Source organism: Cordyceps militaris (genome assembly GCF_000225605.1).
Source record: "Cordyceps militaris CM01 unplaced genomic scaffold CCM_S00001, whole genome shotgun sequence".
Lineage (NCBI taxonomy): Eukaryota > Fungi > Ascomycota > Sordariomycetes > Hypocreales > Cordycipitaceae > Cordyceps > Cordyceps militaris.
In genome coordinates this window covers 804,642-1,068,211 of record NW_006271969.1, presented here as the reverse complement: position 1 = coordinate 1,068,211, position 263,570 = coordinate 804,642, and the positions used below count along the sequence as shown (strand labels likewise).

The window sequence follows — 263,570 nt, the reverse complement described above, 5'->3', positions numbered from 1 at the left end:
TTGTCGAGGCGCGCACCGGCCTCGCCGCGCGGCTGCGCATGACGAGCGACCGCGACAGCGCCACCGCCATTGTGCTGCGCGGACAAGGCCCGGTGCTCGCCAAGGCCGCCGACGAGCTCATCGCCGCCTGCCCAGACGTGGAGATTTTCAAGCTCGGCGCCCTCACCAGCTACGACTACGCGGCGCAGCGCCTCTGGCCCGTCATCGCCTCCGCCGACGACGACGGCGCCGCCGCCGCCGCCGCCACCGTCGTGCCCCCGGACCGGCTCGACAACATCTGGCTCCACCGCGAGCACCAGTACTGGATCGACTCCGCGTACGAGAAGCTGCCCCGGCCCGCGCACTGGACCGAGGCGTCCTTGGACCTGTACGTCAAGTCGCTCGTCTACGGGCGGCTGCGCCCCGGCGTCACGCTCCCCGTGTACCTGCACAACGTCCACACGGACGCGGTCCGCGTGCGGCTGCTCATGGCCGCCTTTGAAGACCCCGCCGCGCGCGGCGCCATCACGACGGCCATCCTCAAGACGGCGCTGCAGTTCATGGCCGCGCACGGCGGGCACCGCGCGCACGCTGAGCGGCTCCTCGCGCACGCCGAGCGCTGGGGCGTGCCGCTCGACACGGACGCCTTCAACATCCTCCTCGACGGCTACGCCCGCACCCACGACGCGCGCTTCTTCCACGCCGTCCTCGTCAAGATGCGCGAGCGCTGCTTCTACCCCAACACGCGCACCTGGCTGCACCTGCTGCGCCTCGTCCAGCGCGACGACGTCCGCCTCCAGGTCGAGGCCGCCATGTTTGACCGCGGCCTGTTCGAGGACCCGGGCGCCCGGCGCGGCGTCGCCCTCGTCACCGCCGGTGCCCGCGCCTACCAGGCGCTGCGCGCCGGCGAGTCGCTCCCCGCCTTTCTCGACAAGCAGGTGCTGCGCTTCGGTCCCGCCTGGCTCGCCGACGAGGCCGCCGCCGACGCCGTCCTGCGCGAGTTCTTCCTCTTCCACCCCTCGCCCGCCGCCAGCAAGCGCTTCCTCGACTACCGCGTGCTCGTTGAGCGCATGGCCGAGCACGGCCGCCCCATGGCCGGCAGCACGCTCAACCTCATCCTGGAGCACTGCGCGCAGCCGCACGTCGGCGACTGGGACACGGTACTCTGGGCGCTCGACCGCGTGCCCGCCGCGTCGCCCGACGCCGTACGTGACCGCGGCGCTGTCGGCGCCACCTACCGCCACCTCGTCGACTTGTGCCTCCGCACCCGCGCCGCCAGCGCCCTAGCCGCCGTCGTCTTCTACGCCGTCAAAGAGCGTGCGCTGTCCGTCCGTGCCGCGCGCACCGCCGTCGCCCAGGCCATTCTCGACAAGGACGGCCATGTCTTTGCGCGCGCCCCGCAACTGCTGTCGCGCGACATGGCCGCCGCGCTCCGCGCCTCGCCTGTCGAGGCCAAGGCGCACGCTGTGCGCGGCGTCGAGGCCGCCATCCGCGAGACCACGGCCGGCTACGCGCCGGCGGACCGGCTGGTCGACGTGCTGCGTGCCGCCCGCGCGCTCGATAGCGCGCGCGAGTCGGGTGCCGCCGCCGCAGGAAAGACGGCAGACGCAAGCGTCGACGAGCCGACCGTGACGATTGCGCTCGTGCGCGTCGAGGACGATGACGGTCTGCCGTTGCGGTCCGAGGTGCGCCTCGACCAGCCCTTTGACACGCGCCGCATGGTCGTGTACAACCAGCATGTGAAGCCGCCTTGGCTCGCGCGGCGGAAGCAGGGCGGCGGCGTGGCGCAGACCGAATCGAGAGACAAGAGCAGCCAATCAGGAATCTCATCGTCGTCGTCGCCATCCCCGTCGTCCACCCAGACAGCGGCACCAAAGGAAGGCAAGGAAGCAGCTGCCTCGGAGCAACATAGCAGCGGAAACCATCCACTTGTACAGTATCTAAACTCATTGCATTAAAGGTATCCGCATAGGAACCATGATTGATATAGAGAGATAAAAGCCCACGGCATCATTGTATTATAGTTGTATGAAGATGAGACGCAGAGGCAGGGGGAGACCTAGATACCCTTACATTTAGAGCAACATCCTTCTTTAAAAGGACACGTCATATAAATGCACATATGCTCGAGAATAATGCCCATTGCACGACCCGAATGAAAAGTATTCGCTTTCCTTTAGTCTCTTTTTGTGGTGAAAATACAAATCCCAGAAATCCCCCTCTCCTCCCTTCATTCCTCTCCTCTTCACCGCACTCTCACGACCCCGTCTTTACAAAAAACTAAAAAAAAAGATATCGTTGGTCCAAAACTTCGTTTATTTCCCCTCCACCCCCTTTGCCCATCTTCGTTCGCCGTCGTTGGGGGTGAGATCTTTGCAGGTCATCACCTCATCGTGTTCCCTCCCATTTTCTAAAGTCATGTCATCGTCTCAAGAGGAAAAAACCACCCGTCCTTTGGCACAGACTTGTTGCTTGTTTTCCACATCACGTCGCTTCCCGATTTCCTCGTCTTTTCGGCTGCATAACTTTTGAGGGTGGGCCATGGAAAAAATATATATGTCATGTCTAGAGAAAAACCGACACAGCTCCTTCCAACAAATCCCATAGTACTAGCAGGTGTGATTTTCGAAAAAGAACATTGGGAACACGGAAAAAAGAGGTACATGAGGATATCATCGCCAAAATGGAGATCTTTGAAGCGCAAGACAGGGTGGATTGAAGCAAAAAAGTTGATACGTGGGATTGGTGGTTGTGGGTGCGCTCAGTCGTGGGATTCAATATTTACACTGTCACCCAGTTCGGCCATCGCATCGTCACTCTGGCAGGTCAAGACGACCACCTAGTCCTTCTTAGCCTCTTCTAAGGCGGGCGTAGCTTGCTTTTCTTGGCTCCCGGATGCGTGGATGGGTTTGGATTCGGCGGACTCGTCCGAGGTCGATTTGGAGGCAGAGGTTTCTGCCTTGGTACCCTTGGCCTTTTCGTCCTTGTCGGTCGTCGTAGATTTCGAGACTTGGCTCTCGAGGTCGTTGTCTTCGTCGGCATTATCGAACATTTCGGTATCATCTGAACCCGTAAGAACCTCTGTGCCATCCCCGAGGAAAATAATTCGACCGCGAGACCCACCAACACCGAATCCTTTCCTGCCATCGGCATCCATCTCATATCCGCTGTCGCTATCCTCGTAGTTGTGGTGTACGCCGGGGCCACGGAATTCGGCTGATGGGGGGTTAACTCTGAGTGCTCAAGAGCGCGCAGGCGCGGGCTGTGACTCGGTATTCATACCGTATTCGGGAGGGGCGCAAGGGCCGTCGCCGTTGGCAACACGCTTGGCAATCTCGTCGTACCATTGCTCCTTGGTCTTGCCGTTAAGGAATGCAACGATAATCATGGTCATATTGTCACAGCCGACACCTCCAGTCTCAGAGTTGGAAGCCAGGCAGTTGTCCATCATGTTTTCACAAATCTTCTCAAGCTCCTGCTTGGCGGCGATACCACGGCGAACGAATTCGACGACAGCCTGAGAGGACTGGCAGTCCCAGATACCTACATATGGGTTAGTATGCGACCGACTTGGCCAAGGCAAAAACATGGTGTGAAGTATCAAAACCTACCGTCACAAGCAAGAACAAGAAACTCGTCCTCGTCGGTCAGATCATGCTGCTCGACATCAGGGAAGGCAGTGACGATCTGTGACTCGGGAGGTAGCTCAGCAACCTTCTTGAACTCGAAGTCGCCAATGGCGCGAGACAAAGCAAGGTTGCCATTGACACGGCCAAAGTCGACAAAACCACCGGCAGCAGTAATGCGGTTCTTCTCGGTCTCAAGCTGAGGCTTGTGGTCTTCGGACATGGGCTTAGCGCGACCCTTGATGCCCAAGACACCCCGAGAGTCGCCAGCGTTGGCCTGTTGGTGTGTTAGCGGCCTCGTGGTCTATTTCGGCGCCACATTCGTGAATTTCCATTGACGCACCACGTAGAGTCTATTGCCCACAAGCAAGCTGACACAAGCAGTGCAGCCAGAAACCTCATCCTCGAATCTGGGATCTGTATTTACGTGTCAGCGGGTTCGATGGACGTTTAGTAGTATTAGGAGCGGCAATATACCCCCAAGCATAGCTCTATCAGCAGCGAGGAATCCGTCCTTGAGACCTTGAGCGTAGTCGCCCTTTTTGAAGGATTCCTGTCTGGCAATGATGCTGTGCAAGTTTGCGCCGCAGTAGGTCGCTACTTTTTCGCCACCGTGGCCGTCGTATACACCGAAAAACGACAGTCGAGCGTTCTTGTGGACTTCGGATTCTTCGGCGGTAGGGGAAGGCATCAGGTCGAGGACGGTAGTGTCGGCATCTTCCATGCTGATGCGCCATCCTTGCATGGAGGAGACACCATAGTAGAGGCGGTCATCTTGGCCCTTGGATGAGTTCTGCCGGTGGAGAGAAAAAAGAAGAAATTAGCTTGGGAACAATTTGGATTTTCTAGAATAAGAGGTCATGGCTTCGCAAATTGCGGCCTGGCACGCGTATCAGGAGTGATTTGTGGTGGCGGGCGAGTGAGTGCGGGGCAGCTGGAGGAAGGGATTTCCGTGCTCAACAAGCGCGTGAATGCGCAGCTTGTCAGTCTCCAAGAGACCCAGAGAGCGCCGCGGCCGCAGAACTTCATGGCCAGCGCATAAAGAAGTCATCGCTGGGCCACTGCTGATGCTCCGCGACATCCAGACTCCAGCAAGGCAGAAAGCGCGTTGCTCGTGACTGATAGACTCCAGCAATGGCTCAACTGCGCATCCAGATGGGACCCGGATATGTGCCGCGGCGGGGGACGATGACGGCTCCAACCTGTGGAGAGAAGGAAGCAAAAAAAAAAATCAGAAAACACACCTTGTCAACCACCGGCTCCGAAAGGGTTTGACCCATGGTTACAGAAAGGGAGCGGCGCGAGGGCAGCTACCGCGAGATTCTGGAGTTGTGTGCAGTTTGCGGTTTGTTCGTGGGGAGGTGGGATGGATTGGGCGGACGAAACCGTGCGCGGGGCTGCAGAGCCGGGGAGGGGTTGCGTTGATGGGCTGCCAGAGGTTGCGGGCAGGACAAGGCCTTTATATCGAAAGGACGGAGGACGCGTTGCAGAAAGAAAGGGTTCTCCTCGGTCGTTCGAAGGGAGAATGTTCTTTCGCCGGCGTTGGGGGTTGTGAATCCTGCAAGTTTCAAGGCAGCGGGAGAGAGTGATCTGGCCGGCGTTGTCGAAGGGGGCGCTGCGCCAGGGAGGACAGACGACGCACACTGACTACGAGGTACATTGGGGGGGGCGGGATCAAGGAAGAAAATGGGGCAGGAAAGGCCCGACCTCGCAGCAGTGCCATGTACCTCTCTAGGTACCAGGTAGCTGGGAGCGGCAGCTTGGCTGTTCGTACTGGTAACACCAAGTTGGAGACACTGAAAAAGTCACACCATAGGTACCTTAGTACCTTAGGTAGATGTGATCCCACGCAACCTCCCAACGACAGTGTCCCAGCAGACGGGACCTGTTAATATTTCCAGGTACATATCTCTCTTCCTCACTACCTACCTAGTACCTTTTGCCGTGATTCTACCTCTGCCAGCAGCGACCGGTGAGCTAAATAGTTCGCACTCTACTTCAGAGACCCCGCAGAGCTTCTTCGCAAAACAGGCACGCTACTAGGACGCGCTACAGGCATTCTCCCCGCTTCCCTGTCGCTCTCGCCGGTACTCTGAGGTGGCGCAAAACTTCTGTTCATCTCTGATAACGATAACAGTAGTTCTCTGTGCTGCCTTGAACAGTAATACGGGCTTTCTGCGTGGTTCTTTGTCCTACCTGTACTCAAGAGTCCAGGCCACCAGCTGACTCCAACATGCAAGAAATTGCTTACTTACCTAGGTAGGTAGTTAATAAAACATTGCCACTGTAGATGTGTGCATCACAGACATTGGCCAGTCGACGACGGGCTTCACTCCCACTGACTGAATCGACACTGCGTGAAAATGACCACCTCAACTCCGAACACAACCAATGCAAGGTTCAAGTTACAAACACCTGCCGGCTGCCTACCTACCTGCCTGTCTGCCTACATCCAAGGTAGCTGCCTGCTTGCCTGCCTGTGTACATGCTGGTGCATCATGTGCCCAGATCAAGCTTTTTTTTTTCAGTCATCCAGCCACCTAACAGACATCCGTTACCACCCACACATCTTGAGTTACCAGTCTCTGCAGGCACCTAAACGCCGACGTCAGCGCGTTGCCGCCTAACACGTTTTTCAGCACCAAGAAAAAAAATAGAAAATAGAAAATAGGCACACGGCATCGGACACGTCCCCCAGTTCGCGTAACTACAATATCTCCCCCATCTCCTCCCATTTTTCGAAAATGTGGGGGACAATCCATTGGGGCAGGGTTCGGGCAGGCCAAGGCCCGGCCGACGCGGCCCCCCCCATCTGTTATGTATTATTATCCTGCACACCGGGGGCCCCTGCTTCTCGATACCTCAAACAAGCCGATGGACTTATATTTAGCATATCCCAAATCCAAGCGACCGGGTGAATTTCAAAACACACCCTTGCCGTTGCTCTCGAAACTAGCCCAGGAAGCTCTTCTCCTCCAAGATGGTGGTGCCGCCATGCACATGGCCCGCGCCACCTCAACCCATTCTCCCGACCTATTCAGGACAAGCCACTAGAAAAATTCCCAACCCCTCCATCCTCAAAGCAGGTCCAAGATTTTTTTTTCAGCCGAATCTTCTCCCAGGTCGCGTGTTCAAATCTACAGTTAGTTTTCTCTAATCACACCCCCTTCCATTTCTCCACGTTGTTCGCTACGCCTTGGCTCACGCCCGTGCCTCCACGCCTCCACGAGCACCAACACGGAAAAGGAGCGTCCTACTAGATGAGAAATGCGGCCTAGAAGTACAACAAGCACCAACACAGAAAAAGAGCGTACCAGATAAGAAGTCCGGCTTACAAGTACAACAATGCATTTCGGGTTGTACAAAATAGATTCATACTACTAAGAGAATCCCATCTCCAGTTCGCTCTAATAGTAGTGACTTTGTCATGCACAAAACATGAATCATCGTTCTTCACCCATGATTCCCAAACAGTCGTATCACTCACAATCCCAGCATGCCCGTTCTCAATAGCATACTTGACTTTACCCCGAAACCCGAGCTAGTCAAAAAGGCTTCTGAAAATATGTTATTGTACTCACAATATCTCGTCCATCATACCAGGATGATCATGTTTGTTCAGTTGAGGCGCATCATCGTTGTAACGCGGCACATAACAATCCGGGTACTCGCTTCCCCTATAACGTTTATGATAGGGAACATATGGGCGCAATCGCCAGGCAGCACGGTTTCTCTTCTCCATGCGAGTCGCTCGACGTCTCGCCCGCGGCCCTCGCGGCGCGCCCGCCAGCGCTGGATCATGTCGGCCCATGTCGTCTAAACGAGGTCCCTTGATGAGCGACACGAGCTGGTTGATGAAAGGAAACCGCCTTCCCTTGTCCAGCTCCTTAATCCACTCCGTATATTCCATGGCCTGGCTCGCCTTGAGCCCTTCCATCACCGATGACGTGAAGAGGTGCTCTAGAAGCTCCTCGACGCTGCCGTTTCCGTTTCCGTACCGTGCGAGAAGCCGGAGATGGCATTGTTGCGCATCTCGAACAAATTGGTCGAGGCCATTTGATCCGGGGGCCAAATTGATACGGGTAAGATCGACAATGTCGCGGTGCGTCTCATAAGTCTGTTGAGGGTGCCGCTCCGGCTCTGCCAGGAGATCGCCCAGCAGCGCAAGCGTGTTTTGGAGCGTCGCCCCGGGTATATCCCATCCACAGTTCCACAGCTTCTGTAGAACATGCTCCGACGTAGTACTCATTAGAAGCTGCACTGCCCGCCGTTGGTCAGCGGCATACTGGTACTTCTCCGTGCTGTTTAGCGGCCTGAGGTTGGCAGAAAGCAGGTACCGCAAGCCCATGATATCCAGCTGCACAAGAACGGCCTTGTGCCACCTTGTCCACGAGCCATGCCCGCGGAGTTCTCTGATTCTTGGGGTCGAGTCTTGGAAGTATCGTGCCATGTGGTTGACTAGTTGCGCTTGTCGTGTTGTAAGGTCCGTTTCGCGTCTTTCCTTCTCATCTGTTAGAAACGGTTCTTTTTGAAGAAAAGGTTACAAAAAAAGGTCATCATTAAAGCAAGGAAGAGGTCAGAGTACAGGTACTTGCCTGAGTACTCCAGGTCTGCCAGCTGGCAACTGCCTGCCAGCTGCCAGGCCCCCGGTTGCCATGTGCAAACGCATCAAACGGGGTGGGCATCACATCACTACAGAAACGCTTCTCGATGTTCTGCGTCAGGTTTAAGAAAGTTTCAAGCATGCCAAATGCTAATGTGTGTCTGTCTGTCTACCATTTTAGGCAGGTTATCATTAAATGAGCTAGAGCAGCGATAAATCCCAACGTTGCAGATGCAAGTGCCTCTTTATATTCCCGTGTCACGCATTCGCACTTTTCCCGTATCCCCGAATAAGATTTTCCACTCTTTTCTATGCTCTCCCAATTATCATGTCGAAATGAACAGCCCAGAAATCCCAAATGCTTTCAGCCCGGTCTTGGTGACGTTCCACACCCAATGCCAGCCGCCTAAATGCGACGGAAAGGCGGTGACATCGACCTCTTTCTCTTGAAGTCGCGACGCTGTCCCTCCTTTACCGACGCAATCTCGTCCCGGAACCGTTCCTGCCAGTGCCGCGGCGCCCTGTGCGGATTGAGGTACCAGCAGCCGTCGTCATCATGCGGCCACGTCTGTGGGTGGCGGTCCGCGCAGTAGCCGCAGCGCTGCGGTCCCTTGTGGGTGAACTTGGTCTTCTTGGTCGCCGCTTTGGCAGGCGATTTGTCGCCGCGATTCATGAGTTCCCTTCTAGGTTGCGCGGCCACGGCGGCGGCCGCCGCCGCTGCATCCCGCTCCTCCTGGTCGGCCGTATCCTTGGCCAGCAGCCACTCGGTGACGCCCGCGCGCGTGCCCGCAGACCCCAGCGTACCTTCGGTCATCTTCTCCTTCCACTCGGCGTACCATTTCGGCTTGGCCGTGCGGAGGCCCTCAACAAGCGAGGATACAAACAGCTGCTCCAGAAGCTCCGCGACGGCAGAGCCCGCGCCATCGTTACCTCCGCCGTAGTGTGTGAGTAGGCCCTCGTGGCAGTGCTTCGCCGCCAGAATGTACTCGCGGACCGTCTGCGCGCCGCTGTCGAGGTCCATTCGGGCCAGGCCGACCAGGCGCCGGTGGCTGGCGGACACCCGCTCGTCCTCCTCGCGGCACCGCCGCTGCTCGTCGCCAACGATTATCTCGAGTGTGTTGAGCGTACTCTGCACGGTGGCGTCCTCGGGCTTCCAGCCGCGGTGGTACGCGCTCGCCAGCATGGCCTCGGACATGGCGTCTACCAGCATGCTGATAGCGGCTGCCCGGTCTGTATCGTATTGATTGGCGGCGTCAAAGTCGTCTAGATCTTCGGGGCCGTCGTCGGAAAGGAGGTATCGGAGGCCTTTCGTCTGCAGGGCCATGCGAGCCTTCATATGCCAGGTGTGCCAGTTGTCGATGCCAGTGAGCTTGCCAAGGCCTCGGTCGGGGCATTGCTCTTGGGGTGGTGTGGGAGGAAGCATTGCGTATGTGTATGTGTGAATGTGTGTGCGTAGAAAATGTCTGATAAAAAAGTGAGAAGTTGAACTTCAAACACTCATCTCCCGCTCACCTAGCCCTGGAAGCAGGGGTTCGACAAGGATGCGACGGGGACAGACAAACGGCTTTACGGATACATATCCGCACCAGTTTAAATTCAGCGGCTTAAACAGCTACCTGGGGAAGTACCTGTTAGCTTGCAGAGACGGACCGTTTGAAATTTTGTTTGTTTTTAGCAGTGCCGTTCTGCGAGCAGAAGTGCACAAGTTAATGTGGCCAGCCTTGTATTCTTACCAGGGTCGCATAAGAGGGGTTCTTCTTTTCAGGAATGAATGAATGAATTGATGAATTAATGAATTGATGAGTTGATGAGGAATTGATACGAAATCGTATATATGGTAAACGAAAGAGTCAGTGGGTCAGGCTGAGTGGCAAGTAGTTTCTAGGTATTTGCTTCGTGAGCGTCTGTTGATTTTATAACAGCCGCTTCTTCTATAATCTGGGTAATATAAAGAGTACAATCCAAAAAAAAAAATTGCCCGCCAAAATATGCGAAAGCAATGAATGTGTTCCAAAATACGCCAGTATTCACACAACTCCAATCAACCTCAACCACCTTGTCGACCTTTCTAGTCCTGTATACTAAACAATTATAGATATAATGGTATCAATCGCATCAAACAAGAAGAAAAGTGATGGGAAACCATCAACACTCAGTAAGCCTTTGCGCTTTTCGCGTCACCTTCCAATCGAGGACAACTTATATGAACACTTTAAAGCTGCTGCCCTCAGACAGCTTGCCTGAGTTGTCTTTTCGCCATGCACTCGCGGCGCTCGCAGCTGTGGACAAGACACTTGCGCTCTCGTGTATCGTCGTCGTCTTCTCTGCGCCCACCTCGCCCCATTTACTCGCGGGCGCGGGCGTAGGATTCGAGCGCTCGCCCGACATTGCGCCTTCGCGATTGTCCGGGAACGGGCTGAGCGGGGTGTCGTCGACAATGGACTTGAGAGTCATGGCGGTGGGATCTCGCTTGTTAATGACGCGCCAGTTCTCCGCGGACCCAAACGAGGGACCCGACATGAAGCTTTTACTGCCGTTGGAAGTCAGGTCAGCCCAGGGGAGGCCGTCGCCAGAAGGGCCGCTCGTGAGGTAGGCCGGTTCTGGTGGGCGTATATCTGAGTTGCTGGTATCAGAAACGGTGATGCTTTCCCAGTTGGGGTCTGACCCCTCGCTTTCTGCGATTGTTGACGCTAGATGTCTGTGATTCCGGCTTCGCTCGTTCAGAGGGAGAGCAACGGAGCTGGTGGTTTTGGTCGAGTACGTGTCGGCGCTTTTGTGCCCGTATATAGGCGTGTAAGCGAGGGCCGAAGCCTTCTTGACCGAATGGCCCTTCATTCCGGTGATGGCATCCATGTCCTTCTTGTATCCCCCTGGACCAACGTCATGGATATAGCTCCCTGTTGCAAACACTTGATGCGTAGATTCGGAGATGCTTGGGTCGGGCGATGGAGCACCGCCATTGCGCATCGACTTGGCGCCGCTCATATATGGAACATCTCCTTCCACTGTTTCCCAGGAACGCCTTCCATCGTTGCTTTCAGCAGGACTGATACTTCGTATCGCGGCTGGCTGGGACCTAGCGGTATGTGGTCGTTCTGATATCGCCCTGTAGTCTTCTTCAATTCCGCCCAGCGTTTCTGACGACCGTCTCGACGTTGAGTGTAGATGCACCGCTTCCATGTATGCGGCCGCGGTAGGCTTCAGCATGTGCTTCTCATTGTTTGGTACAGCAGTCATTTTCTCGACGCGGCGCATGGAAGAGCTGGAGCCATGGCGTAGGCTGCTTATGGGGTTGAGGACGTTTGATCGAGTCTTGCTCGACAAGTAACTTCGGCTAGCCCGACGGCGTCGCAGGAAGCAAACAAAGAGCATGAGCATTAGAGCAATGAACAAAATCGGGATTATGGTGGCAAGTAAGATATCGCCGGTGCTGAGTCGACCGCCCATTGTTGGTAAAGCCGATTCACCAGGATTATTTGAAGACGTCGAGCTCGGGCTGCTTGTTGTTACCGAGGTGCTTGTCGGAGTACCGTCAGGTGCCAAGACGTTGACGTGAAGTTTTTCGCTTTCAGAGAGGCTGGAGGACTTGGAGCTGGCATCCACGGTAACGTCAAAGTTGCCTTTTGTGTCTTTCGGGACGTCGCCGGAAAGCTTGAAGCCATCGACCTTGAGCCAATTTTCGGTCGGACTGACACTGACGTTCAAGTTGATGTCGGATGGATTCCTAAAGTACTGGCTGAGGTCGACATTAAATTTGCCGCCGGGTCGAGCCTCCATGTCCTCAAAAGTAGACTTGAAGAGACCAGTGGCGACGTTGACGACAACGAGAATGTCCAAGGTGGCAGAAAGCATGCTGCTGTATGTGATGGTAAAGTTGCTGGCATGGTCGCCATCGCGAGGAGTGCCACTCAATTTTCCAGTATCCTTGTCATAGTTGAGCCACTGAGGCATGCCCTCCGTCGTAACATCGAGCTCGTTCGACTTCACCAGCTTACCGTCCAGAGCAATGGCATTCTCCAGGCCGTCATAGTCAACGGCAGTACCTCTCGTGGCATTGATCGTAACTACAGGGTTCTCTGTAGTGAGCTTGTGACTTCCAACCACAATGTTAAAGGTGAGTGAGGTGGCAGCGAAACCAACAATGTCGGATGCCACCAGGCTGAGGCCAAAGGTCTGGGGCGGCTGCACAAGAGACTCGAACGGCGGCGTTGAGCCCGAAAATGTGAGTGAACCAGCGTCAAACTTTACCCAGGCAGGAAGAGGACTATTGTTGGATGAGACGGCATAGTAGTTGAGACCGCTATTCTTGCCAAATGTGTCTGGGTTGAAGCTGTACCGGAACTGGGTGGCTGGGTACGAGAGAACGGACGAGGGTGCCGAGATGTTGCCAAATTTCTTTATTTGGTCTTGGAGAGGAATCTGGACAGAAGGTGCAGGTTTTCTCGAAATAACCAGAGTCGAGTCCATGGTGGTTGAGCCAGTGTCGTCAGTGGCCACAATATCGACCTTTTGGCCAACAACTTCGCCGTCGGCCAAGTCACCATCTCTGGGAGTTCCGTAAAGCCTGCGATTCGCACTCTCGATTGAAAGCCATGAAGGATGATTTTGGCCGAATGAGTATGTAATGTTGGAGGATGATACGAAAGTTTGTGGCGAGAATGAGTAAGTGAAGAATGTGTCGAGTCGAGCTGCAAGCGGCAGCTGCGCGTTGAGCGGAAACGCGAGGTTCGGTTTACCGCAGGCGAGACTGACCAGTTGCAGAGCCACGAGAATTATCGTGAGCGCCGCCATGATGACTCTGCAGCGCCGGGTGGACGAGGTCTTGATTGATGGCGATACACCCGAGGATGCTGATGATGGTGACAATGTGTTGAAGAGACAAGACACTGTGAGGGCAATGGTGATGAGCAGAACAAGGCAAAGAGAAAAAGGGACAAGAAGTCTTGCAAAAGTGCAGACGGCGAGGGGGTGTATCAATGTCTTTGAAGCCGTTTTGCAGCTGATGGCTGGCTACATTTTGCCGATACCGCCCCCTTCATTCCTACACAATCGCCCCACGACGCATTGTGTGAAAGAGACGAAGGCCCCCAACGGCAGCCGGGAGTCCATTACGACGAGAGGCGGACTGTCTCGCGTCGATTCTTGGAAGCGCGTAAAGCACCTTTTTAGGCGGGGAGAGGGAGGGGCTCGCGTGAGGAACGAGGGCTGGGCATTGGTGAGTGGTTGCATTCCTGCGCGCGGTGGTGAGACGTTGGCCTCTGTTGGAGGGCGAGACGTGGGGCCGCACTATTGAACGGGGCGGGATCGATAGCTAGAGCCTTGAGAAATGCAAATGATCGATGGTTGGAAACCTTCCGGATTTAACGTTTCTTTGATTGAATAGAGTGAGAGACCACTGCTTTGTCGTTGGATGCGGCCAAGCAAGGGCACCGTTAGAGTTGGACGTTGGGCATGGCTGCGAAGCTAGTGACGGAGCATCGCGTCCCGTCTGTCCGGGACGCTGTAGCTGTGATGCGGCTCGCCATGGTATAATAGATGGCAAAGACAAGCGACGCCGATATTTCTAGTTAGAGACGGGAGAAGAAGCAGACAAAGTGACAATACCCACGACGTCACAAAACGAACAGATGGTGTGCCACTTTATTCGAGGCTCGCACATTCCAGGCGCACAAAAGGGCGATACCTGGAATTTGGCCGACGATTGGTGGTTGGAAGATGTATCACCTGTCAGCCGTGCTACAGGCCAGCACTGCAGGCCGCGCTAGCGCACGACCATCTCGACAAGATCTACGGATACAACTTGGGCTTTACACACCTCCATCAACGACTTGCTTCCATCCGTATCATATCGCCTTCATCTCTACAGCATTTCTCTCTCGGAACTCTATTCGATTTAATACATACACACACTCAGCAGAACCTCGAACAACGATAGTGATGGAAACAGACGACCAAATCGCCTCGCCAAACAGAGCAGCCATCGAGGCGGCCCGAAATGTCTATCACACTGTTCAGAGGACATTCCCCGAGGCTGTGGCAGATTTTGAGTCAAAGTGGGCAGCATTTCAAGTTGTTTGCCGTTCGCTGCCAACATCGGCGAGGTACTGCTCTCTTCTTCTTTCCATCGTACGCGCTAACTCTGGTTGTTTGGCAGCCCTGGTGACTCTATGCGAACGGACGAGTTCGAGACTCTCAAAAAGCAGGGTCCAAAAATACTTGCCTTCTTAGTTTTCAAGCTCACTACAGACATTGAGCTAAACTCATACGGAGTATTTCTATGCAAGTCTCCTACTCTTATTCTCGGTGCGACCACGTCGCTCACACAGCTCAGTCAACGCTCTAGTAAACGACCCCGAGTACTGCGGGATCCCAGATAATGACCTCATTTCAAAAGAGGTCCTCCAGCGATATGCGAATCAGATTGTTGAGCTCAGCTTCCAACGTAACAAGGTCTATCAGGAGCTTGTTAAGGCATGGAAAGAGCATTGTGCAGAGTTCAAATTTCTCCTCAGCAGGGGCGTGTGTTGCGCTGGCGACGAATATTGGGACCTACTTGAAGTTGGACCAGCCTTCATCCCTCATTTAATGGTGGAATACTCTCATGATCGAGGCGGATACTGGTACGAGCTTATCCACGAAATTATTCATGGCCGCACAACGGAGGCGTACGCAATTTTTATGAGAGATAAATGGTTTGATGTTTGGCGCGAGTTCTTGAACGGGAGCGAATATGAGCAGGCACCAAAGTATATTCCTAATGAATGGGATCTTTACTTTACCGGTGCTGGTAAGAAGCCGGGTCCTCAGTCATCAGGTACGTGAGTATTTCAGGCAATAACGACGCCAACGTTGAGTATTTGCACAATACAATTCTACACAATTTACCTATCAAATTAAGTACTTGTTATTCCAAGTAGAGCCGCAGGCATGCTCTACTGTGTGGGACATGTGGCACTCTGGCCATCCAGCTTGGCCAGCTTTCCGGTCTGGGGGCTACGAGATAGAGACGCCAATTTGAAACAACGAAGGCATCTTTGGAGTTCTATCGTAGCTTACTACAAGCCTAGGGTCAGGGCTGGTGGAAATGATTGGTTTGGAAGCTGTCGTGCCGAAGCGCCGAGACGACCTGCTCGGGAGGCCGTATCCGTTACTCGACAGAGCTGCCAAGCTAGCGGACTTCTGGTGTTGACAACATCCTAGGTCATGTGCAAAGTGTGCCCTTCTCCAAAACAAGAATAGTACAAAGAATACTCATGCTGTTCTTATAATTTGAGCGCTGAGAACCACTCGCCTGCAGCCTCTTGGGGCTGGCAGCGTTACGCCACTCATAGGTATCGGCACACCAATCAGTATCAACACAATCGTTACGCCACTCATAGGTATCGGCACACCAATCAGTATCAACTCAATCAACTCTCCAGTTGCATCTACACTTGATGTCCAATCAAAAACTGCCCCCCCACCCTGCCCCGTCACCTGAAACCTCTTTTTGGAAGGTATACGCACCATTAAGATTCAAGGTGTTCGAACTTTTCCCAAGTCAGCGGCCGAGGGAGGCCTTGGCCAGGAGATGCTTCAGCTTCGCGGCCGTTGCCAGCGCTAAAGTAAACACTCAAAGCGACGCCTCGCCGTTTGAGTAGCAGTACAGTAGGTATAGTTGTCGACCGACCCATTCCAATTTAGCCATGTCGGAGAACGATGACAACGAGCCCACCAGCGGCCAGGAGTGGCAGCCTCCCCTCAGAAGGCAACTATGTTGAAAGACGTCGAGCACTCGTGGCATCTCTAGTTATAACGCTCCTGTTAATAATAGACAGCCTAGAAGCCAGAAGAATAATCCTCATTACCTAGTATATCTAGTATATATCTATACTATATAACTAGATAGAATATATATAATATAATAACTTTACCTTTTATTCTATATATACCCTATTAGTCTTAATAGGTTATAAGCCTAATAATATTTATATTTATTTATTAAATTACCCTAATTAGACTTTATAGTCCTTCTAGTATCTTAATAAACTTATAAGTATTAGAAAAACCATAGTAGCGGACTTATACCTATACCTTACTATACTAGGTACTATCCTAGCCTAGGTGAAAACTAGCCTCTCCTATATACTAATTTACTATTATATAACGATTTTTAGTAGGTTTAATAGTATTTAGTATTCTTAGTTAGTAGGTTCCTAGGCTACTACCTTAATCTATATTCCTTTATATCTTTTATTAATTATTAACTATCTAGATATATTAGTTTTACTTACCTCTATATATATATCTAAATAGTAAAATAGTTCTTTATTATTAATACCTTTTATAAGATTATATACTATAGTATTTATATAGTTTTTAGCCTTATTCTATATATTAAGGGCTAGGTAGTATAGTAGTTAGTATGTATTACTTCTAGCTTTTTACCCTAGCCGACTCTATAGTTACCCTGCCTATATTCCCTTACGAGTTAGTTATAGGGCGGATACGCTGCTCGACTTTTAGAAAAATCGTTTAGGGTGCCTCCGGCTAGATTCGAACCAGCAATCCATATACTAACCCATATAGTATTAATTCTTTTTAAAATAAAATAAAATTTTAATTATTATTATTACTATTATAATAAGTTATTTTATTTTTAATATATTCTTAACTTTATTCTATATTTAATCTTATTAATTTATTTATTTATTTATTTATTAAATTACTCTAATTAGACCTTATAGTCCTTCTAGTACCTTAATAAACTTATAAGTACTAGAAAAACTATAGTAGTAGACTTATACTAGCACCTTACTATGCTAGGTACGGTTCCTAGGCTGCCTAGGTGAAAACCAGCCTTTCCTATGTGCCTCTTTACTATTACGTCTTTAATAACTAGTAGGGTTTAATAGTATTTAGTATTTCTTAGTAAGTAGGTTCCTAGGCTACTACGTCGATCTACGTCTTCCACATCTTCTATTAATAATCGATACTATCTAGGTATATCTATTTGCTTGCTATCTATATATGCATCTAAGTAGCTAACTAGTCCCCTGCTGTTAGCGCCTTCTATAAGGTTGTGTGCCACGGTATTTGTACGGTTTTTAGCCTTGCCGTACTATAAGGGCTGAGTTTGGTATAGTGGTCAGCGTGTGCCTCCTCAGCTTTTTGCCCCTGACCCACTCCGTGGTTACCCCGTCCGTGGTCCCTCACGAGTCAGTTACGGGGAATTTATTTAATTATTAATATAATAACTATAAAATAGGCTAGAATTAAATTAGAAATTAATATTATTATTATTATTAATATTTTATATAAGGAATTAGGAGTAGAAGTAATAAATAATAGGATTTAGTTCCCTAGAAAGATAAAGAATCTATAAAAAGCTTTTCTAGAGTTTTAATCTCTGATAAAATCTTAGGAATTATAAGCAGTAATTAGTTAAAGATTAATCAATTACTATATTTTAAGACTAGTATAGATATTAACTAGCTATATCTACTAGGCTAGGTAATAAGTATTATAACTAATAGGGTATATATATAATAAGAGGTAAAGTTATTATATTATATAAGTTCTATCTAGTTATATAGTATAGATATATACTAGGTATACTAGGTAATAGGAGATTATTCTTCTGGCTTCTAAGCTGTTTATTATTAATAAGATACTTACTATGCTTAGTATACTGCCTTATCTAGAACACTCTATATGCAGCCACAAATTTCATAGTCGTGTTACTTCCGCCGCATCCCCTGTCTTCCTAATTATCATATATACTTAGAAAGAGTAGAGCTTAGTTATAATTCAACTTTTCTAGCTAAGTCCATCAAATCTATCACCAGCCTTTAGAATGGTAGCTGTTAAAGGCGTTTAGGTAGATATCCAAATTCCGACTCCTTGCATTGGCATCTTCACTCTTCTTCTGGTAGGGCTTCTCGGATTTTCTCTCCCAGAGGAGCTGGAGACGAAGAAACTCGGGGAGCTCGGTGGCAATCATGTTACGGCGGGTGGTACGCGGCGACAGGGCTGTTTGAGCGTGGACGTAGTTGGTAGGGGCGATAGTAGGCTGGGCGCTGGGCCGGGGTATGTCGATGATTGGCTCCAGACCGAGAGGTCGCATACACTCATGGGAATCGTGAGAGGAGGCGCTGAAGGTTGTTGGCGCGCTGGGCCTAGTGTGTGATGACGTGATGGCAGAGGTAGAGTGGGATTCTTGTCGCTGAGTCTGCGCAAGCATCAAAGTAATGAGCGAGCAGCGGGATACCAGGTTAGACTCAGTACGCTGGAATAACTTGGCATCAACACTCGATTTGCCGCTGTCTTGTAAATCTTCCCAACCGGAAGAGTCGCTCTCATCGATAGCGCTCTCATCGATATTTTTATCGTTTATATCCAAATCGAGAGATCTCTCTAAGCCCTGCTTGCTAGAAGAACATAGACCGCCAGGAGTAGACTTAGCCAATCCGTTCTTCTGGGTGAGGGCGGGAGTAGGCTCAATAGATGAGTCGCGAGCGGCAACTGCGTTGCTTGTCGGCTTGGAATCGGCAGCCATAGCGAAGGGAGACGAGCGGAATCAAGTTATTACTAGAGTCTAAGGCAAGTCTTAGCAAGAAGTACTTATATTAAACAGGTGGCCTGAGTACTCAGTAATCAGTAAATGTACTGATTCCGACTATTTCTTATAAATGTCTTACGACCTTCCTCCAGAATTGCGAACTTAGCAAGCAGGTCAGGTAACATAGTGTCATCAAGACCGATAGGCAGCTCAAAACTATTCCTGTAACATAATTTGCCGCATGCCAAAGCCATAATTTGAAGTCTCTCCTGATCGGAGTGTCCGATCTCTGAAACGATACCAATTTCCTTGAGGTATTTCAAGCTTAGTGCTGCAGCCTCGGCTTGCTCGCTGTGACTGTAATGGCGCTGTAGTGGAAAGAAACAATCCGGCAGCCCGACCACCTTATCCTCGCGTAACTGGGCTTGAAATTTATCACTAAGGGTATCAATCGAATCATTCATAGTCCAGTCGGTAGAGTTGAGTAGTGGCGATAAGGCCCGGCAAAGACTATAGTCGCTTGACGATAATTGAACCCGTAAGTCCTTATTCCTTCGCACACTAATGAGCATTGCCTGGGTAAGGGCAGTATATTTTTTGTAGGCATAACTCTGAGTTCTAGTCTGGTATTAGCCTTCGTTATAGAAAGGGTTGTAATGGCTTACAGGCTATAACTCTGGGTATTCTGTGAAGTCATGGTAACAGGGTATGATTACAGTTCCGGGGTAACATGATTTGACAAAGAAGCCGTACCAGCTTGCCCATTTTAATGTAAACCCGTCTCAGGAGCCAGTCAGTGCAAATCCCAGACCAACTAACTAGGGGTGTTGTTGCCAACCTATCTGAGTAAGGGCGACACGTACTGCTCATTAGACATTGACCTACTTAGTAACGCTGATGGGCTGCATTCGAACAGCGGCGTGATTACCCGGCTGCCGCGTACTCGTGTAGAGGATGACTTCGTCTATATCGTCTATATCCGATATTTGGACGATCACTTCCTCTTCTGTCATTCGATAACGGATATGACAGAAGAGGAAGTGATCGTCCAAACATCTTCCTATCCTTGTTCTAATCACGTGCTGAACCAGCACAATTGCCTGTTCATGGTGTAACTCGCTCCCCTCCCCACCATAGCGTACCATCAACAACCTCTTCTTGGATACTACACAGCACAGTATGACCCAAAATCTAATTCTATCCCACGCGACTGGCATAGAGAGCTTGCCGAATTTCTTCACAGTCTATTGGCCGCAATTCGCGGATAATACAAAACAGAGTTTGTATAATGAGCTTTATCCCTACCTTACCCGCTGCGCTGAACTCCTCAGTACACTCGAGCCTCAACTTTTCTCCACAACAGACCCAAATTGGTTCTCACAGACACCCTCTCCCTCGCCTCCAGCGCATCCAAGTCCAACAACATGGCCGACAGAATCTCAACTGCAAACAGTGTCTCGAGAATTGGCTCGCACGCCTACCCTAACACGGCTGGCATCATCACGGGCACAAGCGACCTCCCGTCGGTTGTCTCGCGCGCCTGCATCACAGAAAGCTTCCCGGGCGCGATCGATCTCCCACTGGTTGACACCAGCACAACAACCGTCGACCGCACTGATATCTGAGGAGTTGCCGCCGAAACACCTTCCTTATTCGCCCGCCGAAATCGAAAAGAATTTATCTGATTTCTTTCAATCCGCTAGAGAGGGGGACAGCAAAGAACCCTACCTAGCATTCCGTCGCCTCCAAACAACAGTATGGCTCCATGTTATAGAGCTGCGATTTCGTTTCCTCGCCATTTTTAAGCTATATCAGACTTTGGTGGATCATGGGGATAAGAATTTGGCGCGTTGCACAGGTCCGACAGCGAAACAAGCGATCATTCAGGAAACAATTTGTCTTCATCCAGATTTGGAGAGGGCCAGTATCGAAAAAAACATCAACCAATATATCGAGCGCGGAAAGAATTACCAAAAATTAGTGAATGACCTCTCTCTTAGCGCGGTCATTAGTCTTGGTGTTGATACTCTATCTCTGTAAGTTTTAACTAATTGGTTGATATTTTCCTACCTAATACTAATTATATAGATATGAGTATCGTCAGACAAATGATGTCTATAACTCGCTTATTCACACGTTAAAATTCGAAGGGGCGAAAACGACGACCGAGCTCGACTTAATGCCTAACGACAATATAGAGAAGAAGCTTGAAACGTTGCTACAAGGACATTTAGAGCGGACCATTCGCGAGTACCATGCTTGGTATTATGGCAGTACTCGACCTATGGGCCCTAACGCAGATTACTCTCTGTTTCTTCTCGCCGATATTGCTCTTTCAACAAACAATCCGCCCAATGCCGACAACCTAACAGGATACACGGATTCAGACAACATGCAAACGCTCAATCCATTTAGCCACCAACAGACGATAGACATTGGCATAGTCCCGAATCCAGTCATTGACTTCGGTGTGCCTAGGATAAAAACGTTCTCAGACGCGAACATACCTGGAACGCCTGAGATGGTCATCGACTATACGACAGAGACATTCTCCGATACCAACATACCCGGAACGCCTGAGATCATTTTTGGGAATATGTTCGATTATACGACAGAGACCTACTCCGATACCAACATACCCGGAACGCCTGAGATGGTTTTTGGGAATACTTTCCATCTTACAACAGAGACATTCTCCGATACCAACATACCCGGAACGCCTGAGATGGTTTTTGGGAATACTTTCCATCATACAACAGAGACATTCTCCGATACCAACATACCCGGAACGCCTGAGTTGATTCTAAGGGATACACTCTATCCTGCGATAGAGACATTCTCTAACACGAATATCCCAAGGGATACACTCTTTCCTATGACAGAGACATATAGGCAGGTATTCACAGAATACGACAGGGATATTGTAATTAGCAACTAGTATCAGGCATTCTTTTCTGTAAAATATCTCCAAATATCCATCCAGAGTTCCCCTGTCTCCGACCTTACTGCCCACCCACGAGGTAAGATGCAAGCAACACCCGCAGACCAATTATCGAAAGTTCCATCCGGTAGTAGTATCTCGACTGGAAGTCTCGTTTCTAAACTCGCGAGTTGTATAGCAACTAGGGCGTCGCATTCCTGGACCTTAAAGTAGGCTCCTGATGGCACTTTTATCGTGTATTTCTTGATCATCTTGATATCGAACCCGATGTCTCGAATTTTTTGTAGCTAGTTTGTTAGTAGTTTGTCTACTCTGTCAGAAGCTTGGCAACATACCGCTGCATCTCCAAGTGATTCATAGAGCTGTCTGCTCTCACGAGACAACGGAGAATAAGCCACCTGAGAAGCCTTGTCGGATCCACTGATCATTCCTTCGGCGGCGCTCTCAGGACTATGCGCCGCCTTTTCGAGCTGAATTTGCTGCTTCGGTTCTCTTTTGAGCGCCCTACATGCCTCCGCGACAAGCGCTTCTTGGTCGTCTGAAAGTTTTATTGTTGTATGCTGCATGGTGCTTTTAGGCGTCGTCAAAATTGTATCCGCGGGGTTCACGGTATTTGGAACCCCTCCGGGGAAAGGATAAGCCGGGTTGCCTCCAGCTGCCCCACCCGTTAGGCCACTCATATCAAGGCCAACTAGGTAGGTAAGGAATGAGCAAGACAAATTTACGAATAGGAGTGCTCCGTAGTAACTACTTAGCAACGAAAGATAACCCTATTTACTACTTTAAATATTACTCTAGTGATCTATTAGGCTGGCGCACAAGTTAACGGCCTGATGGCCTAGGCTGAAAGTGCCTTGCAAAGTACGGAGTATCATGCCGTAATATGCATACAAGACATACAAGACCAGCACAAGCATTGTAAATTTGCCACCAAGTGAAACACGAAATATCATTAATTGGCCCGGCTGCCGCTCTAACTAGCGATGATTATGAGCTTTTACTGTTGGAATCAAGGTGTATTCGAATACGATAAAACAATGCAAATAACGTCAAATTGGTCTCTTCTGGTGATGCTTGATTCTGCTTGATGTAGGCCGATAATTATTTAGGCCCCCTGCTTTCCTAAATGCAGATAAGCAGCCTTATCGGACCTGCAGCGGGACTCGAGCCTCGTTGCCTTTTAGCTCAGGGTCAGAACACTGTCCCGAGGGGTCGGAAGACTCTTCTAGCCATATTGCACAAAAACAGCTTTGGCAGAATGCTGCCGTAAAGCTTCCTCACACCTCATTTCTGGATATTTCAGGCCGTCGATCAACGTCACTAGATTCAAACCACGAAATACCCGAGACTCGGTCGCTTCAAGCCACGAACCCCCCTGGTCCTCCACGGGATTTTCCTCGGCCTCCATTATCGATCAATCCCGTCCCGAAGGACCCCTCCCCGAAGCCATGGGAGACCTTGCTGCCTCGCCCTCGCTCGACGCCATCCACATCAGCGAGGATCTCGCGCCCCTGCCCGAGAAGAAGATAGCCGGCGACACGGACGTGACGTTTGACGGGCAGCTGGAGAGGCCGCTGCGTCTGCGGGAGGACCTGCGCACCGGCTGTGGCGGGCAGACGTGGCCCGCGGGCATGGTGCTCGGGAAACACATGCTGCGCTACCATAGGCATGAGCTCCAGGATGCGAGAATGTACGTTTTGTGTCTCTTGTCCCTCTCTCTCTCTGTCTCTTGCCTCGTGATCGGTGCAAGGCTACCAGCTGCTGGAACCCAAGGCCAAAGCCCTTCACGAGGGGGATCCTGAAAACAAGTCGCAACGCCGACAGGATGCTGACCCGGTTTGATGGACGCGCAGACTAGAACTCGGAGCCGGTGGCGGCCTCGTCGGTCTTGCGGTCGCGCTAGGTTGCGGCGTGGCGAGCCGCCTCATGCTGACGGACCAGCTCGAGATGCTCCAGCTCATGAAGCACAACATAACATTGAATCAAGTCGACGACAAGGCCACTGCTTCGATCCTAAACTGGTAAGCCCCACGCTACAATAGAAAATGAGAACTACCCATGTCCCTGACATCACAAATCAGGGGAGAGCCGCTGCCCCAAGAGGTCGTCGACTACAAGCCCAACGTGATTCTCGCCGGCGAGTGCGTTTACTTTGAGCCCGCCTTTCCGCTGCTCATGCAGACCTTGCGGGATCTCCTCACTCTCTGCCCCGACGCCGTCGTCTACTTTTGCTTCAAGAAGCGCCGCCGCGCCGACATGCACTTTGTCAAGATGGCCCGGAAAGCCTTTACCGTCGAGGAGATCTTTGACGACGACCGGCCCGTCTTTTCGCGGCAGTCGCTGTTCCTCTTTACCTTTCGGGCCAAGCTCGGCAAGCAACAGACGAAAAAGCCGGCGAGCGAGGAGGCGGCAGCGCCCGCGTCGTAGTCGGGGAATGGAATCGCGCGCACGATCAATGCCGCTTTGGGAATCACGAGGAATCCCTTTTCATCCACTCTTCTGATTGAACTCGTGAATTCGCTGAGCCATGGGGCCGATGTGCACTACCAGCCTCGTCTCTAGCCTGATGTCGACGGAGGGTTGGGGTCTGGAATGCAGCTGCCGTGGGGAACGAGGAAATACCAGCGTCCGGCTTGCCATGCCTTTTTCCTATCCCCCACAATCCGGGGGAAAAATGTCGCTTGCCTCAAATCCGGTATATCGACTCCGATATGCGCCATCGAAGCATGGGACGGAAGACGGAGGGCATTCACCCCCCGCACGGCGTCCTCTGAATGCTGACATGCAGCCACGTGCCAAGGTCGTCCTGCCTCTTTTGTCCTTGATTACTCCGCCACCCTTGTCAGCTTTCTTTTTCTGACTTGCACCTTGGTTTCCTCGGCATATTCCGTTAAAAGTACATGAATCAGCGCATAATTCGCGTGTTATATAGTTATTACACTGGGCGAGCATGTAACTCCCCACTCACGACGCGAAAAAAGATGACATGATAGATCAGACGAAAAACGACATAGACGCATCTATAGAAGAAACTTGAATAGAAGCCATGACCAGAAGAAAAGCGAACTAGATGGCCAGTTTTTCAAATACAAAACCTGATGCAATGGGATGCCAAAGCCTCGCTCTCGTGGCACGAACCGGGATCCCGCTTCTCGAGTCTACACCCACGTTTGAAGCTTATCTTGGCTGCCATGGCGCGCGGGTTAAAATCTGACAAGCCGGCCCCAGCTGCTTTTCCAGCTCGTCAAGCCCTGGAGATTCCAGCCCAGGTCAGATCAAGAACTGGACTAGCGGCAGGGCGTAACAAGGTCGGGAAAATGATGCTCGTTTAGGCAACTGAGTGGCGAGCACATGGGTTTTGTTGTCGAGGCCCTGCTCCCCGAGTCATCTCAAATTTACAACGTGGAGAGTGAACGGGGGGGCTATCAAGAGGAGCTTACTTTATATAAGGCCCAAATTGGTATTCCTCTTGCGAGCCTCTTGTTTACTGTTCGGGTTCAGTTGGTCGTCGGAGGCTGGTACCATCGGGCGATATCCTCACTTACAGTCTTCTTCACGCACACCTCCTCTTTCCTTGAACCGCTCTTCCAGCGCTCTTGTACCCTCCCAGCTCCCTCCTACTCCTTCCCTCTCCCTTCTATTCAAGCGATGCGGCCGAATGGCGTGGCACCCTCGCGCACCTTCACCCTCTTCCAGCAACTGCCCTGCGAGCTACGCCTGCAGATCTGGCAGGACGCGCTCCCCGACGCCGAAGGCAGCGCCGTCTACTTTTTCCGCGACTGGAAGTGGAATCCCGCAGAAGCCCCGGACAACGACGACCACCACCACCACCAGCCCCGGCCCGTCCTCGAGACCGACACGGAGCTCGGCGAGGACATTGTCAACCCGCACGTCCCCGTGGACGGCCTCGCGCACGTGTGCGTCAACCACGAAGCGCGCTCGGTGGCGCTGAAATGGGCGGCCCGGCACGGCCTGGCCGCGCTGCAGCTGCACGAGCGCGCCTGGGACGAGCCGCACGACGCGGGCGGGCGCGTCGTCGTGCGCCCGTGGCAGCCGCGCCGCCGCGGCGACGCCGTGTACGTCGGGATGGACCGCTGGGACGACTTTTGCCGGCGCCCGTGCACCTTTCCGTTTGACGGGCAGGCGGCCGTGTACTACGGCACCGTGGACTGCGGCTACTACGCCTGGTCCTCCGCCACGTCGGGACTCTTTGCCCGGCCCGCGCCGCACAGCGTCGCCATCCGCACCCTCGCCCTGCCCGCGGCGGCGGCCGGGGTCGCCGCGCGCGCGCTCGCGGGCCTGCTGCACTGCCTGCCGAACCTGCGCCGCCTGCAGCTCGTGTACGGGCCGCTGCCGCAGCCGCACGAGCGCGAGGACGAGCCGCTCGTGCCCCGCCGGTGGACGCTGGCCGACGCGCACGCGATGACGGACGGCGTGAGGCCGTTTTACTACTACGCGGATGATGCGCCGATGGGCGGCGGCGGCGGCGGCGGCGGCGGCAGGTATGCCCCGCGCGAGGGGGAGGCGCCGCTACGGGGGCGGGCGCTGTTGGAGCACGTGCAGCAGGTGGAAAGGATCTTGCTGAGCGAGGTGAAGCGGTGCGAGGTGGAGAGCGAGGCCCGCGATGCTGTTGAGGGCGAGGACCGCTTACCGTTTACGCTGGAAGCGGTGGTGTTTGTGCGGGGGCACTGACTTGGCCCTGTGCTTCTTTCCCTTTTTTTTTTCTTTTTTTTTTTTACAAACACCTTCTTCCCTTTTGTTTCTTCTCATTGGGAGCAGATCCCATGACTGCTGTACATACAGGGCTTGGCCGGAGGCAGTGTACATACCGGCCGGCAGTTGTCATTCTTTGGGCTCTTGAGGTTGAACAGAACCCACGTACAGACACGGCGCAACATTTCATTGCATACGGCGAAATTTCATTCATCGTTGATACAGTAGGACGGGCTATAATGACTTGTCACTATGCAGAGCAACAAAAATAAATGAGATTGCTGCATTATCTGTTATCTGTCCATGCACAATATACGTCATGCATTGCCTGCCGCCAAAAAAATTGGTTGCCTCTTGCAAATATCGGTGCTTCCTCCGCAGTCAGACATGCAGCTTCGTTGTTTCCTACTCAATTGCCGAAAGGACTAGACCCTGCAGAGACTCTTCCTTCTGTTGCATACTGTCGCTGCACCTGGTCAGCAACTTCTTCCTTCTCTTGCATGCTGTCGCTGCACCTGGTCAGCGCAAGAAACGGGTGACACTTGCGCCGCGTGACCACAAACAGAACTCTTAGGGTTAGGGTTAGTTGCCACGACAAGATCGCAACCAAGACTAAATTATTGAATAGCATGAATGCAGTACTACGACCAGATAACAACATCTAGACTATGGTCCATCATGCCGAGGTCCAGGCTAGGGTCGCCAACTCACCTCCGAGTCCGTATTACACCCTGTTGTTAGTAGGTAGTCTACCATTCGAAAGCTCGTGTTCGACGAGCGTGAGGCGTCCACCAGAGCGGGAGAAAAAAAGCCTTGCGGGGGTTCAAGTAGTATTACATGGCAGGAAAAATTCATGGTTATTTTTAAACTATGACACTGGGGATTGTCGTGAGCACGGCCAGTGGGCAGCTGGGCGGTACTCGTGGTGGAAGCAACATTGCCTTCCCTTCCTAATTAAAATGGCGTGTCCTGACCGGGCCTTGCAGCGCAAGCACACTGCTTGGTACGGCTGAAGTCGCCAAGAGTAGAGAAAGGGTTGGGTGTGACGATGGCGGCAGGTCGGTGTAGGAGTGTTTAGACAACCAGATGCTGTACGGTAGTCTCAGTTGACGTGTGACTCTGCTGCGACGGCTGCTTGCTCAAGTTGAAAGTCGACCTGCACACGACGACGCACCGGGATAGAGGGGTTGTTCGGCAGAGAATTCGACCGATACCATATCAATACTCTTCAGCATATCCTACGGGTTGGTCTGATGTCAAGTGATCAAACATGAGCTATTGCCGGATGGGTTTACAAGATGGCGGGGCGCTTATGCAGCAACGATACTATCGGACGAGGAGGCTTGGTACTGCGCTGTAGATTAAATCGGCAACCGCAGGACTGGCCGTTAGGCCGTTGCGGCCGTCAGCAGGTGCGATATCTCAGACGTGAGCAAAAGGCGCTTTGTGAGCAGGAGCTGCAGGCGACAACTGTAGGCGACAGCCGTTGGCGACAGCGACAGCCGCAGAGGTGGTCGGGCACAGATGGGCTCGGCTTTGATGCGATAGCCATCAGCTGAGAAACGGGCTGCAGCTGTGCGCACATGTCTTGGGGAGCGGGCGCTGCAGTAGAAAGACAGTTTAATGCGGAAGCAGACGAAAAGACAACAACAGCGAGATGGATGCAGACGCTCCCCAGGTTCGTCCGGACCGAGGCTGCTGATCAAGGGTCGTTCATGTTTGCGGGGAGGGCAGACAGACGGAAGAATATGCATTGACGATTGATTCGTCGTCTGTTCACACCACACCGCGTGGCACGGTACCTGTTGAAGGTGTGGAGGGGGATGCACATGATTGGACAGTCGCAGCGGGCGCCTGTTCGCGTCGTTTCCAGAAACTGATTCAATATGTTTTGACCGATTCAGGGCAGTCCGCTTTTTGCAGAAACTTTCTTTTCCAAAAGTCAGTTGGTTCTGGATCGGTAGTAGTATGTCTCTACCTCGGACGTTGACGGTCAAAGGGCGGTTAATAAAAAAAGAAAGGAATCCACGAGGACCAGTGGAACAATGTTTTCCGCGCCGAGAGGGCTGTGAGACACGAGTGACACTTCGAAACAGGCCTTGTGCATGTCTCTCATGTCTCTTGCCAGCAAAGCGCTGGGTGGCACGACAGGCGCGCCCGGGAATGGGCATGGGCATGTGTCGAGCAGGGACCAAGTGTTCTTGGCTTGTACTCTGTCATCTGAGAAGTGGTAAAAACGTGCGCGTCGGCGGCGAGGCAAAGCAAAGTGGTTGCATGGCGACGAGAAACGCAATAACGGGATACGAGAAAGGGGCTGGCGACGACGACAAACAACAAGAAGGAATGGTTAGAAGCGAGAAGAAGGGGGAAACGGGAAAAAGTGTAAAAATGGCGAAGCCAAACAGAGTCGCCCGGAAGTAGGATAGCGCGAGGTACACAGCCAATCAAGAGCGGCCAGTACCTGGACAGCTCAGCCGTGGATACCAGTATTTTTGGCGAGGGACGGTGGAGTCAGGCAGTAACTAGGTACAGTATGGTACGAGGCACGAGGCTCCAGGGCAAGGGCAAGGGTCGGGGGAGGGCTTTTGCAGCGCAGAGTTTCAGGCCCTGGCAGCGGCAGGCTATTTGGGTATTGACCGGCCGCTGGCGTGCGTGGACAGGATGCCTGCAGCCTGCATGTACATAGAAGACAGAAGACCAGACTCATCTGGTACATCTGGTACATGCAGTGAGCCGATATTCGTCACCCAGTTGCAGGTACCCTCCCTCCCTATTGACGAGGTGGGTGCGAGGCCTGGCCCTGGGTTGGGCCAATCACGTTGCGTTTCCTGCAAAGGTTGTGTGGCTGTGGTTCCATCTGGGAGCGACTCCCGTCGAGCCGTGCAACCGTGCATGAAGGAGCGCGGACACATGTTTCTATGACTTGTCGACTTGATGCAAAAGGCTATGGTATTATTGTACCTGCATTGAGTCTGTTGCATCTTGATTGTCGGGAGATAAAAATCCGTTTGACCTGAATCATGGCGGTTCGCGGGGGAGGGACGACAAGAACCTGCCCACTCTTGCAGCCCGCTCCGCATGTATGTCAGGCAACCAACAAGAGCAAGAAGAATGAAAAGTCAAGGATGCGAAAAAATGTCGCCTATTGAATTTTTGACAGCGGCGACCAAAAACCACGCACGCCATGTGGCAGAAAAGATTCTAGACCGAGATTCTAGACCGCCAACCGCCAGTTCCACAGCGGGTTTATTCTTGACCTTTTTTGCGGGCTGGGCGGGTTTAGTGTGTGTGAACCTGACATATGAAAAAGTAAAAACAAAAAAAAAATGAAAAATGAAAAACGAAAAAAATGAATGAGAAAAAAACGGTCCACCAAACCGATGCGCCTCAGATCAGCCCGAATCCTTCCTCTTGACGGCCTGCCAAGTCGCTTCCCGCCCAGTGGCAGTGCGGGCACCCTGGCACACCCACCAGTGACACGACGCAACCACTATCTTGGGCCTCCAGTTCTGCGGTCTGTGGTCTGGCCCTTGTCATGGTCGGTCCCCTGCTCGTCCCTCCCCCCTTCCATCTTTTCTCCCCTGGAATTCTTTCCGCTAGTCAGGTCCCTCAGCCACTCAGGTACCTTTTCATCAGGTATTACTGGTACTGCCGTGGCTCAACAGGACCGCCGCAGCCCAAACTCAGGCACCCTGCACCGGGCAAACACACCATTGTAACCCCCCTCATGTCACCCCTTCCAGGTACCATCCATTCGTTGTAACTTTGTACCTGTATGTGCCCCCTCCACAAATCCCATCCCCATCTGCCCACTCCACCCTCTCACCTCGACTTGCATCTCTCACACAAATACATTCCCTCTCTTCTGATTCCTTCTTGCTTTTCCCTCTTTTCTTCTTCAACCGACTTTCCTTTTATTCTTGCCGTGCTTCCCTCCTTTAAGCTCGCCAAGATAGCTGCATCGCCCAAACTCTCCTTTACGCCTCAACTGCCCATTATATAAATCCGGCAGCCCTCGTCTCTCACGACAACACTATACGCTTTACGCGCCCAACTCACACTCACTACATTGGCTGCGCCAACAACCATTGCAACAACTCACGTCTCAATCATCAATCATCAATCATCTTTCTCTCTGCCGCTTCGCTGTGCCTAGCGCCCTTCCAACTACCAAACAACCGCAACCAACTCGCTTTGACAGCCAGTCACCACCCAGTCATCATGAAGTCCTTCGCTCTCGCTACCGTTGCCCTCTTCGCCGCCGTCGCGGCCAAGCCCGTCCAGCGCCGTGACCTCGTCACCGTCACCGAGGTTGAGTGGGTGACCAAGTACGAGACCGTCACCGAAATCGTCGACGTGAGCACCACCCTCTACGTCACGCCTGGCCAGTCCGTCCCTACCGCCGAGGCTACCATCCTCCCTGAGCCGTCGAATGGCCAATTCTTTGAGACTGCCTCGCAGGCGCCTGCGCCTGAGCAGCCCGAGCAGACCCCCGTTGCTGCTCCTCCGGCTCCTCCTCCGGCTCCTGCGCCTACCACCACCGCTGCTCCTCCTCCCCCTCCTCCTTCTTCCTCGGCTCCTCCTCCTCCTCCTCCTGCGCCTACCACAACCGCTGCACCTGCTCCTCCCTCCGTTGCCCCTGCTCCTGCCCCTGCTCCTACTTCTACTCCTGCTCCTGCCCCGGCTCCGGCTCCTCAGTCCTCTCCCGTCGTGGCCAAGCCCAGCGACAGCGCCGGTGGCAGCGGGACTGGCACGAACTCGGGCGACATCACCTACTACGCCGTCGGCCTCGGTGCTTGCGGTGAGGACGATAGTGGCAAGGACAAGACGGAGAACATTGTCGCCCTCTCCAGCAAGCTCATGGGTGCCCAGTCCAACGGCAACCCCATGTGCGACAAGACCATTACCATCTTCGGCAACGGCAAGTCCGTCCAGGCCAAGGTTCGCGACAAGTGCCCCAGCTGCGAACCCGGCAGCATTGATGTCAGCGAGAAGGCCTTCCTCGATCTCTTTGGTGACCTCGGCGTTGGCCGCACCAAGGTTACCTGGTCTTTCAACTAAGCACGCTTCTTTGCTTATGTGAGCTGCGAGGCTGGAGCCTTGCGCACCCGAGTCGCTCTCTCAACCTTGTCGGGACGAGACCTGGAGAGGCGCTCACAGATACATCTGGAAATGGCGAGACCATTCATTTCACTCTTTACTTCTACGTATATAGACTTTTTTCCCGTCATTCGCTCTTTCTCAGCTTGGTCTTGGAGATTGACAGGACGTTATGAGACACGCAAACAAACCCACTCGTCTATAGATAGAACGTATGTACCGGGATATAGACATGGAAATTATCTAGCACTATATCCCTGAATATAGTCAGTTGAATGAATTGAATTTTTTTAAAAAGAACTTGGTCGTTTCAAACTTTGCCAGTAGGCAGGCGATGGGGATGTCATTTTCACTGTTAAGCAAGTTGAATACTACGAGTAGTTGTGCGGTCTGGACACGTGGGCTAACAAGAGTCCAAGTAAAGTTTTGTTAGTCGCCCACGCAGCAAAATATCGTCTGTTGTCAATAAAGAATTAAATATAACGTCTCTAGACGCCGGGTGTACGTTGACTTGATGGGCAAAATCAGTGCGCTTGTGCCTTTTTCATCCGTAGCCGCTGGACATGGGCTGGTCCGATGTTGCGCGATTTTATTTTATTTCGCGTCCGGCTACGAGCGCGAGCGCCAGCTAGGTCGGCACTCGGGACGAGCGCCGCTTACCCGGGATGAAACAATACGGACGAACTTGACAACGCGGTCGTGTAGCAAGACTGTTTTTCGTTTTTAATGGCGCAAATGCCTAGATTGTCGCGTTTGAAGTCAATTTTATGAGGACATGCGGCAATGTTGTTTCAGGTTCAAACAGCGTCAACATCGGCAGCGTCTTCCCGTTTCCGTGGTTTGTCATTGAACACGGGCAAAACAAAGCCGGAACTATGGATACTTGATTCCAATCACTCGGGTAAGCAGCACATAGAGGTTAGGAAAGAGAGAGAGAGAGAGAGAAGAAAAAAAAGGCAGTTACTATTGATGTTTGTCTCGACTTGATGATACCACATCAAAATAGAGAGTAGAGGCAAAAAAAGAAGATCTCTGATGAGAATGGGATTCGAACCCATGAGGATTGCTCCACCAGGAAACATATTAAGGTGTCCTTAACCTGGCGCCATAACCTATGACAGTTGTTAGCACTAGTGATTGACAAGGGCTAGTTGTTCAGGGCTGCTTACCAACTCGGCCATCTCACCAATCATGCATTCCAGAGGAGTTATTCAATACTATAAGGTCACAGCAGTGGAACACCAGTAAAATCAGCAGCATTAGGAGCTGAAGAAGAGGCGCACGACCCTCAATTATACCATGCAGCTGAATCACGCACAACTGGACAAACAAATCTTTCCGAGCTGTAGCCTGCCTGAGATAAATACATACTAGGATACCCGAACTGTCCGTTTGTCCCCTTTGCAGGAACTGTTCCTACTAATGGGTCGGCTGTTTTTATTTTTGCCATTGCATGGAATCGCTTAATCCAATGCTTGAGAACCTTCTCCGGTCCATATGCATAAGGTGCAATCCAACGCATGAGGTCCTTCTAATCTGTGCATTTTGCTCCCCTACGTCGATGATGTTCCTTATTTTTATTTATTTTTCGAGACACCCCTTACAGCTACCCGTCCATCCTCTTTTTAAACCCATAATGTGCTCCTATTAACAGGCAGGATGTTACCCTCACTGTACTCCCGTGGTTGTCCAAGTTTTCTGCGTGCAGGAGGGCTCGGAGTATCTTGTATAATTGCATCCAATGCAATAAGATACGCATATCTTTATATTACTTGTTTCAAGCGTGTTACCCTCTCCCCCACGCCGGTTGCTTTCTTAGACGTGCCCGTCATCATCAGAACAACGGGCGGCGGGTGGGTTGCAGTCCCTTCACCACGCACGCAGACGAAAAGCCTGAAATCTAGATCTTGCAATGCCGATGCTTGCATTATGCTCGAACTACTGTTGTATTCTTACGACGTGATTTTTCTGGCTTATTAACTCTAGACGACTATTGTTGTCTCCGCCTGCGCCCCTCTATCTTTGGTGGTCGTGTGCGCTGACTGGGCGATGAATCTAGGACAAGTACACGACTTGAGCACTTTGCCATATGTTCTGTGACTCTCCAGAAATCTGCCATCCCGCTAGAAAACTCTTCTACTCTCATTAGCCAGACAAAAAAATAGGACATTACTGTCCGGACTAGTGTAAACGCTGCAGATGTGCGGGTGGCGATGGATGTGAAGTGACGGAAAGCTGCAATTTTCTTGCTGGCCTTCATATAAGAGAATAGCCACCCCGGCTTTCATCATTTGGTGAGATGGCCGAGTTGGTATGTTTCCTTCACAGCACCTTACTAGCCGACCCACGTCTAACAACTTCAAACAGGTTATGGCGCCAGGTTAAGGACACCTTAATATGTTTCCTGGTGGAGCAATCCTCATGGGTTCGAATCCCATTCTCATCAGAAATCTTTTCTTTTTTTGCCGTTTCCAGCAAAGCTGGCTCTGGCTTGGTTTTTTTTCTTACTTGCGTCTGGCGCGACTATTGTCCAAGAACGTGGCTGTAATAAGCGAAAATCTCTGGCATAGGTTAACTCGTCGACACTTCGCAGCGTCGAGTTTGCTTGCCATGGTTTTTCGGACTGCGCCTTAAGTATTTCGCATATAGCTATTGAAAAGCTCATCATGTAGTATTTTGTATCAAAACCGGGCGCCTATCCATACCAAGAGCTAAAACTCTCCAAAATGCCGCTGAAATAAAAGTCCGAGTCTTTTCTCACGGTGCTTCACCAACACCCCCGAAAAGACAACCAAAATTGAAGCCTACAGCATACTGAGCAAGTCCTCTACATATCTCCGCGTGTCAACACCGATCCCCTGCGCCAACCTTCCCACAGAGTCCACCCCACCACCTCCCATCAAGCTGCTGCTCACCGACGAGACGTGGTCACTCGCGCGCCGTATCAGAACAATTTCCTTGCTCGTCACCGCCGGGCCCAAGAAACCCGAACCTCCCAGCTCGTCACCACCCGCCTCCGACCCTAGCCGAGGCGAGGGCGGCGCCGACAAGACGCCGCTGCCGTCCCCTCCTCCCCGCGGCGTCTGCATCGCCACCGCCCGCGACGACCCAGCCTCGCGGTGCTGCTGCAGCACAAGCCGGGTCCAGACGATCCACCACCCACGACTCGTCTTTTGCGTGCGTTCCAAGTCGGTCACGCGCGGCGACCGCGTGCTGCTGTACACGTGGAGCACGTGCAGGTGCGTGTTGACGGCGTCGGCGCGGGACCACGACGGCTCGCCAGCCGGGTGTAGGTGATCATCGGGGATGTTAGGCACCGTCGTGTGTACGGTGAGGTCGAAAGGATTCCAGACGAGGTCGTATATGCCCGCAGCGCGGCCGCCCGTGTCGGGCCGCTCGGGACGGTAGCGCGTCGAGGTGAGGAGCGGCCGGCGCAGCGGCGCGAGCTGGTAGTGCAGCGATCGGTAGAGCGCGTCCCATGCGAGCGAGTCGGTCCGCAGACGGAATAGAAAGACAAAGAGGAACGGTCGGTTGACGTACACGACGACGCGCAGCTTCTCCGCGTTGCTGTTTTCCTGGACATTGGCGCCGGGACGCAGAGAGCCGCGCATCTGCGCTTCCGTCAGGGTGGCACCTGCCGCCGGGTTTTGCTGCGGCGGGTGGATGGGAAAGCCGCTGCCGCTTTCGTTGTTATCTAGCTCGACATGGATGGTGCGTAACACGGTGCGAGAGTCGCGCTCGGAGTCTGATTCATCAGAGGCCTCCGCGCCGCCGTCGTCCACGCCGCCGTACGCTTCCTCGATCTCGCCTTTAAGGCCGATGAGATAGTGACCCGCGGATTCCTGCGATGGGGATGGCTTCGGTAGGGTGGGTCTTTTGGGGGGCGCGGACTCGGCCGCTTTCGAGCTGGGTCGTTCTTTTGGATCGGCAGCTTGATCGGTGGAAGACCCAGACAGACTGGCGACACCGGGTATGGTCCAATACTGGCCGTAGCCGAGTTTTAGATAGCTCACCATCTTATCCAGTTTGCCATCCTCAACTTCACCAACTTGTGATTTAGCTACTTGGACGCCCTTGCCCTCTTCAATCGTCCCAGTGTCCGTAGTAGCACTGGATGGATTGGACGTTAAAGGATCGGACTTTTTGTCTTTCAGCTGCTTGGCCGTCGGTTCATTGCTTTGTGTCGACGTTTGTGCAGGATTTGTCCGACTCGAGCCCTTTGTGTCCGCTTCGGAGGTCTTGGGAATATCGTCCCGAGAGTCGGTTTTCTTCGTCCGAGTCTTGCGTGTTGAAATGGGGCTCTCAATCACGCCGTACGCATGTTCTCCCCAGGTATACAGGTCTTCCATCCAGTGCGTCACGTCTCTTAGAGATTTTCTGGACAGCGCACCCGTGCCCAGGAATATCGCCCCGTCGTCTATTGAGGGCTCCCTCCCGCTGCCCAGCCAAGGCGCAGGAGCGTTACTGTTCGAGTCTGTTTCGTCACCATCCTCGCCGCCAAACTTGGACACCATCAAGTCCACAAGGCCCTCGGTCCTGCCGACTAGACCCTCCAGAACCTCGCGCTCGCCGCTGCCACGCTCTTCCTCGCCGACGCCGACACCCAGCTCCCCCGACGCTGCGATATTAATGCCTTGATAAATATCTCTGGCGGGGTTTCCGTGCAGAGAGACACTCCACGTTGACAAGTACAGATCCCAGTAGCGGGTGAGGACGGCAACGAATTTATGTCGTGGTAGGCGCAAAAATAGTGAGCTCATGGAGACGTCGTGATGCATCAAGAAAATACGATGGGCTCGCTGGAGGTCCCGCAAGATGAGCGCGGCGGGCTTCATCTCCTTGGTATTGTAATCGTACTTTTCCTCTTGCGGCTCGCTATTCTTCGTCAGGAGTCGTGGCGGTAACGGCGTCTTGTTTAGATCAATGCTCTTTGCAGTAAATTAGCGACCGATGTTCTCGCGAGCAAGACTTCGTCTAGTCCACTTACCGCCAAGATCCACCATCCAGACTCGAGCTCACGCACAACGACCCTGGTCGTCTCTGTCTCGATGGCATCCACGGGTTCGCCGTCGGTGAAGCCCTGGCTGAAGCTGACCATGCCCTGGGCCAGGCCAATCTGGCGCAGGCGCTCGTTGCGCTCCTCGGGGGAGATGCCGTCGGTCGGGCGGCCCCGGGTGCGCGCGCGGCGTCGCTTGGCCGGGGCGACGGACTGTGACGTGACCGAGGCATAGTAGACAATCTGGTCGTCGATTGTGTCGTCGGATGTGCCCAGAGACGGGTTGTAGATGGCGAGGAAGCCGAGCTGCGCGGGGACGGGGATGCGCGGGGCAGGGGCTGCCACTGCCATGGCGGGCTGTCGCAAAGGTGCGGGAGCGCAAAGCCTACTCGAGTAGTGGAATTCGGAAGCTGTATTAGTTAGTGCTCTCCTCTATAGGCCCAGTCTCCCACGTCGAACCTGGGCCGTGGCCGCTTGTTTAGTGAAGGTGGCAGGTTGCGTGTTTGGCGGGGGGCTGATGCTGAAGTGCGTGGTGACCAAGATGCGCGCCACGCTTGAACCTAAAAGCGTCAACGACTATAACAACGCCGAAAATACAATTTGCATCATTTTCATTTGAATTAAATATACGTTCTCACACTCCAATCTTGACACTATATTATTTAATAGAAGCCAACCTGAGGCTCCGGAGCTCATCGAATATTTCCAATCAAAGCTGCAGCCGCCAGTGCTTACCGAGTCCTCCACAAACAGACAAGAAAATAATAGCAAGCATACTATCGTCATAAGTTTTATAAAAAAAATCGAGCCTGGTAGAATCAAGATTCGCGACTACGCTGCCCTACAGCGTAGTTTGTCGTCTCTTTCTCGCCAGGCGGCGCTCCTCGACAACGTCATCCCCCTCCTCGCCGTCGCTGCTGTCGGCGCTCTTGCGGGATACGGAATCAAACTCGGCGTCTCTCTGGCGCTTGAGATGCCACAGCCACCACAGATAGAATCCAAAGATGACCGTGGTCAGCGGCAGCGTGATGACCCAGTAGAGGCGGAACTGGGGCAGGAGGCCGACGCCGATGAACGGGGACTCGGGGTCCGCCTTGGCCCATTCATACATGGGCATGGAGAACATGGCCGATACGAAGCTGCCGGGCAGGAAAAACATGGTGACAATGGCGAGCGTCTTCATCGAGGACGAGTCGCGGTAGCTCGCGTGCGCAATCAGGTGGGTAGACTGGGCCAGCTCGATGCCGTTCAAGGCGTCCTCTTGCGTCATCATGTTGAAGATCTGCGCCTAGTCAGCTTCCGAGACTTGATATATCGCATTGAAAATGCACCCACAGCATTGATTTGAATATCCACGCGCTTCATGGTATACCTGGTATCCAGCATCTGCATCTCCAGCCTCTCCTCGAGCACGCCGACATGGTGGCGGAGGAGCCGCTGCGCCGCCGTGTCCGCCGGACCAACCGCCTCCCTATCCAGCTCCTTGACGACGAAGCGCAGCACCTTTTGCATCGAGGTGCTCTTGCGGTCGACGCTGGCCAGCTTGGTGGCGGATCCGCTGGCCCGGACGGCCAGCTGGCTGAGGCGGGCGTGCGTGGACGAGGCGGCCACGCGGCTCTTGAAGGTGTGGTAGCCCGTCGCGGCCTCGATGGCGCGGATGGCCACCTTGATGCGGCTCTGCGCCAGGTCCGTCTCGAAGCCGAGCTGCATGGCGAGGAGCAGCGCCGGCGCCATGCTGCTCGCGTACACGTCGGCGCAAAACGGCGACTGCAGCAGGCGTCGGAGCACGTCGCCCGGCGCGAAGCTCGCCGTGGCGGGCGTCGCCGCGCGCTTCTGGGCGGGGTCGCCGCCAGCACCGTCTGTGATGTATATAATGCCCTCGGTCGCGGCGGCCTGCTTGGCGCATCCCTCCGCGGTGGCAGGGCGCAGCTGGGACCAGATGGCCGCCAGCTTGGGGGCGTGGTTAAAGGCATAACAGTAGCGCTCGGCACCGGCGGGCGCGACGGCGACGGCGGGAAACGCCGTGACGCTCGTGACGGTGCCTTTAAGAAACTCGTGGGCCAGCTCCAGCCCGAAAGCCTTGGTCAGCTGGCGGTGGGTGTCTTTCGCGATGCCAACCAGCTTCCTCGCCGTGCCGGCCGTCCGGATGGTGACGAGCACGAGCCGCAGAAGCAGCGTGTGACCCGGGTTGCCTGCGTGACTGTCGCGCAGCCAACCAGGCACGGCGGAGGCATCAACCTGGCCGAGGCGCGGCACGACGTCGCCGCTGTCATTGTGCACCCAAACCTCGTATATGTCGCAGACACGGGCGCTGTTGTCGAACTCGAGCGCCGCCTCCCCGCAGCACGTCGCGAGCTGCCCTGCGGCGGCCAACTTTTCGTATATCTCGTTCATGACGTTTACTAGACACTGCCACTTGCTGCAAAGAAGAGAATGAAAAAAAAATTGAGAAAGGAATGACAGGAATAGCGACGGGTTTGCCTGATGCACGACAGCTTCTACGCGCCAGCCTGGTGGTTTAGCCGCTCAGGCGAGGCCGAGGGTGCTGCATGCTGCAGCCCACCATGATGCAACCCTCTCTGCAGCTTGAAAACGGGCAGGGCAAACGCCTTTTGGGGGTGTCAAGCAGGTTTTTTGTAGTCGCAAAATTAGGGTAGAGAGAAATGCGCACACAGACACTTGGCGCATTGCGTGTACTCTGGTGTTGTTTGGCATTGGGAAAGGCGACAGACCTCTGTACAGGGTACGTCCAACAAGTGCAAAGCAAGTGCCTCTCCAATCATCCCTCACTTTTGTTCAACTAGATAGTCAAGGTGCGGCTGAGGCCAAGAGCGCGGGACGGCCCGCGTTGATGGGACGGCAGTTGGTTCCTTGCACAGCCCAGCCACTTCATCTCGGGCGCTTAACTGCAGCTGGGAGGAATGGAGGAGGATAAAATTAGAATTTGCTGGCTTCGTAAAATCCGCTGCGAAAAGTATGTACAAATACATTATATGCATGAAATTGCTCTTGTATGCGAAAAAAAAAAAACGCCCAGCTTCGTGATGAGAGAAACAAAAATCCCAACTCCCCCGACCGCGACTCCTCCCTCCTCTCTATCCCCTTTTGCCTTGCTCCCGACTATTAATCCAATATCCTGCCATCACCCCCTCTGCTCGCCCTGGACCCTCGGCTCGCTCTGCCCGACCTGCCCGACCTGCTCGCCACCGGGGAGCTCATGCACCTGGTTCTGCTGCACGGGCGCATAGTAGCCCGCCGAGGTGGATTCCGACTTGGGATGCGAGGCGCCAAAGTACTGCTTGTTCTGCCAGTTGCCGTCAGCGGGCCGCTCGTAGCCGCCGATTTCCTGGGGCGCGTTGGCCGCCGCGGCCAGCCTCTTCTTCTGCGCGCGCCGGCGCAGGAACCAGATGGCGAACGCGAGCAGCGCAAGCGCCGCGAGCGCCCCCACGACGGCGCCGGCAATCCAGGCCTTGCTGGCGCTGCCTCCGGTGGATGGGTCGGGCGAGGCAGCTGGTCGTGTCGGGGCCGTGGTGCCCAGCGGTGAGGTGCTGCTGCTCGGATCCGTCGTCGAGCTGGCCGTGTTGCTCGTCGGGGTGCTGCCGGTCGAGGCCGACGTGCTGCTGCTGCTGCTGCTGCTGCTGCTGCTCGTCGTGGTTGCCGAGGCCGTGGTGACGGGCACGGTGTCGCGGTAGGCCTCAATGGCGTACCAGTACTGGGCGCAAAAGATGCTCGAGGTCACGTCCGTGGCGCCGGGGGCCGCCATGACGGACATGGTCTGGCACACGGCGGACCCCGGGCATGATCCGATGGCAAAGTTGTCGTAGGTCAGCTTGTTGTCCTTGCAGGTTGTGGCGATCGCGCACTTGGACTGGCCGCAGCACGCGGCGAATTTGCCTGATCCCGTAAACGTGCCTTGGGGGCAGGTCAAGGCTTCGGCTGTGGCGAGGGTGTTAGTAGGAATCGAAAAAGAGACACTCAAACTGCCGAGTGTTGGGTACCAGGAAGAGCTGCGTACTGGTGCCATCGGGATGAATATACCATCCCTCAAACTTGGGGCTGTCCGTAATCTGAGCAGCCATGATGATGGGGGATGTTTGCGCTGCGACGCTTATGATCAAGATACAACGGCTTGCGTCTGTCGCTATCGGGTCAATACTTTTCTGCTGCCAGGAGAAGACTTGCAGGTTTGGCAGCAACCAGGAGCAAGAACTCGGGCACTAGGAAAGAAAGCAAGGCGGCGGCGGGTGCAGGGCGTTTTGTATCACCAAGCTGAAAAGATAGAGTCAGTGGGGGTTGGAGGGGGGGGGCCGCAGCACCTATCTGGATCCCTCAGGGCATCAGCTAAATTGATTCAGAGAAATACAGCTGGCAGGGGGGGTCTGCATGATGGTGTGGTGGAAAAGGACCAGCGCCTAGGCGGAGGCAAGGGTGTCGATCAGAGGAGTTTGTCCGCTGTAATTCGTGGTGATTAAGACAAGTGTAGGCCAAGAGAAGCAGCCTTGCTATGGCCCTCCTGGCAAGTAAATGGAAATTTGCTGCTCTATTAGCAAATTGACTGAGTGAAGCTCAATCTCGCCATCTATAAGAAGGCTAGAATAAACCAGCCGTGAGTCGTGAGTGACGTGCAGACAAAACGACAGCTCTCCTTTCTTCAACAACTCTGTCTATCGGCAAGGAAATTCCAAATGAACAAGTTCTTGGTCAACGCCACCTCCTTGGTCAAAAGCAAAGAGCATTGAATGGGAAACAACCCCCTGTCGGGTGGGTGGCCTTGGATTTGAAGCCAGTCAGCATGGCCATTGCTAGATCAGCCTTGCCACATGCCCGCCAAGCAGAACAAGGACGGCCCCGGAGCCAATGGCAGCACCATTGGTCTGTTGCCTCAGGCTGTTGAACGGGTTGAATGGTTGCAGTAAGCGCTGTGTTGCATTGTACTTCTCCACTGGAGGCTGTGAAGTTGTTCTAGCTCGGCCGCCACGTTGGGGCCGATGGGGTCGAGGTCTTGGTGCCTTTTTGCGGCTCTTTTCTGTCACGTCGGGCAAGGAGATGTCAAGGAGATGTCGCCCAAGGAGACTCGGAGACGGACAAGGCAAAGAGGTTGCTGGACTCGGAAGCGCTTGCTGAACAAGATTTTATGTTGGTCGCTGTGCTCTGGGATTGACAGATGGAAAGAGAAAACATGGGCACCTCAGATCCATTGCCCCATACTAAAAGTGATGGTCGGCGACTTGTCGTTTGGACGTTTGGACGCACATTGCGATAAACCTCGCACATTCACTACACGTTGGTGAGATGCATCGACAGCGAATATCGGAGATACTGCGCCAACCTTGGCGGCATCAAAGTTTTGGAAAAGGTTAACTAGTTATCCCGCGCATGGCCATTCATTCTGCAGGAGCGTGGCCGCAATTTTAAAGACATGGCTTGGTGCTGGTGCGGCTGCTAAGAATAGCTCATCAGCGGAGTCGCTCGCAAGGCTTGCTCGCTCACTGCTCACTGCTCACTCAACCGGCCGCTCACTCAACCAGCCAAACTCACTGAGCCGTTCAATCGATATGCGGCAACGACTGGCAGAAACCATTCCCGTCATGAGACTCGATAGCAAAACATGGCCTTTCGATACCATGACCTCATTTTTCATCAACGTGACACGCAACATCTCACCTCGCACGCCATGATTGCTCTTCGAAACAGACGCTGGATCAGCCACGCTGCGGCGACGAGTCGTACCCACTCGTATCCGGGGCAGACGGGCTGTGCCAGAGCAACAGACAACAGACAACAGACGAGGCTTTCATGTGCGTAGATTACGTCTTCTTTACCTCTTCAGTTTGAAGCGCTACCCTCAAAATATTCACCTGCGAGTCACAAGCTGTCCCGCCAGCTTTCCTCATCGCCTACGATCCCTCCTGTAAGCTTCGGGCCGTTGAATAAACCATTCAATCACGGCGAGCTAGTACGTCATCGTCCAACTCACCATCCATCCAGTCACCGCTGCACAACCCCCAGAGCACTGTTGATCCCATCTTCTCCTTCTCCTTCTCCATCTCCCTCTCCCTCACCCAACTACTTTTTTATCCCGCTCCTACAACAACCCGGCCGGCACTGTCAACAAAATCCACCCACCCCCAACATCGCCATGGAGCAAGTCAAGCTTCTGAGGCGCCGCACGACGGACCTGCTCGCCCACGCCCAGCAAAACATGGCCAGCACCCAGCAGAGCCTCCTCAGCCGCGCCCAGCAAAACATCCCCGCGCTGTCGATGCCGCAGTTTGATCTGCGTCGTCTCAACCCCGCCGCCGCTGCCGCCGCCGACCCCGGACCCCACGGTACCTGGGAGCGCATCGACGACGACGACGACATCCCCGCGCTACGCCGCTCCGCCCACTCGCTCGACATCGTCGCCGGCTGCGCCTACATCTTTGGCGGCGAGCTCGCCGACGGGCTCGCCGACAATGACATGCACGTCGTGCGTCTTCCCGCGAGCGGCGCTAGCACCGACTACCTCCGCATCAAGGCCGTCCCCGAGACGCCAGACGAGCCGGCCGCCGACGACGACCGCCAGACCGCAGCGTCGGTCGCCTCTTCCGACGCCGGCCACAGCAGCCCCCGCAGCAAGGGCAAGGGCAAGGAGCGCGCCATGGAACTCGCCCGCCCGGTTCTGGCCGACGTCCCCGCCCCGCGCGCCGGCCACGCCACCGCCGTCATTGGCACCCGCATCTTTCTCTTTGGCGGACACAGCCACGCTTCTTCCTCCTCCCCCGACAACGACGACGACGACGATCACACCCCGCCGCCGCCGCTCGACGAGGCCGGCCGCGTCTGGGTCTTTGACACGCGCACCCGCGCCTGGAGCCACCTCGACCCGGCGCCCGCCGTCACCGGCGGCGCCATCACCATCCACCCCGCGGCGCGCAGCTTCCACTGCGCCGCCGCCGCCGACAAGCCCCGCGACTTTGGCGTCCCGTCCACCACCACCACAACCGCTATCCCGACCTCGCCTCCTCTCCTGCCTTCGCCCGCCAGCCCCACGACGCTCCGCGCCCGCGCGCAGAGCTGGCGCGACTGGGCCGTGGCCGGCCAGCCGCAGGAGCCCGCCGTCGGACACGTCGCCGAGACAGCAGACGACGAGGAGTCGCGGGGCTACGGCACGTTTTTCATCCACGCCGGCCGCCTCGCGAGCAGCGGCAGCGGCAGCAGCGATATCTGGGCCTTTGACGTCCACTCGCGCATGTGGTCCGAGCTGCCGGCCGCGCCGGGCCCCGCGCGCGACGGCGCCGCCATCTGCATCAGCAAGAGCCGGCTTTTCCGCTTCGGCGGAGCCTCGACCTCCTCAGGCAGCGGCGGCGGCGCGCCGCTCGGCGGGCAGCTCGACTACCTGCCGCTCGAGGTGGAGACCATGGACGACCGGCGACGCGGCGGCAGCAGCAACAAGATGGTCGAGGTCGCGGTGCGCGCGCGCGACGGGTGGCAGACGATTGCGCAGCACGCGACCAGCAGCTACAGCAGCACCGTGACGCCCTTGACGCCGCTCTCCTCGCCGCGGCGCGCAGCAGCAGCAGCACCCATCGTCGTCGACGCCGAGGAGCACGCGTGGCCGTGCCCGCGCGCCGGCGCCACCCTGTCCGCCCTGACCATGGGCGGCGGCCGCGAAGCGCTGGTGCTGGCCTTTGGCGACGCTGGCACCGGCAGCAGTAGCCGCCGGCGGCCGCTGGATGACGTGTGGCTGTTTTGGGCCCCGCCGCAGGGCATGTCGGCCGCGAGCGTGACGGCGGCCGTCATGCAGGCCGTCGGGCGCAAGACGGGCGAGGGTCGGTGGGCGCGCGTGGCGGCGCGGCCGTACGACGAGGATGAGCATGCTGGCAAGGGGTTGCCGCCGGCGCGTGCCAGGCTGGCCGGCGCGCCGATGAACAACCTCGAGGACAGCGGGCTTCTGGTCTGGGGCGGCGTGGGTGAGGACGGCGCCAGGCTCGGTGACGGCTGGGTCCTGCGGCTGTGAGGAGACGAGGAGGCTTGTCTCTGGAGGGGTAGCAGGCGGAAGGTAACGGTGTGCGAGTTATGTACAAATTGTGTATGCGCTGCTTGACACGGCGAGAATAAGCCGCAGAATGTTGGCAACTGGGCATCTGAAACTGGGCAATGCCACAATGGATCAACCCAAACGCTAGTTATGAAAAATGAAACCTTTGAATGACTCAATTCCGCGTCTATTGCCCCATGTGTTCTTCAAAAATACAGTGCCATGATATTGTAGCTTTAGTTGGTCATTGTTTTTCTGTATATGTACAAGTCCATTCTAGCCTCCAACCCACCCATCCATCCAACAATGTGCACCGTCTGCCGTCCGTCCTCCTTGACCAACGGAGAAGCGTAGACGAGAAACAGAATGGCAGCCGTCAAAGTGAAAAAGGAAAAAAAGCAAAGATGTAAAAGGTGTGGCTACAAGGCTTTTGGGGGACACGCCGTGCACAAGCCACTACATAGAGTCGGCATTTGCGCCCCAGCTCCCCCATCTTCTATTTCCCCATCCATTCTTCTTAGTTTACAAATCGGCCCGCGTCGTCTCCACGCCCCAGGGTTCCGTCGTCAGGTTCGTTTGGCCGGCGCTGTTCTCGCAGGTTTGGCGGCCGGAGAGGGGACCGGCGGCGGGGGTCTTGCCGGTGGCGGCGCCCTGCTTGAGGTCCTGGAGCAGCTTGACGACCGTCGTGGGCGTCAGGTCCTCGTAGTAGTCGTCGTTGATCTGGATCATGGGGGCGTTGACGCACGCGCCCAGGCACTCGACCTCGATAAAGGTAAAGAGGCCGTCGGGCGTGGTCTGGCCCTGCTGGATGCCGAGGTGCTCCTTGATGGCCTTGACGATGACGTCGGAGCCGCAGCCGCCGAGCTGGCAGGGAGTCTAGGGGGGGGGGGTTAGTCGGGTGGTGCTGCGTGTCTGGGTACCCGGACAAGCGGGGAGCTGGAAAGCATCTCGACACCGACGGGAGCCAAAAAATTTCAACGTACAGTGGTGCAAGCCTGGACAAAGAACTTGCCGACGGGCGTGCGGTTGTACATGGTATAGAAGGAGGCGACCTCGTAGACACGCATCGGTGGCATCTCGAGCAGGCGGGCGACCTCGTTCATGACGCTGATGCTGGTGAATCCGTGCTGACGCTGGCCGAGGTCGAGAATGGGCATGACGGCGGCCTTTTTGTACTGCGGAGGGTAGCGCTTCAAAATCTCGGCAATGACCTTTTCGTTCTCGGCGCTGAACTTGAAGGGGATATCGGGGTTGTTGTCGGGCGTGTTGCGATGCTAGGAGAGTTCAATTGTCAGCGGCCTCGCTCGTCTGTGTTGCAAATCGCCTGCGTTTCCCAGCTCATCAACTTTACGGAGCGACACAGCTAGAGAGCGGTGCGAATGAGGCGTCTCGCCGCCTTGCCACAACTCTCTTTCTGTTCCCGTTTTGTCCGCTGGCTCCTCTCGGGGGGTTCTGTTCGCCCGGTGAGTTTCGATGGAGTCCGCCGGGGGGACTGCACAGAAATTGGACGTTATGCATCACTGATCAATGCTTACCACGTTGAGGTTATCGCTCGGTCGGGTCGCTGAGACGGAAAAGGCGCGGCTGATCTGGGGACGGACGGCGACTCGCGCGGAGGAGGCGCGGACGCACGACCGGAAGAGGGGGGCGAGCTTGCTGGCCATTGTGACGGTTTGTGTATTGATTGTCCTCCGGTCGAGGGCGGAGATGGGTTGTCAATGGGCGGGGGGGTCGACGGCCGTGGCGAGATGGGGAGAAGGGTGAGAGTCAATTGGAGCTTTTGGCAAATGTCCTCCCGACACCAATTGGAAGCTGCTTGCAAAATACGTTGCTGTGATTGGTCGGAGATGGAGTGGTGGGTAAATACCGGCTAAAAGTAAAGCGACCAGCATTTGTGCTGCGACGCCCACTGTAAGTTGTAAGTTTTACGCCTATAATAAGCCAACTGGGGCTATGTCTGTTGTCGTAGTATACAATGCAGTTAAACTATTGACGACTTCTTGTGCGGTTTCAAGGCTCCCATCCCAACAGCCTTGGATCACATCTCCACACCCGAGGTGGGATACTTGGGGAAATTTCCCTTCCTGGAACAGCTTTTCCACATCAGCCTCGGGCAGCTCAGCATAAGGCTCCTCGCCAACCATGATGAAGTACATGACGGAGCCGAGGGCGAAGATATCGTCCGCCGCTTTGGCCGGGAGATGCCAGCTCCAACCTGGCGGTTGAAACCTAGCTCCAGCTGCGATGGTGTTCGGTGACCCGGCAGCCGAACTACCAGCAAAGTCGGCAATATGTAGATTGAGAGACCCGTTGAGTAAAAAGTTACGTGGTGCAACATCGCAATGAATCACATCTGCCATGTGAAGCGCACTCACAGCAGAGGCTGCCTGCAGAGTCCACTGTCGTCGTATCTCGGAAGATATCGATGCGGACGATGTCAGATATACCGCCAGATTACCTTTCTCGAAGTTCTCTAGAGTTAGGCAGCAACTCTCAGGGTCCCAGTCGATTAGTTTGGGAACATACGGGCATTCGCCAATTCGTTGGTAGATCTCAGCCTCTGTTCTCATGTCTCTTCGATGATTGTCCTCTTCCGTGGGGTTGTATGGGTTCGACTTTGGGTACTTGATAACATGTCCTGATGGAAGCAGCTCAACATGTGCCGTGGCTCCGCAGCTGATTTGCTTCCCTTTTGTAACGTAATAAATGGTGCCATGCGGCGGATTTTCTGGCACTTGGAAAACGGAGTTTGACCAATTAGGATGTTCTCTTCGTTGCCATGATCCCGGAACTGGCCAGTAGGTAATATGTCGGGGGGGTGCCTTGGGCGTCGGAACCCTCTATTGTAACTCTTTATTAGAACGTGTTTGCAAATACCCAGGTCGTTCCTACCGTTGATTTTTCGGCTGTATCCTCCTGCGACAGCCGACGCTGCTTCCTCAGGGAATTGAGTATGAGGTTCCACAAGTTGGTGCACTGCGCGATAGCATACCGCCATAGCGGCAGCAGTGATGCACGACTATTAGCGAGAATCATTGGCTAATAATGCGAAAAGCAGGACTGGATTTGCGAGAGGGCTGATTGTATTTTTTGAAAGGGGGCCCTTTATTCAGTTCGTCACTGGTCCCTATGTCGAATTCGTTTGTGAGCTGGCTTCCCCTTTCCATTATCGGGAAGGGGGTTCTTATCTTATCAGCGATAAGCTCACAGCCAAAACAAATATGGGTCCAGTGAACTCTCCGATAACCACTCATCGCTGGAGGCGATGGCTGTAAATACAGCATCAAAATCGCCTAGCAACAGGCCAAAGATCTTTGGATGGATGGCATACTGTGCTGGGAAGGGCCGCAAGAAGCTGCGCTGATGAGAGCAGCTCTCGACCTCGTCCTCACTGGAACTTGGGATGAAAACCATCTCTCAAAATCGGAAGCTGGGGTATCCTTGTCTCCAATTTCGCCGAGAACATCGTCATATACCCAACCATTCTGCCAAGAAGTAGAAAATTCACCCAGAGCATTCAGACTTGAGATGCAGCGTAACAGGGGCCGACGCCTTGTATCAAGCGGTGCAGTCTAACAGGCAGAGGCAGGCAGGATTATTCACGTGTTGTTGACCAGGTACTGCTGTCACAATGCGAAGTAGCCAGCCTCCTCTTGTTGGGCACTCTGGCAATTCGACTCCCCCGGTGGCTACTATTAGCGACCATCTCGTCGAGGCACTTGGACGGCTGTGCTGCACCGCTTTCCGATCGGGCAATAGCTCTATTCCGCGAGTACTTATAGTTCTAACTCCCGATAATCAACTCATACGGCTCCCATGCCAAATCTCTCGTCTCGCTATCCTTCAACTTCTGCTCGACAAACGACTCCATATTCTTCTTGACTCCATCATCGAGCAGGCCAAGCCTCCGCTTGCAGGCATCCTCGGGCGGTCCGCCAGGGCCAAAGAATTTCGGATCCAGCTTCTCCCAAAAAACGGCATCAAATGACATCAAACGCAAAGTTCTTTCGAGCCGCGTACACAACCCAGAACGCGCTGCTATCCAGCTCTGGCGCATTTTGGGCAAAGCTGGTGCTTGCCCTCCTGCACCTTGCGAGACGCAGTAGTGGAGGCTTCGCATTCTTCTAAAGCTTTCAAGAATGTTTGCATACGAGTCTCGTGCATGTATGACCACTCGTTCATACCATTCGGCCAATACTCAGGCTGCTCGAGAAGCAGCCACCACGGTGGCGCAAACAAGAACTCGGCCGGTGCGGCGTACGTGAACTCCCAGTCAATAACGCCTACAATTTGCAGATTCGCGTCAAGAAGTATTCGATGGTCGCAAATCATCACACCAGATTTTGAACGGTCCATCGTTATGCACACCACATACAATTTTCTCTTCACTTGCGAGCTTTTGGAACAAGTGTCTAGCGACGTACTTTCGTTGGCAATCTTCCTTGGACTCTATGGCATCGTTCCGCTGCGAAGCTAAGTGCTCCATGTGTAGTTGTGAAAGGCTCTTTAAATAGTTCAATGAAGACGTGAAGATGGTATCTGGCAATTTCGCTCGTGGTAGGGTGCCTTATTGAACCAGCTCATTCATATGCATAGACAAGGGGCGGTGTGTCACATCCCATGAGAACTTGCCAGTCTCCCGAAGAGACCCAATGGTTGGCAGCTCCAAGGTAGACAGCTGAAGAAGGATATCTGCCACCTGGCGGTAGAGCATTTCGAGCTTGGCAGGTTCAATGTTTGGGTCGAGAATGGGTCGGTCTTGCGTGCCACGGCCTGGTGTGTTGAGAGCCGCCCCCATATCTATAGTGGTTGATGTACTCCATGATGATGAAAGGGCCCAATCCAAGAGGGCTTTCCGCGTTCGTACCCCAGTGAAGAATAAACGGCACCGGTATACCGGCGCGGTCTTGGATGTACTTGATCATGGCGACCTCGTTGCGAATCTTCTCCTCGGGGAACATGGTGACGCCAGGTTTAGGAAATCGAATCACAGCTTCGCCGCCATCTTGAGACTTCATGCGGAATAGAGCGTTGAAAGTGCCGGCTTTTGGATCGCACATCTCCGTGGGGATACCACGCCAGTGCTTCACGATGAAATCGCCAATTGCTCGTAGCGTTCGTTGACTCTTCAAAAAGGGACTTTATCCACTCACGCTCGATGCGCTCGCTCTCCTCCCAGGCAACATCGTCGAATCACATCCGCGGTTGCATTTTCAGTGGGAGCCGGTCACAAAGCATATAGGTTGCTCTGGACAGATTTTTGCCACGCAATCGACTCTGAGCTGCGCTTGTACGGGGTTGTTGTTCAGGGTTGTCCGCCTCCCTACCACCAGGTACTACATTGTCCTACTATGTATTACAGTGCACATGAAGATTGACAAATCAGTAGGCAGCAATAGTAAGGACAAGAATTGGCTAGCAAAGACAGTGTGCGTATAAGATGATGCCGGACGTCACCACACAACGTGGTTGTAACTAGATAGACCCCTAGTACTGATCACAACAGGCTTAGGCCAGATGAGTAGTATTGAAGAGCCGGTTTCCAGTATCTGTAGTTTTGGTCCCTGTAAACTTATTGTCTGATACTCGCAGGGCTACCATGTTGACCTGATGCTGCTCCATCTCCGTTCGCAAAGCATGGCCGTCAGCGACCGCTTCCTTCTGAACCACTCCTGCCACCACCACAATTCTGGTGAGATTTTGCTTGAGCCGAGCGACATGGCGTAGGAAATCCATGATACTTTTGCCGCTGTTGACCACTGAATCGACCAGAATCAAATTCTTTTGGTTCTCCAGGTGGTGATGCTTGATGTCTTCCGGACCAAAAGCATGCAGAAACATGGCTCTTGGAAACACCCGACTGATACCGAAGGCCATTGGCTCCCCGCCACGCATGAGCGCAATGATTGTCGTCTGGGCTTCGTGAGCAAGGCGGAACCCGGTGGTTTGGTGGCCCTGCACATGTGGTACATGGAAATTCTCAACACCAATCACTTCCGTGAGATAGCGCAGCGCCAGGTACTTGCCAACCTCCTCGTGAGCGAGCCTGAGTTCTGCTCCGGCTACCGAGGCATCGCGAGTCGGAGACATGAGCAGTCTTGCCGCACCGGTGTCCGTGGCGTGGACCACGGTGCCGCTGCAAGTCGGCGCGGACCTGGAGACGGCGGCATTTGCCTCTGTGCCGCGGCGGCGCACGATCTCTTGGACAAAATCGGCATCAGAGAATGCTAGTAGCGGCAGCGTTGTAGCGTCTAAGCGTGGAGTGGCGTGCGGCGGGAGGAGCACTTGCTTGGGGCAGAATCTGCGGGTATCAATGGCTTCGCGAAGGGCGCTCTCCATGCTGCAACTTCGAGTTCGAGTGTCACCAGAGACGACAATGGCCCTGTTGGCTGCCTCGAGCATTGGCAAGTCAAGTGTGCTATCTCCAAAGGCCCAAACATAGAGGCCGGATTGCTCTCGAAGACTCGAGACAACTCGTGCCTTGGTCTCCGGGGTCATTACAACCTCATCCGTGATCCTACCACCACCAACGACTTTGATGCTGTGCCCAAGGCCAGCTTTGTCCAAAACAATTTGCCAGACGCGTCGAATTCCGCAGGTCAGTACAACAACTCGTATGTGCCCGTGGCTGCAAGCCAGCCGAAAAAGGGTGATAAACTCAGGGTGTAGAGTAATCGAGGAGGCGATTTTCTCGCACAGGGCCTCAAAGTCCGTCTCGTTGGTAGCTTCTTCGTACAAGAGCGTTGCCTGGCGAAATGCGGCCTCGGAATAGCCGAGCGGACTGCTGAAAAGGTTCTTGAGCGGGCACATCTCCAATGCATCTTGGCTAGAACCATTTGCAGCCTGCCAAAACATGGAACCGGCGTCGTCTCCCGCCAGAGTCTTATCCGCATCGACAACCAAGACAGTTTCTGCGCGCTCCTCGCCCTCAAGTGCCACTTTGACCTTGCTCATGACGAGAGCGAGGTTGCGTCTCGCGTTGGTCTGCTCGAAATGGCGCACCAACTTCAAGGCAAAAGGGAACGGCTCGGAATGCGGCGGGATAGTTGTGAACAAGATACAATGCTGTCTACAAAGCCCGTGGAGTTGGTCAATCTCGGCGCTCTGCCACTGCTCCAAGTGTGCAGTGGACACGGGCTGGCGATGCCGGTGCGTGTCGCCCAGCCGACGTTGGCGAATGGCGTCGACTGGCACCTTCAGATAGATGATGTGTGTATATATGCCAAGGTCTCTCGCAGTGATAACAACGTCGCCTGCGGCTTCACCTTCTGGCCAAAACATGTAATGGCCAACAACCAGAGCAGCGCGGTTTTGAGCCAAGCACTCTTCTGTAACACTGGTCATTGCCCGCTCCCGCACCAGGCGCTTTTGCTGTTGGTCAAGTTTCTCAAAAGCGGCAAGGCCTCCAGCAACGAGGGTGGATATCAACTCAGATCCCTCGTAAAAGAGAAAGCTTTCGTGGCCAACTTGAAGCTTTATCTCCTTCATCAAAGTAGACTTTCCAGACCCCGGAAGTCCGTACAATCCGATGATAACGGGCTTCTTGTCAGACGCAGGGTCAGAGCCGATATCGGTAGCGACCGTAGCCGCGGATGCCTGCGACACCGTCGTTGTAGCCATGTTGCTGGTCATGTCGGGACGATGGCGAATTGAGCGAGTAAGTGCTATGAGAAAAGGCAAGTGATGGTTCAGTAGTGGTAACTATGCCGTACATTCGCGCAGAAAAGGTCATGGGAGGAGAGGCCAGAACCTTCTTAAGCGAAAGCACGCTCGTTGGTATTCGTAGTGATTCAGACCATGGCGAGAGGCCACCTCCCCGACCTTGTGCTTCTTGGCTGGATTGATCACTTCTCGCACCTGGCCGGCATTGGCGGAACGGCAAGCCTTGGCAGCCACGCGGTAAAACAGCCACCTGGATGTGTATTTGAAGACCATGTAGGCGTAGACGAGAATGTGACGTATCGGTTTGAACGGCGGCACGCTCTGAAGCGGATAGCCATCATGCACGGCACGGCTGAGAATGTAAAAGACGTCGGCAGTCTCGCTCAGTCTCTGCAACGGAGTCAGAGCCTCGCGACGTTCCAGCAGCTCTTCGCGTAAACGCTCCCGATACCAGGAGGGTGCCTGCCGCTCAAGGCGCAGAAGCCGATGCCATCGTACAAGTAGCAGCCGTTGCATTGCGAATCAGGACAGGAAACGTAGTGGTTGCCCTGGAGAACTCTCCGCATGTCCAAAGTCATGGACAGTTGACCTGATGTCAAGCTCTGTGTGACACCGGATACCTATATATGCGCTCTTCTGTGGCTGCCTTAGGTATCAACCGTCGTTTGCTTTTTTTGGACCCTTGGCATACCGGACTTTTGGCTACTTGGATCCTATCCTGCAGACGGGATGGATTCTTTCCAATGTCTCACCGATCTTCCGCAGTTTGCAATTCTCCAATATATTGACGGAAACACTGATTCGGCTTCGAGGAGGCCAAAGCAAGACACTTGAATGCGTGCGCTGAAGATGCCATCCCATTGACCGGTGACGCACAAGTGTCACAACCAACGAGAAAATCACGTATCACAGGTATTAGGCTGTTCGTAGGCTGCGCTGCGATTTAGATGTACCTTCTGTGTCCACAATTACATTCAACTGTAGCAAGATTCGCTCTAGCATCCTGTTTACTAGTACTTGACGAGTACGTCCCTCTCAGTGCATGGGCCAACACGATATTCCATCAGAGTTCGTGTTTCATGACCTGGCTTACTGTCTTGACCACGCGGATGTGATTGAAGTGCGGCACTGTCTTGGAGACGCGGATGTGAATTGAATGCAAGGCAACTGTCTTGGAGTCGCGGATGATGTGATTGAAATGCAAGGTATGCTGCATTACAGCCTGCCAGCTCATGCCGCAGCTGGTTCTCTAGAGGAAAGAGAACTCTTGTCAACTCAATCTGCAATGACCTCGCTTGTAAGGGCATCCGTGCCCGGCGATACGAGGTCACGAAAAGCCGGCCAACTGCCGCCAGCGAGCTAGCGATTCAGTGCTGCCGGTGGACATGGTCCTGCAATGTAGCTATTTGTGCAGTAGGAATTGCTGGGGAATTTTATCCAAAAACGTCATGACTTGTTGACTGACGACATACCAAGGCATGTTCTGTTCCCTAGTTAGGAGTCCACCGGGCACCAGTTGTGCATATCGAAAACCAACACGGTGAGTTAACTGACCACGTCGAAGATGCGGTACGTAATTCAAATTCGCAGAATGGCTCGCTGCTTTCTTGCTCTTTGCAATAACCAACAAGCTTGTCCTCAACCGAAACGCATAAATATGTCGTCGTCGCCGCATGAACATGCCATCCCATCGCTCTGGTACAAGCCCCAGCCTTAATCCCCAACGACGAGCTACATGTCCTCTTCTCCAGCCACCTCATCTTCCTTCTCAATCCAAAACGCATTCATCCTAATCTCATCCTCCCACGTCTCCGGGAGCACCACCGCCGGCGCCGTCCTCACCCTCTCCGGCGTCACCGCAAACTCCCTCGGCAGGCGCACATCCCCCGTGCCGCGTCCCAGCATCATATTCGCCGCCGCCACGCCGCTCCTCGCCGCCGCCGGCATCCCATGCCCCGTGTACCCGGCACTTACAAACAGCCCCCCTCCACCACCGCCCAGTATCGCCGGCACCTCGCCCACCCACGGATGCCCGTCCGCCGAGTATCCCATGATGCCCGTCCACTCATACACCGCCCGCAGCTCCTCGCTCTCCTCTTCGCCGGGCCGCAAGTCAATCACCCCGTGCGCGGCCCGGCGCAGACGCGCGCTCACGTCCCCGTCCAGCTCGTCATCGCGCGACGTCTGGCTGCGCACCACCGCCTCGCCCGAGCGCTCCCCGCCGAGGATCAGCACCCCGTCGGGGCGCTGCGCGAGGTAGTCGTCCGCTTCGGCGGGCGTGCCCCAGATGTGCGTGTGCTCCAGCGGCGCGTACCCCGCCGGCGGCACGAGCGCCGCGACCTGCCCGCGCATCGGCCGGATCAGCGCAGACATGCGCGGCAGCAGGTGCGATGTGTACCCGTTGGTGGCCAGCAGCACCTGCTTGGCGACGACCTGGCCGCGCGGCGTGTGCAGCACCCACGACGTCCCGAACCGCTGCAGGTGCGTCGCGGGCGTCGTCGTCTGCAGGTTGAATCGGACACCGGCTGGCCGCGACTGGTCATTCGTGCCCAGCAGCGCCTCCAGCACCCACGCCACGAGCTTGTACGGCCACAGCTTGGCCGCATGCGGATGCACCACGGCCGCGCGCGCGCCCGGCACCCGCAGCCGCTTCAGCTCCTCAACGTCCTCGACGTACACCACCTTGTCCGCGAGCGCCGGGTGGTGGCGGCGCAGCAGCCGCACGTTCTCCTGGGCCGCCTGCGCTTCCGTGTCGGTGGACAGGCGGCAGACGGCGCCGACCGACTCCCAGTCGCACGGCACCTGGTGGGCGCGGACGAAATCGCGCATGTAAAAGTAATTGTCCAGCTCAAACTGCGCCACGTTGGGCTTGCTGATGAAGACGAGCGGGTGGCAGTGGCCGCCATTCTGTTTCCCAATGTCAGTTGCTGCGTAGAGAGATGCGTCACTGTGCGTTTGCAGCGTACCCGGCCAGTGGCCCCCCAGCACGCCTCCCGCGCCTCGAGCATCAGCACGCTGCGTCCCGCTTCCACGAGCGTCCGCGCGGCAAAGGCGCCCGTGATGCCGCTGCCCACGACGACGACGTCGGCTGACGCCGGGAGCTCCTTGGTGGTGCGGTGGCCCAGCAGCGCCGGCGACGGGTCCTGGTGCCAGTACGAGTGGGTGCTCTCGGCCGTCGGCAGCTCGGCCTGGCCCTCTTGCAGTTTGGTCTGCGTCATGATGGGAAGCAGAAAAGATGACAGAGATGTTTCTGTATGTCGCTGGCCTTTTTTCTGATGGCCTCGGATGACCTGATGGTTGATTGTTGTGACTGGCCCGGGTGGGGTGTCCAGGCAACTTATTATCAGAGAGATGGGCATACATATGTACATAGCGCCACGTTACAACCTCAACGTCTGACGCAGCCTGATGACGACGACTCCCTCGACGTGTCGCCCAACACGTCGCCCAACAATCATCGCAAGCGTCAGGTACAATGCCCGTTGATCCGGCACTCGATATTGCCCAAGTCAGGCAGATGTTACAAGCTCGGGCAACAATTAGGAACCTCGAATCAACAACTTGCTCGAGAGCACACTGTACCACTGTGTCACAAATGATAAAAAGAAATAGTTAAGCCATAATGTGTTCATACCATTTCATCGTTAGACTCATACGCAACAAAATAAACGTCGACTAATATGTTCGCGACTCCCCTTGCTGAGATCCATATCTCCTCCAGGTCCTATCGATGTCCTCCCATCTACTATGATACGTATATATTTACATGATCCTTAAACGCCAAAATTCATCCATGAGTAGCAACCGCTTCGGGTTCTGTGCCAATACAAGCCAGATTCTGTCTAGCCTTCCTTCTGTGTGGTGCCAGGGCATAATGTCCTTGCCCGTATATATATAATCCCAAGCTGGGCCTTGAGCTTCGTCGCCACCGCCCATATATCTAATATTTCAAGTATGGTTTCTTCTCGGGCGTCGCCATTTTCATCCGCCATCATTTCTGTAGCGGTGCTGTTGACGCCTGGCGGTGGTATGTGTTGTAATGCCAAATAACTCCATATAAATCATGTCGTAGTGTAACTCGGGAATGTGGCTGTCCTGCTTCCATTCGCAGCAACTTGCAAATTCATTGCCAAGCCATAGCGTGTTTGCCATGTTTCCAACAACTGAGCGATATCTCCGCGTACATTTCTCAGTACTGCTTCCAATCCAATCGAAGCTCGAGATGTATCCTTTCGTATGTATCCAGCATTGCTCTTTGGCTAGATCGGATGCGCGTCTAACAAATTTAGACGTCTGTCATTTCGGTATCGCTGTCAAAGGCAATCGCCACCGGGGGCATATCTTCCAGACCCCAGCTTCCTTCATAGACGGTGGCGGGTGCGTTGCGATGTTCAGCGAGCCACTGCAGCCCCTCGAGCTCCAGAACCTGATCGATGCGGGGTCTGTCGCTAGGCTCTTTAGCAGTCATCCAGCGAACGATAGAGTCCAGAGAGCTTGGGTGGAAGGCGTCAACCATGAAGGAGGGCTGCTGGCTGAAATCAGTATCAGTATTCTTGAAAGCTTTCGGAACGTTTCCTCTGCTGTGCTTGTTCGCCAAGAATTCGTTGCTGTGCACAAATTCGAGAGGATGGCCGCTGGTATCCCGCTTGACCTCATTGGAGGGCGTCCAAGTGAGGCTGGGGACTTCCGAAAGGTCTCCAGACCGGAGAGCAATCCATGTGGGACCATTGGGTGGAAGCACAACGTTGGCTGCGACCTCCAAGATGATGAGTCCAAGAGAAAAGACATCAGCCGGCTGGCCCACCTGACCCTTGAGCATCTCGGGCGCCATGTACTCTCTGTCGCCTTCCGTTTCTACACTGGTTATCGCAGAGCAGGCCTGTGCGAGGCCAAAATCGCCGATCTTCAGAGCACCCTCAAAGTTGATAAAAATGTTGGCGGGCTTCATGTCCAAGTGCATAAAACCGGCATCATGAATCTCCTTCAGACCCAGGGAGAGGTCCTGTAGAATCTTGAAGATGCGGAAATCGTCCAGGCGTCCACCACGACCCACAGTACCCAGGAACTTTTCCAAAGTACCTTCTTCACAAAATTCCGTCTGGATGTAAAGATGGGACTTGTGCTCCCAGTCGTCAACGTAGTGTACAACATGCTCGGCATGGGACAAGGCCTGAAGGATACGAGCCTCACGTAGCTTGATCTCTTGGTCCTTGAGTCCGTGATAAGGGTGCCTGCTCTTCTTGACTGCATACACTTGGCTCCTCGTTGGGCTTTGGCCAAGATGTGCTGGTGTCATAGATAGAGACCCGGAGAATAGGTCCCGGTTCGTCTTGGTGACGCGATAGACTGTAGAAAATTCACCTTTGCCCACCTGTTCAACCTTGTCGAACTTTGAATACAGGCTTGCATCGATATCAAGGTCGCTGTTGCGATCATTGACAGGAGTTACAAATATGCTGGTGGAAGAGCGGAAGTCTCTAGCGGTAGTGGGCGTGACGGGAGGCGGCATGGAGCTTTCGGCGGCTTCGTTGATCTGTGAGGGAGAGGGGCGGTTCTTCTCAGCTGGCAGAACGCCCTCCTGTGGAGTTTGGGGCGTGCGCTGTCTCTCGATGGGAGACGCGGTCGAGGATCGAGGAGGCAACTGTTTGACAGCAGAGAGAGGAGGGAGCACAAAGGTACGGTTTGCACTTGGGCTCTCCAGAGACTGCTCACTCAGGTTGCTCAAGCTAGGGGTCAAACTATTCTTGGTGGGTGTTGGAGGAATGTCAGCGTCCAAGCTGCTGGTCAGATCAGTGTTTCCGCCAAACAGCGTGCGTTCCTCGCCATCAAGGCTGAGGACGCTGCCCCGACGAGCACGGAACCCGGATGGGCCGCGCTGGAAAATGGTCATGCCCTTGGCGAGATTGCCGAATGTGTCCGGGGCACGGATAGGTGTAGCCGAAAATGGTGTAGAGGGTATGCCAGCAAAGGAGCCTCTGCTATTACCTCGCTTCCTCATGCCGTTTCCTGCTTGAGGGGGAAAGGTAGCAAACGGGTTGCCGTGCTTCTTGCACGGCGTGTCAGGCGGGGCGAACTTTCTGTCCGCCTCCTCCTCGGGGTTGCGGTTCACCTTGGAAATCAAGCCTGTCGAGTTGAAGGCGCCAACCCACAGATTTGCGTGGTTTGGCGTCGCCACTGCCTTTGTGTGGTCATGGGTGGATCGCGCAGTAGGACGGGTGGCGTTGGCAGGGAGAGAGCGGGAGAAAGGATGCGACTTGGGCCGCTCAAAGCGTTCAAAGCTGGGCTTGGGGGGTGCCTGGAAAGCAGGCTCTTCCTCGGTCAGGCTGTTCCCGGATGAAGATGTGGTCAGAGTTTTAGAGAGGGGGTGAGGTTGGTGCAATTTGCTGTCCAGCGGGTGCATGGACGGGTTTGGTAGAGGAGTCACATTTGAGAATGGACTGTCTCGAGGTACCTGAGGAGGCACAAAGTGGTCGGTAGAAAGTCGTGGCCTGCTTCTACTGGGAGTGGAGAGGTCCGAAGATAATTGGGCAAGCTGGCGCTCACCTGTGCGTCTGCCTAGAGAGCGCTGCTGTAGTGTTGATTTGCGGAGAGATGAGGAACGCTTGGGAACGGAAGAGGATGGTGAGGAGGAAGCGGAAGAAGAGAGGGCATCGCCGTGAAATGCGACAGGCATGGCTGAAAGCTCGTATTCAGTATGCGTGTCCTCGTGAATGTCGAAACTTTGAGAAGAGGTAGTGTTGCTGCCAAAAATGCTGAAGCCTTCGGGGTTGCCAAAAGTGGCGATGCCGTGCATGCTGCGGCGTTTGGCCACTGGGCTGCCTTGATTGGGATGATCCAGATTCATGGTCGCATCACTGCGCTTGAGGGCACCAGTGGTCGAAACCATGTATTCGGGCGTTAGGTCCAGGGCTTTGAGGAAGGCAGCTTGCGAGGAGCCAGAAACGTCGAGATGAAGACTGTGGCGCGAAGGTTTTTTATCGAGACTCTTGAGAACGGCGGCGCTTCCGCGTGCGTTTTCCTGGCCAGGCGAAAATCGATGTCGAGGAGAGGCGGAGGTTGCGGGGCGGGCGTAGTTGATGGAATCCGACGTGGTGTTGAGGCTGCGTTTGATCGGACTCTTGGGTGAGGAGCGGCGTGCGAGTTGGCGGGCGGGCGATAGGGTTTTTGTAGCCTTTGCGCTGCGCAGCGACAGTCGAACACTGGGACGTAGTGGCGTCAAGACAGGGGACTGCAAAGGCGTTGTGGATTGCACGAGTGCAGCAGCGGCAGGTGGCGCAGAGTGCGGATGGGCAGCAGTAAGCCGATGATGGTGTTTCGGCGTGAGCACAAAGCGTCTAGAAGGCGTCCGGGGAGAAGCTGGCAGCGAGTGGTCGGAGTTCTGAGAGCTTGTGCGAGAGAGAAACTTAGATGGTGATCGGGAGAGAGAGCGGCGGAGGGTGCGGACGGCAGAAGAAACATCAATCTGATGGGCGTGCGTGGGTGATGGCAGAGCCAACGTCCCGCCCGAGTTGGAGAATGACATTGTGTTTGTTGTGAGGAATGCGCGGCGAGGGCGTTGAGAGCGGGGCGCACAGTATACGGAATGTCGACGAAACAGTTGCTAGCCCCAAGTGGCAAAGATGCAAAGGCAGAAAATGGAGAAGCCGAAAATGCGTCGAAGTGTTTGAAGAATGAGCAAAGAAAAAAAAGACGAAGGCTTTGCGGCTGGGGTATATAAAGACTAGATGTCGATGTTGTTTCGAGGTATCAAACAGAGGTAGGTGACGTGTCGTGAATGTGTGCGACAGTAGAATGTCGGCTGCTGGGCTGCAGAGTGAGAGCAGGTCTAGAAGGCCCAAGATAGGAGAGGATTGGTCAGATCGGCACCATAGCTCGGCGAGCACCGTTGTACAGAAACAGGCAGCAGTTGTTGAAGCCGGATGTCGGCGGCGGAGGCGATGATGATGCGGCGTAATACGTGGTTGGGTTGTCGACTCGTCAGGCCAGGAGAGGCAGTTGGCACATGGCGGGTCACAAGGGACAGGCACATGCAAGTCGGTCCTGGTCGGGACGAGTGCGAGTGCGAGTCGATTGTTTATAACTTGATCTTGTGATTGTATTCGCCGCGCACAAATCACATTCGTATCCTGTCCCAAGCCGAAACGGTTCGTCCTCGAACGGTAGTCTAGATTTTCTTGTCCAACGATGCGACGGTCTGTATAATCGCACCACACAGCCCGGCTTTGTCGGTTCTCATACGACAACCATACCTCCGGAGACAATAGCTCGGTCAATGTGTCTGAGAAACACAAGCGATGATAAAAGGGAGCTATTCCGGACAGCAAGGGCAGGCGAGGATTGAGGGGTTGTTGATGGTGTGCGGACGAGCAGGTAATGTGAGGAATGCAAAAAGTAGGCGCAGGCAGGGTGCTTTCACGAGAACAAGAGAACGGAGCGAGGATGGGCACAAGAAGGAGTTAGCGCAACCACGGATTAAAAAAAAAAAAGAAGTCCACTCTGACAGGCAAGGACAGCAGGCAGGGGAAGTCGAATCCTGTCGCGGGTCGGGTCCTGGGTCTGGGTAGGTATCTGACGGGGGGTGTGCATGGAGAAGACGGGCGAGGCAGCGCAAAGAAGGGGACTTTGGGGGACCAGCCAGTGGACCAAGAAAGACGAAAGACGACAAGAGAAAGAGAGAAAGAGAGAAAAGGGTCGTGACAAAGGCGGGTGACGCATTTGTTTACCATGTTTCCTGATACAGCTAGCGTGTCGCGCCCGAGACGCGTCGAGAAAGAGGTGTGCGGCCCAATGGCCTGGGGGTGGGCAAGGGGATACAGGACAGGATACAGGGGTTACAGGGGGTTGGATTGGGGGCAGCGGCGGCCTTGCAGGGGAGGACGAGTCCGCTGCATCCACTGTCCCGTCCACTGAGTCCACCCGTCCCGCACAGTGAGCCACTTTGACCACTTTGACTGCCACTGCCCAGCGAGTCCAGCGCCACCTGGTCCCCGGCTCAGGCGCTGTCGCTAAAAAATTACATCAGTACTACAGACGACTCGCTGGGATCATCAGTGTGACAAGAGGGACAAGAGGGCGCTGTAATAAATGTGACCGTTGGCCACGCCGCCGCCAGCCCACACTGTTGAAGCAGATACTCTGTCCCAGTTGATCAGTCGACTTTCCGCGCGCCCGCCATTGCACCACCAGTTCTCACAGGGATTGCTAATACCTCCTAGGTAGGTACCTAGATTTCTAATAGAGCTCATTTCCACTGCCAATATTATCCTTCATTTCTTGTTTGCCTTTCTTTGCCACTCTTATTTCGAGTGCGCCGCACAGCCCACGGGGTACCTGCTCACTGCTGCAGATTGCTGCGAGCGCAGTGGTGTGCAGCCTCCCGATGCGTGTCTTGTTTTGTGATTGTTGTGATTGTCTTTTCACCCCGCCTCCTGTCTTTTCTGTTCTGTAATACTCTGTCCATCCTCCTGGGCCGTCTCCAGCCAGCCACTCATCCACCATCCATCCACCATCCATCCATCCACCACCATCCATCATCACCATCCACCACCCCAACCTGCGCGCTGCGAACCAAAGAAAAAAGAACTGAAACTCGGCGACAAATGTCTCGCCTGCCACGGTGCACGGCTCCACCCTTGGCTTTTTGCCCAGGTCAGTCTCATACAACACTCCCAGACGCACACCACCATGTCCACATCTCATGCAACATGCTGCACACCCGGCAGCGAGTAATCGTCTGCCAGGTTGCCGCTACTGGAGCAAACTCCCCCCGTCCTGTCCTGCCACGCTGTACTGCATCTGACTGCATCGTAGCCTACCAAGAGAGCGGTACCTGCTGCAGGCGGCGCCAGATTCCCAACGTGTGCTGCCCGTACTGGTGGACTGGACCCTGTCGACCTCAGCCCAGCTTTGTGCGCCTCAAATCAGACGACAATCTGGCTTTCGCTGGCCAGCCATCTTGTCCCTTGTTGCTTCCTCTGCCGCCTTTGAAACCCGTTTGTTCTCTCGACAGCCTGCGATATTGGCCCAATCTCGGCTTCATCATCCGCCCTGCTATTTTGCTGGCTGCCACCACCATACCAGCAGACGTGCGACATGCTATGCTGCATTGATCTCTGTCAGCTTTCAGTTCTCTCGCTTACTGGTATAGAGTAGTCTTTGCCCATAGTACGACTCTCATCCACATCATCGCCTTCATCACGCCCCAAAAGAGTCCAAGACACTCGCCGCCGGTGGGTCGTTGACGTGACGGGGCACCCAACCAAGCAAGCACCAAGCCCTCAACGCCCTCTCGTGCTCTCGTCATGCGCTACTTCGTACTCTGGCCTGCCGATGCCCAACCTTGGCCGCATCAGGCATCCATCGCAGCATTCTTCTTGCTCTCTTGCCTCGTGCGCCTTGCCGCTTGTCCCACGATGCGCCGCTGTCCTCCGTAGGACCGGCGGTTGCGTTGGGGTTCTACAAGGCGCCTCGCCCGCTGTCCAGATCGGGACAAAAACAAACAAAGCCTGTTCTGACGTAGTATTATCATGGCTGGTATTATCACTTGTGCCCCTATTCCCCGGCCTCTCCACACGCGACGGGGCCTGGTATCAGTGTAACGGATAGCTCAGGAGAAGCATCGTGGGCAGGCCGTCCAAGTCCCCTCTCTCCCATCGAACCTCTTCACCCCCTTTCTTTTCATCTTTTTAGGTCGCGACCCCGGTCAACGTTCTCGTCCGCCCAGCCCGCACTAGCTGCCGGTCTAGTAGGTCAGCCCAAAGCCCGACCCGCACGCACGGAGTCGAACCCGGAGTTCCGTCTAGGCTGTTGTTTCCATCTTGGGCCGTAGTCTTGCTCCTGAGAGGACCGCCTGGTCCCTGTAGCAGGTCGGTGTCAGTCGCTCTCCCGTCTTGGTGTCCTGAGTCGCTGTTCAATTTTGCTCGTCTTTGTTATGTCTTGCTGGTAATAGTCGCCAGCCTTGACTCGAACCATTGGCATTCCCGCGAGTCCAAAGGCCCAGGGACCCGGTCTTGATAAATGATGGCCCTAAAAATATTTCGCCAATTCATGCAAACTGGTGGGCGGCTGCTGAATCGCGGCCCGGGGCGCCCGAACCTCGGACGAGTCGGCCTGCCTTCTGCTGCGGCCAGAGGGCCGCCTTGAATCGTCCGTTTCGCACAAGAGGCCCAACTCCGGCCAAGACTCGCATTCTGGTCACTGGTCACTGGTCACTGGTCCCCTATGAACCCCTATTCTTTGTTGATTTCAGTCATTCGCCGAGGTAGCAGTCTGCGGAGTTCTCTGTTTCTTTTTTCTTTTTTGTGTCTCTTCGTGGAACATGTACCTGTTCGGTTTGTCTGACCGCCCTGCATCCAGGGCGGCGCAAGGCCGGTCCTGTGTGTCCGTCCTCCGAAGCGCTGGTAACACTGCGCCGAACACAAGGCGGTAAAGGAGATGGAGCAAGTGTTCAGGGCGCTGGTGTTGCTCACCGCATACTTCGTACACGATGGCATGCGACATCTACCGTATTCGAAACTACGAGGCTGGGTGATCGTGTGCAGTTAGGGCAGTCCTGCAAGGGAACAACCGAATTGCAGGGGCATGGGGTGCTGGTCGCCCATTGACCGCCTCACGCACAGTGCATGAACGTCCAACGACAGACTAGACGGGTGGCTGAACAAGATATCACGTTTTATGCTCTGGTGGCGGGGAATCCTGACTAGGAAATGAATACCCTGGTCAGGCGAGATTGAGGCTTGGAAGCCAACGCGTGATATTGGATCTGGTGGATGTCGGTGGATTTGCTTGCCCTAACAGGCGAGAAGATAAGATGCAGCCATCAGCGCTGCGAGCTGGAGCTACCCTATACAAGAGTTTGATCTTTTGATGATAGGACAATAAGACAATTGCGCGAGGTTTGACCATTTATTTATTATGCGCATGAAGTTAATAGTATCTTTTAATTCCTAGCGGGTGATAATAAATATTGTATGTGATATCGCACCCAAGTATGTGGCACTAGGAAACAATGCTTACACCCTTCGCTTGCATGACTACCTAGTTATTCTGCTCACACGCAATCACATTCTCCGAGTGCGAGGCAATTATCTCGCAACGTACATATGTAAAAATAGAAATGCAGGTATGGGCGCAAGTGACAGAATTTCGTAATCAACACATTCAAAAGCTAAAGAGCAGGCAGGAGCGCAAGTGACAGAATCGACTTTATCAGATCCGTACATGCATCCAATTAAACGCCCACATGCCACTACATATTTACAACGCACTGCCATGTTTCACCCATCATACGATGAAAAACCTTCCATCTCGCGTAGTTGTCGGCTAATGCAGGTCCATTTTTGTAAGGTGAATCAATCCATTCGGGGGCTACCGCAAAGAAAAAAGTCAGCAATGAATCGAATACCACGAAAGACGACAAGTCACCCGCGCAAAGACTACGCCGAGGAAACAACTCACCGGTGTAAACTGCCTCAGCTTGACGCCGGCCTGGCGAAACACGGCCGCCGTCTCCGTGTCCATGCTATAGCCGTGCGCGTAGACGACCTCGCTGATGCCGACCTGGCAAATCTTGATGCTGCACGTCAGGCACGGGCAGGTGTCGCAGTACAGCACGGAGCCGCCGCGGATGCGATCCCGACCGGCCTCGAGCAGCGCGTTCTCCTCGGCGTGGAGGCAGAGGCACGTCGCGAGCCCGACGCCCGACGAGTGGCCGCTGTTGCAGCGCGGGCACCCGCCGTCGGCGCAGTTGCGCAGCCCGCGCGGCGTGCCGTTGTACCCCGTCGACACGACCCGGTGGCCCTCGCCGACCAGCACGCACCCGACCCGCCGCTTCATGCAGTTGGAGCGCTGCGCCGCCAGCGCCGCCAGCGACATGAAGTACGTGTCCCACCCGGGCCGCAGCCGCTCCGGGTTCGGGATGTCCAGCGTGCCGAGCGTCGCGTACAGGTGCGCCAGCGACGGCGACGTGTTGAGCAGCCGCACCGTCGCGCGCGAAATGAGCGGCTGCAGACCCTGCCGCGGGCAGAACAGGTGCCGGTCGTTCTCGGCCGCGAAGGCGTCGAGGGAGAGCGGCGAGGCGCCCGCCGTGCCGCTGGCCTCGAGCCGCGCAGAGTGCCGCCGCCAGCGCACGAGGAGTGGCGCGTCGGTCGAGAGGAGCATGAAGAAGGGCCGGCGCAGCAACACGTCGAGAGCCTTTTCTGTGGGGATGTCGGTGGTAACGAAGCGGCTGCGCCAGCTGAGCGTCACGAAATCTAGAAGCGCCTCGGCCGTGTCAAATGTGTGGCTCTCATGATCACTTCGCACTGCCAGCGAATCGGGTAAATGGCTGCCGTGAGCGGCCGGGCCAGAGTCGGTGGCTTCTTCAGAAGCGTTCTCCCGGATACCATTGACTCCTAGATTATCGCCGCGTAGGTAGAGGCGCTTGAAGCCGTGGTGCTCGACAAGATATTGCGCCACCGTCTTTTTGCCGGAGCAAATGCCTGTCCCGCGCAGGTTAGTATCTTGCTCGGCACTCCGCTTTCGTTAACAGGGCTCATCTTACTTCCACATATACCAATGAGCATCTTGAGATTCCAATGTGATCCGCAAGGACAGCTGGTGGGCTTCTGTTGAGAAAAGTCGTGTGATTGATTGAGGGACGTGTCTCGGGCGCGGTTCGAGGTGGGTCTTCGCGTTTAATAGATTTGCCTGGCCGTTCAAATTCAAACGGCAACGCTTTTCTGCAGCAGATAATTCTGGATCAGGGAGGGAAGAAGCGGAATCTACAAGGGAGTTGCCCCCGTAAAAAAACGGAAGACCCTGTGTCAACAATAACCTCTCGTGATGTACCAAGGCTCAATTCCACACAGTTGGCGGGAAACCAGTAACTGGCTAATATCACCAAAGACGAACAGGAAAAGAAGGCACACTCTTAATAAGTATCCGGGGAAAGGGGAAGAACTTGAGCCAGTGGTGGAAAAGAAAAAAAAAGACAAAGAAATGGACGGCTCCTGAATGAGCTCGTTGACAGAGGGCATTAAAAAAATGCAAAAAGAAGATGTTCTCCGGTACAGGGAATCGAACCCTGGGCTGCTCGGTTCTTCATTGAGAGCGAGCGATGTTAGCCACTACACCATACCGGATGTTTCTTGATGCTAACGGTTTGCTTAATAGGTACTATAAAGTATTTCACTAAGGCCAAGTTTACTTTAACCTGAGTTTGGTACTACTAGGACGGCTTAAAATCTAGCAGTGCTATCTCAATCAAAATGGATAAAATTTCCTTACTTGGAAATGAAATTTTGAACTGTTGAGGCTTGAAGTTTCGCACTTCGTTAAAGTTCTTGTTTCCATTCGCCGTTGTCACCAGCCCTTTGTGACGCTAAGCCCCGCGGCGGGGCAGGCTAGTAGGGCATCACCCGCCGGCTCAAGCTGTCATGACTGTCTTGGTCAGATGAGCACTTTCGCAGACGAATATCCCAGAAAGATCCATTGCGCATCGATCCGACATCTTCTATAACTCCCGTAATACTGAATACCATCGGTATAACCGCAAACGAAAGCTACCATCACACGACGTCTGCAGCCTGACACGACACCAGGCGCTTGCAACATCAGCGCGACCGGCGCTGCAGCAACCATGGCGACTCCCTTGCAGTTTGCCCCATTCGCATCCGAGATTGAGCTGCCATTCTACTCGGCGCTCTTTGCGTCTAAGCTCGACTATGACAAGCTCGACGACTCGGCGCGCGGGATTCTCGGACTGTACGAGCCACGAGCGGAGCTACCAGAAGCGAGCAGCAAGATGCAGATACTGGGCAATGCCCTGACCAGCAAAACGTATGGAACAGTGCTGGATGTGAAACCTCGCCACCGTGGAGGTTTTGTGATGTTTGTGTCAGCGACTAACCGATGATGTAGTGCGCCGCTGGGCACGGCTAGAGCTGAAGGCATCATACGAAACGTAAACACACTTGAAGATTTCAGGAACATGGACAAGACTGCCATGCTTAAGACTGCAGGGCGTCAGGTAAGCCTTGCTAAAGTTCTGGAAATTAGCGCCAACTTGATTAACGCATGCTAGATCTGGGATGCCATTAACGATGGCACCATCTACTCTGTCCCCTCTCTACTCGCCTCGTTCGTCATCCTCTCCTATGCCGACCTAAAGAAATATAAATTCACATACTGGTTCGCCTTCCCGGCGCTTCATTCGGACCCGACTTGGCACCGTGCAGGCCCCAGCGAACGCCTCACGCCTGACGAGACGACGGCCCTGGTCGACCGTGTGGGCACGTGGCGCTACTCAGTCGATGGCCGCGAACACGGCTTCTTCCTCGCGAAGAAGGTTCAAGGTCCCGAGAGCGCCAGCCACGACGAATACGCAGATGATGCCGAAGAGATGGAGCCCGACGCAGAAGCTGAAACGGCCGCCAGAAAACTGCCATACCACTGGAACGTGGGCTCGCTACGCCGTTTCGAAGAGGGTTTCTTCAGTAATGTGCCAGAAGAGGACCAATATATCTGCTTCGTGGATGGATCGACACACGCTGAGGGTCCCTCCTGGCCCCTGCGCAACCTTCTTGTGTTGATCCGCCAGCGGTATCGCCTCACCAAGGTCAAGATTCTCTGCTACCGAGACACGCGCGCAAGACGGCACGAGGCCCGGAGTGTCATCCTATCCCTGGAAACGGACGCGGCCGGCGGCACACCGATGAAGGAGATGCCTAAGGTAACGGGCTGGGAGCGCTCCCGCAACGGCAAACTCCAGGCGCAGCAGGCCAACCTGGGCGAATACATGGACCCGGCGCGGCTGGCCGACTCGTCCGTGGACCTCAACCTCAAGCTGATGAAGTGGCGGCTAGCGCCGGACCTGGACCTCGAAGGCATCAAGAGCACCAAGTGCCTGCTGTTGGGCGCAGGCACGCTTGGCGGGTACGTGTCGCGCAACCTTCTCGGCTGGGGCGTGCGCAAGATCACCTTCGTCGACTACGGCCGCGTCTCGTACTCGAACCCCGTGCGGCAGCCGCTTTTTGAGTTTGAGGACTGCGTCGGCGGCGGCAAGCCCAAGGCCGAGACGGCCGCCGCCATGCTCCGCCGCATCTACCCGGGCGTGGACGCGCAGGGCCACGCGCTGTCGGTGCCCATGCTAGGCCACCCGTTCACGGACGAGGCACGCACCAAGGCGGACATGGAGAAGCTCAAGGCGCTGATTGACGAGCACGACGTGATTTTCCTCCTCATGGACACACGCGAGTCGCGGTGGCTGCCGACTGTCATGGGCAAAGCCGCGGGCAAGATTGTCATGAATGCGGCGCTTGGGTTTGATTCCTACGTAGTTATGCGACATGGTGCAGAGACGATGGAAGAGGGCCATGTGCCTCTGGGATGCTACTTTTGCAACGACGTGGTTGCACCAGCAGACGTAAGCCTATCTTCGCGCGGTCATTTTCAAATGCAAACTAACCACCCAACCCTCTGTAGTCCATGAAAGACTCAACCCTCGACCAGCAATGCACCGTGACCCGCCCCGGCGTCGCCGGCATCGCCTCGGCGCTGCTCGTCGAGATGCTCACTAGTCTTTTGCAGCACCCGCTCAAAAACGCCGCGCCGGCGCCCTCCCAGCCCGCGTCGTTGGCCGAGCGCGACCCGCCGAACCACCCGCTCGGGCTCGTGCCGCACCAGATCCGCGGGCACGTGTCGACCTTTACGAGCCTGTCGATCCGCGGGCAGAGCTACGACTGCTGCAGCGCGTGCAGCCCGCGCGTGCTGGCCGCGTACCGCGCCGACGGCTGGCAGTTTCTGCGGCGCGCCCTGCAGGAAAAGGACTATGTCGCCGAGCTCTCGGGCCTGGCCGAGGTGCAGCGCCGCGCCGAGGAGCTCTCTGGCGACTTGGACTGGGACGAGGAGGACGAGGGCGTGGCGGGCAATGATGATGGCGAGGGCGAGCTGCTGTGATTGGAAGGAGGGCACTGGTACAAGGCGCGAGGAAAGAAGAAAGAAATGGGAATGCGATCGTGGAAGATGTGGGGTGGCATAGAAGAGGAGTATGGGGTTTGGGAAGTGGTGATGGCGAGAGGTTTGGAATATGGTTCTCGGGCTGTCCAGCAAGGTCAAGACTCTGGACAATGGCGTACATGGGGTCATTTTTACATCTTTACAGCAATCTGTTGGCGTTTTTGAAATTGGTATAGTTTTATAGTAACGATTATGATTTTCTCTCTCACAGTCGTGATTAGGCCTTGGATTTGTACGGTCCTCAGGGTGCTTCACGGTTACATGATGTGGCGGTGCCAGGAACTGTGCGACATCGATATAGCAACACATCTGGATGAAACCCACCGTTGCCGTCTCATTACACACACCAAGCTGGTGGCAAACGCCAATCGGCGAGCTGGGATGGATTTATTGGGCTACTAAATGACAGTGATGGGCAGCGTTTCATGGCAGCTCATCGATCCACTGGAGGTGTTCGATCCACCTCGGTGGAAATGGGCTGGCGGCGCCTGCAGTCTGACGTAATGATGCGGCGAGCGAAAAGGAATCACGTCACAGCCTTGACTACAAATTTAGCACAGCAATTTTGTTACAGCGTCAAGGGAGGAGCTAAAGGGAAAAAAGTCTTTGGATTGATGGGTATCGAAGATAAAATTACCGTGGTCAAATATCGCCCGCGTTATGCAGCCCAGCGACCCTCCGCAGCCTCCAAGTTCATAATTAGAAGAGCGAACGGGTCGTGGACCGTTGCTCATCACACCAAAGCTACTGAGGAAAAAAGAAAGCCAAAGGAAAATAAGTCACCGTCGGCTGTCGTGGGGATTGAGGGAGCGTGCGAAGCGAATCGCGACCGTAAAGAAAGAAGAAGCAAGTGAGAAATGCGTCGTCGAGTCGAAGGAGCGTAAATGCGACGGCGATCGCGACCAAATGCCGAGGCAGACCGAAAGCTCAAAAGACTGAAGCACTTTTTTTTGGCAGGCAAAACAATGCCATCATTACGAAAGGCGCAGCTGAATGAGCTCGGGAGGCCGGGGCGGGCAGTCGCGGCCGTGGGGCGCTTGGCGGGTTTGACTCAGAAAGTCATGATGCAATAGCTACGAAAGCCTCTTGTCGCGACTTTCTCAGATCAGGGCGCCGCCGGGAGAGCGCCGGAGGCACTTAATACTTGAGAATGATGTAGAGAGCGTGGATGATACCGGGGATATAACCTGGAAGGGGGGGTTAGTAACTATGCCGTGTTTTGTTTTGGGGGAGATTGCAGCTGGGCGAAGCGCAGGCGCAGGGGGCGGCATGGGGGGGCGGCGTACCGAGGATGGTCAAGCAGATGTTGATGCAGAGGTCGGCACCACAGCCACGCTCCAGAAGGACACCCACGGGAGGGAGGATGATGGCAAGCAGGATTTTCTAACGCTTTGTTAGTATTCGCGAGGGAAGAAAATGTCTGGCGATGATTGCCGGTAAACGTACGCAGATGTCGCTAGAGAGACGTTCATGTTAGCTCGGGTCCTTCGGAATAAAATGGCTGCACGCGGCGCGCTGCAGCAAAACGGTGCAGGAAGCCGCAGCAGCCGCAGGATAAAATCTTACCTGGCAGTGAAAGGCATGTTGGCGTATTAAAGATGGTCAACGAGGTTGAGGGTCTTGTGTTGTAAGAGTGCTGTGTGTGGTGAGGTTGAAAGTTCTCGGTGATGGACAAGTAATTCAGTTGAGAAGAAGGGAGAGACGGCGGCGGGGAGAGGGGGGGGGGCAGGAAGAAGCTTATATGAAAGAATTTTAGCTCCGGCGAGGGCCCCGGACTTTGGGCAAGAACAAGAGGAGCAGAAAGAATAACTAGAGCAAACGGGCACAATAATACCAAGAGACACAGACGCACTGCCACTACTACTATGACGGCAAAGCAAGGCAAGGCCGGCTCGGGGAACTTGACTGGTTGGGCCAAATCTAGCACGAACCAGAGCATGGCTAGAGCATGGCTGGGGGGGGGATGGGAGGGGCGCGACGGTGTCTCCGCCTTGGCCGCACAGAGGATAGGCTGCTCAGCCACAGGCAGCAAGCAACTTGCCCTGCTTGCCTGCACAGTGACTGGTTGGAGTTGGGCTATTAACCTTGTGCTGTGGATGAGATGATTGGTTTCATTGCACTGTCCTTTTTTCCCATCCATTATTTTGTTCGATTTGCAGCCTTGCGAGGCGAGTCGCGGCACCGGGACGACGACGAATAGACGCTCGAACCTTGTCGGCGTACTGCTGCCCGGTAGAGACAGGGTAGGATAGCTCCAGCAGAGGTACCTAGCTCCAGCCCCACAGACGCTGATGACCCAGATGACTTTTTTGCTAACTACCTGTTTCTCGACACCTTGTTGCACACTCAGCACAGCCTTGACATGCCATGAATCATCATTGAAAAAAAAAAAAGTACCAAAAAAAAAACCAAACAGTAAACGCCAGTATACGCAATTCAAATCACATGTATCTGTATTGTTTTGCATTCCCACATCGCATCGACGATGGACGAAAATAAATTACAAACAGCCGCTCTGGCGGGGCCAACCAAGCTCCAGCAACTGCGTCATCGACAAGCCACACTTTGCTGGCCGCCAAGCTCCACCACGACGTCTCCAAATAATTCTTTTTATTGCCAAATTTTTTTTTTTTTTTCGGAAGAATGGACTGGATTCCGGCAAACGACTGTATAAACAAAAAAGAAAACACACAAAGATGAGAACAAGTGAAGGGATTGGAACCAGTACGTACGAAAAAAAAAAAAAGCAGAGCGGTCAGAAACAACTGAGACCCTTTGTCGATCCAGCCAGCTTCTGCCCTTGGCGACAACCTGGGCGTATCGCTTGGCCACATGCCCGTTCCCGTTGCTTGTACGTCATTGGGACAGGACAAGCACTAAAAGCACTGTGCTTGCTCATGTAAGAACCCTGGCTGGCCAGCCATTTGTCCTATAATACCACCTACTAATAACTTGTGCCAAATGAAAACAATGCACATCGTTTACCCATCATACGTCGCGACATCGAATCTACCCCATACCTCGAAAACCAGCCGCGATTGGCTCTCTCGCCTTTGTACCCCTGCGTTGAAAATTGTCATCAATGCGTGCCATCTCCAGAAAACGGGCTCCAGAATGATGGTTTGATTTTTTTGCGTTTTGTAGACAGACCACTTTGCCCTTTGCTTCCTTGCTTTTTCCTTTGCCCCATTCTCCTCTTCATCTGGACGCCACACATGATAGATATCCTGATTGTGGCACCACAACGTGGTTGACATGACCGCCGCCACACCCGCCACTCATCATTACATCACCCTTTCACACAACACGTCCCTTGGCCGTGGCGCAGCAGCCGTTGTGACTGTGTTTTCTACCTCGTTGTTTTAGTAATGAATTCCCCGACGGCCACGCCGATTCTTCTCCTTGACTAGGTAGTCAACGCTTTATCTCATCTTGACGCAACCTCCCAAGTCCCGTCTGCAGTTCTACGCGCCGCCCCTCCCCAATGTATCCTGGTGGGTGGGCTGTGCTGCGCTGGAGTGCAATGTCGGACGAGGGGGGCAAGGGAGGTTGGTCTGGTAAGCTCGTCACACGCATTCTGCACACACCACACACGCAAGGTAATATCGAATTGATTGAGTCACTCGGAATACAATGCCCTCAGCACCGAGGCGGCAGTGCTGGTTCCACGCCCACAAAAAAAGCATGTGTTGCGCCAGCACCAAGCTTGCTTGGCAAAAGGGCGAAGCTGATGTCTTGTCCCGCCTGCAGCGAAACCCGAGCGGGCGTGCGATGGATGCCTGAAATCTACTCTAGTCCATGGTGATGTTGTATTCGATCCTTGTAATTCACCAACAGCTTTTAGTCCCTACCCGAAGAGCTGCTCAACCTGTGCAGCATCTGGAGTCAATAAAGTATTTGTATTAAAAGTACAGCCCAGTCTCAACGACGGACACGACGCCCAAACCTTGCCAGAAATAGTACATGCAATAGACTACACCGCCCATCCATTTTCCCGCAGCGTTTCTCCTCCCTTCTGCGCCGCTACTTTTTTTCTTTTCAATCTGCCTTGACGGCATGACCCGCCAGCCTCTTGCCGTATAGCACGGTGCCCGCCAGCAGGCTCCCCGCCGCGGCGCCCACGTACGCGCCGACGACGACCGTCACCGGCCACCGCTGCCAGTCGCGGTCCCAGTCGAGCGGGATCGGCACCGCGCCGAGCCACGCGCCGGCAGCCGCGCCGACCAGCGCACCGTACGGCTCGTCCAGCGGCGCCGCGGCGCCCGCCACGGCCACCAGCGCCGACCGGTCCAGCCCGCGCGCGTGCACCACCGGAAACACGGCCAGCAGCGCAAAGTGCGCCGCGCAGAGCACCGTGTGCGCCGTGTGCGCGAGGAACGGCGCGCCAAAGAGGACCAGGAGCGCGTACAGTGCGGGGACCGTCAGCGCGGAGAGGACGAGGGCGACAATGACGCTCTGCGGGAACGGTACAAGTTAGCGAGTGCCTCGTACGGGGGTTTTGTAGAGATGCGTGTGTGAAAAACGTACGGAAATAACACTGGTGCTCCCGTCATTCTTCTTGGTCTTTTCGCCCGGGCGCGGCTTCTTGCCCGCTCTGCTCGCCGACCCGGCGGGTGGGATGCACAGCGTCGCGTAGACGGCCTGCACGGCGGCTACGACGGGTAGCGCCCTCTGCAGCGCCGACGCGGGGTCCGCGACGAGGCTGTCCATGCCCCATGCCAGCAGGCCCAGCAGCACCGCGACGCGGCCCACGGAGACGCCCTTGGCCAGCGGCGAGTCGTAGATGGGCACTGGGTGTAGCAGGATCTTGGGCCTGGTGTCGGCATCGGCGTCGGCGGCGGCCGGTATGGTTGTCGTCTTGGCCGAGGACATTGTGATGCGTGTGGTGTGCGGTGATGGCGGAGGGGTTGGAGGGCGAAAAGTCTCGAGAGGGCCGTCAAGGTATCATGCTAGTGCGCGCCGCACGTGGAGGAAATGGCTGCATCTCCATCACGAAGTCACGTGCAGCTACTTGCCGGCTTGGATGTGTAAGTGCTGAGTCGCCATGCCACAAAAGAATGCAGATGATGTTTGCAAGTCGAAAATGGGATAGTCAAGACCTGCTATTCACTCGAGCCGGATTTATCGTACTATTTGGTGCGTGTTTCAACGGGTCAAACGCTCAGAAAAAGGCCCTAGGGGCTGAAGCAAATTCTGGAAGAAAGAATGTCGCTGCGTGTTGCCCAGCTTTTTTCTCGAGTAGCTGAGAACCCCAAACTCGGCTTAGAATTAAACACGATTGATTCGTCCCATGTATTATTAGTATGAGAATCGTAGCTGTCAGCTGGCATTTCAATGCGCCTGACTGGTCGGCCGACAATCAGGCCACATCCGGACCACCCAGCCAACGGCCGTTCCGCAAAGCGCCGGGGGGGTCGTGTCCCCGCCACGTTGTTGTCCAAGAATGGTGCCACAATCGTTGCGACTCACCCGGCTCAGAGACAGTCGTGGTGTGATGTGCAGGCGCCAGCGTCTTTCTCGTCTGGCCATTGTGCCGCCACATGGGCACCTCGAGGAACGTTGACGATGATGTCTTGTCGCGGGCGGCGCCGCGAACGCATGATTTCGTCGGCGCGCTGCGGAGGAGGAGGAGGAGTCATTGCATGTTGGCTGGGAACGCGTACAAAAAGGTGCTGCGCGGCTCCTGTATAACGGTATTGGTTTCTTTACTTTAGAATCAAAGCCAATTCGTTCATCAGAAACAACTCTACTCACTTTTTTTTATATACGAGCCTCACCACTCAGTCCATCGTCCAAGCTAGCAACAAGACACTCTACTCTTTACGATACTCGACGACCATCCACAACCTCGAATCCAAATTCAACACTTTTTTTTCAAAGAACAAAAAAACATCAAAATCACAACATGACTCCCGTTGCCCGCGTCATCGCCCGCCGGCCGTTTTCCATGCTCCAGTCGCTGCGCGCCGTCGGCCGCGCCATGGAGTCGCATCCCTTTGAGCGGCTATCTAACACGCAAAAACATGCACCGGCCAATTGGGCGGGCGAGGCGAAGCGTCTCAGCGTAAACCTAGCCATGTAAGTCACTTTCCTATTTCTCTGCCGACTGGCGATTCCATGTTCCCATGCTGAGTACTGTGTAGGTTTGTTCCTGGCATTGCTCTCCTGCTCGGCTGGCCGCTCCTCGCCGCCAAGGCTGTTGATGGTCACGTTTAATGGCATCAAGGCACGGAGTGACCCCGGTATACAGGAAACCACAGATAGACACACGCCTCTTCCCCCCCATCCCATTGATTTCCTTTGTTATGCATCGTTACCCCCGGCGTTTAGGTGGGCATACTGCTATCAAGGACCATCTATACCTTGCGCAGTACACAATTGCATCTCCATTTCGCTAGCTTTTTAGCCTTTTAATAGAATCAAACGTCATCGTTCAATACAAGACGAGGCCCTTTATAACATGAACTACTAATAACACGGCTGCATGTACCCCGAGAAGCCTGCCACTGTCGTATGTTTTGAGCAGGCTTTGTCCCACCCCGATTCGTCCCAACTTGCTCGATTGCATGCAAACTACGTCTGCATGACAACGCCATATTGCCACCCCAAAGGTCAATTGCAGTGCGACAGCCAATCACACCTGCACCGGGAGCTTTATCGGTCGCGACATTTCCCCGCATTGACGAGGGGGGTCGACGATCCCATCGGCCATCGCCTCCCCCAGATAACGCGAGCGAAAGTTGGCTGCGGCAGTTGAACCCTCTTGTAGATACGCATAGGCGGTTCTGATGTGCTGCTAGGTAAGGTATGACCGACTATAAAACGAACAAGGCTTTGTTTGGTGCAAGCTCATCTTGGCTTCGCGCACCTAAACCCTCCAATGCACTTTGCGCAGACATCAAAATGCTGACGCCAGACGATGCCACAGTGAAGCGCGATGCCGGCCTCGATCTTCACCAAAGAGATGACGCTGCGGCAGTACAGCATGGGACGAACCGGATGTACGGCGTCGCCATGCCAGATATCCTTGCCAGCATGAGCGGAGAAGAGCGCGACACGCTGGAGCGCCATCTGCGGCGCAAGATTGACTGGCGACTGCTGCCCATGGTCATCCTCATGTACATTCTCAACTACATCGACAGGTGAGAAGAATAGGTCTTGACAATATAGTGTATGTGAGCTGATTGTGCTGCATGGGCAGGAACAACATTGCCGCTGCAAGGCTGGCAGGGCTCGAGGAAGATTTGAAACTTGATGCCAGCGGCAACCAGTTCTCGGTTCGTGACACGTTGGCTCTCAAGAGATGACAATTATCGGCTAATAGATGGGAGATGACAGACGGCTGTTAGCATCCTCTTTATTGGGTATATCCTCATGCAAGTCCCCTCGAATCTTCTGTTGAACAAGATGGGAAAGCCGGGCATTTATCTACCTGCTTGTGTACGATTCTCTTCTCGGCTCTGGTCCTGAACTACAGTCGCTGATCCAAACGCAACTCCTAGATGGCTGTCTGGGGTGTCATATCAGCAGCGACGGCCTCAGTACACAGCTTCCGAGGCCTGCTCGCCTGTCGCTTTTTCCTCGGTTTCGTCGAAGCCGCCTATTTCGTACGCACTCTCCCCTGCCCTGCCACCTACGTTTCCTCACTCTGCTTGCCATGCTAAAAAAGAACCCCTTCCCTTGCCAACAGCCCGGATGTCTATACTACCTCAGCTGCTGGTACACGCGCAGGGAGCTCGGCGTGCGCACCACCTACCTGTACACCGGCTCGCTCCTCTCGGGGGCCTTTTCGGGGCTCATCTCGGCCGGCATCACCGGCAACCTGGACGGCGCGCGGGGTCTGCGCGCCTGGCGGTGGCTCTTTCTGATTGAAGGCGTCGTCACCGTGGCCGTGGCCGGGGCCGTCATCTTTGTGCTGCCCAACTTTCCGCGCACCACGCCGTGGCTGAGCGAGCACGAGGCGGCCATGGCCGTCTGGCGGCTGGAGCACGACATTGGCGAGGACGACTGGGTGAACAGGGAGGAGCAGACGTTCCTGCAAGGGTTCAAGGCGGCGCTCAAGGACCCCAAGATGTGGGTGCTGGTCAGTCTTTCACCCCCCCCCGGGTCGCCCATGGCCGTGCGGACATTTTTTGGCTGACTGGGGACGTGATGCAGCTCGTCGTCCTGGTGGGCAATGGCGCCGCCGCATCCATTACTAATTTCTTTCCCACCGTGGTGGCGACGCTCAAGTTCTCCAAAGTCAGGACGCTGCTGCTCACGGCGCCGCCGTATGTGCTCGCCGTGCTGACCGCGCTCCTCAACGCGTGGCACGCGGACAGGACCGGCGAGCGCTTCTGGCACGTCTCTCTGCCGCTGTGCCTGGCCATGGCCACATACGTCGTCGCGGCGTCCACGACCAATACCGCGGCCCGCTATGCCAGCATCATGCTCATGGTTTGTTCTCGCCCCTCCCTCGGGCCCCCTTTGTCGCCGACCACTAACACGGCCCCCCCAAGATCCCCGGGCTCTTTAGCGGCTTCACGACGGCGTTTGCCTGGATCAGCAACACGCTGCCGCGGCCGCCCGCGAAGCGCGCCGCGGCGCTGGGCTTCATCAACGCCGTGTCCAACGCGCCGGCCATTTACACGAGCTACCTGTACCCGGCCAAGGCGGCGCCGCAGTACGAGGCTGCCTTTATACACAACTGTCTCATGGCGGCCCTGGCGATTGTCGCGGCGGGCGTGCTGCGGATGATGCTAGCGAAGCTGAACAGGAAGCTTGACAGAGCCGAGAGCGAGGGTGCGGTGGAAGCCGGGCCGGGCGAGGCTGTTGAGCTTGGCTTCCGTTTCTTGCTGTGAAGGGTTTTTTCGACAGACTAGAGAGATGACTTTGCGAAGCTTCAAGAGTGCGCGAAATGAATTGCAGTACTTTTCATATCCCTTTTACCGCCAATAATTCGCTGAGTGTCCCTGATCTAGGCATTTGGACAATGAGTTGCGATGCGGGGGCGGTAACTTCAGATGGATGGGATACGATAGTACCGCGTATTCCAGACTGATACAGTTGTACGAACCCAGGGTGGTGCGCCATGATCTGTAGGAGAATAGATGAGATTGCCCTGTCGAATGTAATAGTGGATGCGTTGGGTTTCGACGGTTGATTATTCGGGGCCAGCTGAAGGATGACGCGCATGAAGACTTGTTCTGCATGTTGCGGGGGGGGGGGGGGTATTGATACAAGGGGTTGCCTTTGCAGGCCTCTTCTAGTTAGTTAGTTGTTCGATCACGTAACGAAATTATAATCTATTATCCTTAGTAAAACGTGCTTTTTGTTGCCAAACTCTCCTGCCCGTATTCTTGGCAGTGGACACAATACGATGGCTGTTGGCGCTCAGTTTTCGACGCGTTTCAGCTGTACGACGGAAGACGGCGGGGACTCATCAGTATGCCGGCTTGTCGATGGTTTCAGCAGACTCGAGCACGTTTCACGGCGGGCTGCGCCGTGCATGATGTGCTTACGTAGGTTACGGTCGCGGCTTTGAACAAAGGCTGACAGGTTGACAGGTTGACAGGTTGTTCATGGCCGGCCCCTCGAGCCCATGTTCGATGCGTATGCTTGTCCTACGGATGCACGTCTTTGCCGCCCGCTGGATACAGTCCCGCCCGCCTGCAGCGTGATCAAAAAGCTGCGAACCTGACGGAGCTGAAAGATGGTCATGGCCCTCCGGAAACGAGATGCTCGGAGAGGGTCTGTGCCGCTCGCTGCCGATGCACATGGACAAGTTGAAATCACAAGTTCGGCCAAGAGTTTAGTTAGTTAATACCTATCCGCGTGGTTGGCGTTGCGCTAGACTCCGCTTTAATCTTAAAATGGTGCCAGGGGCCGAGCAAGGGAAGAGGAATATCTGGATGGATCGTAGAGGGTGATGGTCTGACAAGTTTATCTCGGAGGGAGATGCAGGTCCAAAAGGGCCAGTGGAAAAAGCAAAGACATTTAGTTAGTTAATAGTTAGCACAGTACATACCCAGGTTGGCTGTTGGCTTTAACCGCGATTTCGGCACGGTACATGGCAGGGTTGATTCATGTTCAATAAATGAGAAAACATGTTGTTGTTAGTTGCACAGTGCTATTCTATATCTGGAGTAGAGGGATCGTTGTGAGCGGGAGCGCACGCTATCGTTAGGAAGGGAGGACAAAGGGATCAATCGCACAGACGGCGGTATATCGCGAGAGCCTGGGCGTACCAAGCGAGACAATATTGACAGGTAGTGTGAGGGAGAGTCATTGAGTACATGCTATATTCCATGATATTGCGTTCCTTGGGGCTGCAGCCGTGTGTTACAAGATGCCGAAGGGTTGATGGACAAAGCCACACAATGCAAGTAGTATTACAAGGCAATGCGCCACTGCCGCCTAGGTACATACGTGTAGAATGAAGACCGTGTTTGCATACTCGTAATAAGCGCTAGCATAATGTCGTTGCTTTTGCATTCAAGTTATCGAGTAATTCACTAATACATGGCCGGGCCGAGTATCTAGCTGGTGTAGGGACTTGTTCTTCTCGATCCACCAGCCTTGTATGAGGACAGAGTCAAACTTGTTAATCAATAGTTAGCATTCATTGTTATTCAAGCCCAAATGACAAGTTAAATTATAAAAAGCCTGTTTCTAGCCCCCTTCTTTGTGTCTGGGTGCGCCACTAGACATGATGAGCGCGTCGTTAGCACGCGATAGAGTTTCGTCTACGCACGAGGGCAAAGGCGAAGACAAGAGGAGAAAGAGGATGAGAAAAGAGGAATAGTTAGTTGATCATCATTGAATTTCGATTTTCTCCAATGACAAGATCTTTCATGGCAAATACGAAGATGGGGGCGGAGGCGGGACCCAGAGAGAGCTGGGCTTTGTCTCATTGAAGAATTTGGGGGGAGGAGGCGAGGTACCTTCGAGTCTACATCGAGGTACTTGAGGAGCGGCTGTCGATGGTGGGCCTTGTTCTGTGGTGAAGGGGTAATTTAATATTAAAATGGCTGGCCAATGGAAGCGTCGGAGCCAGCTAGTTGCCACGCTGAAGGATGAGGGATAAGCCGTTTATAGGCAGATCAGATGGTAATGCAAAGCGAGCATTGTGATTGAATGTAATTTAGCCTCTCCGCAGGCAACATGCGCTATGCGTGTGCGCGTGCGTGTATCCGAGAATATGTGCTTTCGACAAAGACAGAGGACGGCAGACGGGTGATACTAGGTAATTAGTACTGAATATAAATTACTGGTTGATTGATACTGTTACACTTGGAGCGGGCGCTGGGTACCTACGGGACTGATGGGGCAGCTCTGCAGGTCCCCAGGTCCCAGGTACGGTATGACAGCCAGGCACTTCAGGCACTTCAGGTACTTCAGGTACTCAATACAGCTGGACTCTCCATCTGTCCACTCAAAAAGCAGGCTTTGCCGACGCATGCCACCCCTGTAGCTCATTAGGTTAGGTAGCCTCGCAGGGTGCCAGCAGGTACCTCCTCCCGCTGGCACAAGTACCTGCCCACTTGTCCCTTCTCTGACCACCAGCCTCTCTTGCTCATGTTCCTCCCCCGGCTGCCATTTCATTTTCCTGCCACACCCCAGATCATTAGGAATCTCCTCACTGCACACCAGCCCGTCCGACTCTTCTCTTGCTTTTCGAGCCCTCAGCATCCTCGCCTCTTTCTAATCTGCTGCTGCTTCCTCCTCGAATTTTCCTTCCCCACCATTCTCTCCACCCTGTGTGCAGCTCCGGCATTGGTTGCTTGCTTTCCTCAATCGACGGCAAGAGCTCGTCGCGTTGCTGTGCCAGTACCTAAAACTCCAGCGCCCGCAAACCCAGCCACACCAACCGCTGGGAAAGCTGACACGAGAGAAGCGCAAAATTAAATCAAAATCAGACAAAGAGTCGAGACGAAAGTGCGCGCCCAACCTTTTTTTCATCCGACATCGCCCTATTCGATTTTCCACCGAGTTTCAGACGCCTGCGCAACATCCATCTGCATTACTCAACGAACCGAATCCGTAGACACTGCGCATCTCGCTGCTAGACCCAGTTCAGCAAACAGCATCCCCCACGAACACCTGCGCTTGGTTCGACATCTACACAGAGCTCACGCACTGTCCTCCATTCGATCGCGGGGCAAGTGCCAATTCTCTCTCATCCGAAAGACTGCGGACTGCCCGATACCATCCCCGTCAATCTACCTGATTGTCCGCAGTCACAATGGGCTCGACCGACTTTGGCAATTTCAACGTACGGAAACAGACAGCCCTCTCCAAACCGCGGTACCCCTCATGTTTGCTAACCCCCCAACAGAAATTTTGCAGAGATTCAACTCTTCCAGTCTGCAACGTAAGCGCACCTCGTCTATTCAACCACTCGCGACCAGAATGCTAACATGGCATAGCTTCTCACAGATAACCACAACCAAACGGGGCCATGGGACGGCTGCCAACTGACCGGTATTCCCCTCAGTGGAGGCCGACACCTCGGTAATCTTGGTTCCATCATCTTGGCCGCTATTGCCATCCTCACATGTATCTTCTTGGTGCTCAAGTCGGACAGAAAAAAGGCTGCTGTTGGCCGGAGGTACGCAACCACTCATCACCATCAAGCGGCTCGCAGACACTAACAAAACCTGCAGGGAAATGCAATTGTTCCTCGTTAGCTACATCATCATTAGCATCTGCGAAATCTTTTCCGTCGGCGAGTTCCCGCTCTCTGGCAAAGTCCGCGTCGTACGTTGCTCTCATCGTTCAAGCACCCACAAGTACTGACCCTTTCGTAGGCATTTAGCGCGATCCATATCGGCATGATCATTGCCACGACCTGGATTCTCATGCTCAATGCTGTAATCGGTTACCAATTGATCGATGACGGCACCGCGCTCTCTATGGGCCTTGTGGTGGCATCTGCCGCCGCCTTCTTTATTGGCACCGGCTACATTGCTCTCGACACTGGCTTAAGCTTTACCGGATTCTGGGACTCGAGTTACGCCCTACCCAACCGCAACCTTGCTCTCTACGTCCTCTACCAGCTTGTGCCGCTCATCTTCCTCGTCGCTTTCTACGTTCTCGAAGCCATCCTCGTCCTCCGCATCCTCGGCGAGTTTCGCCCCATGATTTATCTGACGGGTGCTGCTGTCCTGTTCGCCATTGGACAGGTCTTCAACTATACCGTTTCGCCACACATCTGCAGCGGAACCGACGGCAAAATCGACGGCGCCCTGTTCCAAACTCTCTTTACCCTCTTGTCCGTCGTTGGTGTCTGGGCCTTTTGGTCCAGCATCACCGAGGATGACTGGTCAACACAAGAGGGCACTTACCCTTGATCCGCCCCGACTATTATCATATCCTTAAGCCATCGCTTTCATTTTCGGTTCTCGGCGTTATTTCTCGGAGGGGCTGTTGCTCGCTGCGTTTTATTCTAATCTATCTCCTTCTTATACCGGCTTTGTTGCATCGGCCTCTCCAGACAGCGAGAACATCACACCGGCCCTGGCACAAAGCCACTCGACACAAGTCATTCATAATATTTTTTACCGGTGGTGTTCTTTGCGAGCCTGGTTAGAGCGACGCAAACAATATCACGTTTCACTGCTCGCGATGGCGGTCTATCTTGGGAGAACCAGTTTTGGTTACAGCTTGCGGAGACTTGCTTTGCATATGACTGAAGTGGTTGTTTTCTGATGACGACGGACATGTATTGTTATGGGAAGCAAAAGCAAGACGTGACGTGGAGGAGGGAAGATATTTGTTCGCTTCTAAGGCTGACGCGCTGATGAACCAGCTGCTGTATTGATTTACATACGTTTCGTAGTATACCCCAGATGCAATTAATGCTCACACGTAGCTTAGCAATTAATTTACTATTGCTTCAATGACAGTTTGCTATTTCGTTGACATGCAATTCTAGAGGAAAGATATTACTTGAATAGTATTGAAAATAGAAAACGAAAATGCAAACGACACTGTAATACTGTAGTTCTGAGTGGTGAGTGACGATTGTGGAGAAAGCCTTATTTTAGGTGATGCGGCAGGGCTACCTAACTAGAGCTTTCTGCGTCTGCATTTCATTCACGTTCAACTTTACGCTGCCACCTCCCTCCCGCCAGGCAGGACTCGTTCCTAGCACGTAAAGACACGGCACCTTGTTCAATCAGCTGTATTGACTATTTCATTATCTCCTACAACCAAGGAATCCACAAAAAACATGGCCGATTCCGACGGCGAGTTTGTCGCCGACAACATGTCAGACGACCTCATGGACCACACGATCGAAGACGAAGACGACGATGACGATCACCACCACACCTCGACCGCCGGAGAGCGGCCCTCCCGAACCTCTGGCGGCGGGCGATCAAAGCGCCGAAAAAAGGACGGCGCCGGTGGCGGCGCCAGCCGCAAGAAGAAGGCGTCGGCGCAGGCGTGGGAGCAGTCGAAGCGGACGTGGGAGACGGGCCTGCCCGAGGAGGGTGACGACGGAACGCTGGACCTGACGACGCTCGAGGCGGAGAAGCGGCGGCGGCTGCGACGCGACACGACGCCGCTGCAGCGCGGCATCATCCGGCACCTGGTGCTGGTGCTCGACATGTCGTTTGCCATGGCCGACAAGGACATGCTGCCGACGCGGCACCGCCTGACGCTGCGCTACGCGGCCGCCTTTGTGCGCGAGTTCTTTGAGCAGAACCCCATCTCGCAGCTCGGCATCGTCGGCATGCGCGACGGCGTGGCGGTGCGCGTCAGCGACCTCGGCGGCAACCCGGCCGAGCACCTGGAGCGGCTCAAGGCGCTCGAGAGCCAGGATCCGCAGGGGAACCCGAGCTTGCAGAATGCCCTGGAAATGTGCCGCGGTGCGCTTTTGTAAGCTGTCTTGATCTGAGCCTGACCATTCCTCTACAGGATGCAACGCTAACGAATTCAATGTACACACAAATAGTCATGCACCATCGCACGGCACGAGAGAAGTCCTCATCATCTACGGCGCGCTCCTCTCGAGCGACCCCGGCGACATCCACGACACCCTGGCGAGCCTCATCAACGACCGGATCCGCGTCTCCATTGTCGGCCTCTCGGCGCACCTGTCCATCTGCGCGGAGCTGTGCGCGCGGACCAACGCCGGCGACACGTCGCAGTACGGCGTCGCCACGGACGAGGTGCACTTTCGGGAGCTCTTCCTGGCGGCAACGACGCCGCCCGTCACGCGCACCAAGGAGCAGAGCACCGCCAGCCTGCTCATGATGGGCTTCCCCTCGCGCGTGCTGGCCCCCGGCGGCGCCACCAGCTTCTGCGCCTGCCACAACCGGCCCTGCCGCGAGGGCTTCCTCTGCACCCGCTGCGGCACCCGCGTCTGCCGTCTGCCCGCCGAGTGCCCCGCCTGCGCGCTCACGCTCATCCTCTCGACGCACCTCGCGCGCTCCTACCACCACTTGTTTCCGCTGCGCAACTGGGTCGAGGTGTCGTGGGCCGACGCGGTCGGGCGCTCCCCGGCGTGCTTTGCTTGTCAGTGCCCGTTTCCTGCGGCGGCGGCGACGGGCGGCGACGCGTCTGCTAGGGAGGAGGGCCAGGGGAAGAAGCGGCCGACGGTCAAGGGGGTCAGCGAGAGCGGGCGGTATGCGTGCGAGGTGTGCGGGAACCACTTTTGCATCGACTGCGATGTGTACGCCCATGAGGTTATACACAACTGCCCTGGCTGCCAGAGTAATGTGCAGCCGGCCCAAGACGAGGCTGCCTATTCGAATGGACTCAGCAACGGCCACACCAACGGCGCCATGACGATTGATGCGTAGCATGGAGGCTTTTGCAAGACTGTTTAGTCGGGAGGGGCATGAGGCGGTGGAGATGCTACTCTACAAACGTGTACGAGAATGTTGAAAAATGGACGGCAGTGGATGACATTTCAGCGCGGTGTCGATAGAACGGCCAGGGCCGAGCAGGGCCGTGCTGCTACGAGATTTGCTTTGGGCTTGCAAGTTTTGGATTTGCGAAATATAAGCATAGGAAAGGCGTACATACGGTGTACAGTACCCAGGTCACACCATTATTATTTTTGGGAGTTTTGTTGTATTTTGAATTGATTTCTTTTTTTTTGTATTGTTCATTAGTGACAACAAGGAGTCGACAACAAGTCGTAGCTCATCAATAAGAGCAGTTGGAAAAAAGAACTGGCCATGTACCGTGCAAATGCTATAAAAGTTGACATGATAAAAAAAACAACGTGCTAACAAGCAGAAAGTGAAAGGCAGCCGTATCAGACAAAAAAGAGACTGGGGGGGGCGCAACAAGCAAGTATTACAACCCCGTTGAGAAGAAAGGGGGCAAGCGATTGGTGAACCATGCAGCAGCAGCACTTGCCCATCTACAGGTTGCCGCGCTCGGCCTGCTCGCGCTCAATAGCCTCGAAGAGGCTCTTGAAGTTGCCGGCGCCGAAGCCGTCAAAGTCGTTGCGCTGGATGATCTCGATGAAGACGGTGGGGCGGTCCATGAGGGGTTTGGTGAAGAGCTGGAGCAGGTAGCCGCCCTCGTCGTAGTCGATGAGGATGTTGAGGCGCTGGATGGTGTCGAGGTCCTCGACGAGCTCCCAGCTGCGGCGCTCGGTCTTGAGGCGGTGGCGCATGGTGTCGTAGTAGCTCTGGGGCACGTTGATGAAGTCGACGCCGCGGGCGCGCAGGGCGGTGACGGAGGCGATGATGTCGGGCGTGAGGAGGGCAATGTGCTGGACGCCGGCGCCGGCGTTGAAGACGACGTACTCTTCAATCTGCGACTTCTTCTTGCCCGGGGCGGGCTCGTTGATGGGCATCTTGACGACGTTGTTGGGCGAGGCCATGACAATCGACGACAGCGCCGAGAACTCGGTGCTGATCTGGTTGTCGTCGACGGACCAGAAGCGGTGAAAGGACAGGGCCGCTTCGTAGAAGCGGCAGGCCGCGTTCATCTCGTTCCAGTCCTGGTTGCCGACGCAGTGGTCGATGCGCGCCAGCGGCACCTCGGGCAGGCGCACGCTGCTCGTCGCCGGCTTGCCCGCGCGGAAGCCCGGCATGAAGACGCCCGTGTAGCCCGCGCGGCTGATGAGCGTGTGCGTCGTGTCGCCGTACGTGCGGATGACGGCCGTGGTGACGGAGCCGCTGTCGTCCTCGCCGCCCTTGACGGTGCGCGGCGGCTGCACGGCCTCGGCCCCGCCGCGCACCGCGTTGTCGTACACGGCCGCCACATTGTCCACCTCAAACGCGACGTCCTTGACGGCGTCGCCGTGCCGCTCCAGGTGCGCGTACACCTCGGCCAGCAGCCGCCGCTCCTCGCCCGAGATGGGCTCGTCCGCCGGCAGGTGCGCCGCCGACCGCAGCGGCGAGGTGAAGACGAACCGCACCGCGTTGTTGGACACGACGTACGACGCAAAGTAGCGCGAGCCCGTCTCCAGGCCCCGGTACGCCTCGACGTGGAAGCCAAAGAGCGTCGTGTAGTACGACGCCGCCTGCTTGGCGTTGCCTACCCACCAGGTGACGTGGTCGTAGCCGGCAAAGTTGCCGACGGGTGCGGCGGCGTCGGCGGGACGCTCGAGGGTGGCGATGGCAGAGGGAGCCATTGTGTGTTTGTGTGCTGTGTGAGGGTGAGGGTGAGGGTGTGTGAGGTTGGTGGCTTAGACCAAGTGAGACAGTATTACAGATATGGATGTAATACAATCACTGTCTGCAGTTGAGGTTTGTTGGAGAGTTGAAAGTATACCAGTAGACAGACAGGGTTCAGATAACAAGAGTAGAGAGATGGAAACGATTTAGTGTCGGGGGGGTCCAACATGTTTATAAAGCTTCTGGGGGGGGGGCACCATGGGATGCGTCAGTGTCGGCTTAACCCTTAACCGGGGAGGGAGTTCAAATACAGGTTATCTGTGTCAGGCTATCTTCCTAAACTCTCATTCGCCTCCTCGACAGCCTGGTCGCCCTTTCCCCAGCGGCAAAAAGAGCCCAGACAGGACGGGAGCGGCGGTCGCTGCATGCCTACTTTCTGGGCGTGTGTGTGTGGGTGACGGCCGCGCGTGCCCCGCCGTGAAAGCCGCGCCGGAAAGGCCCCGCGCGCCCCCGGCGCCCTTTGAGCCGTGACTTCGGCGTTCCGCGCTGGTGGATGCTCATGTGACGGCTCTCGACGGGCAAGAACAGCTTTTGTTAATGCCGATGACGATAAATCTGTTTCTTTTTTTTTGGTTGTTTCTACGCTGTTGTCTAACAAACTTCCTCCCTCCCCTGTATAATATGCACCTTCCCCTTTTTTTTAACCGGTGCGTACCTATTCATTCGTCCCCTTGCTCACAACAATCGGCTGTGATTGCGCAGTTGGTGGGGAAACAGCAAATCGAAAATTACAGTGTCTCAAAAGCGCCACGCGCTGAACACTTTTCTGAGAGAAGCTTGTAAGCCATAATACCTGATGCAAGCAAGTGCATGGATTCCCCGACCTGCAAACATTTTTCCTGCATCCTCAAAAACCGCCGATGGCGCGGGGCAAAAAGACTGCGGAATTGGAGCGCGCTCAGTTGTAAACCGGCGCTAAGTTCAAGGCTGCTCCGTCCAAAGCCGCGCCTTGCCGGCCCCGGTGTATCGTGGCTTGCCGCTTGCTTGGGGATCCACACTTGCCGCTTTGGACATATGTAATAAAATGTGGTTGTCTGGCAATGACGAAACTGTGTCTGGCCTTTTTTTTTTTAAGAATCGATTCGGCTTTACTAATCCACGTAAAACGGCCAGAGTGGACGGGGGCATCCCGCGGTTGTGGCAACCGGCCGAGCAATGTGAGCAGGTTGCACAGTTGCACAGACGATGACGGAACAACGATTCCCGAGTATCGAATTCGCTATCAACGAAGAATCTGACTACGGAAATGGGTTCCGCTGCTTTGATCATTATGTAAAGAAATGTAATATATGGCCTCATGCGCTACTTCTTCTACTCAGGTGCCAGTGTAATTCACCGGCTTGTCTCGCTCCCTTGACGTCCCTGACAATAATGTGAGATAGATTGGTATTTCCTACGAAGTAAGATTTAAAATACCGGTCGACGGTCAACTAGTTGTACCTGATTTCCCTGTCGTCTCGATCTCGTAGCTGTGTAGGCGCCAATCGCTCCACCGTCCGCTGTCGTGCGTGGGCAGAACAAGGGGCTCACTGAAGTAAAATTTGCAAAAGATTGTACAGCCGAATTGCATGTGTTGTCGTGGTAAAACCTAGTTCAAGTCTGAGGGTACCTTCGGACGTGGTGCCATCCCAAGTTCACTGGTGCAGACTAGAAGCAACTGAAGCAGCCGTTGTTATATTTAACTACGCCGGGACAAAAAAAAGTTGACCGAAAAAGAAAATCACCTTTAGAGATTCATTGTGGCATGAAGAAGTAGTTGTGCTCAAAATCTCCTGCTTGGTTAAAGTCGGTTGTTATCAGTTACCATTCATTGACCAGGTATCTGAAACGTGACGTTGCAGACAAGGTTCTCAGCCGCAAAGCTCTTTGAGAATAACATATAAGAACGCTTTGATATCTTCAGCTGTGAGTCGCTAAGTTGCATAGACCAGCAAGGCAGCTGTTGGGCGGCCTCATGGTGTGGACAAGTGTGCCGTCGTTAGCCGCAACACTACCCGCAACTGCAACTTTATCATTATAATGTGCATAGCAAGAGTGGCCATGTGGGAATACAAATTCAACAGATTATCAATCACGACGAGGCGTATTTGAATAGCTTCAAGTCTAGTCAATAAAGGTATAAAAATCCAACAGATGCAAACGCGGAACTAGTTGGTCTATGGCGTGTCTGCCGAGCCCCGCGCCATGACGGAAGTGGTGGGGTGGCGACGGTTCAAAGGAATGAGTGCCTCCAACCAAGCTTCCAGAACGAATACATATACGCAACACCCTACCCAGGCCAAGACATGCCGTAAATAGCTTGCCCCTACCAACAAAACATCACCAAAACATCGCCATCGTCCACCCCGCCCTCACCCTCTACACATACCCACCCGCCATGGCTGCCCACGTCGACCTCTCCCAGCGGGACATGAACGTGCTCGAAAAGATGCGCGACCCCGACTTCAACCCAGAGACGAGCCTGGTGCTGGACGAGCGACTACCGCGCGACCCGCACCTGACCGACCCCGCCGTCTACGAGCACGTCGCCTCGCGCGAGCGCGCCATTGTGCAGTCGCTGCAGGCGCTCGAAGCGGACCTCGCGCAGGCGCAGGACCTCGACGCCGACGCGCGCGCCGTCGACGGCTACCGCACCGCCATCACCGCCCTCGACCAGCTCATCAGCGAGCACCCGCGGTACGCTAGCGCGCGCAACAACCGCGCGCAGGCCACGCGGCGGCTCTACGGGGACCTGATGCTGCTCAGCGTCACCACGACGAGCGCAGCGTCTGCCGTGCCGCTGATTCCCGCCCCGGCGGCGGACGAGAAGCGGCAGGCGGCCGCGCGCGCGCTCGCCGACCTCGAGACGTCGATTGCGCTGCTCACGCCCCGCGCGCTGGCCAGCCCGATGGCGCCGACGGCCGCGCGCACGCTCTCCAGCGCCCTGACCCAGCGCGGCGCCGTCTACCTCCAGACGGGAAAGATGCTGCGGGCGGACCGCGCGCTCGACGTGGACCAGAGCCGCGACGAGGCCAGCTGGTCGGCGCACCGCTTCCAGGAGGCGGCGTCGCACGACCTCGCGCTCGGCGGCCGCTACGGCAACGAGATTGCGAAGAACCTGGCCGTCAGCGTCAACCCGACTGCCAAGCTGTGCGGCCAGATTGTGCGCGAGGCCATGCGCAAGGAGTACGGCCCCGGCTTCATAGGCCCGGAGCCCGAAGAGTAGAGGTTTGGGTTCAGGATATCTTGAAGACATATGTATCTCGCATCATCGTTCTGCTTCTTCCTTCCTTCAGTTCTCAGAAAGACATGGACCTTCATTGGGGGGTATCATGGTGGTATTATTATACAGTAGCTACTCGCATTGGGGTAAACATCAGAATGGCGTTTTTGGGTCTGATTTTTGAAACACTTATGAGGCCGGTGCCGATTTAAGACCGAGCCGTCTATAAAAAACAAGTTAGCGTATATACAAATGAGAAACGAATGGGCAAACGTGAGCATTTCGTACCGTAGTCCTGTCTGAATAGTTTGGCTCATGTTGTTGCCCTTGGCCTCCTCCTCGCGGTTGATGCGCAGGCCGGCTGCAGAGAGGCCAATGACGACCGCAAAAATGGGGTCAGCGACCTTTGAAATAATGTATGTCGGCGCAGGCATTTTGAGGTTTGATTGATGCTCTTGAAATGAAATCCGCTCGATGAGTCTTTGACCTTAAAACGGCCAAACGGCCAAGGAGGAAGTTGATGACTAAGGAACCCGTTGTCCTAGTTTGGATATCACGTGCGGCTACCACAACGGGCTGCACGTTCACGTGACCGCACACACTCGCTTGGGAAACAAGCCCACAAACCCCGAAAAAATTCACCCAGCCCAAATTACCCGTATCACGGCCTGTGTCCAAAAGTGTGACTTTGGAAAAACCTCTAATCCCACACACCACATACCCCCCCGACAAGATGAAGTTCCTCAAGGTCGGCCGTGTCGCCATCATCACCCGAGGCCGCTATGCCGGCAAGAAGGTAAGACTATTTAATTAATGGGATATGCTGTCGTCGCAGGGTTCGTCATCGAGGAGATACGGTCGTCGCCAATTACGGTCTGAGGGTCTTGTTTCGGAAACCGATCCAACGGGATAAATGGAGGAGAGAAGAGCTGCCACGATACTGCGCAAACGAATTGGGAACCCGAATATATCTGCCATCGGTTTATACGCCTGCCATTGTCGCATCGCCGGACCTACAAACGACTTGGATAAGTCACGAGGTGTCTTTGTGCTAGCATCGACACGGACGACGCGATGCTCGGCTCAAACGACAAAGATGTTCCTCAACTGCATCCGGCGCCAGTGTCTTTTTCGCCAAGACGCGCACACACAATACGGTCCTCGAACAATCCGGCAACTATTATGGCAGCTTCCTCTCAACCAGACCGTTGGACATTTCTCTTCAAGACCCCCAGTCCTGGCATATGGCGCCGCAAATCTTCCTCCAGGCCGAACCCACGACAGACAGCGCCTACTCACTACTCGATCCATGCATACTAATCCTCACTCTCCAGGTCGTCATCATCCAGCCCGTCGACAACGGCAACAAGCCCCACCCCTTCGGCCACGCCGTCGTCGCCGGCATCGAGCGCTACCCCTCCAAGATCACCCGCCGCATGTCCAAGGCCCGCCAGGAGAAGCGCTCCAAGGTCAAGCCCTTTATCAAGGTTATTAATTATAACCACCTGATGCCCACCCGCTACACCCTCGAGCTTGAGGGCCTCAAGGGCTCCGTCACCGCCGACACCTTCAAGGAGGTCTCCCACCGCGAGGACGCCAAGAAGACGGTCAAGAAGGCGCTCGAGGAGCGCTACTCCAGTGGCAAGAACCGCTGGTTCTTCACCCCTCTTAGTACGTTTTTCTTTTTCTTTTGCTCGCTTCGCTCGACGTGGGGGGCTTGGAGAGGAAACAAGGTCAAGGTAGAATCTTTTGGCTAACCATGTGGCAGGATTTTGAACAATTCGTTTTCTCCATTATGGTCATGGGAGTTGGCGGGATGTAAAGAGAGCATTCGAATGGTCACTTGAGGAACCCAGGGTTTTATTGCTTTCATAATGGGCTTCATGTGAAAAAGTTCGTCCAATTACAACAACACACAAAAAATTTACACGACACAAATACTTCCACGTCCCATTTCTCGCCGCTGTGTCGCTGTGTCTTGTATCGTGAATGGAACGGCGAGAGCAAGGCTGGTGTTTTACTGGTTTGGATTTAGCATGACTCTGGCATGAATGAAACAGAATGTTGGTGTTATCGGCATTTGTACTGTTGTGACTAGGGACCCGTGAGTGATGTTGTTTCTACCCGGCTGTACGACTCTTTTCACCGATGGGCTGGAGGAAACCCCTTCCACCTGATAGAATATGACATACATGACTCTGCCATTGTATACTCATGCTCATGTTGGACAGTCTGCACAGGATTCTCAGTTAAATACATGACAAATGCCAAAATCATTTCTACATTTCTATCTTGTGAAAACGCCGTTTAAAATACATCTGGAACCTTACTAGACCTTTTTCTCTCGAATTCCTGGTTTGAGAGCCAATTCTCGCCCCTCGGGATCCTTATTGCTCTTGGACTTTTTAGTGTCGTTGCCAGCTGTCCTCGCGTCCTGCGCCTAGCTAAGAATAATGATACACGGCCAGGCCTTCCAGAGGTGGTATTTTCCTCCGCTGCGCTCAATTGGCTCGTCCAGATCGCGGACTGCATTAAATGCGGTGCCAATCCATCACCGCACACTCGCTCTCGGGCAAGATACTTCACTGCCACAGCCTAAGAATAAAAATGACAATAGGACCGACTCGTAATCAGTCAAGAACGTAGCGCAGCTTGCGCCTATGTATTGCGACCGGCTTAGTTGGCATCAGTCTTGCCCATCTTGTTGGTGACGTCGGCAACAACTCTGGTGGGGTTGTAGTTGGAGGGCGCGAGGCCGCCAAACAATAGAGCAACGGTGAAGAAGATCATGACAATGATGCTGAGCTTGCGGAGAATGGGCTTGCGAGCACCAAACTCAGCCCAGTGGCGAGAAGCCTCACCAGCATATCCCTTGATCTGGTCATAACCAAGCTTGTAGTAGACCATGCCGCCGAGAGCAATGGAGTAACCAAAGAACTGCAAGGGGGTGACGGGGGTGCCCCAGATCATCATAGAGGCGGCGACGAGCATAATATCCTTGAGGACACCGCATAGTGTCAAGACGACAGCCGACGTCTTGCCAATCTAGGTAGATCTTGTTAGCGGACGTACGGCGGAGATGGCGAACATGGAACTTACGAGGAAAACAACGGAGACATTGAGCATGAAGGCGCAGAGACCATTGAGGAAAAAGGTAAAGAGACCGACATGGTACACTTCAGCCATGCTGACCTTGGGGACTTCCCAGAACAGAGCAACGAGACCGTTCATGGCGGCGCAGACGGGGGCAAAGTAGTAGAGGGAGACGAGCGGATCCATCTTGAAGTCGGCAGAGCTCAGAAGGCGCTGGACCATGGTCAAACGAAGAGCCTCGAAGAGAATACCAGCCATCTGGAAGAGGAAGCCGACAAGAACAAAATCAATTTCACCAAAGGAGGCAATAATGACACCGACGACAATGGCGGAGACATTGAGGAACTGCTTGATGTTGGGTTGCGAGACGCCTAGACTCCAGCCAGCGAGGAGGACAGCGACGGGAGTGGTGGCCTTGAGCATCTGGATAAAGGCAACGGATAGGTAGAGGTAGGTCAGGTTACCGAAGATCAAGCTCAGACTGAAGAAGAGACCGATGGGGACGACAGCGCGGAGGTAGACCCGTCCGGTCATCTTGACGTTTTTGCGGCCATCGAGGGCTGTCGTCCAGCGAGCGAGGGCTTGGGTGACGACGGTGGCAAAGACTAAGTGGTAGGTGGTGAGGATGACGGGGTAGCCTGCGGATGTGTTAGTTTCGGTATCACAGGGTCGCAAACAGCGTTGCGATCAGGAGGACACGTACGGAACTTGAGGGTATCCAGAATCCACTTGTTGAAGAGGATAACTGAGGACGAGAAGCCAATCCAGATGCTGCAACGAGTAAGCCTTCGTTTCGATACAGTACAAGCGGCAAACGACGGCAAGATGGACCTACATGACATAGAGGGCCGGATGGACGCCATTATTGGTAGAATGAGGCTTCTCGGAGGCAGGGTTGACAGTAGGGAGGACCGGCGCAGCGTTGCGAGGCGCATCGCCAGACACGCGGACCTTGTCTTCGGTGCTCATGGTGGATTAATGGTGTAGGATCGTGTTGTAGGTGAGTTCGTACGAGGGCCAGCAAGCTGCAATCGCTAGTATCGTAATGGCGTGAAGATGGGGTATTGCGACGCTCTTGGCCCGTTGGCGCAACGGCGAAGGGGGGGAGTGGAGGAGAAAGGATCAAATCGACAAGACTAGTAGAGAGTGGTGGTTGAAGTGAATTAGAAGAATAGAGGGAAGCAGGAGAGTTCCTTGAATGGGAACACGAAGAGAAGGAAAGAAAAAGAAGAGGAAGAAGAGAAGCTGCACAATGCTGGAGAAGAAAGGGCCTTGGCGGGTGGGAAGAAGCCGTGGGGGTGGATTTGGGAGAGATGGGAAGAGAGGTAGAAAAAAAAATTATGGCACGCGGTCCTCCTGGCGACATACATAGCTGAGGCGAAAGCGGGCAGGCAAAGCTGCTCTCAGCCAGGGCGCGGACAGAGACAGAGGGTGACGCGGGCAGCCAAAGTTTACAGGGGGCCGATAGCCCCCCCAGATGGAGAGGGGCCAAAGGCGTTGAAGGGATTTTGAATTTTTAGCGGCTTTTATTAGCGATAATGCTTAGCGGCCGAGCGCTGGAGGCCACTGTAGAAGGTTCGGAAGCGGGCAAAGCTGGTTGGCACTGGCGCGAAGAGGGATGTGAGACGCTAATGTTGGGTGAGGAACTGGTATGTGGCGCGCGCATGATAAGACCGAAGCGATTTTCAGCAATTGTTGCTCTCAATTTCGCTGTCACTCACGTTTTTACCCTCGAGGCATGTAACTAGATAGTCCTCTTGTTTCTTTTTCTTTCTCATGTATAATCAGCCACTTTTCATCCTGTGTACCCGGCTTGAAGCGACGGGTAACTAGCAGTCTCGGCAAAAACCACGACACAGGACGAATATCCACCCCACCATCGTCTCTCACTTACTATTATCCCATCTCAAGTTGCGCAACGTGACAAGTTTGTCTCTACCTATTATTATTCGTTAGTTCTGAGTGGTAGACTGGTATCCGTAGTCTACGGGGGATTGTCACCGTTTGGCGGGTCAAATGAGAGTGACGCGTAAGAGGCGGCGATCCATGGCGTCCCAGCTTGATTCTGACTCGCCCGCGGGCGTTAACTCTGGGGCCAGGTAAGAATAGATTGGGCGGGATAAGGTCGACGCTGTTTTGTGCTTGTGGTTGTTTCCATCTGGCGCAATGAGACCAGTAGCTGGATTCAACTTGTCAACTGCGTTGACTCCCAATATGCTGTATTAGCGCCACTTGTGCGTGTCTTGCCCCTGGGAACCCTGTGCCTGTGAACTCTGTCACTGCGACTGCCAGCGAACCATGGAAAGGGGCTTTTCGCTTTTCAGGGATGATCGTCCGCTAGCGGGGCCGCCCACCGGCCACTGCACACCTTTTACAGCGAATCAAACCAAACACGTTGGTCGTCGATACGCTAAAGATAAAGACGTCTGGTAGGTAATATGTAACTAACTAATAAAAAATTGGAAAAGGGATCTGCTTGTTCATCATTTTACATTTTGCAACGTGGGATGTTTTCTTCCTCGCCTCCTTTTTGAGTCTTGCCAAACAGCGTCTAGGTAGTAGCACACATCGACGCTGCGCGTCATTGATAGACATGTTTACCCTTTCTCCAACACTCCGAGTCTGAGCCCTACCTAGGTAGGTAGGTAGGTACAAAGTCTCCCTTGCCAATAGCGTTGTCACAAAACTACTAGCTGGCTCCCGTTCCAGCTGCTGCGCTATCCCTTGACTCTAACTACCGAGCATGTAACTAGCTGTGTGGACTGGAATTGTGTCGATTTATGCGTCCTGCATCTGTCCCCGTGTCTCGCAGTAACGACTCATCTTGCGACTGGGCCGAAAGCGAGCATTCCATCCCGGCTAGTGGAAGAAGGGCATGTTAATGGCGAATCTGCCACGAGGCTGACTAGTTAGCTGCATCGACGGATGCATCGCGCGAGGCTGTCGGCCAGGCTGGGAATAGCGTCAAAATAGCCGTAAAAAGGTCGAGCTGAAGGCTTGGCATCTCGAATGTTACTTATGCATCGACGTATGAGCGTGTGCTCGCTTACTGATAGAAATCAAGTGAATGTCCAGGTGGCGGCGGCTGTATCACGTTGGTGCTAGGTTATGATCCGAAACAAATCAAAGTAATAAATCGGATGCGATAACTATCTGCTGCTATATTTCATAGGTGAATGCATCCGGCTTATGATGTGACAATGCGTCATGCGTATCGACTCCAAATCACAGCCACTTACCTAGTATTCCAGGCTAGAAGCAATCCTCCCTTGATTATCTGACCATGTCGTCGTCTTTGATCACTTGTTTCTTGGCCGCTACTTCGTGTTCCCAGCTCCAATGTCTATCTAATACCTAACTACTGTACCAGAAACTGTGGCCGACGAAACGCTTTGCTTGGTTTGACTTGCTTTGCAAGCTTGCAAAAGCTTGTTCAAGCTGGTGGAACATAGAGAGGGGACCGTCTAGACCGTCGGCGATCCTGCCGTTTCAGAATTGTGGCCATGTTCCAGCCGCCAACCACGTCTTGTAGTTACCAACTTTTGGTCGTTGACGCGCACGCAGATCTTGCACTGCTCAGGGAACCAGGAACGAGAACGCAGTCGCAAGAGATTGGGGCTCGGCATTGTACATTGCGTGGTTGCGTGGGCAGCAGTCTGCAGATGTCCGTTTAATCTACTTGACGCCTGGAAGTTGGGAAGGTGGGATTTGCATCTTTCCTCCCTCAAAGCGTCGTGTTACAAGTAGGATCTACACGCGCACCCGTCGGGTAACCATGGTACATAGGTGGACTCGGTATTCCAAACAAACTCGGAGCGCCGTGTTGATTGGCCGTCCGGCTCGGATACCTGATTACACTGTGTGCCTTGGTTTGTTTGCGACCAGGCTGTCACCTGTAGGTTGTATCAGACATCACACGGTGGTGGCAGTGCCGATAAGCCAGACTGCAGACTGCAGACTGCAGCCACCGCTTTGCTGTGCTGTAGGCGAGGACATAACTATGGTGCAATGAGACAACTCATTAGGATCATTGTTGATGGTCAAACGAGTGGGATACTGGACCAGCGCAATATTTTTCCCGGTCTGCTCGTGTCCGTACGTCCACCTGTTATACAGCGTTACGCGATGCTACATGAGTCCAAAGAAGGAAAAGGTCTGTCGCTTTTGATAGTATAACCCTTCGTTGGGACAGGTGGCGTTCATCTTCCCGATGCGCTTCTAGACATTCCTTATTAATCCGTGCCTTCTTGCACTAACTAACTACCCTGCAAAGGCAATCTGCTGCAATAACGGTTGCTGAAATTAGCCGCGAAATTAATCCGTCAGCGTCACAATGTGATTGCCTCGATAACCAGCCAGGCGTGTCAGTGGCAACGATTGTTTGCGGTGGCTCGATTATCGCCTTATCAATTCACAGAGCGCTTCTGTTCGCACGCTGCCAGACAACAAGGCCATGACACGAGTCGTTGCCTTTGCTTCACGCTAGGAGACAACGGATACAGATTAATATGTAGCGGAGAAGCACAATCAGTTACTTTCAACCTCAAACGACCAAGTAACTGGTCAACTTGTCAGGACTGTACGAAGTAAAGAGCCTCGTTATTTAGTCCAGCAGGTATCGAGTCTGGGGCGGCCATGAGGAGTGAGTGGGCCAGATTGAGAGATAACCCCCTAATTAGAAGCCTTTAATTTTAGCCCAACAATAATCAATTTCAAATTTCTGGGCGCTAAAAAGTTAGGCTGTAATAGTTTGCCAGGGATCGCTAACGAGCCCGAGAGACGAAACGGGCTTAAATCATGAATTCAATTTTTATTAAAAAAAAAAAAAAGGTTGGTCGCGCTTCTTGGCTGGACATGCTACCTCCGTCTCCCTCACCGTCTGCTCAGAAACCTTCTTTCACCTCCATAACGATCACTTCTTGTTTATTTGGCATTGCTGTTTCCCGTTTGCGCTGCGCGTTACGTTGCCATTTTCTTTTCAACTTCTAGTTATCGAAACTTCACAGCCGTTACAACCTGGCACGCTCCCCCACCGTTACAATGGGCGCCGACCAGTGAGTAGCCTCGCCCGTTGACCACCCCGCAAACCGCCCGCACCGGCGAGAGCAGACATTGCTCAACGTCGGGCCAAAAGATTTGGCTGTACAGCACTGACAATCACCACCAAATAGACACGTTGATGTTCTCGTCATTGGCATGGGACCTACTGGTCTCGGTGCCGCCAAACGTCTGCACCAGATCGTGAGTGGCTACCCCTCCTTCTGCCCCCGATGCGCATCTCCCCTGCTAACAAGCCACAGAACGGCCCCTCGTGGCTAATTGTCGACTCCGGCGACAAGGCCGGCGGTCTTGCCAGTACCGATGTCACCCCCGAAGGCTTCGTAAGTCGACATGCGAACTCGTTGTCCCGCAATGGCGCCTCGTCCCGCTAACTGTGCACGCAGCTCTACGATGTCGGCGGCCACGTTATCTTCTCCCACTACAAGTACTTTGACGACTGCATCGACGAGGCCCTCCCCAAGGACGATGACTGGTACACCCATCAGCGCATCTCCTATGTTCGCTACAAGAACTTGTGGGTGCCGTACCCCTTCCAGAACAACATCTCCATGCTGCCCAAGGATGACCAGGTCAAGGCCATCGAGGGACTCATTGATGCCTCGATCGAGGCTCGCGTTACCACGGGCAAGCCCAAGGACTTTGACGAGTGGATTCTGCGCTCCATGGGCAGCGGTCTTGCCGACATGTTCATGCGTCCCTACAACTACAAGGTCTGGGCCGTTCCCACCACCAAGGTAGGCCATACTCATACTCCTCTTCTCCTCTAGCTCCAAGTTCGAGCATTGGCTAACTGATTCCCCTGCAGATGCAATGCGAGTGGCTTGGAGAGCGTGTCGCTGCTCCCGATGTGAAGCGTGTCACCTCCAACGCCATCCTCGGCAAGGTCGCTGGCAACTGGGGCCCTAACGCAACCTTCCGTTTCCCTGCCCGTGACGGCACTGGTGGTATCTGGATCGCCCTCGCCGAAACCATCCCCAAGGAGAAGAAGCGCTTCGGTGCCCAGGGTGAAGTTACCAAAGTCGACGCCGAGAACAAGGTTGTCAGCTTCAAGGACGGCTCTACCATTAGCTACAACAAGCTTGTCAACACCATGGCTGTTGACCACCTGGTTGAGAAGATGGGTAACCAGGAGCTCGTCAACCTGTCCAAGGGTCTGTACTACTCCTCCACCAACGTCATTGGTGTTGGAATCCGTGGTGCCCGCCCCGAGCGTATCGGCGACAAGTGCTGGGTAAGTTTCTGTGTCTTGGACACGCGGATAAAATACGCCGACACTAACTGATCACCAGCTGTATTTCCCCGAGGACGACTGTCCCTTCTACCGCGCCACCATCTTTTCCAACTACTCCCCCTACAACCAGCCCGAGGCCAATGCCAAGCTACCCACGCTGTACCTCGCCAACGGCGAAAAAGCTGCTTCCTCGGAGGCCAAGGAGGGCCCGTACTGGTCTATCATGCTCGAGGTGTCCGAGTCCTCCATGAAGCCCGTTGATCAGGAGACTCTGCTCAAGGACTGCATCCAGGGTCTCATCAACACGGACATGATCCGTCCGGAAGACGAGATTGTTTCCACCTACCACCGCCGCTTCGACCACGGCTACCCGACGCCCAGCCTGGAGCGCGAGAGTGTACTGAAGGAGCTCCTCCCCAAGCTGGAGGAGCAGGACATCCTGTCGCGCGGTCGCTTTGGCAGCTGGCGCTACGAGGTTGGCAACCAGGATCACTCCTTCATGCTGGGTGTGGAGGCTGTCGATGCCATCCACAACGGCGCGGTTGAACTGACGCTCAACTATCCCGACTTTGTCAACTCTCGCAAGAACACGGAGAGACGCCTCGCGCAGGCATTTGACTACAGCAAGGCAAACGGCTTGCCTGTACGCAACTAAGAGGGTAAGGAGCCAGAGGAAGAGGGGCGGAAAATAACGCTAAACGGAATGATATTGAGATTTGAGCAAAACTCGCTATTAAGCTCGTGGATTTGAGACACGAGAGGAAAGAAAAAAGGTAGAATAATCTAATAGACTTTGCATGTTGCAAGATGGAATCGCGGTCTCGTCTCTTTTGATGAATCAAGCAAGTGTCTAAAGTCTGAAATGAAATGATGGAAAGTGTGCTTGAGCTACGGATATGTGATGATGCAAACGTGGTGATTGGTGCGCGCGCTGGTGCGCTGTCGTAATAACTAACATACGGCGTTTTTTGACGTTGAAAGGCGATGGATTTTGGCGGGGATGCCACGGCACTTCAGCATTAGTGTAGCATTGGGCTGTAGACATGCAAAAGTTGTGCTCTATAAATAATTATGAAGATAAAATAGAATAAGAAGACCAGGCTGACTAGCTAACTAGGTAGACATTTTTCAGATCTGCACGGTTGGCAACGCAAGGCTTGTGGTGGTTGGAAGCGGTCAAGGAGGCCATGACCACCATATGACCATTGATGTGCAGAGACGAGCCACGAGCCACAATGCAGGGTGTACTCGGTATGCTTAATCTGTACCTGGTCAGGGTATCACGGGATGTGGGAAGGACGGGTACAGTCCGAACGACTCAGATCTATTAGGCAGCAAGATTGGGCGAGGACCATTTTCTTTGTGACGGTGGGGGGGAGCGCGAGCTAGAGACGACAGTGGTGATCGCTGACGGAGATGAGAAGTAATTACAAATAAAAGAAAAAAAAACAAGAGGGTGACTGGATGAACCTGGTATTATTACAGTCAGTCACCAACAGTTTCGCTCAGTAGGTATAAAGCATACCACGCTTTATATACTTTTGAGATTTAATAAGATTTATTTAGACTTTAATATATTTCAGTAGAAGCTTTTATGCACATATCTTTCATAACTTGACATTGAGTTCCTCTATGAACATGTACGAATTACGGAGTATAGTGAATTAGTTACAGTATTGCCTCCATTAGTTTGCATTGCGTCGCACAACAGCCCGGAAACGCCATCGACATGCAAGCGGCGCGGGCGTGCATCGACTCCACCACCAGCCAGGTCGCTGCCACTGCGCAATGGTAACTGCCCAAGCCAACGCATTTGCAAGGGGCAATGAAAAAGGCAGCCTTGCTTGCGGGCGCTGTTATTAAAAGAACAGTGAGACAGAAGGTTATTCCCCGAATGGTGAAGCCGTCAACTCCATTGCAATCATAACTAATAACACGTATCAAAGTCGCCATGAGAAAAGTGATTGCCATGGCCACCAGTTTACCGCACGAATCGGTGACCACGCCGCGTGGGTTGGTGAGATCGCGGAGGAGATAGATTGTCGCTAGTTACTAAGGTACCTTGCGGGTTGTAGGCGTCGTTTGCATCTTCGAGACGGAGGTCCGACGCAGCGGCAAAATCTGCTGTATTACAGATCTTAGGTACACTGTATTATTAGTACGGATACAGGTACCTTCCAGGTACCTGGCGGAGTACAGAGTACGCCGGGGCAGTTTGCCGCTGACTCTGCCAGCCAGACGGTAAAGTTGCAGTGCAGAGGGCCGGAGCAAAGACCTCCTAGTTAGAACCCCAACGAGCCGAAGACGGATCAACACACATGACACTATAACTCACAGTATTAATATACTAAAAAGACAAGGCAGAATAAATACTATAATGCGCCAGCATCGGCCGGGCCACCGATACCAGGTAGTTACTCACCCACTCGCTTTTCATCAATGCCATTTTACTATTATAAGCTGTTTTCTGATCATCTGCGAAAACGGCCTCTACCAGGAATCGCTACCCGCTGAGGGGCTGACTTGTTTCGGTACGTTCGGTACGTACCACCCTGTACGGTGCACATTGGCGGGTTCTCGAGGTACCGCTCGCGATTTTTGCCCACCTACACCTCACTAGGTAGGTATTCTGGCCAATTGCTGCTGCCGCCGCCAGATTGCTTGCTGCCGCCCTTCTCCAAACACTTGCAGACTCTGTCTCTGCTCTGCTGCACAAGTGACGTATCTGGGCGAATTGAGCTTCCCTCCATCCCAGCTCTGCTGATTTGGAGCAAAAACCACCGGCTTTCTCTCTCCTCACGCAACTCTCTCAAGCAATCCATCGACAGCCGCGCCGACCGATTTCGACCATGCTGCCCGCCCAGTCCCCTTCTCCGTTCGATTGATTCCCGCCCCAACGACCTTGCCTCCTCACGCCCCCTCCGGCCTCGTCCTCCCCTCGCCCTTCTCCAACCGGCCTTCGTTGGACTCTGTGTCCTTTTCTGCTCTCCCCGCCCCCCTCTTCTTTCTCGTCGCCAGTCTTGCTTGGCAGGACAATCATCCGACACTCGTAGCGACACCTGCCAGCGCGGCTGATCCATGGTTGCGCGCCACCTGCCATCATGGTCGGTGCCGCTGTCGTCACAGAGGAGACCCTCGATCCCCCTCCGCCTCCCCCGCGTCTCTTTGAGCGTCTGCGCCAGATAGCCGGCTACACCTGGGACGAGTCCATCCACCCCATTCACTCGACCTACGATTACTGGTATGTTATTCCGCCGCCTGCGGGGCATTGCCCACCATCTTGACGAGCCTTGTTCAACCTAACGCCAACTTTCTCGCTTGGTCCTTCTCTTTCGTACTTACCAAATATGCCCTCTTTTCTAACCGTGTATCGCGTTGCAGGTATGTTTTTGGATTTCGACTTGTGCCCCAAGCCCCGACGCCATCCGCCTCGTCCCAACACACGGCGAGCTCGGCACTCGGTGGCAAGCTGCGTCCCTCGACCGCAGAACATGGCGGCCAAAACACCCCGGCCTCTGCCATTGATAGCGAACCTCTCCCTTCGCCGTCCCTCTTCTCGCGCCCACCCTCGACGACCTCCTTGACCTCTGCTACCGAGTCCGCCTACACCGAAGAACCCATCGTTGCCCGTATCTCCCTTCACACTATCCGCGAAGAGCGGGCTTTTCAAATCGCCAATGGCTTCTTTGCCAAGGCCGACCCCAACGCCCGCCACATTGTCCGCCCGGTCGATCTCATAAGGCTGCCCCCGACCTCGGGCGACCGCGCCGCCCTCGTCATCACCGTCTACCAACGCATTGGCCCCAACTACCTGCTCCATGTCCTGGACATGGGCCCTGCACTCTACAGGGCACGCAAGGATGGCGAGTCGTATCAATCATACTCCGAGCCCGAAGCTCTTCCCATGCAGACTATCAGTTTGGAGCATTTTCTCAATTTCGCCATAGGCGCCGCAGAGTGCCTCGAGACTCTCCACCATCACCACGGCATGATCCACGGCGAGATTCGTGGCGATGCATTTCACTTCAACGTCGAGGCGAACCAGGTTCGGATCGTATCCTTTGGTTCCGGCCTGCGATCGTTCGAGCATGGGCTAACCAGCACCGGCTGGTCAATGCTGTCCAAAGAAATCGGCGCCAAAAATAAGCTTCTCTACATCAGCCCCGAGCAGACCGGCCGCATGCCAGCCGAGCCCGATAGCCGTACCGATATCTACTCCCTCGGCGTCCTCTTCTGGACCCTCCTCGCGCGACAGCCTGTATTTAGTGGCGACACCCCCCTCGATATTGTCCAGGGCGTCCTGAACAGGAAAATACCAAACGTCACCACTGTTCGCCTAGGCATCCCTGATGTCATTGGACGCATCATACAAAGGTGTACGGCCAAAAATGTGGCTGACCGCTATCTCTCCGCCAGTGGTTTGCGCCACGATTTAGTCTCGGTGCAGGAGTATATGAGCAAAGGAGACTTGCAAGCCCTTGCTGACATGCAGATTGGCTCCAAGGATGTATCGTCGTTTTTCTTACTGCCTACCGCCATGGTTGGCAGGGATGAGGAAAAGAAAAAACTACTTCGTGTCATTGACCGTGTATTCAGAAGTCACTCCTCACAGGCCAAGGGTCCGCACCCCAAGTCTTCTGATGGCTCTAGCTTCCGCAACGACGCCTTTCTCGCCGATGACGCCTCTAGTGAAGGCGCTAGCTCGATTGGCGACGGCAACACCCGGCGAAGCGGTTCCTTCACCCACACATCCATCAACGATCAGAAGATGTTCAAGGGGAGCTTCCAGTCCTCCGCGCAGACCGATTCGCAAAACTCAGACAGTGCCTCCACATCACACTCCATCAGCACCCTCCCGGCTCCTCGTATAACCCGCCGTTGGGAACGCCACCAGTCCATGTCCAATGACACAAACTCTGCTGTCGACAGCTCTGCCTATGACGGGAGTCGTCATGGTGGCATGGATTCCGGGGCGTCCGCGCTGTCTCGACAGCTCGGAGCTGCCAAGTTTAGGCGTAGAGGCCAATGTGAAGTCGTTGTGATTGAGAGTGCTGGCGGCCTGGGGAAGAGTTGCTTGATACAATCTGTATTGCCCGATATTCGCAAACGTGGATATTGTGCCACGGCGAAATTCGATTCAGCCAGGAGAGCCGCACATGGTCCCCTTATTAAGCTCCTGTCATCGCTCTTCAAGCAGGTATGGGGCGAGAGAAACACAGACACGCCCTTCCACCAAGCCCTGCGGCAGTATATCCGCCCGGTCTGGCCCATGCTGCATAAAAGTCTGGGTCTCCCCGAGTTTCTGCTAGGCCCGGCAGACACTGTAGCTTCCCGCACTATCTCACTAACGCAAAACCCGGGGCTGCGCAACCATAACCGTGGTGGTAAGCGCAGAGGCTCCTCGCCAGGCATCTCACCCAGCTCCTCTAGTGGTGGACCAAGCATTGCCTCCCAGACCGCGCATGACTTCTTGCGCGCTGGCGCCTCGACAAAGACGAAACGATTTGTCAACACCTTCCTCGACGTCCTCCGCGTTTTCACACACCACAAGCTCATCTGCTTCTGCTTGGAAGACCTTCACTTCGCCGATGAAGAGTCCCTGGAGCTCATCACCCAAGTCATTAGCTCTCGTATGAGAATGGTCGTTATTCTCACGCACCGGCCTGAAGAGCTTTCTGCCGAGAAGATGCAGAGCGTAATATATCCCACAGAGACCCTAGAACTACCCAAAAGCAGTCGGCCTGCCCTGACGACGCTGAAACTGGCTCCATTTACGGAAGCCGAAGTGTTGAGATATGTTGCCGCGACACTAGCTAGACCGACCGACGACATTTTGTCGCTTGCCATGGTCATCCAATCCAAAACGGCGGGCAATCCATTTTATATCCGAGAGATGCTCAGCACATGCAACCGCAAGCGATGCATCTGGTACAACTATGGCGACTCCCAGTGGCACTACGACTTGGACAAAATATTTGCCCAGTTTCAAGGCGAAAAAGACTTTGACGTGCTCGACACTGATTTCATTACCCGTCGACTCAACGAACTACCTCCGGCGGCACGAGCTGTTCTGGCGTGGGCAGCTCTCATAGGAAGCTCATTTTCTTTTGGACTCATATGCCGTTTGATGGATGCCGACTACGAATTCGAGGATGAAACTCCCCTTTGCGCTCTCGAATCTCCCACGCACAACAAGTACACACGGGGTGAGGCCATCGAGGGTCTGCAGGCGGCTGTGCAAGCCTACATCCTTGTTCAAAGCGAGACTGAGGACCGCTTTCGATTCGCGCATGACCGATACATACACGCTTCGTCGGGACTGAAGGAGTGCAATGAACAGAAGATGCACTTCATTATTGCCCAAACTCTCATGAAACACTATGCTGATGATCCAAGGGAACGAGCCGGCGCTGCTAGGCACATTTGCAAGGCGGCCGCTTTGATCAAGACACACCTACCAGAACGAGAGCACTTCCGCATACTTCTCAGAGACGCCGCCCAAGAAGCTGTCGAGAGCGGAGCTAGACCCACGGCTTCCAAATATTATAGCAAGGCCCTGCAATTGCTACAACCTAATGCATGGGAACCAGGCAGCCGTGATGTCAGCTACGACGAGACTCTTCAGCTCTACCTCCGCACAGCCGAGTGCTATCTCTATATGAGCAAGTTGTCCAAGGCCAACGACTTGCTGTCAGTCATCTTCGCCAACGCCAAGACACCGCTGGACAAAGCCCCAGCCTCCGTGCTGCAGTCCCGCATCTTCGCGCAGAACGGCAACTCGATAGCTGCCGTGATATCACTCAAGGATTGTTTGTCTACTATCGGTGTGGAGGTGGAAAAAGAACCTACATATGAGGCATGCGATAAGAAGTTTGAGGAGCTGACGACAAAGATCAAGCTGATGGATCGGTCCGCGATTACAGGTGTCCAGACTACCAGCGACCCAGTCATGACATCAATTGGCGCCGTTTTGTCCGAATGTTTGTCTGCCGCCTGGTGGAGCGACTGTTTGGAGTACTACTATCTCACGCTGGTCATGCTCGAGACCCATCTCACTCGGGGTGCGTTCCCGCAGTCTGGCATGGCGTTCCTGAACTTGGGTGTCATAGCCCTCTGTCGATTTTCCATGGCCGAGTTCGCCGTTGAGCTTGGGGTCATCTCTCAGGATCTGCTCTATGATGGGCGCGATACGTTTTCCATTGCGCGCGGTCAGATGCTCCACACGTGCTTCCTGGCGCATATTCATTGCTCCATGCCGCTTGCTGTCGCGCAGACGGAATATGCCATTGAGCTAGCTTCCGTTGGTGGCGATCGGATGTCGACAATTCTCAGTTACGGACTCACTGCCCATGCCAAGTTCTTCGCAAGCGAAAATCTTGACGACCTCGAAAGCTATTGCCAGTACGCATGCGAAGAGATCCCTACCTGGAATTCTGACACAAGAGGTGGTGCCATGATTGTCGCTATCCACCAGACATGCCGAGCTCTTCAAGGTAAGACGCGTGTGGGCGATGCTCTTGGTATCATGTCTGATGATCAGCACAACGGTCCTCGATACAAGACGTGGCTCATGACGCAGACGCAAGGGAGCAATCGATCCATTCTCTTGTACGAAAGTGTCGAGCTAGTCAATTTGTTCTTGTACGGGCATTATGAAAGAGCAGTTGAGCTGGGCGGACGATGCTACCACCACCTGGACGCCCTCTGGTCTGCGCGGAACAGTCGCCTGATTCTGCTGTTTTACGGTCTGGCCAGGGCAGGACAACTTCTAAGACAAATGCAAGACCCGCGCTCGCCCACGGCCAACTTTTCAGCGCAGACACAAGAAATTGTCAAGGAGATGCAGGGCTTTGTTGACAAGATCAAAGAGTGGTCAACTGTGTCGGATATCAACTATCTCTGCTGGTTGCGCCTGCTCCAGGCTCAGATGGTGGAGCTTGTTGGTAACCACGGCGAAGCGGTGCAACACTATGAAGAGGCCCTGGACCATGCTAGCGAGCACGGGTTTGCTTTTGAAGAAGCCCTGGGAAATTACCTCATGGCTGGCTTCTTCCTTCGCCGGCGCGCGAGACGATCGGCCCGAGCCGCCCTTCTGGAGACTGTTGGCCTGTATCGTCAGCTCGGGGCAACTGGTGTTGCCAAGGCTATTGAGGAGGAGCACTCGTTACTGCTTCGCGGACCTACCCGAAGTCACCAAACTGCAGATGCCGCAATACAGACTGATTTCGTCACGGAGGCATCATCGGGCCAATATGCTCATGCGGACGGCGAAGACGACCACCAGCTCACCCAAGTCAATTCGCATAATCTTATGGATGCTAAAGGTGACAGAATAGGAGCCTGGCGCGGCTCCGTGGATCTGCGGAATAACGACGCGCCCGGATTCCCCACACTCGACATGATTGACCTACATGCCATTCTGGTTTCTTCTCAAGTTATTTCATCCGTGTTGCAAATTGATGAGCTGCTCAAGACTATGTGCGATGTCATTTTGCAGACTTGTGGAGGTTCGGCTACTCTTGCTGCCATTGTTGTACAGGATCCTGACGGAGACGGCAATTCGTGGTGCATCGCTGCCAGTGGTGATCCTGAGAAAGGCGCCTCTGCACACAACCCTGGCCTCCCCCTTGCCACAAACTCATTGATTGCGGATAATGTAGTTCTCTACTGCACACGCTTCCGCGAAGCAGTATTCATTCCCGACCTCAGCGTTGACGAGCGTGCAGGCAACGTCAACGACACGTGGCTGCAAAAGAATCCACTTGGCAGATCTATCATTGCTATTCCCATCACACACGGCAACAAACCACTTCTCGGCGTCTTGTATATGGAGGGCGAACCCCGCTCATTTACAGATCGCAATGTCACGGTGCTGCAGCTCTTGGTGAACCAGCTCGCCATCAGCTACTCAAACGCCCACACCATGAAGAATCTCGAAAAGGTGTCTGCAGAAAATCGGTCGATGGTGTCTCTCCAGCGCACGGCGCTGAAAAAGGCGCGTCAGGCGGAAACCAAGGCCAAAGATGCTGAAGCTGAAGCGAACCGCAACGTCAAACTTGCCGAGGAGGCGGCCAAAGCAAAGTCTATATTCTTGGCCAACGTGTCGCACGAGCTGCGGACGCCGCTCAATGGTGTCATTGGCAACTCTGAGCTGCTCCGGGATAGTGAACTGAACAGAGAACAGATGGAGATGGCCGACTCGATTCGAGTGTCTGCAGATCTGCTCTTGACCGTCATCAACGACATTCTCGACTTCTCCAAGATGGAGGCGGACAAGATGAAGCTCTACATTATCGCCTTTAACCCCGAGGAAATGGTTCGAGAGGTGGTGCGCGCTGTGTCGTACAGCAACCGTGAAAAGACGTCTAAGAAGAATGTCAAGATTATTCAAGACATTAATCTACCATCGATGTTGATTTATGGAGACCCCATTCGTCTTCATCAAGTATTGGGTAATCTGATTGGCAACAGCCTCAAGTTCACAGATGACGGATCCATCACGATTGGGGCACGCCTAGAATCGGAAACTGTCAAGAGTGCGACTCTCACATTTTGGGTTCGGGACACGGGTATCGGCATCCATCCACAGCAGCTCGCCAAGCTGTTCCAGCCGTTCAGTCAAGCCGATGCTGGAACGGCGAGAAAGTATGGTGGCAGCGGTCTTGGTCTCAGCATTTGCAAGTCTCTGATCGAGGTCATGATGAAGGGCAAGATTCGGCTAGAAAGTGGAGATACGGCGGGCACAACGGCCTGGTTTACAGTAACATTCGAGAAGACGGAGGCGGATGTTTCGGCTGGTGATGCGCTTGCCAAAACATCACCATCCATTGATCGGTACACGAGTTTGTCACCCAGCTATGACCTGCAAATGGCTCCCAGACCGACTATGAATCTATCCAAGCTCGCGACGGAGGATATCCGCATCTGCATCGCCGAAGATAACCCGATCAATCAAAAGATTGCCATTCAGTATGTGAAGCGGCTCGGATACCGCCATGTTGTGGCTTATGAAAATGGTATGAAGGCCATTGAGGGTCTACGTGCCAAAGCAAAGGAAGGACAGCCGTACCATATTATACTCATGGACGTCATGATGCCTGTTCTTGATGGTTACGAAGCGACAAAGCTCATTCGCAAGGATCCGATGGAGGCTGTGCGAAAGATTCTTGTCATTGCCATGACAGCGTCGGCGATCCAGGGCGACAGAGAAAAGTGCTTGGCGGCAGGTATGAATGACTATCTGGCCAAGCCAGTGCGCGCCGATGTGCTTCGGCGGAAGCTGGACGCCTATGTCAATGCGCCCGAGAATCCATTCCCGACACCGTCACCCAGCCCGCTGGAGATTTCGCAGGCCGAGTATGACGCGAGATTGAGAGCGGTTGTGGAGCCTGTCCACGAGCAGACATTCAACCGCCAAGCGCTGCGGACGGAAGCTAGCATGGATCCTATGGAAGAGGGCGCCGTCTTTAACCAGCCGCTTGACTCGGAAGCGCTCCTCGCGTGCGACAGTCCCATATTTGGGTCGTCCACGCCGACGTTTCCAAGCCGTAGCCGGTCCATCACCAGCTCGGCATCGACGACGCGAAGCCCCTCTGAACCGTCCCGCGACAATGACAAGGCCCAATCGATGCGACCAAACGCGGATGGCAAAGCCAAAGCTTTGGCCGAGAACGGGAATGGGACCATGGCGAATGGTAAGAGCGAGAGCTGATGTGCGACGAAGGCAGGCGAATGTCTACGGATCATGCGGGCAATGGAGCAGTGATGGGTCATGGCACAAGATGCTGCTAATGTATATTAGTGGCTGGTTTTAGTTTTAGTCCTCTCTGGATTTTCTTTTCATTGTCATTTTTAGCGAATCTGTTCTTTTTTTTCTTCCTTGGCCTACATTTGGCGTTGAACATGGGTATGGTCAGGGGACGGGGGGGAATGGGAACGAAAGCGAGACATTTGGGTTTAGCCAGGCATTTCTCATTATTATTTGCAAGAAATCTTTTTTTTTCTCTTTCCCTCCCTCCCTTTGTCTTTCGGCTTTGGATAGTGAGGCTACGAAAACTGGCGCATGTATGGATTGTTGATTAGTCTAATGATTAGATTTGTTGTTTTCAGCATGATGGATGAGGCGATAGTTAATTAATTTTTTTTTATTACCGTGTATTTGAAAAGTCTCGTCGTTGACTGTGATTCTAGCTTTGCCGAAGAAGAATGGCAAAAAACGACGTCAGGCTGCAGTCCTGGTCATGGATGAAATGATGACATTCTGGGGAGGTGGTGTGGCGCGAGCCTTGGGTCCATATGCAGTCAGAGAGCCAATGAGTGAGCCTTTGCTTCTGTACGTATGGCTTGGCATCAGCGTTGAAGCAAGCTTGGCTACGGCCTGCTGATGGAGGAAATGCGCGACCATGGTGGGTTGATGTTGCCCGGTGGCGCGCATATCAGGCTGTGAGTGGGAATGCTTGGTGGGTTTCCGTCACGTTGCGGCCTGTCTGTATTAAGCTCCCAGCCGGGGAAAAGGGCCAGCTACTATGACGCTTGCGATGACGGCATTGCTCTTTTCCATCTTTCATTCATCAGCCAGAAGGGGAGAAACGCCAGCGAAATCATCGTCAACACTACCGGGTTGAATTACATCCACCACGTTTGACTTGCCACTACTTTTCTCTCCCTCTAATAAAAGAACATGTACTCGCAAGACACCAGTCAGCCGCCGAGCTACGAAAGCTGCGTGGCCGCGCTGCAGGAGCCGGTGCTGCTCGTGCTCGCGGGCCAGAGCATCCGCGCGGGCTCCGCCACGGGACCGGTGCTGTACGAGACGAACCGGGGCGTGGCCAACCTCGGGCCGGCGACGACGTGCGTGGAGCTGACGCGCGTGGAGCGGAGCGTCCGCGGCGGCGCCGAAGAAGCCAGCCTGACGACAGACGAGGACGCCAAAGAGTTTGGCGAGGTGGAGGCCGAGGACGGGGACGTGTTGGTGACGCCGCGGGTCCGAGTCCGGCGCCGGCACATTATGGACCTGGTGCACCCGACCAGCAGCGGCACGCCGCCGTACTACGTGAAGCCGTGGACCAAGCAGACGCAGCAAGGGACGTGGGGGCTGAAAAAGGCGTACGGGCTGCGGCGCTGGCGGGTGCTGCGGGTGCTGGAAAAGGGACGGTACGGGGAGCCGGCGTTTGTGGACGACGAGGAGGAGGAGCGGAAGAGGCCGCTGTTTTGCGTGGGCAAGGCGCACGGCGGCGCGTACGAGTGGACGGATGCGCAGGGCGAGAGACTGGCGCGGGAGGAGCAGGACCGAGGGAAGAAGGAGTATAGCTTGACGACGGTCAGGGCCATGGGCAGGGACGAGATGGATGCGCTCGTGGCTATGTGGTGTTGTCGGATCTGGGAGGCGGCGGCGGCGGCGCAGCCACCGATTCACGAAGGGATGGAAAAGGGTAAGCGGAACAAGACTTGACGATTTTTTTTGAGCTTATCCTTGCGATTTTCTGATTGACAAGCCACAATAAAAAACATAAAAAAAAAGAAGCTAACCGCCAGGCTGTCTAGTACGCCGACGACTTCGACTCGCCAAAGAGTTTCCGGGCAAGGGCGGCAACTTGGGTCTCGGTTTGGGCGCCGTGTTTTAGGCGAACAGCGAGAGAGGAGGGGATCAATCAATCTGGGAGCGGGCGCGGGTTCGCGTGCTTTTGGCAAGGATCAACAGTGCAGGAGGGGGGGGGCGAGAGAGAGAGAGATGATGACGGGTCAAGTTCCTGCAGGTCCTCCGGTACATGTAGATATCCCCCTCTCCCTGCAATACACAAAGAATTGGGCATCGAGAAGAAGGAGTCAAAGAAGAAAGCCCTTTTGCGATCTCAAATCGGTGAAAGACGAGATCGAAGTGCGTTCACTAAAGCGCCCCTGCAAGCTTCGTGGTTTATAAGTTAGGTCGACGCCTCCCCCGCTTGCTCCCGAGCCGGCCCGGTGCTCTGGGTACATGGGCGCACGACACCGGACGACGGAGGGGGGGGGGGGGCTGAGGTAAGTAAAGCATGTGCAGGCAGCGGAGAGGGAAGCAAGAAGCATGACCCCCTCCTCTTACGCGGGCTCTTACGCCGACTGCATATATCAATATGGCCTGATGCCTTTTTTTTCTCTTTCCATCTGCTTCTTCTCTTTCCCAGTCTCTTCCTTCCTTGGGTTCGCCTCTCTCTCTTCTAGTCTTCATCCGTAAAAAACAAAATCATCCATTCTTCCGTGCATTTCTTCCCGCAGAGGGGGAGGTAGTAACAAAGCACACATGGCACCAACGCACCGCGTCACCCCTGCCGCCCGGCCACCGGTGCACAAGCTGCCCGACGAGCTGCTCGTCCTCGTCTTTGCGCACTTTGACGACTCGTCTCGTCTGGCCCCGCGCTTCCGCGAGGACCCGGTGACGCTGCTCGAGACGTACCACGCGGCCGCGCACCGCGGCCGCGGCCGCCACAACCCGCTCAAGAACATATCGCTCGTGTGCCACCGCTGGCGCGAGGTTGTGCTGCCGCGGCTGTTCCGGCACGTGCTGTGGACGTTTCGCAGGCTGCAAGAGCCGGAGCCGGGGCTGGACGAGGCGGCGGCGGTGGCGGCCGGCTTTGAGCTGCTGGTGTTTCTGCGACGCCGTCGTTTCGGGGCGGCGGCGGCGGTCGAGGGCCTGACGATGCTCGTGCCGTGTCCGGAGCACCTGATGGATGACCCGACGGAGCTGGTGGGCCGGTTCGGGCTGCTGCCGCATGCCGGCGTCGTCGGCGCGGAAGAGGACGACGACGAGGACATGGCGGAGAGCGTCATCTTGTCCGAGACGGCGAGCAGCATCGGGCTGCCCGAGGACGCCGGGCACGCGACCTGGCCAAACACCTGGTTCTGGGACATGCTGTGGAGCGTCGTCGACCCGCTGCGCGTGAGCATCATCGCCGCGCCCGTGGTGCTGGCAACCATGCTCAGCCTCAAGGTGTTTATCCGCTGCCAGCCGCTGCTCATGACGCAGTACCATATCTTCTCCGTCTCCCGCGCGGACCGACGGCCCGCGGCGGCGCGCGACGACACGCCGCTGCCGGATCCCGTGGTGTCGGCCGCGACCATGGCGGCTTCTGCGCCGCCGAGCGACGACGACGGGCCTTTCCCGTGCGAGCTCCTTCCGCCGGCGCGGTCGTGGTCCTGCCTCGTCGTCAACGAGGGCTCCTCGGTGTCCATCTACAAGACCAACGGCTACGGGCAGACGCCGCCGTCGGCGCTGCTCAGCCTGTTGGCGGCCAACAACCACCGCGCGCTGCGCGCGTCCCTGCGCCGCCTCGAGTACGTCGCCGTCATGCCCATGGCGACGCACCTCCGCGCCGTGGCCGCGCTGGTGCCGCCGCGCCTCGAGGCCCTGTACGTGCAAATCATGCCGCGCGGCGTCGACGTTGGCGGCGGCCGCTTCGAGGGCCTCGACATGGAGGATCTGCTCACGGAGCGCGACTCGGTGTACGAGCTGCTGTTTGGCGCCATTTTCGTGCCCGGCCCCCGGCCCGAGTGGCAGGCGCTCCGCGTGTTTGAGACGGGCGACGTCGACGTCGACGACGGCACCGCCTGGGCCGAGGCCGTCGAGACGGCACAGGCGAGCGCGTCCTGCTGGGAGGTGGCGGAGAAGGGCCGCTTGGTCAGGAATATCGTGAGGGAGGAGGCGGAGAGAAGGAGGAGGCGGCGACTGGCGTGAGATGCTGCATTTGGCGTTTTGGCAGCGCTGTGAAGGATGTGTCATGTTGGGTGTTGGGTGTTGGGATCTTGGGGTGCAGGGTTCAGACAGGTGGGGGGTGTCATGTGTCGGAGTCGGCCGGCTTCCGGTTCGCGTTACGCAGACTTAGGAACACTACATTTCGAGCAGCAAAGAATCGGACACGTCGTGCCGCATGCATTGAGGTGTGACCACCCATTTCCCCACGGGTTCTATGAAAACTGTCCAGCCTCGGTAGGCGTCTACTGTGATACGCCATGTTGCTTGCCCCCCAAAAGATGAACCCCAGATATGCAAGATTTGATCCAAAACTAAGACATGTGCGTGGTACACGACACAATGAATAATACAAGAAAAAAAAAACATAGAAAACCGGGCTGTGGCAATAAAACGCAGAAAAAGAAAAAAAAAGAGCGAGGAAGACGATGAGCTGCTCATGAATCGCTTCCGCTGAGGTTGCCGTCCTCGTCGTCGCTGTCGGTCAGGTCCACGGCCAGCTTCTGCGCCTCGTGCTCCGTCATCTCGCGGTAGGTGCTCCAGCTGAGCGCCAAGAACGCCAGCACAATCATGGAGCCGCCGAGCATGGCGGCGGCCGAGAGGGGCTGACCAGTGAGGGCCCAGTCGGCGAGGGCGACGATGAAGATGGTGAGCAGCGCCGCGACGGACGACAGCACGGGCGAGGTGAGGGATATGAGGACGAGAAAGGAGCCGCTAAAGACGGCGTTGCAGAGGACCGCGAGCAGCACGAGGCGACCGGTGGCGGCATCGGGCAGCGCAAACGTCTCCCAGCCGAGCATGTGCAGCAGCGGCAGCGGGAGCCAGAGGACGGTGAGGGTGAAGAGACCGATGAGGGAGCCAAATGTGTTGGCGAAGATCATGCCCCGGCCGGGGGAGACGCCGTCGGGCGGGCAGGCGAAGCGCTTGTACATGACCTCGTACAGGCCGTAGAGGACAGAGCCGAAGCCGATGACCATGTTGCCGAGGAAGCGACTCTCAGCGCTGGCGTCGGGGCCAGAGGAGGAGGAGGTGCCGGCGCTGCCGTCTGCGGCGCTGCTACCGGTGTCGCCGTATGCGACGACGAGGACGCCGATAATGGCAATGAGCACGGCGACTGACTTGTCTAGCCGCAAGGGCTCGCGCAGCAGCGGCACGGAAAAGGCATAGGCGAAGAAGGCGGAGCAGTTGTAGATGGCAGTCAGGTCCGAGGGCGTCGTCATGCTGACGGCAATATACCAGGAGAGGCCGGCGACGGTGAGGGCGCTGGTGACGACGGCCGTGACGCGCAGCATGTACCGGACGGAGCGGGCGCTGTACTGCAGCGTGGTGCCAAACACGTCGAGCGTCTGCATCTCCACCATGAGCGCCGTCGTCTTGAGCAGCTGCGTGTGGCGGCGCCAAAACACGGGCCAGGGCTGGTCGAGTTTCTGCAGCCGGAGGATGAGCAGCTGCGTCGGCCACAGCACGACCCACGAGCTGTGGGTAAAGTACATCATGCAGTAGGCCTTGTCCCAGCCGAGATCGTGCTGGATGTACGCGCTCAGCTCCGTCTGCAGGCAAAAGGCGACGAGGGAGACGACGAGGAAGAAGGCGGCATAGGTGTATTTCTTGCGCGCGGCTTGCTCGGCGGCGAAGCCGCGCGGGCTGCGGGAGCGCATGGCGGTGGAACGGCGCGAGAGTGCTGGGCGGGCGCCGCTGGTGATGGCGGGCACGGCGGCGCGGTTCGGGGTGAGGGTGCCGTTGGAGCGCCCGCGTTCGGCGGCGGAGATGCCGGCGACGGTGTCGTCGGGTTTGGCGAGGAGCGGCGTGCCGTAGATGCCCTCGTTTGGTCGCGCCATGGCTGGGGGGGAGCGTTTCAAGGTCTGGTTTGAGAAGCGAGTTGTCGGAGGGAGGGATAAGGGGGCGGCGCCCGGTCGCTCAGGGCATGGAGTCACGCGAGCAAGCAAAGGCGACGAATTCTACGGCAAGGACCGTCGGCCGGCTCAGCGTGGTGAGAGGAGGTGTCGAAAAGGAAGTTCCCGCAACGGGGTCGCCGTTTGTTGTCGATGTGGAGGCTGCGTAGTCTGGCATGTATTGGTTTCTCAACGGTAAGCGTTCTGGGCGGGTACGATAACGACGCTTGGGTCGGTTGTTTGGATCGGAGGTTGGAATGGTGGGTGGGACGACTTGTTGAGAGTTGGACTCGGTGGGAGGAATCAGAGAGAGGGGGAGAGGGTCTCGGATGAAGAATAAAAAGCAAACAAGGGAAAGAAGAAAAAGGGCGTTGGGCGGCGAGTTGATGGGGCGCGGGTAGAGGAAGGGTAGTTAGGGGACGGACGTGCGTTTCGACCGGTGACGAGAGCCACCGATCGAGGCTGAGCCGTCACTGTCACTGTGCAGCACAGCGTATTACAGGGTACAGCACGCAGCCAAGCCAGCCAAGCCACTGCAGTTCCGGATACTGACCGGACTGATGAGTGAATGGAGGGACGAGAGAAGAAACAGTGGGCAACGTTTAGGGGTTTTAGGAGGTCTAGATTTGCTTCCACCAACCGCCAACGAGGCGCTGAAGGCAAGCCTAAGAAGTGGCCCTGTCAGTTTCTGAGCCCCTAAAAAACTCACCAAACCCACCAAAACCTCCCTTCGTCCGTATTCTTCCCCGCCACAAGCGCTCGAGGCACCGCCTGGCTTCAGCGCTCCTCTGTGTCTGGAGTCCACGCGCAGCACATGGTGGTCACTGGTCAGCTTAACGCCTCAGTGCTACCTACTAACCTAGTTATAGCATCCTGCATCCTACAGACAACGTGGTCACACGCACACGGAAGTCACCTGCACGACGCCCGCTTCATTTATGCTTAACTACACATCTGCGGCTACTCTTTCCTGCATCTCTTTGAAAGGTCATTCATCACATCTTTTGCCTAGGACAGCATCCACATGTACTTGGCGCCACCGTCAGTCGCCGCATACCTCGGACGAAAGCATCCACGACAAGACGCAAAACGCAAACTCTTCAACCCAAACCCCTCTACTTGGCACCTGGCGCAAACAGCGCCTGCTGCGTATTGTACGAGTACTCCAGCGTCCCGTGCCAGTACGGCGCCGCGTCCTGCTTGGCCGCCTCCCACGCCCTGTCCAGTGCCTTGACCACGTCCTCTGGCAGCGGACCCTTTTCGATGCTGTCCAGGTTGCTCTCGAGCTGCTCGACGCTCGACACGCCCAAGATCACACCATCGTTCCCGCCTACCATCCGCAGCCCCGAGTGGTGCACCGACCACCGCAGCGCCGTCTCAATCAGCGTCAGCCCGTGCTTGGCGACGGCCTCTTCGGCAATCTGCAGCGCGCGGAACACGCCGTCCTTGAAGTAGCGCGCGCGGTACCGGTCGCCCAGCACCCCCGCCTCGTCCGAGAAGCGGCCGCTCTCGGGCACGACGTCCTGCGACTTGATCTTGCCCGACAGCAGCCCGCCCGCGAGCGGGTTGTACACGACAATGTCGAGGCCGTAGCGCCGGCAGGCCACAAACAGCTCTTTCTCAATGTGCCGCGTGATGCAGTTGTACATGCCCTGGTACACGGTCGGCCGCACCCAGTGGTTGTACTTGCACGTCATGACTACCTCGGCCACCTCGTGCGCGGCAAAGTTGCTCAGCCCCAGCTGCACAAACTTGCCTGCTTTGTGCAGCGCGTCGAGCGCCTCGAGCGTCTCGGCAAAGGGCGTGCCGCGGTCGGGGCAGTGGAGGTAGAGGATCTGCGCGCGCGTGTTAGTGACGTTTCCGGGCGGTGTTGGAGGCAGCATTTCATGCTGGTGATGCGGATGATGACCCAGTTCCTCACTTACATCCACGCAATCGGCGCCTAGCTCCTTCAAGCTCTTTTCCACAGACTCCGTCACCGCCTGGGCATTGTTGGCGCCGGGCGTTTGCGGGTACGTGACCTTGGTCGCCAGCGTAAAGTGGCGGTCCTTCCACCCGGCTTCCCGCGTAAAGGCCTCTTGCGCGCCGTCGATGTAGATGCGCGCCGTGTCAATCTCGTCGTAGCCCCGCGCCCGCAGCACGTCGAGCGCCCGGCCGAGCGTCGCCGTGTCGGTGATGCGCGCCCCGGCCTCCTTGGTCGGGCCAAACGTCATCAGACCCAGGATGACCCTGGGCTGGGTGCGAGTCGGGACGATGAGAGGCATTGCTTTTGGTCGTTTTGATCGTTTTGTATGTGTCGGTTCCTGTACATGTAGATGTTGGTGGCGAGAGCTGCCCACGAACTAGCCCGGTGCGGGGGAGCTTTTAACTAGCCCGCGATACGGCATCGGTGCTGCTTCCGAACGGCTCCGTTGCCCCTCTTCTTTATACCCGAGAGTCGTGACGGCTTGGAGACTTGTAGAAACGGTGACTCTGGTACACTCGTTATCGTACATCCTCATTCGACTTCAATATCGTCTTCTTGGAGACTTTGCCAGATGGCGGGGTATAAGTTGGGGTTCCCGTTCCTGCCTGGCTGTCTCTTGGGCGCAATTGCCACTCGACGGCCGTATCAAGCATCATTGAATAGCCAAAGCTATTGGTCGGAGGCGAACGTGGCGTCTGTTCGCTATGGAAAACCTGGTGAACATTTGTAAGACTTGAGCTTGCTCACTATGACGCTACAGCAACACCTCCGCAATCGGCGCCCCAGAGGCAAAGCACAAGATTCGGCCAACATCACTGACGAGCACTGCGACGCGTACAAAGGCAGAAACAAGTGTTTCACGATGATTAACTAGATATTCTACCTTACAATGTTTCAGCTCGCTTCGTTACAGTGTAGCCGACCAATGGCTCGTGTTCGACGGGAATGGACACGGAGGGGAGACATGAGTCTGTACTGGCTTTTTATAAACCCCATCGGCCGATGCAAGCTGCTTCTATAGGCTATCCTCATGTGTATCGGGTTGATTTTCGAGCCGGCGCCTGGCGTGTACGGGTACGAATACTCGAATTTCTTATGTAGTGTTATTTGACCAGGTCTCTCAGCCGAACGAACGCGCTGGCAGCCCCGGAACGACCAAAGGCAGGAAGGTAAAAGCCCAGTTACAACCACCGAATTATCCGTCTTGTTTCCATATCCTTACCCTTTTTTTCGTCTGCCTCTCAGCAAAGCTCCCAACATTCAGCCGCTGTGGGAAAGCAAAACTGCGTGCCCAGTCTCCAACCGCCACCGCCACGAGGCTGGCGGGCGTTGATCCGGTATTGATAGGTCGAACCTTGACAGAGTATTGTTTAGTGGATTTCAGGATTTACCTACTAAGAGTGCGTTGACTTGACAGCAGCTTGACTAGGCTGGGCTTGATTGAGAATCTTTCCAACTAGAACTCTATTGTTAGCTACACCGTACATTAGCGTATAGCTGGCCATGAGACATGAACGACGTCGAGCAGAATGTAGCCCCGAGTGTTCGCATGTGTAAGCCGCGGCCAAAGCGGCGCCGGAGTGTTCAAGTGAGCAACATGTTCCGGTTGCCATACGTACATTGTTCGCTGAGAGAGCTCAATTCGGGGGTGGACCATCGGCCTTGAAGCCCTAAACGAGTCTACGGCCGCGGACGATGCTTTTCATCGACGTGGATTCACCGGACTCGACATATGGATCATACCGCTTTGAAGTGCTGATCAGAAGGGTTTCATGCGGAGAAAGTGCGGAGAAAGCTGGGGAATGTGAATACCTGACCCATGGAGTAAGTTCCGTCTAGTGCATCTCCTCGTCCATGTACGTAATTGTGTCGAATGTTTACGCTTGTCGGGGCGTAGATTGCGCCGCCGCGGCTCTAGTCCCTCTTCGACGTCGAACGTCGAATGTTTGCGCTTGTCGGGGCGCAGATTGCGCCGCCGCTGGTCCCTCCCTCCTGTTCGACATCGAAGTCATCTATCCCCCAGAGGCACGAGCTTTTTTTGGAGATGCTTGGCGCAAAAAGAAAACACCATGAATACGATCGAACCATACTACTCAGCATGGGGAATGGTACTACCCCCCCCCCTCGTCGATGGAAATCATCCTGGGCCTCTCGACCGAGGAAGTTGTACTCGCTGGCTCCGCGCGCGTGCGGCCCAGAACGATCCAAGGGCGTCACGACATTCTTTGTTGCCTTTTGCAGCTGAAACGGGCCCGGAGGCCGCGTCCTTGCAGGATGCTCCGCGTCGATGGATAGTACCTCGGGCAGATGTTTTTGTACTTGTGTGAGATACACTGCTGGCTTGGTTGTCATTCATGTATTCAAACCACACGACAGCCGCCAATTGTCAGAAAAAGTCAAGGCAGTCCAGGACCTGCAACAACGACGACTTTTCACACATAACCCAATCATGCAGGTTACTCTCTGGTCCGTGGCTCGCGCCATCCTTCTTCTCGCCACCTCTCTCCATTCGGTTCATGGCCGGGCCATTGACACTCCTCGGGCGCTGATCCCGACCCCCGGCCAGGACCCGTTCTACGTCCCGCCGGCCGGCTTCGAGTCGGCCAGTCCCGGGGCCGTCCTGCGCTCCCGCAAAGTCGTGTCGTCGTTCTTTGCCCTCGTGCCCAACCCGATCGAGACGTACCAGATCCTGTACCGCACCACGGCCGTTGACGGATCCGCCATTGCGGGCGTCACCACCGTCTTCAAGCCGGCCCTTGCCAAGCGGGACCGCTTCGTCACCTGGAACACGGCCTACGACAGCTCGGCCACGCAGTGCAACCCCAGCTACACGTACCGCCTCGGGTCCAGCGTCTTGCCGTCCATCTTCACCACGAATGCCATCGAGCAGCTGATTATCGAGCTCTACGTTCTCAAGGGCTACATTGTTTCGTCGCCCGACTATGAGGGCCCGGACGCGGCCTTTACCGCGGGCCGGCTCGCTGGCATGGGCGTCCTGGACAGCATGAGGGCCGTGTCCAACTTTGGCAGCACCCTGGGCCTCTCGACGACCAAGCCGGCCATTGTCGGCGCCGGCTACTCGGGCGGCGGTCTTGCCACGGCTTGGGCTGCGGCGCTGCAGCCGAGCTATGCCCCCGAGCTGCCCGTCAAAGGCTGGACGGCGGGTGGGATCCCTGCTAACCTGACGTACATTTTTGAGTCGATTGACGGAAAGCTCTTGAGTGGTTTCGAGACGATTTCCCTCGCAGGTCTCCGGAAGCCGTCCGCGTATGGAGCCACTCTGAAGCCGTTCCTGGATGAGCTCGCCACGCCGGCCCTGCAAAAGGTGCTCACTATCGCCGACACCCAATGCACGGTGCCGAACCTCGTTGCTTTCCCGTTCCAGTCTCTGTTCGACACCAAGTATCAGAGCGCTGGCAAGGACATTCTCGCATCCCCAACGTTGCTCTCCGTCTTACAGGATAATACACTGGGCGTCGACAAGGCGCAGAAGCCGTCGGTGCCTTTTCTCATGTTCCATGCCAAACCCGATGAGCTCGTCCCATACGCACCGGCGGCCAAGACCCGCGACACGTGGTGCGCTGATGGCGCCACGATTCAATTTGTCGAGTACGGAAATGGTGGCCATGGAACGACGGCTGTGCTTGGTCTTCCCGACGCTCTCCAGTTTGCGGACGATTCGTTCAACAACAAGATTGCTTCTGGGTGCACGAGCAAGACTGTTCTTGACAGCACCCTCAACCCCCTTGCCTTTGGCATCTCGTTGGAGCCCCTGGCTATAGGGCTGATTAACTATTTAGCTGCCCTGGGCAAGCAAGATGCGAATTGGCTAGCTGGTATCAAGAGCGGCGCAGTTACGCGATGATGCAGCTTTTTTCTTTTTAGCAATAGCACAACGTTCAAAAAGGGAGAGAAGTATATGTAATAAATAATGAAAGAAACAAATCCCGCCCCAACGCAAAAATCACCCAACAGAAGCTAAGATGACTGCTGCGTAGAATCGAATCAACGGACGGCTAGAGTTGGCGGTAGACGCCCACCCACCGAGTCAAGCGCCACAGTGCCGCAGGATGTGAGGACAGTACATTCCTAGTAATTTCGGTTTGATAACGCTGGTGGCTTCTCGTCACCCTTTTCCCTGCAGGGAGGGGCCAATTGGAAGGCTCGTACCAGTTTCAGGTGTTTGACGACAAGATATGGGAGGGAACAGTGGCTGCCTATATTATGATTTAGGCGCTTGGGAGATGAGAATAAACGGTACACTATATATATTCGTAGAGCGGACCATTCCCCGCTGGCACCCTGTCAGCAGGCTGTCGCGTTGTGTTGTGTGAGTGGACAGGCCAAGGAGGCCAAGGAGGCCAAGGATGGCCAAGGATGCTCGCGCCAACTGGTACGGCACCTGTCTTGTGTGGCAATTCCAATCGTAGCCGGGCCGGGCCGGACCAGAGTTGCACCGGTGTGCATAGGAATAAGTGAGTACTCGTGCGTGCCTGACTGACTACATTGCTGCTTGGTGGACAGCATTTGTGCAGGATACAGGGCATGGGTCACCTTGCGTCGTTACCGTAGTTCTACTAATTCGTACACCAATCCTACAGATCGTAAGCGGATACGAGCGCATAACTCGCCGTCTGGGGAGCGAGCCTTGTCGCAGCCCGCTCGGGTGAGCTCGTCCTGGGCCTCCCATGCCGCCACCCCATCTTGCCATCGCCATCTAACCATGTATGATCCATGAGCTATTATTACCAGTAGTGTCCGCCCCCTCGACATCTTGCAGCTAATAATAATCAAGCTTGGCATCCCCCGGCCGGAGCGATGGAGTTTGGGCTAACAAATTTACCCACGTAAAAACTGGGCGGACCGCACGACGACCGACGACCGACGACCCCACACTTCAATGTCAACTCTTGTCGAAGCACCTCCCTCGCACGGCGGCAAACAACACAGTCTTCTTATTTCTTCCTTTTTTCTTTTCCCACGACGCTACATGAGCGTGCAAGATTGCTCATTGTTACGAGCCCGCTGCATGCCCGTTGCCATTGGTTGAGCCAACCATGGACTCGACCGCGGCGGACAGCATGGCGCACCAGTCGTACTGCGAGAACCTGTTTGGAAAGGCGGCCGCCACCGTTCATGCGACGTTTACATACGACGAACTGGTCCTCCAAATCTCGCCCCTCGCTCTGGTTCTGGCCCTGTCGCCCTTTTTCCTGCGTCACTACTCCCAGGCGCCAGTGTACTTGCGCCACCTCCCATTTCCGCGCCTGAAACTGGTAAGCTGTCTACCAATCGCCCTCTTGTTTCCCAGATATCTAACCTGTATCGTCTCAGTTTGCCGCCGGCTCCCTCATCTGTCTCGAATTCTCCAACGTCCTTCTCCGCCGTATGCGACTCGATCCCCAAGCAGATGCCATGGTCGCCGCAGCCCTGATCGATCTGGTTGCTGCACTCACCATAGGCATCATCCTCTACATCGAGCAGGGCCACGGAATTCGCGCCTCCTCGCTGCTTCCTTTATACGTATTTCTCGGATGCATCATGGACGCTGCCAAATGCCACCTTTTTTACTTGGATCAAGGGCTGTCCTCAGCTTCGGCCATTGCTGCGGCGGCTGGTTTTTTTCGACTCATTGTCCTATTCCTCGAGATATTTCCAAGGAAGCTACTTGTCGTCAACGAGAATGCTGCCTTGGTGGCAGCAGACGAAACTCTGCGAGAAGAGAAGAGGCGCCGTGCCTGGTTTGTGTTTCCAACGCTCACCATTTCCAGGCAGCTTCGCATTACCATCGAAAACGGCAATCTCATGCCCATTGCTCCCGAATTCGCATCCGACCGCTTATACCACAAGCTCAAGAGCTATTGGCAGCTGAGTGACGAAGTCAAGGAAAAGATGGAAAAGACGCGACGCACAGCCCAAATCGACGGCAAAGAAGCACCGCACCTCGAATGCGAGAGCCTCATGGCGACGTGTTATACAGTTTGGGAAACTGAGTTGCGACGAATTCTGGTCCCGCGCTTCTTTTTTGCCGTGTGCACGTTCAGCCAGCCCTTCATTTTGAAAGCAGTCATCGATGTTGTGGGCCAAGAGCAGGTTTCGCTCACGCGCAAAGCTTGCTTGATCGCTGCTACTGTTGGAGTTTTTGTTGGCATGGCCATTGCCAAATCATCGTATACGCACATGAACTATCTAATGGTCACACGCTTACGGGGAAGCTTGATTACACAAATCATCGAAAAGACTCACCGTATCTCGTACAAGGACGCGCGTGAATCCGCTACAGTCTCTCTCATGAGCACTTCCATTGATGGCATTGCTGCCGCACTGCCCAGAGCTGTGGAGTTTCCAATCATATGCTGTGAGACCTGTTTTGGAATATATACACTTTCATTCTTTATTGGAAACTCGAGCTTCCTCGTGGCTGTCCCGGTCTTGGTCTCCAACATAATTTCGTGGTTCTGGGGCTTCGCGACCGAACCAGCACTTTCCGCATGCAACAAGAGTGCCGAAACTCGGGTATCAATGACTACTTCCGTTATCTATCAGCTCGGTGCAATTAAGATGATGGGTCTCGGCCCTACTATTGTGCATCTTCTTCAGCGCTTACGACAGGAAGAGGTAAAATTGTCAAAGACATACCGAAACCTCGAGACGGTCACTTTCCCATTGGCTCAAATAGCGAGCCTAATGACGCCCGTCTGGATCGTTAGCAAGGCACTCTCAAGAGAGGAATATGCCGGTGGTGTCCCCGCGAATGTAATTTTTCCTATTCTCGCACTTGTCGCGGCCATCCAGGGCCCTCTTGGTCGGCTCCTCGACATGCACTCTACCATATCATCTCTCAGCAGCCGTTTCGAGGGGATTCAGAAATTCTTATGCTTGCCAGAAAGAGACGAGTACCGCTATATCAAGAATAAGCACGCTCCCAAGCATCGACGCATTCCGCCGAGGCACCAGCAATTTGTGCAGCCCGTTGAAATGGTTGACGTCGATATTGCCCCTCCTGGCGTACGGCAGCCTGTCCTTTTCCGTGTCGACTTTTCATTAGTACAAGGGTCAATCACGGCCATAGTCGGCTCTCCTGGCACTGGAAAGAGCACCTTGCTGCATGGCATGCTCGGTGAGGCTTCGCTTGTCGAGGGTGCCATCTGTGTCCAGAACGAAGACATGGCTATTTGTGGCCAAGTGACCTGGCTGCAGGATGTTTCAATCTTGGACAACATCATCGGTCCTCTGCCTTACAACGCCAATTTCTTCAGAAGGGTGGTCGGCTGCTGTCTGCTTGAGAATGATCTGGCTCACCTCCCTGGCGGAGCTGACTACATTGTTGGCCTTGGCGGCAGAAATCTGAGCACCGGACAGCGCCAGAGAATCGGCATCGCGCGGACAGTGTACGCACGCACTGCAGTGATGCTGTTCGACGACCCCTTTGGCTCTCTTGACCGAAAGACGGCAGTGTCCATCATCTTTCACCTGTTTGGCGCAAGTGGTTTGCTGAGAGAAATGGGTATTACCGTGGCTTTAGTATCGTATTTGCGCGAGAGCCTTGACGTCTCTGATAGAGTCCTACTTCTTGACGGTCGCGGTTACGCCTCTCTCGAGGATCAGCCATTCCAGACTCCCTCATTTGCGGCCTCTGTGAAGAACGTGCTCGACTCCGCGCCTGAGAGTCCTTCAGAAGAAGTCGAATATGCCGAAAGGGAAGCCATACGCCGCTCCTTGGAGTTTGAAAGGCAGTCGTCTTGTGTTTTCGGAGGGGGAGCAGTCGCTACTCAGCCTATTCCGACACCACTGTCCACCCTTTATATCAAGCCTATTGGGTACTTGCCTGTCGCATTATACGCATTGCTCGTATTTTGCCTCTCTCTTGGAGAGCAGTTCCCTAGTAAGATACTAACCTATGTGCCATTTTGTCGTGAGCTAACGATTGACTCAGATATCTACCTCCGAGATTGGTTCAACTCTGGTTCAAAGGACAACGGCTTCTTCATATGTTATGCCTCTGTGGCTGGCGGTACATGCTTGGTTGGCACACTCTCGTACTGGCTGCTGTATGTTAAACTTGCCCCACGGGCATCGCTTGAACTGCATAAGAAGCTCGTGAATACCATTGCCGGTTCAACGCTCGCCTATCTGGGCGTCGTCAACATGGGGTCCGTCTTGACCCTGTTTGACCAAGATGCTGTCGTGTTTTCGCGACAATTGCCTTTTTATTCCATGAGAACCGCATACGCCGTCTTCTCCATTATCATCAAAACCTCCATCATTATATCTGGCGCGTCCTATTTCGTCGCCATCCTCCCGCTCCTTGTGCTTGCGCTATATCGTCTTCAGCGCTTCTATTCCAAGACATCCCGCCAGCTGCGCAATCTAGATGTCGAGGCAAAGGCACCTTTATTCAAGCGCTTTGAAGAGACCGCCGATGGCATCATGTACATGCGCGCTTTCCGCTGGCTCAAGGCCGACACTGAGATCAGTTTTGGGCTTTTAAATGTTAGCCAAAGAGCATTCTACTATCTCTACTACTTCCAGCAGTGGCTGGTAGTCGTAATAGGACTACTAACTAGCAGTATCGCAGTCTGCTTCGTTTCATATGTGGTATTTTTCCCCAATGCCACCACAGAAGCAGCTATCGGTCTGTCGCTGCTTACTCTGTCCCAATTCGGCTGGACACTTGAAAGACTTTTTGAAGTCGCCACGCTTCTTGAGACATCCACTGGCGCGCTTGAAAGGCTAAGTACCTTTCTACAGAGAACTCCGCAAGAGCCGGAGCGGGAGGTCACAGTCGCACCGCCGCTGTGGCCTTCGGCGGGGAATATCGAGATTGTGGACGTGACGGCCACTTATGAGCCGAATTCGGACACGCCACCTGCGCTGCGACATCTGTCCCTCTTCATTGAGCCTGGGCAGCGGGTCGGCTTGACCGGCTCTTCTGGCAGCGGCAAGACGTCGGTGCTCAATGCCATTCTCGGCTTCGTCGAATACACCGGGACGATCAAGATTGACGGCGTCGATCTCGCGACGCTGTCAAGAGACGAGATTCGATCCCGCCTCGTCACAATCTCGGAAGAACAGGTCCACCTCGACGCCTCGATCCGCGTCAACCTCCTCCCCTTTACCATGAACCAGGCGGCGAGCACGGATCCCGTGCAGCGGCAGATTGAGCAAGACGAGGCCGCGCAGCGCGACGGGGCGCTCGAGGACATGCTGCGCCGCTTTGGCCTCTGGCCACCGCTGCAGCGCAAAGAGGGCCTCGACACGCTGCTCGACGATGCGGGCTACGCACCTGCCGAGATGCAGCTCGTGTGCATTGCGCGCGCGATTCTGCGGCAACGCGCGACGCGCAGCAAGGTCGTGCTCGTCGACGAGGTGACGAGCGGCGTCGACTTTTGGCGGCAGGGCTTTGTGCAGGACATCATGCGCGAGTCGTTCCCGGGATGCACCATGCTGGTAGCGGCGCGCAGGGAGGAGTCGATTCTGGATGTCAGTGTGGTTCTGGAGATGGCACACGGCGTCATCATGCATGCTGCGCGGAGAGATCTGTAAAGTAGCCTCCCGATCTTTGATACAGGGTTGGATATGGGGCACATGTATATTGTTGTATCTGGCTTCTGCATATCTGAGCCGCAGGGTCGTATATTCAAATCCAATATACTATTGACCGACGTCAGCCTCTTGTGGATTTCCGTCTACTCTTTTAACCCATCCTGCATTTTTTAAAGAATGTTTATATACATGTGATGTCGGCCTCGGCTTCTCTTGTCATCATGCCGGCGGTATAGTACAATAAAAAAGCGACGTGCGCCGCCTGTCTTCAACAAAAGCAATATGCTTTTGTTTTCATTATACAGCTTCCTCTGCCACCCTCTCGGCACCCTCAACCTCTGCTCGCATGTTGCGATCGATTTTGAACTGGCACAGCGAATACTCATTCATTCGGCGACCAGCCTTGCTCAACTCCTCCCACTGGTCCTTGTACCGCAGCTTGGCCCAGGTCTGGAACTCGTTTTGTAGTTCCCGCCCGGGGAGGGCATTGTACGCAATTCCGAGGCTGTCCACGGGGTTTTCTCTCGTTAGCAAAGACACACTCTTTTCTTAAGGGTAGGTACATAAGCAGGGCTTCCACTCACGTTATTGGCTCGGGCTCTACCCCGACCACGGCTGGCATCTTCATGATCAAGGCGCGAATCTCCTTTTCGGAGCCCGCGCCGGCCACGGCGCCAATGTACGCATTGTACACGCGGGCCGAGACCTCGAGGTCCATTCGCTCGATGCGGTCCCAGATCTCGCGCGCCATCTTGTAGCCGCCGGGTTTGCGCTCGAGCGTCCAGAAGACGGCCTCGAGCGTCGCGTACGACGGCCCCTCGCGCGACTGCGTAATCTGCGTCCACACGTCGAGCGCCGCCAGCGGGCGGTCGCACGCTGCAAACGCCATCATCAGCGCCGTCTGCAGCGCCGTGGTCGTCTGCACCGTCGTGTCCATCTTGAGCATGTTGTGCACCATTTCGAGCCCGGGCAGGTCCGGGCAGCGCGCCAGGCCCTCGAGGCAGGCAATGTACGTCTCGATGCGCGGGTGCAGCGATTTGCTGCGGTGCTGCCGCATGTGGCCAAAGACGTGCGCGGCCATGTCGGCCCGCTTGCGCGCGAAAAAGGCCGCCATGAGGCGCGTGCGCCGCGCCACGCTCGTGTCCTCGAAGAACTGCTGCAGCAGCTGGTAGCCGCCCCAGGCGCGGGCGGTGCTTGTCCGCGGGTCCAGGCAGAACCGGACAAAGGCGGCCTGCACGACCTGGCGCTCGGCGTCGCTGAAGAGGAACGTGTTGATGGAGAGGATGTCCATGACGTCAAAGTGCTGGTCGTTTTCGAGGAAGCGCAGGCACAGGGCAGCAATGGTGGCCGGCGCGAGGCGGAGGCCCAGCTCCTCGGCTGTGTTTAGGATGGAGAGGAGGAGCGGGAAGCGCGGGGGCGTCTGCTGGGCGAGGGTGACGAGGTAGTGGTTGACGAGACGGCCGAATTGCGGCTGGAGGTCGGATTTGGAGTCGCTGCCCCAGGGCTCGAGAGACGTGACCTGCTCGTAGGCGCGCTGGGCGCGCTCAAAGTCCTTGGCGTCGATGCACAGGCGCAGCATGTGCATGTAGCTCTCGCCATCCATCTTGAGGCCCTTGTCGTTGCCGAGCTGCAGCACGTCCTGGCCGAGCTGGTAGTTTTGGAGTTCGACGGCGACCGATAGGAGGCCGTTGATTGTGTGGATGGTGGGTTGGATGTCGCCGCCGCGGTCGACCATGTGGTCCATCATGGTGCCGACCTGGGACAGGCTGCGGCCCATGAGCAGGATCGACTGCAGCAAGACATTCCAGTATTGCTTCTTGGGAGTCGACTCGCCCAATTCTATAAAAAAGGGCATGGCCCACTCTTGTAGCGAATTCCGTCTGGCAAACGAGGCGACGGCACGGTAGGTGTCGGGGTGGCACTGCGGTTGTTCGATGCGTGCTGTGAACCAAGCTTTTGTTTCCTCGATTCGGTCGCGGCTGGCAAAGTATTGTACAATGACAGACTGTAGCTTAGCGTCGAGAGCAATGCCTCGGCTTTGCGCGTGGTTCACCAGCTCCAGCATCTCGGCCTCCTTGCCCTCCCTGGCGAGTGCCCGGGCAACCACTTCGAGCAACTGATCGTCCTGCGTCAGGTAGACGGCGTACTCGGCCACGTCCCACTTCTGCTCGAGCATCTCTTTGGCCTCGACGCCGCCGCCATACAGCGAAAGCGCCCGCACGAGATACGTCCACTGCAGCTCGACCGCGCGGGGCTTGCGGGCAAAGTCGCCCTCGGTCCACGCCTTGTGCAGCGCGCGCGCAAAGTCGACGTGGTGCTGCGTGGTCTCGCTCGGCTCGAGCTCGAGAAGCACCTGCCGCGCCATGGCCAGGTCCGCGGCCGCCAGGGGCTTGACGTTGCGGTCCTCGTGCAGGCTGACGCGCTGCTCGGCGAGGTACGCGAGCAGGCGGCGGCACTGCAGCGCCTGCGTGCTGTTGAGCGGCACGCGCGACTTGAGCTTGGCCTGCATGAGGCGGCGCCAGGCCTCCATGAGGTCGCGCCGCGGCGGCGGCCGCAGGTTGTCGAGCATCCGGCTCCGCCAGACCATGATTTGCATCCAGCCGGGCTCGTACTCGGGCTGCCGAATGTCGCGCGGCGGCTTCTGGAAGAGGACGTTGAAAAAGGTGCGCTCGAAGCGCGGACATAGCGACGGCGTGGAGGGCGGTAGTCGTCGAGGAGAGGGCGAGGACCGGACGAGTGAGCAGGACGGCGCTCGCGTGCGATGGACCAGGAGGCGCCGCCCGTGGCGGGCAAAGTTGGCCCTCATCTTCACTGCGTTGGGGGTTTATGACGCGTTGGGGGCGATTCTGTGGTTGGATTGGTCATTAGAATTAAATTCAGAGACTGGTCCGTGAATAGAGGGGTTCATCTCACAGAAGCATCGTAATGGAAGAATCAATGGCAGGATTCATGAAAGGTATGGTCAGCCTTGGTGTCTCCAAAACGTCGGAAGCTGCTGGACATCACCACCTTTCTAGTGGAGCTACAGGGGCCTATATCCTATATATCCGCTGCGATTATCCGTGGTTTCGCCGGCGCAGAACCTCGTGAATGAGTATGCTCTTCTTTGAATTTGGATAGCATCTTAGTGATTGAATATGGGTCGTGGATTTACATTTCATAGTGTCTGCTGTCCTCTAACTACCGGCCTTGCGCGGAGAGTGAAAGCTGACGGGGGTGTCGGTACGGGTACTTTGACATTCAACAGCTACAAAGGCTTGTGCTAACAGGTCAAAATATTGTATCAATTGGCGAGCTGTGGATGAAGCTCGAATGTTCTATAGTACATGGTTATTCTAGATTCACTGACAAAGAAAATTGCGTGATTGCTCCTCCCGCCTTACTATACAGCTGCACCGTGCGAGCTCATCCTCAGCAGTCATCCCGTTTAGCGATTAACCCCTGCGCTGCTCAGAAGGGTAGAAATCCGAGCGAATGAGTTCTGGGTGGTCGTGGATAGTGGGGTAGAGGCCCATGCCTTGGATTCTGCGAATCATCTTGGCAACCTTGCGCTGGTTGACGGGTCGCAGAGCAGTCTCCTTGGAGTGTTTGACCTGTCCGGAGCTAGTCGTAAATTCTTGGATGAGAGAGAAGTTCTGCATTATTCGTTAGTGTCCAGTTCCCATTCCACAGTCCATGTTGTGGGTTGTCATCGTACCTTGTACATGTCTAATGGGCGAAGACCGAGAATGTCCACAACATCAGCCTCACGCCGGTTTCTTCGACGCCACTTGTCCATCTCGCGCGGGCTCAGATCGTGTGGCGAGTACACATCACCAGGCAACCATCGACGGGGCATCTGCCTGAGGTAGTCGTTCGACACCTTGCGACTCTTGAGGTAGTCAATCTGCTCCTGCTTCACAAGGAGGCCGGCAGCCGCCCGGTCCCTGTAGGCCTGGCCGATACGGTGCATGGAGCTGGCGCCGGCGCTCCGCCCATTGGCTCCGCCTCCGACGGACATGCGGTCTTTGTTGATGGATTGGAGTCGGCTCGTTGATGATGGCGTCGATGACCGGGTTGGCGGTTGAGGGTGCGGCTCCCGCGGCGGCTGGGCGACGGCGGCTGTGGACGAAAATGGTCGGAGGAAGGAAAGGAGGAGTGTTGACGGAGCGCGCACGGCGCTCAGCCCTGGTAGTCGCATTGGCATCTTGTTGTGCCGCTCGAATGTGACCGAGATTGGGGCGGAGGAAACGAGTCGCGCGGTCGAAGGTCGACTTGGTGAGTAGGATTTTCGATTGGAGATTCAAGGTCGGGCGTGACCAACCAGACACCAGTACCAGACCCACAGCAGCCTACGGCGAAGAACAGACCTATGAACAACTTTTAATATAATTTACGCTCTAAGTAGAAGAGCGAGAAGAGAATAGATAAGATGAAAGTATAGTCCGGCAAGTAATTAGACGTCCGTCTGTCATGAGACTTGCGCAATCCTTGGCGCTATCATGTACATCGGCAGGTCGGCGGCTGGTCCTCCGTGTCATCGGTGAAGCCCCATAAAAACTTTTTCTTAGCAACGTTGGCGTGGAGATTTCGAGGAAGAATGGCTTCTCGCAATTCCTACACATAGCCACGACACAACAGCAGACTCGTCAAGATGGTGCGAAAACTCAAGTATCACGAGCAAAAGCTCCTGCGAAAGACGGATTTCATCACATACAAGCAGGACAACGCACACCGCGACAAGGAAGTCATCCGCCGATACAACATCCAGAAGCCCGAAGACTATCAGAAATACAATCGCCTCTGCGGCGTACGTACCCGTCCCTACCAAACAGTCGTCTTGTCTGAACGTTTTTTTGCTGACCCCCCAGATGCAGTCGCTCCGCCAGCTCGCCCACCGGCTCTCGCTCCTGCCGCCCGACAACGCCGCGCGGCGCAAGCACGAGGAGCTGCTGCTCAACAAGCTCTACGACATGGGCATCCTGTCGTCGGCATCGAAGCTGTCGGCCGTGGAGAACGGGGCGACGGTCAGCGCGTTTGCGCGGCGGCGCCTGCCGGTGGTCATGACGCGGCTGCGCATGGCGGAGACGGTGCAGGCGGCGACCAAGATGATTGAGCAGGGACACGTGCGCGTGGGCGTCGAGACGGTGACGGACCCGGCGTACCTGGTGACGCGGTCGACGGAAGACTTTGTGACGTGGTCGGTGGGCAGCAAGATTAAGCGCAACATTATGAAGTACCGCGACCAGCTGGATGATTTTGAGCTGCTGTAAGGGGCGGGCGCGCGGTGGTGTTGGGGGCCAAGGGAGAGAGAGGACAGGGAAAGGGGAACAGGGCTGATTGATGGTCTTGGCGTCTGGACTGTCGAAATCAGTGGTGTTTGTATTTTTGTGTTTGTTGGAGCATTTCCAGGGCGTTATGGTGTCTACAAGGAGGCGGGCAGCCGTGTCAAAGAGCGATTACAGTATCGGAAAATACAGTTTTTATGGAGCTCATTTCGATCTATATGTGACAGGAAACAAAGGGTATGTCATGGAAAAGAAGAATGTCAGCGCACAATCTGGTACGAGTACTTGGTAAGAACAGCGTTAGCCGAGTCCAAGATGGGCCAACGTGAGCTGCACGAATAACCACCATGGGAGGAGGGAGGGCCAAGGAGATTGTTTCCATGGCTCAAAGCGAGTTAGCGAGTAGATTTCGTATTCATACGTCACTCGGCTTTTGTTTTGCAACACACTCCGCTGTGCTCCTTTTTTGGCTGGCTGGGTGAGTTTGGGTTGAGGTAGTCGAGGCGGGATGCTGCTTCTACGTTGAAGGATGCCGCATAGTATGAAGTAAAAACACCACCACCCTCGAGTGTATATAATCTACTCGAGAATGGATTTCTTTTGCATCGATTCCTACTCGAACTGTTGTGTGCTTTTCCCTTTCAAAGGTTGGCATGGCAGTGAGGCGGGTGGCACGCTCACTTGACCGGTCCCATAATTTAATAGCCCAAGCAAGTTAGAGTGAGGCCAGCAAGCTTCACGCCTCTTACAGCAGCTTCCTCACACGCCCAAAGCCGCCGCCGCCCAGCTCCGGGCTTCCTTGCCTGTCTCCTGTCTCGCCATGCCTCTTCTGTGCCGGCGCGCCCTGCCTGCTTCATGCTAGCCACACACCCAATCCGGCACTGATATAAAAAGGGAGCTCGTCGCCCTCTTGCGCCTCTTACACTGTTCCCACATTCTGCGATTCATTTCCCATACTTTTCGTCCCGTCGCAAGAATTCGGTCCCCCTCGTTCCTACTATTGCTCATGTAAGTCAGGCAGCCCTCACGACTTCCATCTACACGCGTCTCTAACATATTCGCAGCACCAATCTCTACATTACTGTCTCTCCTCATCCTCACCACCTGCTACGTGGCAGCTTTTTGTCCATCATTGACCCCTCCACTCCATCCTCCTCACCATGGGTCTTAAAGAGGACGTGGGCGACTTTGCCATGAAGATGATTGGGCCCTGGATTTTCATCGGCATGGCCGTGGCCCATTTCCCCCAGGCCATTTCCTCCCTCGTCTCCTCTGGCCAGTACGCCAAGCTCCTCTCCCCGTCCGAGATCCTCGCCGTCGCCTTTGGCCTGTTCTGGGGCACCGTCGGCCCAACCATCAAGGAGGACTTCAAGCCCCGCGTCGTCCCCGTCCTCCAGGGCCGCGTCCGCGACGGCAAAATTGTCGACGAGGTCGTCTCCGAGCCCGTCTCGGGCGTCATCATGGAGGTCGGCGCCGGCAGCGGCATGTGGATGGACGTCATTGCCGGCTTTACCGCCGCCGGAGCTGGTGCCGACGGCCCCGCCTCTGGTCTGCGAAGACGCAAGACGGATGCGGCCGGCGTCGTCACCAAAATTTACGGCGTCGAACCGAATGAGATTTCCGCAGCGTCGCTCCGCAAGCGCGTCGCAACCATGGGGCTCGACGGCATTTACGAAGTCGTTCCCGTCGGCATTGAGCAGGTGACGGACCCCACGGCTTGGGACGGCGAGATCCCAGAGGGCAGCCTGGACTGCATCGTCAGCATTTGTTGCCTTTGCAGCATCCCGGACCAGGAGAAGAATATTCAGTATCTTTATAAGCTGCTCAAGCCAGGTGGTCGATGGTATATCCATGAGCACGTCAAGGTCACTCGTGGCGGCGCTTTACTAAACTGGTATCAGGGTGAGTACTTTATACACTTTTTTCAGTCACGGCCAATACTGATTTTATCATGAAGCTTATGTTGGATTCTTCCACGGCCTGGTCATGGGTGGGTGCCAACTCCGTCGCTCTACCCTCCCCAACATCCTGTCTGCGGGTCCGTTCTCCGAGGTCAATGTTGGCCATCCTGAAGACGAAACCGACTACGACGTTATACCCTGGGTCATGGGTGTCCTTACGAAGGAATGAGAGAAGCCAGTGGAAACGATTTATGAAAAGCGGCCTTGGGGGGATGGGGTGACAAATTTGCCGAGACAACGGCATCTTTTAGGATTGCTAAGTACCATAAATTGCTATTATACTTTCAAAACAAAATTATTCATGATCGGATCCGACTGTAGTTTACAAAATGTGCGTCGAGAGTCATCCAAAATTTGCTGGCTCCCAATATGCAAAACTGCTTCCGTTGGGCTCTAGTTCCTTAAGAACCCCCTCGTCTTATTCCGCCCCAGCTCGGAGCTAAAGGCCTCGAGGCACACCGCCTCCATTGCGCACTCAAAGTTGCTCTTTCCGTGCGTGCTGCGCTGAATACGCAGCCTCCATTGCCCTCGCTTAATCGTCCAGTTCTCCCCCTCAAGCGGCTCGTCCGAGAGCGCGCCTTCTGTGCGCCGGCGCTTACGCGAGTTTGCGCCTGCCGAGTCTGCATTCTCTGCCAAGTGTGGCGGAGTATATGTGTAGTCTTCTCCGTCCAACGTCACGGCCGCTTCGGGTCCAAGGCGGACAATAACAAGGTCCTCACTCAGAGGCGTGTTTCCCGGCACCGCCCGTAGTGACCGGGCGCCGCCTGATGCCATGAGCAAGCCGAGAGGTTGTGTCGTCGGGGGTAGGCCGAGCTTCGTCGCAATGACTTCGAAAAGCTTGGACACTCTCGCGCATGTGTCGCCAAAGAACTCGGCCCGCGGTCCGTCGGTCGTGAAGTGAAGGCGAGTTGATTCGGCTCCAATTTCAAGGACAAGCTCCGCGGGAGCATCGTCTACATATGGCCGGGAGTAGTTGACCCAGCCCGACATGGACTCCGCAAATGCAGCAATGCCGCCTTCCTCAATCACTTCTTCTGCACGGTCGTGAATGATGTGTATTCCACTTTTCTGCACGTTCTCTAGCCGTAACACGATTTCGCTGCGCTGCCTCACTGAATTGAAGCTGATGGAGTGGGGAATCAGCTTCTGTTCGAGGCCCTTGAAATGGAAATACCGCGCGTCGCGCAGCAGCTCGTCACGATGCGTCTCGTCCCGTATTCGGATGGGATATCCGTGAAGCAGGCGTAGAAGATCTGCAAAAGTATCGGCGTTGCGGTTTGGAACACTGGGCGGGAGGATGGAGGGTGGCCGTATCAGCCCTTCACGGTCGAGACCGGGGAACACTTCGTCGCGTCGGGCGAATAAGAGACCGAATCCCAAGGAGAAGTAATTAGGAGAATTTGCGGGGTCGGTCAGGACGTCGCGCGGGATCTGGAACTCGCGGTCGCCAATGGATATAAAGATGCTCTCCTCATACAACTGGGACATGAGCTTGGGTACTAGCATGCCTGGTCAGCCAAGAACCGTCACCATGATTTCAAGGGCTAACTTGCAGTTGTAAAATTGCGCGTCGGCAAAGAGGCGCACGAAATGGGTGCCGTCGTGCGGCTGTATGTGATAGCCTTGCAAGTGCAACGCTATATCGCTAAAGGTAACGGGATCGCGGTCGATGTACAGCGTGCGGATGCTGGCGGAAATGTCTTGGCCATTTTGCTGGGCCTGTTTGATTTGACACAGAAAGTACTGCGAAAAGTAGGAGGGTGCTACCCATCCAATGGCCTCGTATTAGTTGCGCTGTTACCTGCAAGCAAAAACAGAAACTCGGCACAACGTGCTTCGGAGGTCATACACACCGTCGGAGGAGATGGAGGCGCCAGAGAGCTTGAATATCTCGCCACCTATTTGGATGGGAAATACACGCTCGCGAGGAAGGATGTCGGGTATCTTGTGAATGGTTTGCTCGGTGTGGCTTCCATCACTCGGGGCGGCTGAGGTCGAGGAAGCCATGATGTTCGGTTCGTGACGGCGCGGGATGCTCTGGGATAAATAATAAAGATCGGAGATTCGCACTATTGATTCGCGATTCAATCAACGATGGAAAGGCATTTTGTCGATGATCGCAGCTCGATTGTCGATTGTTGTCGCAAGGTTCGAGAAGGGGGTCGCCTGTGGGCCGACTGTTACCTGAACACGGGGGTTGCTCAGTGGGCTCTAATACCTGTTCACCAGCCGGCACAACGAGCACTTTTCATCCTCATACCTAACGTTATTTGGCCGCAATTTAATTCTGGACGATCCCTTGTCATGGAGGTCTTTTCAACAATCAGTCGGGTTTACAAGAATACCACTGGTCACACATAACATTGCGAGCCGCTCGATGATGGAGCTGTGACAACAGCTTGAGTGCGTATGACAGCATTGGCTGATGTATGGATAAGTTCAAAATGTTTGCGGAGGGCGGTATCGACTCTCGACTGATGTTCAGACGGGTCGTCATATTCTACAGCTAATAAGAGGGGTGTGAATGCAAAAGAATCGACGAAGAATCGACGAAGAATCGTTGAGCACTACCTAGATCCGGCCGGTGGTGCCGAGAGCCTAAAGCAGTGGTTCACGTGCACACGTGCCGACGCTCCTCCGCGATTCCACTTGACGCGCTTCAGCACGCGTCCGCTGCCGATTCATCAATCATCAGCCCATCAAGATCAAGAATGCACGCCAGCGACAATGGCCCCGGTCGGCGGCACACCACCCATCGTTATATTGGACAGCGACGATGACAAGTTGGGAAGTGATGTGAAATCAGACCCTCATCCCACGGAGGCTGAGAGAAAACGCAAGGCCGAGCCGACCTTCTCGGAAAAGGTGGAATGGACAGATGAATCCGACACTGTGCCGGTCGCGAAACCAAAAAAGAAGCGCGCAAAAAGAAAATCGGCGCCGAAGAGGAGAAGTACCGGCGCCGCACGGCCAGCAACGGACGCCGATGATGTTGTGCCTGAAGATGACTGGGAGCCTGAATTGCCCGACTACTTGATTGAGCGGCGACAACAATTTGACACGGACCGGAGGAAGCACCATGAAGCTGCGCTCATGCTTCCGCCAGACTACACTGGCATAGATCTTGGGGGTGATGATGGCATTGAAAATCTCAGCGAACGTCCAGTCTTCCCTCCCAGTAGTGGCATTCGCCCAAGGAGGGCGTATGAGGATATTGAGCTGCCACAGTCCGCAGGTCTTATCCCAGCACCAATCGCCCAGTATCTGCGCGACTATCAAATTGAGGGTGTCAAATTTTTGCATCGCAAATTTGTCTACCAAGAGGGTGGCATTCTCGGTGATGACATGGGCCTCGGCAAAACCGTCCAAGTTGTCGCCTTCTTGACCGCCGCATTCGGAAAAACTGGTGATGAGCGAGACAAGCGAAGGCTGCGACAAATGCGCTGGTATAGCACAGACAGGTGGTACCCTCGTATTCTCATCATTTGCCCCGGTTCGCTCCTGGTGAACTGGAAGAATGAATTAGACCGTTGGGGCTGGTGGCAAGCCGAAATATACCACGGACCCAACAAAGACGACGTTCTTGGGACAATGAGGGCGGGCATGTCAGAAATCATGATTACCACCTACGACACCTACAAGAACAGTCGCAGCGCTGTCAATATGGTCCAGTGGGATGCCGTCATCGCCGATGAGTGCCACAAACTCAAGGGACACAGGTCGGAGACGACCAAGGCAATGAATGAGATCAATGCGCTCTGCCGCATTGGGCTGACTGGCACGGCCATTCAAAATAAGTACGAAGAGCTTTGGACGCTGTTGGACTGGACCAACCCAGGCAACTTCGGTACCCGAACAGAATGGAGCCAGACAATCAGCAAGCCGCTCACCGTCGGCCAATCTCACGAGGCGACCTTGGCTCAACTGAGCCTGGCCAGACAGACAGCCCAGAAGCTCGTGAAGAACGTACTACCCCGCTACTTTCTCCGACGAATGAAGAGCCTCATTGCCGACCAGCTGCCCAAAAAGACGGACCGCGTCGTCTTCTGTCCGCTGACCGACCTGCAAAAACAGGCGTACGACAACTTTCTCGAGAGCGATGACGTCTCGGTGATACGCAACATTTCGGAGCCGTGCCCGCACGACAAGAAGCTCGGCTGGTGCTGCAGGCGATATATCAGCAACGGCCGGACCTGGCAGAGCGCCGTGTTCCCCAGCATGATGTCGCTGCAAAAGCTCTCCAACCACATGACGCTCCTCGTGCCGTCGGCGACGGACCTGGACGTCAAGCAAAACTCGGAGCTGCACACGCTCCAGGTTTGTGTGCCGGACAAATGGCAGAGCCTGTACGCGCAGCGCGACCAGATTGGCAATCTCGTTAACCCCGAGTTTTGCGGCAAGTGGAAGGTCATGAAGAAGCTGCTCAAGTTTTGGCACAGCAATGGTGATAAGGTGCTCGTCTTTTCTCACAGCGTCCGTCTGCTACGGATTCTGCAGCATCTCTTTACAAACACGAGCTACACAGTGAGCTATCTGGATGGTAGCTTGAGCTACGAGCAGCGACAGGAAGTCGTCGACACGTTCAATTCCGACCCGACGCAGTTTGTCTTTCTTATCTCGACCAGAGCGGGCGGCGTCGGCCTCAACATTACCTCAGCCAACAAGGTTGTCATTGTTGACCCGCACTGGAATCCCTCCTTCGACCTTCAGGCACAAGATAGAGCGTACCGTATCGGCCAGGTTCGCGATGTTGAAGTATTTCGGCTAATCTCGCTCGGCACTGTTGAGGAAATCGTCTACGCACGCCAAGTCTACAAGCAGCAACAGGCCAATATTGGCTACACTGCGTCATCAGAACGTCGCTACTTCCGCGGCGTCCAGCAGGATGCAGATCGCAAGGGCGAAATCTTTGGTCTGTCCAACATTTTCACGTTTCACAGTGATAGCGGCCTGCTACGTGACATTGTCAACAAGACCAACATTGCAGAAGCTAAAGTCGGCGTAACCTTGGCAGACGTCAACCTGGACCAAGCGACCAAAGACGGCGACGATCTTGTCTCTGTCAAAGCCGAACATGGCGACGACGACAATGGCGTCGGTCAGCTCGCGGCCCTTCTCACGGCAGAGAACCAGAAGCCCAAGCCAGATGGTCAACCGGCGACACCGCGTAAGAGCGATGCGATCCAGGCCATTCTCGCTTCGGCCGGGGTCGAGTACACGCACGACAATGCCGAGGTCATCGGCACCTCCAAGGTTGAGGAGCAGCTCTCGCGGCGTGCCGCCATGGCCTCGCGGGGGGCCGACGACGCGCTGGACCAGAGCGCCCTGTTCGCCGGCAGCCAAGATGACATTCAAGACCTGGATGCGCTGCACAGCGTGTACAATCCGCCAGAGGACGTCCGCCTGCGGCAGTTTTGCGAAATGGCGCGCGAGTTTGGCTTTGCCAATGCGCAGGACTTTGCGCTCGTCGTCGAGGGGTGGACGCAGGAGGCGCGGCGCAACTGCCTGGATGCCTTTTACAAGAGGCGCCAGGAGAAGATTGCGCGGGAGACGGAGAGGAGGATGGACGAGGAGGAGGATCGGGTTAAGAAGCAAGAGTTTGATGAGGGATCCATCTGGCAGAGTGTCGAGGTGAAGAATGAGGTCAAGGCAGAACCGGGGGTGAAGGGAGAGTCTGTGAAGCACGAAGTCAAGGATGAAGTCAAGGATGAAGTCAAGGATGAAGTCAAGGATGAAGTCAAGGATGAAGTCAAGGATAAAGCCAAAGATGAAGTCAAGTACGAGGTTAAGGGTGAGGTTAAGCCTGAGGTCAAGTCTGAGGTCAAGTCTGGGGTCAAGTCTGAGGTCAGGCCCGAGATCACAGACCAGGTCAAACGCGAGGTCAAACACGAGGTCAAGGGCAAAGTCAAACACGAGGCAAAGTTGGAACCCAGCGTTGTCAAGCGTGAGACTCATGCAAAGACAGAAGCAGAAGATGTCAAGATGGTAGACGTCGAGGCCGAGGGCGGGAGCAAGAGGGTATCCATCTTTCTGATTAGCGATGATGACGATGACGAGCTTTAATGTCCTACCTGTGCCATGATACCCAGATAATACGAAGCAAATTCAAAATTCATTTCACGCAAATTCTGTCACATGGACATGGATTTTGATCGTCATTAAATTACTCATTTGATGCTTTTGCTAGTACAGTTTTCCTTCCCCCTCCCGCCGTTGTTACCTGCTCATCAACTCGACGCCGTTCCGCACCACGCCGACGACGGCGCCCGTCTGCAACACCTCGCTGCCGCCGCCGGCGACGCGGTGCTCAATCTCGGCCAGCCCGTCGAGCCAGGTAATCATGACGGCGGGGGGTACGTCGAGCTTGCCGAGCTCCTCGGCGAGTGCCGTGATGACGTCGGCGAGCGCGAGCCCCTGGAGGCGCTTGATCGAGTTGACGGTGCCGAGGCAGCTCGCGACGTCGGCGGTGCCGAGCAGCGTGGACATGATCTGCTGGATGGCCTCGGGCGCGGGCGCGGCGATGCACGTGTAAATGGTCTCGGTCGTGATGGTCTCGCGCTGGAGCTCGCTGTCGGGGACCTTGGGCGCGCCGGGCGCTCTCAACGGCGTGCCTGCAAATTTTTCCGAGGTTAGCAGGAAGAAGAAAAAAAAAATGTCTAGCAGAGGGGAAACGGCGAGGAGCTTACTAGAGGCATGGCATGCTTGCAGGACGTTGAGGGCGCGTCGCATGTCGCCCTTGCTCAGCTTGACAAGCGCGTCGACGGCCTCTGCGCCAATCCGCACGCCCTCCTCGTCCACAACCTTGACGACGAGCTGCCTGATATCGGCCTCCTTGAGCGGGCTGAAGCGGAAGCGCGTGCAGCGACTCAGCAGCGCGGGGCTCAGCTTGTGCGCGTAGTTGGCAATAATGCAAAACCGCGTGTTCGCCGTGTACTTTTCCATGATTCTGCGCAGCGCCATCTGCGCCGTGTTCGTCATGGCGTCGGCCTCGTCAAGGATAATCAGTTTATACCCCGCCATGGCGGAGGACCGGCCGGCGGCCGCCGCCGCGCCGCCCATGTTGAAGATTTGCTTAGTGCTCGCAAACGTCTTGATCTGCTCGCGCACCACGTCGATGCCGCGGTCGTCGGAGGCGTTGAGCTCGAGCACCATCTGGCGCGCCTGGGCCGCGCCGTAGATGCGCCGCGCGAGGGCGAGAATGGTGGACGTCTTGCCGGTGCCGGGCGGGCCGTATAGGAGTAGGTGCGGAAGGCGGTTGGAGTCGACAAACTTGTTAATGGTGGCGAGGATGTCTTGGTGGCCCTCGACGTCGTCGAGGGAGACGGGTCTGTACTTTTCGATCCTGTGCCAGGCTGTGTTAATCGACACGGAAGACTTGGGAGTGGCAAGTTTCGGGGGGGCGGGTATATGTGTTTGTACCATGGCAGTGTGTCTTCAGCCTCGACGGGCAGGTTTGCTGTGCTTCGCTTGCCTTTGCTGGCGTCGGCGGAAAAGAGAGCGGCGTTGTTCTGGGCGGGCGCCAAGTCGACATCCATTTCGTCTTCAAAGTCGGACATTTTCGCTGGTTATTTCTCTCTGGCCTGTCTCTTTTCTGTTCGGTTTGATTTTTGGAGGCGTTAATTGGCAATTGGGGGACAGAGAGCGAGTGGTGCTGCTGTTTGCTGATTGCGTGGAGAATAAATCGTCAGGATGTGAGGTTGGGGAGACGCGCCGCCACGCGCTGGTGACGTGAACCCATTAAACTGACCTCCACTTTGAGGTAGGCTGTCCACTCTGTAGTTACCCTACATCACTTATACCTTGGTTTTGAGGCCTATATTTTGCGTTGTTTAGGGTTGTTTTCCTCTATACCTTTTTCATTTCCCGATCTATAGTAGTATATGGCTATCATCATTTGAAAAGTGAATATCTACGGGGACCCCATCGGCGGCGCCATCGACTGAGTTTCGCCGTTGCTCTTCCGTCCAACATGCCACTTCATCATAGACATGTGTGGTACGCCAAAGAGAAGCACTTCCCTTTGCGTCTCAAACCCAGCAGACTCATACAGTGGCAGTCCAGACGGCGTAGAAACCAGGTAGCAATCCCTCTGCTCCTCCTTGGCCTTTTGTACACCCCAGTCGAGAAGCATCCTTCCAATGCCCCTCCTCTGCTGCTTCGGATCAACGCCAAGCGAGTCCAAAGCTTGCATAAACAGTCAGAAAAGGATAACAAGCAGGATATGGCGAAGCAAAATTTCAGAAGGCAAAACCAAAGGGGAATAGAAGAAACAAGACTCACTCCAGACATCTCTGGCTCCCCTGTCGCCAAACGAGTCGCGCTCTTCCTTCATCATGACCTCGCGCAGAGCCGCCACAGCCTCCGGATCGAGCCCAGCCATCAGCGGCGGCTTCTTCGGCGGCTCCTGGTCCTCGCCTGCCCGCAACGGCCGAAACCAGAGCGCGTAGCCCACAATCTCACCATCCCGCGCCGCGACCAGCATGACGCTGCGGGGGGCCTTGAGCCGTGCCGTTTTGCGCATGATGCTCCAGTCGCGAAAGTCGTTCCCCAACGTCCCGTCCTGGCGCCGGGCCGCGGGCAGGAGGTGCTGCGAGACGGCGTCCGTGGCCGGGTCAAAGGCCGCCATGGATATCTCGGCGATGCGGGGCACGTCGGCATCGGTCGCGGGACGAATGGACAGTGTCATGATTTTTGAGACTTTTGTTCTCAAACACGAAAAAAAAAGGAATAGAATAAAGCAGAAAGAGGGAGGGGGCAGGCATAACCTGTTCGGTAAACCCTCAACTCGGTCAGGTTAACTCTGTGGAGTTGGAACAGGTTGACAAAGAGGGAGGGGGAAACAAGGCTCTCTCTATACATTCACGAGGCTGCGCTTTATAGTCCGCTAGTAGGTGGCACTAGCAGGCAAGGCTGAGTGATAATACGTCATCTTCTTGGACGGCTGCTTTACGTAGAAGCTTAATGCATTTGCAAGGTGACAATTAAGTAGACTACAAGTAGAAACCTTGACCCGCATGTATTCAGAATGAATATAGTCTTCCATTAGTGCGCCGTGAGGGCGCATGCTGCTCCAGTTTCATCATCATAACGCCGTGATCCATCCCATATGCATGTACGTACGGCGTATTATCGATGCTGCGGAACGGTGGACTTTCTCTACCCCATCATAATTTTATTTGATGCGTCCGTAAATGATTAGTCCCGAGCCCAACCACTTCAAAAATGATTGGAATTAATGCAACTGCAAACCATGCAATTCCTGCCACAAAAATTAGTGTCGGTCGTTTCCTCAATACGGCGTGCAGAGCACAACAAGACGTACCAGTATAAACGATTAATTTGGTGACAACTTCGACATCGTACCTTACACGCGGCTTGACAAGAAGCGCAAACACTTCCTTCTCATCAACAGCTCGGCTCTGCTGCTCCGTGGGTTCGTCACCTAGGGTCATTGCAGCCTCATTCCCAGCAATCATCTTTTCGTACTCTGTAGAAGCGGATTTTTGTGCGCCCGACGACAGCGCCTTGCCAGAGTAATCGTCCGACTTGCCAATGCTGTGGTTGCTGCTGACGCTCTCGCGCCGCTGGCGCTCGCGGTAGGCCAGTGTCTCGTACGCGTCCGCGGCGCTCTGCGGGCCAATGGACACAGAGCGACCGCGCGTCGTCGGGTGGCGGATACCCGCCACCATGCGCGGAAAGTCGGATGGGGACGGGAATAGGGTGTCGATGCGGGAACCGGGCGGTACCGACTTATACTCGCTGGCGGGGGTGAAGAAGCGACGGGGCAGGGTGAAGCCGGAGGACTCGATGAGGCGGAACAGATGCGGCAGGCTCTTGAGAAGGAGCGGCTTCATCGTCTCGCGCCAGGCAAATACGATGAGGACGCCAAAGATGATGCGAACAATATTCAGACCCCAGCCGAGCGGAGTGACGTCGACGGTGCCGTTGCCAGCGTACGCGTGGGACACCCAAGGGTCCCACGGAATCTTGCCATAGGTCCACGATCCAAACTCGAGGCCAATCACGACGCCCGCAAACGCAACGCTGTCGTCAAAGCACGGACAATCATCGGCGGGCTCCGGATGAATGCGCACAAGCACAACAATGACCAAGCAGGCCATCGCGGGTGCCACCCAAGAGCTCGAGTGCATGTACGCGTCAAACGCCGGACCGTAGCAAAATTCGAGCATGCCAATGGCGACGCCCGTCACGGAGCCCACAAAGACGTCGAGGAAACCATGCATACCGCAGTACAGCCGCCCAAAGACAATGGACACGGCGTAAAAGTACGACAGGCACTCTAGGAACAGCTTCATGGCGGGCGGCAGCGTATTCTCGGGGCTTTTCAGGAGCAAGAGGCCGTAGACGGCGACGGAAACGGCATTGGCACTGTGCGTCGAGGGAAAGCCGTATTCGAGCGCCGCGGAGCCGGACATGGTGATGCGGTGCAGCGGCGGTGAGAGCGGTCGGGGCAGCGAGTAAAAGTCCTTGATGAAGCCGGTCCAGAAGACGCCAAGGGCGAGAATATGCACGAGCCTGTAGCAAGTCCCGTCAGCATTTCGCCGAGATTCCACTGTGGCCATTGACCACCCCATCGATTCTTACCCTTTCCCGAACCAGGCCTGGCCGCACCAAAAGCACATGGGAAGAAAGACCATGAAGAAGGTATGGGTGCCCAGGTTGGCGGTAATGGCAAAGTAGCTATCGAGCGCCGGCGTGCGCAGCCTCTTTTGCATCCACGCGAGGTACGGCGTCTCCCATCGGATCAGCGGCAGCGCCTGCTGTCGAAGTCGGTATCGCCACGGCGGGAGCGCTCTCTTGTCTAGGTCGTGTTGCGACACGCGCGCGCTGTCAGTGGCCTGAGGACAAGGAATAGGTGGGTGCGTCCGCCTACAATGATCCAAGCTTCGCAGTCCAGCGTCAGGTACATGGCCATTCTGGTGCGACGCACCATTGCTTCGCGTGTGTCCGCCCATGGCGTCGAGAGTGATCGATCGCGCGTGCTGGTGTTTGCTGCTGGAGGACGGGGCGTGGGCTCCTTGTAAAAGACGGAGCCCCGGACAAGAAAGGTGGAACGGAGAACACAGAGCCGGGCGGGCGCAATGGACGAGAAATAGAAAACGCTGAAAGGAGTGGATGCCCAAAAGTCGCGCCGTGGGCGACGGAATTGAGTGATGGATTGGCGAAGGGAACCATTGCTGAAATTGCGGCGGAGGACCTCGGGTCTTGTCTTTGTGCTCTGTGCCTGGCATTTGCGGGGACCGTTTCCGGGGCAGCTGGCCGCATCATGCACGCTACCATAGTACAAAATAGTTACTACCTAGGTAGGTAGGTAGTTACTGGATCAATCGTAGTCAACTGAATTCATATCGAGACTCGCTATTACTATTATCCAATGCAAGAAAGAAGAAACATGAAGAAACGCTCCCGCAATGGCCCAATGAAAAAAATTGAAAAACAACTCCATGCAACGCCAAGCAACCTGCCCACCCCTCAAAGAGAGCAGCACCAACCTCCATCATTTCAATGTACAGCCTGATGGCAGGCTCAAACATATATATACGTCACATATCCAGATGCAGTCATTACTGGAGTCCCAAAGCATAGCTCCAGGCTTCAATGCAAAAAAAAAAATCCAAACACATCAAAAGTAGTACTTGCTCGTAGGAATCGCTCCCCATCATGCTTTTATCGTGTCCTGCTCGTGGTGCGGCTGGTAGGAGTAGTTCGACTGGCAGCTCTGCTCGCAACTCTGCTCGCAGACCTGCTCGTTGGCCTGCTGCTAGGCTTCGCTGTAGGCCTGGTTCGTGTCGTCGTCGTCGTAGTCGTCTTGGAAATAGTCTTGGGCGTCGTCTTGCTCAAGGGTGCCTTGGTCGATGATGAGCTGATATCCCGCTTTGCGCCCGTCGGTGCTAGCTTCTTAGGTGGCACTGCCGTCGCCTGCGCAATGCTTCGTGCGCGTCCTCGCCTCTCTCGAATCTTGGCCAGCGCTTGTTCCCGCGTCATGGTTGGCGTAAGAGCTGGGTCTGTGAGATCAAAGCTAGCGCTGCTGCTTGCTGAAGGAGTTCGAAGCTTCTCATGAAATGAAGCACTGTGCTGAGAGGATTCATCGCGCACCGGAACAGTGGTCGTCGTCACTTTGAATCGAGTTGTGGATGAGTACATTGTAGGCGTGGGCGACCCTGAGGTCTGGCGAGCCCCACCGTCATCTTCATCTTCATCTACAACGGCCTCCTCTGGAGCATCCCCAACTGCCAATGCAGTCCTAGACTCGCCATCTTCGACAGTTGGGATGTTGAAAGTCGTAGGAACTGATGACTCTTCCTCGCTATGCGGCGCACTCAGCAGAGACTGGAGGGAAGTACGGTCTCTGGCAATTCGGTCTCTCGACATGATGGCGCATGATGGTGGCTCCACGGATGGAGTCCTGGCATACATACGAGAGCTTCTTGCCTCTTCCATCATATCGGGAAGGATAATGTCAACATTATCCTCCCTCTCATCCGGACCAGGTTCCGCCTGGAAGCGCTCTTCCAAGGCCGCGGCTTCAGCTTCCTGCTCTGAGACTGTGCGGAAAACACCCTCCTTGGGGCAAAATATGGTGCTGGTTCGCCCCTTCCTCGACTTGACGATCATCAGCTCATGCTCACCCAGTGACTCGGGCTCAGGAAGCGACTCGCGACGCTCTTCCAAGTCACACTCGTGATGACCCTCGTGATGGTGGTCAATAGCAAACTCTGGCTCAAGTTCCGGAACGGCATCAGCAGGCGGCGCCATGGTCTCGTCGGCACTTTCTTCAACATTCCCCTCGGGCTCTTTCATTGTGAACTCGGCTTCTTGAGTCGGCTCCGCAGTCGGCTGGCGTTGGACCGTAGGCTCGTGGTATTCCACTGCGATAATGTTGTCCGGTACCATTTCAGCCTCGACTTCTAAAATTTCGTCGGACTGATCTTCATCCATCGCTTCATGGGTGTCATCAGTCGCGGGGGTTTGGCTGTGGGGCTGAAGCTCCTGCTTTGCAGGTGTCATCTGAACGTCGGCCATTGGTTCAGGTTCGTCAATCGTGGGTTCCGAAACGTCTGCTGGCTGACCCAAAGGTTCCCCCTCCATCAGGTCCTCGGTGGTGGTAGTAGTAAGGGTAGTAGTAGTAATAGTAGGAACCTCAGTTGTAGCCACAACAGTATCATCTGCAGGTGTAGTCGACTCTGGTTGCTCGATAGCTTTTCGTGGAGTGACCTGGCTGGCCTGGCTGACCTGAACGACTTGGCTGACTTGGCGAGTTTCCCGCGCACCGAGGCAAGAATGCATCCGGCATTCGGCCTGTAGAAATTCAACCATTTCTTGAGCTCTGTCAGCTCTATGTTTCTCCCAAGCAACTTGCAGCGCAAGCTCTTCTATTTCTATTTCTGTAGCGGCAGAGCCAACCAAGTCCATCGTGGACAGAGACACACGGCCGCCGTCCTTGGCTGAATCTCGCTTGCGCTTCTTCTGGACTTTGTTTGATGATGATAGCTCGACTGCTTCGTTACCGAAGGCCAGAGGCAGTCGGCCCTCGGCAGCGATGCGTGCGACCTCCTCGTTCTTAGCTGCGGTCTTGTAGGCATCGCGCTCCTGCTCGACCACCTTGACGCGCTCCAGTGCCTTGTCGAGTTGTTCCTGGACGCCTACTATTTGATAGCGAGCAGTGAAGGCTTCTTGTTCTCGCCGCTGGCTACGTTCCTTTTCGCGCTCCAAGCATTCTTCGTTGATCTTGGCTGCGGTGCGAGCAGTCTTGAGCTCCTCTTGCAGCTTGACCATGGTTGACTGTGACTTGAAGTTTTCTTTTCTCGCTCGTCGAATTTCTTTTTCCCAGAGGGCTTGAGTATGTGCGTGTGTCTCCTTTGCTCGGCCGTAGCTGTCCTGTGTAACTGTTAGCTGGGTTGGGGCTTCTGTTTTTGCTAAGGCTGCTTACCATGACGGCTTCTAGCCGCTCGCCAACTTTTCGTTCTCGTTCTTTTCCTTGATCGAAGGCATTTTGGAGCTGCTTGATTTCATCTCTCATACGCTTCATCTCCATTTCGGCCTCCTCCCGTCCAAGAACAGCTCTCTTGAGCGCGTCGTTCGTTTTGCCTAGCTGTCTGGACTGGCCGGACATGTTATTGAATTGGCTAATCTTTTCGAGAACTGGGCTGTCGTAGCCATCGGTTCTGAACGGTGTCATCTGGGCCTCGCGGCGTTGGTTGACGCGGTCTGGCGTTGACATCCGCAGCGGGCTGAGCGGCCCCGTTGGCGTCAGGCTCAAGCTGTTGTCCATGTCCATGGCGAATGGTGGATCTGTTTGTGTGGTTTCAAAGTCGGTAAAAACAAAACGGCGCTTTAACTCAAGACTACCCCGCCCCTATCTCACCAAAAATTGGCGGTGATGGAATGGTCGCAAAATTACAAGTCGCGATCTTTTTTGTGCGTTGAACCGTGATATTCACGAATGTCTGTTTACTGTGGTGCTGGCACCAAAGGCCGGTAAGACGGAAGACAAACTGGGCAAATAGTGGGTCATCGTTGCTGTGACGACGGCGGGTCATGTGACGAGTACGGAGTACCGAGGACGCCATGATCGCATGTTCGGTGGCGGCCCGGCATCACTCCCCGCTGTCCCGCTTTGCTGCAACGGACATTAGCCCCTAACTATTACTTACTACCCAGTTCGGACGAAATTGGGGTCAGACCTGCATCTCAGCCGATTGTGTGTCCTTTTGCTCTGGCTGCTGCTTAAGGGGCTGCGTTTTCCTGTGTCTCTTGCTTTCCATCAACGACCCCGTCCCAGAAAACCCACATCAGACATCATGGCTGACACGGAGCTCCGCCAGCGCAAGGCCAAGGACAACGATGGCAAGGCAAATGAAAGCGCCAAGGTCCGCACGAGAACTTCGGAAGATGATAACCTAGGGTCAATCCGCCTGGATATCTTACGAGTCTTGACTTTCTTGTTCGTTGCTTCGTGCGGTCTCAGCTATGTCATCAGCTCTGGCGAGAGCTTCTTCTGGGGCATGCACAATAAGCCGTATTACCTGAAGCCTGAGTGGTGGAAGGCCAAGTTTGTATGCGACCGACCCAGAGCTGGCGGCGCAACCCCAGATTCTCTGCAGTATAGCGATATAGCTGACCCAGCTTCTTTGAACGTAGGGTGGACCAATTTATCTTACCCCTGACGAACTCTCCCAATACAACGGCTACGAAGAGGGCAAACCCCTGTACCTAGCTGTCAATGGCACCATATTTGACGTATCCAACGGCCTGCACATGTATGGTGTCGGTGGCTCGTACCACTTCTTCGCCGGTCGCGATGCGTCGCGCGCCTACGTTAGCGGCTGCTTCGAGGAAGACTTGACCCCCGACATGCGCGGCCTTGAAGAAATGTACCTCCCCATCGACGATCCCGAAACTGATTCCAAGTGGACCACGGCCGAGATGAAGGAACTCAAGGAGCAGGAGCTGGCGGAAGCCAGCGAGAGAGTTTACAATGGCCTGAAGCACTGGGTTGACTTTTTCACCAACAGCCCCAAATATCAAATGGTCGGTTACGTGAAGCGCGAGGAAGGCTGGCTGGAAAAGCTTCCTACTCCTGTGCTGTGTAAATCTGCCCAGCAAAAGCGCAAGAAGAGGGTCCCTCGGGATCAACAGTAGGATAATGAAGCTGCATTCTACTCTATACCCTTGATGCTGTTCGACACTGTCCATAATAAAACAAATGTATGCAAACTGACGGTTCTGTATTACACAGAAACTCTCAAACATAAACAAATCCCGTCCCTGTGGCCTGCGCTTGATATCATTACCCTATTCATATACACGATACTATTAAACATGTCATTTCCTTCTCTACAACAGCAAGAAAACAGCACCGAGAGCAAGTAGCATCGAGCTAGATACGCTGGCAACGGATGCGCCGCCCGTTGAGGGTGAACCTGAAGCGGCACCGACGGGGGTTGTGCCAGCAGACTCAGCCGAGGGAGTGGCGCCCTCTGTCGAGCCGCCCGGAGCAGCCTCAGCCGCAAGCTTCTTGTATTCCTCAATAGACCGAGAAGCGTTGGCGCTGGTGCTGCAGGGGAGTTTCGGGTCAGCACTTTGCAAATTTGCGGACTGCTTAGAGGAAAAACAAGACTTACTTCTCGTTGATCACCATGGCCATGCCCTTTTCGCAATGGGGACCTTGGCTGCAGAAGAACCACATGGGCTTAGTGTCATTGACCATGACAGTAAAGACTGGAATCTCCTTCTTGGCTGCGCTGGCGGCGACGGGCATGTATGCTGAGAAGATGCCCAGGGCGCTGGGGTTGACCTCCTTGATGGGCTTGCACGGGTGGTCGAAATCGGACTGCGTAAGGGTGTGGTTGCCGGCGAGGAACTGGAACTGAACCATGGAACCGGGCTCAGCCTTGATCTTCTCGGGCCAGAACTTGAGGCCGGTGACGTTGTTGACTGGGTTGCGACCAACAGAGACGACCTGGACGTTGATGGCTGCGCGTGCTTCTGTTAGAACATGACGTGTCGTCAGGCTTGCTGTAACGCCTACCTTGAGCAGCGCCAATCAGGGCCGCCACGGAAGCGAGAGTGAACTTCATTGTGATTGTGGGATGTGTTGTGGTATTATGTGATGCGACGTAGAGACCGGACGGTGGGCAGAGCTGCCAGAGCTGCCAGGCAAGTGAGAGACAATCGGACGAGTGAAAAAGGCGAAGGAAGTAAGTAACCAACAGCGCAAGAACAGAATACCGCACAACAAAGGAACTAGCCTCTGCAAGAAACTGAAAGAGAGAATGTGCTGAGAAGAATAGAGAGAAATAATGAAACAAGGGAAGAGAAAGAAAGAGGAAGAGAGAAGAGGAGGATGGCTAAGATAAATGGAAATTTTCAGAAACAGCAGGGGGGAGTAAATGCAGAGGGAGCCTGACAGGCAAAGCAGCGAGCTGTAACGAACTAGATTAACAACCGGTCATACCGGGCAAAAAAAGATGTTGTTAGGCGAAACAGGAGTGATCAGCCACCGCATCTTGTCCCCTTGGCACCTACGCATCTCATTGTTTCTCGCCGCGTGCACTCACTCTCAGGCGCCTGGGAAACCAGCCAGCAATGCAAGTAATGCAATGGATGCCGTCTTCCGAGTTGCGACCCTCCGGTCTACATCTGACATTCGCTACTGGCTGAAGGGGCGTGGGGGGGGAGGGGAGGAGGGCGAAGTTGCCGTCTCAGCCAGCTTGGCAGTCTTTAGCTCTGGATCGGTATTTCCAAAACGGGCTACCTGGACACTCGAAACCGGGTGGGTGGTTCTGGTTCGTCCATCGTCGGTGTAGGAAGCTTGCGTTCCGGGGTTGGCGGTGTTAGAGGTCTTGTCAGAGGGGTGCTGCTCAAACGTGGCGAGTTGTGTCCTCCAATTTACAACTCGTCATCATTTTGAACCGAATGTGTTTTTAAATTGAAGTATCCCTTGGCGCAACAGAGCTATCCTCGAAGAATTCCTACAGTCTAGTATGGTCGGTTTTTTTTCTTATGGACGTGGTGTGTTGGTCCGGTGGCAACCTCTAGAAAGAGCAACCCGGAGCAGCTCGTACAGCGCACTCACGACAGCGAGTGCGCCGTTTAAAAATATTTCTGCAATATTTTTTGGAAAGAACACCTGTCATCTGACTGGGCTGCGCCTCTGGCCTGCATAATTCTGGCACTGGATGCGCCGCACCTTTGCCATTCTACGACGCCGACGAGACAGGGCCCGTTTCAGACCCGGCCCCACAGCTCCGTGCTTGCCCAGACCGGTTCAAGGACCGCCGACGGGACACACCGCCGCTAACGGCTATTCTGCGTGGCGGTACTCTAATTAATCCGCTGAGACTCTAAAAATCGCCAAGTAGCGGCCGATACTTTGATTGGCTACTTGTCGTCTGATGACAGGCATGCACACGTGGTGTGGTGTTGGGCGACCAGCCGAGCACCACACGGTTGCTTAACCACAAGTACAAATGCTGAAGCCACGCAATAGATGTTTTCGGTAGTTTTCTATTCAAAGCAAGTACCTTTCTGCAACCAACTGACCAGTGGTAAATTACTGCGTGCTGGTTATAATATGAACACAACAGCCAGCGTTGGCAACACATTCTGTGCCGTCGCATGCCCATATTATAGCCGTTTTCTCTTACAGTCGACGCTGTTATGCGTCCGCGCATTTGGAAGCAAAGCTATGGGGTACAGTGATGGAGATCGTCTCCCAGGACAAGCTCCCGACGAGATGTCCGAACCCTTTCTCGTCAGAGCGTGACAGATTCTTGCAATCAAGTGGTCGGTGCTCGGAAGTCTCGCTCGATTGACCAGATTCATGGCCTCCACTCTTCGCGGGGATATACCGAGGCCTATGCGTTCTTTGTGGAATGTTGAGATGGTGGCTCGATGCACAAGGACCTCGAGTAAGTCAGTTTCTATGCCGGGCCGGCCTCTTTCGCCTAGTGGTGAGATGAGAGCGCTTAAAGGTTTGCATCATGGCACCCATCATATCGCAAAGTGTTCATCATCCATGGTGACTTGATAGCAATCTTGTTCAAACGCCGCCTCAGAGGTCCAGCAAGAGCTGTGGCGCAATCTTTTCCAGATCCTCCACCTACTCGCACAACGCACGTCAGTCACCAGACGTCCCCGCCATCGGGGAGGGAGAAAAAAAAATACATACCTCGAGAAACCCGGATCGCTTCTCCACTGCCGAGCGCGCAATCGCTTCACGCACAAAGACGTCGACGTACTTGCCCACGGCGGCGTTGGCGTCGCGCGAGACCCGCGTGGCGTCCTTTTCAAACAGGTCGTGCAGGATGCGCGTGAGCAGGTCCTTGGGGATGGACTTGTCGGCGGTCGAGTCTCCGGCGGCGGCGGCGGCGCTCTTGTCTGCATGGGGACGGCGCCGGGGAGGCGAGTCATCATCGCCTGAGTCAAACGGGTCGCTCGAGGCGCTGGCGTCGCTCCGCTCCTCCGCCGCTTGCCTGCTACTACCGGCCTGGGTGCGGCTGCGGCTGCCACTGGCTTGCTTCGGTGGCATGTTGTTGTTCTTGTTGCTTCGGCTGGAATAATACAGGAAAGAAGAGGGAACGCTGCTAGAGACGCGCCTCATACCGTGTGCTGGTGGAGAGGCCCAGTTAGTCATCCAACTGATGGTCAGTCCTCTACAAATATTTCATGACAGAGCACAGCAGCGAGATGCGATTCGCAGAGAAAAAAGAGCAGTATTAAGAACCAAAGTTCGGGTAATCTAACAACAAGGGAAATTGCGTAGGTGTATAAATTACAGCGACTAGAGAGTCTTCGGCAGAGCCATAAAAGAGAAATGCGCCATGCCAATGCCAATCTCATCAGCGCATCAGCTGTTGCACATGACAGAGTGTCAGGGTATCTACCCCAACTTCCCTCACCGTCAAACTTTCAATCTCTCCATTTTTAAATCCCCGGAGTAATCCTTTCCGAACTAAAAGCAGTGTCTATACAGTGGTGATGGGGAGCATGGCATTTAGCCGGAGCCGCCAGAGAAGGCCTTGCCGAACATGAGGACCTGGAGCTTGTCGTAGATGGACAAGACACCAGCACCGGCGACACCACGGAGAATGTTGGCACCAGCACCGTTGAAGAGGGACTTGACACCGTTGGCAGCAATAATCTGGCGGGCAGCGTCGAAGGAGTTCTTGTACTTGACGGCCTCACCGGAGGTCATCATCATGCGACGACGGATGGTGTCAAGAGGGTAGGCAGCGATACCGGCACCGGTGGTGACACCCCAACCGAGGAGGAAAGAGGCAAGGAAGTTGTCGGCGAGGTTACCAGTGAGAAGAACGGGCTTCAGGGAGTCGTACATGCCGAAGTAGAGACCACGGTAGACGATGATACCAGCGACGGAGGGCATGAAGCCACGGTAGAGACCGGCAATACCGTCAGAGGCGAGAGTCTTGCGGTAGACGTCAACGAGGCCGTTGAACTGGCGCTCGCCACCCTTGGAGGCGTTCTTGGCATCGTTGGCCAGACGGGTACGGGCGTAGTCAAGGGAGTAGACGAACAGCATAGAGGTGGCACCAGCGGCACCACCAGAGGCGAGGTTGCCGGCCATCCACCAGGCGTAACCGTCACGCTCCTTCTTGAAGCCGAACATCTTCTTGAACTTGTCGCGGAAAGCGAAGTTCAGGGCCTGGGTAGGGAAGTAACGGATGACGTTGGCAGTGTTACCGCGCCACAGGGCGAGAACACCCTCATCGGCAGCGGTACGGCGGAAGCACTCAGCGATACCGGTGTAGCGGCGGTCGAGACGGCCAGACTTGATCATCTCATCCTGTTTGAACTGTTAGCGACACTAGAATCGCGTTGCTGGTGGATGCGACAAACCTGGTTCTGGATCAGAAGCTTGACACGCTCGATGGGAGCAGCAGCAGTCTTCGAGACGGCAGCGGAAACACCGCCCACTGGATAAAAATTAGTACCACATTCAGGAGACGGTGTATTTTGCTTCGAATGATGGCTAGTGTCGAGCAACGATTGAGAGCGGATAAAACGTACTCAGGAAGTCGGCAACGAAGGGCTGCGAAAGGAGTTAGCATGTGTCCAGGGGTATCCGAGCGTGTAGCCGAAAGCCATGAAAATTTTGTCGCGTTACGCCTCTCGTGTGAATCGAAGGAATCGGGACAGCAAAGGCACAGTAATTCATCAGGGGCATTGGCGATGCATCGCGGTTCAATTGGCCCCCAAGATTGTTACAGCTTCAATGGCCAGCTTCCCCCTTTGTTCCGACGGCAGAACGCGGCATTTCTGGCGACCCGGCGAAAGGTATTGTACTTACGGGCATGCCCAGGACCTTAGGCTTTTCTTGAGACATGATGGCGGTTGTTTAGGTGCTTTCCCGAAAAAAACAAGAAAAGACTGAGGGGAGAGTTGGGGATGGAGAAGGAAGGAAGAGAAGAGTGTCTGGGGAAACCGAGCGAAATAAATCTGTTCGCGCTGGGTGGCAGGGTTGGGGGGGAGCGAAAAAAAATTGCTGCGGGTCCAGCCAAACGGACAAGTTTTCTTAGAGCGAGTCTTTCCGGCCACGCTAGAGCCAGCCATGAGCGCTGCCCAGGCACCTTTTCCATGGCAACAGTGGAGTTTGCGCCTGAGGCCAGAAGGAGGTCTGAGGCCAACAACCTCTCGCATCCTGTGACAGAGCGCACACCTTCCCCTTGGGCTAGAGTTACCGGTTCGCCCCGATGTTCCTTTTGGCTGGCCGGCACGCCTCAAGGTACCTGCAGCCAACTGACTCTAGCCTTGCTACCTCGCATCTTGGGTCTATCATCAGGCCCCGGCGCTGCCGTACTGACATGTCACTGAATCGAGAAACGCTTCCATGGACAGTCCCTGTTTTGGCCACGATAGTGTGGCCCTCGGCCGGTCGTTTCACTACGTATCCGTACCTACGTACGAGATATAACTACCCGCCAGCCTCTCCTACTATCCTTACTGGTATATCTGTACAAGAACATCTGTGTAACTAGCTACCTACCTAGGTAGGTATGTGGCCATAGCTGACACACAGGTAAGCCAAGGGTAAGCCTCGGTCAGTGCTGACCTAACTAGAAAGATCTCGCGTTTGCATTCAAGAGACATTGTACAACCATTGTCCCTGGATGTTTCTGAGACGGCTGCGATAAGTAGATCGCGTACCCGCAAAGCCACCGTAATATCTCTCACTTCCATTTCCGTGCCAACAGCTCCTCACCATCCTTGAGCAACCCACTCATTGAAGTTACTTGATTGAAATTTTGTAAGGCGTTATGTTGCATTTTCACCGTTTTTCTTTTCCGACACATCGGAGGTACAAGAGGCTCCATATAGGTACATACCTGCCCAGCTCAATCGCCTACCTACCTAACTTGAGGTAGTTACCATCGTTTTTTTTTTTGCCCGGGCCCACCAAACAGCGGCTGCGCCGAGCCAGGTATCCGGCCCCTGTCTTGCGCTATCCCCTGCAGCCTTTCACCCGGGAAAGCCGCTAGCAGAATTCCAGAAAGCGCAAGGGCATCAATGTCTTGCTTCACTGAGTTGCCCGTAGGAAACGTATTGGTAAGGAAGTGGCGCGGTATTTAAAACGAAGTGTCCGTCGTTACATCCGGCCAATTGCCACGTAGCTAACTTCATACGCCGTACAGAGTATTACTCCGTATCGCATCTGGCTGTTTGTTTCAATCCCACCGAAATCCCGGCTAGCCAACCGCCCACCGAGCTGTGTTCGAATAGTTGTGCCGCACGATGCAGTGACATTGAGGGCAGCCGCGCAGAACGTGCGCCAATGAGGCAAACTTCTTGGAACAAACGCAGAGGCGCATATTTAAAGGGTAGCTTTGTTTATTGTTCATGTATGACATGTGAATGGCCTAATTCTCAGCTACATGGAAGATCTTGCCAGCTTGCCTTCTACCGTACAGCCTCACCAGTCAGGCTGAAGTAATTACATGTCACCAACATACTCTGGTCCCTTAGTTATTCAAACGACCGATAATCCCAGCTGCCCACCATGGTAGTTAACTTTACGGCTTTCGGCTTCCGGCCCCAGTCCCGTGCCTTGTCACGTGACGTCACAGATATGCTTTGGCTGTTCTTGTCATGTCCCTATGCGGAGGATGAAGCGCCTCCTTGTAGTCAATCGCATGTGGGAATTGGATAGATCACGGCTCATAAATTGCGGTCGCTTCCGATTTGTTGTCGGAATGGGCACCACTCGCACAGTTGAGTGGACGCAAATCGCGACGCTGCTCAAGAAGTCAAATAAAGTCGAACCCCAGCCTGCTCCATCGACCAGCATGTCAAGCAAGGCCTACTAGAATCGCTCGTCAGTACTCCGAGTAGTCACAGTGGATAGTTCCGGTAGCCATTGTCATCAAGAGGTTTTTTTTATTTCATTCCGTTGCCGTTTGCTCATGCAATTTCGGTTTCTAGGTATGCTTAACCGAGTGTGAAAAGCGTCCCAACCAGGCTGTTTTTGCCTTGTATCTTTTCCCCATCCCTCGGCCATATATCATTCAGGCCATAATGACGCCAAACTTCCAGAAAACACCTCGATCGAAATTCGCTTATGCGACAATGGCGCGGGCTGTCAAAAACTGTTAGCATTGCGCCCTCATCGTTCGGGATAAAACGGCACAATTGGAGGGTAGTCGCATACTGTAGATCTTCATCTTGCTGTGTGTGATAACAGGCTTGATCAAGCCCTTCTCCTCCAGGTCGGTAATGCACTGGCGGGCCAGGGAGCCGTTGATCTTCATACGGTCCACGAGAACAGCAACGGTGACCAGGCGGTAGGACTGGACATCCTTGTAGAGCTTCTCGGCGGTGGTCTTGTCGAGAAGGACGGCGTGCTGGGCCTTGTCCTTGACCTTGCCCTTAGACCACTTCTTCTTTTGCTTCTTAGCTCCAGCAGCAGGCGCCTACAACATGAAATTCGACGGTTAGTTTTTTATCTCTTGGGTATTCAGGTCGTGATCGCGAGTAAATCGTCGTCGTAGGCGGGTGAGGGCGTACCATTTTGATGTGATGTGATTTGACGTTGACGGAGTGTGGAGGAACACGGATTTTCGCCAAAGTTGCGAAGTCGACTAGCACTTTGGCGATGGGTCTCCGCACCACCGGAGAGCGGCAGGGCAGGCGTGCCCTAACAATGGTGGCGTGTAGGGTACGCACCCAAATTTTCGCCGAACTTGATTGGCCCGCAGAGCACCCACCGAAATTTGCCAAACCCTCCGCTACCGAGCCAGACCTCCAACTTTATGAAAAATCCCATCACGACAAACCGAGCATACTAACCGCAGTCCCCCGCCATCCACGGAACCACCGACTGCTATATTCAAAATGTCTGAGGGCGGTGATATCGACGTTCTCCCCAGCGTCCTCCCCAAGGACGTCGCCAAGGAGGTTGGCAACGTTAAGTTGTTCAACAAGTGGGACTACGATGTTGAGGTTCGCGACATCTCGTTGACGTATGTTTATGTCTTGCACTGTTTTGTGCGCAGGGCGAGGAGAAGGAGACGAGAGCCGACGCCGACGAATTCCTCCTCGCTTTTCGCCGCGAAACCGAAATTGGAACGAGTATTCTGACGAATTGAATCCTATAGTGATTACATCTACCTGAGCAAGCCCGTCTATGTCACGCACTCCGCCGGCAAGTATGCCGCCAAGCGCTTCCGCAAGGCCAGCTGCCCCATCATTGAGCGTCTCACCAACTCTCTGATGATGCACGGCCGTAACAACGGCAAAAAGCTCATGGCTGTTCGCATTGTCGACCACGCTTTCGAGATTGTGAGTGACGACTGCCCCATGCCAAGGCCAGCTTCACACGAAGAAAAAAATCGCAGCCACCATACGAAGAGACGGATATGCTGCGCACACCGGATTGAACCTCGAATGGCCGCGAAGGGCAGGTCAATTGGACGACTAGCTAACCAGGGACTTTGCATTTTAGATCCACCTCATGACCGACCAGAACCCCATCCAGGTCGCCGTTGACGCCATTGTCAACTGCGGTCCCCGCGAAGACTCGACCCGAATTGGGTCCGCCGGTACCGTCCGTCGCCAAGCCGTCGATGTCTCTCCCCTCCGCAGAGTCAACCAGGCCATCGCCCTCCTCACCACCGGTGCCCGCGAGGCCGCCTTCCGCAACGTCAAGTCCATTGCCGAGTGCCTCGCTGAGGAGCTGATCAACGCCGCCAAGGGCAGCAGCAACTCGTACGCTATCAAGAAGAAGGATGAGCTAGAGCGTGTGGCCAAGAGCAACCGATAGAAGGTTTCACAAAAATGGATTTACGGTTGGATGGAGTGCGGCTTTGGCGTGGTTCTGGCATATTACAGAATTGCATTTTTGCGTTTCGGGTCAGGGAACGCGGCTATGGATTGTTATTGAAATGTCTTTAGCTCAATAAAACTGGGCTCTGAAGAAGCCCGTTCACCGAATGAAATGTCACGCCGTTTGTCGATTCATACTGAGAGTTGCATCTGCTGCATGCGCACTGCCCGTGCACGATTTGTCCCGATAGGATACAGGTTTACATGCCAGGTGATGCAACTTTGCAGCTTCTTTTATTGGAAGGAACTCGACACTCATTACTATTCGTTCTGTGGAAATCCAGGTAGTTTGAGGAGCACGTCTGCCATATAGCAAAGCAAGAGGTATTATAGAATGGAGTGTAACATGAACGTTGTTCTATCATATGGCTGGGTATAAAGGAGATGGCAAACTCTAACAGAGTCGTGTATGTGCATTCATTCATGTCATGTCAAATCATATGCTCTATAAAACTTGGGTCGCGTCAATCCTGTATCAGTATATCCGCAGCTTCTTTTCGTTGATGGACAGACGCTGGAACATTCCAACGTGAACTATGCCCTCCTCCCACCAGGAGCCCATACCTTCGTCAAGCTTAAATCCGCAACGCTCCCAGAAGGGCTGGACACGCTTCTGTGCATGGACGCAGACCAGTCCCGCCCATGATGGGATTTCGGTTTCTCGCCTAGCGCCCATTTGCTCGAGGCCGAGCTCGGTGATGCTGGGGTCAAAGTACGCGGGGTTCTCCTTGAGCCACTGCAGGACGGTGCTGACCAGAAGGCCAGCAATCTTGTTGCCGCGAAAGTCTTTTTGGACGGCGAGGCGGCCGAGCTTGACGTAGGACTCGCGGCCGTCGTGGTACGTGGTGGGACGATCGGCTCTGAAGATGCGTGGCTGGCCGGACGGCGTGGCGGCGGCGGCCTCGCCCTCGAGGATGTTGTTCCAGTACCGGCCGCCGTTGACTGGATGAGGGTCGTGAGGAAAGGGCACGAGGCGGACGGTGCCAATGGGGGTGCTGCGCGTCGAGCTCTTGCGCGGCTGGACGACGGCGCCCGTCTCGTCGCGGACCTCGGGCTCCTGGGTGGTATGGACGCTGGCGTAGGCAACCCAGTGGCAGGAGCGCGAGTCGTCGATGTCGAACTCGTTCTCGACGGGTACGCTCTGCTCCTCGACAAAGACGTCCTCGCGCACCTCCATGGCGTCGAGAAAGGTGGATGGGATGGAGGCGGGTTGGTCTTTGCGCGGAGAACCCACCTTGAAGCCCTCGAGCTTGCTAGGCTCGACGAGCGAGATGAATGGCGTTCCCATGGTACCGTTGACCTTGTCTGCAGTTTGATGTAGAATGGTGTTGTGGAAGGCGTGGAGTAGTTGCGGTTCAAGGCAGCCTTGCAAAGTGACTACGGGAACAGCTCTGAAGGGCCATACAAATGGAAATAATGGCGGCGGCGGGCGGGGTTATGAGGTAAAGGTGGTGCGGTTGTGACTAGAAGAGCAATGAGTGTCTTGAGATGACGTTGAGTCAGGGACCCGCCAAGCGAAGTGCAACGGGCGCGGCCAGTTGGCACCGGCGACCACTTGTTCTGTTTGCAGCGGGAGGCGGTGAGACTCGCGGGCGTCTTGCAGAGCGAATATCATAAATTAGCTCTAGTTATTGAAATGGGTGTCTGTCAGATCAACCTGCCAACAGGGAGGGAGGACTGGTTTATTTTCGCCTGTCCCCTACTTGGTTGGGCGGCTACCCTAAACAAGACGGCGAGCGAGAGCGCAGCGGCAGTCGTGCCGTCTGTCAATGAGGGGGCAGAAATCTCGCCATTTCAATTGGCAGCCAACAGTGCGCACTTGCAGGAGAAAACAGCGGGTGTGGTGATGCAAGGCATGGGTAGGGTAGTTTTGATATGTAGGTGATTGCTGCAACAGAGGGTTTGAGATTGAGGGGGTGGTTCAGATGTGAGGGCTGCAGTGATTCAGCGGCGCGCCCAGACAGGCACCTCGGCAACCTTACGATACATGCTCTACAGCCCAATATCTGAGATTTTTGTCCTTCTCCAACACCAAGTATTGGGCCCTCGCCATCCTAGCATCAATGCAGTATCATGCGATGAATAAATGTATGTTCCAGCACCTCTGGAGATTGGATGGCATGCGGCTAAAGACTGCACGGACCGGATAAGGTACGTGAAGCGCGCCCCGTGCCAAGGTCACTGGCGGGCGGCACAACGGCAGTTGCGGGAGAGGACGGTACCAGGCAATGCCAGGGGGCACAAGTACCCTTTTAACTCTAGCATAAACGGGTCTTTTTCCCTTTGCGACGAAATCGACAAACTTATCAACTAACTGCCTACTGTCTCGCGGTCGACGCAGGTTTCTAGGGATCTAGGGATCTGGGAGATATTGATGATATCATCTGGCGCCTCCCAACTATTGAACGGCATTGGTGCCCCCGATGCGTCTATTAATAAGTACCGGCCTGGTACATAAGGCAATTGGGCATCTTTGCGGCCGCTCTCACTCTCACTCATTCCTCACTCACTTATATCCCCTGTAATAAATGGTGCGGTTGGTCCCAGATACCCCCCCGTGTGGAACCCGATGGGCTAACTCATGAGCTAGCGACTCCGTGCACCTCAAAGAAAAAAAAAACGCTGTGCTCTAACAGGATGCGATTTGCCGGTTATCTTTTCAGAGTAGTACACAATATTTGCGATGGTTGGGTTCGCAGTGGCAATGCACTGCCTGGTTGCAATGTGTGCTTGGCGAACTGATTTTTATTTCTTTATTTTATCATGTGAGGCTACCTTAGTATTAGAGACACAGCACCCAGATATGATTTTATACCATCGCTCCTTGTCCATGTCCCGCAGCAAATCAAGAATGGTTTCTGCAGCACAAGTCGGGGATTTTTGTCCTTTCCACATCGCGCCGAGACATCGATTGATACATACATGTCCTTCTGCTTCTTTCGGGTAATAAAGAAGGTCGGAACCGGGTCTTTGCCGTCACTAATTCGTACCTAGGTCCATAGTATGCAGGCACTCAGTTTGCTTTTATTAACTAAGGTACCTAATAGTTAGCGTGCCCCGGTACCGCTAACAGCCGCACCACCACCACGAACCACATGGTACTACAAATTACTTAGTACACACTACCTACCTCTTAGGTAGCTTCACCCATTTCCTACTCTTCGCTCAGGGGTGTGCGCAAGACCCCCCAACCCCATGGACTTTTTGCTCACCACGTTTTCTTCCAGCCCTTGAATGCTTCCGAGCAGCTTCTTTTTTCCCCTCGATCCTGGTCTCAAGCTCATTCTCACTTCAACGTACACCGACTTCTGACACTTAGTTAGCCATCGGAGCTTCATGTTGGTGCTGGCGTTGCTCCCTGGCCACTAGCAACCTCAGACTCCGCCGGCCGGCCAGCTTGATATAGGCTTTCAGGCCAAACCCTCCACGAACCTCGTGCACGGCAATTGAGTCCAAGTCGCCCCTATCAGAGTTGTCGCCTTGTCGATACACTCGCCGCCAACCCATTTGCCATGCCTTGGCACCCACTTCCGCGCATCGCCTTTGCCGTGGCAACTTTTCCCTTCACCGCCGAACGACCTGCCGACCTCCCCCTCGAAATTGGCGATGAGCTCTACATTATTGAAGAGACTGCCGACGGCAACTGGTTGAGAGGCTATCTCGTTGCCCCTCCCAGTCTGCTCGCAGGTCTCACCTCTGTCCAGGGCCAGACCCTCGAGGCCAGAGTCTTTAGCGGCATCTTTCCTCGAAGCTGCGTCGAAATTCGAGAGATGCTTGGCGAATCCGAAGACGGAGACCATGAATCCAACCGAGATGACCAAGATGCCCAACCTCACCACAATGACCCGCGTCAAGACGAGAACGCGTCCGAGGATTCGGCCAAGGGTGGACTCGAAAGTGATGTCGAAAACACCGACAAACAATTCAAGACAAGGTCCACACGCAAACGTCGAGCACCTTTGCAAGAACTTCCCTACGGCACAAATTCGAAGCTATCAGTGCATGTCAAGCGTGATCCAAGAATGCCACGCCCTCCAGCGCCAGTACCAATGCTCAAAATCGGCGACGAAACACCCACATCCGCATCCGAACCCTTAATAGACGAAATATCTTCCTGCCTGCGCGAATGGCATTCCAAGAATCTTCACCAACTTCTCCTCTCCAGAGAGTACGCCAAGCTAGACAAGCTCTCCCAACTCATCACCAAACTCAATTTGCACCGTCAGCAGTTTCTATACAATGTCCTCACCGCGCGAGAGTACGAGACTCTTCGAGAAAAGACGGTATGGGATTTGGTCCAAGTTAATAAGCTTTGCGGCGGCGAAGTCATTGTGCGCGACCCTGGAGCTCGCGGCCGCATCTTGACTGGCGAGGATTCTGCCGTAGCTCTCACAGAGCTGCAGTCTACCATGAGTGTTCTTGATGAACCCCCAAAGCCAACAATCGAACTAGCTAGCTTACACCACCTGCTTCTCGACATTAAAGGCTTTGCTGGCACCTCTACAGAAGAAACCTGCCTTGTTGCCTACCTCGCTAGCAAGCCGCACCATGACAAGCCAATCAATCTCTCAGAGGCTTTCAGTATCGACGTTCCTGCAGGTCGCACTATGGGTAGTCTTATGCAGGACGGTGCTACCCGAACGCTATTCACCGATCTGTCCAGTGTTGATATCGGCGATGTCTCTGCCCCCGAATCAGATCTCTATCTTGTTGTCAAGGTCCTATCTCCTCAAAGAATCGAAATGACGTCGCCCCAGACCAGATCAGGCAGTGTAGGCGACAACTACTACACCCGAGAACATACCAAGTCACTACCGGTTGGCGGTGGCAAGGGCTCGAGGAGAAGCTTCATGTGGGCTGCCAAGTCCACGAGATCTACCTTCTCGCGAGGCTCTGCGGTCAACAAAATGGATGCTGTCAATGAGCACCAAGGAGATCGGCCTTACTCCAATCGCACAGCGAGTCGGGATGATCATGGCCCACCAAGTACTGCCGGATCGCAAGCTAGCATGGCAACTGACGAGGCTCAGACGGCCCAGCGCACGGTTGGCGTTGGTGTTATGAAACTGAATGCTATTATGAAGCAAGATGAAGACATTGAACATGTTATCAGCATCTGGGCGCCTTCCAAAAGACCCATGACGGATAAGGAAATGGGTGAAGAGTGGAATCCCTTGATTCGAGAAATTATGGGCAACTCCTCAGAATCGTTCGAGAGAGCGAGACGTGGCGAGCGACTTCAAGTCTCGCTCAAGGCCTTTGATCACCCAGACCCGGATGCTCTCATCAAAGCGACGCCGACAATTCTGTCTGGGGTGTCGAAAACCAGCAGAATTGGTTTCTCTGGTGCACCAACGCGACCCAGATCTGACATCTACTTGACTGTCAATGCCGCGGCCCTTGCGAAGCAAAATCTCCTCTCTAGATACGGGGGAAGCGCTACCGGTATGTCGCCGGGAATGCAGGCCTCTAATTTGCAGGTCACGCTAGAGGTTCGACATCGATCCGGAAAAAAGATTGAAAACTGCATATTCCCCTCGTCCAATAGCAATGGCTTGACTACTTTCAAATCCGTCGCTACTGAGCGCGGAGAGGCGTGGAACCAAACTCTGCGCTTATCGTTACCATCAGACGATGTTGCCAGTGCCCATGTTGTCATGTTTGTGAGCGACATGCCAAGCCCCCCGTTTGCCGTCGCACACATACCTCTCTGGGACCGGGAAGCGTTCATTCGTGATGGTCCACACGGGCTGCTACTCTATAAGATAGATGAGCATACCTCGACAGCGCAAGCGGGACCGACGGGCAAGGGTGGCTATCTTTCCACTGTTTGGGCACCAAGGGGCCGGGATGAACGCTCAGTCGAAGTGACTGGGCCGCTTGCCTTGCTTCTCATAGAGACATTCCTGTGCAGCACGCGATTCTCGCAAGACCGCGTAATTCTCGGACTTTTGAAGTGGAAAGACCTAGCCCAAGAGGATCTTGCCGCTGTGCTGCGCCAAATCAATTTTGTGCCCGAAATCGAGATTGTGAAGCTGCTTGGCGACGTCCTCGACGGCTTATTCGGCATTTTGGTTGAGCACTCTGGTAACAATGAGTACGAGGACCTTGTTTTCACGGCTCTGGTCAGAGTGCTGGGCATTGTTCACGACAGACGATTTAATCTGGTTCCTCTGGTTGACCAATACGCCGAAATGCAGTTCAATTATCCCTTCGCGGCTTCTTGTCTTGTTCGTGCTCTTACACGTCTGCTTCAGCACCCGACAGAAACCGAGACTGCTCGCAAGCTGAGATCTACTTTCAAGATTGTCAGGCACATCCTCAAGTTCATCACACAAGCGCGCAGCCAGCAACGCGCCAAGGAGGCAGGAATCGGTATCAAGACTTCGGCACAGGGTTTCACGAAACAACTCAAGTCGATCTTCAAAGCTCTCGAGGAAATGATGCGAAACCCGGCCCCTGTTTTGGTTGGTAGCCAGACTCTAGTTGTGCAGCACTTTCATACATGGCTACCTGAGCTCACGGATATGCTTACAGCTGAAGACATTCTGCATATTGCCATCGACTTCATGGACTCCTGCACTGATGTCAAAGGCAAGCTGACACTGTACAAACTTGTTCTCATCATCAACTACTCTAAATTGGATATTTTCAGCCACCCTGACCAGAGATCCGCTCTGAGTGCCAACACTGTTCGCTGGATAAGTCCTCATTGGGGTCACTGCCCGGACATGACCGACCAGTGGAAAAACCAAATTCGACTATGCTGTTCTATTCTTGCCAACCAACTCGACTACATTGGTCCTGAAATTCCAGACCACGCACCTAGAGCTATTGACTCCTATCTGTCGATTCTCGCTTCCCCCCCACCGGCACGAAAGAAGCTGTCGCTGCTATTCCCTTCATCCTACCCGTTTCCGACCAAAACTACTGTACACATTGTCGAATTTGACGAAGCTTTGGCTGAACTGTCCGCCATTCTGTCAGCAATCTCGAGTTCGCCAGTCGGGATGCAGTTGGAATTGGCAGACAGCAACATTCAGACAATGTTGGAGAATGTCCTCCAGGTACAGATAAGCATTTTGAAGGGAGAGGCATTCCCGGAAGGCTGGCTGAGTGTACACATTTATCATCACAAGTCCGCCATGCGCACACTTCAGTACTTGGCCACGATTCTCTTGGAATCCTTCCTACCTCATCCTGATGATGCCGAAACTTTCAACACCGACCTGTGGAGACTGTTCTTCGAGACGCTACTTCAACTCGTTGGAAGCCCTTCGCTTGCCCTGGAAACGTTTCCTGAGCAAAAGAGACGAGCTGTCTGGAAAATTGCCGGCGATGTGCGTGAGGATGGCGCTGCCCTTCTACGTAGAACGTGGGAGGCCATTGGATGGGACGCAAGCAACGAAGAACGCACGAGATACGGACTGGCTAAGATGGGTGGTTATCAAGTCCAGTATGTCCCTGGCCTAGTAGGACCAATTGTGGAGTTGTGTTTGAGTGTGCATGAAGGCCTGAGAAGAATGGCTGTCGAAGTCTTGCAAACAATGATAGTCAGCGAGTGGACTTTGAGCGAGGATCTCTCAGTCATCCAAACGGAGATGGTCGACTGTCTCGACATTTACTTCAAAACCAAGCCTTTGACAGAGAGCGTTTTGCAAAAGCTTTTCCTCGGAGAACTAATGGAGAGATTTGTGGCTCTTTCAGGCGATACCGACGAGCCGTTGACGGAGGCACTCCAGGATCTTACTGCAACATTGGATGAGTTTCTGGATCTTCTTGTTGCCGTTCACAGCGGGGATAACGGAAGCGGAGCGTCGGACATTATCAATCGGCTTCGACTCATGGAGTTCCTTCGAGATATGCAGAAGGAGGAGATCTTCGTGCGATACGTTCACCAGTTGGCCAGCCTGCAGGCCGAATCACGCAACCATGCTGAGGCTGGTCTAGCACTGCGATTGCACGCCGAGCTCTATGAGTGGGATCCAAATCGAGAAACTGGCGCAATGGCTGATCCAGAGTACCCGGCCCAGACACACTTTGAGCGCAAAGAAAGGATATACTTTGACATGATCAAGCACTTCGAAGAAGGCGAGTCTTGGAGCAATGCATTGACAGCTTATAAGGAACTCCAGGCGCAATACGAGACCAATATTTACGACTTTGCCAAGCTCGCACGAGCTGAGCGTGCCATTGCTTCTATTTACGAAACCATCTCGAAGAGCGACAGGCTTGTTCCCAAATATTTCAAGGTGATTTATCGTGGTCTTGGCTTCGCAACCACCCTTCGCGACAAGCAATATATCTACGAAGGCCCTCCCGGCGAGCGCGCTGCAGCGTTCACGGACAGGATGCAGGAGCAGTATCCGTCGGCGAAAATTATCACGGCGGAGGATGGCGACGAAGTCGAAGGACAGTTCTTGGTCATTTCTGTAGTGACGCCACACCGCGATCTGACGCACCCGATTTACCAGCGGACTCGCATCCCTCAGGTTATTCGCGATTTCTTGCTCTCCTCCCACCCGCAAGTGTTTTCTATTACGGCCAAGCGTAGTACGTCTGGACCTGTTCACGAACACTACTCCCAGAAGCTGCTTTTCACCTCTGCGGAGCCCTTTCCGACAATTCTCCGCCGGAGTGAGATTATTGACGTCAACGAACTTGAATTGTCGGCGCATGAGACGGCTTTGGAGCGCATTGTGCGCAAGACGCAGGAAATGGCTGCTTTGGAGCGGCGCATCTCGGAAGGCGAGGAACAGAACATGCAGCTCCTTTTGGACGCTGTAGCAGTTTCAGTGAATCCCAACTCTGATCAAAGCGTATCTTGCTATCGCAAACTACTCCCCGAACCAAAAAGCGACAACGAGGATGAGGAGGATGATGAGGAGGACGAGGAGGAAGAAGAGCTCAGCCCCAGCAACGGAGCTATCAAGACAGCTCTTATTGACCACGCCATGATGCTCAAGAAGTGCTTGTCACTATTTGGCCGAACCAAGTCGGACCCTTTTGCTGCCAACAGGTACGACGAATTGGCTCGGCACTTTGAGAACACGTTTGCTCCCGAAATTCTCACTTTTGCCCCCCCGCCGCCTGTCAAAGAATTGATATCCACGCCGTCGACTATTTTTCGAGGCACGTCACCCTCGATTGAGCAGAGCCCTAGGTGGCAGACTGTTATTTCCCCGAATGGCGGCGCAAAACTAGAGGAAGCTTCCGTGGTTCGCCGTGTGTCTCTGCAACAGCCACGAGGTACGCGCTTGAGCTTCCTCGGCGGTAAGAAGAGCAGCATCGACCCGCAACCCGACCTGAACGGCATCAGTGAATCACCGAGGAGCCATGTCCACAGGCGAAGCCTGAGTAAAGAAAACGGAATGCGACAGGCCATCTTTCGATCACAGTCAAGCGAAGCGACCAACGGGGAGCGACGAGGTAGTTCGACGAGCACCGATAGACGCCAGTCGCAGGATGACAATGACACGCCAGCAAAAGAGTCTGGCTTGATGAAGCGGGGCAACAGCGTGCGAAAAAGATTCAGTCTGCTCAAATTGGGCATCAAAAACAAGAACAGTGCAGTCATGGGCAGCGTTGACGAAGAATAAACACAAACAGGCGATGCTTCTCTATAGCATTTCAGCACTATCTCGCATTACTTTCCTTCAGCCTACTAGCGAGCTCGTTTTGCATTCGCCGGATCTTCCATTTTTTTCAGCACAGCCGATATATCACAGTACAGAGCGTCGTCCTCGTTTTCTTTTCTAGTTGTCTTTTTTTTTCCATTTTCTCAACTGTAAGTAATTTATTTTTCTGCCTCTTTGCGGCTAGGTGTTCTGGATACCACTGTCATGCTGGTTTGTCACAAGCAATTTCGTGTTAGGCACATGGGCTTGACTCCCAATTCTTTCTCTGTATGCATTTTGCAATCGTCAATTTCTTACTATATCCAAGAAGAATATATGATGTAACTCATGCAGTATATACTGTGCCTTGCGTCGACCGTAGAAAGTTGCGGGTTTGTACCCACGGCCATCAACAGCGGAAAAACAAAGATTGACGTATGTACATAACCAGCACGCACACACACACAAAAGATATATACACAGAAGATCTAAATACTCGAGCCGTGTTTTGTTTCAAACATCACACGTCAGTTCCAAGCGCGGAACTCCATCTATCAAAGATGGAGCTACCACTGGGAGGCGCCGTTGAAGGCAAGCAGGTTCCTGGTGCCCCAGACCTGGTCAACAATCGCATTGGGGGTAGCCATCTGCTGGATAGCTTGGCAGAGACCGAATCCGGAGAGGCCATCCTTCGCGGCGAGGTAGGCGGCGAGACCAGCGATGTGGGGAGAGGCCATTGAAGTGCCGGTCATGGTTCCCTAGGTGTACCGCACGCGTTAGTTTCACATCGATCTGCTGCAGGGCAAAGACGAAGAGGCTTGGAAGGTATCTTACCACCTGGCCGTTGGGCATGGTCGAGAGAATATCGACACCGGGGGCGTTGATGTCAATGTTGGGACCAAAGTTGGACATTTCGAAGCGGCGGTCCCAGCGGTCCGTAGCGCCGACGACACAGGCGCGACTCGCCGAGGCCGGGGAATCGCCACGGGCGTCAGTGTTGGTGTTGCCCGAGGCGGCGGCGACAAAGATGCCACGGGCCGAGAGGTTGTCGACGGCGTCGTTGAGGGCCTGGGAGTAGCCGCCGCCGAGGCTCATGTTGACAATGACGCCCTTGGGGCAGTCGCGGCCGGGCGCGTCGTGGGCGACGGCATTGACCGCCTTGATGATGTCGGACGTGTCGCCGGCGCACTTCTTGATCTCTGGGATGAAGCCGAGGGCCTTGATGCCGTAGAGGCGGGTGCGCTTGGCGACGCCGTAGGTGCGGCTACCGAGGGTGCCGGCGACGTGAGTGCCGTGTCCGCAGTCGTCGTGGTGGGGGCCGGGGCCGAAGTGGCCGAGAAAGGTGGCGCGGCCTTCAAACTCCTGAAGGGGGCGTCAGTCTGTGTGAGTGGAAGGGCGGGGAAAAAATGACGAGCAGGACGTACAGGGTGCTGGGCGTCGATGCCGCTATCGATGATGTAGCTGCAGGTGCCCTCGCCGGCGGCGTCGTCAAAGACGTACGAGTCGCTGCCGGCCCAGCGGCTGGAGAGACGGGAAAGGCCCCAGGGAGCGCCGCCCTGGGAGACGAAGCCCTGGGTCGTCATCATTGAGACCGGCTCAATGTACTCGACCTGGAATGGGCGCGTGTGTTAGACGGTGGGGAATTGACTACTATTTGCTGCTGGCACAAGGGACAAGACTTCACCTCTGGGTGCTGTCGGATGGCCTCGAGGTTGGTCTCCTTCATCATACCGGCGAAACCGGTAAAGACGCCGTCCGAGTATACGTTGGCCGGCTCGTCGTCGAGCATCTTGAACGCCTCCTCAACGTCCGCTAGCGCACTTCCCTCCTTGAACTTGACAATGTACTTGTCGGCGACGATGTCCTTGGTGTCGCCCCGGGCGGCCAGGATGGGAGCGGGAGAAGAGAGACGAGGACGGAAAGACGCATGATGGTCTGTAGTAAAACGAAGGACGGGGGTAAAAGAGCGGGTGGTGTATAGAAACGAAGGACGAGGGCAAAGAGCGAGGAGGTGCTGAGGAGGGTTGCTGGATGGCGGCGAACGAGTGGCGATGGGATGCTGGATGATGAAAGGTTTGGAACGAGGGGGCGAAAGCTCGAGTATTTATCTTGATGGCTTCAACATGGCTCAAGGGAAGCATGGTTACGATGGGGCCATTTGGGTTGGGTGAAGATGACGCTACAAACTCACTCGTCGTGCAAGACCAACTTGATGGCCCGGCATTGTGGTGGGACATTTGAGATTACGGGACGGTGCTTGTTTGTGCTGACTCGAGGCTGTAAAACGCAACGACAAGTCGACCATGGACGGTTCGTGTCGACTCTTGGCTCTCGTAGATTGTGACTACTGACGTATTCGGCGTGTGTTGACACCTGGGGACTTTACTACCCCAGTGTTACCCGCACTTTTGTTGTATATATGCGATGAAACGTTGAATGGCAACTTGCTAACCCGAGATGCAGTGGACCTGTCGATGATCCTGCGCAATCTGCCGCCACTCGGGTGTGTTTATCCGGCGGATGGACGGGATGCATGGTATCGTGGCTGGTTGTTGGTCCTTGCCGGGGGGTCGGGATCTCGCAAGGTTCTACGACACTTGCACACTGGACCCAGAAGAGAAACTGTGAAGTAATCGTGACCCGAATATAAGAACCGAGGGCACGTCGCCATGTTCCGAAGACGCAGAGTTGCCATCCATACTCACAGTATCTTCCGACAAGTGAGTGCTCACGCTTCAGACAACCAAGGCCATGACGGAAGCGACTTGCCTATTAGCCAGCGGATAATACCGGTGACTTGCAAGGCAAAGTGCCAGTCTTTTCTGAAACAGTTGGTCGATGGGACTGTACGGCGCCAAGGCTGGTGTGAATCTGTCACCTGCCAAATCGGGCCATGAGGCGGTCCCCTCGACGAGTCAAACAAATTTTGTCATGGAGACTCATTTTTGGTCAATCTCAACCGTGGATGATGGGCCGGCATGATGGTGCAAGGCATAATGACGGAGATAAACAACCTGTACTAGTATGCTTATCTGAGGAGGGCTGGTGGCCTCACTGGAGGAACAATATGCATAAAACAGGCAGGGATAACCTTGACTGTCATTGAAAGGGACGGAAAATAGTGTGGCGTATTTTTCAAATGCGTTTTGTTGTTCTCTTTTATTAATTAGGCTGGACGCATCAAGGACCAAGAAAACCGCTCGTGTGATGCAGGTGATTGAGTCAGGCTGCACCACTTATAGCCCTTGGGCGCAAAAAAGCACGAGGAGTGGCATGTCGACAAGACGGGCAGAAAAAGAAATCTACCTTTACACCGCCCATGATTGTCAAGAGACCGTTTGAAGACGCACATGCAGGTTGTTGGTTACCCTGTCCTGTCTGTAGATGTTGCTGCAACGTTGAGAGGTAGTCATGACAAGGCTTCAGGAAATGGCCAACCTAATCGCATTTTGTGTGTTTTTTTCGTTGGGAAATATTGAAACAAGGGGAATACTGAGAGCATTGGTCTTGATAAAAGATCGCGATGCAGGCATAAACGGACAAGGGTGCCTAAGAAGAGGCGGCCAGAAGCTGCTGGCGTGCAAAGACGGGAAGGAAAGAGGGCCATCCGAGTAAGGCCGAGACTTGAGGATAACTGTAGAACCATGTTTTGCACTCCTTAGAAAAAGGGATGTATACGACGTCTTTGAGAACACTAGTCAGTCTCACAGCGGCTATAGAAACAAAGATGTCGCCTTCCTTGTGAGTCCGCCGTACCACTGAAGCTGCCAACTCGTCGCCAAAATCCAGAAACCAAAACAGAACGTAACATATAAACAGGTTTGTCTCCACAAAGTACTTATGATGGACGTCAAGGAATAACGGTGCCATTTGCTAGGCAGTCCCGGCTCATCACGATGGTTCACCGCCGACGTGATGCCGGTACAGACTCAGAGCGTGAAGCGTGCAACCTTGATGCTGAAGAGTGACTTTGATTAGAAGATGGCTCGCCATTTGTGTCTCATTGCCAGTCAAGACATGCACGACCTGGGGGTCAAAGTCAGATAGCTCAGGAAGCGCACTCTGCTGTTCGTGGCTGTATGATACAGACCTCCGCGGCACTTTCAGAATATGGAAGACGGCCCCTCTAACAGTAACGCGAGAAGTGACGAGAATAGTATTGGACTCCACCGCGGAAGTTTGAGCATATACCCAAGTTTCTCCTCTGTGCGACTCAACATTCTCCTGTGTCTGACCCAACGTTGTCCTGGGTGCGACTCTGCTCGAGACTCTCAGAGGTACACAGGAGAAGCTGCAACGTAACACACTGTACGGATACTGACGGATCCCATGCAGTAGCTTCTGGGAAACCATGATTCGCCTCCGTCACGCAAGGAAGGCCGCGATACGCCGGGTGACACCGGACGCTCGGCGAGAACAAAGAGGCCTGTGCCCCTGGCTTCGCCCTGGTGCGATGAATATAAAGGCGCTCGAGAACCACCGTACAGTTGCCCCGTCGAGTCGGTCCATCGAGCACATACCTGGGCTGTCTAAATTGGAGGACCGGACATGTAGGAGGGAAATGTCCTTTATCCTGTCCGAAACGTGAAGAAGCAGGGATATATGGAAGATAAGAGGAGAGACTGCGAGAACCAAGGAAGATATAATAGTCCGGTTTGTGATACTGGCAGGGATGCTGCTGGAGGCTGTACTGCGCTTCATATTGTCTTGGTGATTTGTTGAGCTGACTGAATGGTGACTCGCTTTCTTTTCCACTCCTCAACGCACTACAGTTCTTCTACATCTCACGATAGTGCAAGCCATAATTCCAGCAACTTTGCGAGTGACATGTCCATTCATCAGGCGCTTGCTCACGAGATCTGACTTGAGCAATGTTATCGCTCCGTCTCTCTGCCCTATCTGGTGTTGCACCGACTGCATGCTCGCCTGCAGACCGACCACCGCTCCCGACCTGCCGTTTCACCACATATACGACTTTCCCATGTAAATGTTTGCTCTGTTCCCGTTGCAGATCTGTGCGAGGTCATCACGGGATCCTGAGCAACCTCGAGCCATGTATATAACCACCGCTTCACCGCGGCAGTCTCCCATTCACCCATCCTCCCCTCCCACATCACCCCCCTCCCCCCTCTTTGTAGAGAGAGCGCTGCCAGAATCCCACTACACACACACACCAAATCCGCAGTACCCGAAGCCTCTCTACAAGCCAAACATGAGACCCGCGGAAAAGACTTCATCGGCCTTGCCCGCCATCGCCCAGCGGTTTGTGCGCTGCTACTGGCAGCCCGCCCGGAGCCTCGCGCTCCTGCAACGACACCCGCGGCTGTGCGACCAGCAGACGCGGTCGCTGCTCGAGCGCGACGCCCACCGGCTGCTGCGCTGCCCAGAGGCGCACAGCCATGCCCGGGCGCTGAGCATCGTGTGCGCCGTGGCCCTCCTCGAGATGTGCGCCGGCCGCCCGCCGCGCGAGGTCCGGCGGCACCTCGCGGGCCTCACCGACAGCGGCGGAAAGACGTGTCAAGAGCACCGGATGCGCGCGCAGGCCATCCTCGCGCGGCTCCTGAGCGGGTGCGAGGCGGAGCGGCAGACCCGGCGCCGTGTCCGCGTCAAGTTTCGCCGCGGAGCCGTCGCGCTGAATTACGAGCAGCGCGACTTGGACCGCCGCCTCGAGACCATGTCCTTTGACGAGGCGAGCGAGACCCTGCGGAGGATGAGCCTCGAGGAGCGCGAGGCCGCGCTGGACCGCCTGACACAGGTACGTTTCTGGTTCCCGGCCGTGGATGAACACCTCTGTTCTGACTGTGATTGTGTGTGAGTTAGCCCGGTGGAGAATTCCGCATCATCCGGCAACGGTTAAACCCGGCAGCAGCGGTCAGGGAAGTTGTGGGAGGGATACAGGCACTGTATCTCTAGCAAGGGGCGGCGTGTAAGTGTTGGTCGGGCGGGGGCCTTGAAGGACGGCTGTGTTTCTCTTCATGTCTGTTTTTGCGGCCTTTGTGTATATTAACATGACCAGTGTGTGTTTGGTGTTCTCTTTGGCTGAATAGGAAATCGAAACATACTTTACCTTGCTCTGCACTACCTCTGTCGCATCCTTCCGTGATACAGCCCCTCACAGAAGAAACAATTTCAGTCAACAAGTAAGACGGCAAAAGCTCTCCGCTATCTTGCAGAATAGAACACTCAAAGGATTGCCACTCCTTGTACCTTCAGCATGACTTGTTTCCCCGTCAGGCTGCCACCTCATCACCGTACTCTGCGGTAGGCAACGCTGCCACCTCATCACCGTACTCTGCGGTAGGCAACGCTGCTGCCTTGGGCTCGCCATGGTAGGCCGTGCAACCTTGGAAAAAGTATATAAAGGGAAGACGAAAGACCGCAACAGACCATAGAGAGACTCATCTAACAACCCGGAAAAAAGCCTAGACTTGACCTTTGACACAGTCTTCTACCTCTCTGGTAAATCACCAAGTCCACAAAATGAAGGATGGCTACTGGAGCTCCTTTGGCGCGAACGGCGCAGCAGCCAAGGAATTCGCCGAGACATTCGACAACGTCCTCGGCAAGCTCGTCGGGCCCGAGACGTGCATCGCCCTGCTCAAAGACCACCCGACCCTGACCTCGGAGGAGACATGGAAGAAGCTGCTTCTCGATGCCCTGGAGAACCCGCTGCTCGGCCGCTACACCGACCAAGCGCTCGACCGTATCGTCGGCGCGGCCCTGCTGCTCTGCATGTGCGACGGCCGCAACGACGAGGCACGGCTCGGGCTGATGCGCGACCTCGTCGTCTGGCTGCACGGCGGGGCGCCCGCGAATATCGATCCGGTCAAGTGCTACTGGCAGCTGCGGAAGCGGACGGTCGAGCGTGTCTGGTACCTCCTATGCGGCGCGGAGATGGCGCAGTACCGCCTTCGAATTGGCCGCGGGGGTCCGAAGCAAGGCATGGAGGGGCTGGACCTGAGGGATACAGGCACGGTCTGCAGTACCGATATAGAGGGACGAAGAGAACCGATTCCTCTTCTTGGCCAGGTATGATGATGAGAGAGTCCGATCTACTGAGCTCCTTTGTTTCGCGCGCTAACTGATGTTGACGTAGCACGGTGTCGACGTTACCTTCACTCAGAGCTGGGATTCCAACTCAGTACGTAAGGAACAGCTCGTCAGCCTGAAGGAGCGATTCTTGTATCTTGACCTGAAAGTCTGGACGCTTGAAGGGGAAAGTCTGGACATTTGAAGGGGAAAGTCTGGACATTTGAAGGGGAAAGTCTGGACACTTAAAGGGGACATTCTAGATCTAGAGAAGTCGGGCTAGACTAAGCCGTCTTGGAGTTGAATGAGAAGAAAAATTTCAGTCATCTGCCAACCCCTGCATTGCAGCGTACCTCGGAAATATAGGCACAATCAAAATTATGTTGTAACACAGAGAAAGAAGAAATGTAACATGGAGAAGGAAGAACAAATTCCTGTACCTGTGAATAGCCGCCAAGCTGATGCCCAGCCACAGCTACACCAACTTGGGCGTAACTGCAGCTTCTCCAGCTCGCGAGGGCTTTAGGCGTAGCAGTGCTTTGAGTTTTCATGACTCACAGGATAGAAGAATGCAAAAAACTTTCTATCTAAGATAATTCCACGAAACCTTTCAGACAACTCTCAAGTATCTAGAAGCTAAGTGGTCACCGGATTTGCACAAAAGGTCTGCTCTTTGATGAGTCTAGGCGGAAAGCACTCGAGACATGCAGCATGTTGCGCAACCCGGGGAACAATACCGGCATGAGAAAAGTTGCTGCCTGGATCCAGTGAGACATTTTGGGTTTGGAGCGGCTGCACATGGTCATATCAGAGACAAAGAAAGGTATTTGTATGACGGACGGAGGAGGGACTCCGTGTAGCCCGTCGAACTGCCTGGGCGCCAAGCTGTTACCTAGTTGCACATGTGCGTAGTTATTGGGGGCTGATGCTGGGTCTCAGGGTTCATCACCGCGTCAGCTGGTGCCTTGGAACCGGATATAGATCAAGAGGGAGAGCACAAGAAGAGTATGCGGCCGTATCCATTGAAACCCGAAACTGTACTGAACGAAATCTTTTGTCCGCCCTACCTCTAATCAAGTGTTGCCACCCTCCCAAACTAGACATGATATCATACAGATACGTTCAAAGTGACACTAGCCTCGCGCCGCGCAATGCCAGACTGCTGCCTATATACATCCTTGAAACAAATCCCAGCAGATGGTATCATCTTGTGCTTTGACCCAACACACAGCACCCATATATTTCTTCTCGTTACTGCTTTCTTGGACAAAGCCCACCCCTCTACGACGTCAGTTCCGCCATACGCCTCTCCAGCTCCGGCACCTGTCGCAGCTTCACATCCAGCTCGTCCTTTTCGTCCTCGAGCTTCAGGCGCCTATCGGCGTCCAGTCGGGTGAAGACGTAGTGTCCCTGACCGTCAAACTGCAGGATGTGGGTGTGGTACTTCCACAAGCTGCGGCGGTGGCTGACGGTCATGAGCGTGATGCCGAGCGCCTTGGCGTGGTCGTACATGATCTTCTCCGTCTCGAGCGTGACGCTGCTCGTGCACTCGTCGAGGATGGCGTACTTGGGGCGGTGGTAGAAGAGACGCGCCATGGCGACGCGCTGCTGCAGCCCGCCCGAGAGCACGTCGCGCCACTCGGCCTCGGCGTCCCAGCCCTCGTCGTACAGGTCCACGAGGTGCGCCAGGTCCAGCGTCTGCAGGATGCCGAGCAGCTCCGCGTCCGTCGTCCCCCGCTGCCGCATCTGCCGCAGCGAGTCTGGGTAGATGATTTGCTGCCGGAGCGAGCCCCGCGACAGGTACGGCCGCTGCGGCAGGTAGAAGATGGACGAGAACGGCGGCTTGTACACGGTGCCGCCGTACACAGGCCACAGACCGCCGAGGATGCGGAAGAGAGAGGACTTGCCGCAGCCGTTGGGGCCGACGACGAGGAGGTGGTCGCCGTGCTTGATGGAAAAGGACAGCGCCTGGACGAGGACGTCGCCGTTGGGTGAGATGATGGGTCTGTGGACGTTAGTATTGGAAGAACAGAAAGTCAAGTAAGAAACGTACACGTCGATAAATGTGATGTCCTGGCTCTCGTGGATAGTGCCGCGACCCTTGAGGACAGCCTCATTATTCTCTGTCCCCGAAGACGACACTAGGTTCTTCTCAAAGTGACCCGACTGGATATCGTCCATGACGTTGAGCAGCAAGTCCACGCGCGACGTGTAGCCCGCCAGCTCCATAATCTCGCGGTACGAAAACATGACGCGGCCAAAGGCGTCCGAGGCGGAGAGCAGCATGCGGCGGTTGGTGACAAACGACTCGGTGCGGTCGCCCGTGTTCATGCCGGGCCGGGCGCCGGGCAGCTGGACAAAGACGGGGACGGAGCAGAGAACGAGCCCGAGGGCGCCCCAAAAGTACTTGATGACAAAGTCCTCCATGAAGCCGTGGTAGAAGCGCCGGCGCAAGATGTAGTTGACGTGCTTGATGAGCGTAAAGTAGCCCTTGTCGAGCGTGTCCTTTTCGGCCGTGTGGCCGTTGTAGAGCGCCACCTCCTCAGCGTAGTCGATGAGCCGCGAGTGCTGGAAGCGGAACTCGCCCTCGAGGCGCGCCTCGTCGGCCACGTACTTGCCAAACGGCGGCGTCAGGATGCGCATCACGTTGGCTGAGAGCTGCACGAGCAGCGACATGAAGACGACCCCCTCGCCGCCGACGCTCTTGGAGAGGGAGTAGGTGTAGATGGTCTGGATAGATTAGCAACAGCTTCAGAAAAGAGAGTGTTGTCGCTTCGAGAGGGAGCGTACCATGTCAAGTAGGGGCTTGGCCAGGTTGCTGTAGAGCTCGGCCAAGCTGTTGGAGAATTTGGACACGTCGACGGCAATGAGCTGGTCGGGGTTCTTTATCCGGTCGTCGAGAGCCGATATGCCGTAAAAGGTGAGGTTGGAGAGGTATTTGTCATGAATGTACTGAGTGAGTCGTGTTCTATAGTTGAGTGACAGCTCCGCTTGGTGATATGAAAGCTGACCGGAGTTAGTTGGGTGTCTCGTCTCCAATCAACCACTCCCAGCGACTCGACTCACCATGGAATTCGTAAAAGTGGCGGGCACCGCAATAATCATCCACCACACGATCCGCGACAAAAAGTCCTTGCCGTTGCCGCGCACAAGCGCCTTGACAATCGCGCCGTCCATCTCGGCCACCTTGAGGCTGATGACGGTGCGCAGCACCAGAAAGAAGCTGTGGCTGATGAGCAGGCGCGCTTCCTTGCTGCGCCAGCCCGGCACGACAATGCGGATCAGGCGCATGAGCGAGCGGAAAAAGGCGCGGTCGAGCGCAACCTTTTTCCGCGGCGCATCCGGCCCGCCGCCGTCCTCACCGGGCAGGGCGGCGACGGTGGCGCGGCGCGCGGCGCGCTGGGTCGCCTCGCGGGCCGAGGCCGCCTTTTGCTCGGCAATGGCGTTGTGGATGCGGTGGAGGAGGGCGACGAAGAGCGTGATCCAGACGGCGCGCGAGATGCGCGAGCGGTTGGCCACGTACAGCTGAACGAGCTGCGCGGCGAGGGCGCGCACATTGACGCCGTGGAGGCTGCCCGGGAGGGCAAACTTGGACTGCGTAGCCATGGCGCAGAGCCGTGTCCGGGGGAAGGGCAAAGACGCAGAAGCTGGTCGAGGCCGAAGTCGTCGACTGTGATGGGTTGATGCCTTGATGGTGCGGAAAGGAAGAACTAAGTAAATAGGTAGCGTTCGTTACGACACTCCAACTACCCCAGGTGGAGTTTTGCCCTTCGATGGGGCCTCGGCCGATCTATACGAAGCAGGATAGAAAGACAGAGAGGACGGTAGGTGCAATTGATAAATGGAAAACAAAGATACCTCTCCAAGTCTATGAAAGCGATGATGGAGCGAAAAGAGAAGAAAATAAGAAACAGATCACGAGGGAGTGCTGACGATAGAATGCATGTGGTTGGGTCCCTCGGCCTGTTTGAGAAACTGGGGAAGATTAGTGCTTGTCAAAACGGCTGCGCCACAGGTTTGTCACAACCAGCATGTGATTTTGAGTTTTCAGCCACACACGCCAACATACAACATGAGGGCGGAATCAATTCATCAAGAACAAACTGCACTTTGTGGACAAGAAAAATACGGATTTGAGCCAATTCGTGTCAACGTGGATGGAAATGGAAAGGCCAGCTAATGTAAAACGCTGTTGTGTTTGTTTGCTCAAAGGCAGAAAAACATCGGATGAAGCGCCAACGCAGCACCATGAGGCTGTGCTTGCCAATGTATATTCAACGGGCTCCATGTCACTTCTATTTCCCTCGCTCCACTCGCTCGCATGTATCCTTGATCCGAAATGCTATTGCGCAAGGGGCTTGTGGATGAACTCGTCGAGCTCCTTGTAGGCCGTCTCGAGGTCGTCGTTGACGATGATGAGGTCGTGGACGCCGGGGGTCTGAGAGTACTCGAGCTCCTTGTTGGCCTGCACGAGGCGCTTCTGGACGTTGGCCTCGGTCTCGGTGCCGCGACCGCGCAGGCGCTTCTCAAGCTGCTCGAGGGACGGCGGCGCAATGAAGACGTAGCGGGCGGCGATGCTCGAGTTTTTGATCTGCTTGACGCCCTAGACGACTGTTAGCTAACCCTGTTCCCCAGCCGACATGTTTTCTGCGACCGCCATGACAGCAAAAGAAGAAGGATAAAAAAAACGAGGCAATGGCAAGTCTGGAGGGGACCACACACCTCCATCTCAATATCGAGGAGCACGATGCGGCCCTTTTTCGTCTGCTCCTCGATCGTCCTCTTGCTGGTGCCGTAGCGGTTGCCGCTAAACTCGGCGTGCTCGACGAAGCCGTCCTGGGCAATGAGGTCCTCAAATTCGGCCATCGGGACAAAGTGGTACTGCTTGCCGTCTTCCTCGCCCGGCCGCGCGGCGCGGGTCGTGTGCGAGACGGACAAGCAAAAGGCGTCGGGGTGGCGCTCAAAGAGGAGGTTGAACAGCGTGCCCTTGCCGACGCCCGAGGGGCCGGAGACGACGACAGGACGGCGATCTATTTTCGGGGGGTGGTTTCATGGTTCAGGTTAGCGGCGTAACTCCCAGAAAAACAGAAAGCTGATCGTCGGCCGGTGGACGGTGGGCAGTGACGAGAAGTGTGTGTTGTGTGTGTGCCTGGTTTAGGGGGCAAAGGACGGTGGGGTGGTGCGTGGGAAACAAGATGGAACAACCGTACCAGTGGCCATGGTAGATGTGCTGCGGAAAAGAGAAAAACGGGAAAAAGAAACGGTGGCAACGGATCGAGTCAAGGAATGGGCAAGCGAGCGCGCCGGCATGGAAGTTATGCGAAACCAACCCAACAAGAAAGGTATATATATTGGGGAGCAGGATAAGATCGACTTTTGGAGGGGCGCGGCTTAAGCTTCTGGGGGACGGCTTTTGCAGGCTACTTCTTCAGTGGAGTCGGCTCATCCCCGGAGACGGCGCAAAAAGTTGGTGGCGATTAAACGTTCGCGATGAATGTCATTTTTACCCCTCCAACTATTTTCCCCTAATTTCTTTTACTCGTTTTTTTTAAAGAGAGAGAGCGAGTATACTCACAGAGTGAGAAAGTCGCCGCAATGTCCGACGACGACGACAATCTGTCCATCTACGACGAGATTGAGATTGAGGACATGACATTCGACGACGCCCTGCAGACGTACTTTTACCCGTGCCCATGCGGCGACCGCTTCCAGATTGCGCTCGACGACTTGCGCGACGAGCAAGACGTAGCTGTGTGTCCGAGCTGCAGCCTCATGATTCGCGTCATCTTTGACCTGGTAAGTTTTTCTTTTTATTCTCGCCGTCCTTCTCTCTTCTTTCCTCTTGTCTTTTCTTTTTTTTTTTGGAGGGGTCGGGTTGCTCATATTTGCGAAACAGGACGATTTGCCCAAGCCGCCGCCCGGACCTGCGAACCCGATTCCTATCGCTGCGTAAAAAAGTTCACGGGCCACCCGAGACACAAAGGAAGAAAAAGGACAGGAACGGTGGTGTTTACAGAAATCGCTGCTCGTCGATACCGCGGCAGGCTCATGGCCTCGGCGGCCGGGCAGTGACTCATTGGTTCGAGGCTTTGGTCGCAAGGGACAAAACTGGCTGGTATACGATGGATCACGAATGACACGAGGTTACGACGGCGAGGTGCAGGACGGAACAAACAGTTTTGAATAACACACCAGAGCGGAGCGAGAGAACTGCTTAGTCTGGGCGTATCTTTTGGTGTACATACGGCTGATGAGGGGTGTTTTTTCGAGAAGATCATTGCCCTGTGGCAACACGGGCTCATTGCATTGGCGTTGGGATACCAAAAACACTTGGGGGTTCGGTTTATTTCTATTCGCTTATTCTTATTTTTATTCTTATTCAAATGTTCGTCACGTTCCAAGACTTTTACACTAGGCTAACTACAGGTCCCGTTTAAAAATACATTTACATCGCAGTGTTTTTGTAGCTTTTGTATTTTACCTGACGTTGACAAATAAATGCCAAAGTTTCTTTGATTATGGCGACACCACGGCGTCGTCAAATCTATCTATCCTAGGAACACAACTATCAACACAAGACACTTTCTGTCAGTCCGACACCCCGGCTTTCACAAGTCGATTGTAAAAATATCCTCTGTTGACACAAGCCATTAAGATATTATGGTAAATTTGTAACTTTGAATCAGCCTCATCCCCCCCCCATCCTAGTTGCGTGTAGATGTGTGTACGCGGAAATGTGCGCACATCGATAAGCAGCAAATCTAAATGCGAGTGGTGTATCGTGTTTATATCGCGTCGAAAAAAAAAGTAGAAGAAAAACAGTCTCAAGAGACTGAAGATAGCAAAGCTTGGTGGTATCTCCAAACGCCGGCGTCCTGCCGGGGACGAGGAATGCATCCGAAAAAGGTAGGCAACGCCTGTGGAAACAAAGATGAAATATAGAATAAAAAGGGTAAACGCGAGCGCCAAATGTCGTGTATAGTCGAAAGGTCGATGTCCATTATATATACTGGTCGGTTTGTACGCCCGTAGAGACGGGGTCATTATTCGTAGGTTTTTGTGTGTTGATAAAAGTAGTAGGCAGCAGGACCAGGCGCCAAACGTCTCATGGCCGGCCATGAGTCTCGAGCGGTAGAGGGAGCAACTAGAGCAGCATGAGGCTCATGATGCAAAAGCCCAAGAGACCGGCCATGGAGCCCTGCATCTTGGGCAGAATGGCACCGCCAGTAGCATCTGCGGGTTTTGTGCTGGTAGCATTGGTGTGCGCGATGGCATCGGAGGTGGCTGTTGATTGCGCTGGAGAACTGTTAGCGTCGTGTGTTGGTTAAGCAGTTTGGGGCCATGGACATACCTGCGGTGTGAGTCGATGTGTGGTTAGCTAGGCCGGGTGTCGTTTGGAGCGAATGCGACGAGGCGACGACGGTGGCATTACTCGTAGAGACGGACTCGGAAGTGGCATGAAGACCAACAGCGGTAACGACGGGCAGCGAAGACGGTGACGAGGCGAGGTCGACGGAAGTAGGGGGGGCGCCGTCCGCAGAGTAGGGGATGCCGGCGCTAGCGGCAACGGCCAGGCTGGCAGTGACGTAAAGTTGCGAGACACGCATGGCGGAGGTTGTGACTGTGTGTAGGTTGAGAGCGAGCGAAGGCGAGCGAAGGCGAGCAAAAGCTGCAAGGCTGACTGAAGCCGATATGCAAAGTGCAGAACGAATGAATTGCACTGGCACCCCACAGGTCTTGGCAGCGGACAGGATCTCGACTAGGCGGTCCGGGGTTCTTCGAGGCGGCAAAGGGAAAGCTTGGCCGTAGTCGTTTGAAGGCGAGGTTTTGGTTCGACGGGTGGTGGACAGAGCAGCTAGCTGTGTTTGCCGAAATCCGTCATCAGCGTGGTGTAAGCTGTTTGGTGAAGCTGTCGGGAAGAGGCGTGTGTTGAGAGGAGCTGAGCGAAAGTGGAAGGGAGAAGAAAAAAGAATGGAGGAAGACTGGGGATCGCAAAGTCAAAAGAGAGATGGGAGAGCGAGGGTGGTGGTGGTAAAGAGAGTTGAAAGAAAGAGTTGGGAGGAAGCTTAAGGTAGCGAACCAGCGCCACGGGGGGCGTATCCTGGTGAGGACTCTGAGGAGTGGATGTGGATTTTGGTGGATGTCGCCGCAGCAGGGGTAGTGTGGCGCGGCCAGGATATTTTGGTATGACAACTTTGACAAGAACAAGGGATAAAAGCGAAAATTGGTGCAATTGAGGGATGAGAAGAGGAGGTTTTCCAAGTTTGTTACTTGAGAGGACACGCTGTAGTAGCGGAGGTACATAGAGCAGCATACTGGTAAAGGATAAGGGCATAAAGGATGATGCTCCTGCAGCTCTGTTTGCAGCTTGCAGGTACGTACCCTCCTTCGTATCTACCTTTTTTTCTCTTTCCATTTTTTTCTTACTAGCTCGCTTCGGCCGAAAAGGTATCTTCTCGGTGGTATTCACGCCACAAAGATACTTGTTATCCACTAGCTAGCCTTTCTGATCATTAGGGGCTTGAGACAGAACAGGGAAACGTCGCAATCTGGTGGAGAATTATAAATTTCTTTTTTTTTGTTTTGTCCAAACAGGCAAGGCGTCGGCAGCCCCTTGATGAAAAAGGAGCCGTGGGCTTATCAGAGGATGGTCTTATCGCACGTCGCAATTGCAAATTGCAGCATTGTCCCGTAACCACGCGAGAATAAGCTGCCTAAGGCGTGGACTAGTAGTACATGGGATGGCGACGGCCAATCAACGTTTTGTTGAATTGTCGTTTTGTTTTTCTGCGCCATTGACTTTGTCTGCCTTTGGTCCAGCAGTGCTGCGGCAACTAGGGACCACCTCCACCACTAACTAGGTACCTAGGTGGAGGTAGCTTTTATTGCCTTCGGTGCCCACCGGTTGGGGGGTCGTTAAGCGATGATCCAATGTCGAGGCGGGCTATTGTAATAATAGCTATTCCGTATACAGATTGCCAGGACGGTCGCAATCTATGGGCTGGGGTTATGAAAGACTGCGCATCGCGTTGAAACGGCCACTGTGGCTCAAATCCCTCAAAAACACACAAGGCGTCAAAACCACGTGTCTTGAATTGAAACAGACATCTTTGTCAGTTGTCATACAAAATGCCCTCGAGAACAACCCCTCTATGCGAATACTCTGTACACACCAACTTTTAGCTTCAAGACTCGTCTCGAAACCTCAACGGTGAATCGGTCTTGGCACCAAAAAAAGCTTGGCCCCCACCATCGATCATGGCCAACCTTATCCTTTAACGAATAATAATAATAATAATAATAATACAGTTCTACTGTTCGTGTATCATCAAACGCGCATCTCCACGCTCTGCGACTTCCACTGCACTGAACACCATCCCTGCCGCGTCATGGCCCCCAACCCTGGCAAACCGACGCAGAGCCTCAAGCCACTCGGTATTAACTCCCATGCCCATTCCGCCCCGGCGGCGTTTCCTTCAAGAAAGTCGGACACTGCATGTTAGGGAGTAGATACAATTTTCGTCAGACCCATATTCCCTACTACTGCTCATCCGAGAAATGCCCCGACTCTAGTTAGCAAACCAGGAACTCGTGGCTTCGGAATACACAACCTAGATGGCCAGCCATATTCCAGGCATAGCCTGTCGCATCCTGCTTTGGAGATCGGCATCTCGGAGCGACTCATTCGTACATGGGTACTTTGCATATGACTGATCCTCTGTTACTATGTTGATCATCAGGTCACTTTTGGCAGCGTCATTGGTTTTCACCAGCCCATTCTTTGTTTATCAACTATGTAATAGTACTAGTTGGCCAATGTCGGGAACCAGAGGAAATGGCACGTTGCATCAACAAAAATGGACGAAGAAAAAAATGGCCCTATTGAGAATGTCTCACCGCGCAGCTCAACGCCCGCTCAAAATGCCGCTTCTCACCAAGACGTCTTTCTTTGTTCTTCTCTTTCACGCTCAATATCAACAAGTAGCCACAATGCACGCGGGTGGCGTGGCCTCACAACATGCAGGATGATGCAGCCCGACGGCTCCAAATACGAGGTCCTCAGCCTCGTCCATGCCATTGGCACCAATGCGCGACCATGGCTACCAAAACCTCACCACCACAACGAGTCGTGACTCAGTGGATCGAGCATCTAAAAATGGCAGCAGGCTAACAGTCAGCAAGTTCATCAATGCCATTCATTCTTACGTGGCATGACACCGCCTGATTCATCCCACCTCGATTCTACGCTGCAGGATCTCTCGCAAAGAACAACTGCCACGTATGAAGGAAGAGCCGGGACGTTTCTTTTTTTTTTCTGCGACACGCTGCCACAATCAACGCCCAAAAGAACATCGAACCCCAAGCAACCTGGCAACTAATAATATGGTTTGGTATAACAGAACCAACAGGCATGTCCAGGCTCCTCCATTCGCTCGCCGATAGCAGCAAATATAACCCGTTCATCCCAGTTATTGACAAGTTTGCCCCCCCCCCCCAAAAAAGAAAGGCGCGCTCTTTTTAGTGGTTATTATGTACCTTTTTACCCAGCACACGACCGCCATTGTTGTCGAAGCCACACCCGCATGCCCCCGGTTTATTCATAGTTTCATGCATAATATAATAATGAAACATCTCTCTTCCGTAGACACGTGCGAGGTTTACTGGACGACTTGCTCTGAGCAGACAGGTATCTGCCCTCCCACATCAGCGGCGTCGCTCTTGACGTCACAGCTATGTACGTCCAGAGGCTGCGCATCTTGTCGTATCTTGACTTGTAAACGCCATCGCTCGAGAATGCATTGTACATCCCTGTGCAATTGCCGACGAGCAGATTGTAATCCCAAACAGAAAAACCACTCTGTCAACCCCACGTGGGTGAACTAATGGCCCTCATCTCCGCCCCATGCTTCTTTCCCACCAGCCCACCCCTGTTCATTGTAATTTGAAGCCCAGTCGCAAATTTCCTTTTTGACCCGCATCCTGACAATTTAAGAAGAACATCGAACCCCCGTTCATCGTAACCTCTCCACCTCCCGGCTTGGCATCCGCGTCGGTGCTTGACTGCCGACATGGCGACAACCGTCGATAAGTTTCACGTCAGCCCTGCAATCGATGCAGTGCAGTCAATAGTTACAGCTCAATCCAGACACTCCTCAGACTGTCCTCAATTACTTCGCCTCACAGTAAATAGCCCATTGCTTCATGAATCGTCACATGCATTCTTCATTGAAATCTCTCATGTAGTCTATACAGATCACTACAGACTCTCGGTGTCCACATGGCAAAATCTCCGTCCTATGTAGCGAAACCTCATCCTGTCTCCTTCACGTCTAAGCCTCGATATTCTCAAACACAAACGTAGGGTTCCCAGGCACCGCATTCTCGGCGAGCACATTGTTAATGTCCACCGTCTTGCCGTCCAGGAGACTCGTCCCCTTCTTGCCGCCCTCCTCCACCGCCAGAAGCTCGATGCCCGCCAGCCCCGCGCCGCGCTTCAAGCTCGGCACCATCTGTAGAAGCGTCTGCTTCTCGTCAAACGCCAACTTCTGCTCCAGCACCACCGACACCGGCTCGCCCATTGTCAGGCGGCGCTTCAGCCCCTGCACAAACGGCATCGCCTTCTTCATCTCGCCCATCTTGCCAATCTTGCCGTTAAGCTCCTTGTCGTTGGTCGACTTTGTCGAAGGATCCCACATCTCCTGGAGGAGCGTCAGGTACTTTGCCTGCCACGCCGGAAACGTCGCCGAAAGGTAAATCGTCAGCTTCTTGGGCTTCTTGGGGTCAAACGCCGTTTCCTTGCCCTTGAGCTTCTTCTTCAGCTGCTGGCCCTCAGCAGAGTTGATGTTGGATGCCGTGTTGCGCACGTAGTCGCGTTTAGCCGACAGCGCCGAGTCGACCTCGTCCATTTTAGGGAACGTCGCGTGCTGGATCGACTTGTCCTTCTTGAGCACCTCGAGCCAGATGTACTCGGCCCAGTGAGGCGCCACAACGGCAAGAAGGAGTGCCTGTACCTCAATATACCGCAACACCGTCTCCTTGTGCATCTTGATGTTGGCAGCCGTGCAGGCCTCACGGTAAAAGTCTCGGGCCGTAATCAACTCGTACAGACCAGCCTTGAGCGCAAGCTTGAAGTTGGTCTCCTTGTACTGCTCAACCGACTCGCGTGCGAGACCGTTCATGTCGTTGATGAAGAGTGCATCCTGGAAGTCGTTGATGGCACCCTCACGGAGGCCAGCCTCGGGGTTGCTCATCTCCTCGCACCACTCGCGCAGGTTATATAGACGTAGAATGTTGTTGTCTGCGACGTCTTCCTCTAAATTGCAGTCACCAATACCATCACCAGCGTCAGCCATGGCAATACGAGACGCGTCACTACCATACTTGGCCACAAGCTCCTGGAGGGTCAGGAAATTGCCCGTACTCTTGGACATCTTTTCGCCGTTGAGGGTCAAGTGGCCATTGACACGGATACCACGAGGCCAATACTCCCTAGGGAACATGGCCAAGTGGACGTAGAGGAAAAAGGTCAAGTGGTTGGGTAGGAGATCCTTGCCAGACACACGCATATCGACAGGGTAAAAGTATTCAAACTCACGACGCATGCTCTCAAGGTTTTCGCGTGAAATATTAGACTCCTTGAGAACAGACTCGTCAAAGTCGCGGCGGCAAAAAATGTAGTCCCAAACATTGTCCGTCATCTGGTGTGCCGAAATGTTAAACTTGCCAGGCTTGGTACCAAACAGATCGCTATGCAAAAAGTGGGCAACAGTATAGTACGACATGTAAATGGTCGAGTCACTCAGACTCTCGACAATAAATTGAGGATCCCAGGGCAGCTTCGTGCCGAGGCCGAATGAGCGAGCGCAAGCCCACTGGTTGAGCCAGTTGAGAACACCCTCGAGGGCGTTCTTGGTATCGGCTGAGAAGGAGTCCAGGCCGTTGTCCACCCACTCGAGGGCGGTCTTCTTCCACTCCTCCTCGCCGTAGTCTAGGTACCACTGATCCATTAGAGACACAATGCAGTCGTCCCCAGATCGAGAGATAACCTTGCGCTCGGGCTCAGAGTAGGCAAAGGCCTGGCCGGCAGCCATCATGTCGGCGCGAACCTTGGGCTTGGCGACTTCGACCTTTTCGCCCTTGTACGCGCCGACCTTGAGGATGCCCTGGTAGAATCCCTCCTTGTAGGCAAGCTCCTTGGCTTCCTCGAGCTGCTTGGTGTCCTTGGGAGAAGCAATCTTGAGCTTCTTGACGAGGAAGGGAGCGCACAGGTCGCCGTAGGAGGGGGTCTCGATGATGGGGAAGATTTCGAGCTCGGCCCACTCCTTCTGGATACCGTAGTATTCGGACTTCTTGGCCAGGTCTGTGACCGTGGCAAAGTCGTCGGGGCTATCCGACGGGACAGAGGTGACGACGCCGGTACCTTTGGTAGGGAGAACAGTGTCCATGGGAAGGACGCGGACGCCATCCTTGTGAAGGGAGAGAGGAGCATCCACGAGGGTACCAACAATATCAGCTCCGACAATGTCCATGGCCTTCTCAATGACACCTTCTTGCGCAAAGACACCCTGGTAAGCCATGTTGCGGGCAGCACGCTCGGTGATCAAGAAGTAGTCGGTCTCGTTGACCTTGTAGATGCCATACTGGATTTTGGGGCCGACGAAGCAGCACGTCTGGCCGTACATGGTCTCGGGTCGCAATGTGGCGGGTACGAGGAAGACGTTGGCGCCGGCAGGCAGGCCAGCCTTGACCTGCTCGCCCGCCTTTTCAGACCATTGCAGGACCTTGAGCTTCAGGGCGGTGTACTCTTGGGGGTTGACAGCCTCGCCCTCGGAGCGGTCGTGATCCATGCAGGGCTGGCGGTCCTTGATGGAGTAAATGGTATAGCGCTTTCCAAACTTGATCTTCTTGAGCTCGCGGAGGCGGTTCATCTGCCAGCGGACAAAGGCGTCGTAGTAGGGGTTGGCGTCGGTGGTGACAAACGTCCGGCGCCAGTCGATGCGGCAGCCAAAGTCGGTCAGGTCGCGGATGGTGAGCGGCGGAAAGTACTGGAGCCAGTGTTGCGAGTCCGCAAATTTGTGAATGTCCTCGACTGGCACACCAATCGACTTCATGATCTGGAACTGGTACTTGGCCTTGATTGTCTTGGCGTTGGCCTTGCCCTTGGTTGCTTTGAACTTGGTCGGGTCCTCCTTGATCTGCTTGGCGGCAGGCTTGGGCGCCTCCTCGACCACCTCCTCGTCAGGGTTGTAGCCGGCAAAGTCGCTACCAAAGAGTTCAATCTCCTTGACAAGCTTGTCGGCGCACGCCTTGATGGGCATGCCGGTGCAGTGGAAGCCCATGGGGAACAGGGCGCGCTTGCCCTGCATGCGGGCTACGCCGGCCGAGAACTCGACCTTGGACACAGTCAGGGCGTGGCCCGCGTGCATGGTGCCGTTCATGTAGGGGTAGGCTGACGTGCCAAAGAACTTGGGGTGTTTTTCTCGCAGCTCGCTCGCGGAAATAGAATGGAGGGGAACCTCCTCGATTGTCGGCGCATCAGTGTGGAAGACGCCGTCCTCGGCCCATTTCTTCTGGTACTTCTTCTCGACGGCGATTAACGAATCTCGCTTCTCGGTCTGCGGGGCATGTTAGTAAATTGGCGTGTTGAGGGATCGTTTCTTCTTCGTATACTTACACCTTTCAGCTCCTTTGTCTTGGAAATGGCAAGACCATCCATGGCCTTGGTAGTGTCGGCCATGATTGCGAGTATGTGTTAGATGCCAAAAGGGAACAACAACTTTTAACAACTGCCGAACCAGAGAAGTGCGAAACAGCAGCTCCCGGCGCCAAATGTATGCGTATTCTCAATACTGTCTCTTGTGACTCGCTCCTTCAGCAACGCTACACAGTGCCTTGCCAAATTAGAGTGCGGGTGCGAGACTCCTTTGGAAAATGTGACTCAACAAGGTGGGATGCTGTCCTCAAATTTGGAGGGGTGAAAACCGAAATCGCGGGGCAAACCCGCCCAGGGCACACTGGTGGCTGAAATGCTCTGTGGCGGTGCCGTTTGTGTGGCGCAACTGTTTGGGCGGCTTTGTGGAGCAAGCTACATCATCCGAAGAAACGACATCATCGCTCGATTTGCAAGATTTCCATCGCAGCACAATTGACAGATTTGACTGCCGATATCCAAAATGTTCCCAACGCTAATACGGCGCATGGCGCAGCCGGCCAAGGAAGCGGCCATCAAGTCGGCGCAGGCCACCAACTTCCGCCAGACCAAAAAAGTCTGGCCTCCCAACTTCAAGGAGCTGAGCCACCAGCAGCAGCTGCGCTTTGAGAAGAAGTACAAGCGTCGCATGATGCTGGCCAACCGCTCGCCGCGGTGGGATAAGGGCGTCAAGTACGCGCAGCTTGCAACCATTGCAGGTGAGTTTGCACCGTGGCATGTAGCCTCCCATGACATGCGCTTGGCTGACTCTTCTTGCTTCATATAGCTGCTTTGGTGTGGCTTCTGTTCTACTCCGAGTTTGAGTGGTGGGGTCAAAAGTATAAGCCGTCTGAAGAGGTATGTATCTCCGAGACTTTTCCTGGTAGTACGGGACGTTGCTGACTTGATAGATTCGTCGGCGTGCGCAATATCTGTTTGGCGTCATGGACCCGGACAAGCGCTACGAGCGTCGCAAAGACATGGTTGAGCCGGCCAGCGTTGGCGACAGCAAAGAGTCGCCCTCAAAATAACTTGTACGATCTACCGACGAAGCATCTTGTACTATTTTATTGTATATACCCTGTCAAATCCATCATGACCAAAATTTTTATTTTATACATGTATCCCCGGTAGGGAAAAAAAGTGCCGTTGTAGTCTCATAAGGTGCTTTTGTTTTCGCCCACCACTCATTACCGGCCAGCCCATCCAAAGTTGCCGCCCATGCCAATACTCAGTCCCGAACCGATCCCCGTGCCGCGTCCCTCATTCACCGGCCTCTTGGCCACGGTGCCCTGCGCGCGGACGCCCGCGACGATGCGGTCCAGGCTCGTCTCGATGACGACGCCACCGATAATCATCTCCGACAGCGCCGCGTGCAGCGTCTCAAAGTTGAAGATGAGGTCGAGCTCGCACACATTCTCAAACAGCTTGTCGAGCGCCTCGACGTACACCTGAATCAGGTCGATAAGCGCCAGTGGCGACTCGGTCGACGTCGAGATGACGATGAAGTAGAGCGTTGCGTAGTTGCGGTAGGTGACGAGGGACGGCACGTCGTTTTGCTCGGCGCCGCCGTGTTGGGCCGTGCCTGACGCGGCGAGCAGCGGCGGGAGGGGCAGGAAGTTGCAGGAGCTCGCGGGTCGGTTCGACACGAGGGTGAAGATTTCGGAAATGAGGCGCTGCTGGATGCTCGTGTCCTGGTCCGATGGGCGGTTAGCGAATTGATCCTCGGGGTTGTCTTTGCGCATCAATTTATTTGCGCGACGTGGGTGCTCACCAGCTGTGTGTAGAATTTGGTCAGCCGAGGCTGTCCCTGGCCGTTAAAGACCAAAAACGCATTAATCATGGTGCAGGGTCCTCATGTTCATGTGTCCGCAACGGCTTCCGAAGCTCAGAGTCTAGTCGTGGTGGGGAGAAAGAGCATGAGCTGCCGAGACCCGCACATGACGAGCTGCAACCAGCTGCCAATATGCGGTCCGCAATTGGCCATTACCAACCTGCATAACTTCGCATCCTTTTTCTTTTTTTTTTCCTCAAGCGAGAAAACACGCAATCCCTATTCTCGTGATACCTATGCAGTGAGACAGCAAACAAGCTCAATTTCCACCTCAAGGATCTGATTGATCTTTGTCCTCTTTGTCCAAGAGCACCCGCCATCGCATCTCTCCCACTCCGCCCGAACCTAGAACCGCCGTCATGTCTCGAACCAGCCTCGTCTACGTATCAAGGCTCGCCTCACGAGCTCTTAGTAGGGCCGCTACGCCCCGTGCCGCCCTGCGCCGTCTCCCGGTTCTCTCTCACAGCGCAGCGTCCGCCGCGGCGCCGCAGCGGTGCTTGTCCTCGTCTGCGCCGCTTCGCAAAGGCATCATGCCCGACACGGCGTCGCCGGCCAAGGAGCCGCTGCCGTCGTCGCCCGATCTGACCTACGGCGCCATCGAACTCTCCGAATCTGAATATCACGACATTGCCGACGAGTTTCTCGAGGGCGTCCTCACACAGTTTGAGGCGCTCCAAGACACGCGAGAAGACATTGACATTGAGTTCTCCGTTTGTTCCTCCACCCTCGACCCATCCTTCCATCGCTAACGAGTTGATAGGCTGGCGTCATGACCATTACACACACGGACAAGGGCACGTACGTCATCAACAAACAGCCCCCCAACAAGCAGATATGGCTGTCGTCGCCCCTCTCCGGGCCGAAGCGCTACGACTGGTGCGTCGTCGGCGAGGGTCAGGCCGACAAAGCGGGCACCGGCCAGGGCGGCTGGATCTACGGCCGCGACGGTAGCAGCCTCAATGCGCTCATCCTCGACGAGCTGGGCGTGGACGTGTCGACGCCGGCGGCGAGCTAGGAGGCATCGCCCTGCGAGTCGGACCGCCGGTCCAGATCAAAAAGAAGAGCATAAAGAGAGGGAAAGAGAGAGAGAAAGAGATCTCTTTCTATGTAATAGTGTAGCTGAGCAACATGCGCAAAGTGTATTATAGTGGTATTTTCCCCAACAGCTCAAAGGAATTCATGCAGAATTGCTTCCTCCTGTTTATCTGTATAGTACAATATTTTTCATATGCAAGGCCTTGATTGCGGCCGTTTTGCATCCCAAATAGCAATCCTATCCGAAACGCCGATATATGGTACAAGTCCAAGCATGCTGTCCTCTCGTCATCGCAGACACAGCCCCATGGATTTATTCAGCATTGCCACAGTCGCATCGTAGTGCTGAAACGCATGTTCGTACCGATCCGTCTCATCCGGCCTAGATCGTCACCATCAGCGTTAGACTCCATTGCCTCTCCTACCCCCAACCCCTTCTCCGCAGCTACAATTTCTCTACTCACGGCTTCTTGCCCCAAAACAGCGCCCTGCGCCAGCGTCTAGTCGGCGCCGCCCGCTCGCTGTGCATGCGCACCAGGTTCCGCAGGATGCGGTGCTCCAGGCCCTTTTCCCGGCCCGCGGCCGACAGGAACCAGAGCGTTCGCTTGATTGCGCTGGCATCCCAGGTGGTGGCCGCCGGGTCGACGTCGCCCTGGCGAAAGGCGAGCCGGATCTGGTCGCGCACAATGTAGCGCGCGGGGATGGAGTACTGCACTCCGCGCAGAAGACCCTTGTACAGGTGCCGGTACGCGTGCAAGACCTCTTGGCGGCTGGCCATGGTCGGTTTGTCGAGGGTGTTAAAAGGGTAGGGTTGGGACGGTTGCGGAAACTTGGGCGCGCTCGTGGTCGACATTGTGGGGAACCGGTCAAGTTCAAGGGACCAAGTTGACATCACTTCGATCAACGAGTGTAGAAAGATACCGTGACAAATTACACTCAAATAAAACACGATCTCCAATCGAGGCCATTTTAAACTTCATATCCCAGAGCTATTCCACAGCAATGGGGCAAGTCGAAAGACCAAGTGGCCCCTGCTGTGGTGGTAGCGTACAGCTAGTTACTTGAACAAGCAAGGCTACGCTCTCTGGTGCTGTCCGCGACGCCGGCTCGCAACGCCTCGTCTATATGCATCCTCTATTACTCAAATCCAAGCTCAAATAACTACGTCCCTCTACCTTCGGTTTCCGCTACCGCTTCTGGCTCTATCATCTTGCTGGCCAATCGGCGCATAACGACCTTGGGTGCTGAGGCCACTGCGGCCGCTGCGACCGCTGCCTCGGCTATCAGAACGGCCCCTTACCACTCTATTGAGCCAAGCGCCGACACTGCGGTCTTCGCCACCGCTGGTCTGGATCTGTGATTTTCTGTCGTCGTCATCCTCGTCAATGGGGAGGCCAGCTCCGCCAATAGGAGAGCCGGCGCGCATGAGAGAGGCCGATTCGTCTTGGATAGAAGGGGCTCCGTGGACGGTACTAGCATCCCCAAATATAGAGTCCATTTCTTCAAGACGAACACCACAAGTCTCGGGGTACGTAAAGTAAACTGTGATGGTCAATGTTGGTCTCGGGACAAGGGCGTCGGGTACTAACCAATAACAAAACTCACCACGCAAAAGAATGCGTGGATGAGATACAGGCGCCACTTGATCCATTCTTGCAGGATAGGCGTCATTTCACCTACCAGCCAGTTGAATGCCCAGTTGGTGGCGGTGGATAGACTAGCGCCCTTGGATCGAATGCTGAGCGGAAGGATCTCAGGGGGGTACAGCCAGGGAATAGGGCCCCATGAGTAACCGAAAGCGGCATTGTAGATCATGACGAATAAGACAACCATCTGAGGAGTGCGCTTGACGTCCAAGTAAATAAAGTAGGAAATGAGCGAGAGTGAAATAGCCATCATGACGGCGCCGGAGAGGAGAATAGGACGACGGCCCCATCGATCAACCAAATACCAAGGAGGAATTGTTGAGAGAAAGTACGTGATGCCATTCAGACCCGTCATGAGAATAGCGTCGTGGCCAACCCAGCCAGCGGACTCAAATACATAGGGTGCATAGTATGAGATGACATTGATTCCGTTGAGCTGGGCGAGAGCTTGTGCGGACATGGCAATGAAGACCCGGGCGCGATATCGTCGAAACATATCGGCATAAGTGCGCTCGCCCTCTTGGCGTTGCAGCAAGACGGACATTTTTATCTCCTTGTATTCGTCGCGAGCGTTGCTGCTGTGAATATCACCGGCGCCATATAAGTTGGCAATAACAACCATGCCTTCTTCGTCTTGATCGGTGTCCAATAGCCATCTACACTGGTTAGGCGAGTAGGTGCAAAGAGAATACAGTTACGAACCTGGGAGACTCCACAATGACCAAACTACCGACAGCGAGCAAGGCGCCCATGACACACTGCATGAGCAAGGGGATACGCCATGACAAATTGCTCCTGATATACCCACAGCCGTAATCGACCCAAACTGAGGTGGTGTAGCCGATAATGTTACCAGAAAATTCGATACAGGCGAGCTTTCCTCGGTTGTGCGGCGGCGAGATTTCGGATTGGTAGACAGGCACAATCGTCGACAGCATACCGACACCAAGACCGGCAATGATGCGACCGAGCATCATCATGGCCAGGGTGGATGCCAGAGTCTGGAGAGCACCGCCAACGAAGAAGATGCAAGAACCGTAAAGGATGGTTTTTCGACGGCCAATGATATCACCAAGACGACCGACAATTAGCGAGGATATAAAGGCACCGATTTCGAGAATGGCAACCATGGTTCCTACTGCGGCCTTGGAGGGGTGGCCGAAGTAGTCGATAAAATACGGGCCGCTGGGTACGGGTTAGCCGAGGACATAGGTGCAGGCAGTGTTGCGATGGTTGAACAAACGTGATGATGCCGGACATGACTCCTTGATCATAGCCGAAGAGAAACACGCCCAATGAAACAAAAATGCTGGTGAAATATCTATAGCGGAGCCAAGCCATGTCAGTGTACGGCGCAAAGGTCGGGAGCCTTGGACAGAGCATACAGGAGGGGCTTGCCCGTCAGGCCATGAAGGCCACCGGTTCGGCCAGCCATGATGGAGCCGAGGCAGCGTTCTGCGCGAGTGGGAAGACGTGGTCGCGGGTTGGGGATGCGGATGGTGTCCTTGTCAATGTGGTAGTGGCTAGACGGCGATCGATGTCGGCTATTGGGCGAGGGACTTCGGATGCGGACCTTTTTGGCGGCGCGGTCGGGTCGTTGACGATGCTTGGGAACGGCAGCGAGGAGCTCGGCCTCGATATCTTCGGGGAGCTGGAGGCGGACGGGGTCGTCGAGGTCGTCGTAGCGATCGCCAATGTCGCCCGTGTCGGTCCAGGACGACTCCGACTCGGAGGACGAACTGCGGAAATGTCCGTCGGCAGGACGGGGGACGGGGGCGGAGGAGAGCCGAGAGGACGGGTGGCGGTGGTGCTGGGCGTCGGAAGCGTTGCGATCGTGTCGCGGCTGGATGGTACGCAGAGGGATATTGGAAGGGAGACGACTGCCCCTGTGTGGAAGAATTTTGAGAGATCGGGGCCTGTCTCGCAGCAGCGCCCACCTGCAGTCCAAAGGTAAAAAGAGAGCTTGACGCTGAAAGTATAAAACTTGCCCTCGGAGGGCGCCGCGAGGGGGAGTTGTCGGGTACTAGCGGCTGTAGTGTGCGCGTGCAGCAAGGGAAAACAGACCAGCGACGTTGAACAGAGAAGAAATAATGGGTTGCGTCTGCTGATGGCGTCGGGTGTAAATGTCGAGGTGTGTCAGGTCGTATCTTGCATTCGGTCTTTGGTGGAGCACAGCGCTCGGTGGTGCGGACGGAGCCAGGACAAGGGGGGCGGCAGGCAGATGATCAAGAGATCAGGCGTGAACGGGTTTAGGCCGGGATGCAGACTACTAGGTAGTCAACCTGGAGAATATTCGTGGGAGGAAGCACGCGGAGGCACTGAAGTTGGTGCCTGCTAGGAGGTGTCTGACGCAGGATGCGCACGATGGCAGGCCCAGATCGCGTGGTACGTCACGAAGAATGACGAGGCGGCGATGCACCAGCGGGAAGGCGATGGGAGGTGGGGGGCGGAGATTTTGTTGCAACGTCGTTAAAAGGTGGGCGTGTCAAAATGTCGTCGGCAGGCGAAGGAATGAGCGACGAAGAAGGGGAGGCAAGAAGACGCAATAGGGAAGCGAATGTAACTAGCCAACAAACGGGGGAGTTGCAGAGTCGAGATGAAGGAGATGACGCGAGTTGAGAGATAACGGGTGCGGCGGGCTGAGCGTGAAGCTACCCACTGGTAAATAATGCCTGGTACCTGGCAAGAACGTTACGGGGGGGGTAAGGCTGCCTGGCCTCGGAACGGATAAGAAGCGTTGGTATCTATTTGTAAATGCTGCCGACACCTTAGTCATTACGACTACAGGGATGAAGCTGACATACAACTGAAGAATAGGGGTACTTATATTGTTTGGGGAAAACTCTTCTTATTTTGCAGCGCCGAGGCTGTCTTGGCTGCCGCCTGAGCTTCAGCTTCTCAACAACAAGTCATCACTGTGAGGGCCGTTTGCAGACGCTGGCAGTGGTCCACCAAGCCAGCAACGCTAGCAGGCGGACGCTCGGTTTCAACACCAGAGTTTGAATGGATATACATTCATATGCGCAGTCTTATAATAGAGAAATCAAATAACACTCTATATTCATGTCCTAGTATCGCTCGTGCCAGAGTCTTGGCCATCGAGACTTGAGTGAGGAATCTTTGGCTCGCTTTAGCGTATCAGTGCTGCATTGTAGTGGCTCGCTACACGCTTCTAGTGCTCTTTAGGTACCTATATACCGAGAACGTAAGCTCCCTCTCGTGAGCGTCCTGTGTGTCCTTGCGTCCTTATAAAATGCATGTGATTGTCATCCTAGCTATTCTCTTCATCAAGTAAAAGGCATCTTTCCGCCGCACGAGAGGGATGCGATGCAAAACGATGCGGCCCTAGGTTAGCAGTTTCTACCGTAGTCCCCAAGCCCACCTTCGCCCACTCCAACCTTCCTTACCCACGATTCGATAGTTATTGCTCTCTACCTATGTGCTGTTCAAAGGCTCCGTATGGTCCTTCTGTGGCTGCCTTCATCTACCTATCATGGTAGTATGGTCGTCCTCGTACGCGCCTTTTTGCTCTTCAACATAACAGCCTAGCATGACGCCTGCCATCCGCCCAGAGGACAACTTCGATGCCACGGCCACCGGCAATGACAGGACAGCCCGGCCCTACTGGCAGCTCGGCCGCCTACCTGGTACCTACATACCTAGGTAGGTAGGTATGGAGCGAGAGAGGGAACTGACTGGCACACCAGCTTAAACCCGCGCATCATGCAACGGATCAGGATTACCCATCGATACACCGTACAAGGTTCCATGTCAAGATGGCAGGGGAGGAGCATAGAGATTGATATTGCTGATATAGAGTATCACGAATTCTACTCGTTTATATATCTCTTATTTTTACATAAACTTGCTATCTCGTACCTTTGCTCTGAGCCTTGTCGTTCTTCCTTTAAGCAAAAGTAAAAGCATGGCCGCGCTATTTCCGTCGCCTCCTTAGCCCACCATCAACTCCCCACCACCAAAAGCCGCCCATCTTCAATTTCCATCAACTACAACGCTCGCGTGCCATCACCGCCGATAACAATGCCACGCTCTTCGCAATAGACCATAATCTCTGCTCCTCCTCCTGCCCAATCCCAGCACTTGCGCCCTCCCACCATGGCCCTACGGTTCGCCGGCAAGCACGCCGCCGTCGTCGGCGCGACCGGCGTCATCGGCTCCCGCATCGCGCAAGCCCTGGCCCAGCAAGGCGCCGCCGTGACGCTCCTCTCGCGAAGCGTCACCGCCCAGCGCGCGCGCCTGTCCGCCCAGCTGGACCCCGCCGGCGGGCCGCACCGGTTCCTCACGGTGGACGTGTCCGATCCGGCGAGCATCAGGGACGTGTTTGCCGGCCGCGGCGCGGATCAGCAGCAGCAGGTGGTCGGGTTGGTGGATGTGCTGGTGAATTGCGCGGGCATCTCGCAGACGACGTTTTTGAAGCGCACGCCGGATGAGGAGCTGGCGCGCATCGTGGATACGAATTTGTTGGCAACCATGTTGGTCTGCAAGCATGTGAGGATGCAGCCCCATGGTACATACTTTAACCCCCCCTCCTAATGCCTGCTTCTTGTATTGTATTGACGGGCCACTCTAACATGTTCTTCGATGTGGTAGGCTGCATCATCAATGTATCCAGCCTCATGGCTACGCACGGCGGCTTTGGCGCCACCGCGTACGCCGCTTCCAAAGCTGGCCTTATCGGTACGTTTTTGTTCTTCACAATCCTCATTGTAAAGCCCGCACAGGAGCAGAGGTGCAACCCAAAAAAAAACATGATTCATATTCGTCTTGATATGTACTGCTGGGCATCGTATCCTGTTTCGTTTTTTTCCAACCTCTTGCGCGGGGTATATCGACGACACCCTTCGGGCAAAAAAAAAAGCAACCCCCTCCCTGTGCCCAGATGCTAACAATGGGACTGGTTCGCTTCGCTCCGTTCTAGGCTTTACGAGAGCGCTCTGTCTCGAACTGGCTCCGAGATCTATCCGTGTAAATGCCTTGCTGCCAGGCTGGGTCGACAGTGACATGTGGCAACGTGAGTTTCCTTCCCTCTTTCATACATGACCAACGCAAAAAATGAAACAAGAACATGAAACAAAAAATGGCCATCTTCAACTCTTCAGGTTGCCGTTTACCATCCTCCTCGCGCCATTTCCAAATATAAAACAAAGCCCCTCTTCCTTGTTCGCCTGGCTAATGTACAAATCCTATGGTATCGCACTTGGCAGGTCTCAAACCGGAACTCCAGCAAGCATTTCTAAAAGACACTCCTCTCGGCAGGGTCGCGGATCCAGCCGAGGTGGCTGACGCGGCCGTATTTCTCGCCTCCAATCAGTTTGCCAACAACTGCATCCTGAATCTCGACGGCGGTCTGGGCGCTGCGTAAAAAGGGCCGAGGCCAACGCGAGACGTGGGCATCGTTTTGCCCCAAAAATTTTTAGAAGGCTCAGTCATCAATGACAATCGCGCCACCGGCATCCTCCACCAATACGATGTCGTCGTCTTGTGCCGCTTTAGCAATCTTGGCTTTTTTCAAAGGCTGCTGCTCGCCATCGTCGTTTGATCGCTTCAAGCCTTTTGGGCCTTCGAGATGGACGAGGCCGTTGGTCTTGCTGACGCCGTTCGTCTCAGGTGGAGTGACCTTCTTCGGCTTGCGTGCGATATTGTGCTGGCTTTCCTCCACGGCCTTGTAAGGCTTCTCCGTCGCTTCCAGTGCCCTGTACACAACGTTAGCATATGTACACTACACTCATCTCCATGTATCATACCTGTCTTCGATATCAAGAACAATGTTGACCAATGTGTCCTCGTCCTCGTCGTCCACAATGGTTAGGAAGCTTCCATTGCGGATGCCTAGCTCCGTAAGCCTCTTTGGCAAGTTATCCGTTTCGTCAAAGTCGTAGAGTATGCCGATATCATTGTTTACAGAGAATTCCCGATCTCCAAGACCCAGGTTCTCCTTGAGGTAGCCCTCGACAATGTCCCCCAGCGTGGCTCGTGAAAGGTCAACTATGACACTAGCGTTGAAGACACCACAGACTGGGCAGTCAGGGTTTGGTTGGCGCAATCTGTCCGGCGCGAGAAGCCGCGCGGGAGCAAAAGGTGTCAGAAAGACCTCCTTTGCCTGGTCAAACTCCCCCTTCAAAACCTTGAATGACTCCAGCACACAGAGTCCCGCGACGATGGCGTTGGTGGTAGCAATGGCAGGAATAATGTTGCCAGCCATTTGCTTCACGTCGAATCTGGACTTGCTCTCAATCCCAAATACCGTCGAACGAATGTTTGCGCTAGCAGTGACAAAGTCCAAAGTGTCAATGTCGTCCTTGTCAAACGTAATGACGGGCTCGGGATCAGACGGCCCTTTAGCCTTGGTCGACTCAATCGCGCGCTTACTTAATCGCTCCAGGCTGTCGTTGAGGACTGCCAAGCTCTCTTGTAGTGACCAAATTCTTTGATCATCAGCAAGTACCGCCTCTTTTGATGCGATGGCGTCGCGTGCTTGGCTCAGAACCTTGTCGTAATCCAAAGGTTGGGGGGCCGTCCTAGATTTCCACATGTCCTCGACAGAACGCAGTCGTTCTATGTCGGCGTTGAAAACTTTGTCAAAGAGCATTTTTGGAAACTCAGGTGTTCCCATGGCGGCTCGAATTTTCTTCAGCGCTTCGGATTCTCGCTTGAGTTCTTCGATTTCCTTGGCTGTAATCTGGTCAGGTTGATAACTTGGAGAGGTCGATCTCTGGCTTACCATTATCAGCGTCCTCGGAATGGTCGAAAGCAGCCTGATCCTCACTGGCACCAAATATCTCACTAGAACTAGTCAGCTGGTAGTTTCCTCTGGTCGGTCATATTCTGCTCACTTTAATAGATAGCTTTTGCCCCATACTATACAGTGAATGGGTTGGCTAGGCGTGCTTCGGATGGTGCACACGGGAAAAGACTTGGGTGTCTCTTTTGGAGTGCAGTCGTAGCATGCCGTGACGCCCTTCTTGATGACTTGAGTCTGTCCATTGAAGCCCGTCGTACCACTCTCAATCAGTGGGACTTGAGCAGCCAGACACATCTTATTCACATGCCGACGCGCTTCCAGATTATCCAGCGCGTTGAAGACGACGGTAAAATCGCGGAACCATGCGACAGTGAATTCTTCATCCTTGATGTTTGCGTGGTGTGCGGAAATCTTTACGTTGGGGTTGAACCTCTCAGCGGCTTCCTTGGCCACGAGGGCCTTGGACTTTTTGATGTGTTCTTGGCGGAAAAGAAATTGGCGGTTGAGGTTTGATAAATCGATCGTATCGAGGTCGACAATGTGAATTTGGCCAAAGCCCATGAGGACCAGGTTCTTGAGAAGCTCGCACCCAATGCCTCCGGCTCCCACCATTAGCACGCGTGACTGTTGCGTTCAGTGTTAGCCCAGTATCCCCCTCCAAAATGGGGCCGTCGCAAAGGACCGAGTCCTAGATCAAGATTATGCGACGGTGCCGACGTGGAGCACGATCTTACCTGCTTCACTTTCGAGTTTAGCGACGCGCCGAGGGACTGTTGGTTGTAACGGTCCCTCGTGATCTTGGGGGCGGGTTTCGGCTGCGCAGCTTGCGCCGCAGGGTTCGCTTGTGGCTGGACGGTCGCCGAGGCTTGAAATCCTTCTTCAGCGATTCGGATTGTCGTCTCTGTTTGTTGTGCCGCGAGCGCGGGTTGCTGGGCTGACTGCTCAACGACCGGCGCAACCTGCGACTCTTCGTTCTCGAGAGGTGCGGACACGGAGGCCGCAGGCCCGGTCGCCTCTGATCTATGGGTTACCTCCATCACTCGTATGTTACGCCTGCGGGAGTTTTGGAAAGCTTCGGATGATGCGGGACAAAAGATAAGATGAGACCCGCGTCCGTCACGCAGGCATGGACGGATTTATTAGTACTTGCGTCGTGGTGCAAAGCGCAGGCGAGTTGGCACTGGCCTGATTTTGGCTGACACTGTAGGTAGCAGCGTGACCAGCCAATCGGATGGCGCTCGTGAGTGCCGTAGGTGGATAATTGGCTGCACCAAGTTGCACGACCGCTAACGTTAAGACGCAGGCGAGTGCACTTGTGCACAGCATACATTCAATTGGAAACGTGGATTGAATGCGGGTAGCCGTCACTTCAGGCAAATCGGATTTTCATATCACCTTTCCAATATTTTTAAATGTGAACATCTTATCATTGTCAGCTGTCAGCGTGGATGCCTAAGATCCCGTTTGCTCACCATGTCGCTGCCTGCCCAGTCGGCAGCAGAGCCGGGAGAAGGGGCTGTAACGCATCTCAGCGGGGCCTAGGCCTCAAAACCTTTTCAGAGTGACGACACTTACTAGGTACTTTATCAACTGTCTAGGTAGCCACCTGAGCTCCCCCAAAAGGAGAGAAAAAAGGGCATCTCAAAACGCGCAATTATTGATATAGTGGAACTCTCCAAGATGTCAGACGACGAAGCAGACCCCGAGCTCCTCGAGCTCTTGCGCGCCCATCTGCAGGGTAGACTTAAGGTTGATGATGAACCCGAGACTGGCGTCCTGCAAGGCGTGGAATGGGTTTACGATAATGGCATCGATGTCGCGATCGATATGCGGGCATCCAAAAACGCCGCAGAAACTATATACCAGCAGATGCAAGAACGGGACTACTCTACCGCCAGCTGGACAGACAACGAACTGCACCCCAAAACCAAGGACGAGGCAACCGTCGCATTCATTTTCACTATGGATCTGCTTAACTTTTCCTTCTGGTCTGAGCTGCCGCAAGACGAGAGATTTGCCATAGAGTACAAGGGAAAGCAGTGGACGGGGTATTGGAGCTTAGTCGCCGCAATGCAGCGCGCCTTGGATGAGGGTATGTGCGGCCTTTTGCGGCAAGGAAGGCGCTGATTAAATTGTACAGGTATACCTATTACTGATCCTAGCTACTGGGTAGATGATGACCAACTCACCCTTCAGTCATTGAAGCACATTTTCCGGTCTTCTACGGAGGAAGAAATGCCGCTACTTCAGGAGCGTTTCGATTGTCTTCGAGAAAGTGGCCAGGTCCTCTTTGACGTACGTCTTCCAACCAGGCTGTCTCTTCCCCGTTCTACCCGCACCGCTAACGCGACTGTATAGAAATACGACGGGTCTATATTGAACCTCCTGGACCAGGCTGATGGCTCGGCAGCTAGGCTGGTAAATCTGCTTGCAAAAGACTTTGAGTGCTTCCGCGACGAGCATCACTTTGAGGGGAGCCAAAAGCCGATCCGGATCCTCAAACGGGCACAGATTCTCGTCGCCGACATGTGGGCCTGCTTTCAGGGCGAGTCATACGGCAGCTTTTACGACATTGACAAGATTACCATGTTTGCCGACTACCGCATCCCGCAAATCCTGGTCAGCCTCGGCGCGCTGTACCTGAGCCCCTCGGTTGCGAGCGCGATCAAGTCGAGCAAGATCATAGAAAGCGGTAGCTCGTGGGAGGTGCAGCTACGAGGTATGTGTACTGAACCTGTGTGCTTTGCATGCTTCGTCCTGGTCTAACACTCTCTACGTAGCATGCAGTATCTGGTGCGTCGAGTTGATTCGGCGCGAGATTGTGAAGAAGCACCCCAAGACGCATGTCAATGCAATTTTGATTGATTTCTTCTTGTATGATACCATTAAAGAGTTGGAAGCCACTGGGCAAGAAAAGTTTCCTCATCACCGAACCAGAAGCATTTGGTACTAGCTGTATATTACGTGGCGTTGGGTGAAAATAGACAACAAAATAGGAATAATTGGAACATATGCGAAGATAACACGATAACATGATAGTGTGGTACATGATCATGGCTTTAAGTGATAGTCATACAGTCCCAACGGACAGTCCCAACTGAAAGAAGCAAACGCCAAAACTCAGCCTGCAAAGTCCCGCCAAAATACAAAGTCGTCCCGTCATATACAAAATTTTATGCAGCAACCACAGAGTTCAAAATTTTGTCCATGTGCGCCGTCTCGATGTCGATGTTGCCCTTGTTTTCTTCCTTCAGGAGGACGGCAAGAACTTCGATCGGTGGGCTTAACCCCAGACGCTCAGCACGCTGCCAACGCTTCATGCGAGGGGTTCCAATGCACGGCTTTCGGATATGTTAGTTTTCGTGCCAAGACCATTTCGAATCTACAACGTACCCCATATTGTGAGCTGACGTCAAAGTACCGCAGCACCTTTTCGTGGAGCGACAGACCCTGTTGGTGCACCCGGGACGCCATGCGCTCGGCCTCGATTGACTTCCAGTATTTTCCAATCCGCGCGTCACTTAATTTCTCAGCCTGGAGCTCGGCTTGCGTCTTTTCCGGCACGACGACTTCCTCGATCACGTCGTCCTCTTCCTCTTCCTCTTCCTCTTCCTCGTCTTCCTCGACTGGCTCCTCGGCCTCGAGTTCAGCGACTACTTCGTCCACCTCGAGCTCCTTCTCGGCCGGCGCATCGACTTTTTGCAGCGAAGGCACAATGATGGAGTTCTTGATGTCCTTGGGGACCGGTTTCGTGACGCGGTTCGAGAAGCTGATGGTCGATTGGCCCTTGGTCGGTCCGGGACGGGCTCGGGCGCCGCCTGTCGATCGTCTGGGTGCAGGCATGTCTGTGTGGGTGACGAATTTGTAGAGTGTGTTTCCAAAGATAAAATAAATTACGCACTCGATTGTCGAGCAATGGCAGCTTCTTGAAAATGATAGAACTGATTAATTGGTGCTCTGATGTATATGACGTGGCCGTTGGAATTCACGGCTGATCGTTTCTGGGGGTGGTGACCAATTCGTGCTCTCTCAGCCGGTGCACTAATTTGGCGGGGCAACGGGCACCGCGAGATAGGCACCAAGTCATGTGATACATTTGCGTAGTAAATTGAAAGCGAGGACCGAATTTACAATAACATAGAATAAAAATCTTTCTTTGCCTTTTTTGTACCCTATTGCAAGTCATCTAACCACCGGTAGCCTCGCGGTAAAATGACAGGCTCCTGTTGGCGCCGGCCGCGCAAAACATCTCGCTGCGACCAGTCTTGGGCAGCCACCGCACTGCCCATAGCGCCTTGTCCGTCTCACTGTGCGTCGCCACGCAGTCGGTGCGCTCTACGGACCATACCTTAACTTTGCCGTCCATAGATCCGCTCAGGAGATACTCGCCAGTGTCGCTCCAGTCAATCGTTGTGATCCATGAAGAGTGGCCAGTCAGGTTGCCAATGTGTTCTCCGTGCTTCATGTCGTACAGGGCGATGATGCCAGCGTCACCCGCAGCCGCCAATCGCGTATTGCCAGGCGAAAAGGCCACAGCGCGCACCGGTTTCGCCAGTCCTGTTGCAAAATTAGCATACTTGCCCGTACAGATAGAGGGCGCTGGCGCTATCTCCAAAATGCTTACCAGAGAGTGAGTAGAGAATGCGCCCCGTATCATTGTCAAAGATGTAGATGGCGCCGTTTTGATGGCCGCTGGCGGTAAACTTTCCGTCTCTGCTGAGGTCGACGCACATGCCAAAGCTTCCTGAGCCTGCGCTTCCCGTCTCGTACTCGCGGATCTTGGGCTTTGCCTCATCGGTCACGTCCCAGACGTTGATCCGGCCGTCGTGGGTGGTACTGGCCAGGTAGCCGCCGTCTTCGCTAAGGGCCAGAGCCCAGACCTCGCCCGCCTGAACGGAGCTGCCGCTTATCTCACCCGTGCTGCTCCATTCACCAGTCTCTGTATTGAGCGCCCAGATCTTGACCTCGCCCCCGAACCCCGCGCTGGCGGCGTACCGCCCATTTTTTGACGTGCAGAGGTGGTGACAGCCTAGCTTGTGGGCGTTGGATATGCTCTGCTTCAGGGGAAAGGCTGGGTCTGTGGTGTCATGAACATGAATGGTGGAAGAACCACCGGCAGAGAGAAGTGCCTTTGGCGTAGATGCCAGGGCAAAAATGTCCGTTATGTGTGCTGTGACGTTTGTCAGAAGCTGTCAAACGACGGACGGGCCTCTTCACACATCATCGCGGGGTAGCTTACCATTGTCGACGGTATGTATCGTCAAGTATTGCTTTGACTATTCCTTGTCAGTTTCTGGGTTGTTATGCATTTCCGCTGACATTTACCATCGTGAGTAGCCTGTGTGAGTGAGACTGGAGATGGACGAGGATGAAGGGTTGCAGAAAGTGAATGACGGATAGTGGTGGGGTTTCTTGCGCTGTGGGCTGTGATCTGGTGCACACCAGCCCACTTGTACCTTAAGGTTGCAAAGATCAGAATTCGATGGGATGAATTCCGGTTGATTGCGAGCAAAACTCGCCTTATTTAACTACTGGTACAGCATCAAGCATCACATAATGCCTGAGGAGAAACGTTCAATTTCCAGGCATCGTCATTGCGCCTTGGTAAAGGCGAGTCAGTAACGTCAAGAAATTGGATATAAATGTATTATACAGGGCCCCAAATGGGCCAAAACGCCGTGTGTATGCATCCTTTAACCGGAAGTCGAATATACATGAGATTTTGATACACCAGATCTTCCACCAGTACCACTAATGCTTCCCGTCGTTTTGTTGGTGCACTATGACTTTCGTCGCTCGTCGGATCGCCACATGCCTCGCATTTCTTAAAAAAGACATGTTAGAACGGAGGGAACCTGCTTGGAAGTGAAGAAACTCTGTGTATACCTTCTAGACAATTTTGACATAGACGATGCATGCGTTTGGGGGCTCCGCAACCAGGGCATTGGCAAAGACTGTTTACGTCTTTGAGGCCCTTGTTGGCTAGCTGCCTCATGCGCTTCCTGGAGTGGGAGACTTTGTTCTTTGGTACAGCTCGCAGAATGCCCTCCCAGATGTCGTCCAGCAACGTGGGAATGGTGATGCTGATGCCAGGGAGAGCTACGCCGAGAGTCGGGAGCAGTCGGCTGGCGATATTTGCTAGCGACGGCAGACGAGGAATGGGAAGCATCGCCGGCAAGGCAATTCTGGGAAGAAGGGTGGCCATTGTGAAGACGTTGACGGTCGAGAGTCGAGATGGTTAACGGCGTTTCTCTATTGGAGAAGGGAAAAGAACTTGGGTCGGTTCGTGACTTGACGTAGAGTCGCACTGCGAAGTGTGTGCTGGCTGTGGATGAGAAACAAAGAAACAAACCCAAACTAGAAGCGGAGAATAGCAAGTGAACGTGTCTAGTGAAATCGGCGCGTCGCAGCGTCGTCGGTCGCAACTTGGGTATCACGATGGTCGTGGCAGTCGTAAAATGCGCTGCAACAAAACTTGACCTGGTTGCTTTTGCTGGTCTTCCGGTGGGGCCATAAATTGGCAGCAATAGCCAATGAACAGCGACGCCGCACGGACTGGTGCTGGCCAATAGCGGTGGCCTGGTGTTGGGGGCGCCGCCCCAGACCCTCCCTGCCCCTTTCCCAAGGTCCCGCCTCCTGAATTGGACCTCTGAGCTTGGGCAGGCTGGCAGGGCCTGGAGATCCCCTACTAAGTTACAGCACCGGGTAACCGACCAGCTGGCCTGTGCCTCTCGCCCGCCCAAAAAGTTTCCCCTTTGCAGCTCCTCCAGGCTTGTTCAACCGCGTCCCACAAAGTCCCATCTCGCAGAGTTGCTTGCTCACGACTGCCTCGTCTGATCCATCTACCGTCCAATTCCTGCTTCCTTGTCTGCCTTGTCGCTCTTGCACACGGCAACCGGATTTTTTCTCTCACGCTGCCCCCGCAAGTTGCATTTGGAATCGAGCTTCTTCACGTCTCCCCTGACAAACCAAGTGGTATCACGACGCAATGGCTGCTCCCTCCTCCGCCATTTTCCCTCAGAGCCATGTCGGTTTCGACAGCATCACGTCCCAGATTGAGCGCAAGCTCTTGAAGCGTGGTTTCCAATTCAATGTCATCTGCGTTGGTAAGTTTGTCGTGTCCCTCGTGATGCTGCCCGTTCGCCCCTGAGGCGGGTGCGGCACGACCACTACCTTAGCCGGACCAAGCTCTAACCCGCGTCTCCCCTCGTTTGCAGGTCAAACCGGTCTGGGCAAGTCGACTCTGATCAACACCATCTTTGCCTCGCACCTGATCGATTCCAAAGGCCGTCTTCAGCCCGATGAGCCCATCAGATCCACCACCGAGATCCAGGCCGACTCTCACATCATCGAGGAGAATGGTGTCCGCCTCCGACTCAACATTGTCGACACCCCTGGCTACGGAGATCTGGTCAATAACGACCGCTGCTGGGACCCCATCGTCAAATATATCAAGGATCAGCACTCCGCTTACCTGCGCAAGGAGCTTACGGCACAGCGTGAACGCTATATCCAAGATACCCGTATTCACTGCTGCCTGTTTTTCATTCAGCCCTCTGGCCACTCTCTGAAGCCTATTGACATTGTCGTCCTCAAGAAGTTGTCTGATGTCGTCAACGTTGTGCCTGTCATTGCCAAGGCCGACACCCTGACCACTGAGGAGCGTCAGGCTTTCAAGGAGCGCATCAAGGAGGAATTTGCTTTCCACAACCTCAAGATGTACCCTTACGACAACGATGAGTTTGATGAGGAGGAGCGTGCCCTCAACAACCAAATCAAGGTTTGTACCACCATCGATGTCAATGTGCATACTTGTCACTAACCTACATGACAGGGCCTTGTTCCCTTTGCTGTCGTCGGTTCCGAAAAGAACATCATTGTCAACGGCCAGCAGGTTCGCGGTCGCCAGAACCGCTGGGGTGTCATTAATGTTGAGGATGAAAACCACTGCGAATTCGTCTACCTCCGAAACTTCCTTCTGCGAACCCACCTCCAGGACCTCATCGAGACGACCTCGCAGATCCACTACGAGACCTTCCGTGCCAAGCAACTCCTTGCACTCAAGGAGAGCAGCGCTCACGCTGGAGGCGCTAGCAGCAGACCCATCAGCCCTGCTGCTGATCGCGAGCTGAGCCGCAGCTCTCAACGTATGGCTATGAACGGATACTAAAGCAAGTACTCCAACCATGACCTTGCGAGACACGGCAGGAGGGGAGACTGGGTCTGTTCTGCGATGGCGGGCGAATGCAGTTAATAAGTTATGAAATAGGAAAAGTTTGTCTCTTATGGTGTCATGTACAATGGGCAAGGCATCGAGTGTGGCTGTCGGTCCAGGTTGCGACAGGACATGCCGAGCACATGGCCAGCAGACCTTACCTTATATACCGGGCGACGAGGCGTGTGTGGAGGGGTACTTTATTTCGGAGTGGCCGTTGTATGGAGGTGATGATGCCGTATTTTTGGTATTTCTTTTGCTTCTATGACGGTGAGCCTCGTTTACCACGCAACGTTTGCTACATCTTTTGCGGGGGCTGTACATTTGCCTCGCGAGTTTCTCTTTTGTGGACTCTTTTTAATAGTATGCGCAGGAGCCTTGTCTTAAATATTATGCTCTAATTAGTAGCTATGGCCCAGGCTTGTCTGAATATTGGTGAATTGTACGTAGCGACCAGTAGGTGGTAGGCGGTGATGCGAACTGGTATCTACAGACGCAACGAAAGGGTCTTGATCCAGCGAAATGGGCCAGAGCAAGGGCGTCGGTCTTGAGTTCATTCATAGGTACCTACTGGTCTTTCTGAGAGATGCGTGGATTCTCCAGGCTATTATTAGATGGGAGAATAGGACCGAGAGAGACATGGAGATGACGTCGAGATCCGCCGCGGAGGTACTGATCAGACCCGTAATGAGGGGCGAATAGAGCAATGGAGGGGAAAACTGATAACAGAGACCCTGAAAAGATTGCGCGTCCTTCAATAAATTGCCCCGCGATCCAGTTCACCTCGTATCGACATTGCAAGGTCGGGTACCTTAGTAGTTCACTACCCGGCCGAGGCCAGCGCCGCGTTTGCAACCCGGTGTTGCTACGTTGTTGGTTGGTGTATTGCAGGCAAACCATCGTGACATCTCGGCACCACCAATTAAGGCTGGCTGGTCCCTTGCACTAGCACCATGTCGGCACTGCGCTTAACACCAGCCAAGAACCAATTGCTCAGTACTTTTTAGTGGGTTGCCGAACCCCTAATACCGCTGGAGGAAAACTGATTGGGCGCTCTATTAGCCCCCCAATTTTAGCGGGCACGTTGCTGCAGTGCAGTGCCGTGGTGGGCAATGGCGCGCCCCTGGAATTGCATTTGAATTGAATTTTAGGTAGGGTCCGACAAGGCAGGGTGGCGCTTGCCCTATTGAGTTAGGTAGGAAGTACCCCTGCTCGTTGTCCCCCCTCGTTCCATCACTTGGTTCCTGATCTTCAAACGCCAAACGTCTCGTCGTTTCCTTCTTCCTTTCTTCCTCCTTCAACCACACAGTCCAGCTTTCCACACTCCTTTGGTTGTTGTTTGTTTCTCGGTGTGTCGTGCCCGGGTTAACAAAATTCTCAACGTTTCGTTTCTAGTCACTCCTTCCCGGACGTCTCTTCCGTCCTCCGTGTTCTCCCCGTTTGCGAATTTGCGCCCCGGCCAATCTCACCATCGTACTCTTTCGCCAGATTACTTGATTTCATCCCACGTTTAGAATATAGACAGTCGGATATCATGCTTGTAAGTTGGCTGTTGCACGTATGAGTGCATGGGCTGTGCGTTTGCGCCCATGACACCCCGTCGTTGTGTCGCTTTGCATAGCGTCTCATGATCTGGCCTGCGTTTGTTCAAGCCCCCCCATGCTCATATTAGGTACTGTTCTAGATCCAAACTGCTCTCGTGGCACTGGCCGCCATGACTGTTAGCGCCGTCAAACCCCTTCAGGTCAAGGGTAACGACTTCTACGACCCTGACACGGGCAACAAGTTCCAGATTGTTGGTGTTGGCTACCAACCCGGTGGGAGCGCCGGTTACAAGCCTGATGAGAAAAAGGACCCATTGACCGACGCTGATGCTTGCATGCGTGATGCTGCACTCATGCAGATTCTCGGCATCAACACTGTCCGTGTCTACAACATTGATCCTTACCTCGACCATGACAAGTGCGCCAGTATCTTCAATGCTGTGGGTCCCGTCGTCCGATCATCATGCTTGGCATCACACTGACTGCATCTAGGCCGGCATGTACCTCGTCATTGACGTCAACTCCCCCCTTCCCGGCGAGGCTATCACGTCGTTCAACCCTTGGGAGAGCTATTTCGGTGGCTACCTCAACCGCACCTTTGCCGTTATGGAGGCCTTTGCCAACTACCCCAACACCCTCCTGTACTTCTCCGGAAATGAAATCATCAACGATATCCCCTCGGCCAATGTCACTCCTCCTTACATTCGCGCTGTTACTCGTGACCTCAAGAGCTACGTCAAGCAGAACTTCAAGCGTCAGATCCCAGTCGGCTACTCAGCCGCTGATGTCCGCGACTTCACCTATGACACTTGGAACTACTGCCAGTGCACCATTGACGGTGAGAAGGACAACCTGAGCCGCGGCGACGTTTACGGCCTCAACTCTTACAGCTGGTGCGGTATTGATGCCACCTACACTTCCTCTTCCTACAACGAGCTCACCGACAAGTTCAAGTCGAGCTCTGTCCCCGTGTTCTTCTCTGAATACGGCTGCAATCAACCCCTCGACCAACCCCGCTATTGGAATGAATCTGTGGCTCTTTACAGTGACAAGATGAATGGCGTTTTTTCTGGTGGTCTCGTCTACGAATGGTCCGAGGAGGCCAAGAATTACGGCCTTGTCAACTTCACGACTGACGGTGCCAGGCTGCTCGGAGACTACAACCGCCTCAAGAACAAACTTACCAAGGTGGACTGGAAGAGTCTTATGGCCCAGAAGGCTGCCCAGAAGGCTATTGATGCCCCCAAGTGCGACGCGAAGCTCATCACCCACGATGGCTTCCTTGCTAACTGGACTCTGCCCGCTCCTCCCGACAACACCAATGACATGATTAAAAATGGTGTTTCCCCCAAGCGCAACGGCAAGCTTGTTGACATCAGCGACTACAAAGTTTCCCTCAAGGTTCTTGATGAACAGGGCAACGAGCTCAAGGACCTCAAGGTTGTTGCCTTCCAGAATGACGAAGTCAACTACCCTGGCAAGGTCAGCACCGACACTGGCAAGGAGACGACCTCGACCACCAACTCGACGGCCAGTGGCAACGGCAGCAAGGGCGACGGTAAGGGTGACAGCAAGGGCGACAAGGATAACGGAGCTGCCTTTGCCGCTCCCATGATGCTCGCCGCTGCTCTGCCCGCCCTTGCCATGATTTTTGCTTAGTTGGGATGAAGTGAGAGGGGTGTCATGACGCAGATGGATGGGGATGAGATGCCAGACAGTCACTGTCAGTTGCCAATGTATAATCTGATTCTCAATTGGTACCTAGTGTACACACTATAGATTGCTTTGCGCCATTGAATGCAATTAAATTTGATGCCAGCCCAAGCGCCTGATTTCCATGTTGAAATTTCCAAATGACAAGATGATGTGCAAAAACAAGAGCCAAGCGACGACGGTCAAGATTGTTTGCCATGCTCGACGGTGGTGCAGCAAGGATTTGTCGAGCAGGGAAGACAATAGTCGTGGGTTCCGTAATCTGCGCATTTGCAGCAGGATGTGCAGCAGCCGTTGACGAGGGGGACGCGCGATACGGCGGCCATTGTGAGATTTGTGCTCGAGGGTTGAGGGTTGTAGGTTGTTTGAAGTTGTTGTTTCGAGTTGTTCAATGTATTGTGGCACAGGCTTTGGAGCAAGTATGACTTTTGCTGAATGATGGTTGGTGGTCAAAGGGCAGAGTGACTCTTTCTTGTTCTTTCTTGTTCTTCTCACAAAAGAAATAAAGGAAAAAAAAAATCAAGAGGTGCCCCTTCGCTAAATTATATAGCTGGCCGATGTCGCGTCCCACCGAGCCCAAAGAAGACGGAGGTGCGTAGAAGCCGGATCATGGGATTCTCTTTTGGCCCAGCCCCCAAAGCCCAGGGCCATACATGCGTCTTTGCGGCGCAGTGCATGTCAATTTTGCCAATTTGCGAGTCGCACCAATTTCATGGCCAAGGAAAAAAAAACAATTTTTATAAGAAAAGTATTTAAAAAAGGTACCCAGGGGAGTGAGCCACGTTGTTGGGGGCGGCTGCCCGGGGGAGGGGGCGGCGTCAGCTGAAAAGAAGCCCATGTTGCACGAAAATCACAGCTCGAGTAGGGCTGTTGGCATTGGTCTCATTTTGCGTACATGGGGTGGTGTTGCTGCTTCATGCAGAAAATCCATGTTTTGTGCTTTTTTGCCTTTTTACGCCTTGTTCTTTATTGGCCTCATTGAGTTATTCGAGGCGGTGTCGGATCTAGTTGCTGTATTTGGGGGCCGCGCGGACTTCGGGAGGGGGGCAAAGTACAAATTAGTTACGGCCATGTGTGTCAATATCTGTCCAAAGGGCGGCTGACAAGGTGACCTGCTGCCTCTTGCCGTGTGTTCTCGTTGATTGATGCTGCACCACGTTTTCTTGTCAACATGGCGTGTTCGCATTACACAGCATCAATGGACCGGGGCTTTTATCAGGTTGGTGGCGCTACTGATGGGAAGTTTCCTTCGGAGCAAGCCCCGAGAATGATTGGGTATCAATGTCTCGGGACACAAGGCAAACGACATGCTGTTTCAAAGCCTCGAAGCAAAATCATTGGCTGTTCCATATGTCCGGAGAGGGCGACACCTGCAGCCGTCATCGGTGAGGCGTTCACAGTGCATGAAAGAAAGAAAAGAAGAAGAGGCGATTTTTTTTTTCATTTTTTTTTTCAAATAAGCAAGGCAGCCAAGACAGGAGAGTCATATATGGGGGGTTTTTGTGTGTCGTGATGCCGCCCGCTTGGGTGCCACAAACAGGCCCCGTGCCAAGGCGCTGGGCGTTGCACTAACGTTGGTTTGATCGCTCTCCCGATGGGTAAGGTGTAACTAGATTTAGAAGAAAAAGGAGAAAAAAAGGAAAGAAAAAAAGAATGGTTATTTTTCTACACAAAAAACACGTGTGTGTAACACGCTTGAGCCAAAAGGACCCAACGTTGGGAGACATGTGACTCTTTAGGCATGTGAGACTGCGACCCGACGTCGGGTCCCAAGGAATGAGGAACTGTACCAAATCAATGTACCGTGATGATGCGACTATATTATTCAGACAGGTGTGGGAGATGACTGGCCATGGACGGTCCTTGGCGAAATGTAGATGTGACACTCGCAGCTCGCTGGGGTTGACAGACAAAAAGACACGTGAAAAAAAAAAAGCCCCTCAGCCCAGTTCTGACGACATCTTGTTTTACCTTTGCTTTCATTCTTGCAGGAAAGCAGGAGTCCAGCGGCACGTCATCACGAGACCCAGAGCGATGGCCACCACCCCATCTTGCCCGCGGCATTCCTTCTTGACGTCGCTGCCAATGTTACCCTGCTCGCCCACCTTGGACTTTTTTCTTGTCGTTGTCGCCCCTTGCTCTCTGGTGGGTGGTGCCATTTCCGCTGGCAGTGGCCCGCGCTGCCCGGCGAGGTGCCGGCGCCCCTTCCCCCCTTGTGTGAGTGCTTGCTGCGATGGCGACGGAAACGATGGTGGAAAAGGGTGAAAAGGGGGCGCGTTACTGCTGTTGTACGTGGAGGCGGCGCTGAGAGGAGGAAGAGAGGCCGCTGTTTGTAGCTGCATGACGTCGCTGCAGCTTTCTGAGACTCGTCAGGACACGAACAGAGACGGCTGTTGCGTGGTTCGCAACGGCATATCTAGTACTAACCGACCGTCCTGCTCCGTGTTGGCCTCGTGCCGCGTCGCTGTCCTCGTCGCCCCCCGTCCGGGCCTCTACTCGTGCTTCTCGGCGAGGTTAGTCTAGCTCGAACGACGCCATGTACCCGCCGCCGCCGCCGCCGTGGCGTCCCATCTTTCGACAGCGAACAGGGAGTTGAGCGAGATCCGTCCGTCCGTGGCTGTCTTTTCGGTTCCGCGTCGAGCGCCCGCGAGAGAAGAGCCGCCTGAGATCCTGGGCATGGCGGCGGTCGAGGTACAGGCTAGGCGCTGCTGCGTCGAGTGGCGCGCGCACACGGCTCGGCCAATGTGAAGCGGGAGAAGAGTCGCACGCAGCGCTACCAGCCATTTTGCTACAGGACTTGTACATGTTTACGAACCGTTCAAGTGTTGCCACCGCTTGACTTGATTAGCTATCAGGCTTTTTGGCTGACAACTTTTCCAGAATAGTCCGACAAATATCACAAGCCATTGATGGACGGGTATGGTGAAGCAGGCAGGCACATGACGTCTCTTGTTCAACCTGAACGAGAAATTCAATCTTATTATATCCAAAGTGGGATAGTAAAAGGGTAATAGACCTCAGTAGACTCGCTCCCCTTCTACCTGACAGCCCACTATCACATCACCATGGCGCACTGGCGATTTACGATGAAATGACAAAAGCACGCTCTCAGCCAGGCAGCAAGACAACAAGGTCTACGCCGTCCTCACGCTTTTGTAGAGATTTAGCACTACCTTTCATGTCAGCAAGAGAGCAACTTATGCGCCAACCATCCTCTTCTCTCTTCTTCAACGTACATGTCCGTCCGGAGAGAACCAGCTGAAGCACTTGCCCGTGGCCGGGTAGTAGCCCGTGCAGGGGCAGAGGCCGCGCTCGAGGCACACGCAGTTGCAGTCGTACGGCTCGTCGCCGTAGTAGCACGCCTGGCACTGGCCCTCCTTGAGGCAGCACCCGTCGCGCTGCGTCGAACACTGCCGGCGCTCGATCGGCGTCATGGCCGCGGCCGAGGCCAGACCGACGGCCATTCCTAGCAGGACGATGAAGCGCATGGTTTGACGTGTTGTAGAGAGAGGATGGGGGGAACGTTGTGATGAGAGAGTCGCGAGGGGAAAAGCCGATGAGGATTTGGAAATGCTGGTGCGGGTTGCTGCTATAATAACCAGTTATATACAAGTTCCCCCGCAAAAAAAAGGATTGGAGATTATTGGTGGCATAATTCATCGCATCTCCTTCATTGCCGCTGGATGCATGTAAGCTGACTACCTATGCTGTGCAGATGGATGGTACAAGGTTGCCAATGAGAGATGGGCCGTCGTGTCGGCATACTTTATCCAAGCAGGATCACCGGCTCAGTGTGTCGGAGCCGGCCGTGGTCAGTTTTCGAATGTCAATATTGCGCTCAATTGAGTTTACAAGGTCCATAATGGTGGTCGTAAAAGTAATTAGTCGCTTAGCATCCGATTGGAAATATCACAAATATGCGGACACACACACACACACATGCATATACATGGAGATGTATATACAACTGCGACGGGGTACGTGACAGCGGCGCAATCGCACGACATTGCCAAATGAAAGGCTTAGCAAGTGTTCCAGTCGCTCCTTATCGTCATCAATCAAGCCTCGTTGTCGTACACTACGACAAACCGGATTACCAGCAACAGGGAACATTCGTCATTTCTATTCTATATAAGGATATCGCTTTCAAAGAACCCCCCTTCATAATTCAAGAGTCCTCAAACTTTCTAGGCACCCGATGGTAGACAATGACATTTGTGCCATCGGCCAAAGGCTCATTGTGCGGAACCAGCTCGTATTTGCCGATTTTGGGCGCAGCCACCCACCAGACAAACCAGTACACCACCGACAAGAGCAGGAGGGCGATTCCCACAACACAGTACAGCCAGTAGGGCAGCGGCGGCGTGTCTCCCTTGCCGCCAGGTGGGCGAAGAAACGGCGCCACCAGCTGGAACGCCTGGCCGAGCATGAAGAAGCCAGCCACAGGCCACCACACCTTGAACGGACGAGGCGTGTCGGGCTCGCTGAAGCGCAGGTAGAAGAGGCCCGCGACGACGAGGAAGCTGATGACGGATCCGGGATAGCCCTCGAGGTCGAGGATGAAGTTGTATGCGTTTCCAAAGGGGATGGCGACAATGACGATGAAGGACGGGATAAAGTGGAGGATCAGTCCGGTGGAAGGAGAGCCAAACGGCCAGTTGGACGCCCAGAATCGAGGGAATGGGATGACGCCTTCCTTGGCCAGCTCTTGGTTGACGCGCGCCTGGGCAAATGTGACCGTCATGACGTTGCCCAGAGCGGACAAGGCGACGAGCACGCTGAGGGCGCGCTTGGCCGCGACGCCAAAGACCTTGCCCATGAAGTAGGCGGCGACGGTCGTGCCGCTCTGCGCCACCTCGTGGGGCGTGGCCGCGGCAAAGTAGGCGACATTGGCGAGGAGGTAGAGGACGCCGCAGATGGACAGCCCAAGCGGCCCGGCAATTTTGATTGTCCGGATGGGGTTCTTGACTTCGTTGAGGACATACATTGCGTTGGACCAACTATCCAACGTGTTAGCGACGAGATCCCCTTGTGCTATATTACGCTACACAAGAAAAGCACGCACCCAGCATACGAGTTGAGGACTTTAAACAGCGCCGTCGCGTAGGGATTGCCCGACTGCGCCGAGTTGGCAAAGGCGTCTCGGAAGCTGGCGTGGGGGTCCGGCACGCTGGCGACGCCGCCGCCGAGCACCACCCAGCCGGTGACGACGATGAAGAGCAGCAGGGCGATTTTGAGAATGGTGAAGAAGTTCATGCCGTGCACGCCGAGCTTGGGGAAAAACGTGTGGACGAGCGTGACCAGGATAATGACGGCAATGGCGATGCCGCGCTTCTCCCACTCGGTGGCGACGCGACCGGCGGCAATGACGATGTTGGAGGCAAAGATGATGCAACCAGAGGCTGAGAGCGTGGTTAGTGTAGTTTTTTTTCGTTTTTTTTCTGTTCAACAGAGAGAGACATGGGATGGTGGTATACCGGTAAAGCCCAGAGCAATGGCCTGGACGGCAAAGACGGTGGTGATGAGCATCTTGGGTCGTCTGTAGGCGGCCTCGAGGTAGACCTTTTCGCCGCCGCTGCGCGGAATCAGGCAGGCGAACTCGAGCCAGACGCAGAGACCGGAAATGGCGAGCAGCAGGCCGAGCACCCAGAGGAGCAGGGAGGCGCCGACGCTGCCGACGCCGGCGACGATGCCCGACGGCGTCGAGAAGATGCCCGTCCCGATGATGCGGCCGACACTGCGAGACAAAAAGGGGTTAGCCCTGGGTTCCCTTTTTTTCTTTTTTTTTTTGGCGGCGGACTGCTGCCCCCTTCGTACATGAGAAAAGTTGTGCTGACGACGCCGAGATGGCGGCCCAGTCCTCCGGCCGTGTACTGGTCGAAGCGGAGGTTGCCGACGCCGTCGTCCAGGACACTCGCATGGCTCACTCGGGGCTCGGCGCCGTCGTCGGAAGAGTTTGGTTTCTCGGGTATAGCAGCCATGATTTTGTCGCGTGCGGAAGAAGTGGTAGAAGAACAAAAGAGGCACAGCGTCGCGTATATATGGCTAGCCCGTGTTTTTCTTGGCCGTTTTCTTTTTGACCAGTTTTTCTTTTTATTATTCTCTTATACTTGATAATCCCCCATAAATGCGCAGCAACCCTGAAAACCCGATATTTCCACCATGCAGCGAACGCTTGTGATAAGGCCGTGGTGACATGAACAGGGTACGCTATGGCGTGATCTGACTGCTGTCCAAGGCGAGGGCCGTTGTCCTCGGGAAAGGACCCGTGCGTAACCCAAGATACGGCAATGTTGGCTCTGTTATTGGATAGGGTTATTGGATAGGAGCAAATGTGGCTGGCATGACGCAAAATACTGATGAAATTTGGAGAGAAAGCTTCGAGTTTATTGTTCTGTGTCTGGTCTGGTAGTGGCAAGAATGAGGCGCTAGTCTCGGGCCGCATAACCGACCGACTTGGCTTGTCGATGCCAAGCTCTGAAGGGCTGGGCTGGCTGATGACTTTTCTTCCGCAACAGCAACCATATTTTCTTTTCTTCTTTTCTTCCCCCTTTCTTTCCTTTTCTCACTTGGTGCCAACGCTAGCTTGGTCATCTGTTCGTACTTGATGCGACCCAATACCCGACCATTCCAGGTCAGCATCGAGCACCAACGCTAGATGCATGACTGAACCAAGGCAGCCCTAGAGGCCGAATACCATGTCGCTGGTTATTTTAATAAACTCGTCCGGTTGCAGGTCGTGCGACAAGATGACACGAATCGAATACGTCGTGGCCATGATTGAATCCAACTCCAGGTTCTTCTCGCCGACTATCTTCATGATGTGACATAGGAGCGTCTCCATGGGAAGCCTTCGCGCGGCGCGAAGCGCGCACTGGACCGTGTCAATGTGCTGGCTCCGGATGATGATGTCGACGCCCGGCGGGCCCGTGTACTCTTGATGGTCGCCCTCCACTGCGGTCCGAATCTCGCCCGTGGCGCGATCATAGTACTTGTTGTCTATCACGGGCGTTCGGGACTCTTCATGCCATCCGGGGGAGTGGAACTCCAAAGGGTGCAGCGCCGATGACATGGCGGAGTAAGTGATGAGAGAAAAGACGTCGGGCGCAAGATGTGATGGGCAACGTTTTTGTTCAGTGTTTGAAAGACGATCGAGGAAGCCAGGGCTAAGAGGGGATGAGAGGATGCTTTTATAAGAGCGTGTCGTCAGACGACGAGTTGATGAAGGAAGCCGTCAATCCATTGGACGGAGGGGGACGCCCTCATGGGGATCTCTTACGTACTTTGCACTTTTGTCTGGTCTTGTCCCTTTGTTTGACAGACAGTGACACAACAGTGGACCAACATGCACGGCGCAGTTTACAGATGGTCTTCCCTCACACGACAAGTCCGCTTTCTATACTCACTACAAGCGAGTGTTTGCAACGGGTCAGGCCGACTTCTGCCTTACCACCTTTGCGGCCGTTCCCAGGTCGAATCCAAGTCATTGCGCTGTTGACAACTTCGGAGCCAAATCGACAGCCCGACACACCACACACACCACACACTTGGGCGTGCTGGTAATCCCGAGGCAGGACAGGGCTGTGGACTTGCAGATCTTGAGGCGGAGCAATCACGCCGTGTCTTGGGTTGCCTCACCGCTCAGATGCGCTATTTTCTCTAACTACATCATCGTTGGAAAGAGCACCCAGGCCGTCGCCCGATGCTGTGGCTGTTGTCGCACTTGACCACTCTTCGCCACCGTTCGCCAGTCGAGAATTGAAGACGATTCAAACAGGTTCAACTGCCTTACACTTACAATCTCTCCTACTCTCTGCCCCGCCAGAGCCCTGATGATGGCAAAACCGTCCCGTGGGCAAGCTTAGCCGGTAGTTAGAGCTAGAGACGGTTCGCTTAGCGGGCGATGCCGCCGGCGATCCCCTCACGGAGACCAGTAAGCCACGGCTCTAAAACGGTTGTACGTGCAGGGGCGGGCCGCGCGTCCCAGGATGCACACAAAGGCGGGCTGGTGCTACATTCCATACGCGCCGACCAAAGAATCGTATCGGCCCATAGTGATCTTCATCCCCGCAATATCATGGTGGCTTGAGAGGAAGCAACGATTAAGGTAACGGGTCTGATCAACTAGTTAACAAGTGTTCGGGTGATATCCAGACAACCCAGAGTACTGGGAATTTGTGTCGCGTAGCAAAAGCGGGATTCACACCTGCTGGCCTGAAACTAGACCTTAAGTACTGTTCAACAACATGTGAAGGCGCTGAGTAGCATAACCCCCCGCGACCCTGTTGCGGATGAGTGCGACTACCTTCCTACCAGTCGCATCGGCTGGCTTCTGGCTAGAAGAGTTTTCTCTCGACAAGCTTATAAGCCATTAGCTACCATGAGAGAAGATGTAATCCTTGTACATAATTCTTGTATATTGTGTACTGTACAAATACAGCCCCAGCCTAGTGGCCGTCGGCTACTTTAGAGGCTCTGTAGTAGAGTCTCACCAACCAATGCACCACACAGTTGTGAGTGTGGGGAGCTGGTCGTCGGCCTCGGCCGGCGCGTACTCAAGCTGCGACAATGTCGTAATGTCCTTGGCGCCTCTACTTTTGCTTTGCTGCGACATAACCCGACTCGGCTATCTATGCCATTTCAGAGGCGAGCTCGGATGGGGCAACAGGGAGAGGCTAAAGACAATCCGGGAAGCGCTACGCAAGATTGAGCTCTCGAATAGAAACGGACAAGAGAACTATGTAGTTTGTCTTCGTTCTGCAAAAATGGAGAGCGATGCCAGGGCGTGCGTGTGGTCTCCATGGTGCGCCACAGCGGCTAACTAATACCAAGAGGATGCTTCAATCAACGCCATTGATTACGCGCCGAGGCTACCCATGGAAAACCATCCTTGCATTCACCGACTGCAGCGTGCGACCCCAATGTATTTGTCTAGAAAATCCAATCAAGGCTTTTCTCCTGGCTATTTGTTCATTCTCCTGGCGACCGCTGATGGCGCAAAGTACCCCGCCTGTTGCAGGGCGTCGCGACTGGTCTCATCTACTGTATGGGTCGAAGCGCTGATTGAACGAGGAGAAATGAGAATGCCGTGTTAATAGCTAAGGGTAGAAAAGTAGTAGTCTTGTTTTAGTTCTCAACCGAAAAATGGACAGTTGCTCAAGACGCAGGAGCAAGGCTCATTTTTGATTGCTAAGCTTAGATGCTGCCCGTTTGCTGCCCTTATTACTTGAGCGACAGCCCCAACCTAGCACCATCATCATCACCAGTACGCGCCCGACACAGCCCAGCTGCCCACACTTCCTTCTGCACAGCTTTCCAAACCAAATCGGGCTGATGGGTCATTGTCCATCCAAAAAGCCTGTGTTTTGGCCTCTTGAGCTGCCAGTACTCGGTCGCGCGCTCTGGCGGCCGTTTGAGCGCGACCCTGCCCTCCCCTGCCGCGTTTCGTTGCTCGCTGTCCCTGCATGCGCCCCCCCTCGTCATGGACGAGCCGGCCAGTCGTGAGGCTTCGAAGGAGGCATCCCAGGGTCTTGCATCGATTATAAAAAAGGATGGTGCCCAGAATCATGAGCAAGATCCTGAGAAACCTCAACGCGGGCCTCTTTCCTCCTCCAAGCGTCCTTGTCCTGCCCCTGCGGCGGCTGATAACCACCCAACAAACGACGCAAAAGACCCCCTTCCTCCAGATCTCTTGGTTTCTAGCTGGCTTGACGACGTGTATCCCGCCAAACGTCGACGGCGATTCTCTGCCACTTCAACTGGCTTGGTCTTTGGAAGCGAGAAATCCAGACAAGACAGGCAAGACAGGCAGGACAACCAGGAGGGCCAGTATAACCAATACGGTGCCCAAAGAGCTAGAGCCAGTTCTGAACCGATAGCTCCCCGTGACCCTACCGGCGGCATGTCGCTAGCGAAACCACCGACAACGGCTTCTTCTCCGCAAAGCCCGCGCAGCAGCAGTGCTTCTCGACCTCGCAGTAGTTCACCCGGCGCTGATTCTGCCGAGTCTTCCACGACGCGAACGAGTGCCAAATTGGTTGAGAATAAAGATTATCGGTTAAACAACTTGGACAGCAATGGCATCCAGGTGCGTGTCATGGATAGCCCTCTTCCTGCGGCGGTTCAAGCTGTTGTTGAATCCCTCGGATTACAAGAACCCCCACCTGAGCCCACAACCAGCGACTTGAAGGATGTTCGGAGTATCCGAGCACACAACGATGGGCTTTGCAAGCCAATTGAGAAAATCATATGCCGGACATTCGATGAATGTCTCTTTCCCCTCAAGGATCTAGACAACACAGCCTCGTTATTGCTTCGGAGTGACGATATCGAGCTGACGCCCGCATTATTGTCAACAAACTTTCCGTCAGAGCAACCGCGAAAGCTTGACGAGCTAGAGATACCGCGCCAAAAGCTCAGCAAACCGAAACCTGACATCATATACGGCTACCGCTACGAGGCCTTTAGACCAGACGTCCGATATCTGCTCAGATCGGCGCTCGGCAACTTGGCAGAGGCCAACACGGCCCTCATGGTAATGCCGTTCCTGCTCGTCGAGCTCAAAGGAGAGGGCGGCGGCCTGTGGGCTTGCGCGAACCAGTGCATAGGCGGCTCCGTTGCATGCGTTAACATTGTCCGGTACCTGAACGCTCAGCTGCGAGCCAGACAGCACGACTTGTTCAACAGTGCCATCTTTAGCCTTGCCATGAACGGCGAGCACGCCACCCTCTTTGTGACGTGGAGGCCAGACCCTGACGTGGACCTCGATGTCAGCCCGGGGGCGGAGTACTACACGCAGAGACTGTTCCACTTTGCCTTCCAACAGACGGATCAATATTTGATCTACCAACGCTGTATACGAAGGATTCTGGAATGGGGGATGGGAAAGAGGCGGGACGCGGCCATTACGGCAATCACCTTGTGTGCAAGTAAGAAGAGGAAGGAAAGAGGCGAGGAAGGAATCCCAGAAGAAACTTCTGTGCAAGCGAAGAAGAACTCCTGGCAAGCGAATGAGAAACCCGAACGAGCAAAGTGAGGGCCGTGATGTGGGTGTGAGAGAGACGACCATGGTCCATCCTTTGGCACAGCATCCATGGCGTCAATTACAGACCATGGACAAGAAGCAATTGCTGCTATGATGACTATTATGGTTTCATGTTGATGATGCCTTTATGTTTGTTTATTTTTGTTTCTATTTCATGCCTCCGCTATAAACTTCTGTTTTATTTGCTTTAGATGCGTTTTTTTCTCTCTGGATCTCTTTGCTCTCCAACGCCACCTGACAGGGGCTGGGCATCCGTCTCTATTCGTCTCGTCCTTGTTCGTCCTCGCGAGCAAGCTCATCGAATACCTTCTCAATCTGTCCAAGACGGTCAACTTTTCCCCATTTGATGATTTTGTGAACAGAGCGCATAAAATCCCGGCATTGCGCCTCCTCATTAAGTGAAAAGGAGCGCACTGGCCGAATGTTAAAGACGGCGCGAGACAGCCGCTCCGCGCCTCCGGGCGGCGCGTGTCGCCAGCACACCGACAGTTCGGCCGTCTTGCCGTCGGTCACGATGCCAAACACGGCGCTGCAAAACGGCGCCGGGTCGCGCGACGGCAGCGCGGACACCAGCCGCTCGCCCATTTTGACGCACGACGCCATGCCGGTCGCGCACTGGTTGTGAGCCGTCAACAGGTTGTCTCCGTCGAGCGCGATGTCAACCACCAGGAACGGGAGTGTGAGAGGGGTCGTCTCATTCGCATTGTCCATATCATCCAGCGTGGTAATCATCTGACCTCTGTGTTTCGAGGAGAAGAGCAGCGGCATATAGCCGTACAAAATATCCGGAGCGGGTGTGTTGATTTGGCGTTGCTTTCTGTCCGCGTAGGTCATGTAGCCGAGCTGTTGAGTCTTCCATCTGCGCCCAACGACGAACCTACTCATGCGCTCGCTGTGGGAGCGTTCCATCTTGTCCAACTCGCCCGGGTGCTCAAACGCAAGCCCGTCCAGAGCCTCGAAGACTTTCTTCTTGTCCCGTATGTTGCCAGCAGTGTTTAGCTGCAATACTTTTTCGTAAAGCGCGCGTTCGGTATCCAAGCTGTCGGGCGGTTCACTTTCCGTCATCATTTTTTCGGCCAGGCCCTGGATATCCGCCGGCAAGTCCTTCTCCGGGTGGAACTCGATGCCGTTATACCAGAGGTTATCGTCTCGATAGTCGCCATCGGAGTCAACCGGGCGGCCTCCGAGAGAGCTCAAAGACTGATATGAGGAGCAGCTTCGAGACTCATCCGGCAACTCCGAAGATTCTGTAATTTCATGTGAGTGTTGCTCTTTTTCTCACTAGTTTATCTGATTTGTACTGGTTCTCACAAGTACTTACCCTCAGCATCATCGGTAGAATAGCTCTGTGTATTCTCCGGATCAAAGGGTGCAGATTCCAGCCATTTAAGGACCCGTCTGTTCGGAGTATTGTCGTCTTCTTCTTCGCGGCACCTTTTCCGCCATTTAAGGACCCGACCGTTCGGAGTATCGTCGTCTTCTTCTTCGCGGCACCTTTGCACACCAGCAGTGTGGTTGTGGTCCTGAGCTGGCGTCATCGAGTCCGGCATCGAGTTTAGGACAAAGACTGTAGGAATAGATTTAGGAATAGAAAGACAGCTACTATAAGTACATGAGAATCTTCTCCCCGTGACAGGAGCTTAGGCATCTAGCAAGCAAGTTACACACGCATATATGTGCTCTATCATCACACCTGTCGGTGACGGGCGGTGGGCAGCTCGCACAGCAACGCCCACAGCCCAAGATGTTTCAGGGGGGTTTTCTCGGCACTCTTTATGAAGGAAATGAATAGCTATAGTAGGGGTTTTGGTGTTGCTAAGCTAGATTTCTTCCATCTCCGCAGAGCGCTGTGGCACTCTGCTCAAGGCAGCCAGTCGAGCAGCTGATGACCGTTACACAGTAGTTATGGGAGTAGTCTATTTTTGACCAATGACGGTCTTTCCATTCAGTCTCTCAAGCTTTAGGCAATATTACTAGTGTCCAAGCTCCAGGTGATGTGTCGGGAGTGTTGCCTTCCCTCAGCAGCATGCCTCGTCCACCGTCTTCCACTCCACTGACCTACACGAATTCACCCTGCTGCCTTGAGTACTATCCTACTCAAGTAACTGCTTTATGTACCTCAGCACGTATCTTGTCCCACCATTCGCCTCGGTCTCCTCGGACTCCCCACCAATATCGTCACCCGTATCATGACCCCCTCGCCCTTTTGCCAACCCGAACCTCTCTGCCTAGTCCATAACCCATGGTCTTTAGCATCGCCGGTAAAATCAGCCAGGCCACCCGCTTTGTTTCATGGTGGCCCGACCGGGATACCGAGCGTACTCTGTTGTGGAGTTGTACAGGCAGCATTGTAACCTGATGCCAACTTGACCACCCCTACGCGCCGGCTGCCTAACAAGCTTCTCAGGCAGGCAAATGCATCGTTCCTAATGAGTCATCTAGTTGAAAAGCTTTTGGTGGACTGATCTCGCAATTCTTGCCACTTGCCCTCCACACATCCTCCGAGACGTGTCAACGAGTACACGCTTGTACACAAGCAAACGTCCCGTGTCAGCTGATATCTCGGCGTCAGATACACCGATATCTAGTTCGCTTGACGGCTTATATCCTAAGCTTTTGCGGTGATACTCTACGATTGCAGTTAAAAGGTAAGTACCTTTTGTCATGCGATTGAGGATGCCAAGACTGGTAATTTGTATGTAATAGCAAGGTACACCAGACAAGAAATACTGCAAGGATAACGCAAGCACTGCATTGACCGGCAGGAGCCGCAGTGATTGACAAGTCTGGACTACCGAAGCGTGTATCTCGCAGAGGACAACTCCACCATACATCACAATGTGCGGCAACTCTTGCCAGCGACCATTCAATCTCTAGTAGTAGTTTCGATGTAATATTCTCATGTCGTGCAAAGTCACATCACTCAAAAATGAACGTCAATTTGAATCGTCATGCAATGTCTATTACGGTTATAATCATATTCTGCAATGCAGAATCATTTACATAAGTCTTCTCGAGCTTGTATCATCCATATGTCAAGGTCAAAACTCCCAGCCTTCATAGCAGTCTAGCTTGCAAAATACAACATTTGGCAAAGCCACAGGCACAGCCCGGGCTTCATCGTCTTACTTTTTTTTTCATTATCAGTAGACGTTCAAGCCTTGAACTCCTCAACGTTGCCGCTCTCCCACTTTCCGGGGACAAGAGCCAGAGGGACGATACCGGAGACGTGCATCTCGGGGCCAAAGATCTTGGCGTCGAGGCCAAGCTCCTGGGTGGCAGCCTTCATGTTCTTGAGACCCTCCTGGTAGTTGGGACCGGCACGGCGGACCCAGATCTTGACCTTGTGCTCGATGAGGCGAGGGGCAAAGTCGCGGAGAGCGCGAATGACACCTTTGAAAGTGCTTGCGACATTGGTGAAGTTGGCAATACCACCACCGATGAAGAGAACCTTGCCCTTGTCGGAGAGGGGGGCGCGGAGCATCAGGTCGAGGACGGTACGGGCGTAGTGGTAGGTCTGAGACTCGGTGGGGGCACCAGAGTATTCGCCATAGTTGGCAAGCTCGTCGGCAAACCCAGACGAGGCAATTGCGTCGGCATAGACGACGGAGGCACCGCCACCGGCAACCAGAGTCCAGATGCGGCCGGCAGGGTTGAGGACGGTGAGCTTGAGGGAAGCACCAGTCTTGGCATCGAGGTCGGCGATGTACGCCTCCTCCTTGGTGAGCTCACGGCCGAAAGGAGCAGGGAACTCCATCGGGGGGCCAGCATCCACGCTGATCTTGTCGGCACCAGCTGCAATGTTGGTCAGGCCGAGAGCAGCGGGAGAGCGGGCAATGGCCCACTTGGAACCACACTCAAAGTCGGCCGTTTGGTCGATCTTAGCAGCGAGATCCAGGAAGTGGACTTCAGCAGAGGTCTTTTCGGCGTTGGGGATGACAACGAGGGGGTTGATCTCGAGATATGTGAACTGGCAGTCGACGTAGACGGCGTAGAGGCGCATGATGAAATCGACGAGGACATTGTGAACACCCTGGGGCACCTTCTTGAGAAGGGTGGCGGCGAGCTCCTGGTGTGAAGGGAACTCAGCAAGATCAACGGGGATGAGAATCTTCTCGGCCTTCTCGTCGACATCACCAACATCGACACCACCCTCGTGGGTGAAGAGAATCCAGTCACCCTATGGGGAAAACAAAAGCAGTTAGCACGATCTATCCTTCTTTAAATAGAATTGAATTCAGAGGCAAATGCAGGTACGCCGTTTGCGGGCTTCGGGTCGCGCCGTTGCTCATCGAGACAGGGGTGGTGGTGCAGAGCCGGGACCCTCTTGATCGTGACATCCGTTCGCCCGTGGCGGATGAACGTTACGAGGGCACCACACCAAAAAGGGAGCCCACATAAAATCTCAGCAGCCGACAGCTGTGGTCTATAAAAGTAGGAGTCTGCTGCAGAGGGGCAGTAAGAGACATTCCCAAATTACTTTCACCAGTGTTCCTTTCTGAACATGTAGGGCACCCCATGCACTGCAACGATGTGTCACGCAAACGACAATGGCTGAATAAGCCACAGAAGCTGCCAACGGCACAAGAAAAGCAAAAAAGACGACAAAACTTACATCGCGGACAGAGTTGATGTTGATGTAGTACTCGGTATCTTGGGGGTGGGGGACGAAAGGCTCAACAAGGAATTGTCTGAGGACACCGCTGGTATGCTCAACCTTTTGCTCCGTGCCAGCGCGCTCGGCAACCCATGCCTTGGCCTCGGGCCAAGTCTTGTTTAGGGCGAGAAGACCGCTCTTGCCACGACGCTTGATGAGCTGATCGGGCTTTGCGACGAACTTGGCGCCGTTCTGGAGGAGCCAAGGGTAGGTGACCTCAGCCTGGTTGAGAACGTCTTGGACGTTGGCGTCCTCAGCGAAGTGCAGAGAAGCAAGTCTGGCCGGGGCGTTGTGCTTGGTAGGCTGAGCCAGAGGGCTAGGCTTGATGGCGGGAGCGCGAGTGAGGTGGTAGTTGAGGATGGCCTTGCCGTCGGCCTCGAAGATCGACTTGGCGGACATGGTTTGGAGATGTGTGCGGTGAAGTGGGATATGAGAATTGGCGGAGAAGAGGTCTGGATTCGACAGGATCAAACGAAATCTGGGACGAGTCAGAAAAAGGTCGCCAAAGATGAGCGCATGTGCAGCGGAGCCAATGGACACGGAAGTCAACGACAAAGCCACCGAGGACGACCCAACGCGGAAGCTCGCAGGTGCAGTGGGATGGACAAACGTACCAGCAGCTGTGGCAGGGAGCTGCAACGGGAAGTTGAAGAGATAAAAAATGGAAGAGGTCGTGTGGAATTGCACAGAGCGAGGTCGGCGGAAAGATGGAGAGGATTGTGAAGCTCGAAAACAGAGTCAATGGGCGAAGAAGTGGGAGGGAAGACTGATGAGATGCAGGATGGTGGCAGAAAAGCAAGCACCGAGTCGAGACGGGTGGGTGACAGCGACAAAAAAATTTGGGGGACCAAGCTCTGGCGCAGTGAGCAGAGTGCAGCGTGCAGCTGTCCAAGAGGGGCGATCAGTGCCGTCTGTCGGATTTTTGGGGAGCTTCCTGGGACTCGGCGAGCAGCGCGACAACCCCTCTGGGTCCTTCTTTTTTTGGTGGGCAACGGGCGGTCAGCACAGGGGAGGGGGCAGTTGCTTGGCTGTGGTGGGCAACAGTGACGACAGTTCCAGGCTCTAGCTGTATCTGCACTCAAAAAAAGCTTTGGGGCATGTACCGGTACATGGAGGCTGCATCCCCCCAGCGGTTGAGAAGCCAAGTGGATCAGCGCTAGAAGTCTGGTGGTGCCTGGTCTGGCGGGCTCCGCAGTGGCCGTGGCCGGCAACTTTTCCGACCTAGAGAGGCAGGGTCAAACAGCAGTACCTCCTGGGCTGTTTCTCAGCTATCTGGATGGCAGCACTCATCAGGCTCCGACTCCGTCTTTGTCTGACCAATTACGCCGTCGGCGATTCAGAGCAGCCACGGGGGATTATGTACGCCACGGATGAGATTACTCAAAGACTTGCTTGGAGGGAGGGCATTGCATGGAACAAGACACAATGCTGTATCCATCACACCAGCAGCACGATCCTCCGAGGCCGCCGAGGACCAAACCGGGTTCCACCAACAAATTGACAGAAAAATCTCAATTTCCCGATTTCGCTCTCCCGGTACGAGTACTGGCGCGGCAAACCAGATCGAATGCCACAAAGCGAAAACGAATTAGGGGTGGATACGGATGCGACACGGCTGACGCAGTGATGGCCCGGACAAGATTACACCTTCAACAATCAGACCTTCTATCCGGTTCTAACTACTCATGCTGGCATGTATGACCAGGCTGAGAATACCCCAGACTACTCGTCTCTGAAGTCTTCAGCAAGACGTCCTTGGACGGCAGCTACAGCCCAACCCATGTCAGCTCCATCGTCTTGGGCGCTTTATTATTATGCACCAGTCTGTCGTTACGAGATTGATGACGAATGATGTTGGAAATTCTTATGGCTAGTCGGGATGATTGTCGGCCGTTTCTGACGTTGCGACGTCTCTTATCATTGGCTTATCGCCGGCCGAGCTGAGCTTAAACTTCATTGCCGACAGTGGATGCGTGCTGCAGGCTTTGTGCGGGCTGGTGTGCATATGCACCCAGATGGCGTGTAAGCCAAGATGCCATCACGAGCGTTGCACGGGTTTTTTTATTGAGAGAGAGACAAGAACCGCCCAAGGTAGCTCTTACAGACATCAGCACCTACACTCTTCATACGGCAAAAGAATGCCTCTTTGGGCAGCTTCTGGTGATGAGGCTTACGCGCTAGTGCCGCCGCCCAGCACAGGCGCTGCGTGGCGCTGCGACTGAAGCACGCCGTTGCTTACACAGGAATGGCATTCGCGTGCATCGGGAGGGGAGCCGGACGAGATGGGAGCAGGCTTCTCCATGGTGAGCGGGGGTTCTAAATGCCGGTCTGGAGTTGAAAACCGGGTGCGACAAGTTCTTCTTGTTCGCGTTGCAGATATTATTATGGGCAAAAGAGCTATTTACCTGACTCTAGAGCCCGACAGCGGCGGCCTTTGGCAGCTGGCAAAGCAAAGGGACTGGCAGTGACCACCACCAAGCGCAGCGGCGCTGTTGCACTTGATCCCCCACTAAACCCGTCTCGGTTTTAGTGCGGCGGGACAAGGGTCTGGCTGGACTCTGTGACAGCCTGCTATGCTAGTTGCTCACACCGCGTGGCAGCAATTCAACAGATCCAACAGGCTTTTATTAGCCTCAACTAGTTAGTTACCGCGAGACGAGGAGAGAGGAAAAGCAAATCGCCCCAACTGGTATGGCATACACAGCCGCCAGACAGCGACACCGCTCATCCACCTCGCTGCGTCTAGATGCCAGAGACGTAGGTACCTACCTACCGAATGAGCCAGCATCGTGGAATTAATGGATATCTATCCGATTGCGAGCACAGTCAACTCAGTACGGATTCTGGTTGATTAATTCATTCCTTCTTCTTGTTGCTGAGGCTCTACCCTCATGGCAAGCACACAGTCTCCCAGATACAGCTCCCAACTTACAGTGGACTAACAGCGCTGTTTCCGTCGAGCCCCACCCAACCCCAAGGCAAACCTGCCCCATCACCGCCCGCCGCAGCACAGCACCATACTTCTGCATCGTCGTACTGGTACTGTGCATGTACCTCTACTTGTCCTCTCAGATACTCCGTACTCCAAGTCCTCCTCACTCTTTTTCGCTCCCTCGTCAACCCAGCACCACTCGGCAGGGATCCGCTACAAGGTCCCGGCTCCACTCCCTGTTTTTGGTGACCCTCTGCTTGGTGGGCTGTCGCTGTCGCTGTCGCTGTCGCTGCAGGCTGCTGCTCCCCAAGGAAGGTGGGCTGTCCACAGCATTGGCGGGCGACTTGGTGCGGCAAACACTCCCACCAAAGGCCTGGTCCGTCCTGTTGAATCACCCAGAAGCTCCTCCTCGTTATCCTCCGCCAGCTTCCCTTCACCTCCTGATCTTTCTCACACCTCTTTTTTCTTCCTCCATTCCCTGCCCTCCCCCATCGTCCTCATTGGCAAGCTTCATCTTGTCATTCACCCTCTCGTGTCTTCCAAGCTCAGCTAGTAACAGCTTCTCCCTCCGCTGCCAATACCGGCAAAAAAAGTTTCCTGGTCGGAACCCGCCTCTCCTCCGTTTGCTCACCACTCGAGTCACCTTCCTCAACAGCTTCAATTCATCCACCTGCAGCCTTGAACGGCTCTCTGCCCAGCTTCTACATACAACACAGACACGACATCCTTCACAATGGCTCAGGGCAACACCACGGCCAGCGGCGCCAACCTCTCTGCCAACGACAATATCCAGCGCTTCGCTGCTCCCAGCCGGCCTCTCAGCCCTCTCCCCGAGCACGCCCTCTTCCACGACAAGACCCGATGCTTCGTCTACGGCCTTCAGCCCCGAGCCGTCCAGGGCATGCTTGACTTTGACTTCATTTGCAAGCGCAAGACCCCCTCCGTCGCCGGCATCATCTACACGTTTGGTGGCCAGTTCGTCAGCAAGATGTACTGGGGCACCTCCGAGACTCTCCTGCCCGTTTACCAGCAGACTGAGAAGGCCATGGAGAAGCACCCCGACGTCGATGTCGTTGTCAACTTTGCCTCTTCTCGCTCCGTCTACAGCTCCACCATGGAGCTGATGCAGTACCCTCAGATCAAGACCATTGCCATCATTGCCGAGGGTGTCCCCGAGCGCGTAAGTTGCACCCCAATGGTGTCTCGACTCGGGTATTCAGCTAACAACCAGCTTCTTCCAGCGCGCGCGTGAGATTGCCCACGCTGCCAAGAAGAAGGGCGTCACCATCATCGGCCCCGCCACTGTCGGTGGAATCAAGCCTGGTAGCTTCAAGATTGGCAACACTGGTGGTATGATGGACAACATTGTCGCCTCCAAGCTCTACCGCAAGGGTTCCGTCGGCTACGTCTCCAAGTCAGGCGGTATGTCCAACGAGCTCAACAACATTATTGCCCAAAACACAGATGGCGTATACGAGGGTATTGCCATCGGTGGTGACCGTTACCCCGGTACCACCTTCATCGACCACCTGCTCCGCTACCAGGCCGATCCCGCCTGCAAGATCCTCGTTCTTCTTGGTGAGGTCGGTGGTGTCGAGGAGTACAAGGTCATTGATGCCGTTAAGAAGGGCATCATCACTAAGCCAATCGTCGCCTGGGCCATTGGTACCTGCGCCAGCATGTTCAAAACCGAAGTCCAGTTCGGTCACGCTGGTGCCCTCGCCAACTCTCTGCTCGAGACTGCCGCCACCAAGAACCAGTCCATGAAGGAAGCTGGCTTCCACGTCCCCAACACATTTGAGGACATGCCTGCCCTTCTCGGTGAACTCTACCAAAAGCTCGTCAAGCAAGGCACCATTCAGCCCCAGCCCGAGCCTGTCGTTCCCAAGATCCCCATTGACTACTCGTGGGCCCAGGAGCTCGGCCTCATCCGTAAACCCGCAGCCTTCATCTCTACCATTTCCGATGACCGTGGTCAGGAGCTTCTCTACGCCGGTATGCCCATTTCCGACGTCTTCAGGGAGGACATTGGTATCGGTGGTGTCATGTCGCTGCTGTGGTTCCGTCGCAGACTCCCTGAGTACGCCTCCAAGTTCCTCGAGATGGTTCTCATGCTTACGGCCGATCACGGTCCTGCCGTCTCTGGTGCCATGAACACCATTATTACCACCCGTGCCGGCAAGGACCTGATCAGTGCTCTCGTCTCTGGTCTCCTGACCATTGGCTCCCGCTTCGGTGGTGCCCTCGACGGTGCCGCCGAGGAGTTCACCAAAGCCTTTGACAAGAACCTGAGCCCCCGTGAGTTTGTTGACAGCATGCGCAAGGCCAACAAGCTCATCCCCGGTATTGGTCACCGTGTCAAGTCCCGCAACAACCCTGATCTGCGTGTTGAGCTTGTAAAGGAGTATGTCATCGCCAAGTTCCCCAGCCACAAGCTTCTCGATTACGCCCTGGCTGTGGAGACCGTTACCACCTCCAAGAAAGACAACCTGATTCTCAATGTCGACGGCTGTATTGCCGTCTGCTTCGTTGACCTGCTGCGCAACTGCGGTGCCTTTTCTCCGGAGGAGGCTGAGGACTATCTCGGCATGGGTGTACTTAACGGTCTCTTTGTCCTTGGTCGCTCCATTGGTCTTATTGCCCATTACCTCGACCAGAAGAGACTGCGCACTGGTCTGTACCGTCACCCCTGGGATGATATTACTTACCTCCTCCCCAACCTCCGCGAAGGCCGGCCTGGCGCTGAGGGCAGAGTCGAGGTACAGATGTAGGGAAATGATGAAATTTCACGAGCGTCACATTGCTTTTTGTTTCCAGTTACCATTGATGATTGAAGGTGATGAAATAAAGGAGGGAAACGGTAGACTACTGTACAGGAGAACGGCTCATGGCGGCACGCTACCATGTGGCCGCTATGGTTCGCTGTTGAATCGAAATAGACATGTAATTAATTCAATCTTTGTCAATCTACTCTGCCGCTCTTTGGGTGTTTTTGTTGCAATAAATGTTAGGCTAGGTGTCAAGGAGTCTCTCCAACACGCAGTCTGCGGTAATACACTTCTAGATGTATTAGTTACTTAATAAGCCCAGTGAAACAGATGGTACGCGCCACAGCAACACTCAAGGTCTAGAGCAAGAATCGCAGCCTCGAAGCAAAGGAAATACCATTGAATCGATCCAGATGAAATCTCGGGCCAGATTTCCTGGAATGTGACAGGCAATGGCTATCTGTGAAACATATGTTCCCTTGCCGGGTATTAGGCTGTTGGTGGGAGCGCACGTGACTTAAATTTTATCGACAACCCAATGTCCAAGTCTCGAGACAATCTCAAGCCAGAACTTTCAGAGCAGCAATTGCGCCTGCGAAGCCAAACATCACCAATAAAAAAAGACGCACTGACATATCGAGCGAATTCTGAACCCCTTGCCTCGACATTTTACCCCTCTCACGAACGTTCAACCGACGCCAACTCATCTCCCGCAGGGGAAACCCCCCCCCCAAAAAGTTACCATCTATCCTTGGTCGACGACCGTCATACCAACTCACGAAATCCGACCAGACGAAAAAACACACACAGACACACACATCAAGAAAATGTCGTCGTACTTTCGCGTCACGCTCCACCGGAGCGCCATTGGGTTACCGGAGCGCACGCGGGGCGTGCTCGCGGCGCTGGGCCTGAGGCGGCGCGCGCAGACCGTCTTCCACCCGGCGGAGCCGCAGTTTGCGGGTATGATCTTCAAGGTCAAGGAGCTGGTGCGCGTGGCCGAGGTCGACCGGGCGCTGACGAAGCGCGAGGTGTCGGCGGAGCGCACGCCGGATGCCGGCTTCTATGTGGAGAGCAGGGTGACGGACCGGCTGCGACTGCAGCAGAAGCAATAAGGGGAGGAGGAGGCGCGGAGATGGATGAAAGGAGCAAGAGGGAACTGTAACCATATACTATTTTGTTGCTTTTTGACGACCATGTACGAGTATTACTGGCATATTGCAGAGGGGGCGACCTTGTAGCATGGATTTTTTCACATATCACAGCATTCTTCAGTCGCATGTATTTGATAATTCAGCAATGTGTTAAAATGCCACGGTGACCATACTGTTGTACACTGAGTATAAAGAGAGAGTTCCCCCGTGCTCCCTGAATAAAAACAAGGATAGAACTGTTCAACACCGTTATTACCAAGACAAAAACTCCTTTCCAGCCGCGATAGAATGCAAGACACGAAAACGCGCCCCTTTTCTTTCCAAAGAAGATGCCCCCCCCCCCCAAGCTACTTGTCGGTTCCTTTAGAAGCTGCGCGCCTTGTCAATGTACTCTTGCGAGGGCGACTCGTACTCGTTGACGAAATAGTGCTCGCAGTTGCGACCGAGCCACACAGTAAACTTGCCAATCTCCTCGCGCAAGCGGGACACGGACTGCTGGTCCATGTTGGTCTGCGCCAAGAGTTCGGGGAGAGAGACTGCAAGTGCTGGTTGTTAGCCTCGAAAACAGGAAATGGGGGGGGGCAAGAATGGTTAGGGTGTGGTTAGGGGAACCTACCGATGAGACGGGCGAGGTGCTCGGCGCCGTAGACGTCGCAGACGTTTTTGTACTTTGCGTTTTCGCCGGGATTGTCCCACAACTTGCGGATATCCATGTATTGATGACGTTCGAAACTGGGGGAGGGGTTGTTTAGCAAAAGAAGAACATGTTGCCACGTAGCGTCCTGTCAAGTGGCAGAGCTTCGCAACGTACCGGTACAGCAGGATCCGGCTCAGCGACTTTTCAAAGTACTCGCGGAAGCCGGCAATGACCTCGTCGAGAATGTCCATGCTGGCCGAGCCCGCCTCGCGGTGCGGCCGCTCAAACACGAGGTAATCCGCAAACAACTTGGTCACCGGCGTGGGGTGCGGCAGCGGCACGAGCTGGTTGTTCTTGGTAATGTTTTCCCAGTCGTCCACCAGCATAGCCTGGATGTGGTCCGGCACTGGAATGTGAATCATGGGTTTGGCGTGGAAGGCATCCTCGGTCTCGAGCTCCCAGTCCTTGCCGCGGCGACCGCCGGCGCCGGCGCGGCCACCCAAGCCCGTCACCGCCGCTGCACTCCCCCCCCTCTCCTCGCTGCCCCGGTTCGAGGCGTCTGGACGCAGGCCGCCCCGTCTCCCGCCACCGGCAGCACCAGCGCCGGCAGGTCCTTGCTTGTTATTCTTGGCCATGCTCTGTCGCAGCTGGGCGTGCAGCTGGGCCGCGAGCTCGCGGTGTTCGTCGTCGAATGGGCGGATGCGATCAGCGAGCACCCAGTCGTCCCAGGTACTCTTCCAGCCCTTATAATGCACCTTGTATCGCCACCCGTCGCCCGGCTTCTCCGCTGGCTGCACGTCGGTTACCTTGGCCTCGTAGAGCATATCCATGTGGAAACAGAGCACCTTTTCGTCCTTGGAGAACTGCGAGGGCGGGTTGCGTGCGGGCGCCATGGCTGTGTGTGTTGTATGTTTTGTGCCAGGCGAGAAAGCTGCAGGTAGCCCTGCGTAAAGCGGTATTTGTTTGCTTGTTTCTGGTTCTTGTGACGCTATTGTGAGGAGACTATTGAAATATTGGAAGATTAAAAAGCAAAATTGTCGTACAGACGCGAATGACCCAGGTGTCGCTTCGTTGGTGGTGGTTGTGGTGATGGAGAATGGAGGCCCGTTTGCGATGGTTGCTGCATGGATGTGAGTGAGCTCGGGATCGATTGAGGCGGACCAGACTTGACCAGCTCGCGTTAATTGCCCAGCGTTCTTTGTTCCTTTTTTGGCCTTGTACGCACGCGACGCGAATTTTGAGCACTCCCGCCCGGGCGCAATGGCGGGCCGTGATTGGCCTGAGGCTCCTGCACACACACGATTTGACCGCAAAGACTTTCAAGCCCACCAACTCTGAAGTCTACTCCTAATTTATATATTAATTTAGTATCTACCTACACAGGCATGGCGCGTATATGAATTAATAAGAATTAAGACAATGATGATAGCCTAGGTATGGTACCTGCAAACGAATAGGGACGCCGTAATAGTTGAGGCTTGTAACAAGCGCCCGGGGACATATTTCTATGGATTAATTTCTGATTATTGAACTTCAGTCAAGCCCTGATATAACAAACTATTCAGTCTCGGCGTAATGAATCCTCAATTGGTTGAGCTTGGAGCGTATGCCTATGACGATGCGTCCGCGGTTGGTGGGGGTACAAACGTCACCGTTCACCACCCAAGCAACGCGTCTCCAAGCTACAGCGCGTGCAAGGCTGGACCCTGCATAACCACCAAAATAATAGCTCTTTTGCATGATACCAACGCAGTCCGACCAAACCCAATAATAACTCCGAAACGAGGGGAAAAAAGCACACACCAACTCCTCCCGCTCCTCCCGCTTCTCCCCTCCCGACACACATACGCGCGCGTCACCAATGGCATCCTCCTCGTCATCCCCGACCGAGGCCGAGCTCCTCACCAGCTTCCTCCTCGACCCCGCGCGACTGCCCAACATCATGACGCTCGAGCAATTCCGCGCGCTCTTCCCGCGCGAGGTGCGCGCCGCGCCGCCCGTCCGCAGTCTCTTCCTCGACCTGGCTGCCCAGCGCGGGCAGGCCATCGACACCGTCGCCGCCGCCATCGAGCTCGAGGCGCAACGCGGCGGGCCGGCCATCCGCCGCGCCGTCGCGCGCCAGCGCCGCGAAGAGGTTAACTGGGAGGTGGACGGCGAGGTGGAAATGGACCGCGCCGTAAGTCTGGGTCCTCGCTTCGCTCGCCCTGCTTAATTGGGAGAGCTGACCGTGCTGAGATGGAAGAGGTTTTTTTGTGCTAACGATGAGGTGTGGACAGCTCTTTGGAAGCGACTCGGCGGCCAAGAAATCCAAGCACACGCTCAGCAGTATCCTGCCGGAGCTTGACGGTGCTGCCGGCGCGGTCGAGACCGAGATTGCCAAACTGCGGCAGCAGGAGGCGGAGCTGAAAGAGGCCATTGCTAGGACAATCACTGACCTGGGCGACTTGCGCACCGGCACCCTCGCAAACGAGCAACTGCCGAACGAAGTGCTGGACGGCTTAGAAAATTTACAAGAAATTTGCAATCGCAAGACATGACACTTCATGCGCGACAACAAATCATACACAACGTAATACATCACGCGAGTCGCAAATATTAACCAAGATGACATGTAGTAATGGTCGTTTCTTCTCTACTAGACATGGCCACATACCCAATACGAAGAAACAGACAGGGCTGGCCTCATAATCCAACAATAGACCAGAAACATCCCATGAAAAACCTCCAGACACTGGCTGGCCCTCCGACCCAAACAGCGACTCCATTCGAAAAGGAAAACATCAGTCGTCGTCATTGTCGGCCCCGAATTTTTATTGTCCCAGGAGAAAAAAAAGATATACCGGAAGAAACCAAGGAGCCACGCTTGAGCTCCTTACTAAAATCGATCAAAGCTGTATTATAGGATATTGCGAAGTAAAAAAAAAGGACAAAAAAGATGCGTGTCCGATCATTGCGCACCAGCAGCGGGAGCGGCCTCAGCACGGCGCTGCTGAGGCTGCATGCGGTTACCCATCATGGTGCGGCTAAGCATGGAGACAATGAGCATGAAAGCCCAGTTGGGAACGAGGCTGAAAGCCCAAAAGGCGTAACCAACTGGCAGAGACAGGCCAAGCTCAGCAATCTTGCCGTTGAAGGGGTGGAACCACGAGTCGAGAAGCTCAAAAGACTTCCTGCCGTCGGCGTGGAGAGTGACGAGGTCGTCGGCGGTGGTGGTGGTCATGTTGAGGCGTCTCTTGTAAATGTCAATGGGAGCAGGTTCGGGGAGCATATCAAAGGCCCAGATGGCGCCGACACCAGCGGACCACGAGTTGCACAGGACACGCTCGTCTTCGCAGTTGAGGATAGCCATGTGAGGAGCCTTGGGGGTGACGGCGAATCGGCCGGCGGACTCGTTGAAAGCCTTCTCGATCTTTTCACATTGGCCTATTAAACATGTTAGTACGTGCGATTGAGATGTAGCAATTAAAAGGGTCCATACCAAAGCAGGTCTTGTTGCGACCAGTGATGAGCACCCACCACTCCTCGGGGATCTCAGAGCCCGCCTTAACGGGGGCGTAAAGGGTCTCCTTCCAGTTCTCGAGGGTCAAATGGGACGTCGTAATCTCGCCAACCTTGGCCTCGGCGGCAGCGACGGGGCCGTCTTGAACAACGGCCGAGTCGGCGACGGAGCCAGTGAACTTGCCGAGGAAGTTTTGAAACTGGGCCTTGTACTGGCCAAGAGGACCATCGGCAGCAGCGTCGGCAGCAAGGGCGGGAACGGCCGCGACGAGGGCGGCGGTAGCCAAAGAGAAGCGCATTGTGCTTGTGTGTGGGTTATTTTGTTCGAGGGAGGGATAAGGGGGGGAGGTGTTTCTCGAGGCAAAAAGCTGCTTGAGGAAGAAAGCCGCGAGAGAACGGAAGATGGTACAAGGTAAAAGCTAAATAGGAGAGCCTGGTCGGACGGAATCAGTCCAAAGGAGGGATATGAGGCTTCGAAGAAGAGCGAAAAGTAGGAGTGCGGCGACACGCTGGGGTGGTGAAAGATGGAAGATTGGAAAGGGTAACTAGGGAAAAGACAGGATGAGGCTAACTAGGTAGGCAAGGTGGCCAATTGAGGTGGACGTCGAGGCCGTGGCACCGTGGCGTTGGGGCGCGTTTCCCAAGAGGTACTTGAAGATGCGTGTGACTTGTGTGAGAGAATAGGTACCTGTGAGGGAATGAACCCCGTGTGTTTAATTTGCTTGGCCACTTTGGGTTGGCCGGCCTGCGGGGAAGGGAAGCTCCGGAGAGAGCAAAGCCGTGTTTGGTATTTGCAGCAGACGAAGGAGAGGGACATGCCGGAAAATACCAGGATAAATATTTGCGTATTCTCCTCGTAGTATCATGTATTTTGGCTATCTTTTCTATACATGGCATGCGGGTGACAAAATCTAGGTCGCCACACAATACAGCCAGGCACTGTGTTCCAAATAATAAAAAGGAGAGAGGGTAAAAACATTGCACGAGAAGAATAAAAAGGATAAACAGAATTATAAAGATAAAGAAGGCGATGATGATGAATATGTAATTCATAAGAACGAGGGGGATAGTAGTATATTGCTGACTGGTGTTTTGTTTCGTCAACCTCCTGTTTGCAAGAGGCAGAGCTGCTGGCATCACAAACAAGCTCCTTTCACCGGCACAAACTCAACGCTCAACACTTTGTAGCTCTAAGATGAACATGGCCGCCACAATCACGATATCATCGACGTCTCTAGGAGCCATTGTTTTGCCAAAGCTGCCACTACCCTCATCATGGAGCGTTGCGAACCACGCCCAGCCTTGTCACGACCACCTGGCTGGCTGCAGCCTGGCCGGCCACAATATTGGAGTTTGCCCCTCTTGTATGTTTTGTGGCTTGTCATCGCACAGAATCCGCACATGTTGGAATTTCTATGATTCTTTAGCATTAAACCTACAGTGTCGCAGATTCGTACGATGGCGCAGCACGGAAAGACGGATACTGCGTGGGACGACGACGACATACTCCTGGGACGTGACAATATGAGCGACTTCAATCCTGACAACATTCTACCTCTTCCAGTAGAGGAGATTGCAAACGTTCAAGCATGGCTGCAGCCAACTGCCTACGAAGACGATGATAGCGAGTTCTACAAGCACCTCGCAGCCCACCTTCATGGCACCGGCAAATGGCTTTTGGAGTCTCAAGAATACAAGGACTGGCACAAAAGCCAAGAAAATGGCTTGCTTTGGATCAGAGGTAAGTAGCTATCTTTGGAAATTGCTCTTCTTCTCAGAATTGGGCTGACCACAATCGCCTAGGCATTCCGGGATCCGGCAAGTCGGTTTACGCAGCGATGCTGACCCGTCACCTTCGCGAAGAAGACATCCCGGTGCTGTTCTTCTTCTTCAGGCAAATTATTGACGTGAATCACCAGCCTATCGCGGCCGTGCGTGATTGGCTCGCTCAGCTCTTGCCACACAGTCCGCCACTGCAGGCTAGGCTGAGCCAATACATGGCCGCCCATCGCATGTTGGAAAGCCTCTCTGCTGTCGATCTTTGGCGGGACCTCCAGATGGCCTTGCGGCACATTCAGAAGATATACCTAGTCGTTGACGCGCTCGACGAGATGGACCGTGGAGACGAGATGCTGTCCTTCTTGGAAAACCTGACTGAACTTGCCCGGTGTAGACCGGCACAAACCAAAGTCGTCATGACTTCTCATCCTGTCGCGTACCTTGAAGTGACATTACGGAGGGCACATTCGATCGACATTCGGCTCCAGGAGAAACTCGTCAATTTGGATATTGAAGCATACGTCAACGATCGTTTGGCATCCTCGAGTGTCAGGGCAGACGACCAAGAACTCATCAAGACTGCAGTGCCGGGTCATGCCAATGGTTTGTTTCTCTACGCAAAATTGGCCATGAATACTTTACTGCGACCAGGAGCGAATATACAAAGGGCTCTTGAGACTCTATCACAGGACCTCAACGTCATATATAATGGCTTGCTCCAGGATCATGCACGTCGAAGCGGTTTGGCCGAGGAGACACAGCTTCTGATTATGCAATTTGTCACGCACGCAACTCGACCACTACGTCTACGAGAGCTTGCAAGCATGATGAATGTCACTCAGTGTCTACCAGCGAACCGGGACCTTGAAGCTATGAAGAGCACTGTGCGGGTGGCCTGCGGGCCCCTGTTGGAGATTCTTCCGGACGAGACTGTGGCCGTTATTCATCACTGTCTCACAGAATTTCTAACCGACGTCACTAGAGCTGGAGCATCTGGTGGCTACCCGGTCTTTGAAGCCGCGAGAACCCACCAAAGGCTATCACTGGTCTGCCTGGCGTACCTACAGTCAGAAATTCTCGACAACCCAGACCTCGCAAGCAAGTCTGATGGACGGGAACGGGTTGTTCGTGAAGCGTTGCAGCGGGATACTTTTGCCAGATACGCTGCTAAAAACTGGTATATCCACGCTCGCAAGGCGGCACTCGCTGGTGCTGACCAATCCTGTTTGAACCCTATCTTGGACGAGATTTTCGGATCACCGAAGATGCTGGACCTGATGATAGGATCTGGCTCGAGTGGAACACAATTTACCCCAGTCTACGCGGCATCTGTTCTCGGTCTCCACGACTATGTCAAGATCCTGCTATTACGCCCTGGTATAGAGGTAAACCAGGGCACCAACCCTGAGGAGTCGCCTCTCTGCTATGCCTCAAGAAATGGATACGCGGACATCGTCAAGGCTTTACTCAAGGCTGGGGCAGATCCTTGCGAGCACTCAAAGGACTTCTCAAGACTCGCGCCGCTGCACTATGCAGTGAGACACAATCATCCAGAAGTCATCAAAATTCTGCTTGATAGCGGTGCCGATCCGATGATGGCCCCCAGCCGTCCTCACTCTTGTTCTGCATTTGCAATGGCCTGTACCGGAGGTCACCTCGCAGCACTGAAGGCTTTTCTACCTTATCTGAGTTCAGAGGCGCTTCTAAGTCGAGCCATCCTCTGGGTAGCACCCACAAGGCGATCGGATATGATGGCTGCCGTGTTGGGTCACCCTCTCGCTAGGATCGACAAGAAGACGAAATATACTCCACCGTTGTTTCTTGCCAGTGCGAAGCGAGATCCGTCCATGGTAAAACTACTTTTGCAGGCAGGAGCAGACGCAACAATGGTGCACAGTCTGGAGAGCTGTGGTGATCCCAACCTGGGATATAATGCCCTCCACGGCTGGGCCGCGACTCAATCGCAAATTAGCAGCATCGAGAATCACGATTATTTCGACCTTGACCCGAAGGCATACGACTCCGACGCCACAATCGAGGTTTTCAATTTACTCCTTGAGGCTGGCGCTGACATCAATCAGTTGAATGACCTCCACAACACGCCGCTGCACTACGCACGCGATGTGTTGGCAGCGAGACTCCTCATTGACGCGGGCGCCGATGTTTCTGCGACCAATCGCCGCGGTGAGACCCTAGTCCATTTGACTAAGAGTCAGCCTATACTGCAGTACCTTCTCGACGAGACAAGTGTGTTTACGAAGTCGCGCAACCTGTTGGACTCGATGATGCTCCGGCGCCTGCGTGACGGCTATATCGAGCAGGCACAAATGTTCTTTGAATATGGCGCCAACCCTTCTGTGGTCGATAGTGACGGTCAAACGGCGGTGCACCTGCTTGCGGTTGAGAAGCGGCCCAGGCGGAATGGAGCAGAAGATGCACGAGTGCCTCTCTTGAGAAGGCTGTTACAGTCAGGCCTGGACATTAATGCTCGCAATTCCAAGGGCCAAACAGCTCTACACCTACTGGATTTCAATTTTCGTGAGGAGGATCAAAATGCCGAGCTATTTCAGACCTTGCTACATCATGGTGCAGACATTGAAGCCAAGGATCACCTCGGACAGACGCCGCTTTTCTGCAAATTCGGCCCCGATGCACGATTTTCCAGGCAAGGCATGGTGGAGCTTTTTCAAGGCATGTTGCGGATTGGAGCACGTCTCGACAGCAGAGACTGTTTAGGCCGGACGTTGTTTCACGTTGCAGTCAACGAAAGTCACGAAGACGATATCCAGTGGCTAGCGGAGCACGGCATCGATCCTCGGGCTACGGATGCCGATGGAAACACGTTATTCCACGAGTTGCTGAAGCACGCTCCAAGAACCTGTTATAAGAGTCCCGATTTTGCCAAACTCGAGAAACTTGTCAGCCTTGGCGTCGATCCGCAGCAAGCCAACGCTGCTGGTAGAACGCCACTCCACATAGCGAGCACGATGAAACTGTGTGCAATTGCAGATAGGCCCTGGACCTCACTCATTGGATCAACGACAGTGTTTGACTGGCTCCTGAATATCCAGCATGATGTTGATGCCGCGGATCGAGATGGAATCACGGCATTCCATTTGGCGTCAACACTCTCAGAGTATATGGCACAACGATTGCTCGAGCGGGGAGCCGATCCGCTGAAGCCGACAAAGGAAGGCCTAAATGGACTGCATCTAGCTGCGCGGGCTCGGCAAGTAAATATACTGGGAATGATCCTCGAGACCGTCGTTGATAGGGCAGGGGATACTAGTCACTGGCAGTCAACAGTTGGAATCTGTACTGGACACCCACAATCACCTATGTTCTATGCCTGTGCCTCTGGACGCCTTGAAAGTGTGAAGCTTCTCCTGGATGCCGGCCTCGGAACCCAATCTGTCGACTACCAGGGCTCAGCATTACAGGGTGCGGTTAGCTTCGAAGACGAGAACCAAAACTGGTCAAACTTTCAAGACGGCAACGAGAACTGGCCGCCAAGCTTTTTGGGTCTCCAGAAGAATGGCCCAAGGGACGTCAAAAGTGTTACTCTGCACGATGAACCTCGCACAACAACGCAGCCCAACACCGAACCGTCTGAGCGTATCGATGAGATTCTGGAAATGCTTGTCAGCCATGAGCTGGTACATAGAGATCATGTTTCAGAAGCAGTGGAGGAAGCTACAAAGAAGAATCATGCCTACACCCTGTCTTGTCTTCTGAAGATCAGGGACCGACTCAGCATGAGTGACGAATGCAGCGACGCCGAGGCAGTTTCTGCCTTGATTGAGTCTAGAAAGAATGCCCAGCGTCCTTTTACTGAGAAGACCTCGGATGGAAAGTCGCTCACTGCCGCAGAGTTTACGTCTGCGATGAAGGCGCGATTCTTTGATGTAGTCTGCCACGGGATGACCCCAGAAAGCTCCCTTCAAACCATAAGCAACAACTATCGAGACGAAACACTACTTGAATATCTCGTCAAGGGAGGGTACTCCGAAATTCTTGGCAAAATTGCAAACTCTGCATGCATCGTTATGCATGATAATGGTACATGGATGGGTACAACACACAACATAAACCCCGATAATGTCGAATCGCTGCTCATTACAGCCTGCCGACGGGTGGTACCCAACATGGAAGTCATAAAACTCCTCGTTGAGCGATTTGGTGTGGATGTAAATGGACCGGAGATCAAGGCGCGTCAAAGATCTTCTAGCCACCAGGACAAACCTGGTTCGGCGCTCTATGTACCGGCATCAGGTGGACACTGGTGGCAAGTTGCGGAGGCTATGCCGTATCTGATAACCCATGGTGCGGATGTTAATAAGCGCGACGAAAGGGGCCTGACACCACTCAATGCAATATTGAAGGACTTTCGGGACTTCAAGTTGGGCGTCAGCAGGAGAGCACTGGAAGTCCTTGTCAAGCACGGTGCCGACTTAAACTCCGTCGATGAGCGCGGATTGTCTTGCATTGAGCGTGCCATGTTCGACGGCGGGGTCTTGGCATCACTTCTGAGACGCCTTTCGAATGTGCCGTCGGAACATCTGATTTCCGCCATTCGTACAGGAAATCTCGACGTTGTTGAGAGACTTCTGAAGGCGGGGGCAGACCCAAATGGAAGAAAGACATTAGGGGCCGGGACTGGTGGTGATTCGTTGACAATGTACAGCAATATGAGGAAATGCGTTGTGCTGGGTTTGAAAGATGACGAGAAGCTTCCCCTACACTGTGCAATGTCGGGCTCTGGCTATCAGCGCAAAGGGTCGATCGAGATTATTGAGCTCCTCTTGAAGTATGGAGCGGATCCTCTCGCAAAATACGACACATCTACAATGCTGCATCAGCTGCTTGCGGAAGGCGCTGGTCAATCCTTTTCATGGCTCCTGGAGAAAGATATACCTGGATTTGACCCGAACTGCGCGGATGCAAAAGGTGCCACGCTCTTCCATCTTGCGTGCCAGTACAAGGACACAAACAATCAGCCTACACTGGCAGAAATTCTCCTTTCTCGCGGCGCTGACATATACGCCAAGGGCGAAGAAGGGTGGAACACGCTGCACTACCTTGCTGGCGCAAAGGGAGAGCATGCTCGGCTGGCGATGCTCCGCCGCGTCGCAGCTTTGGCACCGGAGCTCGTCAACGAGCGGGATAAGAATGGCCTTACGCCACTCCACTTGGCGGTGGGCGGTGGGCGTCACGACCACGATTGTGACTATGAGGGCATTGCGGCGCTTGTCGATGCTGGAGCAGATGCCAGCATGGCGGACAACAAAGGCAACACGGCGCTGCATATTCTACTCGGCGTGCACCCCTTTGTCGTCGGATGGCCTACCTTTGTCGTGGAGCCGGAAGAGCGCAAGGTAGTGGACAGGCTCCTGGCATGCCCCGGCGTGGACATTAACGCAGCCAACCGTGCCGGCGAGACACCCATCTTTGCGTACCTCCGGAGCGGCCAGGTCATGATGGGTGGCGACAACATAGACGGCCTGATGGAGGAGCAGCTCATGCGGGCGCTGCAGCACCTGGGTATTGACAAGAGCAACAAGTTGGAGGCGGTGGTGCTGGGCAAGATGGACACGGCGCTGCTTGACATGTTTGCGGCGCGCGGCGTGGACTGGCTGGCGCGCAACAACAGGGGCGAGACGCTGATGCACGTGGGCGTGCAGCATCGCGGGGGCGCGGCGGTCAAGGTCAGGTACCTTTTGGGCAAAGGCGTGGACCCGGCTGCGGAGGACGAGGACCTGAGGACGGCGCTGGATGTCGCGGCGAGTCTCGAGGCCAACGACGTTCTCGGGCTGTTTGGGCGTGACGGTCAGGACGCGGCTCGGTTGAGGGAGGAAGAAGATTTGTATGAGAGTGTGTACGGCCCGCAGACTACTCGATAGGCATAAGACTTGCTGCCTTGCCTCCCCTGTCAACAAGGACAGCCAATCATCAAAGTGATTCACTTGGTCATGATACACACAGCCTTAGGGGGGTGACGTAGCTGTTCGAGGTGCCGCGGCGTTGCGGACAGACTACATAGCAAGCAGCCTTGTCTCACATCAGCCCTAAGGCCGTCTGCAGCGAACAACACGCGAGTAACCAACAGGTCGGATTCTGTTCGCATTGACATACGTATACCCGGCGCGCCCACAAGCCGGCTCCGAGTTTGTTCAACGAACGACGTGGTGGGTGATCCAACTATCGAGTGGGAGCGGGAATGACCATGATTGGATCGGGGGATGGAGCCGGTCTTCTTGGACAAATGAGCTCGGATTCATCAATGCGTACTGTTTGGTGTATAGGTTGTGGCAGTGCATATTCCAACTAGCTCGTCCTTTTTGCGCCAATCTGCTAGTTAACAAGGTTTTGCAAGATGCGCGTATTCCGGTGCGGCTGAACCGTCAGCGAACCGGGCGCCACACAACTAAATTTATTTTTAACGGCCAACACGCGTATTACCCCCCCATTGGGTTTGGCACGGCTCCCCCCTATCGCCTTGGCGTTTTGGGGGAGGAATTGCAACTCGCGTGTTCACAGACCCGTGCCTGAGACTGGCACTGCATGGGGGCGATGTGGGATGATTTGGGCAACGTTATTTTCTCTAGCGCAGGACGTGGTTTTTGATGGTGTTGCGCGGACCGTTGGTGTTTGAAAAAAAAAGGACGAGTACATAAGGGGGTGTGCGGTAGGACGCTGACATGAGATCCCGTTGCCTTTTTACTCTTCTGGTGTTGTTGTCGGTGACTTTTCTTTGTGCCATCATCAGAGTAGTCGCTTTTCAAATTCGTCATTCAAAATCACAATGCCGCAACTCAAGCCCTACAAGGGCGCGTACTTTCTCTGGGACTATGTGCCCTCGATGCCGGCGGCCATTGTCGCCGTCGTCCTGTTTGGGCTTCTCACATCCGGCGTCGTCTGGCGGAGCGTCAGCACACGAACACGCTTCGCCATTCCCTTTGCCCTCGGCGGCCTGTGTACGTTCTCGCCTCGCTGCGCGCGCACCACCCCCCAAAAGAACCTCGACGCTAACTTGTTCCCGTCCCCTTTTGCAGTCGAGGTCATTGGCTACGTCGCCCGCGCCGCCGCCCCCGACCGGACGGACAACCTGATCCTGTATATCCTGCAGAGCATCTTCATCCTCGTGGCGCCGGCGCTCTTCGCGGCGTCGGTCTACATGGTGCTCAGCCGGCTGGCGCGCGCCGTGCACGGCGAGCGGCACCTGGTGATCCGGCCGCGCTGGCTGACGCGCGTCTTTGTGCTCGGCGACGTCTTTTCCTTCCTGGTGCAGTCGGGCGGCGGCGGGCTGATGGCGTCGGAGAGCTTCTCCAAGAAGTCGGCGCAAAACATCATCCTGGTCGGGCTGCTGATCCAGATTGTGCTCTTTGGGCTGTTCGCCGTGACGGCGGCGCTCTTCCACGTGCGGATGCGGCGCTGGCCGTCGGCGGCGAGCACCGACGGGCGCGTGCCGTGGCAGCGCATCCTGGGCATGATGTACGCGGCGAGCGCGCTCATCATGGTGCGCTCCATCTTCCGCGTCGTCGAGTACGTCATGGGCAAGGACGGCTACCTGCTCACGCACGAGTGGACGCTGTACGTCTTTGACGCGCTGCTCATGGTCCTCGCCATGGCCGTCTTCGTGTGGTGGTACCCGGGCAGGCTGGTGGCGCCGCCGGCCGCGTGGGACGGCGTCGGGGGGGATGACGCCCGGGATGCGAACATGAGGCTCGTCGAGGGCGAGTATGCGTCGTCACGCATGTCGTCGCGGGGGCTTCAAAAGTAAATGAGGGTTTGTTTGGATGGGGGCGTTGAATTGATGACGGTTCATTGCCACGGCCGTTTGCACGTTTTTTTTTTTCTTTCTTTCGTTCCACAGTTATAGACCAGGCCATATTCGGGATATAGAATCGAAGCAGCAAAAGATGTAATTCCTAGTTGTCTTGTCAGGAGCTTTGCATTGCGCAAACGGGCATGTTCTTGGACGCGCCGCCGCACGTGCTGCGGAGTTTGTCTCGGGGCCTAAAACCGCGAGGCCATTAAGAACCAACCCTCGACTCAATCGGCCGGCTCGCCTTTGTGCGGGGGGGGATTGGCCCAGAAGAAGCCGTTGATCGGATTCGCATGCCTGCTGCAAGATAAACTACCGGCGCGCTAATCATGGGGGGGGGCGAAGCAGACTCGGGTTTCTGATGGACTCCGGCACAAGCGAGCGAGGCGGAGTTTCTGTTGGCGGAAATCGAAACATGACCCCAGAGAGACCGTTTTTTTATTAAAAAAAAAAGGAAAGAAAGGAATGCTATTGGTGCGCTGGAAATAAGCCGACTGACGCGGCCGACTCATGCTCAGCCTTTTTTTTTCCTTTTGCTGTTTATTTTTTCTTCCCTTGCAAACTTACTGCCCTCATCGACAAGGCCAGCCAGCCCTCCCTCGCATCCTTTTTGCCAGCTGGGCTACCGACTACTTGGGCTGCTCTAATCTCCACGAGACCTCTCTCATCGTCCCCCCTCTTCAACTCCATTGTCTCGTTCGCCCGATTTAGCGATTCCCATAACGTAGCGATCCACCCGCTCTCATCAGTGACAGCTTAACCGGCGCGGGGGTCAAGTTGGACGATGAACCAGTCACCAGCCAATCGTCTCCCTCGAAAGCCCTAGAGCCTCGTCCTCCGTCTCAATCACCCACCTACAACAAGACAATGCCTCACCAGAGCTCCGGTGCCGCCGCCGACGAGCACCCCGCGGCCGTCGTCGATCCCACCACCTCGTCCGCACCAGCACCACCACCGTTTGACGCTGCTGCCGCCGCCGCCGCCGCCGCCGCCAACAAGACGCGGCGCTCCCACCGCAAGTCCCGCAACGGATGCACCGAGTGCAAGCGGCGGCACATTCGCTGCGACGAGCACCGTCCGGTGTGCTCCAACTGCGTCAGCGCCGACCGCCGCGCCTGCGTCTTTCCGCGCGGCCCCAGCAGCAGCAGCAAGCCGCCTGATCCGACCAACAGCGGCGCCGGGACATCTTCACCCAGCACCAGTCCCGCCAACAACAACAACAACATCACGCCCCCCTCCCCGCGCCGCGATTTTCCCTTTGACCAAGTCTGCGGGCCCCTGCCTCACCCGGGCGGCGGCGGCGGCACCTTTCGCCGGAGCAACTACACCTATTATCCCAAAAACGGGAATGCCACCGCTGCCGTGCCGCCGCCCACACCACCAGGCCACCACACGGCCGGACTCGACGCCGACGCCTCCGTCTTCTCCCCGTTTCACCTGCAAATCATGCACCACCTACAGACCGTCATGATGCCGGACCCCACCATCAACACGAGCAACCACTTCCAGCAGTTTGTCGACATTGCCATGCGCCACGCCCTCGACGCCCCGTACCTGATCAACGAGCTGCTGGCCCTCGGCGCCGTCCACATGGCGACGCAAAAGGAGAATCAGCTGCTACAGCAGCAGCAGCAGCAGCAGCAGCAGAACCAACAAACTCTCGACAGCAACGGCAGCAGCGCCAGCCACGCCCCCGCCGTCCTACCTCCCCTCCTCCCACCCCACGGCTCGCCAGCGTCGACATCCTCTCCCTCATCCGCCTCGTCGTCCGCCTCGTCGTCGACGCTCCTCCCGTCCCTCAGCACGGCCACGGCGGCGGCCGCGCACCCGGTCGTCGCCAACCTCCGGCACCAGGCCACGGAGCTGCAGACGCGTGCCGTGGCCAACTTTACGCGTCTGACGGCGCACCTGCCGCCCGACGACACGGCGTCGTGCATCCCGCGGTTCCTCTTCTCGTCGACGCTGTCCATGCACGCGCTCGCCGACTCGCTCGCCGAGCTGCGCGCCGCCAACGCCGACTTTGACGGCTTCATCGACCGCTTCGTCGACTGCTTCAACCTCTACCGCGGCATCCGCGCCGTCATCTACCCCACCTGGCGCTTCCTCTCCGACTCGGAGCTCCGCCCCCTGCTGCAGGTCACGCGCGAGGCCAACCTCGGCATCGTCGCCCGCGGCCGCGAGTGCGAGCCCCTCCGCGCCCTGCTCGACCGCTCCGACGACCTCGCTCCCGCCAGCGTCGACGCATGCCGCGAGGCCGTCGAGAAGCTCCAGTGGGCCTTTGACCTCCACAACAACCTCCCCCGCGACAGCGGCCAGCACGCCGTCTCCGCCTTCTCCGTCATCCTCGGCGCCGACTACGTCGACGTCCTCCGCAAGCACCGCCCCGAGGCCCTCATCATCCTCTCCTACTTTGCCGTCCTCCTCCACCGCTGCAGACACTTTTGGATCTTTCAAAACTCAGGCGCCTGCATGATCAAGGCCATTGCCAACCACATTGGCTCCTACTGGCGCGACGCCATGGTCTGGCCCCTCCAAGTCATTGAAACCGAAGACTGCTAGACACCTTTGTTCAATCCCGGCGAGGCGCGCCCTCATCTTTATATATTTTGTTTAACTATACCATGTATCATTAGCTAGCCCTTTTACGAACATGCATTCACATACTTGCCACCCTCTTCGCACACATGCTGCCACTCATGAGTTGCATTTATTCTTTATAATTCGCAAGAGACATCTACATAACTCCAACTACTTTTTGCTTTAGTCCTTGGTTGTCCTAGTCATTCTCACGAACCCCTTCATCTGCGGCTACACCTCTTTTACAAAGAACAAACTTGAAAAGGTCCACTTCACGCATCCCCTCCATCTGAGAAAGGATACCTAAACGACGTCCTTTTTTTTTCGCCGGGTAAAATCTGCCGTGGAGACTAATCTAATCTTTTTTGCCCTTTGTCGCTATCATCACAACTAAAAAGGAAATTAGAGATAAAAAAAAGCACAAAAAAAAACTGCTAGCTACCGTGTGGCAAGGAAAAACAGTCATCATGTGGTCATATCGACCCTTGGTTTTGCGCCTCATAGGCCATAAAACTCCCAGCCATCTCCGCCTGTGTTCTCGTCAAGCTTGGCCGCTTGCTTCGGGGCATACTCGGACCGAAACTCTTCACCCAGTCACAACTCTTCGTCGTCTAGCTCCGACGGCTTCAGCAGACCGCCAACCTTTTGTCGTCTCTCCATGTCGGCAGCCTTGGCGTCACGTTCTTGCTGTTCCTTTTCCACAATGAAGAGCTCGGCATTGTCACCAGCAAACTCCTTGAGAGAAATGAGAAAGTCTCGCAGGTTCAGGCGGAACTTGTCGTACTGCGTGTTTAGGCTAAAAAGGCCCTCGACAAAGTTGGTAATCTGAGCACTGTACGACTGTTAGCATCATCTCCTGGCTAGAGGGTGTGTTGCACTTACGCTTGCAGGTTGGGGAATGCTCGCTGTAGGAGTTGGAAAACCGAGGTGCCCAAGAACTCTCTGTTGCTCGTTCCCGCTTGAGCCTGGCCCTCGGTGTAGATAGGGCCCTGAATCTTGGGCTGACTGCCATCGCCTGGTTGAATGTAGTAGAACAGCTTCATCAGCAACATAGACTGTGTCTTAAAGCCAGCCTTGTGGTCATTGTCGGTGACGACGAACAAAACATCCTGGAGAATCGTAACAAAGAAGCGCTGGAAGAAAGCATCCGCGGTGGCGGTATCTGTCTTTTCGGCGATGTTGGTGATGAGCTCTAGACACATGTTGAGACCGGCAGCCTCCACATCGCGGTTGTCGTGCTTGAATGCCCAGGAGCAAGAGTCAATCACAAACTTGAACTGGTTGTTGTCGAGCTTGAGCAGAGCAGGGAAGCAATGCAGGTTGATGGCACGGAGAAGGTTAAAGAATTCGACGCGGTGCTCAGGGAACTCGGAAAAGTCCTTGTTGATCATTTCCAGAGTGCACTCAAAGACGTTCTCCATGATGGTGGGGACCTGGTCCTCCATCAGGTTTGACAGCTTGGTAATGACAACAGACATGGCCTTGAGCACTTCGGCATCGCGAGCACCAGGGACATTGCGGTTGTAGTCGATCAGGACAGAGTCAAGCAGCGGGGGGATCATCTGGGTACGGACGGCTTGCAGGTCCTCGGCCTTGTCGATATACGTTTCGACGAGCTTGAGAATCTCCTTCTTGATAGTGCGCAGGCCGCGAACCTTAGGCATCTTGGTAGCTAGCTCTCCATCACGCTGGACAGATTCTGATATCAAGGTACTCGTGGCACGGTACATCTGGAGCATATCGTGGTAAATGCGGCCAATCTGCGGGTAAAAGTATGGTCCGATAGACGTGCATGCCGATACGTTCGTCTTCATGATGTTGCCGATGACTTTGATGGTCTCCGAGTCCTGGAGAATCGAGGGGTTCAAGGTAGCCTGCTTGATAATCTCGTCCCAGGCGGCGTTGGGAATGCTCATCAAGTCGGCAAGGAGACGCTCCTGCTGGTGTTGGTTACCTTGAGCCGCAACCATGTAGCCACAGGCCTCGTAGAACGTGTGCACTTGCTGGGGAGTCAAATCACAGGTGATGCGGCCCATGTTACGGACAATCTCTTCGATGAATGGCTCCTGTTCCATGGGCTGGAGAGCAACAAAGTGTCTTCTGCACTGTCGTGCAATCTTGATGAACGTATCACAGGCCATGTCCTGAACGCCCTCGTGAGATTCATGCATAAACTCAAACAACTTGTTAACAACCGTCTTGAGGAACTTCCAGTGCGCCTTGAGGAATCGAGGGTACTGGCCAACAATGTACATGATATTACTGGCGACAACAGCTTTGTTGTCTTTGCCTCGTTTCATCTCAGTCAGGCCAAGGAGGTCCTTAATGACGGTAACGAGGAACCGTTTCTCGGTCTCTTCATTCATGGCAAGCGAAATAGAGCCAATGGCCCAGCAAAGAACGTTGCAGTTGTGCCACGACCACTCGGTGCCGTCGACCTGATGCGCCAACTTGTCGGTCATAATGTTTTCGGTGTCAACCACGTCCAAGTGCGTAAGGTAGACGAGACATTCGCGAATTGTCTTGTATAGTTGAACAGTGTCACTTTCCTTGACGAACTCGCGAACGATTTCACCTTCGTCGTTTTCCACAATCAGGACCTCCTCCGGACGAACCATCTTTTCAATCATGACAACGCGCAGGTTCGACAGCACTTCGTTGTACTTGTGTTTGCGGAGAGGATAGCTTGTGAGCAGCGAGGGGTTGGGAGCGCCGCCGCCAGAAATGCCACCACCGACAGCAAGCAAAGGGTTCAGATCAGTGATGGGCAGCTGCTGCATTTCCTCGTAGAGCTCCTGGACAAGCTTCAGCCAGTAGTCGAGGCAGATTTTGAAAATTTCGCGATCGTCGATCTGTGATATTCTGACGAGGTAGTAGTGTCCATGCAACAGAAAATCGCGGTTGGGAAGGTTCTCAATGAGCTGCGACAATTAGCAAAACCAAGATTGTGGGCGCGGGGTGGGAAACGTACATTGAGATGGGCTCCAAAAAAGTTGCAGAGGAACAGAGCGAGGTTCTGTATAAATTGCTGATCACGCGAGTTGCTGCTAGGGTATGTGGACTTTAAATCGAGGTTCATGGGGATGATTTCGGCAATGGTTGTCAGGACTTCAGTGAACATCTTGACAAGCTGTTCGTCGTATGAGTTGGGTTGGCCAGGGCCACCAGTTTGTAGACCACCAATCTCAGTCAGGCACTGCAAGGTGACATTTCGGAATTCGGGTGTCGGCAGGAAGCGAGTTCGCAGGGTGTCGATGAGGGGCGTCTCGAAGATATAGCCGAGCGGAATCCAGTTGCAAAAGGCGAGCAACGTCTCGAGTGTAGCCATGATGAGGCTCGGCTGGTCGGCCGTGTTAAGAACTTCCTGGCAGAGCTGGAAAATCTGAGAAAACTCGGCGCACATGGTCTGCTTCATGCTTCTCGTCTTGGCCGAGGTCATCTGCTCGGCAGAGTAGTCAAAAACTTCCTCGGACAGCAGACGCAGAATAATCATGTTATTTTCGCAAATCGACAGGCTAGAGTGGCACGACGAGATGATTTCGTTGATAAACGTCGGCCAGTTGTGGGGCCATTCTTGCTTTAGGACGGAAACAAGAACGAGGTTGAGCTTGTTAAGGAGGGTCTTGTTGGATTGCAGAGACTCCTCGGTGTTGGAGGACTGGATGATGAACTGGACAATGAAGTTGCGGATGCCTAGCGGAGTTAGTAAACAAATCGTGTATCAAGACAAGAGCTGACGCAGCGACCTACCCTGGCACTGGTCGCGGGGCAAAACCTTCCATCGCGTCAGGATAACATTGTCAAGAACCTGGAGGCCGAGATCTATTTATTTTATTAGCAAAAGTTGTCGTGCGGGGTTGTAGAGGAACGCCGGATCAGAGTCAGGTGGACGCACATTTCGTCTGCGGGTACTGGGCGTCAGAGAGAATTTTGTCGACCATGAGCCAGGCATCGGGGTCTTCCTTGAACTGCAGAAGGGATCAAAGTCAGTATATGGTTCCCACAACGGGCGGTCCTGGTTGGCCCGTCGTGAGTACCGCAGACTTACCTGGTTCAAGGCATTCTGCGCGGCTTTTTGCTGTTGGTGGCGGGCGAGGTCAGTAACCAAGCAAACAGGAAGTGGACGAGTCGGGCGTATGCGACCACCACCAAAAAGGGCGGGGGAAAAGCAGCAGAGCAGGGAAAATACGTACCTGATCGCCGCGACCTTCGTAAAAGGCGCGGACGGTGGTGTCGAGCTCCTCAATGCTGATGGCCATGCTGGAAGGAGGCGGGCGAGAGCGGGGTGTTGTGTGTGGTGGGTGAAGGCGAAATCACGGCTTCAGACGCAGCAGCAAAAGCCGGCGACGGCACCAGCGCAGAGGGCGACGACAAGATGCAGTGTGGCGCGTCAAGGCTGGGGGCTTCACTTTGTCAGATTGAGTAGGAGCAGATGCAGGAAGCTGCGACTCGAGCGGGCGAGACAGCGAGTTTAGTTTAAAATTTCGGTGAGTGGAATGTAGTGATGATGGGAGATAGTTAGGCCCAAGAAGAAGAGAAGATAAAAGGCAGAGCTTGGGTGGATGGTGGATGGAGGAGGAGAGGTGCCTGGCAGCAGCGCGCGGTGAAGCAAAATCGCAGTGCAGTGGCTCTCTTCGCTGTAACAAAGTACTAGGTAAGTTTGAGGGGCCAGTGGGAGGGGAAGCGGGGTTGCAAAAAAGTGCTACAGCGCTGTTTACTTAGTAACCACCATGTTGGTACCCAGGTACCCGGGCAGGTACTGTGCTCAAGGTCTGTTTATTAGTACTTACCTATTACGTACCGAAGTAGGTAAGTAGCTGCTGTAAGTTGCTTACTTGCTATTGTTATGTCCCGATCAAAGCGTCTATTGGAAATGGTCTCTCTGTAATACCATATTTCATAATCAAGATACTGCACGATCCTCTCTCACACCGAACCTACCTACCCTAAGTTACGACCTACCTAACCTAACCGCCCTGTAATCCATTTTGTCAGCCACCGCGCCACGACAGTCACAAGTACAAGTACTTGACAGGCAAAAGGCGGGGCTCGTAGCCCGGCCACTAGCCACCGTTGCCACATCAATATGCTTCTTCCGCCACACTTTAGGCCCCCAACCACTCGCACCGCTGCAGGTACCGCTACTTGCATATTCACAACTCCGTCACTACTGCCCGCAAACCCCCCACCCTTGCAACACTTGCACGCCGTCATCTAATCTGCGCTCGCGAATCGCTCTCCTTGTTTCTTCTGAAACTTGTTTCCGATCCGCTGCAAGCTGTCACAAGATTGTCATCAATTTCCGCCGCCCAAGTGCCACGGTGCTCGAGCCGCACCAAGATCGAAATAACCAACTCTCCGCTGCCGCTGATAGTTTATCAGTAGTACATGAATAGCGCATTTCATCACCCTCCCGGGAGTAGCCCTATCTCATGATATCCATACTTTTCATTTGCTTGTTTAGATTTGATCTATCTGTATTATGCAGCCAGGTGGGAACCACATCTATCCCGAAGCACTCGCATCCAACTGTACACTTCATCTTGGCCACCTAAGCCTTGTAGCCGCACTCGTTAAGCGATTCCTTGAGGGCGTTGAGAGCCTTGTCAATATCGCCGCGGTTCGAGTTGACCTAGCGAGAGCCGGATTAGTATCGACAAATGATGGTCTTCAGTCTTATCATGCACATACAGCAGAGATACCCATGTGGCCGAAGCGGATATACTTGGCGCCAATGGTGGCGTGTAGGCCGGCGGCAAAGATGACACCCTTGCTCAGCAGCTTGGGTAGAACATCGGTAGCACCAACGCCCTCCGGTAGGTAAATAGCAGTCATGGCGTGGGACTGGTCCTCCTTCTTGCTGGCAACAGGCTTGAGGCCAAGATCGGCAATCGACTTCTTGACGTAGTTGGACACCTCGACGTGCTTGGCGATGCGATGGTCGATACCGTTGGTCAGGAGCTGCTTGAAAGCAGTGTTGAGGGCGTGGATGAGCTGAGGAGAGGGTGTCGAAAAGTAAGACGGCTTGCCGGCCTCGTAGTTCTTCATGACTGTGGTTGCCTCGTTAGTCAGCCATCCATGCACAGTGACGCTATACTCTGCTTACTAGGAGTCCAGTTCTTGATGTTGGCAAAGTAGGCGGCGGCGGGGATCTTGCGGTTATGGGCGACCTCGACGGCACGGCCGCTGAAGAAGGAAATGGACAGACCGGCGGGAGCGCCGATGGCCTTTTGACCGGCCGTGATGACGCCGTCCAGGCCCCAGTCATCAAAGGCGAGCTCCTCGCAGGCGACGCTGCAGACGCCGTCGGCAATGACGAGGGTGTCGGGGGAGACCTTCTTGACGGACTGGGTAAGGGTCTTGAGGTTGAACAGGACGCCGGTCGAGGTGTCGACATGGGTAGCAGTGACGAGCTTGAACTTCTTCTCGGAGAGGGCCTTTTCAATCTCGGCGGTCGAGGGGACGCCGCCGACAGGACCGTCGAGCTTGGTCACCTTGGCGCCATACTGGGTGAGGCAGTCGGCGAAGCGGTCGCCAAAGTAGCCTGAGCTGAGAACGAGAACATCCTCGCCGGCCTCGACGAGGTTGGCGGCGACGAGGTCCCAGCCGAGGGTACCAGAGCCGTTGATGATGAACGGTTGGGCGTTGGGGTCGGTCGAACGGACGACTTGGCGGAGGAGCGAGAGGGTCTCGCCAAAAATCTTGACGAAGCCAGCGCCGACGTGGCTCTCACTACATTTGAAAACAAAAAAAAAATGTCAGCGTTGTGGTTTTGGAGTTGGGCGCAGATCCCGTTCCAACCAATGGGCCACAGCGGGAGCATGGTTGGCGCGGGGCAGAAAACGGAAACAGTACCTGTAGTGGCTCATGGACTGGAGAACCGCATCGTCAAACTCGATGGGCCCCGGGATGAGGAGCGTAGGGTGGGGAGCCTGGGAAGACATATTGGAGTATTTGCGACTCTGTACGTGTATGGGAGAGAAAACAATGGACGTGGAAGAACGTAGAGGAGTGCTGGGGATTGAAGCTATTATTCTGGCGGCGCTGGAGGGGTAATAAGGACGGCAGGTGGATGTCCATGACGGGCTGCGGGGCATCTCTTCCACCACAACCGACCGGAGCGCTGGGGGGCTTCGGAGGAGGGAGAGCCGCGATGCCATGGCTCGTTGCGACGTGGTGAAGCAATGACGAGGGAGACTCGGCGAGCTGCAGTGCGGACAGCGGCGACAGTTATAGCGCTACAAGTCTCCCGTCTGGTCAATGGCGAGTCGCAAGATACCGATTGACGGCGAGGACAGCGGGCAAAACGGCAAAAGAAGGGGTTTAATTTAGGGGATTGGGGGATCAAGTCCGTCGATTCTACAGCGGCCGCAGCGAGATTCTACAGCGGCTTCACCAAGGTGCGGTACCGGGCCAACCACTGTAAATTGGCTTCTCCGGCATTTCCCGGCTGCTCGGCCCTCGCTGTGAGCAGCCAGCCGCCGCACTCCGCTGCCCAGACAAACTCCACATCAGCTTACAGCGGCCATTACGAAGGGTGCAGAGCTAGCGAGTGATGCCGCTCGACTAATTATGAATCATATTGTATTCTCGTTGTCTTTTCGTTGCCGGTCGCCAGCCATGGGCCAGTCATGTGTGGCCACATCGGTGGTCTCTTCAGAATGCTTTGCGCTCCAATCATATCATTGGCTTTTAAATCTGTTTTCTTGGGGAACAACGCAACAGCTCGAGTGTGTTGGCATTACTTGAGAGATGAATGCAGATGAAATAAAATACTGCCCAACACGGCACATTTGCACATCTATTTCCCAACATTCATGAGATAGTCGTGCAGCTTCGGATAATTAGGTGTGCCCAGGCCAGTAACAGGATCCCAACCCGGCGCCGCCTGGAAGCCCTGTTGGTGACAATCCCTAAAAGACCCTGGGTTGGATCCAACAGTAATGTCGTTGAAGAGCGCCTTTTGCTCATCATACGCCTTGTACAGAGCCGGATTGACAAAGCCCAGCGTGCTTCGCCCGGCGCGGAGGCGGTCTTCGTTGATGCGGCTGAAGATGCTGGCAATGATGGGCGCAGACATCGAGGTGCCTCCGTTGAGACTCTGCAGGCCGCTGTTCACCGAGAAGCCATTGTCACCGACAGCGGAAATATCCGGGTAGGCGCGACCTGACCTGTTGAAAAAGGCTGCTGGTAGCTTGGGATCATGTTGCGTCAAGTATCTGGCCAACTCGAGTTAGCAATATGGTCGAAACGCACGGCGTGTTGTCAATAACTCACGTCGAAACCGCCTTCTTCTGCCATGGCGGCGTGGCAAACAGGTTGCTGAAACCACCTCCAGAACCAAAGCTGACCGCGGCAATCTCAGAATCGTCGACGCCAGCCCCAGAAGGCAGAGTCGTAGCACCGACCGAGGTAATGTACGGGCAGGCGCTTGAGCCGTCTACCAGGAAATTCTCGCTCAGGCCGCACTCTGAGTTACCATTGCCATCCACTCCATGATCTCCAGAGGCAAACACGACCGTGGTACCCTGCAGCGCAAGCTTTCCCCATTCATTGCACATGCGCTACACGTTCGTTAGTCCTTCGTTGTCCGGCTATGCGGTGGATGACGAGCTGCTATGACAAAACATACCGTGTAAAGATCAGTTGTCTGCTTGTTGAAGTACACCGGCTCCGTAGAGCCCCAGGATACAGAAAACACACTCGGGACAGGGTACTGATTGCAATCGGTGCCGCTGCCTTGGTCATCATTGTCAGCGCAGTATGACCCGGTGAGAGCGTCCTGGAATTGCGCAAAAATGTAGTTGAAATCTCCTAAGCCGTACTTGGGGTACTGAATCTGATACAGCGCCGTCTGTTGCGGGTAGATGATGGGCACGGCCATTTGGAAGTCGAGATTGGATTCACCTCCCGCGTTGGCCCGTGTCTGGTCGACCGTTGCACCATTAATCAAATACTGGACCGGCTTGGGTGCTGTCGTAATGTTCTGGTCTGCAATGGAGATGAACTCGTTCAGATCAGCTTGGTTAAAGTAGTCGTTCTCCGTCTCAAATATGCCGAGCACATTATCCCGAACTGCAGGGCCGCTGTTGGCAGGAATCTTGTACATGGCTCGGATACAGGCAGGTGTGACAATCTTGTCGCACTTGTCCGTTGAGACTGTTCGCCAAAGTAGAGTCAGAATTACTGTATAGTGCGCTTCTTACTGTGTTACTCACCGGGGTCAACAAACCCGTGAAATGGCTTGGAAGATGGACGACCAAGTTCCTTTCCTTGCTGCTCAGTGCCATCATGGATCGAGGTATTCAGAGAAGGCAGCACAAACTCCACCACGGACGAAATGTGCGCCGGTAACTCGGGATCGGCGATCGTATCGCGTTTGGCGTTCTTGGGCACCGTGAGGTTCACCTGAAGTAAAGACTCGAGTACGGTGACGGTGCTTTCGAATCTGACCCACGCCTTATTCCGGGACAAGTTGATAGATCTAGCGGCGATCCCAGACCTGACAAGCCAGTCTTTCACAGAATTGATAGCCTGGTCATCCGGGGCAAAGAGTGCATCAACCTGTGCCTGATTGTAGTGTTGGCCGTACTTGGCGGAAGTGGGATCCGAGCTGTCGAGAGTCAGACCGACAGGATACATAGATACTGAGCTATCGCAGGCCACTCACACTTCTAGAACATATTTCATCATATTCTCGATGTTCCTTTGCTTCATCCCGATGAGAACCGGGACAGATAAATCGCCATGTACGGCAGGGCTAGCCGGTTGGCCATTGCCGTTTCCGCTGCTGCCGGCTGGTGCTGCGAACGCTCCCACCACGAGGGTGGTGACAAGAAGTATAGAAGACATCATTTTCAAAATCTTTTGGATAATCAAATCTCAAGCCAAGTAAAAGAGTGCAGGCAACGTTTGCTGTTGATAGTAGAGCAGTCGCAGGAAAGTCGATCTGAGAGGAGCAATGAAAGTATTTATACCCACTGAACAATCATTTCTATTGAACCGACGACGAGGAGAGCTTTCAACTCTCTGAACTAACATCGAATAATGTACATAGACTTCAAGCTTGCATTAGACAGAGATGCAATTCCACCAACTGCTATCATCTAGACGGCCTGAATAAGAAGGTCTATCGGCACTGGCCAAGGAAGAAAGTGCCGATACTGCCGAAATTTGAGCCTGCACCTTCCAATTCGGTAATTGCAGTGAGAGCTAGATTGATCTAGCCCGAGGCAAAGAACTTTCCCGATGGCAATAAACTCCACTTCACTTTGAACGGCCTCGTTAAGACGGCCCCCGGCGAGATTCAAGACAACGAACAGAGGTTACACACATCGCAAAAATAACCTCAAGAAAAGAAATAAACTGTCAAATTTCACGATGCCGATTCGAAAAGTACTCGACGAAAGCCCTCTTCTGAGTAGCCAAATTGGACGCAAGGCACGGCCATTCTAGGTAATTTCTCGACTTCTCGACGAGAAACATGCACGGCCGGAACTGTGAGAGAACACACAAAAGCCCCCAAACCCTGCATAATAAGAATATAATGACATCACACTCGTATTGAACAGCGCTGCCTGCGAGTAATATTCGCAATCAAGGTACGGTTAGTCCAAGATCGTTTCGATCGGAGGGCTGTGCCTGAACCACCCACAATCAAAAGTAGAAGGTAGTATTTTCCGATGCATATACGAGATCATACTCATGTACATATTATACTATTAATTACCCGCTCGTTCGGCTTTCGGTCATAGCGCCGCGGCCGTGTCATCGATGCTCCAGTTTCATGTATTGATCTGGCATTTCTTGATATTGCAGGAAACTGCAGCATAGCGTGCTCGATGGTTGCAAACTTCGTCCAGACATTATCTCATCTACCTGCACGTTGCAGCGCCAAAAGAGGAAAATATTGGCAAAATAATACACCTGAAAGTACAGTGAGTAGTTATGACCTTTGATACGCGCACGGCCTGGTAAGAACCTTGGTGAGCCATTACGCGTCGCTACTTCATC

The 263,570-nt window shown here is 54.6% G+C and overlaps 97 protein-coding genes across 97 annotated transcripts; 45 read left to right on the top strand and 52 right to left on the bottom strand.

Annotated features, from left to right (window-relative positions):
* Nucleotides 1-2,818: 2,818 nt before the first annotated feature.
* On the bottom strand, nucleotides 2,819-4,885 carry CCM_00295 (protein phosphatase 2C, putative; the record flags this gene model as incomplete). The annotated part of the gene is made up of 6 exons (XM_006665455.1): nucleotides 2,819-3,195; nucleotides 3,262-3,522; nucleotides 3,591-3,882; nucleotides 3,949-4,022; nucleotides 4,083-4,398; nucleotides 4,850-4,885. The coding sequence occupies 6 exons, from the start codon at nucleotides 4,883-4,885 to the stop codon at nucleotides 2,819-2,821; spliced, it is 1,356 nt and encodes a 451-aa protein (XP_006665518.1).
* Nucleotides 4,886-10,407: 5,522 nt separating this feature from the next.
* On the bottom strand, nucleotides 10,408-12,999 carry CCM_00294 (Cadherin-like protein; the record flags this gene model as incomplete). Its single annotated transcript, XM_006665454.1, has 1 exon — nucleotides 10,408-12,999. One exon carries the CDS (start codon nucleotides 12,997-12,999, stop codon nucleotides 10,408-10,410), a length of 2,592 nt encoding a protein of 863 aa, XP_006665517.1.
* Nucleotides 13,000-14,145: 1,146 nt separating this feature from the next.
* On the top strand, nucleotides 14,146-15,811 carry CCM_00293 (uncharacterized protein; the record flags this gene model as incomplete). The annotated part of the gene is made up of 6 exons (XM_006665453.1): nucleotides 14,146-14,309; nucleotides 14,363-14,511; nucleotides 14,552-15,022; nucleotides 15,276-15,392; nucleotides 15,483-15,605; nucleotides 15,705-15,811. The coding sequence occupies 6 exons, from the start codon at nucleotides 14,146-14,148 to the stop codon at nucleotides 15,809-15,811; spliced, it is 1,131 nt and encodes a 376-aa protein (XP_006665516.1).
* Nucleotides 15,812-21,003: 5,192 nt separating this feature from the next.
* On the top strand, nucleotides 21,004-24,116 carry CCM_00292 (Methyltransferase-16, putative; the record flags this gene model as incomplete). The annotated part of the gene is made up of 8 exons (XM_006665452.1): nucleotides 21,004-21,010; nucleotides 21,049-21,644; nucleotides 21,992-22,038; nucleotides 22,096-22,225; nucleotides 22,324-22,384; nucleotides 22,947-23,379; nucleotides 23,543-23,710; nucleotides 23,771-24,116. 8 exons carry the CDS (start codon nucleotides 21,004-21,006, stop codon nucleotides 24,114-24,116), a joined length of 1,788 nt encoding a protein of 595 aa, XP_006665515.1.
* Nucleotides 24,117-25,337: 1,221 nt separating this feature from the next.
* Nucleotides 25,338-26,381, top strand: CCM_00291 (uncharacterized protein; the record flags this gene model as incomplete). Its single annotated transcript, XM_006665451.1, has 1 exon — nucleotides 25,338-26,381. One exon carries the CDS (start codon nucleotides 25,338-25,340, stop codon nucleotides 26,379-26,381), a length of 1,044 nt encoding a protein of 347 aa, XP_006665514.1.
* A 4,242-nt stretch (nucleotides 26,382-30,623) lies between these two features.
* CCM_00290 (speract/scavenger receptor domain-containing protein) lies at nucleotides 30,624-31,463 on the top strand (the record flags this gene model as incomplete). Its single annotated transcript, XM_006665450.1, has 1 exon — nucleotides 30,624-31,463. The coding sequence occupies one exon, from the start codon at nucleotides 30,624-30,626 to the stop codon at nucleotides 31,461-31,463; it is 840 nt and encodes a 279-aa protein (XP_006665513.1).
* Nucleotides 31,464-34,306: 2,843 nt separating this feature from the next.
* CCM_00289 (uncharacterized protein) lies at nucleotides 34,307-38,892 on the bottom strand (the record flags this gene model as incomplete). The annotated part of the gene is made up of 5 exons (XM_006665449.1): nucleotides 34,307-36,430; nucleotides 36,490-36,908; nucleotides 37,234-37,274; nucleotides 37,344-37,786; nucleotides 37,834-38,892. 5 exons carry the CDS (start codon nucleotides 38,890-38,892, stop codon nucleotides 34,307-34,309), a joined length of 4,086 nt encoding a protein of 1,361 aa, XP_006665512.1.
* A 748-nt stretch (nucleotides 38,893-39,640) lies between these two features.
* On the bottom strand, nucleotides 39,641-40,577 carry CCM_00288 (uncharacterized protein; the record flags this gene model as incomplete). Its single annotated transcript, XM_006665448.1, has 2 exons — nucleotides 39,641-40,434; nucleotides 40,514-40,577. The coding sequence occupies 2 exons, from the start codon at nucleotides 40,575-40,577 to the stop codon at nucleotides 39,641-39,643; spliced, it is 858 nt and encodes a 285-aa protein (XP_006665511.1).
* A 741-nt stretch (nucleotides 40,578-41,318) lies between these two features.
* On the top strand, nucleotides 41,319-41,622 carry CCM_00287 (uncharacterized protein; the record flags this gene model as incomplete). The annotated part of the gene is made up of 2 exons (XM_006665447.1): nucleotides 41,319-41,370; nucleotides 41,465-41,622. 2 exons carry the CDS (start codon nucleotides 41,319-41,321, stop codon nucleotides 41,620-41,622), a joined length of 210 nt encoding a protein of 69 aa, XP_006665510.1.
* A 1,015-nt stretch (nucleotides 41,623-42,637) lies between these two features.
* CCM_00286 (Kelch repeat type 1) lies at nucleotides 42,638-44,497 on the top strand (the record flags this gene model as incomplete). Its single annotated transcript, XM_006665446.1, has 1 exon — nucleotides 42,638-44,497. One exon carries the CDS (start codon nucleotides 42,638-42,640, stop codon nucleotides 44,495-44,497), a length of 1,860 nt encoding a protein of 619 aa, XP_006665509.1.
* Nucleotides 44,498-45,040: 543 nt separating this feature from the next.
* Nucleotides 45,041-46,182, bottom strand: CCM_00285 (NADH-ubiquinone oxidoreductase 24 kDa subunit; the record flags this gene model as incomplete). The annotated part of the gene is made up of 3 exons (XM_006665445.1): nucleotides 45,041-45,394; nucleotides 45,502-45,792; nucleotides 46,054-46,182. 3 exons carry the CDS (start codon nucleotides 46,180-46,182, stop codon nucleotides 45,041-45,043), a joined length of 774 nt encoding a protein of 257 aa, XP_006665508.1.
* A 206-nt stretch (nucleotides 46,183-46,388) lies between these two features.
* CCM_00284 (Protein kinase-like domain) lies at nucleotides 46,389-47,554 on the bottom strand (the record flags this gene model as incomplete). Its single annotated transcript, XM_006665444.1, has 3 exons — nucleotides 46,389-46,427; nucleotides 46,585-47,358; nucleotides 47,411-47,554. 3 exons carry the CDS (start codon nucleotides 47,552-47,554, stop codon nucleotides 46,389-46,391), a joined length of 957 nt encoding a protein of 318 aa, XP_006665507.1.
* Nucleotides 47,555-50,026: 2,472 nt separating this feature from the next.
* CCM_00283 (uncharacterized protein) lies at nucleotides 50,027-52,696 on the bottom strand (the record flags this gene model as incomplete). Its single annotated transcript, XM_006665443.1, has 2 exons — nucleotides 50,027-52,182; nucleotides 52,315-52,696. The coding sequence occupies 2 exons, from the start codon at nucleotides 52,694-52,696 to the stop codon at nucleotides 50,027-50,029; spliced, it is 2,538 nt and encodes an 845-aa protein (XP_006665506.1).
* Nucleotides 52,697-53,465: 769 nt separating this feature from the next.
* On the top strand, nucleotides 53,466-53,835 carry CCM_00282 (uncharacterized protein; the record flags this gene model as incomplete). The annotated part of the gene is made up of 4 exons (XM_006665442.1): nucleotides 53,466-53,477; nucleotides 53,518-53,593; nucleotides 53,679-53,720; nucleotides 53,771-53,835. The coding sequence occupies 4 exons, from the start codon at nucleotides 53,466-53,468 to the stop codon at nucleotides 53,833-53,835; spliced, it is 195 nt and encodes a 64-aa protein (XP_006665505.1).
* A 76-nt stretch (nucleotides 53,836-53,911) lies between these two features.
* CCM_00281 (FAD dependent oxidoreductase) lies at nucleotides 53,912-55,398 on the bottom strand (the record flags this gene model as incomplete). The annotated part of the gene is made up of 2 exons (XM_006665441.1): nucleotides 53,912-55,087; nucleotides 55,147-55,398. The coding sequence occupies 2 exons, from the start codon at nucleotides 55,396-55,398 to the stop codon at nucleotides 53,912-53,914; spliced, it is 1,428 nt and encodes a 475-aa protein (XP_006665504.1).
* A 1,067-nt stretch (nucleotides 55,399-56,465) lies between these two features.
* On the bottom strand, nucleotides 56,466-59,702 carry CCM_00280 (Protein kinase-like domain; the record flags this gene model as incomplete). The annotated part of the gene is made up of 1 exon (XM_006665440.1): nucleotides 56,466-59,702. One exon carries the CDS (start codon nucleotides 59,700-59,702, stop codon nucleotides 56,466-56,468), a length of 3,237 nt encoding a protein of 1,078 aa, XP_006665503.1.
* Nucleotides 59,703-64,501: 4,799 nt separating this feature from the next.
* CCM_00279 (deoxycytidylate deaminase, putative) lies at nucleotides 64,502-65,742 on the bottom strand (the record flags this gene model as incomplete). Its single annotated transcript, XM_006665439.1, has 3 exons — nucleotides 64,502-64,546; nucleotides 64,637-65,658; nucleotides 65,721-65,742. The coding sequence occupies 3 exons, from the start codon at nucleotides 65,740-65,742 to the stop codon at nucleotides 64,502-64,504; spliced, it is 1,089 nt and encodes a 362-aa protein (XP_006665502.1).
* A 1,055-nt stretch (nucleotides 65,743-66,797) lies between these two features.
* Nucleotides 66,798-69,115, top strand: CCM_00278 (E1-like protein-activating enzyme Gsa7p/Apg7p; the record flags this gene model as incomplete). Its single annotated transcript, XM_006665438.1, has 4 exons — nucleotides 66,798-66,997; nucleotides 67,079-67,187; nucleotides 67,242-68,582; nucleotides 68,642-69,115. The coding sequence occupies 4 exons, from the start codon at nucleotides 66,798-66,800 to the stop codon at nucleotides 69,113-69,115; spliced, it is 2,124 nt and encodes a 707-aa protein (XP_006665501.1).
* A 1,197-nt stretch (nucleotides 69,116-70,312) lies between these two features.
* CCM_00277 (stress response RCI peptide, putative) lies at nucleotides 70,313-70,758 on the bottom strand (the record flags this gene model as incomplete). The annotated part of the gene is made up of 4 exons (XM_006665437.1): nucleotides 70,313-70,362; nucleotides 70,462-70,558; nucleotides 70,622-70,631; nucleotides 70,742-70,758. 4 exons carry the CDS (start codon nucleotides 70,756-70,758, stop codon nucleotides 70,313-70,315), a joined length of 174 nt encoding a protein of 57 aa, XP_006665500.1.
* A 1,901-nt stretch (nucleotides 70,759-72,659) lies between these two features.
* CCM_00276 (uncharacterized protein) lies at nucleotides 72,660-73,067 on the top strand (the record flags this gene model as incomplete). Its single annotated transcript, XM_006665436.1, has 2 exons — nucleotides 72,660-72,941; nucleotides 73,020-73,067. The coding sequence occupies 2 exons, from the start codon at nucleotides 72,660-72,662 to the stop codon at nucleotides 73,065-73,067; spliced, it is 330 nt and encodes a 109-aa protein (XP_006665499.1).
* A 146-nt stretch (nucleotides 73,068-73,213) lies between these two features.
* Nucleotides 73,214-74,047, bottom strand: CCM_00275 (GPI-anchor biosynthesis protein, putative; the record flags this gene model as incomplete). The annotated part of the gene is made up of 2 exons (XM_006665435.1): nucleotides 73,214-73,630; nucleotides 73,703-74,047. The coding sequence occupies 2 exons, from the start codon at nucleotides 74,045-74,047 to the stop codon at nucleotides 73,214-73,216; spliced, it is 762 nt and encodes a 253-aa protein (XP_006665498.1).
* Nucleotides 74,048-75,080: 1,033 nt separating this feature from the next.
* Nucleotides 75,081-78,015, top strand: CCM_00274 (pantothenate transporter liz1; the record flags this gene model as incomplete). Its single annotated transcript, XM_006665434.1, has 10 exons — nucleotides 75,081-75,253; nucleotides 75,319-75,380; nucleotides 75,798-75,940; nucleotides 76,007-76,317; nucleotides 76,377-76,452; nucleotides 76,514-76,615; nucleotides 76,678-76,782; nucleotides 76,866-77,258; nucleotides 77,333-77,611; nucleotides 77,674-78,015. 10 exons carry the CDS (start codon nucleotides 75,081-75,083, stop codon nucleotides 78,013-78,015), a joined length of 1,986 nt encoding a protein of 661 aa, XP_006665497.1.
* A 532-nt stretch (nucleotides 78,016-78,547) lies between these two features.
* CCM_00273 (uncharacterized protein) lies at nucleotides 78,548-79,225 on the bottom strand (the record flags this gene model as incomplete). The annotated part of the gene is made up of 3 exons (XM_006665433.1): nucleotides 78,548-78,705; nucleotides 78,782-78,918; nucleotides 79,182-79,225. The coding sequence occupies 3 exons, from the start codon at nucleotides 79,223-79,225 to the stop codon at nucleotides 78,548-78,550; spliced, it is 339 nt and encodes a 112-aa protein (XP_006665496.1).
* Nucleotides 79,226-81,398: 2,173 nt separating this feature from the next.
* CCM_00272 (uncharacterized protein) lies at nucleotides 81,399-82,506 on the top strand (the record flags this gene model as incomplete). The annotated part of the gene is made up of 4 exons (XM_006665432.1): nucleotides 81,399-81,527; nucleotides 81,583-81,764; nucleotides 81,859-81,913; nucleotides 81,964-82,506. 4 exons carry the CDS (start codon nucleotides 81,399-81,401, stop codon nucleotides 82,504-82,506), a joined length of 909 nt encoding a protein of 302 aa, XP_006665495.1.
* An 881-nt stretch (nucleotides 82,507-83,387) lies between these two features.
* On the top strand, nucleotides 83,388-84,963 carry CCM_00271 (TFIIH basal transcription factor complex, subunit SSL1; the record flags this gene model as incomplete). The annotated part of the gene is made up of 2 exons (XM_006665431.1): nucleotides 83,388-84,027; nucleotides 84,077-84,963. 2 exons carry the CDS (start codon nucleotides 83,388-83,390, stop codon nucleotides 84,961-84,963), a joined length of 1,527 nt encoding a protein of 508 aa, XP_006665494.1.
* Nucleotides 84,964-85,532: 569 nt separating this feature from the next.
* CCM_00270 (4-hydroxyphenylpyruvate dioxygenase) lies at nucleotides 85,533-86,756 on the bottom strand (the record flags this gene model as incomplete). The annotated part of the gene is made up of 1 exon (XM_006665430.1): nucleotides 85,533-86,756. One exon carries the CDS (start codon nucleotides 86,754-86,756, stop codon nucleotides 85,533-85,535), a length of 1,224 nt encoding a protein of 407 aa, XP_006665493.1.
* A 2,420-nt stretch (nucleotides 86,757-89,176) lies between these two features.
* Nucleotides 89,177-90,004, top strand: CCM_00269 (uncharacterized protein; the record flags this gene model as incomplete). Its single annotated transcript, XM_006665429.1, has 1 exon — nucleotides 89,177-90,004. One exon carries the CDS (start codon nucleotides 89,177-89,179, stop codon nucleotides 90,002-90,004), a length of 828 nt encoding a protein of 275 aa, XP_006665492.1.
* Nucleotides 90,005-90,190: 186 nt separating this feature from the next.
* On the bottom strand, nucleotides 90,191-90,435 carry CCM_00268 (uncharacterized protein; the record flags this gene model as incomplete). The annotated part of the gene is made up of 2 exons (XM_006665428.1): nucleotides 90,191-90,224; nucleotides 90,290-90,435. The coding sequence occupies 2 exons, from the start codon at nucleotides 90,433-90,435 to the stop codon at nucleotides 90,191-90,193; spliced, it is 180 nt and encodes a 59-aa protein (XP_006665491.1).
* A 299-nt stretch (nucleotides 90,436-90,734) lies between these two features.
* Nucleotides 90,735-91,758, top strand: CCM_00267 (60S ribosomal protein L27; the record flags this gene model as incomplete). The annotated part of the gene is made up of 2 exons (XM_006665427.1): nucleotides 90,735-90,797; nucleotides 91,057-91,758. The coding sequence occupies 2 exons, from the start codon at nucleotides 90,735-90,737 to the stop codon at nucleotides 91,756-91,758; spliced, it is 765 nt and encodes a 254-aa protein (XP_006665490.1).
* Nucleotides 91,759-92,677: 919 nt separating this feature from the next.
* Nucleotides 92,678-94,063, bottom strand: CCM_00266 (DUF250 domain membrane protein; the record flags this gene model as incomplete). Its single annotated transcript, XM_006665426.1, has 4 exons — nucleotides 92,678-93,046; nucleotides 93,101-93,732; nucleotides 93,798-93,865; nucleotides 93,930-94,063. 4 exons carry the CDS (start codon nucleotides 94,061-94,063, stop codon nucleotides 92,678-92,680), a joined length of 1,203 nt encoding a protein of 400 aa, XP_006665489.1.
* A 569-nt stretch (nucleotides 94,064-94,632) lies between these two features.
* On the top strand, nucleotides 94,633-95,197 carry CCM_00265 (uncharacterized protein; the record flags this gene model as incomplete). Its single annotated transcript, XM_006665425.1, has 2 exons — nucleotides 94,633-94,743; nucleotides 95,078-95,197. The coding sequence occupies 2 exons, from the start codon at nucleotides 94,633-94,635 to the stop codon at nucleotides 95,195-95,197; spliced, it is 231 nt and encodes a 76-aa protein (XP_006665488.1).
* Nucleotides 95,198-95,392: 195 nt separating this feature from the next.
* On the top strand, nucleotides 95,393-96,626 carry CCM_00264 (uncharacterized protein; the record flags this gene model as incomplete). The annotated part of the gene is made up of 4 exons (XM_006665424.1): nucleotides 95,393-95,523; nucleotides 95,907-95,967; nucleotides 96,004-96,069; nucleotides 96,465-96,626. The coding sequence occupies 4 exons, from the start codon at nucleotides 95,393-95,395 to the stop codon at nucleotides 96,624-96,626; spliced, it is 420 nt and encodes a 139-aa protein (XP_006665487.1).
* A 476-nt stretch (nucleotides 96,627-97,102) lies between these two features.
* On the top strand, nucleotides 97,103-97,580 carry CCM_00263 (uncharacterized protein; the record flags this gene model as incomplete). The annotated part of the gene is made up of 2 exons (XM_006665423.1): nucleotides 97,103-97,189; nucleotides 97,512-97,580. The coding sequence occupies 2 exons, from the start codon at nucleotides 97,103-97,105 to the stop codon at nucleotides 97,578-97,580; spliced, it is 156 nt and encodes a 51-aa protein (XP_006665486.1).
* Nucleotides 97,581-98,134: 554 nt separating this feature from the next.
* Nucleotides 98,135-100,041, top strand: CCM_00262 (UDP-galactopyranose mutase; the record flags this gene model as incomplete). The annotated part of the gene is made up of 6 exons (XM_006665422.1): nucleotides 98,135-98,148; nucleotides 98,266-98,335; nucleotides 98,395-98,475; nucleotides 98,539-98,889; nucleotides 98,961-99,386; nucleotides 99,445-100,041. 6 exons carry the CDS (start codon nucleotides 98,135-98,137, stop codon nucleotides 100,039-100,041), a joined length of 1,539 nt encoding a protein of 512 aa, XP_006665485.1.
* A 2,446-nt stretch (nucleotides 100,042-102,487) lies between these two features.
* CCM_00261 (two-component sensor protein histidine protein kinase) lies at nucleotides 102,488-110,097 on the top strand (the record flags this gene model as incomplete). The annotated part of the gene is made up of 2 exons (XM_006665421.1): nucleotides 102,488-102,627; nucleotides 102,768-110,097. 2 exons carry the CDS (start codon nucleotides 102,488-102,490, stop codon nucleotides 110,095-110,097), a joined length of 7,470 nt encoding a protein of 2,489 aa, XP_006665484.1.
* A 969-nt stretch (nucleotides 110,098-111,066) lies between these two features.
* Nucleotides 111,067-111,837, top strand: CCM_00260 (uncharacterized protein; the record flags this gene model as incomplete). Its single annotated transcript, XM_006665420.1, has 1 exon — nucleotides 111,067-111,837. The coding sequence occupies one exon, from the start codon at nucleotides 111,067-111,069 to the stop codon at nucleotides 111,835-111,837; it is 771 nt and encodes a 256-aa protein (XP_006665483.1).
* Nucleotides 111,838-112,662: 825 nt separating this feature from the next.
* Nucleotides 112,663-114,093, top strand: CCM_00259 (uncharacterized protein; the record flags this gene model as incomplete). The annotated part of the gene is made up of 1 exon (XM_006665419.1): nucleotides 112,663-114,093. The coding sequence occupies one exon, from the start codon at nucleotides 112,663-112,665 to the stop codon at nucleotides 114,091-114,093; it is 1,431 nt and encodes a 476-aa protein (XP_006665482.1).
* A 452-nt stretch (nucleotides 114,094-114,545) lies between these two features.
* On the bottom strand, nucleotides 114,546-115,946 carry CCM_00258 (DUF6 domain protein, putative; the record flags this gene model as incomplete). The annotated part of the gene is made up of 1 exon (XM_006665418.1): nucleotides 114,546-115,946. One exon carries the CDS (start codon nucleotides 115,944-115,946, stop codon nucleotides 114,546-114,548), a length of 1,401 nt encoding a protein of 466 aa, XP_006665481.1.
* Nucleotides 115,947-117,115: 1,169 nt separating this feature from the next.
* CCM_00257 (Aldo/keto reductase) lies at nucleotides 117,116-118,264 on the bottom strand (the record flags this gene model as incomplete). Its single annotated transcript, XM_006665417.1, has 1 exon — nucleotides 117,116-118,264. One exon carries the CDS (start codon nucleotides 118,262-118,264, stop codon nucleotides 117,116-117,118), a length of 1,149 nt encoding a protein of 382 aa, XP_006665480.1.
* Nucleotides 118,265-120,415: 2,151 nt separating this feature from the next.
* On the top strand, nucleotides 120,416-121,831 carry CCM_00256 (Lipase, secreted; the record flags this gene model as incomplete). Its single annotated transcript, XM_006665416.1, has 1 exon — nucleotides 120,416-121,831. One exon carries the CDS (start codon nucleotides 120,416-120,418, stop codon nucleotides 121,829-121,831), a length of 1,416 nt encoding a protein of 471 aa, XP_006665479.1.
* Nucleotides 121,832-123,023: 1,192 nt separating this feature from the next.
* CCM_00255 (Vacuolar multidrug resistance efflux pump) lies at nucleotides 123,024-127,512 on the top strand (the record flags this gene model as incomplete). Its single annotated transcript, XM_006665415.1, has 3 exons — nucleotides 123,024-123,242; nucleotides 123,301-125,851; nucleotides 125,903-127,512. 3 exons carry the CDS (start codon nucleotides 123,024-123,026, stop codon nucleotides 127,510-127,512), a joined length of 4,380 nt encoding a protein of 1,459 aa, XP_006665478.1.
* Nucleotides 127,513-127,809: 297 nt separating this feature from the next.
* Nucleotides 127,810-130,318, bottom strand: CCM_00254 (complex I intermediate-associated protein 84; the record flags this gene model as incomplete). The annotated part of the gene is made up of 2 exons (XM_006665414.1): nucleotides 127,810-128,017; nucleotides 128,097-130,318. 2 exons carry the CDS (start codon nucleotides 130,316-130,318, stop codon nucleotides 127,810-127,812), a joined length of 2,430 nt encoding a protein of 809 aa, XP_006665477.1.
* A 628-nt stretch (nucleotides 130,319-130,946) lies between these two features.
* On the bottom strand, nucleotides 130,947-131,698 carry CCM_00253 (37S ribosomal protein S18; the record flags this gene model as incomplete). Its single annotated transcript, XM_006665413.1, has 2 exons — nucleotides 130,947-131,147; nucleotides 131,210-131,698. The coding sequence occupies 2 exons, from the start codon at nucleotides 131,696-131,698 to the stop codon at nucleotides 130,947-130,949; spliced, it is 690 nt and encodes a 229-aa protein (XP_006665476.1).
* Nucleotides 131,699-132,145: 447 nt separating this feature from the next.
* CCM_00252 (U3 small nucleolar ribonucleoprotein IMP3) lies at nucleotides 132,146-132,764 on the top strand (the record flags this gene model as incomplete). Its single annotated transcript, XM_006665412.1, has 2 exons — nucleotides 132,146-132,301; nucleotides 132,363-132,764. The coding sequence occupies 2 exons, from the start codon at nucleotides 132,146-132,148 to the stop codon at nucleotides 132,762-132,764; spliced, it is 558 nt and encodes a 185-aa protein (XP_006665475.1).
* Nucleotides 132,765-133,939: 1,175 nt separating this feature from the next.
* CCM_00251 (Methyltransferase type 11) lies at nucleotides 133,940-134,909 on the top strand (the record flags this gene model as incomplete). The annotated part of the gene is made up of 2 exons (XM_006665411.1): nucleotides 133,940-134,681; nucleotides 134,737-134,909. The coding sequence occupies 2 exons, from the start codon at nucleotides 133,940-133,942 to the stop codon at nucleotides 134,907-134,909; spliced, it is 915 nt and encodes a 304-aa protein (XP_006665474.1).
* Nucleotides 134,910-135,133: 224 nt separating this feature from the next.
* Nucleotides 135,134-136,747, bottom strand: CCM_00250 (BTB/POZ fold domain containing protein; the record flags this gene model as incomplete). Its single annotated transcript, XM_006665410.1, has 3 exons — nucleotides 135,134-136,219; nucleotides 136,265-136,503; nucleotides 136,594-136,747. The coding sequence occupies 3 exons, from the start codon at nucleotides 136,745-136,747 to the stop codon at nucleotides 135,134-135,136; spliced, it is 1,479 nt and encodes a 492-aa protein (XP_006665473.1).
* A 720-nt stretch (nucleotides 136,748-137,467) lies between these two features.
* Nucleotides 137,468-140,803, top strand: CCM_00249 (DNA excision repair protein; the record flags this gene model as incomplete). The annotated part of the gene is made up of 1 exon (XM_006665409.1): nucleotides 137,468-140,803. The coding sequence occupies one exon, from the start codon at nucleotides 137,468-137,470 to the stop codon at nucleotides 140,801-140,803; it is 3,336 nt and encodes a 1,111-aa protein (XP_006665472.1).
* A 153-nt stretch (nucleotides 140,804-140,956) lies between these two features.
* CCM_00248 (activator 1 subunit 3) lies at nucleotides 140,957-142,296 on the bottom strand (the record flags this gene model as incomplete). Its single annotated transcript, XM_006665408.1, has 2 exons — nucleotides 140,957-142,082; nucleotides 142,160-142,296. The coding sequence occupies 2 exons, from the start codon at nucleotides 142,294-142,296 to the stop codon at nucleotides 140,957-140,959; spliced, it is 1,263 nt and encodes a 420-aa protein (XP_006665471.1).
* A 353-nt stretch (nucleotides 142,297-142,649) lies between these two features.
* On the bottom strand, nucleotides 142,650-143,426 carry CCM_00247 (GNAT family acetyltransferase, putative; the record flags this gene model as incomplete). Its single annotated transcript, XM_006665407.1, has 2 exons — nucleotides 142,650-142,924; nucleotides 143,021-143,426. The coding sequence occupies 2 exons, from the start codon at nucleotides 143,424-143,426 to the stop codon at nucleotides 142,650-142,652; spliced, it is 681 nt and encodes a 226-aa protein (XP_006665470.1).
* Nucleotides 143,427-143,972: 546 nt separating this feature from the next.
* On the bottom strand, nucleotides 143,973-145,936 carry CCM_00246 (sphingosine-1-phosphate phosphohydrolase; the record flags this gene model as incomplete). The annotated part of the gene is made up of 4 exons (XM_006665406.1): nucleotides 143,973-143,999; nucleotides 144,109-145,276; nucleotides 145,346-145,630; nucleotides 145,692-145,936. 4 exons carry the CDS (start codon nucleotides 145,934-145,936, stop codon nucleotides 143,973-143,975), a joined length of 1,725 nt encoding a protein of 574 aa, XP_006665469.1.
* A 492-nt stretch (nucleotides 145,937-146,428) lies between these two features.
* On the bottom strand, nucleotides 146,429-149,039 carry CCM_00245 (uncharacterized protein; the record flags this gene model as incomplete). The annotated part of the gene is made up of 2 exons (XM_006665405.1): nucleotides 146,429-148,639; nucleotides 148,692-149,039. 2 exons carry the CDS (start codon nucleotides 149,037-149,039, stop codon nucleotides 146,429-146,431), a joined length of 2,559 nt encoding a protein of 852 aa, XP_006665468.1.
* Nucleotides 149,040-149,562: 523 nt separating this feature from the next.
* On the top strand, nucleotides 149,563-150,403 carry CCM_00244 (heme/steroid binding domain protein; the record flags this gene model as incomplete). The annotated part of the gene is made up of 2 exons (XM_006665404.1): nucleotides 149,563-149,817; nucleotides 149,903-150,403. 2 exons carry the CDS (start codon nucleotides 149,563-149,565, stop codon nucleotides 150,401-150,403), a joined length of 756 nt encoding a protein of 251 aa, XP_006665467.1.
* A 195-nt stretch (nucleotides 150,404-150,598) lies between these two features.
* CCM_00243 (extracellular serine-rich protein) lies at nucleotides 150,599-151,341 on the bottom strand (the record flags this gene model as incomplete). The annotated part of the gene is made up of 3 exons (XM_006665403.1): nucleotides 150,599-150,818; nucleotides 150,886-151,237; nucleotides 151,293-151,341. The coding sequence occupies 3 exons, from the start codon at nucleotides 151,339-151,341 to the stop codon at nucleotides 150,599-150,601; spliced, it is 621 nt and encodes a 206-aa protein (XP_006665466.1).
* A 522-nt stretch (nucleotides 151,342-151,863) lies between these two features.
* Nucleotides 151,864-152,070, top strand: CCM_00242 (uncharacterized protein; the record flags this gene model as incomplete). The annotated part of the gene is made up of 1 exon (XM_006665402.1): nucleotides 151,864-152,070. The coding sequence occupies one exon, from the start codon at nucleotides 151,864-151,866 to the stop codon at nucleotides 152,068-152,070; it is 207 nt and encodes a 68-aa protein (XP_006665465.1).
* A 1,247-nt stretch (nucleotides 152,071-153,317) lies between these two features.
* On the bottom strand, nucleotides 153,318-153,794 carry CCM_00241 (uncharacterized protein; the record flags this gene model as incomplete). Its single annotated transcript, XM_006665401.1, has 2 exons — nucleotides 153,318-153,365; nucleotides 153,435-153,794. 2 exons carry the CDS (start codon nucleotides 153,792-153,794, stop codon nucleotides 153,318-153,320), a joined length of 408 nt encoding a protein of 135 aa, XP_006665464.1.
* A 465-nt stretch (nucleotides 153,795-154,259) lies between these two features.
* Nucleotides 154,260-155,609, bottom strand: CCM_00240 (ADP, ATP carrier protein; the record flags this gene model as incomplete). Its single annotated transcript, XM_006665400.1, has 4 exons — nucleotides 154,260-155,078; nucleotides 155,123-155,199; nucleotides 155,294-155,315; nucleotides 155,574-155,609. The coding sequence occupies 4 exons, from the start codon at nucleotides 155,607-155,609 to the stop codon at nucleotides 154,260-154,262; spliced, it is 954 nt and encodes a 317-aa protein (XP_006665463.1).
* A 2,227-nt stretch (nucleotides 155,610-157,836) lies between these two features.
* On the bottom strand, nucleotides 157,837-158,543 carry CCM_00239 (40S ribosomal protein S25; the record flags this gene model as incomplete). The annotated part of the gene is made up of 4 exons (XM_006665399.1): nucleotides 157,837-157,856; nucleotides 157,929-158,190; nucleotides 158,285-158,414; nucleotides 158,485-158,543. 4 exons carry the CDS (start codon nucleotides 158,541-158,543, stop codon nucleotides 157,837-157,839), a joined length of 471 nt encoding a protein of 156 aa, XP_006665462.1.
* A 68-nt stretch (nucleotides 158,544-158,611) lies between these two features.
* CCM_00238 (40S ribosomal protein S5) lies at nucleotides 158,612-159,539 on the top strand (the record flags this gene model as incomplete). The annotated part of the gene is made up of 3 exons (XM_006665398.1): nucleotides 158,612-158,739; nucleotides 158,875-159,058; nucleotides 159,222-159,539. 3 exons carry the CDS (start codon nucleotides 158,612-158,614, stop codon nucleotides 159,537-159,539), a joined length of 630 nt encoding a protein of 209 aa, XP_006665461.1.
* Nucleotides 159,540-160,076: 537 nt separating this feature from the next.
* Nucleotides 160,077-160,889, bottom strand: CCM_00237 (acetyltransferase; the record flags this gene model as incomplete). Its single annotated transcript, XM_006665397.1, has 1 exon — nucleotides 160,077-160,889. One exon carries the CDS (start codon nucleotides 160,887-160,889, stop codon nucleotides 160,077-160,079), a length of 813 nt encoding a protein of 270 aa, XP_006665460.1.
* Nucleotides 160,890-163,113: 2,224 nt separating this feature from the next.
* Nucleotides 163,114-169,200, top strand: CCM_00236 (SH3 and Ded-cyto domain protein, putative; the record flags this gene model as incomplete). Its single annotated transcript, XM_006665396.1, has 1 exon — nucleotides 163,114-169,200. The coding sequence occupies one exon, from the start codon at nucleotides 163,114-163,116 to the stop codon at nucleotides 169,198-169,200; it is 6,087 nt and encodes a 2,028-aa protein (XP_006665459.1).
* Nucleotides 169,201-169,784: 584 nt separating this feature from the next.
* Nucleotides 169,785-171,442, bottom strand: CCM_00235 (oryzin precursor; the record flags this gene model as incomplete). Its single annotated transcript, XM_006665395.1, has 5 exons — nucleotides 169,785-169,976; nucleotides 170,053-170,580; nucleotides 170,643-170,828; nucleotides 170,903-171,277; nucleotides 171,410-171,442. 5 exons carry the CDS (start codon nucleotides 171,440-171,442, stop codon nucleotides 169,785-169,787), a joined length of 1,314 nt encoding a protein of 437 aa, XP_006665458.1.
* Nucleotides 171,443-173,114: 1,672 nt separating this feature from the next.
* On the top strand, nucleotides 173,115-173,806 carry CCM_00234 (uncharacterized protein; the record flags this gene model as incomplete). Its single annotated transcript, XM_006665394.1, has 4 exons — nucleotides 173,115-173,182; nucleotides 173,229-173,256; nucleotides 173,326-173,468; nucleotides 173,554-173,806. The coding sequence occupies 4 exons, from the start codon at nucleotides 173,115-173,117 to the stop codon at nucleotides 173,804-173,806; spliced, it is 492 nt and encodes a 163-aa protein (XP_006665457.1).
* Nucleotides 173,807-176,891: 3,085 nt separating this feature from the next.
* Nucleotides 176,892-177,047, bottom strand: CCM_00233 (uncharacterized protein; the record flags this gene model as incomplete). Its single annotated transcript, XM_006665393.1, has 1 exon — nucleotides 176,892-177,047. One exon carries the CDS (start codon nucleotides 177,045-177,047, stop codon nucleotides 176,892-176,894), a length of 156 nt encoding a protein of 51 aa, XP_006665456.1.
* A 481-nt stretch (nucleotides 177,048-177,528) lies between these two features.
* Nucleotides 177,529-179,853, bottom strand: CCM_00232 (ABC transporter; the record flags this gene model as incomplete). Its single annotated transcript, XM_006665392.1, has 4 exons — nucleotides 177,529-178,252; nucleotides 178,301-178,977; nucleotides 179,038-179,253; nucleotides 179,314-179,853. The coding sequence occupies 4 exons, from the start codon at nucleotides 179,851-179,853 to the stop codon at nucleotides 177,529-177,531; spliced, it is 2,157 nt and encodes a 718-aa protein (XP_006665455.1).
* Nucleotides 179,854-180,589: 736 nt separating this feature from the next.
* On the bottom strand, nucleotides 180,590-181,467 carry CCM_00231 (guanylate kinase; the record flags this gene model as incomplete). Its single annotated transcript, XM_006665391.1, has 3 exons — nucleotides 180,590-180,850; nucleotides 180,970-181,277; nucleotides 181,458-181,467. 3 exons carry the CDS (start codon nucleotides 181,465-181,467, stop codon nucleotides 180,590-180,592), a joined length of 579 nt encoding a protein of 192 aa, XP_006665454.1.
* A 375-nt stretch (nucleotides 181,468-181,842) lies between these two features.
* On the top strand, nucleotides 181,843-182,200 carry CCM_00230 (Zinc finger domain-containing protein, DPH-type; the record flags this gene model as incomplete). The annotated part of the gene is made up of 2 exons (XM_006665390.1): nucleotides 181,843-182,043; nucleotides 182,144-182,200. 2 exons carry the CDS (start codon nucleotides 181,843-181,845, stop codon nucleotides 182,198-182,200), a joined length of 258 nt encoding a protein of 85 aa, XP_006665453.1.
* Nucleotides 182,201-183,391: 1,191 nt separating this feature from the next.
* On the bottom strand, nucleotides 183,392-184,561 carry CCM_00229 (uncharacterized protein; the record flags this gene model as incomplete). Its single annotated transcript, XM_006665389.1, has 3 exons — nucleotides 183,392-183,531; nucleotides 183,599-184,229; nucleotides 184,328-184,561. The coding sequence occupies 3 exons, from the start codon at nucleotides 184,559-184,561 to the stop codon at nucleotides 183,392-183,394; spliced, it is 1,005 nt and encodes a 334-aa protein (XP_006665452.1).
* Nucleotides 184,562-185,636: 1,075 nt separating this feature from the next.
* Nucleotides 185,637-186,380, top strand: CCM_00228 (uncharacterized protein; the record flags this gene model as incomplete). Its single annotated transcript, XM_006665388.1, has 3 exons — nucleotides 185,637-185,745; nucleotides 185,821-185,942; nucleotides 186,057-186,380. The coding sequence occupies 3 exons, from the start codon at nucleotides 185,637-185,639 to the stop codon at nucleotides 186,378-186,380; spliced, it is 555 nt and encodes a 184-aa protein (XP_006665451.1).
* A 1,197-nt stretch (nucleotides 186,381-187,577) lies between these two features.
* Nucleotides 187,578-190,984, bottom strand: CCM_00227 (leucyl-tRNA synthetase; the record flags this gene model as incomplete). Its single annotated transcript, XM_006665387.1, has 2 exons — nucleotides 187,578-190,862; nucleotides 190,922-190,984. 2 exons carry the CDS (start codon nucleotides 190,982-190,984, stop codon nucleotides 187,578-187,580), a joined length of 3,348 nt encoding a protein of 1,115 aa, XP_006665450.1.
* Nucleotides 190,985-191,420: 436 nt separating this feature from the next.
* On the top strand, nucleotides 191,421-191,967 carry CCM_00226 (uncharacterized protein; the record flags this gene model as incomplete). The annotated part of the gene is made up of 3 exons (XM_006665386.1): nucleotides 191,421-191,655; nucleotides 191,724-191,794; nucleotides 191,848-191,967. 3 exons carry the CDS (start codon nucleotides 191,421-191,423, stop codon nucleotides 191,965-191,967), a joined length of 426 nt encoding a protein of 141 aa, XP_006665449.1.
* Nucleotides 191,968-192,126: 159 nt separating this feature from the next.
* On the bottom strand, nucleotides 192,127-192,779 carry CCM_00225 (AP-3 complex subunit sigma; the record flags this gene model as incomplete). The annotated part of the gene is made up of 2 exons (XM_006665385.1): nucleotides 192,127-192,630; nucleotides 192,711-192,779. The coding sequence occupies 2 exons, from the start codon at nucleotides 192,777-192,779 to the stop codon at nucleotides 192,127-192,129; spliced, it is 573 nt and encodes a 190-aa protein (XP_006665448.1).
* A 350-nt stretch (nucleotides 192,780-193,129) lies between these two features.
* CCM_00224 (mitochondrial chaperone Frataxin) lies at nucleotides 193,130-193,785 on the top strand (the record flags this gene model as incomplete). Its single annotated transcript, XM_006665384.1, has 2 exons — nucleotides 193,130-193,480; nucleotides 193,531-193,785. 2 exons carry the CDS (start codon nucleotides 193,130-193,132, stop codon nucleotides 193,783-193,785), a joined length of 606 nt encoding a protein of 201 aa, XP_006665447.1.
* A 337-nt stretch (nucleotides 193,786-194,122) lies between these two features.
* Nucleotides 194,123-194,658, bottom strand: CCM_00223 (uncharacterized protein; the record flags this gene model as incomplete). Its single annotated transcript, XM_006665383.1, has 2 exons — nucleotides 194,123-194,293; nucleotides 194,341-194,658. The coding sequence occupies 2 exons, from the start codon at nucleotides 194,656-194,658 to the stop codon at nucleotides 194,123-194,125; spliced, it is 489 nt and encodes a 162-aa protein (XP_006665446.1).
* Nucleotides 194,659-194,976: 318 nt separating this feature from the next.
* CCM_00222 (MFS monosaccharide transporter, putative) lies at nucleotides 194,977-198,227 on the bottom strand (the record flags this gene model as incomplete). The annotated part of the gene is made up of 7 exons (XM_006665382.1): nucleotides 194,977-195,347; nucleotides 195,395-196,112; nucleotides 196,150-196,636; nucleotides 196,695-196,760; nucleotides 196,837-197,331; nucleotides 197,604-197,717; nucleotides 198,217-198,227. The coding sequence occupies 7 exons, from the start codon at nucleotides 198,225-198,227 to the stop codon at nucleotides 194,977-194,979; spliced, it is 2,262 nt and encodes a 753-aa protein (XP_006665445.1).
* A 1,340-nt stretch (nucleotides 198,228-199,567) lies between these two features.
* On the top strand, nucleotides 199,568-200,834 carry CCM_00221 (3-ketoacyl-(acyl-carrier-protein) reductase; the record flags this gene model as incomplete). Its single annotated transcript, XM_006665381.1, has 4 exons — nucleotides 199,568-199,979; nucleotides 200,063-200,149; nucleotides 200,391-200,483; nucleotides 200,677-200,834. 4 exons carry the CDS (start codon nucleotides 199,568-199,570, stop codon nucleotides 200,832-200,834), a joined length of 750 nt encoding a protein of 249 aa, XP_006665444.1.
* Nucleotides 200,835-200,894: 60 nt separating this feature from the next.
* Nucleotides 200,895-203,251, bottom strand: CCM_00220 (ubiquitin-like activating enzyme, putative; the record flags this gene model as incomplete). The annotated part of the gene is made up of 5 exons (XM_006665380.1): nucleotides 200,895-201,165; nucleotides 201,217-202,144; nucleotides 202,194-202,261; nucleotides 202,306-202,838; nucleotides 202,949-203,251. 5 exons carry the CDS (start codon nucleotides 203,249-203,251, stop codon nucleotides 200,895-200,897), a joined length of 2,103 nt encoding a protein of 700 aa, XP_006665443.1.
* Nucleotides 203,252-203,894: 643 nt separating this feature from the next.
* CCM_00219 (uncharacterized protein) lies at nucleotides 203,895-205,167 on the top strand (the record flags this gene model as incomplete). Its single annotated transcript, XM_006665379.1, has 4 exons — nucleotides 203,895-204,306; nucleotides 204,355-204,509; nucleotides 204,573-204,933; nucleotides 204,995-205,167. The coding sequence occupies 4 exons, from the start codon at nucleotides 203,895-203,897 to the stop codon at nucleotides 205,165-205,167; spliced, it is 1,101 nt and encodes a 366-aa protein (XP_006665442.1).
* Nucleotides 205,168-205,387: 220 nt separating this feature from the next.
* On the bottom strand, nucleotides 205,388-206,057 carry CCM_00218 (DNA polymerase delta subunit; the record flags this gene model as incomplete). Its single annotated transcript, XM_006665378.1, has 2 exons — nucleotides 205,388-205,555; nucleotides 205,608-206,057. 2 exons carry the CDS (start codon nucleotides 206,055-206,057, stop codon nucleotides 205,388-205,390), a joined length of 618 nt encoding a protein of 205 aa, XP_006665441.1.
* A 343-nt stretch (nucleotides 206,058-206,400) lies between these two features.
* On the bottom strand, nucleotides 206,401-207,456 carry CCM_00217 (meiotic recombination protein Ski8/Rec14, putative; the record flags this gene model as incomplete). Its single annotated transcript, XM_006665377.1, has 3 exons — nucleotides 206,401-206,771; nucleotides 206,839-207,384; nucleotides 207,420-207,456. The coding sequence occupies 3 exons, from the start codon at nucleotides 207,454-207,456 to the stop codon at nucleotides 206,401-206,403; spliced, it is 954 nt and encodes a 317-aa protein (XP_006665440.1).
* A 1,746-nt stretch (nucleotides 207,457-209,202) lies between these two features.
* Nucleotides 209,203-210,384, top strand: CCM_00216 (cell division control protein 10; the record flags this gene model as incomplete). The annotated part of the gene is made up of 3 exons (XM_006665376.1): nucleotides 209,203-209,320; nucleotides 209,393-209,994; nucleotides 210,049-210,384. The coding sequence occupies 3 exons, from the start codon at nucleotides 209,203-209,205 to the stop codon at nucleotides 210,382-210,384; spliced, it is 1,056 nt and encodes a 351-aa protein (XP_006665439.1).
* Nucleotides 210,385-212,143: 1,759 nt separating this feature from the next.
* Nucleotides 212,144-213,632, top strand: CCM_00215 (1,3-beta-glucanosyltransferase Gel2; the record flags this gene model as incomplete). The annotated part of the gene is made up of 2 exons (XM_006665375.1): nucleotides 212,144-212,413; nucleotides 212,466-213,632. 2 exons carry the CDS (start codon nucleotides 212,144-212,146, stop codon nucleotides 213,630-213,632), a joined length of 1,437 nt encoding a protein of 478 aa, XP_006665438.1.
* Nucleotides 213,633-216,794: 3,162 nt separating this feature from the next.
* Nucleotides 216,795-217,174, bottom strand: CCM_00214 (uncharacterized protein; the record flags this gene model as incomplete). Its single annotated transcript, XM_006665374.1, has 2 exons — nucleotides 216,795-216,836; nucleotides 216,923-217,174. 2 exons carry the CDS (start codon nucleotides 217,172-217,174, stop codon nucleotides 216,795-216,797), a joined length of 294 nt encoding a protein of 97 aa, XP_006665437.1.
* A 680-nt stretch (nucleotides 217,175-217,854) lies between these two features.
* On the bottom strand, nucleotides 217,855-219,667 carry CCM_00213 (high affinity methionine permease; the record flags this gene model as incomplete). The annotated part of the gene is made up of 4 exons (XM_006665373.1): nucleotides 217,855-218,686; nucleotides 218,752-219,088; nucleotides 219,164-219,423; nucleotides 219,504-219,667. 4 exons carry the CDS (start codon nucleotides 219,665-219,667, stop codon nucleotides 217,855-217,857), a joined length of 1,593 nt encoding a protein of 530 aa, XP_006665436.1.
* Nucleotides 219,668-220,368: 701 nt separating this feature from the next.
* CCM_00212 (uncharacterized protein) lies at nucleotides 220,369-220,758 on the bottom strand (the record flags this gene model as incomplete). The annotated part of the gene is made up of 1 exon (XM_006665372.1): nucleotides 220,369-220,758. One exon carries the CDS (start codon nucleotides 220,756-220,758, stop codon nucleotides 220,369-220,371), a length of 390 nt encoding a protein of 129 aa, XP_006665435.1.
* A 4,230-nt stretch (nucleotides 220,759-224,988) lies between these two features.
* Nucleotides 224,989-226,280, bottom strand: CCM_00211 (uncharacterized protein; the record flags this gene model as incomplete). The annotated part of the gene is made up of 2 exons (XM_006665371.1): nucleotides 224,989-225,977; nucleotides 226,052-226,280. 2 exons carry the CDS (start codon nucleotides 226,278-226,280, stop codon nucleotides 224,989-224,991), a joined length of 1,218 nt encoding a protein of 405 aa, XP_006665434.1.
* Nucleotides 226,281-227,884: 1,604 nt separating this feature from the next.
* CCM_00210 (ATP citrate lyase, subunit 2) lies at nucleotides 227,885-230,794 on the bottom strand (the record flags this gene model as incomplete). Its single annotated transcript, XM_006665370.1, has 5 exons — nucleotides 227,885-228,910; nucleotides 228,988-229,149; nucleotides 229,346-230,007; nucleotides 230,073-230,298; nucleotides 230,780-230,794. The coding sequence occupies 5 exons, from the start codon at nucleotides 230,792-230,794 to the stop codon at nucleotides 227,885-227,887; spliced, it is 2,091 nt and encodes a 696-aa protein (XP_006665433.1).
* Nucleotides 230,795-233,052: 2,258 nt separating this feature from the next.
* CCM_00209 (ATP-citrate synthase subunit 1) lies at nucleotides 233,053-235,090 on the top strand (the record flags this gene model as incomplete). Its single annotated transcript, XM_006665369.1, has 2 exons — nucleotides 233,053-233,499; nucleotides 233,561-235,090. 2 exons carry the CDS (start codon nucleotides 233,053-233,055, stop codon nucleotides 235,088-235,090), a joined length of 1,977 nt encoding a protein of 658 aa, XP_006665432.1.
* Nucleotides 235,091-235,914: 824 nt separating this feature from the next.
* On the top strand, nucleotides 235,915-236,202 carry CCM_00208 (50S ribosomal protein L30, putative; the record flags this gene model as incomplete). Its single annotated transcript, XM_006665368.1, has 1 exon — nucleotides 235,915-236,202. One exon carries the CDS (start codon nucleotides 235,915-235,917, stop codon nucleotides 236,200-236,202), a length of 288 nt encoding a protein of 95 aa, XP_006665431.1.
* Nucleotides 236,203-236,604: 402 nt separating this feature from the next.
* CCM_00207 (histone acetylase complex subunit) lies at nucleotides 236,605-237,771 on the bottom strand (the record flags this gene model as incomplete). Its single annotated transcript, XM_006665367.1, has 3 exons — nucleotides 236,605-236,777; nucleotides 236,858-236,973; nucleotides 237,053-237,771. The coding sequence occupies 3 exons, from the start codon at nucleotides 237,769-237,771 to the stop codon at nucleotides 236,605-236,607; spliced, it is 1,008 nt and encodes a 335-aa protein (XP_006665430.1).
* A 968-nt stretch (nucleotides 237,772-238,739) lies between these two features.
* On the top strand, nucleotides 238,740-239,415 carry CCM_00206 (Kinetochore subunit NKP2; the record flags this gene model as incomplete). Its single annotated transcript, XM_006665366.1, has 2 exons — nucleotides 238,740-239,054; nucleotides 239,155-239,415. The coding sequence occupies 2 exons, from the start codon at nucleotides 238,740-238,742 to the stop codon at nucleotides 239,413-239,415; spliced, it is 576 nt and encodes a 191-aa protein (XP_006665429.1).
* Nucleotides 239,416-239,825: 410 nt separating this feature from the next.
* On the bottom strand, nucleotides 239,826-240,675 carry CCM_00205 (uncharacterized protein; the record flags this gene model as incomplete). The annotated part of the gene is made up of 2 exons (XM_006665365.1): nucleotides 239,826-240,301; nucleotides 240,357-240,675. 2 exons carry the CDS (start codon nucleotides 240,673-240,675, stop codon nucleotides 239,826-239,828), a joined length of 795 nt encoding a protein of 264 aa, XP_006665428.1.
* A 902-nt stretch (nucleotides 240,676-241,577) lies between these two features.
* On the top strand, nucleotides 241,578-248,055 carry CCM_00204 (ankyrin 2,3/unc44, putative; the record flags this gene model as incomplete). The annotated part of the gene is made up of 4 exons (XM_006665364.1): nucleotides 241,578-241,740; nucleotides 241,818-242,117; nucleotides 242,180-244,846; nucleotides 244,916-248,055. The coding sequence occupies 4 exons, from the start codon at nucleotides 241,578-241,580 to the stop codon at nucleotides 248,053-248,055; spliced, it is 6,270 nt and encodes a 2,089-aa protein (XP_006665427.1).
* A 902-nt stretch (nucleotides 248,056-248,957) lies between these two features.
* CCM_00203 (RTA1 like protein) lies at nucleotides 248,958-249,935 on the top strand (the record flags this gene model as incomplete). Its single annotated transcript, XM_006665363.1, has 1 exon — nucleotides 248,958-249,935. One exon carries the CDS (start codon nucleotides 248,958-248,960, stop codon nucleotides 249,933-249,935), a length of 978 nt encoding a protein of 325 aa, XP_006665426.1.
* Nucleotides 249,936-250,847: 912 nt separating this feature from the next.
* Nucleotides 250,848-252,539, top strand: CCM_00202 (C6 finger domain protein; the record flags this gene model as incomplete). The annotated part of the gene is made up of 1 exon (XM_006665362.1): nucleotides 250,848-252,539. One exon carries the CDS (start codon nucleotides 250,848-250,850, stop codon nucleotides 252,537-252,539), a length of 1,692 nt encoding a protein of 563 aa, XP_006665425.1.
* A 612-nt stretch (nucleotides 252,540-253,151) lies between these two features.
* CCM_00201 (exportin-1) lies at nucleotides 253,152-256,816 on the bottom strand (the record flags this gene model as incomplete). The annotated part of the gene is made up of 7 exons (XM_006665361.1): nucleotides 253,152-253,389; nucleotides 253,440-255,478; nucleotides 255,529-256,250; nucleotides 256,308-256,379; nucleotides 256,453-256,525; nucleotides 256,606-256,635; nucleotides 256,751-256,816. The coding sequence occupies 7 exons, from the start codon at nucleotides 256,814-256,816 to the stop codon at nucleotides 253,152-253,154; spliced, it is 3,240 nt and encodes a 1,079-aa protein (XP_006665424.1).
* Nucleotides 256,817-258,108: 1,292 nt separating this feature from the next.
* On the bottom strand, nucleotides 258,109-259,501 carry CCM_00200 (alanine--glyoxylate aminotransferase; the record flags this gene model as incomplete). The annotated part of the gene is made up of 4 exons (XM_006665360.1): nucleotides 258,109-258,189; nucleotides 258,249-258,607; nucleotides 258,664-259,289; nucleotides 259,413-259,501. The coding sequence occupies 4 exons, from the start codon at nucleotides 259,499-259,501 to the stop codon at nucleotides 258,109-258,111; spliced, it is 1,155 nt and encodes a 384-aa protein (XP_006665423.1).
* Nucleotides 259,502-260,358: 857 nt separating this feature from the next.
* CCM_00199 (alkaline serine protease AorO) lies at nucleotides 260,359-262,412 on the bottom strand (the record flags this gene model as incomplete). The annotated part of the gene is made up of 5 exons (XM_006665359.1): nucleotides 260,359-260,776; nucleotides 260,835-261,121; nucleotides 261,190-261,716; nucleotides 261,776-262,170; nucleotides 262,228-262,412. The coding sequence occupies 5 exons, from the start codon at nucleotides 262,410-262,412 to the stop codon at nucleotides 260,359-260,361; spliced, it is 1,812 nt and encodes a 603-aa protein (XP_006665422.1).
* Between the last annotated feature and the right edge of the window lie 1,158 nt (nucleotides 262,413-263,570).